The 216,223-nt window shown below is 51.7% G+C and overlaps 1 protein-coding gene and 2 pseudogenes across 7 annotated transcripts; 1 reads left to right on the forward strand and 2 right to left on the reverse strand.

Moving 5' to 3' along the window:
- Positions 1-2,303: 2,303 nt before the first annotated feature.
- LOC309664253 (phosphoethanolamine/phosphocholine phosphatase pseudogene) lies at positions 2,304-5,608 on the reverse strand (annotated as a pseudogene). Its single transcript has one exon. The product of its transcript is annotated as a phosphoethanolamine/phosphocholine phosphatase pseudogene (transcript).
- A 916-nt stretch (positions 5,609-6,524) lies between these two features.
- Positions 6,525-193,697, reverse strand: CACNA1B (calcium voltage-gated channel subunit alpha1 B). 5 transcript variants are annotated; one of them, XM_082469396.1, is made up of 46 exons: positions 193,292-193,697; positions 192,199-192,304; positions 188,637-188,776; positions 155,967-156,058; positions 154,075-154,227; positions 152,034-152,224; positions 138,884-138,987; positions 135,873-135,988; positions 135,478-135,534; positions 134,319-134,408; positions 125,178-125,387; positions 121,006-121,118; positions 116,081-116,193; positions 113,840-113,971; positions 113,582-113,654; positions 103,325-103,442; positions 101,242-101,309; positions 96,987-97,093; positions 89,353-90,172; positions 88,181-88,394; positions 64,499-64,625; positions 61,635-61,764; positions 61,340-61,399; positions 59,365-59,471; positions 54,845-54,941; positions 53,472-53,632; positions 51,985-52,122; positions 51,033-51,234; positions 50,662-50,826; positions 50,236-50,346; positions 49,792-49,875; positions 39,372-39,488; positions 38,912-38,977; positions 37,482-37,573; positions 35,280-35,424; positions 30,039-30,166; positions 23,815-23,911; positions 20,868-20,976; positions 16,315-16,422; positions 15,705-15,817; positions 14,804-14,931; positions 12,242-12,377; positions 11,975-12,091; positions 10,501-10,708; positions 10,014-10,264; positions 6,525-9,626 (listed from the first exon to the last, which is right to left on the reverse strand). In XM_082469396.1, exons 1-46 carry the CDS (start codon positions 193,573-193,575, stop codon positions 9,090-9,092), a joined length of 7,035 nt encoding a protein of 2,344 aa, XP_082325522.1. In that variant the 5' UTR covers positions 193,576-193,697; the 3' UTR covers positions 6,525-9,089. The 5 variants fall into 5 exon arrangements, with proteins under 5 accessions (XP_082325522.1, XP_082325520.1, XP_082325521.1 ...); XM_082469394.1 differs by having other exon boundaries at positions 89,353-90,175; XM_082469395.1 differs by having other exon boundaries at positions 134,319-134,411.
- Positions 165,215-169,343, forward strand: LOC309664251 (ADP-ribosylation factor-binding protein GGA2 pseudogene; annotated as a pseudogene). The gene has a single exon. The product of its transcript is annotated as an ADP-ribosylation factor-binding protein GGA2 pseudogene (transcript).
- Positions 193,698-216,223: the final 22,526 nt, after the last annotated feature.

Here is a 216,223-nt window from a genome sequence, read left to right on the forward strand (position 1 = left end):
GCCCCTGCTTTATACCAGACCTCAGAGTCAAAGCTTCTCATCCATTTTCTCACTTTTACTTAACCTCCTAGGATCTTCACACTGCCATTTAGCAGATGAAGCTGAGCCTGAGAGCTTAAACTAAGTGACTTGCCCAAGGCTCACTCGGCCAAGTCTACACTGTTCAGTGTTACTGTATTTACTGAGCACCTACTAGAGCACCTACTGAGCAATACCTCCAGCACCTGCTAGAGACATTGTGGGAGGACCAGGATGAACGGGGCCTGAAAGCAGATTACAAAAAATGGGTAGATCCTGAGGCCCTGCTCTCAAACACTGAAGTTTCTTGGAGTGGAGGGGGTAGCCTGTGTCACACTTGTGGAGCCTTTTATTCCACCCCACCCCACCCCACCCCCACAGAGGAGGGAAGCAGCTGGCCTGATACTGAATATTAGTTCAGCTGGGGAGGAGTCCTGGGGCTTTGAAGAAGGCATCTCCTGCCCCACTCCCCACATTGCCCCCTAGAGTCCAGTATGTGGGCACAAGCATCCCTGTGGCGGGGCAGGAGGCACATCTCATGGCACACCTCTCCTCCCGCCCTGCAGTAGTGACACTGTACCCATACATCCGCCAGAAGGACAACGAACTCTCCTTCTCTGAGGGCACCATTATCTGCATCCCGCCACTACTCCGATGGCTGGTGTGAGGGCATTGGCTTAGAGGGGTCTGGATTCTTCCCCGGGAACTATGTGCAGCCCAGCTGCTGACAGCCTGGGCTCTCTGGGATGCTGACCCAAGCACCGCCTTGAGTGAGCCTCTTGAGTCCCACACCAACGCCAGCTCCAGTCAAGACTGGACCAGTCCTGCATGCCTCCTGGGCTGTGAGCCGTGTCTGTTCCTTCCCCCCACTGCAGCGGGAAGGGGTCCTGGTAAAGACAGAGGAGGTACCAAGAGGCCTGCTGGAGACAGGAAAGAACTGGAAGCCAAGGAGTTTGGTGACCTTATCCACAGGGGACCCTGACGCCATGCAAGACAGGGTCTCCAGCTGCAAGTGCCAACTTTGAATAAAACTCTGATGACCTCCTGATGTTTGCCCTGCAGGGCTACCGGGCCGAGGGACTGAAAGGCAACCCACTTGTAAGGCTCCCGCTAACTGAGCCTCCTCTGCCTGCCCTAAGCAGCAGGATCTCCCATCTCCTCGGTGCTCATTGAGCCCTCCACACTAGACCCCTGTGCCCCTCTGCGAGGATGGGCTGCACTCTGCTCTTTTGCCTCTTGCCTGCTTTGTTATGTATTCACTCTTGGTTCCCCAAGCTGCGCGCTCCTCCCAGAGTGGGGACCAGCTCCCTCACTTAAGTGGGGCTCTCTGAGAGCAGAGATCACCTCACCCTCATCCCTCAGACTGCAGAGTGAGAGATCTCACTCACCTCTGCCCCTTCACCTCCTTCACAGCTCTGAAACACCAAAAGAGGGAGGTGGGCCTTGGGTTTCCACTGGCTCTGCTTTAAAACATCATGGCTTTCTGTTCCATACGGGAGAAGGGGGACTCAGAGGGCCCAGCCAGTGGGGCGACTTTGGTTAAGTCCCTGGTTTCTTGCTGCGTAGACGAGGCTGGGGTGCGAGGAGACATCTTCGGGCTCTGTGAGGTCCCTGGCTGGCCAGACCCGAGCCCCGGGACAGTGTGCTACCTCATTCCACCACCAGGAGGTGTCTGTTCCCTCTAGCTTTTTTTCCTGTGGGGATGCTGACAGGCTGGGTGGGGGGGAGGGAGGCAAGGAGTGTGGTGTAGGGTCACAGCAGGTAAAGCAAGATCTAGGCCTGGGACGTCGGCAGAGAGCGCCACCTCTCTCCGCGGGGAGTCCGGTGCGGGGGAGGTGGGGAGGGGGTACATTTCGGGGCCTGGGTCCCCTGGACAGAAGACTAGGGGAAAGACGTCATGAAGCCCAAGGCAACAGTTAACCGCAACGCGGCGCGAGATGTTCCTTCTCTACCCTGACAGGGAACCCCGTCCTCCCAGCTGGGAGGTCAAGGTTTTTGGAATCACGGCTGCCTGCTCAGATATGCGCGCCACCTGGGTGGGGCCAGACTCCGGAATTCGCTTGCCGTGGAACTGGGGGAGGCAGCCGAGCTGGGTTAACTGCACAGACGGGGACAGCTCCCAGCTCCCTCCTCCACTCCCCAAATGGACCAACCTGGGATTCCGGGAAATCCCGGAGGGATATAACAAAACGAAAGGGAAAGGGAGTAATAAAACTAGCTTTCTCTTTCCCGACCCCCACCGCCCCACCCCCTCCCCGCCCGGGTGCCCCCTGTAGGCCACGTCCTCAGCACGTCCTCAGCACCTGTTGCAGGTGGAGGCGCACTTCGGTGGAGGTTTCCCAGGGCACCACCCTGGCATGGAAGGAGCTGGGCTCGGCCTTCTGCGCCTCCTGCATAAGGCGGTGCATGGGGTAGCGGCGGCGCGGGAAGGCCACGTCGCCGCCTGCCAGCAGCCCCATGGGAAAGAAGTCGTTGGCGCCGTCGCTCACGTAGAAAAGGCGCTCCAAGTGCACGCCGTCGTGGGCCCGCTCGCGCAGGTAGTCGCTGAGCACCTGGTGCTTGTACATGCTGGCGGGGCAGCGAGCGCAGCTGTGCGCGTGGAAGGGCCGCAGCGCCAGCAGCCCCCAGGGGTCGGACCCCGACGGGTTGCTGAAGATTCGGCGGAACAGGCCGTGGTGGCCGGCGGCGCGCAGCGCACTCTCCACGCCAAAGGTGTTGGCGTCTGAGATGAGAATAACCTCAAAGCAGGCGCCCTGCTTGGCCACAAACTGCAGCAGCTCGCCCATGCCGGGCGACAGGGGGATGGCCTCGTGGATGGCGCGCAGGTCCCGCGGCCGCACGCCCTACTCGCCCAGGTACTGCAAGACGCGCTGCATGTACTCGTTCTAGAAGCCCTCGCGCTAGGTGGCACGCAGGTTCTCAGGCAGCCGCTGGGCCGCCGCGGCGCGCGCACGACGGAGTCGTCGCCGTTTTCGTCCACGATAGTCTCGTCAAAGTCGAAGGTCAGGAGCAAGCGCGGCGCGCCAGGCGCAGCCATCCCGCTGTCCTCTACCAGCTTTGTCCTGAGCGATCAAATCCTTTTGTGGTCACCAAAAAGAGTCCCTCAGAGGAAAGGGGGACAGGACCTCTGAGCTTCTCCTGCAGGGTGGGGAGCGGCTGCTGCAGAGGTCTGTCCCGGCTGAGTTTGCAGTGTAAAGACTGTGGAGAGGGCCTAGCTGAGGTATTTGGGCGCAGGATGGAGCAAGGGGTGCTTACAGGAATTGGAGGGGACGCTGTGCCTTATCCATCCCCGGATTTCCGGGCTCCGGCTCTCACGAGTCCCTCCAGTCCAGAGGGTCCGTGGATGATGTGCATCTGGGCCATTCCCTCCACTTGCCCCCCATCCCCATGTTATGTATTTTTAACCACAATAAAAAATAAATGAATGAAGCACTGATGATACGTGTTACAACATGGATAAACATGGAAAACATTCTAAGTCAAACAAGTCATACTGAAAAGGCCACTCATATCACAATCATCTTGTGTGCTTTAAATCCATAGCAGTTTTGAAAAAGAGGGGATGGGACTTCCCTGGTGGTCCAGTGGTTAAGACTCCGTGCTCCCAATGTAGGGGGCACAGGTTCGATCCTTGGTCGGGGAACTAAAACCCCGCGTGCACAGCGTGCCCAAAAAATAAAATAAAATAAACGCCCCTGGCCTGGTTTGGGTCATGGCATCGTCCTTGAACCCATCAGAGCACCTATAGGGTGGAACACGGGATTGGCTAGATGTGGGTCATACGCCCGTCTTCAAGGTGGGTGGAACGTAGCGTCAGCCCTCTGGAACTGTTTGGACTGCAAACAGGTAAGACGTTCCCAAAGGAAAGCTGGGGCGCTGGACTTTGGCGTGAGAACAGAGGCTGGCTCGGGGAACGCAGCATATTCCACGTCTCTGACAGCCCACTGCCCAGCTCTGGGGTCTGACGGCCAAGGAAGGAGGGGGTTGATTTAGGGTCAGGGCTGCAGCCACCCATCCAGCGCTCTTGCTGTCCTCCCACGACGGCAAGAAGCTCTTCCTCTTGCAAAAGGCACAGCCCTCATTGATGTCCCTGGTGGTGGGAGCCCAGGAGTCACACCTGCCCCCCGGCCACATTACTCACCCATCCCCCAAGAACAGTATTGCTCATGTATCCAGTCTCCTCCCTCCTTTACAAAGAGCAGAGACTAAATGCTATGGTGGTTAGGAAATTCTTGCTCAGTGAAGCAGTGGGAGGCTCAAGGATTATTCCTTATCATGGAACCCATAATTGGCAGCTTTCAGAGCCCACATGGGTGCATGTGGCTCTCCAACACCATGCAGCCTCAGTGTGAAACTGTCCATTGGGTGGCCCAGTTGCTCCCGTATCTTTGACTCTTAATGAGTATGAATATCAAAAGTTTGTTACAGCTGGAAGCCCAAAGGATTGCAGGGCCATGGTCTGCTGTATGGTTGTTGTGTCAGGGACACACTCAAATGTTTAGACAGTTATTACCTCTCTTGGCAGGCTATGAGCCTGTGAGGGGGAGGCCCTTTTCTCAACCACATGGATGTTAGTAACTGAAACATCCCGAAGGGCTGCTGTGCTGCCCAGGTAGCTGTTCAATTGCCCAGCAGCAAGGTCAGCTCAGTAATTGGCCACAGAGGCTTGACAGGGACCAGACTGGCCTGAGCTGGAGGACCACAGATGACTGCCTGGATGGTCAGAGGTCAAGGGCTGTCCTGAGACTTGATCTCTATTGATGCCCACTCAGATGGGACAAAGGATGCCTGCAGTCCCAGGAGGGCCCCACCAGCCCTCAGGAGGCAGCACCTGGGGGCTTGTAGGTCGCTGCACCAAGTTCTGTATAAATTCATAACATGACCATGGAGTGACCTCGGCCAGGCCTGTGCTGGACCGGGGCTGCCCAGGCCAAGTGGGGCCAGCACTACTCTTTCCAGTTCAGATGGTAGGAGGAAACCCTGTGGACTTCTGAGGCCCTAACAACCGTTGACTGAGGTTGAGTTGGATTTGAAACAGTCAGTGACCAGAGCACACATTTCATTCTTCTACTATCAGGTTCCAGGACGGGGGGGAGATAACCAGTGGTCCAGGTGAACCCCACACTCATGAGTGACCCAGGGCAAGTCCTGTCCATCCTAGAGGACTCAGAGGTGTGGGGTTAGGGGGGTCATGGGCCACTTATGCTTAACACTAACCCACTAACCCTAACGCCCAAATCTCTACCGTTAACTCCCTAACCCTAACCTCCTAATCTCTAAACCTAAACCCTAATACTCCTAACCCTTAGCCCCTAGATACTCGACCTTGACCTGTAAACTCCTAACCCTTACCCTGACCGTGACTCAGACCATCTAACCTAACCCTCTAACCCTGACCCTCTAGCCTGCATCCTTTAACTCTAATCCCGCAAAACCTCATCCTCTTTTTTTTTTTTTTAATTTGGTTGCACCTGGTCTTAGTTGCAGCAGGCAGGCTCCTAAGTTGTGGCTCCAGGGCTCCTTAGTCGTGGCTCGTGGGTTCCTTAGTTGCAGCTTGCCAATTCCTTAGTTGTGGCATGCGGGCTCCCTAGTTGTGGCATGTGAACTCTTAGTTGCGGCATGAATGTGGGATCTAGGGCCCTGACCAGGGATCGGACCCAGGCCCCCTGCACTGGAAGCACGGAGTCCTATCCGCTGCGCCACCAGGGAAGCCCCTCATCCTCTTAATGTACCCTCTAATTCTGTCCCTGAGCCTCTAACCCTGAGCCCTGAGCCTGAATTTCTATCCTTACTCCTGACCCTCTAACTCTGAACCTTACTCTACTCCCTAACCCTAACCTCTGAGCCTGACCATGATCCTACACCACCCTTAACCCTAATCCAAATATAGGCCCATATCAGAACAGACTAAACATTTGAACCCTACTCCAATCCCTTTTCCCAGTGTAATCAGAACCATAATTTTCATTTTTGTCTGAAACCTAAGCCTGTTCAATTATGCCTTTTGTAAATGAACTCTAATGTACAGTAAACTGAACAAAACCTTAATTCTTACACCCACACAACCCTACACTGTTAGTGGTTATATAGACAAACCCTTTGCCTATACCTAACCCTAACCTCTAATTCCTAACCCTGTCTCTAACTTACACCCCAACCTCAACCCCAAACCTAACTCTAACCTCTAACCACTAACCCACCCAACACAGCCACCCCAAACCTCAGCCAATGCCTGCTCAACCCCAAACTATATTCCTAACCCTAAAACACAACCACATCCCCCGTGAGTCCTCATCCAGGCTCCTCCAGCCACAAGCCTACCCTGATCCTCACCATAAAGCTGGGCCCAATCCACCCTTGCATCCTATCAGGCCCAGAGCAAGTTGAAGAGGGTCTCATCTTCTTCTGAGCCCTGTGCACTCCGCCCCCGAGGCCCGCACCCACGGAGGTGGCTCAGCCGCCTGGCTCCGCACCCCTTGCATATATCACCCAGCAGCATGGTGGGGTTTTGTTTTTGATTTTTTGCTAAGTTTTATTTTAATACAAGGACTTTGCTTCATACAAAATGTCATTGTAGAAACAACAGCAGAATCCAAAGTTTGGCTGATAAATATTACTCAGGCAGCAAACTAGTCAATCACAGAATTTTTTTTTAAAGCAAGTCCCAGTTGTGTTGCATGGTTGGGACTTCTCTTTTGGTTTTTGTTTTTTTTAAACACTGTTCTTAAATATAAAGTTTTGCAACAAACCCTTGATTTATATCAAATATAATTAAAAATTAACAAATGAATACATTTTATCAAAAAGTACGAAGATATACATTTCATGCACATACTTGAATATATGTATATATGTATATATTTTACATGCACACATAACTTATTCAAACTACAGCCACTGCTTGACTGGTTCCAGATGCAGACAACTGGTTGATGCACTTCAAATTTGGCAACTCACTATGAGATTTTGGGGGAAACGTGACAGCTGAGAAGAGACAGTACAGAAACAAAACGCAGAGTCGGGAAAACAAGACAGTATATCCCCCGCTCTCTGTAATTTTCACCAATTCCAGTGTCTAAAAGAATCCAGACAAGCCAGCATGGCTCTGTGGGTCTGGAAAAGTGGATTCTCTGCCCAACATGGCCTGGGGAAGCAGCTGTGGTTCTGCACAGAATGAATACTTCAAAATAATATGGGCTGGGGGACCAGAGACAAAACATCAGTACCAAAATACCATCCTTCTGCTTTGCAACAGGAGCCAGTGATGACATGCACAGTCCGAGGTTCCGATTTTAATTATATCCTATTTGAGTAAAATACTCTGTTATTTTAAAGTTTCAGAGTGTTGTGCCTTCCAGTAAGGAAATTCTATAAAATGGTTTGGTCACAATCATGCTCAAACCCTAGAAACAGGTGGCGGTCTTGTGTGTTTTATTTCTAATATTAAACGTGTGTCTTTTGTTGCATAGCCCTATGGGTTAATGGCATCCGCTCATGGGGACACACAGACACGCACACACACATCACACTCCAAGTTCCTTTAGGAGAATCATGGGGTAAAAGCCAATGGGAACACTCAAATGACCCAGCAAAGAGATCATCTCACATTTCAAGATATGGAGGACACACCAGAATCTACTCATCTAAATGCTCCTTTTGTTCACGAAACAAAGGGTCTCCCAGTGTTTTATGCACCACATCCTAACAGTGGTCTTTCTCTTTTGAACGTGGCCCTGAAGCTGGACTTCGTTCTGCTGCCTGCTTTCCCACCTCTTGTGCCAGAAAGAGTGGGGGCTCAGGTACCCAGCTGAGCAGCTGCAGCTGAGCTGCTCCTTCCTCCAAGTTCCGGCCTCATTTCAGTTTGGTTCCCAGCTGCCCTCATCTGCTCAGATGCGGGCGCTCCTCCTGCCCCCACCCCATCCAATCTCCCCCACTTCCCACCAGCCTCTCCCCGATGAGTCTTCTGTGAAAAGAAATTTGCACAACTACAGAGATTGCGCCCTGCCTGTCAGGCACCCTGTCCCTGAGAATCGGGTGTAGAAAGACTGACCGGCCCACGCGGGCCATGCTACACATGCCCTGCAGCCTCTAGTGGTTCGAGGAAAAGGGGCAAACGGCCGCTTCATTCCAACTACGACGGACCTACTGGATGTTTTCTGCATGTTCTCCATTACATCCGCTTTCTACTCAGTTGCTGTTTGGAATAGTCTCCACAAAGCCCACTCGCAGTTCACACAGGCCTCCCGTCCCGCCCCCGGGAGCCTGCACGAGGCGCTAAGAGGTCAGGCACTTGGTCGAGAACAGCGGGAGCCGGGGGGGTCTGGTTGGCTGCCTGGACTGGACACAGAGCATCTCCTCGAGCAAGCCAACAACGCACATCCTGAAACGCTGAGATCCTCCTATAGGTTTGAGGTGTTACAGTCATGTTAACATTCCCTTCCCCGTTATTCTGGTTTTTTATTTTTATTTTTTGATCAAGTATATAGAGTCAACAAACGAGTGAAGGGTGTCGTGACTAAAAATCAAAACCAACAGCAAGAACGTGGTCCAGATTTGGTCCCTGTCAGGGCTGACTATGTCTGGGAGAGGACAGAGCATCTGCGTGCGTTTCTAGTGCCTATTTCCCATTTTAGGTACGAAGGGCGCCACCGGACCGTTGGTGTGAGGAGGCTGATGAGACCTGCTCGGTTCACCATCGACTCTGTCCTGAGGTCTCGCCTGCTCCTCTGCACCACACGTTTGGATAAAGGACGATCCGCACAAGATGCAGACCTCCTGCAAAACGTTCCCAGCACCAGCCCGGACGCTGGGGCCTTCACCCAGTCCCGCTCAGCACACACAGCCGCGTCCTGTGGAGGCTCTGAGCTGTGACACCCAGGGAGGCAGCGCGGGAGGGGTACAGAGGGAGCCACATCCCTCTACAAACCGCTCCACCCAGCGTGAAGCAGGAGACACAGGGCCGAGGCTCTCCTCCCAGGGCCGCTGCCCCCGCCTCAGCGCCCGAGCGCCCCGGAGCCCAGCGCGGATGATAGAACTCATCACCTGGGACGCGCCCGCCGGTCGCGGTGCGGCTAGCACCAGTGGTCTTGGTCGGGGTGGTGGTAGCTGTGCCGCCCCCGGCCGCCCCCGCCGGAGCTGAGCCCCAGAGTGCAGTGGTAGCCGTTGGGCACCCGGCGGAGGGGGTGGGACTGGGAGGTCAGGGAGGACACGTAGGAAGTCCGGGAGGAGCGGCCCGAGTTGGTGGCCACGGCCTCCTCGAAGGTGAGCGTGTCCTCAGGCTGCGTGCGGGCAGCAGGCGCGCTGTCCAGACGCTGCCCCAGGTACGGGTCGGAGCCGATCCGAGAGCTGGGGGCCAGGGGCTGGCTGAGGGGGTCTCTCTGGAGCAGGGCGTTGTGTTCTGACAGGCCACGGCTAAGCCGGCCGGGGGAGAAGGCAGGGACGCTGGTCTGAGCCCCAGCAAAGTGGACGGGCGAGGAGTTGGCCGTCTTATAGGTGATGCTGGGACGGGGAGTCAGCGGGGTCTGGGGCAGCTGCCTCCGCCCGCCGCGGCCAGGGGTGCTAGCACCAGATGTTGGCAGCAGGGGGCTCCCGTTCACTGAACCACTACCCTGCAGGAAACGGGAACACGGCAAACCCCAATCAAAGGACAGAGCGAACAGAGCACAGCACAGGGGAGAGCCACGGCGGGGGGCGGGGGGGGGCAGCTGGGATGGACCCGGGGCGGCCCCAGGAGGGTGGGATGGCGGTCTGGGGATGGTGGTGACAGAAAGGGATAGGCACAGGGCCAGGGAACAGGAGACCACAGCCCAGCCCACCTCAGTCAGAAGGAAAGCAAAGAAGGGACTGGACAGCGGGAGGGCCAGGGCTCCGCCCGGCGGGACGGACGGGGCCAGGAAGCGAGGAGCGCAGGCTTGGGCCTAGGAACCAGGCCGGGAAGGGGCTCCCTCCCGGACCCCAGGGAGCGGGGACGAGGCAGGGTCCTGAGGCCCACGTACCTGTCTCGGGGGTCCTGGCTCCTGCCCAGCGGTTGGCGACGCGGGGTGACTGCTGAGGGGGGGCTGGGGCTGGGGAGGCTCACGGCCCCCGAAGCGGTCGCAGGAGTAGAAGCGCTGCTTCTCAGAGGAGGAGGAGGAGGGCTGCCTCCGCTCCTGCGACCGGCCCCGCTCCTGCCTGCGCTCCCGCCGGCAGCCTGCTGGCCCCTCCCCCGGGGGCGGCCCCGGCCCAGGCCCCGCGGCGCTGTTGGGTGCTGGCGGGGGGAGAAGAAAAGTAAGCACAGCCAAGCCGGCGGCGAGACAGACCCCACCCCGGCCTGGCCCCCCAGGGCCAGCAGAGGGGCCCAGGGAAGAGCTGGGGGGCGCTCCTGCCTGGTCTCAGGCTCAGGGCTGGCTGTGGGGTTGTGGGGTGCAGAAAGGAAGAGGGTTCCCGTGTGCTCTTGAACCCCCAACTCGAGCCACCGCCCCTCAAGAGACCCCTCGCACGCACCGCCATCTGTGTCTGCGGACAGGCTGGGCCCCTTCTCCAGGGACCTCGGCTTCCTGTCCCTGCGGCGATGGCAGCGGTGGTGATGGTGGGGGGCGGCCTGGCTGGCCGGAGCGCGGTCCAGGGCGGCGTTGCAGAGACGAGCCACAGGGGGGCGCTGGGGCGCCAGAGTGGAGATGGAGCGCTTCATGGGACTGGCGTCTGGGGCCGGCTGCGGGCGGGGACACGGGTGGGCGCACGGCCTGAGAGTGGGGTCCAGGGAGGCCCAGGGCGGCGGGGAAGCCGCCATGACACGGGGGCTGGGCAGACCACAGGACACGTCCCATCGGGAGGAATGGGCCTGGGACTCTATCCCTGAAGTTGGGGCATCTCCCCAGACAAGGCAGGCTGTGCCCCAGGGGGCTGGGGGTAGGGGGGGAGCATGGCGCCACGGAGGGCCTGGCCTGCCGTCTGGCAGGGTCCCTGGGGAGGCCCACTGAGGGGCTGGGGTTCCGGGACCACCAATCCCTTCCCTCTCCCTGGACTGCTCTTGCCCACGCGAGACCCACCGCTTCTTCAGAAGCACTCTTTGCACAAAATGCTGTTTGTGTGCCTGTCTCTCCCAGGCCGGGTGGGGCCCAGGAGACCTCTTGGCCTCAGCGTCCCTACAGGACAGGGAGGGTGCCAGGAAGAGGGAGGCTATGGGCCTGGCTGGAAGGATCCCGGGTGGGGCCCACAGCTGCCTCGGTGGCCACGGTGAGACCACTGTGCCAGCCCTTCCGTCCATCCAGCACCGTGAGGCTGCTCCCCCAGGGCTGAAAGCACAACCCATGGAAATGGGCTCACCCAGAGCCACTGCTCGGGCTCAAGCATCAAGGAGGGAGAAGAGGCGCCAGCATGGCGCCGAAGGGAGGTGGCCAGGCCCGGAGGGCACCAGGCGCAGTGGGCAGAGACGAGGGAGTGAGGGGTTGGAAGAGGAATGCTGAACCCAAGGGCTCAGCCCGGGAAACAGTGCCATAGCCCCTTGGCCAGGGGCTTCCTGCCAGGTGGTCAAGCGAGTCCCAGAGAAAGAACCTCCAGTGTCCAGAGAGAGAACAGGGTCACCCCCAGGGCCTCCGAGAGGACATGAGGGAAAAGGGTGGCTTGAGGAGGCCCTGTGTGTGATTTCTGGGGGAGTGAAGAGCTGGAGTGGGAGAGGCATGTCCCAGAGACAGGGAAGGGCTGGGTCGGTGACACGGGGCCGTGGGGTGGAGGCCCTGGTGCCCCGACAGGCGGCTGAGCACAGTGGGCAGCGGGGACGCTTGCTGGCCTGGCCACACCTCTCGAGGTCGGCATCATGTTCTGAGGGTTCCAAACAGGGCTGGTGGTGCCCAGGCTACAGTGCCTTCAGGGAGGTTCCACCCCAGCAAAGCCCGCATGTGGGACACAAGCTCCTCCATGCCAAGTCTCCTCACCCCCAACCCCCCTCCCATGACCCCAACCCTCCCAGATCACCCACCTGAGTCTCCGCTGCCAGGCGGGGCATGGAGGCAGCTCGGCCCTGGCTCTCCAGCCCGGGTTGGGGCTCCGCGTCAGGGCCTCTCAGGGCCATGCTCTGCATCTGGACATCCACAGCCTGGGGGAACAGCAGCCCCCCAGTCACACCCACCCCCATCCCACTCTCACCTTCTCCCCCATCCCAGCCTCCCCCCCATCCTGCTCTCACCCTCACCCTCCCACTCTCACCCGACCCCTAACTCGGCCCCCCAGCCCTGGGAGCCCTCACCGCTTTTCCTGTCTGCACCACCGGGATCTCCGTGGAGTGGCCACGCTCCAGGGCTGTCCTCACCTCGCAGGGCACCTCCTGGGTCCTCTGAGTGCCCCAGGAGACCGACTCCTTGATGCCACCCTCTTGGGTATGTCTGTGGAGGAGAGAGGATTGTCCTGTGGGCCTGGAGGTCCATGGGCCACAGAACCTGGCTCCCACCTGCCAGAAACCTCCACCTGACCCTGTTCTGGGCTAGAAGGAGCCCAGAGGAAGGAGGCCCCTTGAGTGTGGCCACCCTCCAGTGCAGGGACAGCAATGGTCGTGCGCGCTCAGAGTTGATGGGCAGAGAGGGGACCCTAGTCTGGGGACATCTGGCCTAGACAGGGGCTCACACGTGTGGTGGGACGAGGCCACACACACGCACACGGCTGAGGCATCCAGCCTGCGCTGCCGCTCAGTCAGCCCTGATGGCCCACGGCTCCTCGCGACTCCCCTGACCCCAGCCACCGAGGCCTTCCTGCCCTGAGGTCTTGGCACAAGTGTCCCCTTTGGTGAGACCACTTTTGGAGGCCTTCCCCACCACACGCAACCTAACCGCCTGCCCTCTCCCTATCAGTGTCTGTCTTTCTTATCGTGTCTCCCAAGTGGCACCAAAACAGCCCAGCATCGGCCTGGGTTTCTGCTCGTTCTCCTGTACAATGAGGTATCACATACATTCCCCGTCACCCAGGTTGAGTGGCAACAATCACACTCTGAGCTCAGAGGTGAAGCCTGATGGCCTAGGCTGGCCACGCTGATGACCAGACCCACCAGCACTGGGCTTTCTGAGAACATCCTTCATCTTCTCAAGTTGCAAGCGTCTCCCCTGCACTGTGCTGTCTGGAGCTGCTCTAGCCTCAGGAAAGGCTGACCCTGAGAGGAAGCATGGCCAGGAGGATGGACGCTGGCCCCAAGGCCTGGTCACCTCTGAGGTCACACCATGCCGAGGCCGGGTGGGCACTTACACCAGCCATCAGAAGGCTCAGTAAATGCCCCCACTGCCTGGCCCCGGTAGATTGGGCCCTATCTCATATGCAACAAAAAGGGGTGGTAACTGATTTGTGTAGAGATTATAACCACGGAAATAAGTGGTGTTCATTTTCCGGAACCGAAAGCCCGGCTCAGATCAGTCCACAAAGACACCCCCCCACCCCATCCCCTCCGACACACACATGGACACTCAGAATCCACTGTTTAACTTTAAATGCACAAATGGGATCGTAGCCAGCATGGAGAAGGGAGAGTGTGGGAACACGGGGGCTCCCAGGGGCCGGGCGGCCTGCACGCACTCAAGAGTGCGGTTTTCGCACGGGAGCGTTACCAGCTGTGGCTTAGATTCTCCCAGGGTCCTGTGGCCTCTCCACCTCTGGACTTGTGCCGCCGCAGTGTCAACCCCTGTCCCATGAGCTCAGGCTAGGGAGGTGACTTGCTTTGGCCAATGGGGCACAAGGAGAGGCCTGAACGCCTGCACCCTGGCCTTCCCCTCGGGCTGTTCTCCGGCCTCTCCACACTGATGAGCCCAGACACAGGAGGTGACAATATGCTGTCCTGGGCCCACCGGCCCCACCAGAGCTGGCCGGGGCCCAGGCCCAAAGCACTGCCAAAGCACTTAGGGCTGGCTCCCTAAGTATGGCAGTTTGTTACTCAGCAAAAGCTACCTGATTCACAGCCCATGACCTGAAATCAGGCTTCAAAAAGAGTGTCCAAAACATGCACAGAAGAGGAACAAACCAGGAGCCCTAGCCATGCTTGCTGCCTGGCCTTGTGGTTCTCCAGGATGGCAAGTGGGCGTGAGGCCCACCCTCAGCCCCTGCCGGTGAGACAGAGCGCACATTCCTGCTTTGGGCTCAACCAATGAGTTGCTTTGGCCAACGGGATGTTAGCAGATGTGGGGCACTGGGGGCGGTGGCTGAGAGGGTCCTGCCCTCCAGTGCAGCTCAGCCTGGCACCAGCTACCACCCCTCAGAGTGCCACAGTGATTGCTATTCTGGATCACTTGGTTTTGGGGTCGTTACCAAGAGTTATGTGATATGGAAAGACCTTGCCAATTTGTCTACAAAACAGACATCAATATCAAAATGGAGATCTGAGAGGGAAAGTGTCTTAAAGGAAGATGAGAACACTAACAGGCCATTAACAAAAAGCGGTGAGAAGCTGAGGTGGAAACAGATACCTTCTTAATGGTCTGCAGGCACCGAAGGCCAGCGAGGAAGCAGAGGGGAGCCCTCACCGGAGAGAGAAACAGGCTCCCACAGTGGGAGGCGTGGGCTGGAATAACAGACTGTCTAAATCAGGTGACCCCAGTGCCGTCAGAGCACCTGTCTACTGTTACAGGAATCAGCCTCAGATGCACCACAGAACCAGCTCCGGCGGCAGACTGGACCAGCTGGACCCACCGCGAAGCATCTGGGTGGAGGTGGGTGTGGCTGGGTGGCGGTGAGACACGAGGGCTTCCTGTCCTGGAGCACTGCCCACGAGAGCTCCAGGGGGACCCCTGCCCTCCTCCCGCCAAGGTCCCACGCCCTGCCCGGTGGTACTCACACTGCCCCGCCATTGCTGAGGGAGGCCGAGCTCTTCTGCCGAAGGAAAACCCGGGCTCCGCGGAGCACGGCCGGCTGCGTCTGCTCCAGCGTGGCCTTCAGAGGGTGGAACAGCGACACGGGGCCCATCTGCAGAAGGGGCGCCAGGAGGAGGGTCTCTGAGGCCGGGGATGCCCCATGGACCCCAGGCACCGAGGTGTGCGGCCACCTATCCGGAACCCCCAGGGCAGGATGGGGATCCCTGGGCCTGTCCTTCGCCCATCAGAAGCCCATTCCCAATCTGGCCTGTAAGTGACTTCAGGACAGTCATTTCATTTCCTGGAGCCTCAGTTTCCCTTCCTACACAATTTGGGGACTGGATCTGATTACAAATGGCAAAAAGATTTCATCTCGTCATCAACTTGGATTGACCAGTAGACGCTGCCAGAGTCCCAGGTAGAGCAGAATTCGAGGAGATTTCAGGGCTGGGGTGTGGGCACCAGACACTTCGCACCCTGGGGGTGAATGTCCTGAGTGCTGGACACAGGACAACTTTATAGATGAGAGTCTACACACGGTCACCAAAGGTTTTGGCTGTGTGGTGAAGTCGTCATCTTTGAAGGATGACCTATGGAAGAAAGTCCTCCAAACTATCCCAGCCAGAGGCATGAGTGGGACACATCATGACCCTGCACAGTTGGTCTGAACCTCTTTGGGCCCCGCCTGTGTGCACCTCCCGCTAACGGAAGCACAGGCTATATGGGGTTTCTGACTCTGTGGGCCAGAGAGGCGGCCGCAAGAAACTCTCATCTTCCTTTTCCCGCTGCACTTTCTTCAAGAAGGGGCTGGGTCCCCTCTGCTACCAAACAATAGAAGGTGGCAGAGTCTCGGGGTTACTTCCTGGAACTCCTGGAACCTGGTACCTGGGACAGGCCTCCAGGAGCTTGGTGAATCTGGTCTCTGGTGGTTTTGTTCTGTTTGTAGAAGTCGAATATCATCAGAGCTGCGTACACTTTCCCCACTGTCATCTCATCGGCTGGAGAGCACGGCAGGCAAGGGAGGGAACACAAGAGAAAGGGGACATGTGGGGTGGGCTGGGGTGAGGAGCCAGCACCCACCACGCGGACTCCTGGACCCACGGGCGGGACCGTGGGGCTTGGCCCGTCTGGAGCTGCACTGACTCTCCCCCAGGCCCCGCTGTGCTCCACCCAACACAGCACAGCTCAGTCTACCCCCAGACACCTCATCCTTCTGCCAGCTCCAACTGTAGGCGTCTCCCTACCTTTTCTCTGGATTTTCTGAAGGGAATTCCCCACACTAGGAGTGTGGGTGACTCTGCCCAACGGAATACGGCCCAGACATCTCCTCCCACAGTCCCTGGCTCCCACCTTGGAGACTAGTGCTCTGGGCTATCAAGGACGTGAGCCCTCCTCTCCAAGGTGACTCAACAACTGCCCTCACCCAGGACTCCCTGCTCTGCCTCTGCGTGCGACAGAAGAGGGGTGGGCAGGGGGAGTTTCTCACCCTACTTACGTTTATGGGGTGGCACCAGTAAATCCAGGGTCTTCTGGGGCAGATTGGCCCACACAGAGGAAATCTCCTTCCTCAACTCTGCGTCACACTGATGCTGCTTTGTGCCAGCTGGGGCAGGATAAGGGTGGGAAGGGAGGAGAGATGTTAGGAGCCATCCCACAGCCCCCTTGGGGGAACAGGCAGAGCTGGGGTGGGCGGGGAGAGACCCCATGCTGGAGGAAAGGTGCAGGGGGGAGAAACACTGCCTTGGAGGCTGGTCAGAGAGCTCCCGCCAGAACCTGTCTAAAGAGGTGTGGGAGCTGAGCCGCCCAGTGGCGAGGGTGCGAGGGCGTGTAGGCATGGGTGGCAATGGGATTCGGAAGGGACACCGCGGTATTCCAGCCATTCATCAATCATTCCATAAAAGTTACTGAGCGCCCACCGAACACCAGGTGTTGTTCTAGGTGATGGAACAAGAGCAAAAGAAACTGCCCTTGTGGAGTTACAGGATTTTAATCTACAATGAAGTAGCAGTAAGTTAGAAGTCCAGTACGTTGGATACAGGAAAACCCAAGAGGGGAGGGACAGGAACTATGAGGAGGGCTGCAGTTTGGACAGAACGGTCGGGAAAGGGCTCACGGGACCCTGAAGGGGGCCAGGGAGCCAGGAGGGCGAGGCTGGAGCAGAGGGAGAGGACATGCAGGTGGGGGCCGCTGAGACAGGAAGCAGCAGAGGGGCCAAGCAGAGGAATAAAGTACTCTGATCCATCTCTTTTTAAACATCATGTTTATTAAAGTGTGATTTACGTACATAAACATTCACCTTGTTACCTCTCCCACTCTGTGAACTTTGGTAAATGCATATGACCATGGATCCACCATCACAATCCAGGCAGGAGCACGGCACCCCTGCCAAGCTCCCTCCGTACCCTTTGTGGTCCACCCCTTCGCCCTCTCCCAGGGCCCTGGCATCAACGATGTGTTTTCTGTCTCAACTGTTTCAGCTTCTCAGAATGTCATACAAATGGCTTCACACAACATGCTGCCGAGTCTGACTTTTCACCCAGCGCGATGCATCTGAGCCCTACCCACGTCAAGCATACGGGCGGCCTGTTTCTCTGCTGCTGAGTGAGAACCGTCTCACTGCACAGACACACCACAGTTTGATTATCCGTCACCATTTGGCTGATGGTTGAGTTGTTTACCGTTTGGCGCGATTATGAATAAAGCCACAGACTTTAGCATATAGGTTTTTGTGTGCGAGTATACTTTCATGTCATCTCCCTTAGGAGTGGGATGCCTGGGCCACACGATAAAGAACGGTGAAACTGTTTTCCAAAGCGGCTGTACCACTGTATCCACACTAGGAACACGAGAATTCAAGTTTTCTGCATTCTCATCAGTACTTAAATATTGTCATTTTTCAAATGGCTAAAATACTTTATTCTTTTTGCAAAATTGTTTTTGTTACTCAAGTTTGTGTGCTTTTCTACGTATATTTTAGAATCAGTTTATAAATTTCAACCCAGAAAGCCTGTTGGGATTTTGATTGGCGTAACACTGATTCTATTGGTCAATATGAGGAGAACTAACAATATTGAGTCTTCCAATGCATGAACATGATATAGTGCTTGGTTTAGTTATTAAAAATTCCTTTGGTCAATATTCTGAAATTTGCAGCATACACTCTAGCATATATATTTTTAGAGTTAGCCAGTTATTTGATGTTTTTGGTGCAATTTTAATGGAACTTTTTCAATTGTTAATTGCTAATCTATAGAAATACATTTGCTTTTCATATACTGACCTTGCTATACTCAGGTATTAGTTTTAGTAACTTCTTCTTGCAGCTTTAAACAACAGAAATATATTGTCTCAGTTCTGGAGGCCAAAAGCTCAAAATCAAGGTATCGACAAGGCTGTGATCCCTTGAAAGGCTCTAATGAAGAACGCTTCTTGTCTCTTCCTAGCTTCTGGTGGTTCCCAGCAATCCTTGGTATTCCTAGGCTTGTAGATGCTTTGGTTTTATTAACTTTTTATTTGATTCTTTAAGATTTTCTGTATAGATAATCATGTCACTCATGAATAGAGACAATTTTATTTATTTCTTTCTAATTGGCACACCTCATTTCCTTTTCTTGACTTGTTACAATGGCTAGAACCTCAAGTATGATATTGAACAAAAATTGTGACAGGAGACATCCTTGCCTTGTTACTGATCTTAGGGGGAAAGGAGCCAGGCTTTCTTTGTTAAGCATGTCATTAGCTGTAGGTTTATCACAGATATCCTTGATCAGATTGAGGAAGTTTGCTTTAATTTCTAGTTTATATAGAATTTATGTATCATAAATGGATGTTGAATTTTGTCAAAGCTTTTTCTGCAACCATTGAGATAATCATATAGTTTTTCCTCCTTGATATATTACATTATATTGATTGATTTTTAAACTTGAACCCACCTGGCATTTTTCATTCCTGGGATAAACCCTACTTTAATCACCATGTTCAGTTTGCTAAAGTTGTGTTGAAAATTTTATTGTTTGTATTCATGAGGAATGTTGGTCTGTAATTTTTTTGCTTGTAATGTCTCTGTCTAGTTTTGGTATCAGAGTAATGCTGGCCTCGTAAAATAAATTGGGAAATACTTTCTCTTTTTCTACTGTCTAGAGGACTTTGTATAGAATTATTTCCTCCTTAAACGTTTGGTTGACTTCATCAGTGAAACAAATTTGGCCCACGATTTTCTTTGTTGGAAGATTTTTAACTATGAATTTAATTTATTTAATATATACAGTATTACTAAGGTTATCTATTTCCTTTTTTTTTCAGGTTACCTATTTTTGAATGAGCCTCATAGTTTGTGTCAAGGAATTTTTCCATTTCATTTAAGTTACTGAAGTTATTGACATAAAGTTGTTTATAAAATTTCCTTGTTATCCATTTAACGTCAGTAGGATCTACAGTGACATTCCCTCTTTTGTTCCTTATATTGGTTATTTTTATCTATTTTTCGTGATCAGGCTAGCTAGAGGTTTAATAATTTTACTGGCTTGATTTTTAACATGATCATTCTGGCTGTTGTGTTGAAGGTAGACTGAAAGAGGCAAGGGCAGAAGCAGACCAGTTAGAAGGTTACCGCAACAATCCAGTCAAGAAGAACAGGAGTGACTTGGACCAGGAGGTGGCAGTAGGAAAGGTTAGACAAGTGATCATATTCTGAGTGTATTTTGAAGGTGGAGTCAGAAGATATTATAAGGGTTCAGATATGGATCAGAAGTAGGGTAAGAAAAAAAAGTAGGAGATAAAAATGACTGCAAAAGTTTTGGTTTGAGCAACTCTAACAGCAGTTTCCATTGATGGAGACAGGGAGGAATCTGGGGAGTATCTGGAACTCAAGAGTCAGCACGTGAACTCTGGATGCTCAATGGGCCTCCAAGTACAGATGGTGAATAATTTGTGGGGTATATAAGCCTGGGGTGTAGGAGCAGGCCTGGAGTAAAAATACAAAATTGGAATTCACAACATTGAAAGCCATGGGAAAAGGTGAGAATGTATGCCTGAGGCACACAGTGACCTTCAGAGGTTGGGAGAAGCCAGAAAAAGAGACACAAGGGGTTTCACACAGAAGGGAGTGAAAACTGCGGAAAGGCTGTGGACAGGTCCATAAGGCAAGGGCTGAGAATGGGAGGTCCCTGCGGAGCTTGACAAGAGCAGTTCCAGCAAAGCTTTGCACTGTGAAAGATGGACTGCAGACTAGGAAAGGAGAAATCAGAGGCAATGCAGACCTGTGTCTCCTGTTGCTAAGAAGGAAAAAAGAAAAAGAGAGAAGTCGATGGAGGGGGAAGAGAAAAACTTTCTAAAAATAGGAAAAATAACAGCACATTTACATATTGATAGAAATAATCCAGCAGAGAGAGAAAGTTCACAGGGCAAGAAACAGAATACAGAATTTCTGTCATGACATCCTTGGGTAGATGATGAAAACAGGGCAGAGTGTGCAAGCGGGAAGACTGGCCTCTGCTCATCCGTTACACAAGAAAGGGCGAAGCTCAAGGGCACGGATGCAGGGAGGAAGGCAATGTGGAGGGAGGGCCGCTCTGGTGACTCATTTTCTCTGTGAAGGAGAAGCTGTCATCACATGCAGTGTGGAGGGGAGGACAAGCGGGAGGTTCACTTCCTCCTTGATTTGGCTCAGGCTGTGTAGTTCTATCAGTAACTCCGGAGAGGGCCTGATGGGGGAAGTGGGCTCACTATGGGGAAGGGGCAGACTATTCACCCCATAAGGGGTACTGGCTCATGTGACGCTGGCTCCAACACTGCAGAACTCTGGGAAATCTGGAGTCATTCAATTTCACTCCACCCCAGCTCCTCACGTGAAAATGGGATCATTGCAGCACTAACGTGCAGGATGGCTTCAGGGGACGAGGTCAGTCTGACAGAGGTGCCAGAGGCAGTCGTTCTCCATCCAGTCCAGACAGGCCCCTCCTCCCGCCCCTGCACAGCTGCCTGGGGTGGCTCTCGGGGGCGGTCACACAGCCCTGGCTTCGTGCCCTCCCTCAAGGCTGGCTTGCTCACCTGGAGCCAGCTTGATCTCCAGTGCAGTCCGGATGAGGGCCATCAGCGTGGACGTGAAGTGGACGGTCATGTCCTCATTGGAGATGGGCATGTTCATACGAACCAGGCGCTGGGGACAAGGGGGACAGGTCAGCGCCAGGCCTCCCAGTGTCCCCCCGCCACAGGGCTACACAGTGCTCGAGGGCCCTGGAGGCTGGGCTTGGCCTCCCAGAGGTGTTCCCTGCAGGTGCCCAGGACCAAGAGCGGCTGGATGGATGGGAGTTTTGCCAGCATTCACACTACCCCTGGACCCCCACCCTCATCTGAGCTGAGGGTTCCCTGGGCTACAGAAAAGTGGAGGTCCACGTACATCTTGTACAACGGGGCCAGGCCATAAGCCTGGATCCCTCTGAAAAAACAGGCATGTCTCAGCCAGAGGGGCACTGGTCCACTGCCCATGATAGAACAAGTGTGTGGCGCAGGCTAAAGAGGGGTCTGGGCTGCAGGACCCCTGAGGCAGCCCACAGACAGGCGCATTGGACGAGGGGTGGGGCAGCCAAGACCACAGGCTCGGAGGTCAGTTCCCAGCGAGGAGACCCGCAGCCCCGGGAAGGCCTCTGCCTCTCACCACCGAGCTAGGGGGCAGGAACAGATGCTTGATCCCCCAGCCCAAGGCAGCAAGGGAAGCCTTAGAGACCAGCTCCTTCCAGGGCCAAGGACCCAAACAGATGTGACTGCACAGGGCCTCGGGCTCAGCCAGCTGCATGGGGACCCAGGGCCATCCCACAGGAAGACAAGTGCTCAGACCAGACTGGGGGCCCTGCAAGCTTGCTCCCTGTTTCCCCATCAGTTGAACAGCCCCCTTTCCTCTCTTCCATTTTCCAGGACAGAAGAGCTAGAGACAGGTGTGTCCCTGAGGCTCTGAGAACTTATGCGACCTCCAGGAGGAAAAGGGTCTCAGGTGTGTCTGGAACGTCCTGAGCATCGGGGGGCCACCTCGCCTGCCAAGTAGAGCCCTCCGGGCACCGTGAGCCCCCTGTCCTCTCCCATCCAGTATGGGAGCTAGAGGTGGGGGCACAGGGCCCCTCCCTGGGGTCTGCCTGCCCTCTGCCAAGCCTGCACCCTGTGACAGGGCAGCCTCTCTGTCCCTTCTCTGCCCCCAGGCCCGCCCCCAGCATCCTGGCACCAAATCCAGTCTTCAGCCTGATGGAGGGTAGGTGGCTAGAGACACGAGCCCAGACTCCATCCCCTAATGCTGGCAAAGCCCCACTTGGCACCTCCAATCATGGTCCTAGGACCTTGCTGGTCACCTGTGTGACACACACGGCTTCCCAGAGCACGGTGTCCCTGCAGACCAGCACCGATGGCAGTGGGAGAGGCAGAGGGGTTCCACGCCAGGGGAGTCAGGGAGTCAGGGGCCAGCGGGAAAGAGGGGCAAGCAGGTGTTTTCCAAGAGAGGAGAGCTCCGTCCGGGGCACCTTTACCAGAGCCCCTTCTGCCTGCCCAGGCCCCGGAGAGCCAGGAACCTCAGGGAGCAGCAGAGGGGCAAGACCAGGGCAAACAGACAGGAGTCTCTGCCTGGGCCTAGACCCTCTTGGACATGGCACTCTCTGCATCTCCTGGACCCTCCCCAGCTCACCAAGCCCATCCACTCCCACCCACCACGAGGCCTCACCTGGTCTCTTCACTGCCAGAACCTTGGAGTTGGCCAGCACACCTGGGGAAGAACTCCAAAGGCTACCCCGTCACGGCCCTGGCTGCCCACCCTGGCCCCAGGTGTCAGTGTGGACACAGCTCTCCTTCTTGGGGACAAAGCTACAGCCTTTCATGCAGGACCTCCAGGCAGGCTTGACTCGCATGCCGGGCAGGGGACGACCGAGGAAGACACTAGAGGCGTCTGCATATGGCCTGGAGGAGCCACTTAGCTCCCAGAGGCTGTGCTGAGCCAGGGGATAGATGCAAGCCCAGAATCGGAGCACAGAGACAGACAGCGTGGACAGAATCAGAAAGATGGAAGCTCTGGTGGGAAGCCTGCTCAGAGAGGGAGACAGCAGTCAGGCCCCAGGCACACGCTGGCTGAGTCTCGGGAGAACTGAGGGCTGCAGGAGGGCTCCTGAGAGGGTGGAGCGCTGGAGGGATGGAAGGTGCCTACTCACCAAGGGGGTGATGGAGGATGCAGGGGCAGGTGGGAGCAGGTTTGGGGGTGGGGCCATGTGGCCTGCTTGCCCACCCGGGAGGGAGGCCTGGCGGTGTCCTCAGTATACCCCACTCCTTGCAGCTCAGCCCGCTGGGCCCTCAGCAGCAGGGTGGGAGGGACATGGGACCACCCAGGCCCCAGAGGCTGTTCTCACCCCGCAGGGCCCTCTAGAGCCCCAGGAATGAAGGCAGGATGCCTCTCTCCAGCACCCTTCCTTCTTAAGGCTCCATGAACCCACGAAGCCCTAGAGACAACACTCCCTCCCCAGCCCGGGAAGTTCTGCACATGCGGAGCTGGGGGTGGGCTCCTCAGGTACACCCTGCAGAGGCCTTGCAGGCCGCTGCTCCCCCAGGGTCAGACTCTCAGGGCTAGACAACTCCACCCACATCAGGGGCTTAGGGAAAAGAGGAGCAGAGGGTGGTCCTGAGCTCAGAACAAAAACAGGCTCCGTCAAAAAAGCTGGTCTGTCCCCTCCTTTCTAGGGAAGAGAAGGGAAGGAGAAAGGGCAGATGGTGGGCTCCAGCTCCATCTTCCTGAGCCCCCCCGGGGGCTCTCAGAGGGGCAGCCCTGGGGGACAAGGGGCCAGTGCAGAGACACCTCGTGGTGTCTGCTTCCCTCTGTTTGGGAAGGAAGCAGAGATGGTCGGGGCAGAGAAAAGAAAGAAACAGTGAGACAGCACAGCAGCAGACAAACAGATGGACAAGCCCCAGAAGAGACACGGGAGCCCGGCCCCAGCACAGACAGCCTGCGGGGTGTGGGCGTGGGGTCTACCTTGTATGCAACTCGAGCAGGGCATTTCTTCCCCAGCCCCAGGGGCGGGGACATGTGTTTCAGCATCTCAAACATATCATTGTAACTGATGCGCCCACTGGAGGCCCGGCCCACAGGACAGAGGCAGAGTGGGGTCCACGGGAGGGGTGCAGCAGGAGGGAAGGGGGAGGAAGCAGACAAGAAAACAGACCCAGTTAACCAGCGTCGGATTAAATGCCAAAAGTCAAAACAGGTAAAATGAGGGATTTCTCTGCTGGGCTCGATCCCCTCCTTGCCCCCAGCCTCACCTCCGCACTCTGGTCCCACGCAGGGAGCAGGCAGGGGGGCATCTGAGCTAATGAACATGGAGGGAATGACAGGCTGCATCGGGGCGGCTTTGGGTTGTCAACTCTGATTTTATACTTTCAGAAGCCACGGATAATGCCAAATTGGAAAAGAGCTGTTTCACCATGCCAGGGCAGCTGGTCAAGTTAAGTGACCAACAAGGCCGGCTGGAGATCCACAGCAGAAACATCAGCTTGCCTTCATGCTCAATTTGCTTCCAAGTTAGCCAAGAGGCTTAGAAAGTGGAGAGAAGTCTACAGCAGGCCAGAAAACTAGAGCGAGAGCCACGCTGCTCGGCAGAGGCCCCGAGGCTCCAGAGACGAAGTCCACGGGGGCAAGGCCAGCTCCAGGCCCAGAGACACCCGAGGCCGGCCCGGGGCAGGGCTGCTGCTGGGTCAGGGCTGGGTGGGAAACGGGAGACTGCTGGCGGGGGTTGGGGGGGCAGCGGGGGTGAGATGTGGCTTGGTGCCACTCTTGTACCCTCCTGACAGCACGCCAGGAAGGGCTGGGACCAACATAAGGGATAAGGCGCCAGACTCAGCGAGGTGTCCAGGGGTTGTTGACTGTGTCTCCTCCGAGGCAGACGGGCCACCAGTCCTGAAGCCTCACCTCCACCCCTGGGATGGCTGCCTACGGGACCTGCTTGGGCTCCCAGAGACACAGGTGGGTTCAGGCCACCGAAGAGAGAAGGGGGACATCCTTCTCGTGGCAGGTGGATCCACCCCAGGGTCTGGCCCTCCTCCCAGGGCTCCTGGGCTCAGCTGAGTGGATCCATCCAGAGGTGAAGCAGGACCTGTCTTTGGGCCCCCACTGCCTCTGCCCTCTCCTCCCCCCAGGAACCAGAAACCCCTGGGTTGTTGGACTCTCCTGACCAGAGGGGCAGCTGCTCCTGGTCTACCTGCGCCCACACCCGCCTCCTCTGGGGCCCTTGGCCTCTGGACTGTCTGACCTTCAGTCCACCTTCAAGAGCCCGGAGGCAAACCCGGGTGAGATGCCTGCTTCCTTGGCACAGGTGGGGCCTGGCCCCCATCCTCACGGCCAGGCCAGAAAGCTTTGTGTGCACTGTCTCATGAGGCTGCCTGTCCCCAGCCAGCTGGAGGGGTCGGGAGTTAGATGGGGAACCAAAGCGTCCAGGAGGCTGGAGTGCGCGGGCAGGGCAGGAGCAACGAGAGGTGAGGTGTCATCCTTCCCAGCCAGGCAGGGAGTGTGTGCTGTGTTTGCACGTCGGGCAGGGAAGAGTATGTCAGACGGAGGCTCGGAAGTAGCAAACCCTGTAGGCCAACCTACGAGGGCAGTTCTTTCCTAAGCCAACGGGGGGCGCAATACAACGCAACAAACTGTACATATCCTTATAATGAATCCGGCAACTGGAAAGGAAATGTTACAGGTTATGGCAACCGAGGCACCAGGAGCCCGTCCCGCCCGCCCAGGCTTGCGCAGTCCGGAGGCGGAGCCGGGGGAGGCTGGACATGCAGCTCCCGGCTGGGGCCTGGGCCGGAGAGCCCCAGGAGGCGCGGCAACCCGCAGACAGTTTCCAGAGCCCGCTGCAGGCAGGAGACATTCCCTACAGAACAGCGTCGGGCCCTGTGTGTCCACCCTGCACACAGCATGACCGTTGGTCCGTCGACCCCTGGGCCTCGATCACGGCTGTCTGGCCGCCCCTCCCCTCACTCCCTGAGTGCCTGAGCCCCCAGGGCCCCCGTGGCCGAGCCTTCTCTGCACACCTGGCTCTCCTGACTATCCCTGCCTCTCTGAGCGCACCGTGTCCTTCCCTGGGGTCTGCGGGTCTGGCTAAGGGTCCCCCTTGTCCCCGGGTGGGCACCCCGGCCAACGCTGACGCTTGCCTTTCCTGCAAGATGGCCCCCTCAGTCTAACCAACTCCAAACTGTGTTGCATTTACTTCTGGGAAAGAGGGAATGAAGAGGAAGCCCCATTCTGGCCTTACGCAAGGTGCTTGCTAACCTTGTGGGCCCGAGGGACCACCACAAGGAGGCTGGAAGCCTGGCGGAGGCACAGCCCCTACAGTCACCCCTGTTCCCACTCGGCTCATCTTCTCTCCTCTGCCATCAAACCCCTCAGCCGCCACCAGAGGAAAAGTGTGGGCCTGATCCTGTCACTCTGATTCCAAAACTGTTCTCTCCGTCTATAAAACAAAGTCAAAGCCAGCTGCTCAGCCAGCCTTCCAGCCCCTCTGCAACGCGTCCTCCCCTCTCGCCAGGCAGCCAGCCCCTCCCGCTTCCCTCTGCCCCCACCGCGCCTCTGGAGCGCGCTCCGTCCACCCTGCTCCTTCGGTTCAGCTCAGCTGCCGCCTCCTCTGACTCACCAGCCAGATGTAATCTCTGCCTCCTCAGATACACCCGGCCTGCAGCTCCTCTGCCCCACGCCCGGCTGGGCTGAGCAGAGCTGAGAGCACACGCCTGCTTCACTGTGGACCCCAGGCCCGGCACATGGCACAGGCTCAGGGATGTGTACTGGACAGACGGATGACATGAGGATGAGCAGACAGGTCACTCACGGTAGGGGGGGTCGTGATCCTCCTTTTGAGTCTCTACACTTCGCCGCAAAGTGCTGAGGCAACAACAAAAGGGAGGGTGGGGGAAGGCGGCACCAGAAAGCAACAACTCCATGCCTTCCTCTTCCGCCCACAGCATGCATGTGTACACACACATGTGCACGTACACGCCCATGCATACCTGCATTCACACACGTGTACACACACACACATGCAAAGATGCACTGCAGTCACATACACACATGCACACAATCACACGTGCTGCACAGGCAAAAACACGTGCATACACACATATGTGCCTGCCTGCACGTAAACACACTCACATGCACTTGGGTGTACACAGACCTGTGCACAGACAGCACACACATGTACATGCTTGTGCACACTCACATAATACACACACATACACACAAAAGCTCAAGAAATTTCATAAAGTTTGTTTTTGTTTCAGCCTCCCCAAGAATGAGGAGACAGCAGATGGTCCCTGGGAAATAAAGATGGTCACGGCCCTGCATCTGTCACAGAGGCTAGTTGAAGGCTCAAAGCACGCTCTGTCCTGCCCAGTCGTGGGGCACAGACCCAGCCTGCTCAGCGGCCTCAGCCGAGCCTTCCGCTGCCCCAGCCGCTCGTGGGAGAAGCAAGTCTGAGTGTCAGTTGCAGGTCATGTCTGTGCGACTTCCGGACTGGGGGTCTTGTGTTATCTTGCATGGTATCTTGCTCTGGGGCGAGGCTTACATTTTGCTATCTACTCTTCCATAAGCACTTCACCATATTCCTGAATGCCTATGCCTTCCAGAGGCCCCAGTTCTAGAACCCTGGATTTGGGAAACAGCCGTCTCTATGCACAATCACACAGCTGCAGTCTGACCCAAGTCCACTTCTTGTATGTTTTAATTCTGCTCCACCTGGAGCTGACCGGGGAGGAGCTGGGTCTACCGTCCATAAATATCCGCCTCTCGCGGGCCTGCACTGACTTGCCTTTGCCTGTTAGGCCACGCCACGCTCTGCACACCACCTCTGTTTTCTCCTCTACCCCCTCTCGCGGGCCTGCACTGACCTGCCTTTCCCTGTTAGGCCAAGCCACGCTCTGTACAACACCTCTGTTTTCTCCTCTACCCCCTCTCGCAGGCCTGCGCTGACTTGCCTTTGCCTGTTAGGCCAAGCCACGCTCTGCACACCACCTCTGTTTTCTCCTCTACCCCCTCTCGCGGGCCTGCGCTGACTTGCCTTTGCCTGTTAGGCCAAGCCACGCTCTGCACACCACCTCTGTTTTCTCCTCTACCCCCTCTCGCGGGCCTGCGCTGACTTGCCTTTGCCTGTTAGGCCAAGCCACGCTCTGCACAACCACCTCTGTTTTCTCCTCTAGAAAAAACTATGCCCAGACGCAGCAGCATCTCCTTAGACCACGGTCAGGACGGCCCCCCTGGAATGAGCCTCAGTCCTGCCTCAGCTGGACTCTCTCCCGCCCTCTGCCTGAAAGGGCCAGGCCTTGGGTGTGGCCAGTCTCCCCTCCGATCTGGCTGGGCCTTCCTGACCAGAGAACCCAGGAATACCCCGAGCCAGTGGACTCCAGCATGTGCTGTGGGCAAATGTGCTGACGCATCAGAAAAATGACAGGACTCTCCAAGACCGTGAAAAATCACATACAGCACGAACCACAAATAACAGCCAGGCTCGTTCTACACTGTGTGAAAACTGGAAATTTTTCACTACACTGGAACACACTCAGAGATGCTCTGGGCCTGGAAGAGCCCCAAGGCCCTGGTGCTACCCGGACTGGAAAGGGCCTCACATAGCACCTTCCGCACCCTCACTGTGATGGGATGGGGGATCCATGGGGACTGCATAAGAAGTGGGTACGGGAGCCCAGCCAAGCTCCCAGGCTTCCGGGGCCTGGAGGGTCGGAAAGCTCCAGAGCGTTCCCCCCGCTGAACTCGGACTCAGAGTCCCAGCTGCTCTGTGGGCAGCAGGATCCTCCCACGAGGACACTGCCCGTCTCCTGCAGGCCTCTACCACACAAAGGGTGACCAAACACAGAGCTGCGCCGCAGGGACGCGGGCAGGCCGGGGAGCCGGAGGGAGAGGAGGCGGCAAGCGGCTGCACCCCAGCCCCATGGTCTTCTCGTCCCCCTGGAGCCCCCGCCCTGGCGCACACTTCACTCCCGGGCTCACTGTGAGTGGCGCGCAGAGCAGGCCTGGGTCTGACCAACGGCCAGATCTCTCGGGCCCTCTGCATCCTGTGTTTTGCTGCAGAGTACACCCTTAGTAACTCCTCAAGTCACGGATCGAGAGGGTGAATGAATAAATGAGCAAGGGAATGAGTGAGCGATGAAGGAACAGACAAATGGGCAGATGGTGGGCCCGCGCTGCCGTGCTGACCCCGAGGACGAAACGTCACAGGTGCGCAAGACTCTCCGACGAAACACAGTCTCCACCGCCTCCTGACCCCAAGCCACTCCCTACAGGACACCCTTGCTCCGTCTGGAAGCGAATCGCCCCTCACTCACGCAACAGCAGCGCAGTAACCCTTTTTTACCAAGACCAAAGGGCCTCAATCACACTAGACCCTTCCTGGCAGCTCATCTGATTTCAATAAAACTTTACCAAGAACCCTCTATTCACGGCCTGGGCTGGTGACACAGAGGTGCACTTGGCTCTTGACGTCAAGGAGGTGGCAGGGAGGGAGAGCCCTGAGTCCACAGAGGAGAATGTCCTAAGCCCCACATTACTTCTGCCCACAGAGGCCTCAGAGCTTCACAAGCATGGCGAGGCCCTGAGAGAAGGTCCTTCTCTGTTTCCACACGCTCTCTACGACCCCGGATGTGAGAAGACAGTGAGCTCCGTTCAGTAGGAACCCTGAGTCTCACAACCCCCTGAAAACCTTCCATGACCCCAGGTAACCTCCAAAGGGCTGGACTGAGGGTCTGAGAAGAGGATTTCTCGGCGCAGGGAGCTGTATACAAGAACACCGAGAGTGAGAAGGAGCGCACCCCCTGGGAGGGGGCTCAGCAGCACCCCACGGGGAGCAGGATGGAACCCTAACTCCCACGCAAAACCCAAAGGGGGAACGCTCACTTGAAACATGTCTGCAGCCACCAGCCCTGTGCTGAGATCCGTGGGTGGCAGGGACCACCCCCGAGGACCACGTAGCATGGGGCTCACTCGACACACAGCCCTGTGCTGAGATCCGTGGGTGGCAGGGACCACCCCTGAGGACCACGTAGCATGGGGCTCACTCGACACACAGCCCGGTGCTGAGATCCATGGGTGGCAGGGACCACCCCTGAGGACCACATACCATGGGGCTCACTCAACACACAGCCCGGTGCTGAGATCCGTGGGTGGCAGGGACCACCCCTGAGGACCACGCAGCATGGAGGCTCACTCACCACGCAGCCGGGTCGTACTCAGCCCACACCCGGATGAACTCGTCCAGGTGGTGAGGCCCTAGGATGGAAGAGTCCCGCGTAAGGTACTCAAAATTGTCCATGATCACCGCCACAAAGAGGTTCAACATCTGCAGGACAGGAAGGAAAAGAGGTGACATCCAGAGACCTCAGCCTGCCCCCTCCCCCACCTCTCCACCTGCAGCCAAAGTCTCCATGTGAGGCGGATAGGGCAGCACACGTCACTGACTCAGGCAGCGCCTGCCCAACCTGCTCCCTCCATAGCCTTGCAGAGGGCTTCCCAGGCCCCCTGTACACTGCCACCACCACCAGCAGCATCCTTCCCCAGTTCTAGGTCCCACAGGCTAACCCCAACCCAGTATTTGTCCTCTGAAGGCTTCTGTTCTCTCCTTCTCCCACCCCATTCTCATTCAGGCCCAGCATCTCCTGTCCATGATCTGTCCTGCCGTCTAGGTTAATCTTCTCCACTGTGTGGTCCCCACCCTCTCCCCTTCTCAGGTAAACCTTCAAGGAAAGTAGCAACTTTGGACTTAATAGTTTGGGCTCTAGAGAACTACAGCTCAGGTATTTTGTTTTCTTTTTTTTTAATTGAGTTGAAATTCACTGAACATACAATTAAGTCTACAATTCAGTGGCATTTAGTGTACGCACAATACTGTGCAACCACCACTTCCCTAGTTTCAAATTTTTTTCATCACTCCTAAAGAATATCTTGCACTCCTAAGTAATCACTCCTTATTCCTCCGTCCTCCCATTCCCTAGAAACCACCAATCTCCTTTCTGTACCTGTAGGTTTGTCTATTTTGGATACTTCGAATAAAAAGATCCATACAATGTATGACCTTTTGTGTCTGGCTTCTTTCACTTAGTGTGATGTTTTCAGAGTTCATCCATGTTGCAGCGTTTGTCAGAACTTCCTTCCTGTTTATGGCTGAATAATATTCCTTTGTAGGTATGTACTACAATTTGTTTATCCATTCATCCACTGATGGACATTTGGGTTGTTTCCACCTTTGGCTGTTATGGTTAATGCTGCTATAAATATTCATGGACAAATTTCTGTGTAGACATATAATTTCATTTCTCTTGTGTACATACCTAGGAATGGGATTTCTGGGTCATATGGTAATTTTATGATTAATTTTTTGAGGAACTTCCAAACTGTTTTCCACAGAAGCTATTGTTTTTTACATTTCCATCAGCAATGTACAAAAGTTCCTATTTCTCCATGTCCTCACCAACACCTGGTATCTTCTGTTTAAAAAAAAGAAAAAAATTATTCTAGCCATCCTCGTGAGTGCAAAATGGTATCTCATTGTGGTTTTTATTTGCATTTCCTTAATGACCAAGGATGTTGAATGTCTTTATGTGCTTGTTGGCTGGCCAGTTGAATATCTCCTTTGGAAAAATGACTATTCTGATTCTTTGTCCATTTTTATATGGTTGTTTCTCTTTTTGTTGTTGAGTTGTAGGAGTTTTTTATATATTTTGCATATTAACCCCTTATAAAATATTTTCTCCCATTCCTTCTATTGTATTTTCATATTTTTATAATATCCTTTAATGCACAAAAGTATTAAATTTTGAGTAGTTCAATTTATCTATTTTTTTTCTTTTCTTGCTTGTGATTATGATGTCAAATCTAAGAATCCTTTGCCAAATCTGAGGTCATGAAGATTGGTTCCCTATGTTTTCTTCTAAAAGTTTTACAGTTTTACTTCTCACACTTAGGTCTTTGATCAATTTTGAGTTAATTTTTTTACATGGAGTGAGGTAAGGGTCCAACTTCATTTTTTTGCATGTGGATAACCAGTTAGCTCCTCCCCATTTGTTAGAGAAACTGTTCTTTCCATATTGAAAGGTCTTGGCATCCTTGTCAAAAATCAATTGGCCATAGATGTTTGGGTTTACTTCTAGACTCTCAATCCTATTCCATTGCTCTATATATTTATCCTTATGCCAGCACCACATTGTCCCCCACCCCCAGGCTTTATTAAGGTGGAACTGACAAAATTGTAAGATTCTTAAAGTGTACATTGTGGTGATTTGATATACATATACATTGTGAAAGGATTCCCTCCATCTATTAACTAACACATCTATCACCTCACGTTTATCTTTTTGTGATAGAACATTTAAGTTCTACTCTCTTAGCAAATTTCAATTATATAATACAGTCTTAAAAACTATACTCACCATGTTTTACATCAGATACTCAGACTTTGTTTATATAGCTGAAAGTTTGTACCCTTTTATCAACCTCTCCTTATTTCCCCAATCCCCAGGCCCTGGCAACAACTTTTCTACTCTGTTTCTATGATTTTGACTTCTTAAAAAAAAGATTCCACATATAAGTGATACTATGCACTATTTGTCTTTCTCTGTCTGGCTTATTTCATTTAGCATAATGCCCTCAAGGTCCATCCATGTTGTCACAAATTGCAGGATTTCCTTCTCATGGCTGAATACTATTCAATTGTGTGTGTGTGTGTGTGTACCACATCCTCTATATTCATTCGTCTGTTGATGGACACTTAGGTTGTTTCCTATCTTTGCTATTGTGAATAATGCTGCAATGAATATGGGAGTGTAGATATTGCTTCAATACCCTGTTTTCATTTCTTTTGGATATATACTCAGAAGTGGAATTGCTGGATGAATGGAGTCAATAGAACAATGTCATGCCTCGACTCACCCTTGACATGTCCAGGGAGTGTTGGTCCTGTGGATGGTGTGGCATCATGAATGTGGCTTTCTATGGAACCTTATTTCTGCAGCCAGAGCACAGTGAAGCCAACCTGGTGGGCTCAACCTTGCGCCCATGGATTGGCTGGCTCTTGCAGCACCAGATGTCTTTGAACTTCATAGAGACCAATGTCCCCACTACCTACAAGATGGGTGACTCTCCAGAAAGCCTTCCTTCCCCACTGCCCACAGTGGGTCTTCTGAGGTATCAGGGAATGACCCCAACATGCAAATCCTCTCCTTGGTTTCTGGCAACTAGTGAAACACTAGTTTCATAGATTTTTCTGTATTTTTCTATCAATTTGCAAGCTCATCTGTCTCAAATGCACACCTTTCCCAACTACCCCAACCTTCTACTGTACCTTCCAAAACTCACAGTTCACCATCAACAGAAATTCTTTTATCCTCATCTTACCTGAACATTCTTCATTTCCCATTGCTCTAGGTGAAACACTGATATCCCCCTCCATCCTCTTAAGAAAAAAGCGTGCCGTTTAAGGCTCGTGGTCTACCAACCTCCCCCTGCTTCCTGGGAAATGTGCACCTGACTTGCTGTATTTGTCCCCACATCTACTCTTAACTCTTGTTGCTGCTAATATCCACAGAGATGGGTCGACTATTGCCTGGCCTCTCTGATCCTTGACCTCCCCCCAGCCTCCCGCCATCATCTCAGCCCCTTACTCGTATGGCTGTGCAAAACAACTCATTACCAGTGACTACCAATGACCATTACCGTTACCACCTCCAAAGTCTTAACCACAGATGTCTCGCTCTCTGCCCACATTTCCTATGCTTCTGGCTCACTACATCTAATACTTGTGTCCCATGGGGGCCTCTGATCCAGTGGCCCCACCCCTCCCCTCCCTCCTGTCCCCAGGCCTGATCCCACATCCAGCACTAAAATGATACTTTTACACACATCGTTTTCTCCCTCCTTACCCTTGTCTGGTAAATCCCAAATCTGAATAATGCACTTTGCTACCCATGGTGCCAAGTAGAGAATATGGCCCGAGAAAAGCACAAACTGTGCTGGCTGGTCCTGCGTGAAAGTTATGACTGTAAATCTGAAGTGTCTGCTCAGCACTGCCCACTGTGGAAAGGAGCTGTCCACTCTTGCTATGCTCTTTGCTTCTTATTATCTCTTGAACCTGCTGCAGTAAGGCTTTGATCCTAACACTCCAAAGAAATTGTTCCTGTGAAGGGCGCCCATGGCTTCTACCTTTCCACACCCCATGAACAATTCTCAGTCATCATTTTACTTTACCTCCCAACAATATTTCACATGGTTGATGATTCCCTCCCACTAGGGACACTGTCTTCCCTTGGTTTTTAGGGGACTGCCCTCTCCTGGCTCTCACCTGCCTCACTGCTCCTTATCAACTTCTGGATCCCATGCTCCTTTCTGTCTCCTAAATGCCCCCAGGGCTGAGTCTTCAGCCCTCTTCTCAAACCACACTCTCCATAGGTCAGTGCTCCTCGAATTTAGCACACACAGAATCACCCGGGGAGCTTGTTAAAACTGATTCCTGGGTCCCTCTCCCAGAGATCCTGATACAGCAAGTCTTGGAAGGGACCCAGGAATCTGCATTTCTAACCAGTGCCCAGGCGATGTTTAAGCCGTGGGTCTCTGAACCACACAGGGACCTAGAGGGTATCATCAAGCCTGATGGATACACCAAATACTAATGACAACGAATTCACATCTCCAGCCCAGAGGCCCCCACGTGTCTCTACCCCCTCCCTCCTTATCCCCATGCCCACGGCTCTCCAACCTTTCCACCTTGGGGGAAGAACCACTCACTCCATCACCCCAGCAAACCCCAGAAGGCAGCGTTTTTCCCTCTTTTTCTCTCATGCTCATGTTCAATCATCAATTGTGTCAGCTCTACCTTTACAATGCAGCCCAAGTCCACACAACTTCTTTCACACCCACCTTCTCCAACTGTCACTTCCGATTATCTCCTGCTCACTTACAGCCCCTCCTGACCAGAAGCCAGAAGCCAGAGTGAGGTTTTAATGTCAAGCAGATGACGTCACTGCTCACAGTGTCCCAGAGCCTTCTGCTGACTTGTAATAAAATCCGCACCCTGGGACCTGGCCCGCTGACACCTCCAACCTGACCCCACGAGCTTCCGTAGCTCATGGGCCACAGGCAGGCTGGCTGGAATTCTGCTGCTTCGTATCTTATCACCACGGTGCAAGTCCTTCTAGAAGCTGAGAACTGAGGGACAAATGCCCTACAGAAACTGAAAACCCCTTCCACAGAAGTAAAGGCAGGCCCACAGGAGCTCATTACCCAGGGGGTCCTTTCAGGATTAATGAGGTCCTCATCTCTGGGGAAACGAGGACCATCAACATGGAATCAGCTTTCATGTGACACGGATCAAAATCAGGGACCAGCAAGAGACTAGGGGGACCCAAGGTGGTCTGAGACAGGCAGATGCAGGCGACGGGATGGGCACAATGCCCAGGGCTCACCAGAAAGGAGCAGAGGAAGATGAAGGAGACGAAGTAGAAGTAGGCGAAGTCGCTCCCACACTCAGTGGCATTGGCGAGCTCGTCGCAGGCCCGGCTGCTGAGGCAGGACAGCATGATCTCGTGCCAGGCCTCCCCAGTGGCGCTCCTGAGAAGAGGGCAGAGCGTGAGGCCCAGGAAGGACGGCCCAGGACCGGCCCTGGGAGGGAGCCTGGGAGTTCAGGAGAGCTGGGTTCCTTCCCACAGGGATCCTGCACATGTGTGAGGTCTGGGTATCAGATGTTGCTTCTTAAAAAGAAACCTCTGGCATTAGCTTTTCAAGCTGATCATAATTGGGAAAGCCCTAGTTATGGGAAAGAATCCACCGCACCAGAAGTCAGCACCATGGCGAGCTCCCCTCTGTGGGCTCTGATCTCCCCAGAACGCCACCCAGTCTTCCTGGATTCAGGACACAGCGACTCCATCCTTCCCACTGCTCAGGCCAAATACGCGGGAGTCACCCTCGCCACCTCGCCCACCACGTCTTGATCATCAGCTCATCGGCCTTCAAACCAGCCAGACACGTACTACCCCCACCTCCCTGGGCTGCTGCAACAGCTTCTTAATTGGTGCTCGCTCCCCACCAGCAGCCCAGGGATAAGATCAATGACCCCTCAATGACCCCCTCACTCCCTGCAAAAGTTAAAATCCACAAGACTGCCCACAGCCTGCCCTTTCCCTGGCCTCACCCCCTACCATGGTCCCCACTCACTCCATACCAGCCACCCCAGCTTCTACTGCTTCTCGAACACATCAAGAACACCCCCGCCCTGAGCAGCTACTACAGAGGCCCCTTCTGCGTGGACTTTTGCTTCTGCGCGTGAGGCCAGCACCAGGGGCCAGATGTGCACCAGACCTGCAGGTGGGCCAGAGGCCTGGGTCCCCCCTGTGCCCCTATGTGGTCAGCCCTGGGCAGAAGCTGGGCCCACTCCCTACTGACAACGGCTGGTTCAGCCCGTGCCAGGCCTGAATGATGAGGGTGCCCACATGTGACACCAAGATGAGGAAGAGAGATCTCTGAGATCAAAGGCTTAAAACCAAGGCTCACTTCATATCTTTTGTGGCACAAGGCAGGCTATTAATCAACAAAGAAATAAAGTTAATGCAATAGCTAAAGTCCAGAGAAACGACACTATTTGGGGAAAGTGTAAGCCTAAGGATGCTTGTTCATCTGCTGCAAAGAACAAGTCAAAAACTCTCTCCAGGCAGCTCAGTGAAGCAGGCCTGATCTGAGCTCACCCTCCATATAAAGAAGAACTCCCACGGTGCCCAAAACGCATCTGCATTGGGCCAGATGTGCTGCGGGTCCCCAAGGGTGGGCCTGGCAGCAGCCTGCCCGATGCATTTACGTAAGTGAACACAGATGGTGAAACCTCAGGAAAGGGCCCAAGGCAGGGTGTGCTGTCAGGACCCCTCCACCATAAATCACTACAAAGAGCTCTTTTCTCCTCTCCTAGGGTCATGGTGAAGGAGGGAGACACATTCAACTCTCTGGCCTCCGCCCACAAGTGCATTCTCAAGCCACGGGGGTGGACAGCCCCAGTCCACGGGTGTCCACGCCTGACAGCAATGGCTGGGGAGCCGTCCCACACACATCTTCGCAGGAAGGCCTCTGAGCTAACACAAGCCTGTGCTCCTCCAGGCCCCGCCCTGGTGCTCCCCTTGGCTGCACCCCCGAGCCTCAGGAACTGCAGCTCCCATCAGAACGGCACTTCTGGCCAGTTGGGTTCCCTGGGCCACTGAGTGGGTACACGCTGCTGACAGCAGCTCTCCACTGCCCTGCTTCTCCTGACAGCACAGATCCCCGGAATCACTAAGGTGAGCAGACGGGAAGCTTGGGGCTGGCACACCGAGAAAAGCCCTCTGGACACCTTCTGTCCTCCCAGACCTCTCGGGCTGCAGCCCCACTGGAGGCCCTGCGGCTGCCGCCAGGGAGCAGAGACAAGGTGGAGGAGGCGGGCCCGGCCTGGCGCTCTCAGGCTGACCTCCTCATGGCCTTCCCTTCAGGCTGTCTTGAGGCCCAGGAGCCCTTAGAGAAGAACAAGCAGAAAAAGCGGAGAAACTGGAAAGGTCCACTGCGGAGAAGCCAGTGTGACCGGGGTTGCGGGGTGGTCCCACCCTGAGTGAAGAAGCCACTGAGCCTGGACCCACCTCCCCACAGCGCACCTGAACAGCAGCATCAAGGCTTGTAGAAACGTCCGGAAGTTGTTGTGCCGGTTGATGCTGGTGTCATCGTCCAGGGCGATGTTTCCAAACACCTGAAGTGGAGAAGAAGGCTGCAGACCACTGCTGCTGGGTCTTCAGGAGCTGCAGCCGGGCAGGAGATGGTGTGTGTGCACGTGTGTGTGCACGTGTGCGCCCACACGGGACAGGACGCTGCCCTTAGCCAGAGAACCCTGACAGAAGCCGCCGCCACCACTGCTGCCGGGGCTGGTGGCTTCCAGCTCCAGCAGCGTCTGTGCATTTCCAGGGTAGAGAAAACCTCTGGAGAGGCAAATGTATCCCTGTCCCACGGCCCAGCATGCGCTGGCTCCGGCTCTGAGCCTGTCCAGGGATCTGCCAGCGTGACTAGTAAAAGGGGGACCCAGAGCTAAGTTTTGGTGGGCTCTGCCAGACAGAAGAAGGGAAGCGTTTTAAAATTCACTCTGTCGTCAATGACTCCAAACCAGTAATTATACTGATATTCCGATACATCACTTGAACGTTTCTCTTTACACTTCTGTGCAAACATCACAATGGGCTTTCTATCCATTTTAATTTCTTTCTTTCAAGGTTAGAAATGCAAATGAGTCCCTAACTCTAAGTAGCTTAAAATCTGGAATCCAGATGAAAATTTATGAATCATCATATATACATCAAAAATAAAGATCAGTGACATATGTCTTTGTATGCCCACAGACCAAAGCAAGAAAAAAAAATATATTTGTTTTAAACAGCATCAGATCTCAGCAAATTTTAAGCAAGACAACTTTTCAACCCCTGAAAATAGAGTTTAAAAATCAGTTTTCAGCTAACCTTTAGACACTGTCTCCTTCCACTACAAATTAACATTTGAGTCCATCTCCCATCCCTACTACTGGAAAGTGGCCAGATGCCAAAGGTATCAACTGGGACGCTGCTTTGTGTATTTTAAACATTTTCCCAAATAGCTGACAGAGCGTTCTTTGACAAAATAAAGATAAATTATGCAAGCTGACTTTGACCAGGGCAGTTGACTTTTTCCTTCAACAGTATATAACCTCCTGTACAGGATCAGGACGCTTGTCCTTCAGAAGTGCTTCTGGGCCAAAAGAATGACCAGCTGCTGCGCCGCAGGCCGCTCGGCGTCTTGCAGATGTGCTCAAACACTCCACCACCGTGGGGGCCCAGCACCCAAGCAATCGTGCCCACCGGCGCCCTAGCACAGCCCAGCAGGATTCCACTAGAGAGCAGGGCCGGGCATCTGCCCACAACGGGTGGCACTGCCTGGCTTCAGCCACAGAAGAGTCTTTCTGAGGATTAAGTTCATAAAGCGCTTAGAACGGCACCTGGCTCATAGAAACGTTGCCAGGTGCGAACCTGCATCGTTACCGTGCGACGGCCCCGTGCACACCCACCTGCATGCCGATGATGGCGTAGATGAAGAACAGCATGGCGATGAGCAGGCACACGTAGGGCAGGGCCTGCAGAGACACAGGGGGGACGGGTCAGCTCCGGCAGAGCCGCCTGCCCCCTTGCCTGAGCCTCGTCTGGAGAGCGGATGGTGGCCGGGTCTCTGGGGCCACACTGGCCTCAGCTGACTGCAGACCCACCCCACTGACCACCAAGCTACTGTCAACTTCTTCATCTACAAATCAAGTCATAAAAGCCACGTCAGCCCTTTGTGAGCATAAACAAGATACTCTCCGTAAAACTGAAAGTGTCCTTACAAACCATCACGGGACAACGGGGACCACGGGAGGTGTGGGCACCCGCCCCGGCCTTCCCGAGGAGGGCACTCGGGCGGTGGCGGCAGAAGCCCCCCAGCCTGCACGACAAGGGAGGGGTCAGGCCGTGCCTGGCCATGCCCAGCCTCACCTTGAAGGACTGGACGAAGGTCCAGAGCAGGATGCGGATGGTGTAGCCTTGGCGGAGCAGCTTGATGAGTCGGGCAGCACGGAAGAGGCGGAGGAAGCTGAGGTTGATGAAGTTGTTCTGCAGGGAAGAGAGGTTGTGCTCTGACTTTCAGAGACCAGCCTCCCACGGGCGCAGGGCGGCCACTCCCCACCCCACCTCCCCAGGTCACTGTGCCCCAAAGAAAAGCGGGTGAAGAGAGAGAACGGAACAAAAGTCACCGCTTCACAGTCTAAGCAGCAATCAGCCACCAGGAAACCTTCCAAAAGTGAAGCTTGTCTTTGCAAACCGCTTCTCATGCAGCAAATCAGAGAAACGTCCTCCACAGGGAGGGACAGAGAAAAGTCCCATGAAGCAGCCCCCGCTGCCAGGTGGAAGGGCAGGTTGCCTGAGGCCAGGCCTCCAACACTGACGGCCTCTCACAGGGCAAGGCCGAGCCGCCCAGGGGCAGGGCTACCACACAGCCAGCAAGGCCCCGGCCTGCCTGGGGCCCAGCCGAGAGGCAGACCCTTCCTCCGGGCCTGGGCAGGTGCCCGCACACAGGTCACCGCAGGAGGCGCAGGTGGCGTCGGCCCTGCTGCTCACGCCAGGGAAGCCACCTCTGCAACCCACTACCCGGTGTCTACCCCAGAGAACCCAAGCCATCTCGCACGGCTCCCTCATCCAAAGGGTCGAAATCAGGCACAAACTAACCCAACCGTCTCTGGACTGCGCGGATGACCTGGGAGCGAGGCTTCCGCCCTGGCCCAGGGGCGCCTGAACTCCTGGCATCCCTTGCGCGGGCACGGCCCTGCTCGGCGTCCGTGAGTAGGTAGGGGTGCTCGCGGGCCCGGGCGGCTTCCTGCCCGTCTGCTTGGAGACCAGGTGCCCACACGCAGCCTGAGGGCAGCTTCCCCACACTTGGCTGCTTTAAAATATGCAAGCAGCTCAGGCTAGACACATTGTGTTGCCAGATGCAGTGGTCAAATACAGAGAAAAGAGAGCACAGGTGCAGCGGCAGAGCTCACGCAGGAGGCGGCAGGGCCTGGGCAGAGCCGCGTCCTCCCTCCAGGGCTGCCCATCTGGCCTTGGCTGGGACGAGGCGTCGGTGGAGAGACGGGCCTCACTCCGCCCCTCCACTGCCTGTCTCAGGGGCTGGCTTCTTTGCTTCCCACCAAGGACTCTGGACTCTCTCTGCTGGCGAGGGACTTACAGCTACCCTGGGGGATGGCTCCCAGGTTTTGGACAGTGCCACAGGGAGAGGGGGCAGTTGGCAGGCACGAGGAGGGGCGACTGTGGTCCAGATCAGCAAGAAGGCAGAAGTGGACCTCGGGGTGTGACCCTGGAGGGTGTACTCGTTTCCCTGCAGCTCCCTCACCGGCTCGTGCTGGGGCAAGAGAACCTCAGGGGTAGACAGGGCGGATGAGACATACCCACACTCTCTACCCGAGCCCCGCGGGCCCTGAGGACTCTCAGGTGAGCCGGTCGCCTCAGGAGGACGGGCACAGGGATGGAAGCGGGACTGCCTACGGTGCCAGGGGGCCCTTTGTACAAGACAGTAAAGCACAGCAAGGGGGGAGCTGCCACCTCAGGGGTGTCTGCTTTCAAACCACCTGCGCAGGTGGGTCTGGAGGGGCCAAGACCAAAGCAATTTGCTCAGACCGTTGGGACAGACAAGATTTCCTGAAAATACTGGGGGGAAATATAAGCTTCTGGGTAAGAAGGAAGAGACGGATGCCACAGCGGGCAGCGGAAGGCGCTGTTCGTTCCAGTTACTGGATGCGTGAACGCAGCCCCTTCTTACTTTGTTGAGACCCAGGTCCCACCCCACCTCCCCAGCTTCTCTCTCGGGGCTCCACGGGCACGTAGGAGAGGGTGCAGGTGCCAACAGACGGACAGCCCTAGAGAGCCGTGAGGGCAGAGGTGACGGCGGCCACAGATGCCGCAAGCACAGGGTGACAGGCTGAGTGCACCACGGCTGCAGCCGGGCGCGAGCCGCCACACACCACCACGCAGACTGCATGCGGGACGGCAGGGGCAGCATGCACACAGCGGCCCCCCCGGCTGAGCACCGTCACCCCTGGCCTCAGCCAACCCCCTGGAGGCGGACGCAACCTGCCCCGACCCCCCAGAGTCCATGGTTTCTGCTGCATCCACGAGCAACCGCACCTACTTCCAAGCCAGGCCCCTCCTTACGGCCCCTGCCTCTGAGCCAGGAAAGGTCAGCTTCACAGCCCTCAACACGGAGCTGATTTACGCTGAGGGGACACTGGTCCCCAGCGCCACTGAGCGCCAGCTTCCACCGCCACACGATGGAGGCGTTAGGACATCATGCCCGGGGGCGAGGAACCCCTGAGAAAAGGAACTTACGGTGCACTGAGCACTGAAACGCCACCACAGAGGCAAACGGAGCCCAGGCCGAGGCCCACGTCTCCTGCATCCAAGCACATCACTGCCTCTGGTCAGAGTCACAGCACAATGAGGCGCCCCCCCTCACACTGTGCACGTGTCGGGGGACCACACACGTGCCAGGGATGAGGTGCAGCAGAGCGTGGAACAAGCTGCTCTCCTACTCAGCTTCGTTCTCAAGGGGACCGATGACGGGGGAGAGACAGAGAGAAAGGAGAGAAAGCCTGTGGAGAAAGCCCACAAACGCACAGTATCCTGGCCGCTGACACGAAGGCAGAGGAGGGCACAGAGCGGGTGGACGGGAAGGGCTGAGCAGGGGCCTGGTGCCATGAGCAGAGCCTGTGCGAAAGATGTGGCCCGGTATTTCTGCAGCATCGAACAGCCTTTTCTCAAAACTCAAGCTTTTCTGCTCCGATTGTGAAACGCTTTATCACAAGCATTCACTTTCTGTAGCAGGAATCTCGGAATCTGCTACTTTGCATGAACTTGCAGTCACGGCCTCAGCTCACCCCGCTCCCCGCATCTTCTCTGCCCCCTCACCCGGAAGGAGGCTCCGTCCACACCACCTGCACGGGCTCCACACAAGCTCGCTGACCAGGGCACACGAGAATCAGCGACGCTGGATGAAGGCCAGCCCTCTGTTCCCTCCTGGGGCAGAGCCCCTCTTTCTACTCTGGCCAACCCCCCAGCCTGGTGCCCCCCAGCCAGGCCCCCACGGAAGATACGTCCAGGAAGGACCCTACAGGAGACCTTGTCCGAGGCCACTGGGCAGAGCCGAGGCCACTGGGTCTGCCAGTGGAGACAGAGCAGAAGGGAGACAACTGTGCAGCAGAAACCATGGACTTTTCAGGGATCAGGTCCAAACTCACATCCTGCAAAACCTCCCCAATTCTGAGCCCGTCTCATCACTTACCTGCCTCTCACTCAGAAGCCCCTACCTCCTCTCTCAGCCCAAGGCCAGTTCCTGTGGTCAGATGGTCCCTGGGGGGCCCTCATAAGCCCCTGCTGGACCCCAGGAGCCGGGAGAGTGCGTGAGAGGCCAGAGGGGCGGGTGCAGCTGGGCTCTGAGCACAGGAGGGCAGTGGCGAGGGGTGACAGGAAGCAGGAGAGAGGGGGACCAGAGCAAGCAAAGCGAGGAGCTTTAAGAACCATTTAAAGTCATGAAACCAACCGTTTCCTACATGTGATGTTTTCATGGATGGATATTTGCGTATTATTGACAAATTGGGATGTTTGAACAGCAGGCGCACAACATGCAGACGGAGACATGGTTTTCGCGTTGTATGTTGGTTGCGTGACGTGAGTCAGCAGGTAGGTGAGGGTAGACATGGTTTTCGCGTTGTATGTTGGTTGCGTGATGTGAGTCAGCAGGTAGGTGAGGGTAAATCAAGAACAGAAACAGAAAACAAAAGAGAAAATGAGTCACCAACACAAGCAAAACTCAAACTCTGAATACTTCACTGGAAATTTTTAGAATTTTGGTAAACTTTGCATATTTTGCTTAAAATGTACCAAATCAAAACACACTTTTGAAATCTGTAGGTTATGCAGACAGGGGCATCATTTGCATTTCTGTTTGTAATGCAAATCCAAAGATGACTCACAGACACTTATTTTTTTATTTCCAGGCAAAGAAATCAATGTCAGTTTTATGCTTGCTTAGAATGTGTTCTCTACGTGACCCTGGTTAAGACTGTTGCTCTATGGTGATTTTTAAGTCGGAGGTGGGAACTGACACTCATATTTTTGCCTACGGAAAAAAAAAGTGCATCCACAAAGTAACATATGAAGTGACTACAATGGAGAAAGAAAAAAAGACACCGAAATCCACAAGACGGCTTCCTTTCACCTTTCCTCCTCCACGCAGGACAGGGTGAAGACTGCCCTCTGAAATCACTAGTGGCCGGGGCAGCTGAGCTTTCAGACCAAGCAGCTTCTCAGCCCTCCCGCCAGCCCTGCTGGGCGCCCAGGATTGGTGGTGGCTACCCTGGAGGTCTTGCTGGGATTAAGTTCTCGAACATCTGCAAGCCGCCCTCCCTCGAGTTTCCAGCATCTGAGGGGCCTCTCTGTGGGGAGGTGCCCCTGGGAGACAGCGCGTCTGCGACATCAGTCGGGCACCCCTGCCTGCCCCTCCTGTGGGTGCCCTCCCAGCCGTCACCCCTCTGCCGACTCCCAGGGCTGTGTCCTTGCAGTTGGGAGCCCAGTGTCTGGATGCCTTTATCTGGGGCATAAAGACTCCTGTGCCCAAGGAGGTGGAGCGCCTGGCAGAAACCACACTGGGGAACTATTTCTTGGTGAGAAGAGGTGCACAGCAAAGGGACAGCGCCCGGGCAGTGCTGCAAGGCCAGCAGCCGGTGGAACAAATAACCTTGCTTTTTTGTTAAAATAGCAGCTTTCAGCTTTTTGCCTGGATTATTCAGATCACTGACTTTTCAAAACCATGAAACATCTCACATAAACAAAAGAATACGTGCAAGTATATGTACACACACGTATTTTAAATGAAGGTAATAAAATATCCATATATTCATCACCCAGCTTAAAAAACAGAATGTCACCATCACTTTGGAAGCCCTTCCCATCTCTCTCTTCCCCAGATGTAGTGACTAACCTTAATTCTTGTCAGTAATTGCTTTTCTTCACTGTTTTACCTCAAACTCTTAAAATGCGTTTACACTTGCCTGTCCTTAACTCTGTGACGGGATTAGACTGTATGCAGCCCTCTCGGGCTCAGGCAAACTTGTGCTCTGACTCTGAGCAAACCCCGATTTTCAGAAGCATCCTCTTGATAAGGGTGCCATTCACTGTGTCAATAGACCACTTCTGCTGCTGCAAACAACGCTGCCATGAACATCAGTGTGAAAACGTCTCCAGGTTCCTTTGCCAGGCACCCTGGGCATCTGCACCTGGGAGGGTGCCGGAGCACACACGCCCGCCCCTCCAGAGAGGCCGCGCCGACCGACACCCTCGCCTACAGCCGGCAACCTCAGGGTTTCTGTTTGACGAACGCTGGGTGTGGAACGGCATCTCAGTGCCGTTTCACTGTGTATTTCGTTGATTACAGGTAAGGTTGAGTATCTTTCTGTGGCCATCTGTGTCTTCCGTTTCGCAAGATGCCCCACCGTACCTCCTGCTCCCGGAGGAGCCTGGCACGTTCTGGACACTGACCTCCACGGCGAGCCGGGAAGGCCTCCGCCCTCCAGCCTTGCTCACTACATGCTGGCCTCACGCTCTTCTCCCCCATGCATCTCATCCCATCTCATCTTACAGGCTCACGATTCCTAGCCTTACGTCACTGGCCCGAGTCTCCTCCAGCTGCCCGCTGGACGACTCCTGGGAGGAGAGCAGGACTGAACTCTAACATGGACAAAGTGCAGCTGGACCGTCCTCAGCAGTCCTGTCCCTCACAATTCCCTCCCTTTTCAGTGAATGACAATCCACTTCTCCAAGTGCTCAGATGACAATGTTTGATGCCATCCTTGCCTCATCTTTCACACCCACGTCCGACCCATCTGCAGCTCTGCCTTGTAATTACACCCAGAACTTGACCATGTCTGACCGCATCCCAGCTCCCAGCTCCTCTCCCGGCTCACAGCAGTAACGCTCGGCCGCACACACATCCTCCAAGGCCCACTACCCAGTTGTCAGCACTCACATCTTTGTTTCTGAGAGCTTTCCCAGGCCAGGACACAATACCCAGGCCCTAACATTAATGAAGGGTGAACTGCTGAAAAAATAATTCTCTGGCCCCCTCTCCCCAGCAGCCTTCAACCCACGGCAGACAGCGGCTGCTGGGAGAGCCCTGGGGTAGTAACGGTAGCTGACTTGATAGCGCCTTTCCCGGGCTGCCTGCCTCTCCGCTCGCTTCCAGATGAACGACTTGCACCACATTCTTGTCTCAGGGTCTGTTTCTGGGGGAACCCGGCTAAGACAGCCCTGACTGGCCTCGCTGCCTCTGCCTGTGCCCTGCACAATGTTCTCAACAAAGCTGCCAGGGCTGTGGTCTTAAACGCCAGATCGTGTCACTCCTCCTCACAGAACCCTCCAAACCCTCCCATCTCACTCAAAAGAAAAGCCAAGGTTTACCGACTGCAAGGTGTTCACTGTGCAGCCACAGCGCCACCCTTCCTTCACCCCTGGGGGGTCTCTGCACTCGCTGCCCCCCAGCTGTCACCTGCTTGGATTCCTTGCAAGCCCAGACTTCCTGACCTGGGGTCGCCGTCTCAGTGACACACAATCACGGCTCCCCAGTGTCTCACACCCCCTCTGCTTTGCCTTCTCCCTGGTCACTGTCTGACACCATGTGTCTTTCCCATTAGAATGAGCGGGGATTTTCATCTTTTGTCCCAGCACTTAGAATAGTGCTTAGCACATGATAGGCACTGCATAAATATTTTAACGTGTATAAATGAAGGAATGTGATACAAATATCCTTCCCCTGTTCATGGATTGGCCTTCCTCCTTTTGATACACAGAAACTTTATGTTATACAATTTTTTTCCAGTTATGGCTGGTGCTTTATATATATTTTGCTTAACAAATCACTACTTATCTCAAGGTCTTAAAAATAATCTCTTGTATTTTCTTCTAAGAGTTTTAAAGTTTTTGTCTCTTATATTTAAGTCTTTTCATCCATTTGCAGTATTTTTGTGAATGGTGCGAACCAAGATCCAATTCCTCTTTTTCCCTGTACTAATCATCAGTTACGCCCACAGACGGTCACACACCGAGTTTCCACACGCGAGTGGGTTTGATTCCAGGCTCTTGGGCTACTCCACATGGTCTAAACTGCTAGAGCTTTGCAGGAAGTCGCCTCCCTGGCACAGCACCCCAGAAGCACCTTCTTACTATTAAGTATCTTGGCTATTTGGGAGCCTTTGCTCTTCCTTATAAATTTTAGAAGCAGCTTGTCAAATTCCAAAACAAAGAGACAAACAAACAAAAAGAAAAACAAAATCATTGGTGTTTTTATTGAAATTGCATTGAATCTACAGATCAATTGGGAGAAACTGTCATCTCTATGACACTGACACTACTATTAATTAACATAATGTATAACTCCATCTATTCAAGTCTTGTTTAGCATCTTCCAATAAAGTTTAGTAATTTTCCACAAAGAGGTCCTGCACGCGTACCTTGTTAGGTTTGTCAGGACTGCTGGCGCCGTAATGAAACGCAGCAAACTTACTTGAGCAATCTCACATTTAATTTGTTTTAGATTATTCTGGATTTCATCCATAGACGGCTCGTCTTCATGGGCCGTGTGCCACCAGCCCAGCAACAACCCAGTGCACCGTGGAAGTGCTACATCCGGGGCCACACCTGGGCAAGCCTAGAGGGCACCGTCACACGACGGCTGGCCTGGCCCCCACACCGCTCGCCTCTGTGGCACCACTGTCTCTTCCTCAGCTCACCCCTCCCCAGCACATCACGGGATGGTCACTAAAAGTCGAGGAAAAACTCCAACCTGGTTATGGAGGGACTGGCTTAATATACTGGTGCAGGCCTCACCAGAGCCCCAGGCAGCGTCGGCCTGAAAGACAGTGGTGAGGCAGAGCTCTGGTGATGTGCCCAAGCCGCCACAGTGCGTGTGTGTGCGTGTGTGTGTGTGCGTGAAGTTGCTGGTGGTAAGGACCACAGGGTCCTAGGCAAAGACTACAGCTTGGTCAGGCCTCTGGAGGGAACAAGGTTTGTGGCAGAGGCCACCTCTGGATGTGGGAATGGGCACCATGCGCAGGTCTAGGCATCACATGTTAACGTCCACCCCGGACACCTACAGCCGTAGGGACACGAAAACCCCATGCGCCTTCGGCTGTGTGGACAATAGGTGCCAGCAAGCCGCCGTCCTCCCAGCCCCCGCTCACACGGCAGACCCACAAAGGCAGTGACCGTGACGGCTGGGACGAAGGCTGTGCCCGGCAAGGCTGATCCAGCCACGGCCGCTACTGAGCACCAGCTCGTTGTGAGCAGAGACCACCTTTAGGCCTCTACAGGGAACCACGCCTGGAGCTGTCACTCAGCCACTTGGTGGTAAGTTGCCTACCTGAGAACCTTTCACCCGGAAACAACAGTGATTTGTCTCAACGGGGATCACTCATGTCTTGGGTGCGGGCCTGCCTCTGCTGATGCACTGGCGTCAGAGATTTACCAACAGGGGATGCCACATGCCATCAACTCAGAGCAAGCGGAGGGGGGGCAAAGGAGCAGGAGAGCCAGGACCCATCGGCACGTCACACTCCACATCACTCCGGAGGTGTAGCTCTGATAAAATGCTGAGATGGCCTCTCACAGGCACAGAAGAGAGCTGGCCTGGTGGGGCACCTCAGGGGGTTTGGGGTGCTGCACTTCGAAATGAACTGACGGCCAACAGACATACTGGGTGCCCGACCTGTAAACCGCATGGATCCAGGAAGCAAGGGGCCAAAGCGGAGGTGGCCCCTGTCACCATGACTCCAGCAGCCCGCTGGGACTTTGTGTCACCATCCCCACAAATTCAGGCTAGGCGCATTTCGGGGTCCTGACTCAAACAGGCCAGAGACTACTTCCACTGTGCGACACAGGAAGGCCGTGGTGGCTCCTGTCACTCTGGGTTCCCCAGAGTTTCCACGCTGGCCAGGGTGTGAAGGGCAGAGCTGCCCCTGCACAGGGGCAGAGAGGTCTGTCTGGAAATCAGCGGCCCCCGGGGCCTTTCTAGAGGTTCCTGGGACCAGTCTGAACTGTGCCTGGACCATCACAGCAGCCAGAGCCACACGGGGTATGGAAAGCAGGGCCCGGTCCGCACAGCACAGAGGGCTGGGTCACCTGGCAAGACCAGCGACCAGAGCAGCAGAGGGCTGGCCACAGGTGAGGGGACGCCGGCGATGACGCAAATCCCCAGCACAGCAGCAGGTGCCCCGCTCCTCCTATCAACCCTCTCCTCCCAGAAGTCGTGACTAGCACCACCCTGAAAAAAGCAACGGGACCCGACGTGAGGTGTGGGCAGAGCCAGGTTGAGCCAGGGCTGCGAGCAGATGCCCTCACCCTGCACGTGGCCCTTCACCCGCAGCAGCGCAGGCGGCCAGAGCTTGCTTCGCCTGCCCTCGGGGCACTCGGGTGTCTGGCAATCGACGCCCCGGGCACAGCCTTTAGCCGAGGACTGGTGTGCACAGAGGTAAGAACTCTGCAGCTCTGAGGTGTGACCCGCCCTGTCTCCAGAGCCCCTGGGGGATGACCCGATTCACCGGCACCTCTGGTCCTTCTCTCCCCATCCACCTCCCCAAAGCTCTCTCCACGGGTTCTGCCTCAGAACACGTCCTAAGACATAACTTTTACAAGAACCCTCACCTTGGTGTCTGTTCCTAGAGAATTCAACCTAAGAAAAATAAACGTGGTTTTTGCCATTTAATTCTAACCTAACGTGTTGTGCTTAAAGAATACCGCTTTATGACTCAGATTCTTTCAAATTTGTTGAGACAAGTTCATGTTCCAGCCCTCAGTCCGTTTTTAGATATAATCCATGTATTTTAGTAAGAATAAGAATCTCCAGTATGTGTACACACAACACACACACACACACACACACACACACACACACACACCACGTATATGTAAAACAAACCTAATACTTTAAAATATTCTAAACTCTTACTGGTTTTAGTTTGTATCTTGTTGGCACCAGTTGTTAGATGCGTACGCATTAGATACCCACAAATTTAGAAGGTCCTTATCTTCCTGGTCACTTGTTACCATGGAGCTCCCAGGTGATTCTCAGGCCACCAGCCTGGAAGACCTCCTGGGAACCAATTTCTTATCCAAGAAAAAGCATTTGCCGAGAGGACACCCACCCCCCAAACTCATCCCCACACTCGCCTCTGGAGAGGAGCTTCCATCTCCAGAGCTCGTGGGGAACTCTGCTCCGGAGGAGGAGCTAACACCGTCAGGGCCTGGAGGCTCAGTGAGGGAACACCTCTGGAAGGAAACCACTTGGGGCCCTGCGGGGGCAGGAGATGCTACTTACCGCAATCTCTGTTACTAAAATATCAGTAATACTTCCCAACACAGTGACAAAGTCAAAGACGTTCCAGGCGTCTCTGAAGTAGTTCTGGAGAGAAAGAAGGGCAGTTAGTGCTGGGGCCAGTGAAGGCTCTGCCGGACAAGGAGCTGCAGGAGATGGCCTCTAGTCAAGAAGGCGGCGAGTGGACAGACGCGCCGCCTCAGGTGGGAGAGCACAAGGTCTCGCATCCAGAGGGAAGGAGCCCGGCCCCACCCGCTTCCAGGAGCAGGGCGGGCGCAGAGGTGCGGGCAGACCCCGGCAGCCCCCTCCCTGGGGCCCCTCCGGGGTCACATGTGTTCTGGGGGTTCAGGGAATCCCCAGCTCCAAACGGTGGGCCCCCGAAGGTCCCCTGAAGAGGTGGAGCCAGAATGCAGACACCTGAAGGCCAGGAGGGGCCAAGGCACGTACCAGCACCCCGAAGGCGATGATCTTGAGCACGCACTCCATGGAGAACATGGACGTGAACACGATGTTCAGACACTTCAACATCAGCTCGTACTCGTAGGGCGCGTCATAGAACTGCCCGGGGAAGAGGTACCGTTGGCCCCAGGCCTGGCTGCCCTGAGACACCCCACGGGGCCCACGACGACCTCCTGTCACACATGCCTGCTGCACGGGGACCCCCTCCCGGTTCCCCTCGTCTCCCAGAACCTTCTCACGATCTCAGCCCGCGGACGACTGGGGGCCCAGGGTTGCGCAGGCACACTGAGCTGACCAGCACTCGGGGCGACGCCCACTCCCGCGCGTACCCCAGGAGGAGGCCCACCCTCCGCCAGGCTGGAGTCGGGCTCCCGCCCCACGGGCGCCGGGATCCACCACGCGGGCCCCGCGCACCTTCATCATCAGCACCACAGTGTTCAGGGCTATCATAGCCATGATGAAGTACTCGAAGGGCGGCGAGACCACGAACGTCCACGTCTTGTACTGGAACGACTGCTTGTTCTGGGGCATGTACCGCGTCAGGGGTTTGGCGCTGATGGCGAAGTCGATGCAAGCTCTCTGCATAGGAAGGAAGCAGCAGGGGGAGCTTGGACCCTGCGGAGCCCCTGCACACCCCCCGCCCTCGTCCAGAAGGCCTCCTCCGGGCAGCCCTCCCTGCTCTGTGCTGGCCAGTGGTTCCCACACAGAAGGGGCGCCCAGGGCCCCTGCCTACACTGCCCAATGGAGAGCCCGCGAGGAGATGGAGTGGGAGGGGAGGCGCCTACCTCGTTCTTCTCCAGGCTGCATTCAGACATGACCTTGTCCCCCTGCTCCTGGAAGGTGATGATGATCAAGGCCACAAAGATGTTGACGAAAAAGAAGGGGAAGACCACGAAGTAGACCACGTAGAAGATGGACAGCTCCATGCGGTACCCAGGGCTCGGGCCCTGCTCCTCATACGTGGCGTCCACCGAGTGTTTCAGCACCCTGGGCCAAGAACCAACGCCAGGCATCAGGGGAGCCCAGGAGGACACGGCCCCGGGAAAGACGAGGCCCATGTCACAGCTGAGGCTTCTGCGGCTGAGCCCGGAGACGGTGCCATGTGCGGCCAGGCCTGCTCCTCAGGATGGCGTGGCTGCCGGCGGGGCCTGTCCCACCAGTAGGGCTTATACTCAGGGCTACTGGGGGGACCTCCTAGAGGATGCCTCAGTGTGCCTGAGGTCCTATCCCCCGGAGGAGAGGTGGGAGAGGTCCAGCAGTCCTGCGCTGCCCGGCTCTCTCCCACCTCACGCCAGGTAACCTGCCCACACCCAGCTTCACCTGTTGCCAGAAAGCCTTGGGCTGAGCAGGTTATCCTGGCAGAGCATCGATCCTACCTTCTGAAGGGTGGTCTTCTCAGCCCCAAAGGAAGCCCCTGCCATCCAGTGTGGCACTGAACACACGCACCCCTTGGGCTCCCCTTAACTGCGGCCAGAGGCCAGCACAGGGAGACGCCAAAGGGCCCATCTTCCCCCCGGCCTCCAGCCACTAAACAAGGATTTTCAGGAGGTCACAATGCTGTGCTCTTGGCTTAATCCCCTCCTGCTCCCCAGGCTGCCCGCTCTTGAAGGGCAGGGCCATGGCTCACCCGGTAAGTACAAGAGCCTGGCAGGTATTTGCTTAGTGACGGACGCAGAGCCTGAGCTCCCCACTCTGGCTGCCCCTCTGCTCTAGCCTGACCAGCCAGGGGGCACTCACATGGGCCACCCTTCCCCCGTGGACACCGTGAACAGCGTCAGCAGGGCCCAGAGCACGTTGTCGTAGTGGAAGTCGTATTTCTTCCACTGCCGCGGCTGAGCTTCCACCTCCTCCTTCTCATAATCCAGATACTGGCCCCTGGGGGTGGGAGCACAGAGGAAGTCAGAGGTTAAAGACAAAGGATCCAGATAAACCCCTGTGTCTGCGGTCAACTGAATTTTGAAAAGGGTCATCCATTCAGTGGAGAAGGAACAGTCTTTACAACAGATGGTGCTGAAACCACTGGGTATCTATAGGTAAGAAAATGAATGGGGGCCCCACCTCACTCCATGTATACAAATTAGCTCAAAATGGATCAAAGACCTAAATGTAAGAGCTAACACTATAAGACTCTTAGAAGAAAACACAGGGGGCCTCAGAAAAGAACAGATAAATTGGACTTCATCAAAATTGAAAGCTTTTTTTGTGCTTCAAAGGACATCATCAACCCACAGAATGGGACAAAATATTGAAAATCATCTATCTGATAAGGGACTTGTATCAGGGCTATATTAAGAACAATTACAATCGGTTATAAAAAGGATGAACAACCTAATTTTAAAAAATGGGTAAAAGATCTGAATAGACATTTTTGCAAAGAAGACATACAAATGGTCAATATGCACATGAAAAGAGGCTCCACATCGTGAATCATCAGGGAAATGCAAACCAAACCACAATGAGATACCACTTTATACCCACTAGCACGGCTATAATTACATTTTTAAAAAGGAAAATAACAAGTATTGGCAAGGATGTGGAGAAATCGGAACTCCCAGACACTGCTGGTGGGAATACAAAATGGTTCAGCCACTTTGGAAAACAGTCTGGCAGCTCCTGAAACTGATAAAGAGAATCACCATGTGACCCAGCAATCTCACTTCTACGTTTATACTCGAGAGAAATGAAAACACCTATCCACAGAAAAAGTTGTACACATGTTCAAAGCAGCAGTAACCACAACAGCCAAAATGTGGAAACAACCAAAATGTCCACCAACAGATGAATGAAATGGATCAGTACAGTGAGGTGTAACTTCAGAAGGAATAACGTCTGACCATTAAAGGGGACGAAGCACTGCACGGGCCACAGCAGGAGGCACCGCCACAGCACCAGTGGTAGAAGCGGGGCACACAAGACCCCAGATCACATGATTCCGTTTACGTGCAGCGTCCAGGACGGCATCCGTACGGCACCACCCTCCCCCTCGCTCCTCCCTGAGGGCGCCTCTCTTGTCTGCTCTGCTGGGGCCACAGGCCTCAGGGGCACGGGGAAGTGGCTCCAACCCCGGGGCGGCCCTCTGACATTCGGGCCCAGCCTGGATCTCGCGGGCTGACAGCGCGCCCGGCAGTGGCCACACTGAGCTCCCGGGGTGTGTGGGCAGGAAGGGCCTGTCCTGCCCAGGAGGTGTGGCGCTGGGGACAGCGGGGCCGCCCCGCCCAGTCTACCTGCAGTCCCGCTCCAGCTCCTTGGACTCGTCAGTGCAGTAGAAAAACTTCCCCTTGAAGAGCTGCACCGCGATGACCGCAAATATGAACATGAAGAGCATGTAGACAATCAGGATGTTGAGGACGTTCTTCAGGGAGTTCACCACACAGTCAAACACCGCCTGGGGGAGGGTGGAGCCATGAGGGGCGGGGCCCAGGCCCGTGGCCCCCGCAAGGGTCTGGACCGGGCCCGCTGCCGTGTGTGGGAGCTGCCTGCGCCGTCCTCCTCTAGAAGGGTGACCCTGGACTGGATGCGGCGGGCAGGAGGGGCTGGAGAAGGCAGCGCAGGCGGGGGGGCCAGATGCCGAGGGGGACCTGCCGCTGGGGCCGGGGTTAGGCCACTCTGCCGGGCCATGAGCTGACATGGAGGGGAGGGGCGGGGCCGGGCCGAGGACCATGCCTGGCCCTTGCCCATCGGTGGGAAGTGGGATGCGGGAGCGGTGACGCGGAGGCCAGCTCAGGACAGGGATGTGGGGCATGTCCACGAACCAGAGGTGACTCCCGTCTGTTACCACTGCCCGGGCCTCCTCTCAGGGGCTCTCACTGTTCTCCAGTGAACCTTTCCCTGCCGCCCTGGCCCTGGTTCCTGCTGGCTCTGCACAATGGCAGATCCACAACCATCTCCCGAGACCCCACCTGGCACACTCCAGACACAAGCAGCTGCCTTGGCAGCGCAGACCCTGCCCATCCACCCCTGGAGCCGCCATCACCCCCGGAGCCGCCCCTTCACACACGGCTCTAAGCAAACTGCCTGCCGTAATCCCACATCGCTTAGTGTCTCCACACCCCGCGTGTCCAAGCTGCCCCTAACACTACTGCACACGGTCTTGGAGGGTTGAGTGAGTTTAGTACAAGCTCAGCAACAATTAGATTGTAGCACAATTCTAAAGCCACACCCACGCTTCAGGGAACCCCTGCCCTCCCCGCATCTCCCTGTGAGCCCACCTCTCTCCGCAGCCCTTCCCCCTGCACTACAGCTGCTGATGAAACCCGCTGTCCCATCGGGCACCCCTGGGTTGAGGAAGAGGAGCCTTACAGGACACTGCGGAGAATGAGCCCCCTCGGGGAGGGTCGCAGAGCTGAGAGCCCGCCCCACGCACGCGACACAGGGCCTCCCGAGTGTGGGGCCTCCTCTCAGCTCTGCTCATCCCCACCCCACGCAGCAAGCTGCAGGGGACCAGGCCAGTTACACATGTGCACCCCACAACACACACCTACATGTACACGTGTGTACATGCAGGCACACACATGCACAATCTACATGTGCACGTGTGCCCACACGCACACATGAGCACACACACCGCCCCCCCCAAGGCCCCACTCCAGACTTGCACCTTGAGCTTGGGCAGCCGCTTGATGGTCTTGAGCGGCCGCAGCACACGCAGGACCCTCAGGGACTTGATGGTGTTGATGTCTTTCCCTTTGGAGCCTCTAGAAGGGAGAAGCCACCCATGTAGACAGGCAGGGTGCACACCTGTGCCCAGAGGACCCGGGGACAGGGCAGCCTCGGCCCTGCAGGCACCACAAGCCAGTGCATCTACCCCTACGGGCTGCCTGCCAAGGCCTCCTCAGAGTGGACAAGGGCCGGGGCCAGGTCAGCAGCACCTGGTGTCCAAGGAGAGCTGAGCTTCTGGATGGGAAGAGCCCCTCCCCACCGGGCCATGTCGTTCAGCACTCCCACCCACCCCGACACCAGCTTCCTCCAGACACCATGCTGAGACCCCCAGCGGGAATAAAGCGGGGAGGCCGCGCCAGGACTGCAGCCCCAGCCGGGGCTGGGCTTTGACTGAAAAGGTATTGCAGGTCAAATCTGATGGCCATGTCCTTGGTTTGGTTTCCTGGCTTTGAAGGCTTTTGAGAGTTCAGTCTGAGACTCCTTAGGAAAATTTGTAACAAAGCAGCCTTAAAAAGAACTTAAATGATCAGTCACTCTTCTCACTGCACTTATACAAATAATCAGGCCAAGTTTAATACAAACAAATTAGTTTTACTGTGATTATCTTTGGTAAAAAAGTGGGGGTATTGTAGAGAGAAAAAAATATGTTTGTCCCTTTAGAGATATTAGATTCTAATCCTAATAATTATCTTTAAGGTTTTGTTATATACCTGTAAACTAGGCTGGACCCTGAATTCTTCCAGTTTCCTCAAATATCTGGCTATGACTTACCAAACTAATGTTTCCAATTTTCTCCCACCTCTCTGATTTGAAATCAATCAGAACAACGATTGCCCTGAAATCTCCCTGGAAGGGACTGCACCAGGTCCTTCTCACTACCCAAATGGCAGTAAACTTCAGGGACTTGAACCTTGGATAAACATTTTGCAGCTGAAGAAGCCCCAGCATTCCCTTCTCTGGTCTGATCCCCTACGCTGGTCTCTCAAGCCCTGGAGCAGAGAGGGGCAGCGGGCCACAGAGGGCCCCTGGCAGAGCCTCCTGCAGGCCAAGCCCCTGCTGGTTTCAGCAGGCTCCATGCTGGACAGCTCCCAGGTCCCCAGCGCGGTGAAGCTGGGGCCGCCTCAGCCCTGCTGCCCTGCCCGGGGACTCTGCACGGCCAGGCTGGCTGAGGCGAGGACCAGCTCCCTCCGTGCTGCCCCCACTCACCTCACCTCACCTGCCACCCACATGTCACAGAGAAAATCCATTTCCGAGCCTCCCTCAGGGATGAGGCCACCTCCCCGCCTGCCTTTCCCCTCCCCCTCCCTCTGTGGGAACCCAGAGCCTCAGTCATCCTTCAAAACAAAACCAAAAACCCCCATCTCTTCGTGTACAAATGCTGGAGACCTCCGAATCGAATTGAGAGGAAGAAAAGTAGCTGACGTGGACGTAGACTGCTTCGGCCCAAGATGACAGATCATGACTTTACACTTCAATTGTGAAACTCTCCTTTTCCTGTCCATTACTCCCGCGCTGGCACGGAAAGATCACACCCTCATCTTTATCTCCCAGACCATTACTAATGGGGTTAGCTTTTCAGACCGCTGGATTCGTTACCAAAGATTCCGACCTATCCCGACTATCTAGATCAGACTTGTCTCCACTCACTAGGAGACCCCACCAGCAGCACCCATCTTTGCAAGGCATTTAGGAAGGCTCTTTATTTCAGGGGAGGAGATTCTACTCCCACATACACTAAAAACCTGACTGACTCCTGGCTTAAATGGGTAAACATAGCAAACGCTGTGAATAAATCCATCACTTGGTTTCAAGTAAATACGCACAAGGAGTTAGGTTAGGAGTAAATATGCACAAGATATGATCAGAAACCTCTCCTTAACTCTTGAAGACATTGCAGATTCCCCTGCAAATATCCTTAGACCCTCTGGCCAAAGTTGGTCCTAATAATAGGACAGCCCTTGGTTATCTTCAACTGAGCAAGGAGTTGTCTATGCTGTGGCCAACACTACCTACAGTACCTGGATTGACACTTCCAGGGAAGGTGAAAATCAGTTTCATAAGATCACTGAGCCAGCTACTTGGCTCAAATGTGTGACTTCTTCATGGGGTTTTTCTTTGATTGGTTTGGGTCTTGGGGGCCATGGCTCCAAAGTACACTTCAAACATTAGGAATTATCCTGCTTATAATGCCCCTGATGTGTTTGTGTTTGTCGTATTCTCTCAAAAACTTTAAATACACGTTTGTAGCTGATAACCACTAAGTAAACGGTCTCCATTCTGACTGGAATGTCAGAAAAGAAGCAAAGAAAATGACCAACATAAGGATTATGAACCTGGAACTGTGATCCGTGAATGTCATAGGCATTAAGCAAACACATCATGATCTATGGATACCACATCAAAGATCAAAGCTGCAAAAACTACACAGCAGGAGCTAAGAGTGGTGCTAATGCCTGTGAATAAAAAATATTGCCTGCCGTATCAGTAAACAAAGGACGTTGCAGCCATCAAGCCATCACATTCCAGCCACCGGATGGTGAGCCCTGAGGGAGCTCAGGATGCAGGCAGGATGCCCCCCCCATCCAGCTGTCAGCTACCCCCCTTCCCACGGGGCACCTCAGGAGACTCAGGGTGAGAAGCACAGGATACTGGCCCAGACAGCTGAGGTACATATCAAAGGAATGATTCAATGAGCCCAGACTCTTGCATGTCCCATATAAAGAAAAGCACTAAATCCCTTACCTTGAGGTGCCTGGTTTTCTTTAGTTAACAGTAATCTCTTGACATTACGACTACCTGGGCTCTGTTGCGAAAACTCCTGTACATCCCGCCACCCCCCCCCACCGCCTCTTTGGGGCCGCCCTCAGAGTTGTCTGAGACGCTGCGTCCCGGGCTTAAGTCCTCAGTTTTGTCCGCCAAATAAAACGTAACTCTCAACTTCTAGGTTGTGAATGTTTTTTTAGTCGACACACCTAAAATTTTGATCACATCTCTCAGTTGGGCTGACTGTTTGATCAGAAGGGGAGAACTGTTAAAAAAAAAAAAAAAAAAAAGAGGAGGGGGAGAGGGAGGGAGAGGAGAAAGAGGAAAAGGAAGAAAAAGGAGAAGAAGGAAAAATAAAAAGAAACAACAGGTCCAGAGTGGAGCCACTCGCCCCCAGGACAGCGAACCAGTAATGAATTGCAGTTTCAGCCTTTCCCAGGAATGGAATTTCTGGACCTCCCTGGTCAGCACCAGTGAGGTAACCTTGCCTGAAACAATCCTTTCTTTTCTTTTGTTAATAACCTTGCCTGGCTCCCTTTCTATAAAGGCCTTCAATTTTGTACAGCTTCCATCGCGTACAGCCTTTCTACTTACTAGACGGGATACTGCCTGTTTCATGAATCACTGAATAAACCCAATTAGACCTTCAGATTTACTCAGTTGAATTTTGTTTTATGACAATAGAGGGTCGGAGATGCTGGGCATTTCAGGGAGGCGTTGTGGAAAGGAAGAGCAAAAAAGCCCTGTTTCCAGAGGAGACACGTGGGAAAGTGCCTCAGAAATCCAACATCCTGGCAGCCACGGTCACGCAGCTCCCACCCAGAGGGGGCACTGCCCTCCGGGACCAGGCGCCCAGCCTCCAGCACTCAGTCAGCATTCCCTGCTCACCAAAGGGGGGGCCACACCCAGCTCCAGCCCCCAACCCGGCCCCCAGAGGTGAGGGGGGGACATGTGGCCCTGGGGACGTGGCTCCGGGCAGCATGCAGCCCAGAGGGTGGAGGGGAATGAGCGGAGGTGAGGCGTGGTGATGAAACGGCCCACGAGGGGTCGCGGCGCGCTGTGATGTGGGGACAGAGGGAAGGCATTACCCCATGAAGCTCCTACCGAGAGGCCAGCAACAGGAGACAAAGAGAAGAGAGTCAGTGAGGAGGCCTCCCCGTGGGCTCAGAGGTGACCCCGTCCCTCCGTATCCGCGTCCATCGAGGGTCTTACTTATCTCTGGATCTCCCCCCACCACCTGCCCCAGATCTCCCCCCTGCTGCACCCGAGCACCCAACGCCTGCCTCACGCCCGCCACCGCGTAGGGTCTGAGGGAGCCACTCCAGGCCCAGCCACAACAGGGCTGAGCGCCGCTCACCAGGGAGCCACAGAAAATGGCAGTGACCCCCAGCTGCGCCCGCCCACGCTGGCTGACCAAGCAGGGCAGCCGCGTCAGGGCACGAAAAGTTTCCTGAAGGACCCGAGAGGCAGACACCACAAGCAGAGGCCTGCCTATCCAATTTCAGAACCATGGGGTGTGTCAGGGACAAACGAGCCTTGAGGTCCTCCCAGCCCCACAGCCCAGCCCCAGGCACAGAGGGACCGACGACAGACCGCCATGGAGGCCACTGGGCCCCTTCCTCCTTCACCCCCCACACTCATCACGGCTCTGGGGACTGCAGTCCAGCAAGAGTCAGAGCAGACCTGGGTACTTACGAGAAGGCAAACGCCACCAGGGCCCCACTGACCACAATGAAGTCCAGAATATTCCAGAGGTCCCGGAAGTACGCACCAGGGTGCAGCAGCAGTCCCAAATCGATCATCTTTAGGGGAACAACACACTTTAATGAGCAGAATATTTCAGAAAAGAAAGGCAGAGCCAGAGCCCAGAGACGTGGTTATGGGAAGGGTGCCTCTTCATGTCACGTCCCATCAGGGGAGGGGACACAGCCCTGATCATGCATATCGTGAAAGGGGACACGGTTCAGGTCACATCCTGTCAGGGAAGGGGACACGGCTCAGGTCACATCCTGTCAGGGGAGGGGTCACGGCTCAGGTCACATCCTGTCAGGGGAGGGGTCACGGCTCAGGTCACGTCCTGTCAGGGAAGGGGACACGGCTCAGGTCAAGTCCTGTCAGGGAAGGGGTCACGGCTCAGGTCACGTCCTGTCAGGGGAGGGGTCACGGCTCAGGTCACATCCTGTCAGGGGAGGGGTCACGGCTCAGGTCAAGTCCTGTCAGGGGAGGGGTCACGGCTCAGGTCAAGTCCTGTCAGGGAAGGGGTCACGGCTCAGGTCACATCCTGTCAGGGAAGGGGTCACGGCTCAGGTCACATCCTGCCAGGGGAGGGGTCACGGCTCAGGTCACATCCTGTCAGGGGAGGGGTCACGGCTCAGGTCAAGTCCTGTCAGGGAAGGGGTCACGGCTCAAGTCACATCCTGTCAGGGAAGGGGTCATGGCTCAGGTCACATCCTGCCAGGGGAGGGGTCACAGCTCAGGTCACATCCTGTCAGGGGAGGGGTCACGGCTCAGGTCAAGTCCTGTCAGGGGAGGGGTCACGGCTCAGGTCAAGTCCTGTCAGGGGAGGGGTCACGGCTCAGGTCACATCCTGTCAGGGGAGGGGTCACGGCTCAGGTCAAGTCCTGTCAGGGGAGAGGTCACGGCTCAGGTCAAGTCCTGTCAGGGAAGGGGTCACGGCTCAGGTCACATCCTGTCAGGGGAGGGGTCACGGCTCAGGTCATGCCCTGTCAGGGGAGCGGACACAGCTCAGGTAATGGCCTCTTAGAGCCTCAACGGGCGTTTGGATCTCCATGCCTTTGACCCCACGACCCTGCGTGGTCATGACTGGCCGAGATCCTGCCCGGCCCCCAGCTCCTGTGGAGCCTGAGTGAGTCTCTCCTCCATCGCTGGGCTGCAGGCACACGCTGCCCGGAGCACGCCGCCTGCCAGACCCTCGGAGTGCCAGCCCCGTGCGGCGAGAGGAAGAGCTGCTGGATTCTGCACCTCCTGCAGTGGCACCTTAATGTCTCTGGGCCTCCGTATCCTCGTTCATAAAATGAAATGGTAACACCTCCCCCAGGAGTTTGGGAGAGAATTGAAGCGAGTGCTTGTGTACACAGAAGCCACCCTGAGTCAGCACGTGGGCACCGCCCCCCCACCAGCTGCGCTGCCCGCGCACCTGTGTGGAAAGCACAGGCCACTTGGCAACACCTAGAGAAGGAACAAAGGTCACAACAACACGGTCATTCTCCATCTAGGATCAAACACTAGTGAGTCCTCTACACCCACCTGCCGTGATCTTTGGCCCTTGAGGCCACCGCCCTGTCCCTGCTCTCCTTCCTCCAGCCGAGGTCCCGGCCTCCCCCTCTGCTGAGACCACCCTGCATGGGCTGGGCTCACACCGCACAGTAAGGGAAGCCTGTCCCCTCAGCGAGAAGGGTCTCCATGAGCAGGTAGTGGGGACCAGGGCCAGCGCTTGCGAGCTCTCCGAAGGCTGACGTGATGCTGTGGCGAATCCTTAACAAACGTGGCCTTGTGTCTCCACAAGACACAACCTCTACCTGCGGGCTCATGTGCCCTCATGTCACCACACGTGTGTGCACGCCCCGGGCACACTTGCCACGTGCCTTCATCTCAGTCACGAGGGGGATGAGCAAAGCCCTGTGGTCACCAGGGCAACCACACATCTCACCTTTATCACCATCTCAAAGGTGAAGACGCCTGTGAAGATGTAGTCCATGTACTTCAGCACCTGGAACCAAAAGGAAAGGCTTTTCTCAAAGGCGAGGCCAGAAGCTCGAGCGGGGGCAGGAGCCTGAACAGACCACCCGTCGGCCTCGGGCCTGTGGGCAGGGTCTGGGGAGGGGAGGGGAGGCCAGCGTCCCTGTGGGAGCGCACCCCTGCAGCGGCAGCCCTCCCTCCCGTCCCGGGCACGTCCCCACTCTTCTGTGTCCCCAGAGCCTCCACAGCCCAGTGGCAGCACTCACGTTGTTCCTGGGCGAGTCTGTCTGCACGGGATCCTCAGCGGCCAGGGCAATGCTGCTCAGGGCGATGACCACGAGAATGACCATCTCGAAGTACCGCATGGTCACGATGTAGTGGCAGAAGCGGCGGAGCCTGGAAGGCAGAGCACGGGTCACCGAAGGCCCACGGAGGGCTGGGCTGGCCCCTCCCCGTAGAAAGGGCTGAGTTCTGGGAAGTGTCCCCGTGGTCGGGAGAGAGCGGCCAGGTGACTGGTGGGGACCAGATTCCTGGGAGGGTAGGTGGCGGACAGGCTGCAGAAACCCTGGGCAGGGCCAGCCCGCCATGGCTTGCAGGCCAAGTTGGTCTGGCCCGTTCGCTACATAAAGTTCCACTGGGGCCCAGCCAGGCCTGCTCGTCTACCTGCTGTGGGGCTGCCGTGCCCTGGACGGGCTTCCGGCTCTGCTGTGGCGGGGGAAGAGGCCGAGCACCAACAGTCCCGTGGAGAGCAGGCGCCTCTCGAGCCCCAGTGCTGGGCGCGGTGCCCCCGTCGGAGCCGCCAGAGTTGCGTGTGTGCCCCTGCCCGCCTCCACTCACCACTATTCTGCTCTGTTCAGGCACATGCTGGACTGGGACACAGTGGCGAACAAGACACCAGTAAACGTAAAGCAACAGGAGATGCTCAGGTGTTGACACACACTACGACTCAGCAGGAGACAGTGACCAGGAGGCCAGCAGAGTCCCCGCAGGGGGAGAGTGAAGCCAATCCTGGGGGACGAGCGCACGAGGCAGACGTCGCTCCTGCCACCTCGAGGGACGTGCTCACGGGGGCCCCCCTCCTGCCTCTGCTGGCCCAACCGCTGCCCCCCAGCCCGTCCAACCTGCTCCTCTCGCCAACGCAGAGTGTTCCCAAGGACACCCACGTCTCTCTGTCCCTGGAAGGGACTGGACTTTATGCCTGTTTCCTCCTCATCCCGACCACCGGTGTCCAGCTCCAGCCCGCACACTCCCCGGAGCTGCCCTTCCCAGGCCCCCGAGAGACCTGCTGGCACTTCTCCCTCCTAATTGAGATGCTTTTCGTTCCACTTCCACGACGCTCCATCTCGGGCCCTCTTCCATCCCAGCCCCCTTCCTTCTGATCAACAGCTGCCGGTCCATCTTGTGGCTGAGTTTCCACCCTCGCTCAGACCCCCAAGTCCCCCGGCCATGTGCCACCTGCCAGCTGCCCCGGGCTCCACAGGGTCTGTGCTCACCACCCCCCAGCCTGGCCGGGCCCACAGCCGTCAAGCAGAAACCCTGGCTGTCATCCTTCACATCTCCATCCCCTTCCACATCTAATTTGCCAGCAAATCCTGCAGATTCTGCCTCCAAAATTTCTCCCCAAGCATTTCACTCCCAAACCTCTCCACTCTGACTATCCTCATCAAATCACCACCTGAAAACCACGGTCACCTACTAAATGGTCTCCCTGTCTCGTCTCCAGTCTTCCCACCAAAGGGCTCTGCTGAAGTGCAGTCTAACCAAGTCACCACTCACCCCCAACTGTTTACAACCTCTCAAGCTTCTTAGGGCTCTCGGTGTCACTTCTACTGCTCCACAGAACACACAACAGCGCTGTCTACCTCTGCGCTTTTCCATCCAACTGTTGTTGGCTATTCTGAGCCTGATGTCTTTCACTTCTGGACCACTCTAAGTTCTCTCCGCCCTCCAAGAATACTGGTTCCTCCCTCTTCATCTTAACTCTTTACCCTTCAGGTTTCACCTGAGATCTCTCACCTCCTCCAGGAAGGCTCCCCTGACTCTCCCCACCTGCTGCAAGACACCAGACCTCCCTGCTTTACCGTCCACGTTGTACTCATTTGACGGACACCACCCGGTCGGTGCTGGAGGCCGAGGCCTTATCCGTCTCTACCGCCATCTTACTCCAAGCCCCTAGCAGAGCAAGCTCCCCACAGACGTATGCTGAAAGGAGGAACGTGGGGAGGATGGACGACGGGGACTGGTGGAAAGACTGCTGGATGCCCGGGGCAGAAGGGCTGGCTGGACACGTGGGTAAAGGACGGAGCACGAGCTCCTCAGACCCTGCTGCGCTGCCCCCCTGGGTGGTGTGGTTCCGCCTTTGCTCTACCTGCGTCTCTGCCTGGTGGGCTCCCACGACCCCTGCCACGTCTCGGTTCCAATCCCACTTCATGTCAGCAGCCCCCACCGTCCACATCTCCAGTCCCCGCTTTGTGCTTCCTCTTAGCCCTTCCCTCCATGAACCATCTCATGTCCCCTCCCTAACGTCCTGTCTGCTGTCTGCCTCTCCACTCGCTTGTAAGCTTAAGAACGGACGGGGCCCTTGTCCGTTCTGCTCATGACCACGTAGTCCCAGCACCTAGAACGCTGCCTGGTACATGAATATTGGTTGAGCTAATGAAGGCAGGTGGACTGATGAGTGGACGAGACTCATGGTGGCGTAAACAGAGGGGAGAAAACGTGGACAGACACGTGGGTGACTGTGACGCACCACCTGATGGGAGGTGGGCGGAGGGCAGCACATACGCACGATGGATGTAAACTGGGTGTGTGTGTGCAGAGGTGAACTAAGGCTGCAGTGCGGGCTAAGAACAAGGCCCTGGGACCAACCGTCTGGGTTCAAATCCCAGCTCCGCCACCGAGATGGACGGGCTGTGTGTCTGGACACCGGCCTTCCCTGTGGCTTCGTGTCTTCATCTGCCAAGTGAGGTGACAGTAGCGTGTGCTTTGTGGGATGCTGTGGTGATCAATCAGGGTATTAACACACGTAAAGGGGCAGGTCGCGTCTAGCGCACGCTGGTGGCGTGTACACGTGGATCACGGGCCACGGACACGAGGACGGCACAGGGCACGGGCTGGTGACAAGACTCACAGGTTGGTGGGGCTTAAGCAGAACATGGAGCTGTAAGGCACGATGGGCCGGGGGCCGCTCCTCATCACATCATCAGCTTCCACCTCCTTCTTCCCTTCTGCTTGGCCTTCCAGGTCCACGTTACCACCTGCAAGGACACGAGGCCACCAAGTCAGGGGTGTGGCTCATAAACCCACATCACGCAGGTCTCGCCCCGGGGCGACAGACACTCTCCCAGCTCCAACCCCACAGGTCTTCGTGGACCCACCCGGGGAAGGGCGTGCGGCTAAGAACACAGCTTCGCATGAGACCCCTCCGATCACCGCCAGGCCGCCACTGAGGCGAACAGTGCAGGGCCGTGCCGGCGCTGAGGATCTGGGCCGTCTGCCGCAGAGATCCCAAGACCCTTCCTCACCTCTCCCTTCACCAGGGTCGCTGGGGGAGCAGCGCCAAGCCTGGCGGGCGTCCCTGGCTGTGGACTTCTCTGCTTCCCTAGGGGCCATAAATCTAGATGTTCTAAGAACACCAAAGCCGCCTTCAGCCCCAGAGACCAAGGCCAGTAGGTTCCCCCACCCCAGTTCAGGGCTCACTCCTCGAGAGAACGCATCCTGGGCTGCCTGGTGAGAGTTCCCGCTGTCGCTGCAGGGGTTTGGGGCAGGGCCAACAGGGCAGCGAGGAGAGGGGCCGGCCTGGCCTGAAGCCGCTCTCCTGAACCTGCTGGTCAGGCCTGACCCGCGCACAGGGCCCGCAGAGGACACTGGCCCAGGGAGGACGCGGGCACTGCCGTCGCCCACACACCCGCTTGGCCCTTGTCCCTCGCTCTTCATCACCCCCCTTCCCTAAGGCCCATCCTCTGCGCTATCAGCACCCCCTCCTCCACTCGGCACCCACAAATCAAAGTCCCCAGGTTAACATGGCTGTGACCACTGTTTTTAAGTAGATTTTGCTGTTCTGCATAGTATGTTTCTCACAACAGTGTTTCATTTTTAACTATCCTAATGTACGTTTCCATTCTTGCGGGTAACAGTTCCTGAGACCCCAGGGACGCCAGGGAGGACAGTGCAGTGACTTGGAGCCAATGCCCACTGTCCACCTCACTTTTACTTCTTGGAAGAAGCATAAAGGCAGAAATGAGGGAGGTTCCCTCCAGCATGTGTGAAGACGAAGGCTCTAAGCTTCTCCCCTGGCTGCTGGCCACTCTGAAGTCCTGCAGGGAACAGCCGGGCCAGAGAAAACAGCCTTGACCTGACCGTGAAACCAGCCTGAGCCACAGCAGCTACGATGCTTCCTAGACTGTCAGCTGCCACCACCCGGCACCATTCAATTCCCGGCTGAAGGCATAAACTATAGCATCTTCTAAGAAAGCAACTGGGCAAACTTATTTAAAGTAAAAAATCCTGTCTATTGATTTAATTTGTACAAAATTATCTCCTAAGGAAATCAAGCATGCACACAAACATCTGTATTCACAAAGGTGTTTTTTATATAAGTTCTTTTACAATAACAAAATCTATGGAAAGTATAACCATAGGAGATCGACTAAGTGTGCAATACTTACAGGAAGCATCATACTATGAACACTAAAAATGCATACAGGGCTTCCCTGGTGGTGCAGTGGTTGAGAATTTGCCTGCTAATGCAGGGGACACGGGTTCGAGCCCTGGTCTGGGAAGATCCCACATGCCGCGGAGCAACTAGGCCCGTGTGCCACAACTACTGAGCCTGAGCGTCTGGAGCCTGTGCTCCGCAACAAGCGAGGCCACGATAGTGAGAGGCCCGCGCACCGCAATGAAGAGTGGCCCCTGCTTGCCGCAACTAGAGGAAGCCCTTGCACAGAAACGAAGACCCAACACAGCCAAATAAATAAATAAAAATAAATAAATAAATAATAATTTTTAAAAAATGCATACAAATAGTTTAAATGACTTATCATAAGCTTTAAAGAAGAAGCTTATGATAAGGTAAGTTAAAAAAAAAAAAAAAAAAGACAGGCTACACACTTGTATATCCCAGATGGGCTCAACTATGAAAAATAACATATACAGGGAGAGAAATAACACCAAAATAACAGTAACTGTGGTGATCTCCGAAAGGCTTTCTGATAATAATCTTAATTCTCTTCACTATACTTTTAACACTAAAATTTTTTTTTCTGTGATGAGCATGTGTAACTTTTAAATTAAGAAACATTTATTATTTTAAAACCACAGCTTTTCAGACTCTTCCACAATAACAATTAAGCAAACCCAAGGACAAGTAAACTGGGAAAAAGGAACCAATACACACTGAATGAAGAATTTTTCTGCTCAAAAGAAGCGGAACAAAGATGCCAGAGCCTGGATGGAAATACTTCTCCTGAAATAGATTTACTACTACAACAACAGCAGAAATCATCAATTAAGTCAAAACAGACCAGGAATAGAGGGAGAGGATCAAAACGAGAACTACAACAGACTAAGAAAATATCCTGTTGGAAGCTGTTTAAAAATAAAAATAAAAAAAGACTAGACAGTAACAAAAATTAATTCATTGAAACAGAAGACAATCAAGCCAGATGGCCAGATATGGGGGAGGGGGGTGGATAAAGAAAGGAACAGAACTTCCCTGAAAACAACATGTGCCGGCCTGGTCCAGGTGCTTTATTCTCACAGCGGCACTTACTGGCACGTATTATTACCTCCAGTTTGCAGATTAAGAAACTGAGGCTGAACGGAGGAATTACACTGTGGGGACATTACCGACCAAAGCTGGGGTGAGGCACCACATTGAACTGCTCCCTCCAGGGGACTGAAGGGAGAGCAGGCGGGCAGTGCGTGGGGCTTCCAGGGAAGCACAGCTGAGTCCTCGGACAAGAACGGCCCTCATCTGGCCCACAGAATCCCCACCGGCCAAGGCAGTCATTTCCAACTTGAAGAGAACTTAAGCCTAATATCCCAAGGCATCCACCATGTACAAAGAATTTCTCTCCTATAGCTAGGTACCATCCTTGGGAGAACTGAAAAAGCAACCAAACAATTCTTTTTCTGTAGGGCTTGATGATCAAACAAAGCCCACTTCAGAAAGGGTGGATTACGGTCAGTCATATATGAACCCAAAACAAAAAACATCAGCAAACATACAAGGACCAGAAAACAAACATCACCCCCATACAAGGTGGGTGAAAGACAGCAGAAACAAGTAATATATATATATATAACCCCCAATGGACTTCAGATATAAGTACCTTTAGATGAGGACTATAAAAGAACTAAACAAAAAAAAAAAGAACTAAACATAAATATGTAAAGAAATAAAAAAAAAATGAGTCTTTAAAAAATGAACAAGCAATAGAAGTCTATAAAATTGACCCAGCATTTCCATGGCCTATGACAGAGAGGCTTAAAAAGGACTCACCCTCCTACTAAAAACAACTATAAAAGCTGAAAAAAAATACATAACTGTTTAAAGGCACAGGGAACCAGCTGACACGGACAGAACCTGAGAAGCTACAATCCTTGGGAGAAAGGAGGCACGAGGCGACCCCTGTGCACATGGGGCCATTTTCCCATTTTTAGAAGCAGAAAGCAACACGCCTACTGGGAGGAGGAGTAAAAGACTGGAGCTTGAGGATGACACAGTGTCTGGGAATGAGGGGCAAAATCCCAGAGAGGAGAGAAGGGCATAGAAGTGAGTCCCTCTGTCGGTCCCGATTAATTCCCCTCCAGTCACTGCTGCACAAGAGCAAGGCAAGGCTGGTCTCTGCCAGAAGCAAAGGGCCTCGAGGAGAATGCGGGGCTGAAGACTTGATACTGGGTGCAAATGCAAACAGAGATTTAACTTCGCTATCATTTTGCACTCGGATTGTTCTTGTTTTTGTTAGTGTTCTGGTTAAAGAGCTGCATATCTTGAATAATTTGCTCTTAACCATACTTTGTCTACAAGGCCTATTATTTTCAATGCATCGCATTTTCAGAAATGCATACATAATGTTATAGCAGGAAGGTCTGTACTTCAGGAAGATAGAAAATGATATTAAAGGAAGGTCTGCAATGTAAGAAATTGGTAAATCTATCAGTAAATAAACACAGTATCTATAAAGTTGTTAGGAAGGAAGAAGCTTTTCCTCTACATTCCTACGTTCTTCTGACTGGTCTAAGAATTAAACTGACGTGAGATTAACAGGAGAAAATCAAATTTAACTTCGTACATACCGGAACCACACATACGTGAGCGGTTCAGACAGAAGGGTGAAATGAGGTATATGCACCACCTTAAGCTAAGGGATGGGATCGGGGCCTGGGGCTTCCAGGGACAGGAGCGTCATTCACAGGACAATATAAACAAGGGCAGGTTTTCGGTAATTAGACGCTTGCCCTGCCAAACAGATGGGGGCCACTTAGATAACACGTATCTCTGGTAATAACTCTTTCCTGGGAAAAATCCCCAATTTAAATTTTTCTAGGTAGTTAAGGGAGGGGCAGTTGCTTCTCTTGAACCCACAGGGACTCAACTGCCCTTAGCTCAAAATAATCCTCACGCAAAAGTGACACATTCTGGGGAGGGTTCATCCTGAACGCCTACAAAGTCAGAACAATAGTAATATCTATTTTGTGGGGGAGAAAAGGACTAAAATGCTGGATGCTAACAAGGAAGTTGGGGGAAATGTGATCGCAGCTGCTGTTCTAAGGTCTTAGAACTTAATAAAATAACTATAGATTTTGTTATGCATGCATGATAGAATTATAAGGATAACCACTTTAAAAAAAAACAAAAATAATTCATAGTTTATAAACTAATATAGAGGGAAAAATGTGACACGAAAGCAAATAAACAACCAATTATTCAATACTAAAAAGGAAGGAAAGGAGGAAAAAAATAGGAAAAATGGAACAAATGTCACAAGTCCAAGTAAACTAATAATCACAATACATACAAGCAGACGGAACCTGGTTACTGACTGACACAGATCACCCAGATGGAATTTTTAAAAATACCGTTATACATATAACTGTTAGTTTCCAAGAGACAAGCCTAAAATCGAGGCCACATCAAGGCTGGAAGTCAAAAGATGGGAAAAGATACACTTGGCAAATGTTCATTAAAAAAACAAAATAAAACAAAACTCAGGTATATATTCACATCAGAAAATTACAATATAAGAAAAAATCATTATTAGAGTTAAAGCGGGTCAGCAGAAGATGACAAAAAGTTCAGCTCCACTAAGACACAGCAATTTTAAATATACATAAAGTGGCTTAAAACATAGAAAGCAAACACATATATTTTAACATAAGCTTTTTTTTGAAAAAAAGAATAAATTAAAGGAAAAGCCTAACAAAAGAGAATCAGAAACACATAGTTACTATTTTAGAAACATACACAATAGTACTTGGTCATCTGTTAGAATGTTTCCTATACTGAACTGCATGTTTCAAACTATTCAAAATAACTGCATTAAATATAGAAACTTAAAAAAAAATATACACACACACACACACACAAAGCAAGAGCTGACAGATCTACAGAAAGAGATTTCAATGCACCTCCCTTAATTATCGATGGGTCAGTGTGGCAAAATATTAGTGAATATATAGAATATTCAGCAACACAACTAACAAACTTGATTTAGCAGACAAATGTAAGAAGCCAAGTGTTCCCCAAATTAGAGAAAACATAGTCCTCTTAAGTAAGCATACATAAAACATTTACAAAAGTTGACCATATGCTAAGCCATAAAGCAGTCGTAAATCTCTCGTCTCAAAGAAGACCCTCATGCCGGTCATGTCCTCTAATCACAGTACAATTAAGTTGCAATTTAAGGCAATAATCAGAAACCAAAAGATTAATTAAGATTTAAATTTTACAATTGGAAATTGAAAAACAGACATTAAATAGTTCATGGGTCAAAAATTATATATCATAGGCAGTATAAATGTGTCTACATAGAAAACAGCAGAAAAATTATTTAGAGTAAGAGAGTCTGTTTGGCAACTCTGGCTGGACACAAAACTGAAGGACAAAAATTGCTTGCATTTCTACATGGTAGGGGCAAAAAATTTTTAAATACAATTTTTTTAAACAATACTATTTAAAAAACAGCATAAGTAAAAAGACAAAAGAAGGAATTTGGGGCAGTGAAACTACTCTGTATGATACTATAATGACACAGGTCATTATACATTTGTCCAAACCCTTAAAAGGTACAGCAGCAAGAGTGAGCCCTACTGTAAACCTTGGACTTTGGGCGACAACGCCGGTTCATGGAGGCTCACTGACCGTAACAAATGTACCACTGGGTGGGGGAGGCTGACGGTGCAGGGGCAGGGAGTGTACAGCAAGTCTCTGTGCTTTCCATTTAATTTTACTTTGAAACTAAAACTGCTCTAAAAATAAAAAGACAAAAATACAAATTTTTCAGGGTAACAGAAAAGAGATACAAATATAAAATCTAAGTAGTTAGGTAAAAATCCTATAATCTTACATTTGAATTACAAATGCCAAAAGAATACATGGTATATTCTTCTTTTTTAAAAAGAAAAAAAAAAGTCCTAAAAAGCCTGAAAGCAGTAAAAATCTAGTAGCAATGACCATATTGGTAAATAATACCATTTCTCACCAAAGGAACCACAGCCTCTCAGATCAGGTTCTACAGAAACAGACCATGAGATGAGGGTCCATGTGCAAGTGGCTGACTAAGGACGGACTCCCAGAAGGAACTGGAAGGGAGCAAGAAGGCAGACCAGGGCAGAGAAGGGGGCCAAAAGAGGGGGCGGCTTCAGATAAAGTCCTGCGACAGCGTCAGCTGCTCCTTCGGGGGACCCTGGGGTCTGACCCAAGCCTCAGAGTTGTCAGACCTGAAGCCAGAGGGCTGGGCTTTCACCTCCCGCACTCCTGTGCCTGGTGAGGGCCACCTGGGGGCGTCAACCCTCAGGGACTTCCACCTTCCATCCCCCACGTGTTGGGAAGCACCTCTAGTGGTCAAGGGCAGCCCTCCAAAGAGGAGCTGAAGGTGAGGCCACTGGAGGCAAAAGGACCCTGAAGGAAGGGAAGGGAGATCTGGAAAAACAGCAGGTGTCCAGGACACAGGTCTCCTTGGAGAAATGGCCGATTCCAGGTCTGGGCAGGAAAGGTACACAATGATCCTGGAATGTTTTGTCACAGATGAAAGCAGAAAGCTGTCAAAGACAACAAGCTGTGAGAAGGTAAAAAAGCCAACTTTAAGGGGCTCCCACTATCCAGAGACCCGACAATTTGAGCATCAGAACTAACAGTGAGTCCAAAGGACTGAAACACACCAAACACGTTAAAATCCAAAGATTCATAACAATAATTTCGTTAAAGCTCTCGATGACTGTATTTGGAGTTCCTAGTGTACCAACTCGCTATTCTGAAAACTCATATGTAAAGGGACGGAATTAAGCGTGTATCTTGCTAATACAAATACAAACTGTATTTCAGGGTAACCAAAGAGTTGATGAGGGAAGTTCTTCCTTATAGAAAATGTCAGAATAATTAATGCAGAGAGCATGATAGAATTATAAATTCACAACTGTGCAATGCCAAATAAAATCACAGATCTGGGTGACCATCATCAGTGCCTACTAGATCACTAGGGGAAAGGTTGGTGGAGAACGTGACAGTGGACGGATAGGGCTCTACCCACCGAGCAATCTTAACGCTGCCCACAGGAAAACACTAGATGGTACGTGGCTCCGGATGGAACGTGAGATGAAGCACACAGCCAGCCGCCTAGGAAGCTTCCCCAACGAGTTTTAACCTGATCACAGTCAAGATCTGCGGTTCACAGACAAGGGTGATTTTGCCTCCTAGGGATACCTGGCAACGTCTGGAGACTTTTATTTTTGGTTGTCACAACTACAGGGTACTACTGGCATCTAGAGGGGAAAGGTCAGGGATGCCGCTAAACATCTTAAAACGCACAAGACAGCCACCACCAACAAAACTTCAATAGCGCCAAGGTTCAGACGGCCTGTTTTAGGATCTAAATATCAGTTAACAGGAGATACTGAGGACAGAGAAATGTGTTAAATGACACCATGATGCAATCAACCCAATCCAGAACGGTTTACAGTTTCTTCAACAAATAAATGGCATGCAGAAAATAGTCACAGAGTAAAACAGATGTAAACAGATTAAGCTAAGTCAAATGAGCAAACCTTGTTTGGATCCTGATTCAAACAGATCAATAGTAAAAAGTTATTTTTGAGATAATTGGTAAAATTTGAACTTGGGATAGGTATTAGATAATACTAAGAAATTATTATCAACTTTGCTAGGTGTAATAATGCTATTGTGGTTGTTAAATCCTTAATTGTTAGAGATGCTTACAGACACAGTTATACCTAAAGTGATTAAAAGGAAAAAAAAAGTGAAACATGATTGGCAAAATGTGGATAATTGCTTTGAGGGTGAATGGCAGCAAATAGGGGTTCATTATACTTGTGTCTCTACTTACACTGTTTCGATTTTCCATAATAAAAAGGTTTTTATGTAAGCAGCCAGAGAGAGAAGAGAGAGCCACACAATGGAAGCATTTGGACTAATGATTAGCTTCTCTACAGAAACAGCAGGAGGCAGAAGACAGTGGAATAGTCTCAAAACACAGAGAGGAAATAACGAACCAACTAGAATTCCATACAAATTGAAACTACTGTCACAAACAATGGCAAAAAGATTTTTCAGGCAAATTGAGAGAATTTACCACCATCAAACCTCACTAAAATAAATTAGAAAAGATGTTCTTCATGCAGAAGGAAAAAAAAGCCAAATGGATGATCTGAAATACAAGGGGTGATAAAATACAAGAAAAAAAAAATGAAATCAACAGGAAAAAAATTTTTAAACCAATAAAGAAACCTCTGCCATTTGGAAATTCAAAATTGTACTTATGAATAACTAATGGATCAAATAATAAATCATAATGAAACCTGGAAAAAGATTTAGAACTAAAAAATATGACATTTCATAACTTGTAACATAAAACTAAAATAATTCTTAGAGTCAACGTTAAATAAAGCCTTAAACACCCTAGCAAAGTAGAAAGGCTTGTGTCAGAGCTGAGTATTCAACTAATAAATGGGGAAAGAGATTACAATAAGAAAGCAGAAGAAAAGAAACAATAAATAAGAACATAAGGACTTCCCTGGTGGCACAGTGGTTAAGAATCTGCCTGCCAACGCAGGGGACACGGGTTTGATCCCTGGTCTGGGAAGATCCCATATGCCACAGAGCAACTAAGCCCGTGCACCACAACTACTGAGCCTGCACTCTAGAGCCCCTGAGCCACAACTACTGTGCCTGCGTGCCACAACTACTGAAGCCCACTCGCCCTAGAGCCCACGTGCCAAAACTACTGAACCCACGTGCTGCAACTACTGAGCCAGTGTGCTGCAACTACTGAAGCCCGCGCACCCAGAGCCCATGCTCCGCAACAAGAGAAGCCACCGCAATGGGAAGCCCACACACCACAACAAAGAGTAGCCCCCACTTGCTGCAACTAGAGAAAGCCCGTCTGCAGCATTGAAGACCCAACGCAGCCAAAAAATAAAAGAACTAATGAAACAGAAAAAGATATGATAGAGAAGCTCAAGAAGGCCAAAGTTGAGACTTCAGTAGCCTATTAAAATGGACAGAACTTTAGGGGGAAAAAAAGGGTTTATCAAGGGAAGGAAGAAGGGAGGGAGGGAGGGAGGGAAGGACGGAAAGAAGAAGAGAAGGAAGGAAGGAAATTAAAAATGTAATGTGGCCATAACTACAAATCCAGCGGAAACTAAAAAGATAAGAGGCTGGCTCCCACAGACAACAGCAGTCACCCACACTCAGATTTCTCCCTACGTGCTCCATAACCCATGTGGTTGATAAGGAGAGGTGATAAAATCATCCACAGTCCATGCCTACAGCATATGGGAAATAAGAAAACTACAAACTTGAATTTACATGTAAGTGGGAAAACAAACCCCAGACCTGCAGAATCAGACAGGGATTGTGTGGAGAAGGGAGAGTGAGGAGGGTCCTAGTAATGCTGGAACACAGACAACATCAACTCATTCACCCACAGGAGAGAAGCCCCCCACCCCTCGCCACCCCCCATCAAGCAGGGAAATACTGAGACCAGGTTTGAGACCTGCCAGGTCAGGGTGTTGCTTCTGGGGACTTGGAAGGAGGGGCTTGGAAAGTACAAGGCACTGGAGATGGCAACCTGGAGAAGACGGTGAGAGACGCGACTTCAGTGGCTCAGTGATGTAGGGAAAGAAGAAACAAGTGTCTGAGGTCCAGGGTCCTCCAGAGATAGGATTTTATTACAGAATTAGAACTAGACAAACACTCCCCACTAGGCACCACTGAAAAAGAAACTGGGTTTCACTGTACTAAATAAGAAGGTGTTCTTGAACTAGAAATCAAGTAAGCTGCCCAAACCCCTCCCCTACTCTTCACAAAATCACATGTAATTTTTGGTCCAGGAAACTGTAACATACTTCCTCATTATCAGAAAAATGAACCCAACAACCATACAAAGCTTCTACATAAGAACATAGAAAGTAAGGATGAAAACCTTTCAGGTAGTAAAAATACTCAGCAAAAAAAACAACTGCAAAGCAGAGGAAAACTGTTACACAACTTTCCAACATGAATTAAATACAATTAAACAAACAGTTGTTGATAAGGAAAAAACACCACAAATCAGATTCAAAAGCTCAAAATAAAAATGTATGGACAACTAGGTGATATGAGATGAGAGCTGACCAAACAGGAGAGAAATTGAAAAAAAAGACAAAAATATCTGAGAAATAAAGTTAAAGAGAAAAAATTGTCTTGGAAATCACAAGGAGACAACAGATAAGTCCAAGGGAAAATAGATATGACTGAAATTATAGCAAGGGAAAAAGAATTTAGGGGTGAAATGAAGAATGAGTTTTCAGAAGGGTAAGAGAGAAATCCATACAGAAGATAGGCAAAGGAGATTTAACATCTGTATAACTGGAATGTCTGAAAAACAAAAATAAAACAATGTAATAGAACTAAAATTTAAAACTGTAATCCCACAAATTTTTCCTGAAATGAAATAACACCTATCAATTGATTTTTGACAAAAGTACCAAAGTATTCCATGGAAAAAGACAGCGTTTTCAACAAACAGTAATGGAACAAATGGACATCAATGGTGGTGGGGGAGTGGATAATGAGAACCTCAACCCTTACCTCATGCCATATATAAAAATTAACTCAAGACTTCAGCTTCTGAAAAGATGGAATAGAGGTACTTTCTTCCATTCATCCTTCTAAGCACAACTAAAAACCCTCGACATCATATGTAAGGCCAACCTAAGAAGATTCTGAAAGGTGGAGAAAAGAAGGCAGATTTGCTGGTATCTTGGAAACTGAGGAACAACACAACAACAGGTTTTTTTTCTGGGTTTTTTTTTTTATGCCTCATATACCCTTGGTGCTGGAGAAGCCAGCAACCCAGAATGCCAACAGGAAAGATTTTTAATGTCCAGCTCTCCCTAGTGACAGGACCAGGAAAGGTAGAGCCTAACCAGGTGGGAAATGTATAGTCAATAACCACTCTACTAACACCACAGAAAAAAACCACAGCCCTGCTTCCACTCATATGAGCAGAGGCCAAGTGGGGAGCCTAGACCTCCACCCTCACCAGTCTGTAATGAGGTATCCAAAGCCCCTACTGAGGTGGTATCAGAGAGAGCCAAGTGAGTGCAGGAACTTTCATACCCACCCTGTGGTAATAATAAGACTCCCAACGCATGCAGTATCAGAAAAGATTACATGGGTAGCCTGGACTTCGATTCTTATCCAGAGGTAAGGAGGCATCCCCTTCCCTTTATCTGCTAGAGTGAATCTTACTGGAAAGTCGGGACTTTTACCACCACCCAGAGGTAATGAGGTCAACCCTTACTGTGTCAATGCAGGCCATGTAGGGAACAGTAACAAGGCTTCCCCTCTCTCCCAGACAAGACGGTATCAGTGGAGGCCCAGCGGGGAGCTAGAATTCCTAGCTCAGCCCAGCTGGCACAAGGAACCCACTCCCACTGGGTGTCAATGAAGGGCAAGTGAGGAACCTGTATTTCACCCCAATTTGTCAATAATGAGGCAGCTCCCCAACCCTCCCCCTGTTGGTGTGTTGTCGCAGCAGACCAGCGAAAACAGAAGACTTAAATAAGACTCAGAGGCTCATAACATAATATCAAAATGTTTAGGTTTCAATCAAAAATCACTTGTCATACCAAGAACCAGGAAAAACTCAATTTGAATGAGAAAAGACACCAAGATAATACAGATGTTAGAATTATCTGACAATGATTTTAAAGCACCCATCATAAAAATGCTTCAACAGATGATTAAAAACACATTTGAAACAAATGAGAAAAAAATCTCAGCAAAGAAAAAGAAGATATAAAGAACCAAACATAAATTTTAGAACTGAAAAATACACTAACTGAAATTAAAAACTTAATAGATGGGCTCAACAGCAGAATGGAGGGCACAGAGGAAAGAATTAGTGAACTGGAAGACAGAACAATAGAAATTACTTGATCTGAACAACAGAGAGAAAATAGACTGAAAAAAGTAAACAGAGCCTCAGGGACCTTCTGGACTATAACAAAAGATCTACCATTCACGTCAACAGAGTCCTGGAAAGAAAAGAGAAAGAGGGCAGAGCTGAAGACGCAGTCAAAGACATAATGGATGAAAATTTTCCAAAAGTGGCAGAAAGACATAAACCTACAAATTCAAGAAGCTGAGTGAACCCCAAACAGGATAAACCTAAAGAAACTCATGCCAAAATACATCATAATCAAACTTCTGAAATACAAAGGCAAAGAAAAAATCTTGAAAGCAGCGAGAGAGAAACAACATCTTACCTATAGGAAGAAAACAATTCGAATGACAGTGGATTTCTCATCAGAAACCATGGAGGTCAGAAGGATGAGGCACACGTTTTTTCAAGTGCTGAAAAAAAAAGAACTGTCAACCCAGAATTCTATACCCAGTGAAAATATCCTTCAGGAATGAAAGGAAAATCAAGACATTCTCAGATGAAGGAAAACTAAGAGAATTTGTCACCTTCAGACCTACCCTAAAAGAATGGCTAAGGAAGGTCCTCCAAACAGAAAGTTATAAAAGAAGAAATATTAGAATATCAGGAAGGAAGAAACAAAGAACAATAGAAAGAGTAAAAATACAACACACTTTCCTTCTCCTCTTGAGTTTTCTGAATTACGTTTTACAGTTGAAGCAAAAATTATAACACACAATGATGTGCTTCTAAATATATGTAGAGGAAACATTTAATTATTTTATACATGCAGAGGAAAAAGAGAGGTAAAGTTTCTATACTTTACTCCAACTGGTAAATGACAACCCTAGTAGACTGAGACAAGTTATATATATGTAATACTTAGAGGAGGCATTAAAAAAACAATACAAAGAGATACACTCAAAAATACTATAGATAAATCAAAGTGGAATTCTAAAATATAAACAAGTAACCCACAGGAATGCAGGAAAAAGAAACCAGAAAAATAAAAAACAGAAAGAATAGGGGGACTTCCCTGGCAGTCCAGTGGTTAAGACTCCACGCTTCCAATGCAGGGGGCGTGGGTCTGATCCCTGGCTGGGGAACTAAGATCCCATATGCTGTGTGGTGCAGCCAAAAAATAAAAAATAGAAAAAATAAACAATAGGAAAAATAAAACAGTAGATGTAAGCCATAATATATAATTACATTAAACATAAATTGTCTAAATATGCAAAAAAAAAAAAAGAACTGACAGAGTGGATGAAAAACATGACCCAACGATATGCTGTCTACATATAAAATATACCTTAAAATATACCTATATAGGTAGTTTAAAAGTAAAAAGATGAAAAAGATATACATCTTATAGGCAAATATTAATTTAAAAAAACAAGGGTGGGTATATTTATATCAGATAAAGTAGACATCAAAGCAAAGAAACTTATCAGGTATAAGGGACACACTACACAATGATAAAAGGGTCAATCTTTCAAGAAGACAGAATTCTAAATGTGTATGTACTCAGCAACACAGCTGAAAAATATGTAAAGCAAAAACAGACAAAACTGAAAGAAACAGACACTTGATCTGGATAGGGGTTTAAGAAGCACATTTATAGTTGGATACTGGAACATCTCTTTCTCGACAATTGATAGATCTAGAGAGAAAATCAGCATGCACACAGAACTCCACAGGATCCAACAGGATCTAACCTATACTTACAGAATACTCCACCCAGCAACAGCAGTATACATATTCCTTTCAAGCACACCCAGAACACATACCAAGAAATGCCATCTCCTGGGCTAATAAACAAACCTTAACAAATTTAAAAGAACTGAAATCATACAGAGTGTGTTCACTGACCACAAAATATTCAAACTAGACACCAAACAGAAAGATAACAGGAAAATCTCCAAACACTTGGAAACTAAATAACACATTTCTAAATAAACCATGAGTCAAAGAGCAAGTCTCAAGGGAAATTCTTAAAACAGAACTGAAAGAAAATGAAAAGATAACATATCAAAATCTGTGGAACACAGCTAAAGCAGTACTAAGAAGAAAATTTATAGCACTAAATGTTTACATTAGAAAAGAGGAGAAGACTTAATCTAAGCTCCCATCTCAGGAAACTAAAAAAGAGCAAAATAAACCTGAAGCAAACAGAAAGAAGAAAATAATAAAGAGCAGAAATCAAATGCAAATGGAAACAGAAAAATAGAGAAAATCAATGAAACAAGAATGCGTTTCTTTGAAAAGATCAATGAGAGTAACAAATTTCTAGTAAGACGGACAAAAAAGAGACAAGACACAAAGCACCAATATCAAGAATGAGACAGGGGCAGTCACTACAGATCATGAAGACAGCGAAAGATAATAAGGGAATACTACAAACAACTATACACACATAAATTTGACAACTTAAGGGAAATGGGCCAATTCCTTCAAAAGCACAAACTAATGCAACTCACCCAGTATGATCACATAATATAGCCCTATTAAGGATAATTTTTAAATTCCAAAAAAGAAATGTTTCACTGGCAAATTCTATCCAAGATTTAAAGAATTAACACCAATTCTACACAGTCTCCTCCAAAAAACATAATAAGAAACACTATCCAATTCATTTTATGAATTTAGTATTATTCTGATACCAAAACCAGACAAAGAGTACGAAAAAGAAAACTGTAGCGCAAAATCCCTCATGAATCCAGAGGCAAAACTCTCTAACAAAATATTATCAAACAGAATTCAGCAATATATAAAGATAATTATACACAATGACCAGCAGAGTTTATCCCAGGGATGCAAGGCAGGTCAATATTTGAAAATCAATCAATGTGTAAACTACCATGTTACAGAAGAAAAACCACATGATCATATCAATTGACGCAGAAAATTTGATAAAATTCAACACTCATTTAATATAAAAATTTAGAAAAAAAAGCGACAGAGGGGAATTTCCTCAACTTGATAAAGAACATCTTAAAAAAAAAAAAAAAAAAAAAACCCCAAAACCACAGCTAACATCATACTTCATGGTGAAAGACTGAGTGCTTCCTCCTCCCACAAGATGGGAACAAGGGAAGAATGTCAGTTCTCACCACTGCTATCCGACACTGTACTGGAAGTCACAGCGCCACAAGGGAAGAAGGGAAATAAAAGGCATACATATCAGAAAGTAAAAAATAAAACTGTTCATTTGCAGAGTACTTGATTCTCTATATACTAAATCCCAAGGAATCTACAAACACTGAGGGGAAATACAAACCAAAATTGCGTAATTCCTTTAAAATCTGGTGAAAATGAAAACACCAAATATCAGAATCTATAGGCTACAATTAAATTAGTAACCAGAGGAAAATTCAGAGCCTTAAATAATCGTATAATAAAAACTAAAGACTAAAATAAACTTAAGTCTCCAACTAAAGAAGCTAGAAAAGGAATGACAAAGTAAAACAAGGCAGAAGGAGGGAAATAATGAAAATAAAATTGGAAAAAAAATGATTTTTAAAGAAAACCATAGTAGAACTAACAAAGATGCTGGTTCTTTTTATAAAAATCCACAAAATGTATAAACTTCTAACTAATTTAATCAAGAACATAAGGGGGAACACACAAAATATACAGGATAAAAAATAAGAAGGGGGAAAAAAAACAGTGAGCCAGAGCAAATTGTTTTAAAAACTTAAGCCACTTCTTTGCATAGGTCTAGGTACATAAGTTGGAAAACCTAGATCAAATGGATCATTACAGTTTACCAAACTGATCTTAGGAGATAAGAAAGTTTAAACAGACCAATATCCATACAGAAACAGATAAATTATCAAAGAATTATCCTAACAACAACAACAAAAACCAAACCCAGATGATTTCACAAAGGAATTGTACCAAATCTTTAAAGACCAAGTAATCCTAACGCTACTTACACTACCCCAGAAAAGGAAAAGAAGCAAACGTTCTAATTCTTTTTATGGATCAATAATAGGTACATCCTACAGAACATCTCCTCAGGTAAAATTTCTCAACAGAGCACCTCTTAGTTTTACAATACTCACACCTCAGGAGAATATATGTATCTCTCATTACAACGTTGTTGAGGCTTTCTTGACTGTTGTTTATGCAGGAAAAATGTATACATCCCCAAAACTCAAAACACTGAAAACTGTCAGGCAAGATTCCAAAGTCAGTTGGTTAGCTATCAGAATCATGTGTGGATGTTTTTGAAAAGTGCAAGTTTCACTGAAGGAGGTGCCCAAAGCAATTGCTTGTTAACAGCTATTTTAACTGTGGTGATCAGGAAACAATGTATTAAGTGTTTTCTGTGATTAACTGTGCTTTAGTTCTGTTTTAAGAAATTGGTTGGGGATTTTGAGTACAACTAATTATAATACATTATAATTTTTATAGTGCATTACAATTTTTTCCATCTAAAATAATGGGAAATGGGACTCCCATTACAACATGTGATTTTCAGAAATGGATTAATGAAGTTAAGGAAGAGATAACTATATAGCATTAATACCTAAACCTTATGACATTTGAACATGATATAGGAAAGCTACAGAACACATCTCAATATCCTAAAATACATCTCAATCCAAAAATCCTCCATAAAGTATCAATATTATCAAACAGAATCCAGCATCACATTAAAAAATAAATATGATAACCTAGTGGGGTTTATTCTAAGATTGCAAAGATAGTTCAAGATCTGAAAACTTATTAGTATAAATCCCCATATTTAAGGGGAAAATATATGATCTCTATGGATGCCGAAAAGACCTTCAACAAAATTCAACATCTATTCCAGATAAAAAAATACTTACTGAAAAAGAAATTAATGAACACTATAACATGATCTTATACACACACAGACACACACCTCTCAAGCCCAAAACCAGAATCTTACTTAGTGTAGGCAGAAGCAAGGTAAGGGTACCTAGTAACTCCAATGTTAGTATATTAGCTGGTGAAATCAGGCAAAAGAAAGAAAGAAAGGAAGAAAGGAGGAAAGAAGGAAGGAAGGAGGGAAGGAAGGAAGGAAGGAGAGAGAGAGGAAGGAAGGAAGGAAGGAGGGAGGGAGGGAGGGAAGGAAGGAAGGAAGGAAGGAAGGAAGGAAGGAAGGAAGGAAGGAAGGAAGACCTAATATTTGGAAAGGAATAGTTACAACTGTATTTGCAAAATTTTGCATAATATACTTGAGAAAAACCAAAGAGAATCAATGCTAAAACTAATGAACAATTTGAAGATACAGAAAAGTAGTAGGATACAAAATTAACATATAAAAGTCAATAGCCTAGATTTCTGCTCCTAGCAGAAGTAATACCAGGGACCAAATTAACCCTCCCACCAGTAACAATCAAAAACACCAGACATTAAGAAAATGAAAAGACAAGCCACCAACTGGGAGAAAATATATGCAAATCACATATCTGATAAAAGTCTTTATCAAAATTATACAAAGAACTCTAAAAATTCAACAATTAGAAAACAACAACCCAATTTAAAAGTGGGCAAAATGTCTGTTTTCAGACCACAATGAAACAAACTAGAAATCAATAACAGAAAGATAAATCTCAAAATATGTAAAGCTCAAACAACACACTTCTAGATAACATACGGGTCAAAGAAGAAATTTCAAGAGAAATTCTAAAATATTTTTAACTAAATGAAAATGAAAACACAACTTATCAAAGTTTGTTGGATGCAGCAAAAGCAACGCTTAGAAGGAAATTTATAGCGTTGAATGCATAAATTAGAAAAGAAGAAAGACCCAAAATCAATAATCTAAGCTTCCACCTTAGAAAGAGAAAAAAGAGCAACTTAAATCCAAAGTAAGCAGAAGAAAAGAAATCATGAGAATTAAAGCAGAAATCAATGAAACTGAAAACAGCAAATCAACAGAGAAGATCAATGAAACCAAAAGTTGGTTCCTTGAAAAGATTAGTAAAATTGATAAGCCTCTAGCCAGGCTAGCTAAGATAAATGAGGGGAAACACAGATTCCTAATATCAGAAATAAAAAAGGAGACATCACTACTGATCCCATGGACATTAAAAGGATAATAAATTAATACTATGAACAACTCTATGCCCACAAATTTGATAAACTACTTGAAATGGACCAATTCCTTGGAAGGACACAATCTGCCAATATTCAAGAAGAAACAGATAATCTAAATAGGTTTATATCTATTTCTTCTAAATAGGTTTATGTCTATTAAAGAGATTGAATCAATAATCAACTACCTTCTAAGTCAGAAAACACCAGGCCCAGATGGGTTCACTGGTGAATGCTACCATATATTTAAGAAAGAAATCATACCCATTCTCTACAATCTCTTTCAGAAGATAGAAGCAAAGGGAATACTTCAAACTAATTCTAGGAGGCCAGCATTACCCTGACACTAAAACCAAACAAGCCGTCACAAGAAAACTATAGACCAATATCTCCCATGAATACAGATATAAAAATTCTCAACAAAACATTAGCAAATCAAACCAAAAAAAGTATAAAAAGAACTATATACCACAACCAAGTGGGATTAATCCCAGGCATGTGAGGCTGGTCCAACATTCAAAAATCAATTAATGCAGGACTTCCCTGGTGGTGCAGTGGTTAAGAATCCATCTGCCAATGCAGGGGACACGGGTTCAATCCCTGGTCCAGGAAGATCCCACATGCCGCAGAGCAACTAAGTCCGTGCACCACAACTACTGAGCCTGTGCTCTAGAGCCTGTGCGCCACAACTACGGAGCCCACATGCCACAACTACTGAAGCCCGTGCGCCTAGAGCCCGTGCTCTGCAACAAGAGAAGCCACCACAATAAGAAGTCTGCGCACCGCAACAAAGAGTAGCCCCCCGCTCACTGCAACTAGAGAAAGCCCGCGCGCAGCAATGAAGACCCAACACAGACAAATAAATCAATTAAATTAAAAATAAATAAATAAATAAAATTATTTTTAAAAATCAATTAATGTAATCCATAATAACATCAACAAACTAAAAAAGAAAAATCATATGATCATATCAACAGGTGCAGAAAAAGCATTTGACAAATCCAACACCCATTCACCATAAAAACTCTCAGTAAATTGGAATAGAGGGAATTTCCTCAACTTTATAAAGAATATGTACCAAAAAAACCTACAGCTAACATCATACTTAATGGTGAGAAACTCAAAGCTTTCCTACTAAGATCACGTACAAGGAAAATATGCCCCTCTCACCACTCCTTTTCAACACCATACTGGAAGTCCTTGCTAATGCAATAAGGCAAAAAACAACAACAACAACAACAAAAAACTATACAGATTGGGGAGTAAGACTAAAAACTTGTATTTGTTTGCAGATGACTTGATCACCTATATAGAAAATCTGAAAGAATCAACAAAAAAACTCCTGGAACTAATAACTGATTTTAGCAAGGTTGCAGGATACAGGGTTAACACACAAAAGTCAACTGTTTTCCTATATAGCAACAATGAACAAGCGAAATTTAAAATTAAAACACAACACTATTTATATTAGCACCCCACCAAAATGAAATACTTAAGCATAAATCTAACAAAATATGTACAAGATCCCTATGAGGAAAACTACAAACTCTGATGACTGAAATAAAGGAACTAAATAAATGGAGAGATGTTCCATGTTCATGGATGGGAGGACTCAACATTGTCAAGTTGTCAGTTCTTCCCAACTTGATCTATAGATTCAATGCAGTCTCAATCAAAATCCCAGCAATTTATTTTACAGATATCAGCAAAATGATTCTAAGTTTATATGGAGATGTAAAAGACTAAGAATAGCCAAAACTTCAATATTAAAGAAGACCGAAGTTACAGGATTGGCACTACCCAACTTCAAGACTGACTATATAGCTACGGTAATCAAGACAGTGTGGTATTGGGGAAAGAATGAACAAATAGATCAACAGAACAGAATAGAGAGTCCAGAAACAGACCCCCACAAATAACAGTCAACTGATCTTTGACACGAGAGCAAAGGCAATATAGTGGAACAAAGATGGTCTCTTCAACAAATGGTGTTGGAACAACTGGACATCCACATGCCAAAAAAATTAATCTGGAGAGACTTTACACCCTTCACAAAAATTAACCTAAAACGGCTCATAGGCCTAAATGTGAAATGCGAAACTATAACACTCCTAGGAGATAATGAACAACTTTTGCTCTGTGAAAGACATCAAGAGAATGATAACACAAGCAACAAACTGGGAGAAAATGTTTGCAAAAGACACATCTGATAAAAGACTGTTATCCAAAATATACAAAGAACTCTTAAAACTCAAAAATAAAAACAACAACCTGATTAAAACATGGGCAAAAGACCTTAACAGACATCTCACCAAAGAAGATAAACAGAGGGTAAATAAGCATATGAAGATGTTTCACAGCGAATGTCATCAGGGAAATGCAAACTGAAACAATTTGATACCATGACACACCTATTAGAATGGCCAAAATCTGGAACAGTGACAACACCAAATGCTGGCAAAGATGTGCAGCAACAGTAATTCTCATTTATTGCTGGTGGGAACATAAAATGGTACAGCCAATTTGGCGGTTTCTTACAAAACTAAACATATTCTTGCCATATGATCCAACCATCACTCTCTTTAGGATTTAGCCAAAGGAGTTGAAAACTTATGTCCACACAAAAACATGCACACAAATGTTTATAGCAGCTTTATTCATAATTGCCAAAATTTGGAGGCAACCAAGATGTTTTCCAGTAGTTGAATGTGTAAATAAACTAAGGTACATCCAGACAGTGGAATATTATTCAGCACTAAAAACAAATGAGCTATTAAGCCATGAAAAAACATGGAGGAACCTTAAATGCATATTGGTGAGTGAAAGAAGCCAATTTGAAGAGGCTACACACTGTATGATTCCAACTATATGACATTCTGGAAAAGGCAAAAGAACAAAGACAATGAAAAGATCAGTGGTTGCCAGACGTTGATGGGAGGTGAGGAGGGATGAATAGGCAGAGTACAGAGAATTTTTAGGGCAATGAAAATATTGTGTGTCATGTTACAATGATGGATATATGCCATTATACATTTGTCCAAACCCACAGAATGTACAACATCAAGAGTGAACTCTAATGTACCCTGTGAACTTTGGGTGATTATGATGTGTCAATGTAGTTTTTTCCTTGGTTTAAAAAAAAAAAAAAAAGCACCATTCTAATGAGTGATGCTGATAATAGGGAAGGCTATGCATGTGTGCGGGCAGAGTATATGGAAATCTCTCTACCTTCCTCTCAATTTTGTTTTGAACCTTAAACTGCTCTTTAAAAATTTGTCTCTAAAATTTTTTTCAAATAAAAAAATTTAAAAGTGGGCAAAAGATATGAACAGGCACCTCACCAAAGAAGATATACAGAGGTCAAATCAGCATATTAAAAGAAGCTCAAGATCATATATCATTAAGGAACTGCAAATTAAAACAATGAGAAATCAATACACACTTATTAGAAAGGCGAAAATCCAAAACACTGACAATACCAAATGCTGGAGAGGATGTGAAGCAACAGGAATTCTCATTTATTGCAGGTGGGAATGTAAAAATGATATAGCCAGTTTGTTAGACCAGTTTCTTACAAAGCTAAATGTAGTTTTACCACACAATCCAAAAACCATGCTCTTAGGTATTTACCCAAATGAGTTGGAAATGTATGTCTACACAAAAACCTGAACACGAATGCTTATAATAGCTTTATTCATAATTGACAAAATTTGTAAGCAACAAAGGTGTCCTTCAATAGGTGGATGGATAAATAAAGCATGGTCCATCCAGACAATGGAATATTATTCAGCACTAAAAAGAAATGAGCTACCAAACCATGAAAAGACACGAAGGAACCTTAAATGCACATGGGTAAGTGAAAGAAGACAATCTAAAGAGGCTACGTACTAGGTGATTCCAACTATAAGACATTCTGGAAAAGGCAAACTACAGAGAGAGTAAAAAGATCAGTGGTTGCCAGGGTTGGGGAGGAGGGGCCACACCTCGACTCCCGGGGACAAAAACCATGTGGGGACCCTCAAGCTAATCCAGAAAGAATCAGACCCGGGGGCTGGTTTCGGGAGTCTGGGAAGACAGACACACTACTGCCATGGGAGGTGAAACGACAGAATGGACCAGGAAAGCCTTCTTCCAAGGAAGCAACGAGGAAGGGGAGGCTCAGCGGGCAGGGCCAGCCACCCCCACTGCTACACCTGGCGCTGTGCACTGTACATCGGCCCCCGGCGAGAGCACCTGAGTGAGAGGGAACAGGCGCGTGCACGTGTCTGTGTGTGGACACGTCTGCAGACAGGCAAGCGTGTGGCAGCACCTGGGTCTGCCTAAGGCTGACTCTTCGTCTGGAATTCCAAGTCACCTCTGCCCCTGGGAATGTTTTCTTCTATCCTTGGTGTTCACAAAACGCCCGCGCACCTGCGCACAATGTGAGGGGCCTGTCTTTGTCACCTGCAGGTTGGCATGTTATTTACACTGTGCCCTCAGTGCCCGCACACAGTCAGTTGTGGAGTGGTTGCTCCATCATGACCTCACACACGGTATGAGGCGGGGGGAGGGGAAGAAAAAGGGAAGCTCAGGCAAAGGCCTGGGAGGAACTGCAGAGCCAGGACCATAAGTAAGTGGGTGGAAGACCACCACCCTGAGACCCTCCTCCTCTCACCCACTAGCTCCCGACCTCAGTCAGGTCTGTGGCCACAGTCCTTAGCAGCGTTTGTGCAACCATGAAGAGCCGTGACCATGCTGTGGTCTGTCTTCCCGACGAGGCTCTGAGCCCCACAAGGGCAGCCCAGTCCCACCCCCTCCTGCCGTGCCCCCTGCACTCTAACACCATGCCTGGCACTTACCTGGTAACTTGCAAATATCGTTGCAAGGAAGCAGACTAGAACTTAAGTGACATGTAATAGCAATAGTGCTCCTCCGGGGCACTGGAAAGCAAAGGGATATCGAGGCACAGATGCTGACAGCAAAGACTTTCCAGTTGGGGAACAATTCACAGAGGCAAGCTCCGTCCCCAGGTGGCTGCCGTGGAGCAGGAGGGAAGGGGGGAGAGCAAACCGAGCCTGCACAAGGTGGGCCCTGCCCTGATGTTATGGGGAGATACTCACTGGGAACAACCGTGGTCTCCCCAGGAAGGCCAGTCAGCATCACTGGGATATGCACAGTGGTGCTCAGATCCGAGGGTTGACTGCCCATTCGAGTAACGTTCCGCTGATTATCTGCATCCTCTGGCTGTTCTTCCACCTTCTCTAGACAGGTGCTGGGCAGGGCATGCACAGGGCCCACACCCATGACCCCACTGGCCTCCAGGTCACAGTGCGACTCCCTGCAACCAAGAATGCACATCAGATTCTGATGAAGAGCCAAACTCCTATTCAGTCTGCAAAACCCAGCTTCTTAAATCCCTATCCAGATCAAATAAATCCCTGATCACCTCCTCTGTCATGGTTTTTATCACCCTATACATTCCTGTTTTTAGGTCTGAAAAGCAGGGACAGGGCTGACTCACCTGTTTGTCCCTGGCACAAGGCCAGGCATGGCAGATATCACGTTATGCGTATATAACAGAACTGTTTGCAGAATGAAGAAGCCTGGAAGAGGATGTTACCCTAAGCCACCCCACCTGGGGCCCCACCAGGGCAAAGGCTCAGCACAGAGCTCTGCACACAAAGACAGTGCCCAGGTCGGGCTGATCCTGAGCTGTGGCCTCTGGCTGCATGAGTTCTGGGTGGTCGCTGGCAAGCATGGAGACTGCTGGCCTCAGCGTAACAGCTCCTGTTACCCCTGGGTTCTCACAGAGTCACTGTCAGATCCTGTCCCAGCCAGGGACCAGGCTGGGCTGGCCTGGGATGGGGGTCCTTTCCGTCATGGCCGCATAACCCAGCCCCCTCCCATTCCACCATTTAGTCCTGTGGCCTCCTCAGGCTTCCCTCAGGCTCTCCTGACTCGCCTTCCTTCACGGGGTTACACGTTTTTCTCTTCTCCCTGGGGCACCTTTTCCAAGTCTCTGTGTCCCAAACCAGTCCCAACACTTTCACCCTAAGCCTCCCTTCCTCCCGGGCGCCTTAGAGCAACGCTCCCCACCACGCAGGTGTAAACATCTCACACGCCGCCCCAACAAGGCAGGACTGTCACCACTCCAGAAAGGGGCTGAGACAGCGGGCTGGGCCGCCCGGCCAGGTCCGCACCCCTGACCTGCGTAACCCGCCCAGCCTGCCGCTCACGGGCTGGTTCGCACGTCCGGCCCAGTCGCCACTCCCCACACGCCCCCCGCGCTGACTCGCCTGGGCTGGTGGTTGCGGAGCTCCTTGTCCTTGCCCCGATCCTCCGCCTCGCCCTCCTTCTCCGCGGCGGCCTCCTTCTCCGCCTCCTCGTGCGTGGCCGGCGCCTTGTGCCGCGCGCGGTGCCTCCGCGCCGGCTCCTCTCCGCTCTCCGCCTCCCGGGGGCCGGCCCGGGGGCCGCCGCGGTGCCGCGCTCGCCGCTCGCCCTTAGCCCCGGGCGCCGCGCCCTCCCTGCCCGGCTCGGGCACGTGCCGGTGCGCGCGGTGGCGCCGGGGCTCCCGCTCTGCCGCCTCCTCCGGGGAGCCGCGCCGGTGGTGGCGCCGGCCGCCGTCGGGTCCCGGGCCGCGGCCACGCTCGCTCCGGGCCTCCCGGGGGCCCGCGGCCTCCTTGCTGCGGCTGCGGCGCGGCCGCGCCCGCTCCTCCCGGGCCCCCGGCTCCACGCCCTCCGCCTTCGGGGCGTCCGCCTGGTCCTGCTCCCCCGCCGGCGCCGGGGCCGGGGCCGCGGTCTTGTCCCTGTCTCTGTCGCGGTGCCGGTGATGCCTGCGCGGCGGGTCCGCGCCCTCGGCAGCCTCCGCGCCCTCGGGCCGGGCCTTGCCCCCCGCGGGCCCCCGCGCGCCGTCCCGGCCCGGCTCCACCACGAGCGGCCGGTCCAGGTGCGTCTTCATGTCGGGCCGCAGGTGGCGGGAGGTGGCGAAGCGCAGCCGCTCCTCGGCGTCCATCTCGCTGTACAGCGCCTCGCAGCTGGCCCGCAGGTTCTGCAGCCGCAGTTGGCTGGCCCGCTGCTCCCACACCGAGCGCGCCTTGGCCGAGTTCTGATGCCTGCTGTGGGGAGACCCGCGTGAGCCGCGCCCCCAAGCCGCCCCCCACCTCTCTGCCTCGCAGGGGAAGCCACGGATGGACACACAGCGATGGAGAGATGGCAGAGGGCGCAGTGGGGGGGCGGGGGGGCGGCAGGAGCCCTGGCAACCCCAGCAGAGTCGAGGGGCAGAGTTGGCGGCCGATACCCAGGGAAACAGACCTCATCCCTGCCCCCCGGGGGGGCGCCCGCAGATGGTGAGAGCCTGACCTGGGGGTGGGGGCTCAAGGCCGGGGGGCCAGGGGTGCAGAGCAGTGGGAATGACAGGCACCAGCATGAGGTGGCAGACAGGCTTCCCGGGCAGGTGGGCTGCCCGCCAGGAAGGCCAGAATGGGGCGAGGAGGGGGGCAACGTCCCAATGGAGCAGGACTGAGGAGGTAGGAAGCAGGCTGCCCAAGGAGGGGCTGCTCCACCTCCACCTCCAGGAGGGGAGCCACTGGCCAGAGGAAGACAGGGTGTCTTGAGAGGGAACCTGAGAAGAGGCGGGTCGTCAGGAGCGGAGGGGACAGTTACCCAGGAAGCGAGGGGCCCCGGGGGCGGCTGGCCCTCGCAGGAGTCAGGCAGGGACTCTCCCTGCGGTGGTCAGCCCCATCTGGGCAGCTGCCACTCAGCTCAGTGACCATTTGCTGAATGCCCAGGAGCGCAGCAGGCAGGTCTGCGGCTGGACACTACGTCCTGTGGTCAGCAGTGCCCTCCTCTCTCCTGGCTCCACGGGGGCTGAGAGCTCTCCAGCGCCAGGAGTGGCCTGTGGTCCAGGCTCAGCCCTCATTAGACAGGCTTCTAAAGGCCTTGACTGCCCCCCAAGCTCACCCACACGGTCACAGGTGGGGTCCACAGCCCAGGGTGCGTGGAAGCCCTTTGCATTCTGGGATATTTGCTGAACAAGACCCCAAAGTTGGCGAGCTGGCACCACCTCGGCCAAGTGGAAACCTCCTCAGAGGCCAGTCTCGTCCTGCAGCCTCTGCAGGTTTTGGGACCACTGTGGGGGCAGCAGTGGCAGCACGAGAATGAGGATGGCTGTGACACCTGGATCAGCGGCCACCTCCTCCAGCCCTCACAACCCCCTCAGGAATTCGGTGCTGCTCTTGTCCCCATGTCACACTGAGCACAGAGGACGTGACTCACAGAGGGTCCACAGCGAGTCACTGACGGAGCCAGGATCGGACGCATGCAAGGGCAAGAGGAAAAAAGTGTCTAAAGGAGACGCGAGGCCTCCGCCAGACTCCAGCTGCACGGACCGCACAGCCTAGAGCCACAACCTGAGGGCCTTGGGGGCCCAGGCTGGGCAGGTCTCCACCCCCCGCTGAGCCCCAGCCACTGAGCACCACGCTGAGTCCTGCCCCCAGGGTGGGGAGCCATTTCCAGGGAAGCACCTTTAAAGTATGAGAGCAGAAGAGCCTGATGCCTGTCCCTGGGGGCCCAGACGGGGGGCCGGGAGGGCAACGTGTGGGGGACAGCTGTCAGCCTCTCTGACCATCTGCTGACCCACACCTTCGGCTGCCACCCCAGGCCCCGACCTGCTGCCCCGTTCCCAAGGTCACCTGGCAACAGACCCACCTTCTCTTTCCTTGGCTTCAACCCAGAGCCACTGGGGACCTACCCATCGCCAGCTGACACCAAAACAAAGGGCCCAACGCTGAACTATGCCGAGCCCTGTGAAGTGGACAACAGCCACCAGGGGCGTTCCCCAGCGGTGCAGGAACCCGTGAGGGCTGACAGCCGGCCACTGGTCAGGCTTCCCCGTCAGCCCAGCAGGCCGAGATGGGGCTGGACGCGGAGCCATCGGGCGGCAGGTGGTGGCCTCCTCAGACACAGCCGTGAGCCCTGGGGACCCGCCCGTCAGAACAGAAACAGGCAGGCAGTAAAGACGAGGGGGACACGTGGTAGCCGGTAGCTCTGCCCTCAGCCTTACCCTCAGACGCGGCTCTGTCTCGCCCAGGAACCAGCTCAAGTCCGTGGAGAGGCGGGGTGCCTGCTGGGCTACAGGCTGCGTGGGGCCGGCAGGCTCCCCTCACAGCTTCCCAGGGCGGCTCCACCAGCCCCGCTCCTGCTGGGCTGCCTCTCTGGGCCTCACGCCACCCGAGACTGTCTGCGCCTGCCCAGCACGCAGCGGCGCTGCTGGCTGCCTCTCTGGACGTGTCTCTGCCTCTGTGCCTTGCTGGGGGGCGGCAGCCTGCCCCCACCTGCTTGCTGCTCTGTCCCCGCTCTGCCTGGCATGTGGCGCAGCGTGGCCAGCGCTGGCCTCTCACTCTGTGTGTCTCCACCGAGCTCGCAAGCGGCTCAAGAATGTGGGGGGCGGGCCGCGCTCTGACCTACAGTGCAGAGTGGCAGACGACTCCGACCCAGGCGAAGGCCTCGTCTAAAAGCACTCCCGAAGGGGGCACAGGGAAGGGCACCCCCCCACCGCGTCCAGCCCGGCTCGCAGGCAGAGCTCGGCTCAGCCGCCCTGACCCAGACGTGCCGACAGGACTCAGAAGGAGCCTCTGTGGCGTGGCCCTGCTGTGAGGTCTCCGTGCTGAGAAAGCCGGCCATCCCTCAGTCACCCCCAGCTGTGACAATGTGAAGCAGCCCGGGTGCAATACCGTTGGTACCTACGCCCGCATCTTATGCCACCCTGGGAATCAGTCGTTCAGGATCCAGCCTTCTTACCCCATGGACGTCGGGGGCCCAACAGCCAGCAGGTCCGCGTGCTCGTGAGAGCACCGAGCCCAGCTCTGTGCTGGCCAAGTAACGGGGGGCAGGGGTTCAGGGACGGCAGGAGCGCCCGTCACCACCAGGACACGGAGAGGGCACCTGGCCATCTCCAGGGACTTCTCACCTGCACGAAGAAGCTCCTGGGACAGTCAGACTGGTGTCACCCCCAGCAGGGCCACCCTGGGGTTTCTATGGCTCTACCTTAGTCTTTGGCTGGCCTCCGGAAGCCTCACGAGCAGGCAGAAGCTCTGCTCTCGCGAGAACAAGACCTCCTAAGGGTCACAGAGGCACCCCCTCCCCAGCCAGGCAGGGTGAAACAGGAGGACCCCACGGATGTCCTGAGCCCCTAAGCAAGCCTCTACCTCCTGGGAGCCACAAGCAGACAGCCCCAGTGGCACCCAGTGGGGGTCACCTCAGGAGAAGCAGATCTGCTCAAGACACCAGAGTGACAGCACAGGGACAGACAGGCAGGAGGACAGAGACCAGGAGGGAGAGGAGGAGGGGCTGAGCCCAGAGAGCCTGACCCCGCGAGCAGGACGTGGGGGCGTCAGGAAGTGTGCCCGCCGTCCCCGGCCAGGCTGCGGGATGTGGGCCTGGAGCTGCCCCTGAAGCGAATGACTTGAAGTGGGAAGCAGAGTTAGGGGCGGAGAGAAGGCGTTGGCGTGTAGTTATCACGAAGCCATAGATGGAAATTGTAGCAGAGAGACTCACGGTGAGGTTACGCTGGAGACAGATGAGCTGCGAGATACAGTACCTCGAGTTTGCTTTACAAAACTGCACATGCAAAAAACAAAACAAAACAGAAGTGAGAACACCAGAGAGAGTTCTAAGAGACGCCGGAACGGTGTGAGCCGCGTCGGGTCAGGGCACGGGCTGCGGTGTGCGTCCAGGCACGAGGCCAGGGATGCCTCCATCAGAATGAGGCCAGCCGAGACCTCGGGGTAAAAGAGAAGCTGAGAGAGAAAGAGCCCCACAGAGCAGCGACCCCCACGGCTGGAGGGCAAGAGGGTCAGCTCGGGCCGTCCAGCGCGGCTCTGCGCACACTGCCCCCGGACGGGCAGTGGGGTTGGAAAGAGCGGGCACCACTCATCCGCCATTCTGATCAGCCCCCCTGCCCCCGCCGGACCTGGCACCCCACTCCCCTGGCGCCAGGGAGGGCTCACCCCTGGGGTCCCCTGGCCTTCGAGGCGGAGCAGAGCCGGCTGACACAGGGGCCTTGCCTGCCTCCGGCCTCACCTGGGCCCTGCTTCCTGACCACCGTGCTCAGCCCCCAAGCCACCCTGGCCCCTCAGCTCCCCAGGCTCTAAGGCAGTGCCACCAGCTCACCACCGCCCTCCCCAGGGGCAAACAGGTCCTACCACCAGCCCATCTTCCCTTGAGTGTCCTTCTGGAAGTGTCTTTCTGGAAGCTTTTCCAAAATCAATAGAGAGAAACCATAGATCTCTTTACAGTCATTTCCCTCCCAGGGGAGGACCAGGCGGGTCCCCAGCCCTGCCTTCTCAAGGCTGAGTCCACAAGCATTTGTGAGGAGCTCAAAGCAGCTCACCTGCCTGCCCGCCCTGCGTGCAAACGGGCATGTGTATACAAGAGAGTGAGCAAAGCGGTGTGCATGACTGAGTGTGCGAGCTTGTGAATGAGCATGTGAGCTGGTGTGAGTGTGACTGAGACTGTGACCATTCAGAGAACAAGGGTCAGAGCAAGCGTGTGTGAGTGTGAACCCGCATGCGGGAGGGGCCGTGGGCACCGGCACTCATGAGTCCAGTGGTGTCGAGGCCGACACAGCCGAGAGCCAGCAGGGCCGCATCAGCCTGAGTGTCCCTCCCTCCCAGGAGGCTGAGGGGACTGTCCCCTGAGGCCAAGGACACTGGAGCCCCGGCGGCTCTAGGGGACTCGGGCACCCCTCTGAGGAGGGTCCGTCACGAAGCCTCCATCCGCTCGGGCACGGCCAGTGGAGCCGCTCAAACACCACGGACACTAACGGCGCCCTGGGCATCAGAGGCTCACAGGGCCCATCTCGGCCAGGCCCCCGTCTCACAGAGCACACAGCACCGCTGCGGGAGCAGGTCAGGGCGGGGTCACACACAGCCTCTCCCACCGCCTCAGAGGCTCGGGCGGAGGCGTGAACACGGAGAGACTGGTGCTGCCAGCAGAGCAGGGAACCATCGGGGCAGACAGGACAGACAGGCGCAGACAGCTCTGCCCTCAGATGTCTCAGCTCAGTGGAGGAAAGCAAACAACCACGCACGGTGGTCCTCACACCCACCACCCTCCACACCTGGGAGTGGGATCTCCAGGAGTCACATCAGACCCACTGTGCGTGCAGCAGAGATGGGGTGAGGACAAGGCCCAAAGCCGCGTCCCGGGGGAGGCTGCAGGACCCACAGCTGGCCCAAGAGGGGGACGCAAGGGCCAATGCCTGGACATACCCCAGTTGGCCGTGACAGGGAAGGGCCGGCACCGAGCTCAGGGCCTGCTGTGAGGGAGAGCACCAAGTGTCCCCCAGGACCCGGGGATGCAGGTCTACAGCCTGGTTCCTGCGCAGCAGTGTCCCAAACGGGGACGGGGGCGGAGGGAGAGGAAGAACGTCCAGACTTCCCTTTCTGGTGTCCTGACAAGCTCCCCGCGGCTGTGCTGAGGGCCCCTCCCCCTGAGGTCTCAGCCCAGGTGGGAGTGGACACCCTGCCGCACATCCCCAAGGAATGGGCAGCCCTGGGCGGCAGCAGGGGACACAGGACACCACACTCCCCTCCAGAACAGCAGGAAGGCAAAAGTTACACAGAAACGCCACAGGGCCCATGTGAATAAATGGGTGAGTCACCAGCCACGCCCTCTACGCAGACCGCCAGCAGCTTACGCAGCTCAGGAAGTAACCGGGTCACAGCAAGCCCAGGACCAAGCAGACCGAGCAGGTGCATTGGCCAGACAACAAAACTCCAGAACAACTGGGCACTGAGCCCCCAGCAGCTGTTGGAATGATGGCGGCTGTGTCCTGCCTGGCTCCTTGCAGGCCCCCTGCACCCCTGCCTGGACTCCCAGGGCCTGGGACCTCCCTTTGCTTCTTCTCCCCCAAAGGCCAGCACTCTCTGCTCACCTTAGAGACAGGTCCTCTGCACACATCCTCCTAGAAAACAGGCCATGGCCCTGTGACTCCCAGGCGAGAGCAGGGCTGCTAAGGTGCACCCTCGCCGGTGCGTGTACACCCTCCCGCTCCCACAAACGCACCCGCGTGCCAGCGTGCTCTCAGCGCCAACGCCTGTGTCACCACAGACGGGCCTGAGGTGCTCCGACCGCGCAGCACAGTGTGCACAGGAGAGGGAAGCAGCTGCAGAGCTGGGCCCGTGGAGCAGCGTGGCGAGTGGGAGCCGTGGCGGGGGCTGCTGAGCGGGGCGGAAGGCAGGGGCAGCAGCTCCGGGGCGGGCTCAGTCTGGCCCTGAGCCCCTCTGTGCTCTCTCACGGCCACCCAGGGACCGGGATTGAGCCAGACTTTCCTGCCTCCTTCCCTTCCTCCTTGGCTTTTGGCCCTGCGCTGGGGCGTTCTGTCCCAACTCGGAAATCCATAACGGCCCCAGCAGCGCTCTCACTGGCCCGGGGTGACCAGAGTCCCCGACGGAAGTCCCGGCCCCGCCTGCACCTCTGCTCATCAGCGACGCCTCCTCTCGACCCCTGTCCCAACACCAGAACTCGATACTACTGGAAACCGCGTTAAGTCTCTTGGGCTGCTGAAGTAACCCCTTGAATCTTCCGGCTCACAAAACACACTTCCGAAAGGCGGTGTGTAAGTCAGACATACCGAATCGCTGGCGCTGCCCAAGACCATCCAGGGGGCCACCTTCCGCAGTCACTCCCACCCACGGCGTTGCCACACCGCGCTCTCACCCCGGCGGGGAGAAGCGGGGAGGCTTTACCTGGTGGTCTCTTTGCTCAAAGGCCCCCGCAGTGGGGGAGAGCCATTCCCCCGCATCTCAGCTCCTGGGGAGGGGCTGTGTCCTAACAGCTCCAGCCAAGGCGAGGGCCCCTGCGGAGGCCCCGGGGAAGCTGGACTCTGCTCCCGCCACCGCCCACAACCCCCTCCGAGAGCCTTACGCGGCGATGGAGATGTTGGCGGCAGACATGGGGCTGACTTCAGCCACTTCTTTGGCCTTTTGCAGAGCAAGCTTCTGGTTGGCTGCTTCCTCCATCTCCTCTTCGTCCTGTTTGGACAGACAGAAACGTGTAGCTGGCCTGAGAGCGCTGTGCCACCCTGATGCCACCAGCCCTTCAGCCGGGAGCCTCTGAGTCCTTCCTGCCCCGAGCCAGCGGGGCCAGCAAGCCAGCTCCTGCCTTAGCACGACCCACCCATGCTCCAGACCCCCCTGCTACGCCCACCTCTGCAGGCAACAGTCCCCAGGGTTTCTGTGTCAGCACCCCCTCCCAGGGCGCTCACAGCTGACAACCCCACTCCAGAGCTCCAGCCCCAGGGACCCATTCCTGCGTGTCAGTCTCATTCCGTCAAAATGCAAACCCACCCCTCCTTTATTCCCACCCGCTCCCCCACCCCGTCCCCCACCCCCCGCCCCCCAGAGCACTTGTCACACTGGAACGAAGTCAGCCTCCGCCCCAGAGAGCCAAGCCAGGGCGAGGCACAGGCTCCCCACCCTGAGCCTGGGTCCCCACCCCGCACCACCCACAGGAGCCGTCACCAGGAACGTGTCTAGCAGGGCCACCTTGCAGCCTTTGCGCTTTTCCACCTGGACCCACCGGGTCACATCTGTCTACCTGTGACCATGCCTGGCCCTGTGTTCCCTTCCCCGCTGAGTTCCTGGAGAGGAGCCCCACGGCTCTCTGCCACCCGGGATAGCGTGTGCTCATGTGTGCGCACCTGCGCAGACACCCCGCCCTGCCCCTGCCCTCTCCACGGGAAGGGAGTGGACACCCAGACAGACCCTCCAGCCCTGACCCCGTGTCACTAGGCAAAACCAACATGATCTGCTCCTCAGATCTAGATAAACAGCTCTAGGCTGAGTCTACAGGCCCTGGGAGGGAAACTAGTCTCTGTGTCGTCCAGCTAGATCGCTGGGACCACCCTTATATCCCCCATTACCCCAATCCCGGGCCCACCTGGCTCCCCTGGGAGCTGGCATTCCCAACATGTCCCCAATGTCCTTGAATCTGCTTTTAGAGGCATGGAAATGGCAACTAAGCCCCCTATTAGCTGTCTGAAGATTTCCCGCCATAGAGAAGAGACATTCGAACTTCAGGCCCCAGAGGGGAGGCAGAGCTGGACCCACCACGGAACACCCTAGAGACGCCGTTCCTGCAGCTGTGGGCTCCGTCCTGGCTTACAGCCCTCAGATCACGCCAACTGGTGTTCTACAAACAAACTCGATGTGAGTTTATCTCCACTTCAAAATAAATGATGCTACCATATATTTGTGGGACGGTAAAGGAGGGAGTGTCCGCCCTTTGGTCTCTTGGCCAGCCCAGGAATGCCCCATAGCCTGACACAGACAGGCGTCCACCTGCCCCAACTCCCAAAGCAAGGAAATTCCTGAATTAGGGCAGTTTGCCCAAAGGGGCCACCACCCATGGTCTGTGCATGGATACAGGGCCCCAAGGACATGGTCTGTCAGTGTGTCCTCACCCATTGACAACCCTGAAGGGGCAGTGAGAGCTCTGAACTCAAGCTCACCCAGCCCAGGACAGCTGGTGCCAGACCAACGATGCTGCTGGGCACCCCTAGCTCACGTGGTCCTGTAAATCCTGACCCCAAGAAGTGCTCTGTGGTTGCACGGTCTCCCCAGCCAGGGGCTTGGGCCATTCTCCAGCCCCTCCTGAATGGCGAGGTTCAGTCTAGGAACTGGCTGACAACAGAAATGGGCACGCCAGTGGGATTCCCAATCCTCAGAAGCCAGCGCCCAGAAGAAGGGAGGAGTCCACACCCACAGGCACTGCCCCAGCCCAGCTAGGGGGTGGGGGAGGAGGGCTGAGGAGAAGCAGGGGAGGCGCTGCACGGGCCGCCCCCGGGGAGCACTCTTCCCAGGGAGCCGGGGCGGCAGCAGGGCACCTGTACAGCGCGCGCTGTCAGGAGTAGCGTGGCACACCTGCATCTCTGTCGCCTGCCTTCCTCAGGGAAGGCCCGAGTCAAGCCCCAGAACGGGGACAGTGTTAAGAGTCTTAGCGTGTGCTAGACTGGAGTGGGTGCAACACAAGTGGGAGGCTGTCAGGGACGGCGGGCGCGAGCGCACAGACACCCACACACACAGGTCCGCGCACAGGCATAGGCCCGGCGTACAGAGCAAGTACGCGCGTGCCTGCAGGGAGCAGCGCCTTCTCAGACGCCCTGACCAGCAGGAGCGCCCTCTGCACCGGGAGCCGGGCTTGTCGAAGCGCCAGCCTGAGGCTGAAACAGCGGGCCGCCTGCACGGTCCAGGGCAGAGAGGGTGACGGTAACCAGGCAGGGGGCTGTGTCATCTGGAGGAAAACCACAGGGGAGACATGTGTAATCACATCTCCCACCAGGCTCAAGGATGAGAGATGACTATTAGATGACTCCCACTGGGTACAGCCTGGAAAGAAAGCTGTCCTGCTGGGGCACGGACTTGCTGAGAACGGGCACAGACTGCTCCTTCAGCACCAGCCTGGCCCAGACTCTGAGGACAGCACTGCCCAGTGACAGCCTGAGCTCAACCATCCACACCAGAGACCGACCACAGGGGTCCCCTCACCTCCGGGCAATGGCCACAGGGGTCCCCTCACCTCCGGGCAATGGCCACAGGGTCCCCTCACCGCCCGGGGATGACCGCAGGGGTCCCCTCACCTCCGGGCGATGACCACAGGGGTCCCCTCACCTCCCGGGGATGACCACAGGGGACCCCTCACCTCCGGGCGATGACCGCAGGGGTCCCCTCACCTCCGGGCGATGACCGCAGGGGTCCCCTCACCTCCGGGCGATGACCGCAGGGGACCCCTCACCTCCCGGCGATGACCGCAGGGGTCCCCTCACCTCCCGGGGATGACCGCAGGGGTCCCCTCACCTCCCGGGGATGACCGCAGGGGTCCCCTCACCTCCCGGGGATGACCGCAGGGGTCCCCTCACCACCCGGCGATGACCGCAGGGGTCCCCTCACCTCCGGGCGATGACCGCAGGGGTCCCCTCACCTCCGGGCGATGACCGCAGGGGTCCCCTCACCTCCCGGGGATGACCGCAGGGGTCCCCTCACCTCCCGGCGATGACCGCAGGGGTCCCCTCACCTCCCGGGGATGACCGCAGGGGTCCCCTCACCTCCGGGCGATGACCGCAGGGGACCCCTCACCTCCCGGCGATGACCGCAGGGGTCCCCTCACCTCCCGGGGATGACCGCAGGGGTCCCCTCACCTCCCGGCGATGACCGCAGGGGTCCCCTCACCTCCGGGCGATGACCGCAGGGGACCCCTCACCTCCCGGCGATGACCACAGGGGTCCCCTCACCTCCCGGGGATGACCGCAGGGGTCCCCTCACCTCCCGGCGATGACCGCAGGGGTCCCCTCACCTCCCGGGGATGACCGCAGGGGTCCCCTCACCTCCCGGGGATGACCGCAGGGGTCCCCTCACCTCCCGGCGATGACCGCAGGGGTCCCCTCACCTCCGGGCGATGACCGCAGGGGTCCCCTCACCTCCCGGCGATGACCGCAGGGGTCCCCTCACCTCCCGGGGATGACCGCAGGGGTCCCCTCACCTCCCGGGGATGACCGCAGGGGTCCCCTCACCTCCCGGCGATGACCGCAGGGGTCCCCTCACCTCCGGGCGATGACCGCAGGGGTCCCCTCACCTCCCGGCGATGACCGCAGGGGTCCCCTCACCTCCCGGGGATGACCGCACGGGTCCCCTCACCTCCGGGCGATGACCACAGGGGTCCCTACTGCCCTTTCGGGTCTTCAGACTGGATGTCCCCTCGGGCCCCCCTCCTGGTCCGTCTCACTCCTGAGAGGACACGTCCCCCACTCCGCACAGTCACGTGCCCCTCACTCCTGAGACCAGGGCAGCCTGGGCCCCATCTTCCAGGCCCCTCTCTGCCATCCACCACCTGCTCCCACACCTCCTCCTGCCTTTCTGGTCATTCTTCCCAGGCCTTGCTTCCTGGGAGCTGCCCTCATGGTCATCTGCCTTCCCGGCATGCTCTTTCTCCCTACCTCCTCAGTGCCATTCCCCCACAGCCCTGCCTGTCCAGGGCCTGGAGGAGACACCCCTGGACAGCAGTCACATGGTCCTTAACCCAGGTCCTGGCCCTCCTCATGGCTCTGCAGCCTCATCCAGAGTGACACAGATTGACCCCCCACCCCACCCATACCTAGGCTGCAGGTGGGTCCCTACCTACACACCTTGGTCAGTTCCTGCGCGTTGGCAAGGTTGTCCACAGCGATGGCCAGGAAGACGTTCAGCAGGGTGTCTGGTTGGCTCCAGCTAAGGAAGGGAAGCCTTCTGACCCACAGACTCTCCCAGGGTCAGACCACGGCTTCCTCTGACAACACAGGGGCTCATCTCCCAGGCCCTGAGCAGCCTTGGCCTCCTTCCTTGGTGTCCACACGCCCCCACCCCCGGCCCTCCAGCCCTGTCAGCCCATCATCCCCAGACACAGCCCAGCCCAGCCGCTGGGCCCTGCGGCCCCCTGGCCTCCACCCAGCCTCCTTCATGCAATCTCACAAGGCCCGGCCTCCTCGAAAGCCCACACCACCCCTTCCCCCCGCCACCTCTTCAGGGCCGACGCTCCAGGCCGGAAGCTCGTGCTGTGTTGGATTAACCTGCCTTTGCCTCCTAGGAGGGCACAAGGGCTGCCCACTCTGCCCCCACTTCTCCCAACAAGCACCCAGGCTGCATGTGGGCCCCAGCACCGTTGGGTCCTGTGAGCAGAGACCACCGATGGACCAGCTTCCGGCAAGGCTCACGGACACGTGCCTGGCTTCGTTCCCAGCTTCCTCTACCAAAGCCGAGTCCTGGGACCCCTCCCTCGAGGTGCCCCTCGTCCAGAGAAGCAGCAGCAGCACGCTGATGGCAGATGCCACGGGAGTGCCCGGCAGGCGGCCGCCGCCTCCAAAGCCCCCTCCCGCTGTGCCCCCTGGGAGCCGTGACAAGGCGCTCCTGTGACCCCCAGTCAGCAATGAGGAAACAAAGGCCACAGAGGGTAGGTAACTCCCCCGGGTCCCAGGGTCAGGGGCCCCAACGGCCCTGCCCCAGCCCTGCCCCGGCCCTGCCCTGCCCATCTGAACTCTGCAGGCTCAGGCCCTCGTGCTGCCGCTGACCTGAATCCCTTCAGTTTGCCTGTCGCGGGAGCCACCTCTCCCCACCTCAGCGCCAGGCAGCACCGTCCTCCCTGCGCTGCCCCCCGCCCCCCGCCCCGTCCCCAGCCCTCGGTGCCTCACCCCTGTACTGCCCCCGCACACCCAGGCCCACCCCTGGCCCCCGCGGGCGGGCGCCCTCCCGGTCACCTAGTGCCCTGCACACTGCCGACGGGCAGGCAGTCCTTTGCCACGGGGTGTCCTCCGGCCGCTCAATGCCAGCAGCCCCCTCCCCTCAGCTGTGACAGCCGAGCCGTCTCAGACTCCGCTGGTCCTGGGGCAGACGCCCAGGGACAGCCCTGTGCCCCATGTTATCCCAGGGGCTCTGGGCCAGTGCCAGGCTCAAGCAGCCGTTGGCTCTGGGTGACCCCTGTGGGTCAGGCCCCCTGTCTGGCAAGGAGGTGCCCTGGGACTCAGGGGGCACCCACATCCCAGGGCAGTGCCTCAGACAGGCCTGCTCAGGGCCCCAGTGGGGCCCACGGGACAGGACGCCAAGGTCGGCTGCTGCCCCCGGGCACTGAGCACAGCTGCGGGCGCCCTCAGAGGCCTCGCCACGCCGAGAGCAGGACGAAGGCCATGCCCCTCGGGGCCCGGCCACAGGGACAGACTCCAGCTGGGCAGCACGGTCGGGGGGCCTGAGGCAGAGCCCCCCCCGGGCCGGGCTTGCCCTGATGCCGCAGAGTCCCGCACGCCAGACCCCGCAACACAAGGCCGAGGAGCGCCCTCCGCACAAGGTCTTCCTTTGCGCTTCTCTGCAGGCGGGACATTTCCATGGGCGAAGGTTTTTTTAAAAGCCCAGTGCCACAACTTAATTATTGAATTCAATTAAAGTGAAAACAAAATAGATGGCTGCCCTCAGGCTCAAAGCCCACGTCTTCCCGCCTCCGACCTCGCTGCCTGCCTCGGGACACCCCACGCGCTGCTCACGCTTCCTCGGCCTCCGGCCCGACCTCAGGCTGCATCTGTAACTCAAGCTGCTCCTGGGCAGGGGCGCGTCACGGTCCACCCTCCATGGGAAAGCCACCCTCACGTTCCTGCCGACCACGCCACCGGCTCCGTCCTCCTGGGGAGGGAGGGGAGAGCAGGCCCAGGAAGCACCGACCCCCTCGCTCAGACGGCAGAAGGATACAGTTTCCAAACAGCGTCAGGACAATGAAGTAAACCGACGAGAACATGCCTTTGCTGACTCCACCTTGCGACTCGATCCCATGATACATCACCGCGTTCCAGTCCTCCCCGGTCAGGATCTGCAGAGGGAGGGAGGGAGGGAGAGCAGCCGGGGCATGTCCCCACAGCCACCCGCGTCCACACGCACGCCCGCACCCACGAGCCCATGGGCACACGAGTGTGCACACACAGGTCCTTGGATGATGGTCAAGGCAGCCCAGGAGCCTCCAGAGAAACTTCCAGAAGGACATGGCTGCTGGGCTGGGTCAGGCCTTATAAGATGAATAGGCTCTGGGTTTCTGCCAAGAATGGAAAGGGAGCTCCCAGCAGGAGAGAAAGGTGAGCAAAGGCAAGGAGACTGTGGCAGAGCTTCCCACGTCCCAGAGCCGCCTGGTCACTGCCGCACCGGTGAGGAAACTGAGGCTCAGAGAGGGGCGCAAGCTGCTCACGGCCAGACAACAGCCGCAGGGCCTCTGACCCTCCGGGTCCCTGTCTCCCCTCGCCCAGGGGGTCCAGGCCACGAGGGCGGCTAAATGCCATCCTTGCCCCATCGGGAAACACGTGCCTCTTTTTCATTTGTATTTTGGGGAAAGTACAAGGGGATAAGGTAACAGACATTCGTGTGTCTGCCACTCAGAATGGAAATTGCTAACATTTTGTCATATTCGCATCAGGTCCCACTGCCCACGATCACCCTCGACGGGCAACCCCAACCATGAACCTGGGGGGCCTCCCGTCTTTGTGGTCCTACACCACACAACACACACACACCTATAAACGAAATACATCACGCGTGTTTTAAACATGCATGGGCAGGTGTCAGACTACCTCATCATTCCGCTCATTCACTCTTTTATCTTTGAAGTTTGCCCGTGTGGACACATAAAAACCCACTGTCCTGGAAGGTGCTCCATAGATTCCTTCCATGTACTCACCCATCTTCCTCAACAGGCGCTTCCAAGGTTTTTGCCGGTGTGTCCCATTGTGAACATGAAGTTTGTCTAGAACTGGTTCTGCTGGATCGTAGGTTCTGCACACCTTTGACTTCACTAGACATTTTCAAAGTGCTTATCCCAAATTACAGTCCCACCAGCAACGCAGGCTGTGTCTTCCTCACACCCTCGTCCCAAACTGAGCACAGTCACAGCCTTTGATAGCTCCCGGCCGGCGGGGTGAACGGAAGAGCCATTCAGGTGGGACATCTTCTCTTGTATCCAGTGGCTGCTCAGATCTCCTTTCTGTGGCCTTTTCAACTCTTTGGCTTGTATTGCTGATAACTCACCTTTTCTTACAGACTTCCTTATGTATTTTTGTATATACTAGTCCTCTATCTGCAATGTCTACTGGAAAAATCTTCTGCTGGTTCCTTTTTGCTTTTAACTAATTTTTTTGTATTATAAAGAAGTTTAATGAAGTCAAATGTATCAGTCTTTTCCTTTATGGTTTCTGCTTTTTGCCCCTTTTAGAAATCTCTCTCCATCCCAAGGTCATAAAGAATTTTCCTATATTTTCTTCAATCATTTTAAAGTTTGGCTTTTAGGTCTCTAATCCAACTAGAGCTTGTGGTTACTGTTCTGTGCACACCTGAGGATGAAGACCTACTTTTCTCCCACACAGAAGGCTCATTTTTTGACCATCCCATCCCCCTCCCATTGATTTAAAATGCCATCTTTTTCATATGACCAACCTCTTACATAGGCTTGGGCATGTTTCTGGGCTTTCTGGTCTGTTCTTTGATACTTTGTCTTTATACCTCACAATCTTCATTACTGTAGCTTTATAATAAGTCTTGATATATGGAAGGGCACATCACTCCTTCTTGAACTGTCCTGGCCATTCTTGGCCATTTACTCTTCCACAGAATCAATATGCTGAATTCCAAGAGCAGTTCTGTTGGGATTTGGATCACAAATTAAATTAGGGAGAACTGATCCCTTTACCACAGTAAGGCGTCCCATTTATAAACATAGGTATTCCGTTCTTTCGGTCTTTTAATAACAATTTATAATTTCACCTGTAAAAGTCTTGTATACTTTTTGTGGATTTATTTCTGGATAACATAGCTTTTGTTACTACTGTAAATGAAATCTTTCATTTTAATTGACTATTCTAATTGAATGATACTGTTATATAGAAAAGCTTTATTTTTCCTATGTTGATCTTGTGTTCAGCAACAATGAATTCTCTTATTATTTCTAATTGATTCTCTTGACTTTTCTATGTAAATAATCACACCATTTGTAAATAATAACTATTTTGTCTATTCCTTTCCAGTCCTTCTACCTCTTTCTTTTTCTTATTACATTGACTTCAACTGCCTGAATACTAGATATCCTTGGTTATGCTTTCAATCTGTATTAGTCTGGGTTCTCCAGAGAAACAGAACCAAGAGGAGATGTCTGGGTATATCTTGTGGTCATGGAGAATAAGTCCCAAGACCCACAGCTGACAAGGAGAGACAATGGTGTAAGTTTCAGCCCAACTCTGAGTCCAAAGACAAGAGAAGACGGATGTCCCAGCTCAAAGATGGTCGGGCAGCGAGAGTGGACTGTCCCTTAACTCAGCCCTTTTATTCTACTCAGGCCTTCGGTGGACTAGGGGAGGCTTCCACATCTGCTTTCTCAGTCCACCAATTCAAATGCTCATCTCATCCAGAAACACCTTCATAGACACACCCAGAAATAATGCTTAATCTAGGCACCCCATGGTCCAGTCAAGCTGACGTAAAATTAACCATCAACAATCTTTTATCTGTGATGTTTGCCACAGTCTTTGTAAAACAATAGCTTTATTGAGATATAATTAACATACCATATAATTCAGTCATTTAAAGTGTATAATTCAATGGTTTTTAGTATATTCACAAATATGTGCAACCATTACCACAATTTTAGAATTGAATTCTAAATTCAGAATTTAGAATTCTGAATTTAGAATTTTATTTCCATCTCTTCAAAAAAGAAACCCATCCATATTAGCTATCACCCAACTAGCTGTGGGTTTGTTTTGGGTTTTTGGTTTTTTTTTGAGTCCTTAGTATTTTAAGTTCTTTGTATAACATGTTTTTCATCATAATGTCAATATTCTATCTTTCTAAATCTATTGATATGCTTATTTTTCTCTTTTAAACTGTAGAGATCAGGAAATTACATTGACAAATTATTGTATTACTGAGATAAGCACAGTTTAGCCATGAGGTTCTATTTTACACACAGTTGGATTTGATTTTTGAATATTCTATTTCAGGCTATTTGCATCTACCTTCACTGAGTGAACACTTAGAGTGCCTGCCTGCTGTGTGTCAGGCAATCTTCAGGCACTTGAGATCCTCAGTAGACAAAACAAAGCCCCTGCCTCACAGATCTGTGGAAGGAGAGAGCTCTCTGAAATGGAGCCAGGAGGCCTGGATGGAATCTGACCTTTTGACCACTTACTGTCCTAATGCAGGCCTCCAGAACATCTGTCAGAAACTCAAGACACTTATCAGACACCTACCCTAAAACGCCTGGTGACAGCCATCCCTGAAGGACACACATTTCCCTTCTTGTGTCAGAGCACAGCCTCGTGGCTTTTGTCTTACAAGCCCCCGACTCTTTCCCTTCCCCAGGACACTCTTTTTATTTTAGCCAAATCTGTGTCTCTTGAATTGCAGTTCTTAAGATCCCAAAACACTTCTTATTTGCAGCCTCCTGCAGCTTTTTTGGTTGACAGAGCTCACACTCTGTCTGCATTTTGCTTTCTTTACATTGTCTTGGCCGGGCTGTGGGGTCAAGGTTATCCTAGCCCCATGAAATGGTTTCTCCCCTTCTCTGGAAGCGTCTGAGTCCATTATCATCTGTTCCTTAAAGGCGTGGCAAAGCTCACCTTATAACTCCCCGAGCCCTGGGCAGGAGGCAGGAAGGCAGGAAGAGAGCTTTGACTAGGGATTCCATTTCTTTAATGGTTATAAAATTATCCAGTTCTTTTTTCTTCTTGAGCTAATTTAAGTAACTGATGTTTTCCTATAGAAGTGCACATTTCATCTAAGTTTTCAAACCTATTGGCATAAAGTTGCCATAATATTCTTTTGGGATTTTAAAAATTTCTCCCTTTTCTGTAGTTATACCTCCCTTTTGGGCTATACTTTTTAAAAAATTATTTTTTTATTGAAGTATAGTTGATGTACAATATTATGTAAGTTACAGGTGTACAATACAGTGATTCACAATTTTTAAAGGTTATATGTCATTTATAGTTATTATAAAATATGGCTATATTCCCTATATTGTACAATATATCCTTGTAGCTTATTTTATACATAATAGTTTGTACCTCTTACCCCTATATTGCCCCTCCCCTCTCCCCTTTCCCCACTGGTAACCACTCTTTTATTCTCTTTATCTGTGAGTCTGCTTCTTTTTCATTATATTCACTAGTTTGTTGCATTGGGCTATACTTTTTATTTGTGCTTTTTTTCTTGATCAGTCTTGCTATAAAGTTATCTACTTTATTAGCCTTATTGAGAATGAGCTTTTTAGGATTTTGTTATCTTGGTATTTTAGTTTTATATTTCATTAATGTCTGCTCTTAGCATCATTTTTTCCTGCTTTCAATTTCTCTTTGGTTTACTCTTTCTTTTTTCTAGATTTTTAAGATAAGTACTTAACTTATTTATTTTTAGTCATTCTCTTATTTTGATAATTGCTTTTAAGACTCTAAATTTTCCTCTAAGTATTGCTTCAGACTCATCCTATGAGTTTTGCTAATTATTGTTCAGTTCTAAATATTCTGTAGTGTCCACTGTGCTGTCTTCTTCAACTCAAACCCTCAGCTTTCAAATATGGGGAAGATCTTAAGTGACTGTTTACTAGTGCTTTCTATTTATTTAAGTAATATCAAGAATGTGCTGGACTTCCCTGGTGTGCAGTGGTTAAGAATCTGCCTGCCAATGCAGGGGACACGGGTTCGATCCCTGGTCCCAGAAGATCCCACATGCCACGGAGCAACTAAGCCCGTGTGCCACAATTACTGAGCCTGCGCTCTAGAGCCTGCGAGCCACAACTACTGAAGCCCACGTGCCTAGAGCCTGTGCTCCGCAATGAGAAACCCCCGCAATGAGAAGCCTGCGCACCTCAACGAAGAGTAGCCCCTGCTCGCTGCAACTAGAGAAAAGCCCGCACATAGCAACGAAGACCCAACGCAGCCAAAGAAAAATAAACAAAATAAATAAAATTTTTAAAAAAAGAATGTGCGCTGTAGGAGCGCGATTCTTTAATGCTGGTAGAAATTTCCTGAGTGACTTAACACGTGATCAATTTCTGTAAATGCTCCTGTGCCCCAGATAATGACTATTTTCTTCGCTATCAATTGGCGAGTTCTGTATGCATCAGCCGAGTAGTGACGGTCGTGCTCATGAGTTCTTTTACATCCTGTCTGACCCTTATCAGCTTCATCCTTCAGTCTGGTAGAAATAGAAATCTCTTAAAAGAGGGTGGACTGTTGATCTCTCCTTGTGATTCTGTCGGTTTTTGCTTGGTATGTTTTTTGAGCCGTGCTGTTAGGCTGCATCTTCCTTTTATTGTTACGTAATATACTTCCTTATTTTTACTAAAGCTTTTTTTCACCTTCTTTTTCACTTCTATTTTGGCTGATGTTAACATTACACCAGCTTCCTTTTGGTTAAGGTCTACTTAGTTTATCTTTTTGTACCCATTTAATTTTAAATTATGTAATATTTCAAACATTCAGAAAGGTACAATGAATAATATTTAAAGCTCTGTGTACCCATTACCCAGCTTAAGAAATAAAACTTTAAAATGTAGCTGAAGTTCCCTGAATAGAAATCTCCAGTCTCATTCCTCCTCTCCCCAAGCCCACCTCACCCTGAATTTAGTGTTAAACATTCCCATGCAAGCTTTTACACCTTTACTTCCATATATACCATAAACAATATTGTTATGGAATATGTTTTGAAACAAGATGTTTTCATCCTTATTAAATATTTAGTATCATATGCTAAACCATAATGGAAAAGAATGGAAAAAAGAATGTATATGTATGTATAACTGAATCACTTTGTTGTACAGCAGAAATTAACACAACATTGTAAATCAACTATACTTCAATTTAAAAAATTAGTTAAATAAGTAGTATCATATGCTTTGTATTATTCCAAGTCTTGCTTTGTTTTTTTTTAGCTTAACATTGCTTGCGATTCATGTTAATAGAGTTAATTCTAGGTCATTCACGGCCCTGCTGCACTGATAGAACACCCTCTCCTTATCCATTCCCCTGACGATGAACAATCAAGAGGTTTCCAGTGTCTTGCTGTCACACACGATGCTGCTGCGATGGTCTCGCAGGTCTCTGTGCATCCGGCCAGGGACCTTCCGGAGCATGTACCCCCAACAGGAACTGCTGTTGTGTGAGTTCCGGTGGGTTAGATACAGTGACATTACTTTCCAAAGTGGTTCTACCAACCCACCAACAGCATAAAGGAATCCCCACTTCTCCACATCTTCTCTAAAACTTGAGACTGTTAGATTTCTTAATTTCAACTAAACTGACAGGTGGGTTTACTTTGCATTTCCTGACTACGAGTAAACAGATGATGGTTTTTACAGGTCTACTCATCAGCCCAATTTCCTGTCCCGAGTTCCTTGCTTATACACTTTGCCCTTTCCTGCTGCATTATTTGTCTTTCCTTTTTGATTTGTGGAAGTTTTCGATTTATTCTGGTTATTGGTTATTTATTCTGGCTGTTGGTTATTAGCCAATGCTGTGGAAACATCTACTCCCAGCCTATGACGTGTTTGTTTGACCTTTTTATGGTGTCTTTTGATGCACAGAAATTTGTATTTCAATAGCCAAATTTGTCAAAGCTTTCCTTTATGATCTGTGCTTTTTTACATCTTCCTTAAGAAGGCTTTCCCTGCCTTCAGTCAGTAACATTACTCTCCTGTATGTTCTAAAATTTCAGAGTTGCTCTTCACATTTACGTCTTAATTCATCTGAACTGATATTCAAATCTGCTACAAGGTAGAAATCCAACTCCACGTTTTTGTCTATGGATAACCAAACTGTCCCACTCCATCTGCAGTGACAACATGAGTGTTCTGTGTATACAACTATTTCTTCTGTAAATAATGACATTTTTCTTTCTTCCTTGGCAATCCTGAGAAATTTTATTTCATTTTTTTCTTATTCTACTGCACTAAGACCACTGATACTAGCATAATCTGCTAAGGGTTTTTATTTGCAAGGAGTGTTGGGTTTTATCATGGGATTTTCTTTTAGAAAAAAAAATTCATGATGGACAGTTTCAAACATACAAAGTGGAGAGTGTAATGTACCCCTACGTACTCATCACCCAGCTTCAACAATCAACACAATTTGCCAGTCTTGTTTCATCTGCCTCTCTCTCTGGTGCTTGGCTGTGCTTTTGCTAGAGTTCAAATGTTTTTTCTGATCATACATGGTTTTTTTCCTTCTTTAATCTGTTAAGATGATGAATTACATTAATTGACCTTCTAATGTTAAATCATCTTGCATTTCTAGAATAAATTCAAGTTGATCATAAAGATGATCTTTAAGTACATCCAGATTGGATTAGTTCTTATTTCCCTCAGGATGTTTTGTCTCTCTGTGTGTGATAGTAATCTATATTTTCCTTCTCTTATATTGCCCTTGTCTAGTGTTTTCATATCAAGGTTATTCCAGTCTCATAAAAGGGTGGGTGTTTCCTTTTTAACTTCTCTGGAGTCGTCTGTATAAAATTGGAGTAACCTTTCTTAAATATTCAACAGAATTCACTTGTAAAACTGTCAGCGTGGTCTCCAGGGCAGGTAGATTTTTCAAGTATTCAATTATTATTCAGAAATTATTCAATTTCTGAAATAGCCCAGGTTTTCTGCTTCTCCTTGGGTTAATGCACTTCTCCCCCCATTTATCCGCTTTCCTAAACGTATCCGTATCCGTGTCTGCAGTGCTTTCAGCAGTTGGGTGTGACTCTCAGAATCTGTGTCTGGATGTGTCTTTCTTCCACCTCGGATTGCGGCTCTCTGAGTGGGAATTCCAGGCCAACAGGGACCGTCCTCCAATATTTTAAAGTTGCTTTTCCCAGACCTTCTGGCATCATTGCCACGAGAGGCCTGCCATCAGACTGGCATTCTTTTGCAGGAGATCTGTCTTTCTAGAACAGATTTTAAGATTTTCTCTGTATCAGGCTGTGTCCAGGTCTCAGCTCTTTCTGGAACATCGCTGGCACCCTCTCTCTCCGCCTCTGAGCCGCAGCTGGCTCAGGTCCTCCGCGTTCTTGAGAGGATCACGTCAGCGTACGTTCAGCCTCCACTTTTTATTTAAACAGCTGTGTCTTCTACTTCTAGGATTGTTACGTAGTTATCTTTCGCATTAACCAGAGATCCTCAGTTCCAGGTGCCCTTCTTCTGTACTTTTGCGCTGAGCTCTTCCTTCTGCCCTCTGAGGGTTAAAGGCGCTTGCATTAGCACGCTTTCCGTGCTTTTGCGCTGAGCTCTCCCTCGTGCCCTCTGAGGGTTAAAGGCGCCTGCATTAGCACGCTTTCCGTGCTTTTGCGCTGAGCTCTCCCTCGTGCCCTCTGAGGGTTAAAGGCGCCTGCATTAGCACGCTTTCCGTGCTTTTGCGCTGAGCTCTCCCTCGTGCCCTCTGAGGGTTAAAGGCGCCTGCATTAGCACGCTTTCCGTGCTTTTGCGCTGAGCTCTCCCTCGTGCCCTCTGAGGGTTAAAGGCGCCTGCATTAGCACGCTTTCCGTGCTTTTGCGCTGAGCTCTCCCTCGTGCCCTCTGAGGGTTAAAGGCACCTGCATTAGCACGCTTTCCGTACTTTTGCGCTGAGCTCTCCCTCGTGCCCTCTGAGGGTTAAAGGCACCTGCATTAGCACGCTGCTGCCGCTTCTTAGGAGCGGCTCACCCCCCACCTGTGGGCGTGGTCGGGCAGCTTCACCAGGAGCAGAGTTCAAGCTGTTCTCCCCCTGGTCACATGCCTCCCTGTGCCCTCTCCAACCCCATTCAGAAGCAGGGGCTCCAGCCTGGGTCTCAGGCCCTCGGCCCAGTGTCATCCTGCGGGCGTTACAGGCCCGGCTGGGCCAACGGTCGGTCCTGGCGACCTTCTCAGCCTCCTCCAGCCTCAACCACTCTCTCAGCCTCCTTAAAGGGCTGGACGCTTCCCCAGCTCTGAGTCAGTCAAGCCATTGGCGATGCTTCTGATGGAGAAGGTGCGAAGGGTAGTACGCTGATGGGCAACCCAATCCTTAAAGCTCAGAGGACGGTGAAGCCACAGGACTCGAAAGTGGGGTCAGACAGGAAGCAGAACGATGACAGCCCGAGGTCTGGAGTCCTGCCAGGCCGGGAGCAGACGAGCCTCTGGGAAAAGAGCTGCTCTGCTCCACCCAGGTCGGGAGGGGGGCTTGCGGGCGAGATCACTAGACTGAGTCACCCTGTCAGCAAGCGTCTAGTGTGGTTCCAACAGTCGGCTGGAAAGACGCCCTCCTTTGAGAGAGGAGCCCCAAAGGTCCCCTCTCCTACACTCACTGTGGCTCCAGCGTTGGCTGGGGGGCAGCGCCAGCGGCCCCGGAGGCCAGGAGCAGGCAGGGCCCTGGCCAGAGCGCCTGCAGCCTGCGGGCTTCCCTAGGTGCCATCGCAGGCCGCCCCCCCCGCCGCCGCCAGTCCTGCTCGGCCTCAGACGTGGCGGAGGATGCTCGTGGGGCAGCGGGCTTCATCACGTTGGTGAGGCCAGTTGTGGGGCCCCAGGGGCCGCGGCTCTGTGAGGGGGACAGCACTGAACCGGGGAGTCCTCAAGCGGGAACCAAGGCTCAGCGTCCCCAGGGGCTGCGGGCGGCGTGTTTCCAGACACAAAGGGAAACTGAGGGGCCGCTGGGGCCAAGCCATTGGAGGGAGAAGCCTGGGGAGTGCTTTCCACTCGACTCTCAACGGACAACGACGGCTGTGATCGGTTCCAGGTCTCGGGGGCAGAGCGGTAAGGGGCGACCTGAAGCCGGGGCCTCCCAAGGTGTCCACCTGTTCCTCGGGCAGCTCCCTCCCAACCCGGCCCCAGCGGGGGCGCTGCACGTCAGAGACCTGCTGTGCCTGTCCCCTCACGGGCGCTGGGGAGGGGCTGACGGGGGAGGAAGGCTGCGCACCCTCACACCCGGCAGGGAGGGCCCCACACGCCAGAAGTGAGCCGGGAGCCGGGAGCCGGGAGCCTTACCTGGAAGACAGTGAGGATGGCAGCAGGGAAGGTGTCAAAGTTGGTCGTCGGAGTCTCGTCCTGAAAGTTGAACCTGAGAGGAACAAGGGTCTTGGACAGAGGCAGGCCCCCTCGGGACCAGGAGGACCGGCACCTGGCCGGGCTGCGTCTGGTGTCAGCGGCCCCGCCTCGGGACCCTCAGGGAGGGGCACGGAGGGGGAGCCCGGGGCGGCACCGCCCCCTCTGAGCCCTGCGTCCCGGGGGCCCGGCCTCGCTTACTGCCCCCCGAAGAGCTGCATGCCCAGCAGAGCGAAGACCACGATGAAGAGGAAGAGCAGGAAGAGCAGGCTGATGATGGACTTCATGGAGTTGAGCAGGGACACCACCAGGTTCCGCAGGGAGCTCCAGTACCTGCGGGGAGCGGCCTGGTCCGAGCGCGCCGGCACGCCCGGACACGGACGGCACGCGCCTGCGGCTGCCGGCGCCTTCTGGCCTGAGGGCCCCACACACGGTGCGCGGAGAGTGCTTTCTCCAGGGGTCCAGACCACCTGCTGGACCGCGCCCGCCCCCCGCCCACGGGGACAGCAGACGCCGAGGGTCCAGCGCTGAGCTCACGATCGCCTCCTACACCTGCTTCCCAGTCTCCCTCCCCCACGACCACGCCTGCCTTCGCCCCTCACCCCCCTCGGGCCACGGCCACGCAGGAGAAGGGGCCGCACTGGAGCATCCATCAGCATCGCCGCCCTCAGCACGCGGGTCCCGCGCAAAGAGCCTCCGCTGAGCAGGCCGGGCACGGGGTGCAGACACTGACCCCAGCGGCCCCTCCCGGAGGGCCAGGGCCACACAGCGCGGAGCAGCCCTCCAGCCTCGACTCCCTCCCACCCCACCCCTCCAACGCTCCTGGGGGTCCGAGACTCTGTCCCTCTCATTCACCTGGACCCCCCCGGGCTCACAGGCCCCCTGAGGTCTGCCCACGGCCTAGCTGCTGCCGGCCCGCTGGGTGATGAGTCCCCTCCAGCTGCGACCCCCAGGAGAGCCCAGGCGGACATACCACGTGCCTCTGTGCCTTTGCACTTGCTGTCCCCTGCCCTGGCCTAGGGCATCTGCCTGGGGCATCCCTGGGCCCTTGTCCCTAATGCTGCTTCACAGAGGCCCACCATCCTCCTTGGGCTCTCTGACTAGGTCGGTGAGAGTTAACGGGAGATGGGCTGGAAGACTCCAAACAGCCTTCTCCTAGGATGGGCGGGGTGTAGGTCAGCCCACGTCAGGACAGGGGCCACCCGCTTTCCAGGAGGAAATGGAGCTGCTAAGATGCCAGGCCCACGACCAAGGTGAGGGCAGCGCCGGCCGTCACCTCCTGAAGCCCCTTCTCCCGCAGAACCAGCAGAGGATGGAGGGCAGGAGGCACAGGGCACCCGGCAGCCTCTGTGGGCCAAGCCAACCGAACTCCTGTCCAAAGCTCCTCCACGGTTAAACTGTCGTGACCTCGAATGGCCTCAGGGTTGGATTTAAAACAGAACAGAAAAGACCAGGAGGCTGGGGAGGTCACTGCAGCGGGGGCCTGGAGCCCAAGCCACCTGCGCAGGCTCGGTCTGGACCGTCCCACGGCCGTCGTGACGCGGGCCACCAGGGACGCTGCGCGGGGGCTGGTGCCAGGCACGTGTGGCCACGCGCTCCAGCCGCTCGTGGGGTGGGCGCCTCAGAGCCTCGAGGAGGCTCGGGTACCGCTGTGGAGTCCTACGGCCATGGCCGTTGGGGTGCGGGCAGCTCTGCCGCTGCCGAGACAACTGCGGACGAGGGCGGCCCCCCCTTCCCGGCGCTGCCGCTCTGGCAGAGAGCGGGGAGGTCTGGCCTGCGTCGCATTCTGGCCTGGGCCTCAGCCTCCTTGTGGGCAAAAGGGAGAGACCTGCTTCCAGGGCTGTGAAGAGCCAAGTGGGATGAAACTGAACACACGGTCAGGGCCCCGTCCTGTCACCGAGGACAGGCCAGGCAGCATCGGCCCCGAGTGGAAAAGGCAGGCCTGGGAGATCAGGTCAGAAGGTCAGGGTCCCGTCGGGACCAGGACGGGAGCAGGGCTGCAGGGTAGGTGAGCAGACTTAGGGGCGGGACGATGGGAAAACATCCATCTGATAACCTGTGTTTTCTCCATTAACTCTGGAGCAGAGTCATCCTTTGAGGTTGAAAGGTGGGCTTGCTGATTTCAAGAGAGGACACAGGGTGAAACTGTGGGGAACGAGCTAACGAGAGAACCAGAAGTGCTGGGGCAGCGCTGAGGCTGCAAATGGCGCTGCAGGTAGACGGGCTCCCGGGGCCGACGCGAAGTCCTGCTGGGCTGCGGCCCTCGCTTGCATGGGCTGCTTTGTGACTGTCTTCTGTTTTTAACCAGTTATAACCCACAGAAAGAGATTCCAGGCAGCTGAGGGCAAGACCCATGCCACACATCCCCAGGAGCGGCACCTGTGTTGGCTTGGCTCCCACACTGCCTGCGCCCCCACCCCCCAAAGCACGCGGATGACATACTTCGTGACTTTGAAGATTCTCAGCAGCCGGAGTGCCCGCAGCACACTGATCCCAAAGGAGGTTCCTGGCTTGATGGCCGCCCAGACCACTTCGAAGATGCTCCCCACGATGACCTGCAACGGAGATGGGGTCAGCCTGGGCGCGTGCGCGGCTGCTTCTCTCCGTCAGCATCTGCCCCGCCCACCCCGTCCGCAGCTCAAGCCACAGAAGGCAACATGAGGCCCAGGCCTCACACTGAGCCCCTGCAGCCCCCGGGAGCTGCAGACGGTGTCCGTCCTTCCCCCGCCCAGACGCACCAGGAGGACACAGACCACGAGCGAGCTGGGCCTGCAGCTCTCCTGGCAGATCTTAAAGCCGCCTCGTCTGACGCCTCCTCTGTGCTTCCTCACAGCCCGGTGACCCCTCTGGGGCCGGCAAACCGCCTCGACAGCTTTGACTGTTAGGCTGCTCTCACACAGACCTTGTAACATCCCCTTTCTGGTCCTGCCACCTCTGAGATGTTCCAGTTCATGACTGCATCTTGTCTTCTTCCGAATAGCAGGAGCCAGCAAGTACCACCAAGGACAGATGGGGGCAAGCCCGCCCCTCGTTTCACCAACAGTCATCCCGGGCGCCGTCCACGTTGGTGGACCGGGACTCGCGGGCAAGAGGCCTGCCCCTCCTTCCAGCCACTCCTCAGCGTCAGTGTCTCACGTGAGGGACTCAGAAAGGCCAGGGCAGCAGGGCTGAGGCACAGCGGACGCCTCACCCCACAGCACCCCGACAGGACTCCCTCCCTGGCCACTGCGCCTCACAGGGCACACGCGGGCTTGCGGTCGGCGCTCGTGTGCTCTTCGTGCGTGTGGCTGATGCCCACTCCTTCTAAGCGGGCTTCTGCAGCTGGCGCGGAGAACTCCACTGCCGAACATCAATCTCTTAAATTCCCTTTGGCTTCGCTTGGCTTACACATCACCCAAGGTTTCGGTCACTTCCCCCCTTTTCGTACCAACTGTAAACATGATCAGCTCGACACCAACATCCTCACCAAGCCTGACAAACGGTGACTGTGCCAGGGCAGTGGCCCCTGCGGGTTAGCACTGGTCCACGACCCTGCGTGTCTGGTCTGCTGGCTGCACCAGCTCCGCATTGCCCCAAACGCACAACCTTCCACTGCACGTTTCCCCGCCCTGGACGCAAGCACATCGTTCAGAGGAGTTCAGACCTGCCCACAGCTGCTGCACCCACCACGACCCTAGCAGGGCAGCAAATGGGACGAGCTTGTCGCGTCTGTCCTTGGTCCCCCGACAATCACCACCAATTTGTCTCAGCATCACACAGCACCCAGATCGTGCCCAGGACTGAAGACTATTGTTTTCTAAATCTACTTTCTTCTCACTATCACTCTTCCAACATGTCTCCTATTCTCCATTAATCCTCAAAATTTGCTCGCATTGGGTCACAATGTAGGTGGCCTCTCAAGACGGCCCCCACGATCCCCACTGCTTCGGGTTCACCCCCTTGTACACCCCTGTCCCCTGGAGGGTGGGCTGGACCTAGTGACCCACTTGTAGCAAACAGAACACAACAAACGTGATGGGCTGGCACCTCTGAGAACAGTCACAAGAAGACTGAGGCTTTGGCCTTTGTGCTCTCGGCCCTCTCCTGGGCCACGGCTGCCGGGTTGTGAGGACGCTGGGGCAGCCTGTGCAGAGGCCCACGTGTCCAGGCCCGAGGCTGCCAGCAGCCCCCGGAGTGAGGCTGGAGGATGACTTCCCGAGGTCTGTCAATAGCCACGAGCACAAGCTTGGAAGGGAGCTCTCCAGCCCAGCGGAGCCTGCGAGGACTGAACCTCGTGAGGGACCCGCTGAGTCACAGCCTGACGGCGCCCCCACCGGAATGAGAGGACGAACATTTGCTGCTTTAAGCCACTAAGTCCTGGAGTAACTTGTTACCCAGAAAGAAAACACCAATACCGACTCCCGAAGCAGGAGTGCCGTGCTGCTGAACTAAGAGCCCCAGGTGCGGGGGCGGCTTTGGAGTCGGGGAGCGGCACCAAGCAGCACATCCGTGAAGGCCTGATGCACCCTGAACCCACTCTTCTGGGGACCCTGGACTCTGAAGATGCCGCCCGAAAGGTCTGCAGGAGAGTGAGGAGTCATAGGAGACTAAGGAAGGGAGCGGGCAGAGAGCCACCGGGCAGCCGCAGGGACAGCGGGAGACGTGCCTCCCGAGCGGGAGCTCTGGCGGAGGGGACGCTGTCCAAGCAGAGAGCAGTGGCGCTGCCTGCGGCCTCCTGCCACTCGCGGTCAGAGGCGAGAGGAGGGCGGGAACTGAGCAAAGCGCTGCTAAGTAAAGAGAAGCCCCAACTCGCTAGTTTGGGAAATGCTCAGCCTCTCCAGAGACCAAATGAGGCCAACGTTAAGAAATGGCATGGCCTAAAAATGAAGCCAAGGGCACGACTGGGGCTGGTATGGAAGATCCCAAAAGATCAAAGGCGGGGCCTCAGAGCATACTCAGCCGCTTTCCGGCCCTTCTAGGGATGTAGGGTGAGCCTCGCAAATGGGCCTCACGAAGCAGTAAGTCCTCCAGGACGTGGAAGGGTGTTGACCTTGGTCATCTCAGCAGCAGCTCAGTCCGAGAAGGGCTCATCTCTAAGAGAACTGTGGGCACAGCTTCCGTCCGATGGAGTGAACTCTGGGAAGACTCACAACACACCCACAATGCTCTTAAAAGGCTTACATGCACAAAAATACCACCAGCTTGGGTTGAAATGAAAAAACCAAAATGAGGCCTTTGGATTCCCAAAATTCTACTAAGTAGGAAGCAGGCCAAGAAAACCTCAGCTGAAAACGTTTACTACTTTTCACGAAAAGGAAAGGGGACTCGGGGTAAAACCAAGAGCCCGAGGGCTCCCAGGCCCCAGAACGAATCAGGGCTTTCCCAACACTTGCCTGTTGGCCGGCTGGACTCCAGCCGGCCCTCCTGTGCATCCCACTGGCCCTGTTTTGAACGGGAAGGTCTGAAGCAGCTACCCCTGCCCGTCCCACTGCTGTATGCTGGGTGTGGGGGTGGATAGCTTGTCTCTCTCAGTTCACGGCTCTAAGATTGAAAGAAACTGTAGGAGCCTCAGCCAGACCTGGGTCCGATTTGGATGACGAGATTCGGGGCGCTGAGCTGATGCTGTGATGGGGTGCGTCTGGGAACTGGGAGTGGAGGTGAGTGTATCTTACACTGGGAAGAATCTGGATCACAGGGGACTGTGCTAGTCAGCCTCCGGACGGCCCCGAAGGACCCCTGCCTCCTGGTGTTCGCATCCCTGGGTAACATTCTCCCCATGAAAAGCGGGCGGGCCCGGCGACTCCCTCCTGACAAATGTTAATACAATAGCAAGGCTGACCGCTGTCTCTCCTGAGACTGGTTTCTGCAGCCTCTCAGGTACTCGCATCACGAGCTGCCACACAGTGAGGACACGCAAGCAGCCTGTGGAGAGGCCACGGGACCGGGAAGCGAGGCCGGTCACCAACCACGAGCGAGTCCTGTCAACAGCCTGTGACGAGCCTGAACCACCCCGAGCAACCGTCCTGTCCTAATCAAGCCTTGGCATGACTGCGTCCCCGGCCTCGGCTGGGCTGTAAGCGCGTGAGAGATCCCGGGCCACTGGTACCCTGTAAAGCCACGCCTGGATTCCTGACCCTTAGAAACTGTGAGATAACAGATGCTTGTTTTAAGCTGCTAAGTTTTGGAAAAATTTGTTGGCCTGTGTGCAAATTATTCCCCTGCCCTGGGGCCTAGCTGGTTCCCAGACACCGCCACTCTGAAGTCTCCTCCCCTGTGGGTCCCCTCTGCCTATGTGCACCACAGCTTTCTTTGTAACCAGGAAGGCAAAGGGGCAGAAGAGTTGGCTTCCCCCCAACCATCTGTGAAAATCGCAGGTGCCCACACGCCCCAGAGAGCACCTGGGCAGCCACTGCCTTCCCCCGCCCAGAGCTCAGGCAGCATGGCGGGTGTGCGACGCCCGCCCCGGGCTCCAGCGCTGACTCCCCCGCATGCTAGCTGGGCAGTCCTGGGCCCATCACACAACGTCTCCAGTTATTCATGTATGAAGTGAGTCGTCGTGAAGATCTGACAAAGTCGTAGACACTGTCTGTCAGCTGCACCGCAGCGCAGAGAGGAAAAGGTAAAGTTAAACTGCATCCCAAGTCGAAACTTTCCTTGGACCTAGGTCCGGCCTCCTCCCTGGCTACTGAGAAGTCTGCAGAGGTGCAAGGCCTCCTCGGGCTGTGGCCCGGCCGCTTCTCACTCAGAGCCTCCACCAGGTCAGAACTCAGCCTCTGGGCAGGTGCCAACAGCGCCCCATCCCCAGGCTCCGGGCTCAACACAGGGAGGCGTCCTGCATGGCCTGCGGGGCCCAGGGAAGGGGACTCTTCGCTGCCCCGGCCCCGTGCTCGTCCACGGTGAGCCTCAGAAACACCTGCCTTCCAGGCCTCCCTCACCTGCAGGGGCTGGTGAAGGGACCCAGGCCCACTGCTGCCCTCCGGCCTCCCCAGGAAGCGCTGCTGCATGTGCCCAGGACCAGACCCGCAGGAATGATGGGGGTCAGGACCACAGCCCCCTTGAGCCTCCACGGGACAGCAGACATTGAGAAGGTCGCATACCAGGCGCGGAGGAGGCCACAGAGACTTGAGCTGGTCTTGAGACTCTACAGACAGGGCCGGGGAGGGAAGGAGGCTGCCCACGGCCAGCACCCGCACCAGTCAGGGCCTGACCGGGACAGGCCTCCCCGGCCTGCCAGCAGCCTTTCTGACCCACAGGGGATACAGTGCCCCAGCCGCCCGGCTCTGCTCCACAGGCCCAGCTCACACCGGGTACGGCATCACTCTCCGGCCAGGACACCGCGGACCCGTCTGGACCCCCAGCAGGCGTCCCTGACGAGGCGGCTCACTCACCCCAAAATCGAAGCAGTTGAAGGAGGACCGGAAGTAGCTCCTGGGCCCCAGGCCGTACATCTTCAGGGACATCTCTGTGAGGAAGAGACCCAGGAAAACAAACTCTGCAAAGTCTAGGAGAAGCCGGAGAAGAGGGGGATTAGCTCGCGTCCTCCTCCCACCCGGCTCCAGCCCAGACAGGAGGACACCAGGCCTCCGGGCCAACCCAGGGTGGGGCTTCCAGGCCCGGTCGGTGGCCCCTGAGCTCCAACCTCAGTCCAGGACAGAACAGCCCGTGACCAGACAGGGGGTGTCGCAGAGCAGTGCTCCTCCCAGCTTGAAAGCTGAGCGCCCGGGTGCCGTGGGACGCAGAGGCAGCCTCCCGGGAATGGGCTCAAGAGGGAGTTCTGGGTCAGGGGCCCAAATCCCCCGAGGAGGACCTAGGCGTCAGGCAGAGGGCGCCCACGCCTCGTGGAAAAGCTGGACGGCCTTGAGCCTGTCCTGCCTTCAGTCTCATTCCGCGCTCCGCACTGACGGTGGCTGGAATCCCTCAGCCGCCCGGCCAGGACCCCCGGCCCTCTGCGAGGACCTCCTGAGCCCCTTGGGCTCACAGCAGCACCGTGCTTGCAGGCTCGCCCCACTAAAGGCGAGTGTCCCTACCACCTGACACCCCCAGGCCCCCGCAGTACGAGTCTCCCAGGAGGCACCCATGCTTGCTGGGGGCCTTGGGGAGTCATACAGAGACCACTGTGGGCGGGGTGCCTTCAGCTTCCCGCAGGCTGGGCCGGGCAGGCAGCAATGGTGAGCAGGGCCTGCCTCAGCCCAGGGACCCCGCCACGGCAGTGCTGACCTGGCTGGCAGGACTAAGAGAGGCTGCACTGGGCCTGCTGCGAATTCAGCACACACAGACGCTACCCCTAACCCAGCCTGAGCAGAAGACAGGGTCAGAGCAAGAAGAAAGAGCGCAAAAGCTGTGAGAGGCCACAGACCGCAGGAGACGCAGCCGAGCCCAGCCGCTGACGGCTGCCAGACCAGGCATCCCGGACGTCAGAGCAAGGCCACCGTCTCTGATCCCTCTCCCAAAGCTGGAATCCACCCATCATTTCAGACAGTGAGCCCAGGGCACAGGAGCCAGGGAAGCAGCTCAGCACCAAGGGCAGAGCCCGCCACGCAGGGCCAGGGACCGAGGGGTCCAGTCACCAGGCAGTTGCCCACGCAGCCTCCCCAGGGCCTCTGGCATCCAGGCTGGTTGGGAGACTGGACCTCAAGCAGCTCATGCTAAAACAGATGGTAGAAGAGGGGGCCACACACCTCCTGCCCTCCCTGTGCACCCCGAAAGCTACTCCCCCCACAGCTCTCCACCAAGTGCCGCACAGACGCAGCGGCCTCACTGGGCAGGTCTGCGGCAGCCGAGACCCTGAACGAGCAGAGACATCAGTTCCACTGCCCGCTGGGCTCCGTGCCTCACAGACACACACGTGACGGTCCATACAGCCCTGGAAGGTCTCGGGTAGGGGACCGGAGTACGTAGACAGCCAGCTCCTGCCTGGCCGCTGAAACCAGTCAAAACACAGCAGGGCACCCGAGCCGAGCACGGGACGAGTGATGAGACGGCAAAGCAGCCCTCCCGGAGACGCAGGAAGGCTGTGCCTGAGCCCAGTCGGAACACAAGCCCCGTGGCCCCTGCCCCTCAGGACCCCACGAGAGGAGCTCAGGTCCTGGGAGGAGAGACCACGGAGATGGGCACCCCAGCCACCCACAGGGCAGACCTTGCAGCTGACACTGCCTGGGTGTCCATGTTGCTCCCCAGGAGACCAAAGCAGGAGCCCTTTGCATGAACGAGCACAGGAGTTGCCGAAGGGGAAGCTTTCGGAGAAAGGGGACACCTGGAGCAGAGCCCCCAGCGCCCTGCCGGCTCCTTCTCTCTCCCAAGGAGGAGACCCTCAGCTTCACGTGCTCAGCCTCCCCTCAGAGGCCAAGAAAGGGTGTTCACGCATTCATTCAACTAGCAGGCACCGGCGCTCCTCTGAGCTGGCCCGGGAGACAGCTGACCCCTCTCCCCAGGAGCTCACAGGCGAGGGGAGCAGAGCAGGTAAGTTAAACGGTGTTTGCGTTATAACAGGAGGACAGCATGCCGTGGGAACAGAGGGACAGAGGGGAGGGTGGCCAGGTCTGTCCCGTGAGGTCTGGGGGTTCACGGGGTGACAGCATCCACTCCCATCCCTGCTTCACCATCCAAGCCTCAGTCTCGGGGTCCTGAGTGCATTGGGAGCGGTGTGCTTGGCGGGCAGACAGTGAGGTGCACAGTACCCGCTCTCTGCAGGGCGGCCAGCCTCAGGCCAGAGTCCCATGGCGAGCTCTGAGGAAGCCGGTCCGGAAGGGGAGTCCCCACCTCTGCGTCTGCCTCCTGCAAGGCCTGCCCTCCCTTGCTGGGTCAGCCTGTCTCAGCTCCAGCCCAGCTGTCCCGGGCACTGAGCAGAGGTATCCAGAGCCAGCACAGACCCACCCCTCCCGCCAGCCATGTTCCCCGGGGAATGCTGATGAACTCAGGCGTTTCTGGGAAACCACAGAGGAGGCAAGGCAGTGAGGGGGCAGATTCCCCGCAGGGATACCTGCGGCCTGGCCCAGCACCCGGACACTTCCAGCCTCGCGCTCCTGCACGTCAGACAAGCGACCAGGCCATGCGGCTCACCCCCAGCCCACTCAGCTGGCAAACCCCCGGGAAACAGGGAGTAACCACAGGACTGACTGGGCACCACCGGCTTCTTCCAAGGGAAGAAAAGGCCTGGTTAGGACGCCCCAGGGAGCAGCCGCGCCATTGGCCGAGCTAGGAGGAAGCCCTGTCTCCCCGCGCCCTACCCAGCCCCCCAGGGCGCGGAGACTGCAGCCTGAGGACTCAAGGCAGACACTGAATTCGGTCCCAAACCACGGGCCCAGGACACATGATTCAGGGGCCAGGGCACCAGTTCAACGTGCACACTCTGTTCCGTAACCCGCCCTCTCCCGGGGAGCCAGCCTGTCTGCTAGAAGCTCCCTGGGCCCCTCTTGCTTCTCCTTTCTCTTTGCCCTTTCCCATTATACCAGCAAAGATTTCAATCGAAGTTTGGGAAACAGTAGCCTGGAGTCCCACCCCCAACACAGGCCTCCCCACCCACACTTCCAAGTGGCCTATGGAGCCGTCTGTCCACGGCCCACAAGAACCCTTCAGCAGCTTCCCAGGCTCCCAGTTGGAGCTGCCCAGGCTCGGTGTGGCTGGCCCGTCAGGGGCCAGAACTGGGAGCCAGGAGGGTTCTTCTCTGGAGAATGGCTCTCTTGGCCACCTAGGTGACTGCAGGCGCGCAGGGTTCCAAGCAGAGAGGGAGGCGCTTGTGGGAACCCAGAACAGGCTGTTTCCAGATCAGCCACAGACACGAGCAGGGTGAAGGCGGCTGACCCTGGGGAAGGGGAAGGAGGGAGCACTGACCGCAGGACAGAAGTCATTCATGCAGTGTCTTTGGAGCTCTTGTGAGGCAAGACAACAAAGCAAGACCTTCAGTTGCATGTGCCCTGCAGGGCCCTTGGGTGCGAAGGGTCAGCCTGGTCCCTGGGGAGGGACCTCAGCTCTTTGCCTCCTTGGAACTGTAGCCAGGGCCAGACAGGTCATGACTCAGAGCCCCTGGCCTGGCCTGAGGCTCATGGACACAGGCTTGCAAGGCATCCCTGGTCACGGACACACCCAGATTCAACCAACCAAGAAGAAAAACACAAACAACCAGAAGAGCCCTGGGAGATCCCTGGGAGCCAGGACTCTTTCTCCTCAGGAATCCAGGGCAGATGGGTCCCTCATTCCCTGGGTCTAAAGCCCTTATGGGAGAGGACACATGACCCCGGTGCCCCAGACCCCTCACTCATTTCCCACTACCCTGATGGATGGGGGTCTAACCAGATCAGCCAGGCTCCCTGGAAGCCGGGCCCAGATTGATGGGGAGCTCTGGGATGGGGAGCCCAGGCCTGGGGCACAGCCAGGCCCCTAGCAGAGGCCCCTGGAGCACTTCAGTCAGCGCAGGGGTCCTGCCCAGGGCATCCCAAAGCAACAGGTTGTGGACCGGAAGCGGTTCAGAAGAGGTTGGCGGAGGGGGGGCGGGGGCGGAGGCGGGGCGGAGGGGGGCGGGGGCGGGGCGGGGGCAGGGGCGGGGCCGGGCCCGGCTACGTACACAGCGCCGTGGTGAGCCGCTGGGGCTGGTTGTAATGCACCATGGCCACGCACAGCGTGTTCAGGGCCACCACGCACAGCACCACCCAGTAGAAGCTCTGCGCCTTCACCAGACGCCGGATGAAGAACCGGAACATCTTCTCCTTCCTGCGGAAGTACGACGAGCTCTCCGTCTTCCCGCTCTTGAGGCTGGCTCGGGTAAAGGGGGACCCTGCGGGAACAGGGGCTCACTGAGGACGTGGGGGACAGGTGGGCCCCAGGACACGCTCGCCCTCCGCCGCTGTGAGCCCCGCGGATGCGTCCTCAAGGACATGCTTCCCCCACCCCACAAGGACGCTTGCCCCCAGCCCTGGCCCAGCTCGAGGCCCCAGTTTCCATCACAGGCACCAAGTGTGTCAGACCCGCTACCGACATTGTGCTAATGACCTGTGTCCCCTGCAGTGGGTCCTGAGGCCACCCCCGCTTCACAAATGAGGGAACCCAGAGCCTCGGCGGTCTCCATGGCTGCTGGGCTCTGGCTGCGAGACCGGGATTGGAACCGGCCTCTGGTCCCCAGCGCCCCCGGCCACCTTCCAGGAGGGCAGCCCCGATGCTCCCAGGCCATTCCAACTCCTCCGTGCGGCCTGGGGAGTCCTGCTGCTTCTGGCCCTCGCTCCCTCTGTAGCTCAGGGGTCAGCAGCCACTGACCACCTGCTTTTCAAGGAGTTTTACTGGAACACAGCCAAGCTCCTTTGCAGCTGGCCCATCTGCAGAGCTAAGTGTGGTCCCCAGAGCCCCCAAAACTCAGTCTCCAGAAAGTTTGCCAAGGAAGCTGCTCCTCTGCCCCGACTCACCCGCCAAACCCACTGCCTTCCCTCATTTCCATGCCTGCGGCACCTCTGCTCTGCCCCCACCGAGAAGCGCTTCCCTCACTGGCTCCTTCTCAGCTCCACGTCCCGGCGTCAATACCGCCCTTCTTTAGGCTCCAGCTAACAGGTCTCCAGCCCCCCAACAATCGCACTTATACAGCTGCACTGTGTCGGCCTGTCGGCCTGTTCCGTGCCCAACCCCCAGGCCACACTGAGCTCTGGGGGGACAGGGCCACCCTCTGCACCACCCAACCCCTCGCGCCACTTGACAAACGAGCGAGCAGACTTTGTGGGTGCTTGGAAGGTCTGAGTGCCTCCGAGTGTTCAAACCCAGCGGGCTCTGAACACCTGGCCTGGCCGTCAGTCCCTGGGGAAGAAGCGTGTGAGTGTGTGTTCCGTGATGGTGGGCGCATTTGCACAGGTTTGTGTGCGTGTCCACACCCAGACTCTCAACAGCACAACGAGCATTATCAGGCTGGTGTTTTCTTGGAGTCACTATATGAAGACGGGCCGAGGCCTCTGGAGAGACCTGTCCACAAGCTGAGCAGCTGCATCGGGCAGGGAGACACTGTGCCCCAGACACAGGAGGAGCCGCCCCGAGGGGCACCCGTCAGTCAGCCCTTGTGGTGGGCGGGGCGTGCAGGGCCCTAACGGGGAGTTCCTGGCGCTCTAGATGCCACACCCCACCCACACCCACGGAAGACACCGCTCCATCACAGCCTCTGGCTACGCCGGGACACAGCCTCCCAATCCACGGCCAGACAGCAGCCAATGCCGATTATTCAGGGCTGGCTCATTCAACGAAACCTCTTAGCCAGCCTTGCCAAGGGTTGCAAAATGCCAAGGCCACAGCCAGACACACCTGCTCCCTCCTCAAAGGCAGCCGTGGGGCACAGAAGGAAGACAGGCACCCAGTACAGACAAGACGAGGAGAAACCCCCACACAGGCAGAGCCATCACGGACCCACCCCGTGAACCCCCATGCTCAGAAACCCCAGACACAGCCATTTAGAAACAGAGTCACACACATGTGCTACACAGCATACCCGGACGCTGACCAAACCCCCCAAAGACACACTCGGATTCACACAGGCACACACCTGTGAACACACACAGGCCCGCTCTGGGAAGGGAGGTCAAGAGAACACTTGACTCAAGCAAACCACTTTGTGCATACCCATGGCCGGGGAGACAAGAAGCACATTCTCCACAGAGATCCCTGCTGGACAAGCCCCATGAGGCCAGCCAAGCCCGGCCACGAGAAGGGCCTCAGGGCTGCTGCCCTCGCATAGCTGCCTGGCCACGTCCGCCAGGGCCTTGGGGCCCCAGGGCGTTCCGGGCCTGGGTCCCAGCAAGCAGCTCCTGTGTGCTCACGTCAGCTCTCTTTTACTGTGCTCAAGCCAGTTCACAGTAAAAGTGAAAATATGTCACATCCAGAATCATAGCTTTGGGTGGGGAAAACATGAGACATCGGGACTTCTTTTTGGCTTTGTACAGTTTTCAGGTTTAACTTAATCGGCATATATTCTTTATGATGAAAAGGCTTATTTCAAGAAAACTACATATCTTCAAGCTAGGGGGCAACGGAGAACGGAATGGACGCTGAATGACAACAGAACTGGGCACTGGTTAGGACGAGGCGGGCGCCCACAAACACCTGGGTGTCTTCGCGCCGTGCCCAGACAGGGGCTCGTTAGTCAGTGTAACGCCCACGCCAGTCCTGCTTAGCGCCCACCCTTCAAGAACCGCCCTGAGCGGGGCACAGAAACACAGGGTGGCCACGACCTGCCAGGTCACAGGTCACAGGTCACAGATCACAGGTGACAAGCAGGAAGTGCAAGTCCCCTTCCGGCTTAGTGGCTGCCTCTGTGGGCCTGGGGGGCGGAAGTGACGTGGGCTGAACGCCAGGCACGTGGACGTGAACCCCGTCTGCCCACCAGGCACGTGGCTGGTACACGCTCGCGGCTAGAGAGTCCCTACTGGAAACAGGTCCAGGGTCACACGTGCCTCACAGGGTCTCGGGGTTAAAGGAAACCATGCAGGCCAGCCCACCGGGCCCGAACCAGCAGCCAGCAGGGGGCGGGGAGGGGGAGCACCCCGGAGGTGCCAGGCCCCACGTCCAGACCCGTGGGAACCAACAGCTGCCAAGCCTGAGGGCCCCCGAGTGCAAGGAGACGCCTGGGCTCTGCCGGGGCCACGGGGGAAAGTCTACAGGGTCCCAGGATCTGGCACAGCACCAAACCAATCAAAATAAAACTGAGAGAGAAAATAAAATTCCCTCCCAAAATCATTCAGCAGCTGAAAGGAAAGAAGTTCACTCTTAAAAACCCCAGGGCTTCCCTGGTGGCGCAGTGGTTAAGAATCCGCCTGCCAATGCAGGGGACACGGGTTCGAGCCCTGGTCCCGGAAGATCCCACATGCCGCGGAGCAGCTGGGCCCGTGAGCCACAATTACTGAGCCTGTGTGTCTGGAGCCTGTGCTCCGCAACAAGAGAGGCCGCGATAGTGAGAGGCCCGCACACTGCGATGAAGAGTGGCCCCCACTTGCCACAACTGGAGAAAGCCCTCGCACAGAAACGAAGACCCAACACAGCCATAAATAAAAACAAAATAAAATAAATTAAAAAAAAAAAAAAAAAATTAAAAAAAAAAAAAAAAAAAACCCCAAACTAGTAGCCTCAAAAATGCAGCAAAGCAATCTTAAATAAACACAGGAAACGTAAGGAGGAAGAAATCATGAGGAAAAGGATGAGAGACACAAAGGAGCAAAGTAAGATACACATGAAGTAACAGGGACTCCAGGACTAAAAGGAACAAGGAAAGGAGATTGAGCAACTGAACAAATGGGAGAAAACATCCCTCATGTAGGAAGACCTGAGCCTGCAGGCTGAGGCCCACTGGGTTCCTGACCCCAGGCAAAGGGAGTTACAGGGGAGACCTTGTCTGCAGCCAGGAAACGAGAGGACAGGGCAGTGACACCCACAGAACAAGAGACAATGACCACAGCAGCAAAAGTTTTCTCATCCTGAGAACCACGGAGGACACCTGAGTATGACCGGAAGCCAGTCCCCCACCTACACACCCATCTAAGGGGGACAATAAGGAATGACAGAGCAGAGCTGAGACAAAGCAAACCGCTGTGTGGTGCGCAGCGACTGCAAGGTGAGAACCTCTACGTGACCGTGCATATGATGGAAAGGCTAAGTCAGGATTTCTGCGCCCGGGGCAAACACAGGGACTAACAACAGCCAAGAACTAAATCCCACAAACAACTCAAACCAGGAGTGGGGAGCGAGGAGGGAAATACTGCAAAGGCCTCATCTTATTGGGTCGGGGCTAAGGGCGGAGAGATGGGAAATAGGGCGATTTGGTTATGGAAATAATGCATCTTGGTGGTAAAGAGGGTAGAGGAATACGCTAAAATAGTAAAGAAAATGTTTCTAATTCTGGGAGCAGGGAAGGGAAGGTAACCATTTGTGGACCGGAAATCAGCAAAGGAGGAGAGGGTGATAAACAGTAACCTGATCAAAGCAGCAAAGCTGGGGAAAACAGACCACAGTATGAAATATCGATACCAAATGTGAAGGAATGAGGAAGGAAGACGTCACGGATGTCAGCCCTTACACTGAACAGAGACAGACTGGATCCCTCCATTAGGGACAGAGACCGTAAGACTGGGTTAAAAAAAAAAAAAAAAGCAAAACCCAGCTAAATACTGCATGTAAGAAGAACACTTAAAATGCTTAAAATGATAAAGAAGAGTTGAAAATGAAAGGGAAAGCAAAGATACCAAGCAATGCAAGCTAAAAACCAAAACCAATGGTAGTAACAGAAGTATGACATTTGCTGTCAGACAAGGAACTGTCCAGTGGAGGAACTAAACAGATAAAGAAGGTATTGTGTGATGATGAAAAGCATAATTTACAAAGAAGATGTAACAGTCATAAACTCCACATCTACCAAAGCATATAGTGGCTAAATACATAAACAAAAGCCATGAGAAATACAGGAGGAAGCATCAAGGAAATGCAAATCAAAACCATAATGATTTATCACCTCACACTTGTCAGGATGGCTATTTCCAAAAAAGACAAAAGACAAGTGTTGGCGAGGATGTGGAGAAATTGGAACCCTCGTGCACTGTTTGTGGGAATGCAAACTCGTGTAGCCGCTGTGGAGAACAGCATGGAGGGTCCTCAAAAAAGTTAAAAATAAAACTACCTGATGATCCAGCAATCCTACTACTGGAAAGAGAGAGAGAGAGAGATCTCCAAAATAATTGAAATCAGAATCTTGACGAGATCTGAGTTCTCCATGTTCTCTGCAGCACTATTCACAATAGATAAGATGTGGAAACAACCTAAGCGTCCACTGACAGATGAATGGATAGAGAAAATGTGGTCTATACATACCACAGAATACTACTCAGCCTTAAAAAAGAAGGAAATGCTGCAACATGCACCAGCACAGATGGACCTTGAGGATATCATGCTAAGTGAAACAAGCTACCTTCAGAAAGACAAATACTTCATGACTGATTACACACGCATGAGGTATCTAAAATAATGAAATTCAAAAAACCAAAGACCGGGACAGTGGTGACCAGGGGCTGCTGGGCAGGGATGGCGAGCTGTGATGAACAGGCCCAGAGTTTCAGTTAAGCAGGATGAACAAGCCCTGAAGACCTGCTGCCCAGCAGCACAGCACCTGCCGTCAACGGTGATCCATCGTACACTTGGAATTGGAGAGGATGGATCTCATGATGTGTTCCTACCACACACACACACAATTTTAAGAAAAAAAAATACAACAGAAACTTATTAATAAAAAAAAAATGAAGTGGCAATGTTCAAAACACGTCTTTCAGAACTGAACAGATCTAGTGATAAAACACAAAGACCTAAAGAACTGGAGAACACAATCAATGAACTTGATTTTAAGAGATACCCATACAACCTGACAACTCTCCAAAACAGAGCATACACTTTCCGTCAGTGAAACTTTTTAAAATCAGTCATGAACTTAGAGTTTGAAAATTTCTAAACTTAGAGATTTACTGGCCACATTTCCCAACCATTATCTGATAAAATTAGATATAATAAAAACATGATCAAAGTATCTTGCTACTTATAAATTAAGAAGCACACTCGCAGATAACCTTTGCCTCAAGAGGAAAGTAAAGAAATTGTTATCTGGAAACCAGTACAGAGGGGGACTTCACAGCAAAACTTTGTGCAGAGGAAAATATGCAGCCTTAACTGCTTTTGCTGTTAAAGAAGAAAAAAGAACAAGTTACACATTTTCAGAAGTTAGAAAAATAATAATAAAATAAATAAAAATAATGTAAAAAGATAAACCTAATAAAGATTAAAAATAACAATAATAAAATTGAAAACAAAAAGTAGAAGAAAGGAAATCTACAATCTGGTTATTTTAAATGATCATTAATACAGACTAACCTCATATGATCCTAATTCAGAAAATAGAAAGCAAAGGTAAACATACTAACAACTGGAAAAAAGCAAAACCAAACTCAACACACTCTAGTCAGTCTCAGAGCTTTAAATAGCCTCTGCAGCCTGAATGCCAGAGCCCAACACATAAAACGCCCACCTGACACCCCACTGCATCTCCAACATGCGTCTCAAACTCAGCACCTCTGAACCGAATTCCGAACGTCATCCCCCAGAACGCACATGTCCCAGATCCCCTCCTCCCAGGGAGGGCTACTCTGGACACTTCCTGCAGAGCTGTGCTTGATGTCTCTCTCTTTCTCTCACACCCACGTCCGACTGGTCAGCAAATCCTGTGGGCTTGTCCTCAAAATAGATCTAGAATCCAACCACTTACCACCCCCATGGCTGCCACCAGCCGCGGGGTCTTCATAGCGGCCTCCGACCTGGTCCTGCTCCTGCCCTCTCTGCACGTCAGTCTGTCCTCAGCGCCCCGCAGGAGCCAGATGCTGCCTCCCCTCTGAAGACCACCCTGGCAGCCAGAGTCCCCTGACCCGGTCATTTCCTCTCCTGCTGCCCCCGCGCCCCCCCCACGCCCAGCCCCCTCCACTTGGCTCCAGCCACACCGGCCTCCCGGACTCTCCTGCCTCAGGGTCCTCTCACCTGTCGTGGGGATGCTCTGTCTCCAGGTGAGCTGGCTTGCTCACTTCCTTCAGCTTTTTACTCAAAGGCGACCTTTCCCGAGGCCATCTGCGGCCACTCTGTTTAAAATTCCAACACCCCCCAGACCCTTCAAGCCCCCTCCCCTACTTTTTTTCTTTTTCACACCTAGCACTGGAATGGAAACTCCAAAAAATGAAAGGCTTCTGCACCTTGCTTAGTGCCATAGCCCAGTGCCTCAGGCACTTCCCAGCACATCTGGGCACTTAGTAAATATCTGTTGAGTGAATGGACCAGCAAATGACTGAATACAGAAGAGATGAAAAGAATATAAGAGAACTCTACATGCAGCTCTATAGAAACAAGTTAGAAAAGGCCACAAAATGGAAGATTTCCTAACAAAATATAATTTATAAAACTGGTCCAAGTTATTTTCATTTTTTAACTAGATGGGTTCACATTTTTATCTCACCTTTAAAGAATAGAAAATTTAGGTGTTATTTAAATTATTCCAAGCTATAGAAAAAGATTTTTTTAACTCTCCAATTCATTTTACAAAATCAGAATTAAAACTCTAGGTAAAATAGGAACAGAGGGAACTATTTAAATATAACACTCACAAGATAAACTTGAAAAAAAATTTAACAAAATTCAGATCCACAACATACATTGATCTCTTAGGAACAAACACAAACAACCCGACAGAAGAATGTACAGAGTATACGAAGAGTCACCAACACCTAAATTTTAATGGGAAACAAACATTTAAAAAGAGCTTCAAAATCACTAGTAGTGAGTGAAATGAGAAGTAAAGTCCCCTTGAAATATCACTTTATAATCATTCAATTGCCCTCAAACTGGTAACAGTCAAAAGTAGCTGCAACATCCAAGCAGGACGAGGGCAGATGTCTTCCTGCCCTGTTGATGGATGTGAATTCACAGCCCTTCTGGAGAGCAGTGTGGCGGCAGCCCTGAAGGTGCCAACACACCCCTCACCTCAGCAGCCCTGCTCCTGGGAACCCATCCCACGAGGGACATAAAGCACTGGTGAGGAAGGACAGATGTTTATAGGATTTGGGGGGCAGCCGATTACCTGACAGTGAATCCACACCACGGAACACCACACAGCTACTTACAAGAGCGAACTCAAATCAGACCAACTGATGGGGAGGGGTTTCCAAGAGGCACTGATGAAAAAAATTTGTATGAAACTATTTCTGTAACATGAAAAGACCCCAAAACTCTACAACATGTATATGTTCGTGTGTGTGCGCGTGAGTGTATGAGTGTTATCGAGAAACAAGGAAGGATAAACCCCAAGCTATTAACATGCGTTTACTGGGGACAAAGAAGGGGAAAGTGGAAACAAACAGATAAACAAATACACAAATGACTTATTAGAGAGGTCTGTATATAAACATAACAATACAATGGGAAGCAGCTCTTCCAACTCGAGTCCACTCAGGATCGCTGGAGAGCAAGGAGGTCTGCCATGGATGTGACTTGGAACCTTGTCATGAAAAGCTGTCATTGCCAAGCGCTGGCCCCCCTCCCACACTGCCGAAGGTGGAGACCCAGGGCTGAGCCCTCCTTTGCCGCAGAATGCACAATGACAGGGCATTTAGTGCAAAAAGGCCTGGGCACTTCTGGTGCCAGACTTCCGGTACCAGGCTGAGAGGAGGTGCTAAAACGATAAAAGATAAAAGAACCAGGTTCCCCTTTTACTGTTTGAGAAGCAGGGGATGAAGCCAAGCCCTCAGAGGCAGCAGACCCAAGGAACGTGGGAGATACACAGGGCTTAGAAGAGAGATGGCAAGAAACTTTCGGTCCCTACAGAGTCAGTGACACACGCAGCCTCCGGCCTGGGGATATGCCCAAGGGCTCCACGTCCACACAGGACGGCAGAGCCAAGAACAGCCAGCAGCCAGCAGTGTACTGAAATGAATGCGTGAGAGGCCTGAGCAAAAAGGAACTCCCAGGAGCTGTGCGTGCAGCCCACCCCACGGGCTGGCCCCAGGCAGAAACCCCAGTACCAGGGTGCTGCACTTCTCACTGTCGGGGGGACACACACGGGACGGGCTTACTTGGGGGGTGTGGGCGGTAGGGAAGGAGGGAAGCCGAGGTGACAGGGAGGGAGCAGGGTGCACACTCCGCCTGCAGCCACAGGCCCACAGAGACTCACCCACAGCACAGAGGTCTGCAAAACGGTCCTCCCCCTCCTCCGCGTGGATCAGGTCATTTCGGCTCTTCTTGGTGGCTGCTCTCTTCAACACTGCTTTAAACAAAGGGTGGGAGGAGGCAGCATGAGTCCGGGCCTCCAGATGACCTGCCTCAGGGCTGGGCGGTGCCATTGTGGGCCGTGCCAGGAACCGGCAGCCTTTCCAGATCTCTCCTGAAGCTGAAGTTGAGGGAAGGCAGGACGATGCCTGGCCCCCATGGGCCCCTCTCGGTCTTCAGAGCAAAAGGGACAAGGGATTTTGAGGTTGGGCCCTGCTTGTCCTTCTCTCCACGATGATGTCCATGGGGAAGGCCTGGCTACCGTGGAGACCAGGAAACCTCCATGTGGGATAGGGCCAGGGCTGCAGCCGGCTGCCCCAACAGCCCACACCCCAAGGCCAGGTGAGACCAGAGAAATCAGGTCAAGGCTGCAGAGCGGCCAGCACAGACTGCTCAAGGCCCCAGGTGTGGGCCCAGGTGAGACCGCAACATGCGTGGCCATGCCGTCTGGCCCTGTCCTGAGCAGCAGGTGTGAAGAGAGAGCAGCCTTCCTGCCACCGGGGCTGTGCTGGCCCCCGTCCCTGCCCCCGTGGCCCCAGGCTGTGCTAGGGGTCTTTCTACAGCAATCTGGGGGCATCTCCCTGAGCCCTGGGGACAGATACAGCTTGGATTAAACCAGCAGTTTTCAAGCTTCTAGAAGCGGCGCTGTCCAACAGAACTTTCTATGATGACTTGAAACGTGCCGAGTCTGAGGATCTGGATTTTCACTTTCGTTTCATTGTAACATACGCACCTGCAAGCTCACACAGTCACGTGTCAGCTGTCAGCTGCCATGCCGGAAAACACAGCCCTCAGCACAGGCTCCTGTGACCCCCAGGCTGAGCCCACCGCTGGCTATGCCCACTCTGGTGCATGGCACGCAGCTCCGCAGGAGCATGCAGCTGACCCTCCCAGGGCCTGCCTCCAGGAAGGCCCCGCCCAGGACCGTGTTAAGTGACCAACGCGCAGGCACCTGGCTGAGCAGAGGGCATCATGCGTCGCATGCAAGCGTGCACGCGTGTCACCGCCCACCCAGCCACCAAAGCCCTGTGGCCAGGCAAGGAGTGCTGACAGCGGTCACCTACCATCCAGAGGGGACTTCTCCTCTGCGTTCTTGTCCTCCTCGGCCAGCATGACTTCCTCTGTGAGTGAGACACAGCCTCAGGCCAGAGCCCTCCTGTGCCCACCCCTGAGCAGGGCTCGTCCCCCAGGAACACAGCAGGAAGGAGGTGAGACCCTGCCCTCTCGGCCCTCACGCTTCCAGAAGCCGGCAGGGCCCATGGCTGAGCTTTTCCTACCGAGACACACCCCTTGATGGGTCCCACAGACGGCGCCCTGTGACGAGGGCCTGGCTTGCTCTCCTCACAAATCGCCCTCCCAAGAGCAGCCCCCGCCCCAGGTGAGCTCAAGCCTGGGAGGGTGCCGGGGAGAAGGAGCCGGCAGAGGCCAGGCCAGGAGCGCCACACAGCCCTGTCCTCACCGGCCTTGAAGATCCACTCCAGGTACCCGTTGAGCTCCCGCTCGATCTGCTGCTGCCGGCGGAGCTTCAGGAAGGCCCGGCGGTTCTCCACCCGCTCGCGCTCCTTGGCGAACTCTCTGTGATGGGCAAGGCCGGAGCGGGAAGCAGATCAGGCGGGTGTGAGCACACCCACAGGCCCACCGTGTGCGGCCAGAGGCACAGGGACTCAGGAAGAGGCCAGGACAGGGGAAGCAGGCCACGGGCCACCCCTCCCGGTGCCTCCCATCATCTGGCCTCTTCCCCCCGCCGAGCACTTAACAGGCCCAGGTGAGCCCTCCCTCCTCAGGCTCCTGCAGCTCGTAGGGACAGCACCTCAGTGCCCAGAGAGGGGGCTCCAGATGGCAGGGACAATTCCACCTCCCCCTGGCCTAGAGCAGGCCTGGGCATGCACCCTCCGAGGGCCGGGCCCTGTCATCTGGACAGAGACGCTACAGAGAGCTTCTGGACAACAATCACCCAGAGGAGAACTTCCACTTTGTTTCTTCTGCTGGTTCAGACCCAGAGCCATTGCTAGAAGGAGGAGAGACGGGCAGGCACTGGATCGGCTGAGGGCGGCCAGAGATGACAGGGAGACGCTCTAGAGTCACCCAGCTCCTCAGCCAAACCACTGAGGCTCTTCTGCCCTCCTGGGCCCTCAGCACCACCGCCCCAGTCTCCCAGCCAAGCTTAGAAGCCAAGAGGCTCAAAAGGCCAGAAGGAAGCCATTCACACACACAGGCACAAGAGCGCGTGTGCGCGCACAGACACACGCACACGTGCACACACCTTAGCTCAGGTCCCCAGAGGGCAGGCAGGCACACCCTCAGGGCAAAACAGCAATGCCTGTTCTCTGCCGAGCGAGCGGCTGTCTCTCCCCCAGGAGAAGCAGCTTCTGGGCTTGGCAGAGGGGGCGGGCCCGGCAGGCCTGGCTCCTGTCACGCAGCCACTGTGAGAGGGAGAGCTTGGCTCCGACCAGAATGGACCCCAAGCCTGAGACTGGCGTCCACCAGGGCCTGAGCTGCTGCAACCCTGGCAATGAGAGGAGACGGCTCCCACCTGGACCTCTCACCAAGTCCTGAATCTGCAGGAACGCAGGGCCCCTCGTGGTCTCCCCACCAGGCCAGCGCCATCAACCACACCGGAGGGCAAGAGGGCCTGGGGGTGGCAGTGGGGCGTGACCATACTGCCCGGTTGGCCTGAGAGCCGCCAGCAGAAACTCGCTGCGGTGACCAAGGCCTGGCCGCCGGGCAGCCACTGCTTAGGAGGCGGCTGGCTGTGGCCTGCCCTCCCCAGGCTTTGGCCCCACTGGCAGGAAGGGCTGCGAGAGGAACCACCGATTCTGCTTCTCTGGGCACTGGGAGGGTGAGAGCCTGGAGCGTGGCGGGGAGCAAAGCTGAACCAGCTCCAGGCTGGCCCGTCCGGCAGCCCTCCTCCAGATGTGGCAGAGCCACACGTTGTGTGCTGACCACTGGCCTGAGGGGCCGTGCAGTCTCCAGCCTCCCCGGGGCTGGCAGAGAACCCTGGGGCCCCGCTGCTGGAGCTGGAGGCCAGAGGGAGGGCTCAGCTGAGACTCATTAGGAAAATCAGCCTGTATCGCCTGGTCCCCAGAGGCAAGGATGCCCGCAGGTGGGGGCAGGGCTGGGAAACACAAAGTTCGGGGCCCCTCACCCAGTCTCCGCTGCTACCCCTGCTTCTTTCTCACGTTCTCCAGAGTAAGCTTGAGCAGGACCCACTCACGTCCCGCCAGTCTCCCCGCCACGCCGCCCAGCACGAGCCTGGCCCCTGGCCAAGCCCCCACAGCTGGCAGCCCCAGCTCTGCTCATCGCAGACACCACACCCGCTGTAACTCCGCCCCAACAATTCTCTGCCTGGGAGACGCTCCCCTCTCCTTTGCCAAGCTCATTCCCGGTCCCCTCTGGGCCTCAGCTGAGCTGCCCCTTCCCCAGGAGCCTTCTCTGAGCCCCAGGCCTCCCTTGGCTTCCCCATCCCAGTTCAGACCACAGCTCCCCCCCGGACTAGGAGTTCTCATCGGTCCCCTGTGCTGTGGGCCTGCCTGCTCCCGGCGGAGATGCTTAGAAAGACACACTACTAACAGAGTCTTACAGGAGGGGGCCAAGGCAGGAACACGCGCCAGAGCCACAGCACAGAGCCCGTGGGCCCAGCCGCCGTCCTCGCTGTGGCTGTTCCTTTCCAGACCAATATGAGAGCTGCCCCCGGGTCACGACCTCAGGAGCCTTGGGCCTGAGCAGGAATCTTCAGGGCGGGTGGAATGGAAACATTACCCTCCAGCCTCACAGGGAATCTGATGCTCAGGTGGGGGCAGGGAGGCAGGCCAGCCCAACGCCCTCTCCCTCTGTCTACACAGCTTCCTCGGCCCCGGACAAGGGCAGGAGCCCCAGATACCAGCCCCGGTTGTTCCCTGAAGCCAACAGCACTTCCTTGGTCCTCGGACCCATGCAGGACAGGAGGACTCTATGGGCCGCAGGTGTGCTACACCTCTCTACCAATGAGAGTAAGAAGCACCTTTCCCCGGGAGGGACCCCAGCCCTGCATCCTCCCTTGTCTTCTCCTGGAGGTCAGCAGGGACAGGTGACCAGAGAGGCGAGGCGAGCCAGGGGTCAGGGCTGGGGTGGAGACCCAGGGCCTCTCCATTCCTTCTCCCGTGTCACACAGAAGGGCTCTCTTGTCCCCAGGGCTGCTCAGAAACCCCACCACGAACCCAGATAAGAGGCAGCAGCAGCCCCTCCCCTGACTCAGAGGCCGGGGTGAAGGCCAAGAGCTAGGGGTAAGGAGGCCAGGGCCAGGGACCACCAAGGGAGAGGTCAGAATGGTAGCACCAAGGACAGGCTGGCTGGAGCTCAGGACGCTGGGAGTGACCGTCCCGGGGCCAGGCCGAGCCGAGCCTCCCCCACCACACGGGCCGTGTCCAGCCCCATCAGCCCCCTCCGCGGGCTGCGAACACAAAGGTGGCACGCAAGCGCATGGCCTCTTACCCCGAGAGCACGCCCAGCACCAGGTTGAGCATGAAGAAGGAGCCGATGATGATGAGGGGCAGGAAGTAGAGCCAGTTCCAGGTGTTGCCGGCCGCATCGTTGGTCTGGAAGCAAGAGGAGATGTGCAGGACGGTGGGCAGGACAGAGCCCTGGCCACGGAAGCTCCCCAGCCCTTCTCACACACCGGCAGAGTCCAAGTGCAGGCGGGTCCAGACAGGTAATCCAGGCAGGACCCACCATCACACCTGCCTGCCCTTGCCCCACAGAGCCCCCTCTGGGGCTGGGGCCCCCGAAGGACCAAGGAGCTTCCTGCTCCTGGCCACTGCCAGCAACACTGAAAAGCCCAGGAGTAGTCCCAGGGGGCCAAGGGCTGCCCCAGGTACCCCGCCTGGACACGTTCCCTCTGCTTCCCAGGCTGCTGGACACACCAGGCAGCTCCAAAGACATTCCTCCTTTGTGAAGCCCACGGACCCCAAGGCCCAAGTCTGATCTTCTTTTTGTCTCCTGCAGTTTCCACAGCTCAGAGCAGTAAGCCCTGTGCCGCATTCCCCCGTCAACGGCAAGCCCACAAGTCCCCAGGGAACAGCTGGGCCTAAGACAGACCCCGGCACCAGGGCCTGGTCTAAATAACCAAACGCAAAAGTTCTTCCCAGACCTTTTGATTTTTAGAGCACAGCCCACAAAAGGGTGAGGCCCTCTGAATCCAATTCATTTCCACTGTTGTTCTGTTTTCAGGGGCCCCCCGTAGACCCAGCTGAGAGGGGTGGAGAGCCTCTTTCTCCCCACGAGTCTGGTGCTAGAAGTGAACCAAGAGGGGTGGGTGTTGTGGGCAGGTGACCACCTGGCCCCTCTGCTCCTCTCTTCAGAGGCGGCTCACAAGCCAAGGGCCAGGGCCCTGAGCAGGACAGAGGCAGGAAGACGGCCTGGCACTGCCCTGAGGCTGGGGCTGACCTACAGGTGCTGCTGTCGGAATTCCTGCCCTCCAGCGTCTGCTGGCCTCGGCAGATTTGCGGACTCTACCCCTGCAAGTCCTGAGTCCCCTGGACTGCCTGCCGCTTGTGGCTTCTGATTCCGGGACACTGATTCCAGGCTGGCCGCTGAGACCCCCGGGCCTTGACCAGAATAGACACTCAGACCCCCAGCTCTACATGCTGCCAGTGTTCCCAGACCACACCTCTGCCAGCCCCACATGCAACTCCGACCTACGGGCTATGATGACCACCAAAGCCGCCAATCTCCCCAAAGGGCACCCTCAAAACCCGCCTCCTTCTGGGAAAAAGGAGAGATGTGCTGCCGTGGCCTCAGCTCCTCTCACCTACTCGAGGACTTGGTTCCTGCAGTTTCCCTCTGATGGACCGTTCCCATCAGTAGCCAAAGCACCCTATTCTCTTCTTAAAAAACAAGACAAAACAAACAAGGACTTGCACTTCTGGGAAGATGGAGTGGACATACTCTTCCCTATTTCTCCCACTGGGTACAATTAACACCCTGGACATTACATCTAGAGCAAATACATATTTCACAGAAGACTCTGAAAAGTGGAGAAAAGAAAGCAGATCAGCTGGGACCTCTGGACCCATGGTGAGTTCCCTGTGTTTTTGTTTTGTTTTTGCCTCATATATCCCAGACCTGGGGCTTTTAAAGCCTACAACCTGGAAATGCCAAGAGACACAGACAAAAAACACACCAACAAAAGCCAGCACTCTCTCTCTAACCAAAGGGCCAGGAAGTGGGCCACCCTGCAAGGCAGACAATAACTGCACTACTCCAGCCAAACAGGGCAGAAAAAACTGTGGTGAAACTTCCAACCCTGCCAGCAAAGACCCAGGAGGGAGCCTAGGCGACCACCCTCCCCAGACTGTAATGAGGTAACCAACCTCCCCACACCCCCAAACCACAGAGATGTCAGAGAACGACAAGCAGGGAGGTGGGACGTCCTCCTCGACAGATGGTTGACGAGGCCCCCATGCCACCCCACCTCTGTGGTATCAGTGGAGACACACGGGGAGCCTGGACTTCCACCCCCACGTGACAGTAATGAGACACGCCACCCCCTCCCCACTGAGGTGCTGCCAGAAAGTCAGGCTTTCACCACCACCCAGTAACGAGGCCACACACCCCCCACCCCCATAGTGGGCAGAGACCACGTGGAGAGCAGAAACGAGGCACACAAAACCTTCCCAACCAGGTAAGTATCCTAGAGGCAAGTATCCTAGAGGCAAGAGGGAGCCAGAACTACCATCCCACTCAGCAGTATGGAAAAGACTCCCACAATGTCAACAGAGGCCAGGTGGGGAAACTTTCCAGCCTCCTACTCCCACCTTGCAGTAGCAAGGAAGCAACCCCTGCTTCCAGTGACAGAATGGTCAGAGGAAGCCAGCTAGAACAGAGGGCTTAAATAAGATCCAGGGTCCCAGGACATAATGCCAAAAATGTCCAGTTTTCAACTGACATTCATTTGCCATACCAAGAACCAGGAGGAGCACAAACTGAACAAAAAAAGACAATTGATAGATGCTGTGATGGTTAATTTTATGTGTCAACTTGACTGGGCCATGGGGCGCCCAGATATTTAGCCAAACATTATTCTGGGTGGTTCTGCAAGTGTGTTTTTGGATGAAATTAACATTTTAATTGATAAAGTAAAGCAGATTGCCCTCCATAATGTGGTAGACCTCGTACAATCAGTTGAAGGCCTGAATAGAACAACAAACTGACCCTCTTCCAAGTAAGAGAAAATTCTCTGTAAGAGAATTCAGACTTCATCTGTACCGTTGGCACTACTGGGTCTCCAACTACTGGCTTTCAGACTGAAACTGCACCATAGCATCTCCTGGGTCTTGAGCCTGCCAGCCTAAATTTACTGCAGATTTGCACTTGCCAGCCTCCATAATCACAGGAGTCAATTCCTAATAATAAATCTCTTTTTTCTTAATCTCTCTCTGTCTCACACACACACACATCACACACACATCCTATTGGTTTTATTTCTCTGGAGAACCCTGCCTGATATAGATTGCCAACACTAAGATGACAGAGATGATAGAAGTATCTGACAAAGATTTTAAAGCAGCCACCATAAAAATTTTCAGAGGGTAATTGTATACACACTTGAAACACATGAAAAAATAGAAAGTCTCAACAAAGAAACAGTATCATCAAATAAATAAAAGATACAAAGAAGAACAAAATGGAAAATTTAGAACTGAAAAATACAATAATCAAAATTAAAATCTCAATGGAAGGGCTCAACAATAGAATAAAGACAACAAAGGAAAGAATCAGTAAGTGGTGAAAAAGAATAATAGAAATTATCCAATCTAAAAAAGAGAGAGAAAATAGACTTAAAAAACAAAAATCAAACAAGTAAGAAAAAACAGAGCAGAGTCTCAAGAACCTAGGGAACTATGACAAAATATTTGACATTCATTTTTCAGAGGAGCAGAGTACAGGAGAAAGAAGAGAAGGCTGAACAGTATTCAAAGAAATGATAGCTGAAAAATTCCCAAATTTGGCAAGAGACATAAACCTACAGATTCAAGAAGCTGAGTGAATACCATACAGAATAAACTCAATGAAATCCACAAGACATTTCATTGTCAAACCAAGGGAAACTAAAGATAAATTAAAAATCTTGAAAGTGGCAAGAGAAAAAGGGCACCTTACTTACAAAGGGAAACAATTCAAAAGATTTCTCATCATAAAGTATGGAGGCCAGAATGAAGTGGCACAATACTTTTCAGGTGCTGAGAGAAAAAAAAAACTGTCAACAGACACCTACACCCATCAAAAATATCCTTCAGGGATGAAGGGAACATCAAGACATTCTCATAATAAAAACCAGGGAAACTGGGAGAATTTGTCACCAGCAGATCTACCCTAAGAGAATGACTAACAAAAGTCTCTAAACAGAAAGGAAATGATTAAAAAAGGAATTGTTAACCATTAGGAAGGAAGAAAGAACAATGAAAAGAGTAAAAATAGGGGTAAATAGATTTTATTTGTCCTTTTGAGTTTCCTAAATTATGTTTGACAGTGGAAGCAAAAATTATAACACGCTATGATGTGGTTATAAACATATGTAGAGGAAATGTTTAAGATAATCGTATTATAAATGGGGGAGGGTAAAGAGATATAAAGAAGGTAAGGTGTATATACTTCACTTGAGCTGGTACAATTATGACACCAGTAGACTGGAATAAGATATAGAGCAACCACTAAAAGACCAAACAGAGATATACTCAAAAACAACTAGATAAATCAAAATGGAATTTTTTTAAAAGTTCAAGTAACACACAAGAAGGTAGGAAAAAAAAAACAAAGAAACAAAAAACCAGATCAAATAGTAAACAAAAAATAAATAAATAAAATGGCAGATGTGAGCTCTAACATATCAATAATGACATTAGATGTAAATGGTCTGAATACACCAATTAAAAGACAAAGATTGGCTAGTGACTTTAAAAACATGACCCACCTATGTTTTGTCTATAAGAAATTCACTTCAAATATAATAGTTTAGGTAGGTTGAAAGTGAAATATGGAAAAAGAAGTATCATATAAACATTAATCAAATGAAAACTGTAGTGGCTATATTAATATCAGAAAATAAATATCAGACAAAGTAGACATCAGAACAAAAAAAATTTCACTAGAGACACAGAGGAACATATACAGGTTTCCCCCACTATTTGAAAGCAGTGAATTCCTATGAAACCTTTCCTAAGCCACAAAGGCATAAAGCAAAGAAACAGTCACCATAGGACACATCAGCTAACACATACAGAAAATAAGATAAAACACAGATGCTCACAGATACAATAGAGCTATGGCGATATGATGCTGAGATGCTGAGTGTAGTTCCCAGGGAAGGAGCTTGGCAGTGCCACTCTTGCTGCTTGGGGTGCACACTGCCTTTATAATGGCTCACTGTAAAGCAAATGTTGAACACTATTTTCTCTTTTCACCTTTTTTCATAAAAGCATAAATCTTCCATGGATTTCTTTTGGTTACTGGAAATAGGTATTAATGTAGGTCTTTCATAAAAGTGAAGTGGCATTAAGAGAACTTTTGAAAAGTGGGGGATACATTACAATGATAAAAGGGTAAATTCATCAAGAAGACATAGCAATTCTAAATGTGTACATGCCTAACAAATGAGCTATAACATATGTGAAGCAAAAACTGACAGAACTGAAAGGAGAAACAGACAAATGCATAATTATAGTTGGAAACTTCAACACCTCTCTCTCAAAAATTGATACGACAACTAGACAGAAAATCAGCAAGGATATAAAAGAGCTCACCATCAACCAACAGGATGTATAATTGACATTTATACACATACTACACAACAACACATTATATACACATTCTTTTCAAGTGTCCACAAGACATATATGAAAATAGACCATATCCTGAGCCATAAAATAAGTCTCAATAAATTTAAAAGAACTGAATTTTTTTCAAATTTAGTGTATTCTCTAACCATAATAGAATCAAAGCAGAGACAAATAACAGAAATATAATAGAAAACTCTCCAAACAAAGTAAACAAACAATTCTAAATAATCCATGGATCAAAGAGGAAGTCTCAAGGGAAATTAAAAAATACATTGAACTGAATGAAAATGAAAATACAAGATATCAAATTTGAAAGACACAGCTAAAGTAGTTTTAAGAAGGAAATTTATAGCACTAAATACATACATTACAAAAGAGGGAAAGTCTCAAATCAATAATCTAAACTTCCACCACAAGCAAAGGAAGGGCAAAACAAACCCAAATCAAGTAGAAGAAAGTAAACAGTAAAGATAAAAGCAGAAATCAACAAAGTTGAAAATGCAAACAATAGAAAAAATCAATTTTTGAAAAAGTTTGTTCTTTGAAAAAAGTTAAATTGACATACCTCTGGCAATACTGACTAAGAAAAAAAGAGAGAAGACACAACTTATCAATATCAATAATGAAACAGGGGATTTCACTACAGAACCAACAAACATCAAAAGGATAATGAAGGAATACTACAAACAACTCTCTATACATTTGACAACATGGATGAAATGGATCAATTTCTCCAAAAACACAAACTACTACAACTCACCCAATACAAAATAGATAAATAGTCCAATAACTATTAAGGAAAGTGATATTGTGATTTTAAAACTTCCCCTACAAAAGGATAGACACATTGATCAATGAAATAGAATTGATGATCTAGAAATACACCCTTACATTTATGATGAGTTGATTTTTTTTAACAAGGGTGCCAAGACAATTCAATGGGGAAAGGATAGTCTTTTCAACAAATGGTGCTGGGACAAGTGGATATCCACAGGCCAAAGAATGAAATTGGATCCCTACCTCACACCATATACAAAAATTAAATCAAAATGGATCATAGACCTAAATATAACAGCCAAAACTAGAAAACATGGGAGTAAATTTTCATGACTTTGATTAGGTAATGGACTCTTAGATACTACACCAAAAGTACAAAGTGAAAAGAAAAACAGAAAAAAATGGACTTCATCAAAATTAAAATCTTTTTTACTTCAAATGATACCATCAGGAAAGTGAAATGATAACACACAGAATGTGAGAAAATATTTGCAAATCATCTGAAATATCTGGTAAGGGTCTAGTGTCCATAATATATAAAGAAATCTTATAGGTCAATAATAAAATGACAAATAACCCAATTTTTAAATGGGCAAAGGATATGAGTACATATTTCTCCAAAGAAGATATATAAATGGTGTAATAAGCATATAAAAGATGCTCTACATCATAAGTCACTAGGGAAATGCAAATCAAAGATAAAATTAAATACCACTTCAGTCCATGGTTGGTTGGTTAAAATTAAAATTAAATTGTAATTTTACTAGGATGATTAAAATTAAAAAGATAGACAACAAGTGTTGGTGAGGATGTGGACAATTTGGAACACTTGTGCATTCCTGGTGGGGATGTAAAATGTTGCAACCACTTTGGACACCAGTTTGGCAGTTCTTCAAAAGGTTAAATATGGAGTTACCATATGACTCAGAAATTCCACTCCTAGGTGTACACCTAGGAGAAATGAAAACATATTCCACACAAAAATTTGTACACAAATGTTTATAGCAGGATTATTCATAATGTAAAAAAATGGAAACAACCCAAACGTCCATCAACCGATGAAATACAAACAGAAGATGGTATATCCACACAATGGAATCATATTTGATAATAACAGCAATGAAATACTGATACTTGCTACAACATAGATGGACCTTAAAAACACAAAATCCCACATATTCTATGAGTCCATTTGTATGAAATGTCTAGAATAGACGAATATAAAGAGATAGAAATATATTAGTGGTTGCCAGAGGCTGGGGATGGAGGAATGGGAGGTGACTACTAATGGGTACAGGGTTTCTTTTTTGATTGATGAAAATCTTCAAAAATGAGTAATGGTAATGGTTGCACAGTCCTGTGCACATACAAAAAGCACTGAGCCATTCACCACTTTGTGAATTTCATGGTAGGTGAATAAAAGTAAAAATGTTATATGAAAACATAAAAATAAAAGAAATCTCTAGGCCCAGATTATAGAATTCTACCAAACATTTAAAAAATAATTAACGCCACTTATGCACAATCTCTTCTAGAAAAATAGAAGAGGAGTAATTACTTCTCAATTCATTTTATAAAGCTTGTGTTACCCTGATAACAAAACCAGGCAAAGATAGTAAAAAGAAAGAAAAAAAGAAAGAAAGACAGAAAGAAAGAAGGAAAGAAAGAAAGAAAGAAAAAGAAAGAAAGAAAGAAAGAAAGAAAGAAAGAAAGAAAGAAAGAAAGAAAGAAAGAAAGAAAGAAAGAAAGAAAGAAAGAAAAAGGAGAGGGAGGGAGGGAGGGAGGAAGGGAGGAAGGGGGGAGGGGAAGGGGGGGAGGGGAAGGGGAGGGAGGGATGGGGGAGAGAGAACACACGCACCTCAACCTAAACTTCACACTTTATACAAAAATTAACTCAAGATGGATCACAGACTTACATATAAAATAATAAAACTTTTAGAAAAAAATACAGGAGAAAATATTTAAGATTTAGGACTAGGCAAAGAGTTCTTAGATTTGATGCCAAAAGCCCAATCCACAAAAGGAACAATTGATAAACTGGATGTTATCAACATTAAAATCGCTGGTTCTTTCACAGACCAGGTGAGGAGTATGAAAAGACAAGCTACTGACTAGGAGAAAACATTTGCAAACCACACATCTGACAAAGAACTAGAATATATCTAGAATATATAAAAACTCTATAGTGAAAGAACAATCCAGACCATGAGCAAAAGATATGAAGAGATATTTCACTGAAGAAGATACACAAACGGCAAATACGTATGCAAAGGTGCTTAACATCATCAGCCATTAGGAAGTGCGCTGAGATACATCTCCACACACTGTCTGAATGGCTGAAGGTAAAAACACCAAATACCAGTGAGGATGCAGAAAAACTAGATTATTCATACACTGCTGGTGGGGATGCAAAAGAATACAGGCCTCTGGAAAAGCGTTAATTTCTTAAAGAACTAAACACGCAACGGCTATAGAACCCAGAAATTGCACTCTTGAGCATTTGACCCAGAGAAATGAAAACTTACATTTGCACAAAAACCTGCCCACAAGTGTGCAGAGCAACTTTATTCCTGATAACCCTGAACAGAGGCGAGACAGATGTCCATTAACAGGTGAGTATTAAACACTGTGGTCCACCCACACCTGGAGCACCACTCAGCCACAAAAAGGAAGAAACTGCTGACACACAGAGCAATCTGGATGCATCTCCAGAGTATTATGCTGAGTGAAAAACAGCCAATACAGAAGTCACATAGGGTACGGTTTCATCTGTATAACACTCTTGAAATGGCAAAATCATCAATGCGGCAAAAAGATCGGTGGCTACCAGGGGTGAAGGCAGGAAAGAAGTGGGCGTGGCTGTAAAAGAGCAGCACAACGTCCCATGTGATGGAACGTCCTGTGCCTTGACTGTAGCAGTGTCACTGCCCTGGTTCCGGTAGCTACTAGTTCTGCAGGTTGTTACCGTTACAGGAAAAGGGCAACGCATACAAGGGCTCTCTCTGCATTATTTCTTACAACTGCATGTGAACCTACAGTTACCTCAAAAGAAAGTTTCATTTAATAAAAAAGCCAATTCCCACATCTCCCTGCACTTACCTCCTCTTGCCCTGCTCCACTTCACAGGGAAAACCCTTGAACGAGTTGACTATACTTGCCGTCCTCACTTCCATACCTCCTCCCTTTAACCTGTACATTCCAAGGTTCTATCCCCACTGCCGAAAACGCTCTTGTCAAGTTTACCAACAGCTCCTGTGACCTCTCAGCAACAGCTGATCTGGTCGATCGCTTTCTGGAAACTCTTTGCTCTGCTGTTCCTACTCCCCGCAAGTCCCCGCCTTGCTCTCTTTTGCTGCCTCCTTCTTTCCTACTTGGTTTCTGAATGTTGGAATTCTCCTGACAGCCAAAGGTTCAGACAAGGCTCCGTCTGTAGCCTTCTTTGCTTCTCCATCCACACATCCACACCCAAGCGATCTCATCCTCTCCCATAATTTTAAGCATCATCCATGACTTCAAACTTGCACCCTCGGCCCTGCTGTCCCCCCGAACCCCCTCTCATACATTCACCTGTATTCTCAGCATCTCCACTTGGATGAAACAGTTGTCTAAAGCTTTCCAGGGCCAAGGCAGAGTTCTCAGTTTCCACCATGACACTCCGCTAAAACAAAAATCCAGTTACCCTGCTCCCCATTCTCCCCTTCTCAATAAAAGGCACCACCTTTTCCAACGGCTCCAGTCACACGATCTTTGATTCTTCTTTCTTTCACATTAAATATCACATCCAACCAACGAGCAGGTTGTGTCTGCACTAACTTCAAAATGGAGCCTTTCCACCTACGTATCTGAACGCGCCTTCCTTAGATCTTTACGAAACTAGTGCAATGAACAGATGCAGAACCACATGTATGTAACCATAAACCCACATTATTTACCTCCTACCGTTCCTCTTGTCAACTACAAATTGGCACTCACCATTGGCACTTGCCATCTACCTCTACAAGGATTCAGTCATGTGCTGCTGCAGCTGCTGACTTTCAACACCCCCTGAAAGGAGTTCAGGTGGAGAGCTGAACTGAGGCCCTCTGGGCTCTGGGTAAAACTGGCAGAACAGGTCTTCCGATAGATGGATATTTTCAGGAGACAATTTTATGAGCCCAATTCTTGTATCTCCTCATATCTAGACAAGCACTAAAATCCTTCATGGCGACGCCTGCTCCGCATGACTGGCAGTGACCTGCACGAGACTAGCAGAAACCTTCTGTAAAAAATGTGTGCGTGATTGCATGCACTCCCCCTTCACCCAAATCACATCTATACTGACCTCCCCCCTGCCTCTGTGGAGCGGCTTCTCAGAGCGATCTGGGACGCTGTCTCCCGGGCTGCAGTCCTCATTTTGCCCCAAATAAACTTCACTCGCAACTCTCACGTTGTGCGTTTTTTTAAGTCGACACTCTGAACGTAGACATAGCCCGGGATGAAAATGTGGATAAGTCCTGTGACTGTTCTGATAACTCTGGGCAATAGAAAATTCTACAACCACCTCAAGTATAAAACACAATTAAGTGTCCCGTCCCCGCTGACGTGCTTCACACTGAGAAGATCTTCTCTCCTCAGCTGGCCCGCACAGCTGGCTGTTCTCAAAGGGAGAAGACGGTGTGGCCCCTCTCTGCTCCCGACGCTGCACACCCTTCCTCCTTCCTGGGTCACTGACCCCAGCGCTATCGAAGCCAGGGGCGGGGGGGGGCAAGCCCTTCCTCACACGGGGCTCACTGTCCCGAGATAACCCACCTCCCATACCTGGTGGCACTGCTGTGTGCTCTGGCAGGACCCCATCTGACCACGCTTTTCAAAACCCAGGCAGACCATCTCTCCTCCAGGCTGAGGACCCACCCGCCCACCACCGCCAGTGTTTTAGCAGTTGGTCTCTGGGTCTCTCTCCAGACCCCCCTCATTCCCTCCAGCCAGGATTTAAAAGGGCCCTGGCTTCTCCCCAGACTGCAGAGGGGCTCACCCCCCCCGCATCAGCCCTGCTGCGGCAGGCCTATGGCTCCAGCCCTTGAAGGCACGTCGCTCGGGCTCCATCAAGGAGCATATGTCTGGGGACCACGAACGCCCCTCTCACTGGGCTGGGGGAGTGGCAGGCTCGCCCTCCAAAGAATCCTCTTCCAAAGTCCTGTCTGATCTCCCACAACCGACCCTGTTATCCCTCAGTGTGGAGGACGGATCCAACAGTTCTTGGCCAGCGGCTCTGGGCACCAGCCTCACGACCCACGCCCGTCACTGCGTCCCGGTGCCCCGCCGCCAGACTCCGCGGCACCGTCCCATTGCGTCTGCCCGTCTGGCTTCCAGACCCCACCAGGTCTTGCTTTCCCAGCGCCCCCTGACTTGTCGCCCCTGCCCCTCATCCTCCTTTGTTTTCTTCACAGCAGCTTGCCATTACCAGGCCCTTATTTACCGAAGGCCTCCTGCCACCACTGTGTCTGCAGCCTCTGCACCCAGCGGGTCCCCTGGAAATATGTGTCGGGTGAGCCTCTGTGGCCCTTCCTGACCGGCACCTCCTGCCCCGAGGTCTGGCTCCTGCCCACCCCTCCCCTGGGGGCACAGGCCCACCAGGCTGAGTCACCTGGCCTAGCCCCATGGCACGAAGGGCTGTGGAGAGCTGCTCACGCGGTGCCCTGCTCGGGTGGCACTGGCAGGGACGTGGCCAGCTCCAGCTATTTTTAGGGTTCGCCTTTGTGGAAATTGTTCCTGGATCGGCTGTAGGGAGAGAACAGCCAAGCTCCTCATCACCGCCCTTGTCTCCATTCCTCTTTTCCTCGATCAAACCGAGACTGTCACCAGACACAACTCCCACTCCAAGGAGGGCTCTGGCTCAGTGGACCTCAGGCTGGCTTTTCCTTAACTCGCCCTCTGCCATCTGCCTGCTCAGCCAGCACTTACCGAGTGCCTGCTGGATTCCCAGCCCTGAGACCCACAGGGGCGCAGAGCAGAGGGCCCCAGGCTGTCCCCTTCCTCCTGCCCATCTTCATGCCAGAAGCATGTGGCTGCTCCAGGGGCTGGTGGCCCAAGCCCCACCCTCAGTGCACAAGTGACAGGTTCAAAGTGAAGTACCTCACACTCTAGGACACCCCCTCCACAGCTCCCGAGCACAACACACCCTCTAGCTACCAAAACACAGCAGTCCAACAGCCAGACCTCCCAAAATTCCTGTTTCAAGTGCACCTTCTTTCTCCACTTCCACTAACTTAATTGTTTTCATGCCCACAGCTCACAGGACTCTAGGGGGTAGAAGGAAGCTCTGTAGGGGTGAGGGGGTCATCACATAAAAAAAGAGAGAGAGGTCCGCCCAGGAGTCGATCGCAGGTCCCCCAAGAAGAGCCGCAGGTGGAGGGGAGGCGGGAGTGAGACGCGTCACCAGGAAGCCCCCGAGGGCCTTATACCCAACTTCTGTCACAGGCACCAACCCCCAGACTGTCCTGCACTGCTGGGATGGGCTGGCATCCTAACGACAGCGAACACTGGAGGCAAGAGAACCAGGTAGACTTAGTGGGAAGGACACAAAGGTACACAACGCCCGTTCCCGCCCCCAGGACCCTGGCGCAATCAGGGACGCTTCCCTGCGCTCAGCCCTGCGCCTCCCCTGTTCACCAGGCAGCCACCTGCTGCCTCGGGCCAAGGGCCAGCTGACTAGCTTCTCCAGGCCTCTCTCCCATCGTCTGCACGCGGGGCTCTCAAGACACGTCCACGAGTTCACAGGGGCAGAGCTCTTCACGCAGTGGGCCGTCGTCAGCAGCGGCAGCAGGAGCACCTTCTCTGGAACTTTCTTTTCTAACCTCCACCACCTGGCCCTCAGCTTTACGTTCACAAGAAAAGCTGTCCCGGAGACCCCAGGACCCAGGTCAGTGGCCCCGAGGCGGAGCCGCCTGAAGGAGCCTGTGTTCCATCCTGTGGGGCGAGGAGGGAGCCTGGGGCCCAACAGAAGCTCCGCGTCAGCGGGGCCCCAGCAGCTTTAGGGCCAAGACAGAACTCACGTTGTAGAGGATGTCGGTCCAGCCCTCCATAGTGATGCACTGGAACACCGTCAGGACGGCGAACAGGATGTTGTCGAAGTTGGTGATGCCGAAGTTGGGTCCCGGCCAGTACTCCCGGCACTCGGTGTCACCCTCGCACAGCCGGGCTGGGGCCTCCTTGCCACAGGGGAAGTCGCCCACCGGCTCTGCATCTGCGAGGACAAGAAGGGAGCGAGGCTGAGCGCAGAGACACCAAGTTCTCCGCCCACTGCTGGGACTGTGGGCCCCAGGGACCTCACCACAGTGGGACAGGAGTCAGGCACCGAGGGAAACTCCGCTTCCTGCCGCTCCTGTGCCTGCGTTGGCTCTGTCCCCGTGCCTACGGTCTGCCCCCACCCACCCTCAGACCCACCCTCTCAGGAACTGCTGGTCGACCTCTCCTTCCCCACTAGAACCTGCCCATCACTATGTAAACATGCTGAGGCCTCATTCATCTTAAAATATCTTAATAAATGCTCATAAAGAAGACTAGGAAGTCATTGTTTTTCTATTTGTAGATAATCATATTCTCTGTAAATAATGACAGTTTTATTTCCTCCTTTCACATTCTTGATAGAGTTCTTTTTCTTGCCTCACGTTACTGGCCACTACCACCAAGGCCACGTGGACCAGAAGTGACCATGTGTGCCTTTATCTTGTTCTTGACCTTAAAGGGAAAGCTCACAAAACCTATGACAAAGTATGATGTTTGCAGGGAATTTTAGGGAGTTTAAGAAAATTCCCCTTATTTCCAGTTTGATAAGAGGTTTTTTAAATTATGCATGATTTAAACTTTAATAAAAACTTTTTCTGCATTTATTGAGATGATCATACAGATTTTCTCCTTTAACGTGTTTGTAGCTCAAGACACAAACCCTGGACTTCCCTGGTGGCGCAGTGGTGAAGAATCCACCTGCCAATTCAGGGGACACGGGTTTGAGCCCTGGTCCAGGAAGATCCCACATGCCACAGAGCAACTAAGCCCGTGCACCACAACTACTGAGCCTGTGCTCTACAGCCTGTGAGCCACAACTACAGAGCCTGCATGCTGCAACTAATGAAGCCTGCACGCCTAGAGCCCATGCTCCACAACAAGAGAAGCTACCGCAATGAGAAGCCCCTGCACCGCAACGAAGAGTAGCCCCTGCTCGCTGCATCTAGAGAAAGCCCACGCACAGCAACGAAGACCCAACGCGGCCAAAAAAAAAAAAAAAAAAAGACACAATCCTTAGTGTCACCCTTAACTCTTCCCTTTCTCTTACTCCACATACAATTGCCCAGAAAACCCAGTTGGCTCAGCAGGCCTCAATGCAAAACAGACCCAGAACCTGACCCGTTCTAACTGCCAAACAGCCTGGCCCCAGCCACCATCCCTCCTGGACTCAGAGTCCTAGCACGGCCTGCACCCACAGGACCCCCTCTGCATCCACTGCTTCCCACTCCAGCCTTTCACTCTTACTGTTCCTCGTAACTGGAGCTTCTGGCAGGCGACCACACAGGCCCCCTCTCACGGCACTCAGATCGCTGTCCAGTTGTCGCCTTGGCAGAGAGGCCTCCCCGGGCCACCCTCTGTGAAGCAGGCCCCCAAACTACTCCACCGCAAACACCTTTCTTGCTTCCCGCCTAGAAGTTACTACAACCTGCAATTACTTTATGTGTTTAGAAGTTGCTACGATCTGCAATTATTTTATGTGTTTAGAAGTTGCTACGATCTGCAATTATTTTATGTGTTTAGAAGTTGCTACAACCTGCAATTATTTTATGTGTTTAGAAGTTGCTACAACCTGCAATTATTTTATGTGTTTAGAAGTTGCTACGACCTGTAATTATTTTATGTCTTTAGAAGTTGCTACGACCTGCAGTTACTTTATGTGTTTGTGTTTATCTTGTCTGGGTCCACCGCCTCTGTCTGGCATCTAGAGGGCACCCCCCCACCCCCGCCAGGGCCCAGAACACTGCATCGCTCCAGGATGAACGAGTCTGTGGTCCTCATCTGGGTCTGAGGAGCGCTGCCAGGCCTCACCTGTACTGTTGGGGAAACAGGCCTTGTGGAATTTGCCCATGTAGAACTCGAGGCCAATGATGGCAAACATGAGGATGGCGAAGAAGAGAAGCAGCCCAATCTGTAGGAGCGGAACCATGGCCTTCATGATGGACTTGAGCACCACCTGCAGACCTGGGGCCAGAGCAGGCAAAGCAGGCAGGTCAGAGAGCACAGTGGGCAGAGCGGGCAGTGGGCTGGGGGCGTGGACAGAACAGCAAGAGCCTGGGCGGGCAGGGCTGAGTCCTGGGCAAGGTGTCGAGCAATGAGTACTCATGAGGCCAAAGGACAGAGCTGGGCCCTCAAAGTGGGGGACAGAGCAGGGAGTGGTGGGGAAGCAAGAAGTCTTGAGGGACGGAGGACAGAGCAGGGAGTGCCTGCCTGGGGCAGAGCGGAGAGTCCTTGGGGAGGCGGACAAAGCACAGGGTCTCGGGGCAGGGGGGAGTGGACTGAGCACCGTCCCCGTTCAAGGGAGGAGGAGCGTGTGGGGGTGTCAGTATGAAGTTCTGGTGAGATCTCTGAGTCCATGGAGGGCTCAGGGTGGAGCAACAGCAGAGAGTCCTGAGAGGAAAGATGAGGGAATCCTGGGAGCTGAGAGCAGGGGATCATGGGAGGGGAAAGCAGGGGATCCTGGGAACTAAGAGCAGGGGATGCTGGGAGGGAAGAGCAGGGGATCCTGACAGAGAAAAGCAAGGGATTCTGGGAGAGAAAAGCAAGGGATCCTGGGAACTAAGAGCGGGGGATCAAGGGAGGGAAGAACAGGGAATGCTGGGAACTAAGCCGGGGGTGCTGGGAGAGAAGAACAGGAAATCCTGGGAACTAAGACCAGGAGATCCTGGGAGGGAAGAACAGGGGATCCTGGGAGGGAAAAGCAGGAGTTCCTGGGAACAAAGTGCAGGGGATCCTGGGAGGGAAAGCAAGGGATCCTGGGAGGGAAAAGTAGAGGATCCTGGGAACTAAGAGCAGGGGTTCCTGACAGACCCACCCCTCAGGGAAAGTAAAGTAGGGGGCCTACTCCTAGGGAGTGTTTTACCACTGACCGCAGGGCATGAGTATGTCCAGACCAGAGGAACTGGGCAGAAGAGGCTGAACCCCACTATCCCCACTTCCAGCTTCACCCCAGCTCCTGGGTACAGGTCTGAGCCTTTGCCTGGCAGGGTCTTAGGGCAGAACACGGAGCCAACCAGCGGTCTTCCCTGCAGTGGGCTCGGGTGACACAGCCTCAGGGCCCTGCCACCCAGGCCCTGAGGGAAACCCAAACTTCCACTGGCTTGGAGGAACACGGGCACAGGCGGTCACCGGCTCTCAAGGCAGCCTGGCCACCCCCTGCACGGGCACAGGAGGTCACCGGCTCTCAAGGAAGCCTGGCCACCCCCTGCACGGGCACAGGCGGTCACCGGCTCTCAAGGCAGCCTGGCCACCCCCTGCCCTCGCGTGGCCTCTTGAGCAGCCCAGTCCCGGAGCGCGCCTTAACCAGGCCACAGGCCCCAACAGCCCTGCCCAGCCTGAGCCAAGCCAGGTGGCCCTTTGCAGCCTCTGAATATGTTCTCAGGCATCCTGCCCCACCACCTTGGTCGATCTCTCATCTGCCCTTTAACCCCAGAAAAAGAAGCAAAGAGCTGGAAATACAGCAGAGGAGGAGGATCAAAGCTTCCACGTAGGGAAGCCAAGTTACCCTCTGGGTTTTCACGGAGTTGGGAGAGACTAGAGAAGGGCCGCTCCTCCCTTCTTCGTGCCTGGTTCCCCGGGGTCAAGGGCAGCAAGCTCAGAGTCACCAAAGGGCCCACTGTTAGGGCCTTAACTGGCCATGACAGGGGTTGGGAGAGAGGTCAGTGTCCAGGTAGGCTGGGCCTGATTGCTTTTGCCAGACTCACTTGGAATCCCAGACACCAGCTTCAGGGGCCTCAGCACACGCACAGCCCGCAGGGTTCGCAGGTCAAAGTCAGTGCCAGCTGTGGCGAGGATCCTGGCAGGAACAAAGACAAGGGGGAAGTAAGGGCTTCCGCGTGGAGTTGAGAAGAGGGCACGCCCCTCCCACCACCCATGTCCTGTCTTCCAAGAGCAGTGACACCTTCGTGCCCGTGTCCCCCGCTGTCCAAGCACAGGGCTGGTACAGGATGGGGGGCGTACTAGGCAGGGGAGGCCAGGAACTGAATTCAGACGTCCTCGCCAGCAATGTAAGGAATGGCTTTTACCGGCATAACCATCCCTCCAGGCGTCACCCCGAGAGGACACTTGGTCTCTGGTCCCTGGCCTGGCCTTGAATCTGTCCTTGAATTGAGTCCAAGCCTGAACCATGTCCCCAGGCAACCCCAACTGCACTCCAAGCTGCCTCATGAGAGGTGGTGATAGCAGGAGCAGGAGTAGAATGGAACTTGAGGGACTTCTGAACAGATGCCACATGGCCTATTCCTCACTTTACCACGGGAGAACATGGGAACGAACAGTGGGGAAAGTGAATAGAGGGTTCAGAGGACTCCGTTAGCATAAGAACATAGCCCGATGTCTCCCACCTTAAAACAAAACAGAAAATTCCATATCTGCCTCCAACCCCAGCACATTTCTCTGCTCCCTTCGCTCCAAAGCTCATTGAAAGTGTCAATCCTTGGTCTCCCCACTGCCTTACCTTTCCGCCTCTCTTTAACTTTGTCCAACTATGTTCTCACCCGCACCATTCCACTGAAATGTTTTGTCAAGGCTTCTTGCCAATTGCAATGGTTAAGTCTCCTTCTATAAATGGTTTCTTCTCTTGCCCATTGGTCAATTCTCTCATTTTCCTCTTAACATCCTGGGAGTCCCTTCTAGGTCTTCTTTGCAAGCTTTGCCTCCTCCTACTCTACTCCTTTGTCCCCCTACTCTAAACACAGAGCAGCAAGGAATAAAACTTGAGATGCAGCTGGGGTAAAAGATAAGATAAAATGGTCAGGGGAGAAGAAAAGAAGGGCAACAAGAAAATCTATACAAACCAAAATTCCATAGCACGTGAGAAAATCCAATACTAAGAGTGATAGTCAACTACTAAAATCAACTATTGGAAGATTAATTTTGTTCAGATGAAATCAACAAATTATGAAACAAAAATAGGCAGAAACAGGTAGATATTCTAAAAACTAGCTAGAAGTTTTGGAAATAAACAAATAGTTATTAAAATAATATCAATAATAATAATCATACTCTAGGCTGGAGACAGAGTTGGAGTGTATTAATGGTTTAGGAAATAGTACTAAGGAATCACTCACAGACATTGGAAAGACAAAGAAAAAAATGAAAGACAAATTAAGCGATATGGAGGTTAGATCATATATCTAACACACATCAAATGTAGGTTCCAGCAAAAGAGAATAGAGGGAACATGGTGAAGAAGCAACATTTGAAGAGATAACAGATGAGAAATTTCCAGAATTAAAGACTTGCTTTCTCAAATTTAAAGTGCATTACAAAGTACCAATCACATAAATAAAATACATCCAACTAGAAATGGTGTGAGGAACTGCAGAATATCAAGGATAAAAAGAAAGTATTAAAGGCTACCAAAAAGAAAAGATGAAATATCTAGGGAAAAAAAAGGATAATTAAAAGGAGAGAAAACTTCACCTCAGCAAAAAAAAAAAAATATGCTAGAAGACAATTAAGTAATATCTCCAAAAAAGCAGCAGGAAAATAACTGACATCTTAGAACTTTATATCCAGCTAAACTGTTAATGAAGAGTGAGGGCAAAATAAACATATTTTCAGAGATAAAATAAGTCATCACCCCAGATCTTCAGTAAAACATGGGAACTGAGCCTAAAGGGAAAGCACAGTATACAAGAGCAATGGTAGGCACAGAAATTTTTTAAATAGTTAAATTTAATTAATCATTGATTTTTAAAATTATGATGTCCAATTTTTCACTATTTTCTACATGCAAAACTAACAACCTAGGCAATAATAAAAATATTTACAGAAGGGGTTGTTCCATGTGTAGTTGCATCCAATTATGTTACAGAGGCTAAATTACTCTTCATTGTATTAGGCCAGAGGATGGCAAACATTTTCTGAAAAGGGCCATTAGTAAATACTTAGGCTTTGTGAGTCATAGAACCTCTGTCACAACCACTCAACTCTATCATTGTAGCATAAAAGCAGATAATATGTAAATGAATGGACAAGGCTGTGTTCCAATAAAACTTTATTTATAAGCACAGGTTGCCAGACAGATGGGCTATAATTTTCTGTCCTCTGTGTTAGACAAATGTATAGTTACGAATATATGTTTAAAATGTTAAGGATATCCAGTAAATGGATAGAAATACAGTCTATTTCAAAACCATCAGAGGTGAAAAAGGTATGTAGGGAACAGGTAATATAGAATATTTTGTCACACTACAAAAGTCAGAAAAAGACTCCCCCAAAACAAAGAAAGACTATAAAGAGAAAAAACAAAATACGATATTAGGCTTAAGTCCAAACACACAAGTAATAATAAGAAAGATAAACGAATTTTAATTTCCTATTAAATCATACATGATTAGATTGGAGCTTCTGAAAGTCCAGCTTTCAAAAAGTTGCTACCTACAAAAGACATACCTGAAAAAAATACAGAAATGTTGAAAATAAACAGATTTTTAAAAAGAAAAGGAAGTTGGTATATAATACTAAAGACAAAATATAATTTAAAGCAAAACACAATCCTAAGGCTAAAGAGAGATATAATGCATAATACTGAAAGCAAACTTACACCAAGGAATATGATCATCATTAATTTTTATGCACCCAACCTCATAAACTCAAAACAGATAAAGAATGAGAACTCCTCCAACATAGTGGAAGATCCTGACAAAGCTCCCATCAGAAGCTGAAAGACTAAACACCAAAATGTAGTAAGGCTGAAAAAGATTGAAACAGAATTAGCACCCTGATCCACTGTATTGTTCTAATCTTCTGTATCTTTCATATATTACCTTTATCTACCTACCTATCTGTCATCTATCTATCTATCATCTATCAATCATCTATAATCTGTCTATTTTTCTAACAAAATGTGTTCCTAACAAATAGAAAATATATATTTTTAGGAGTACATGGGAATAGCTTTGAAAATATCCTACATCACAAAAGAAGCCTCAGCAAATTTCAAAAACTTAGTAACATATATTATTGTACTTCTCCAATTAAATAAGAATACTACTATAAAAACACATTTTAAAAAACTTGCATTACAGAAACCTTCAAAATGCACAACTAAATAACTCATTAATTAAAGACATTACCAAATATTTAGAACTCATCAGCAACAAAAATACTACATATTATATGTGTGAGGTTCAGTCAAAGTGATGCCTTAGGGGAAATTTATAAACTTAACTGATTTTATTCTTTTAAAGATTAAAAATAAATAAACCAAGTATTGCTATGTCTCAAGGATCTTATAAAAGAATAGCAGGGTAAATTTAGAGAAAGTAGAAAAATGGAAATAATAAAGAGTAGACATGGTGAAAATAGAAAATAGAGAAATAATAGAAAGCTGAATCTTTGAAAGTTTAATCAAATGAACTAGCTTCTGGCAAGAATAATCAAGAAAAAGAGAATGTACACATGCATACAAAAGATACATATACAAATACACATGGTATATGCATGCATGCACACATGTACACTCATACATTTGTGTGTGCATACATGTGTACACGCATGCACAGGAATGTATAAAAGTACAGGGGACACGACTACAGACAGGAGAGGTGCTTAGCATCACAAGAGAATATTATTAACAATTTTATGCCAATAGATGCTAAAACTTTGAGGAAATGGATATATCCTCTTGAAAAGCAAATTACCAAAAGTGACAGAAGAAGTAGAAAACCTGAATAAACCATGAACAATTGTATTAGTTTTCTATTCTGTAGAAACTTACCACAAATTTAGTGACTTGAAATAGCACCCATTTATTCGCTCACAGTTCTGTGGGCCAGAAGTCAGGGCACATCGTGGCTAAATTCTCTGCTGCAGGTCTCACAGGGCTGAAATCAAGCGAACAGCCAGCTGCATCCTCGTCTGGAAGCTAAGCTAGGGAAAGCAATGCTTTCCAGCCCCTTCAGGTTGTCTGCAGAGCTCACTTCCTTGCAGTAGGAATGGAGTCCCCTTGCCTTGCTGTCAGCCGGGGACTTCTCTTAGCCCCTGGAGGCCACTCTCAGATCCTTGCCACCTGGGCCCTCAGCAGTCCCTCTCACACTTCTAAACTCTCTGACTATAGGAAGAGCCCAGTCCCTTTAAAGGGGTCACCTGATAAGGTCAGTTCCACCCAAATAATCTCCCTTTTGGTTAACTCAGAGTCAACTGATTCATAGACTAACCACAGGAGTGATATCTCGTCATACCCACAAGATCTGCCTGCACGCAAGGGGAGATGACTGTGCAGGTGGGCAGGCAGGGGACCAGAATCTTGGACCATTTACAAGAATTAATTTGGATTCAGTTTTCCTCTGCCAGAATATCAGATCCAGACAATTTTACAAGTGTGTTCTTACAAACATTCAGAGAACAGAAAATTCTATGTTATACAAACTGTTTCAGAGAATAAAAATACAAGAAAAGCTCCCAACTCATTTTATGATGCTGGTATAATCTTGATATCAAGACTGGAACCATCCAATAAAGATGTTAAAAAAAAAAAATAAAAAGACTGGAACCATAATTCAAAGATACATACACCCCAGTGTTCATAGCAGCATTATTTACAATAGCCAAGACATGAAGGCAACCTAAGAGTCCATGGACAGATGAGTGGATAAAGAAGATGTGGTATATTTATACAACGGAATATTACTCAGCTATAAAAAAAAGAATGAAATAATTCCATTTGCAGCAACATGGATGGACCTAGAGATTATCATACTAAGTGAAGTAAACCAGAGAAATACAAATATCATATGATATTGCTTATATGTGGAATCTAAAAAAATGATACAAATGAACTTATATACAAAACAGAAATAGACCCACAGACATAGAAAACAAACCTATGGTTACCAAAGGGGAAAGGTAGGGGAAGGATAAATTAGAAGTTTGGGATTAACATATACGCACTACTATATATAAAACAGATAGCCAACAAAGACCTATGGTTTAGCACAGGGAACTATACTCAATATTTTGCAATAACCTATAAGGGAAAAGATTCTGATAAAAATAGATATATATGTATGTATAACTGAATCACTTTGCTGTACACCTGAAACTAACACAACATTGTAAATCAACTATACCTCAATTTAAAAAATAATAAAAAATTTTTAAAAGACTGGAAAAGGGCAAGAAAAATTTATACACATCTCAATTATGAACACAAATTTTAAATAAAATATTAGAGTAAGTCAAATTCAAAGGTACATATTTTAAGAGTTTATAATGGCCAACTGAGTTGTCATAGGAATGTAAGAATAATTCAATAGTAGAATAATTATTAATGTAATCCACCACATGAAAAATCAATATAAAGGAAATTCAGTTTCATTTGTTCTGAGATGACAGTTTCCTTAGTGGATCAGCAACATTAAACTCCTAGGAAGAATCATAATTAAATACAGAAATGTTTATGAAAATCAAACCTTCTGTGTTAATATTACGGTGTTAGAATTAAAAGAATTTATCAGAACACATTAACACGCTAACCAGGCTGCGTTTAGCATCACGTTAGCCCTGTGATTCTAATTTTTAAATGTAATGGAAAAATTGATTTAGACGTGTGATTTTAAGTTGAAAACTTCATAAGTTTGTAAAAAGTATTGGAACATTTAAGCAAACGTATGAATCACCATATTTACACTCTAATTAGCTGGATATACAGAACTTAAGTACTTAGGAAAGTCCAGTTACAATAAATGTATAAATGAAATATTAAATGTTTTACATTAAGCTTATGAAATGGAATAAAAACCCTGCTTAGAGTCTCCTTGAAAGTGATTGTTAAAAATTGCAAAATGTATAAATATAATTTTTCATAAGCTGAATCTAAAAAAAGTTAATATTTTTTCCAGTTTTATTGAGAAATAACTGACATACGTCACTATAAAAGTTTAAGGCGGGCTTCCCTGGTGGCGCAGTGGTTGAGAATCTGCCTGCCGATGCAGAGGACGCGGGTTCGAGCCCTGGTCTGGGAGGATCCCACATGCCGCGAAGCAACTAGGCCCGTGAGCCACAACTACTGAGCCTGCGCGTCTGGAGCCTGTGCTCCGCAACAAGAGAGGCCGCGACAGTGAGAGGCCCGCGCACCGCGATGAAGAGTGGCCCCCCGCTTGCCACAACTGGAGAAAGCCCTCGCACAGAAACAAAGACCCAACACAGCCAAAAATAAATAAATAATAATTTAAAAAAACAAAAACAAAAATAAAACTCACATTATTAAAAAAAAAAAAGTTTAAGGCATACAGCATGGTGGTTTGATTTACATATATTGTGAAATTATTACCGCAATAGGCTTAGCTAACATCCATTATCTCATGTAGATACAATGAAAAAAAAGAGAAAAAATTCCTCCTTGTGATGAGAACTCCTAGGATCTACTGTCTGCGCAGCTTTCTTGTAGATCATATCCAGTGTGAGCTACGGTCACCATGCCACACATCACATCCCCAGGGCTTATGTATCTCGTAATTGTACGTTTGTACCTTCTGACCATTTTCCTCCAGTTCCTCCTCCCCCACCCTCTATCCCCACTCTGGGAACCACAAATCTGACCTCCTTTCCTATGAGTTTGGTGGGATGTGTTTCCTTTAGATTCCACATGTAAGTACAGTATTTGTCTATCTCTGTCTGACTCATTTCACTTAGCATAATGCCTTCAAGATCCATCTATGTTGTCACAAATTGAATCTAAAATTTCTTTAAAAGAATTATATTTTTGGATTTGTCACGTTAATAAACTGAATGATGATTTTTAGAAATTAAAAATGTTCTATGCACAAAATCCACTCTCAAGAGTACCAACAAACCCACATGTATCATGAAGGATTTCCTTTTAAATCAGATAATAAAATAAGAATTACTACCATAAATCTCATTTAATCTTCCTTCAAGAGTTCTGGCTAACATAACAGAATGTGAATAAGACATAAGGGAAGGAATAGATAAAATAACTATTTCTGGAAGACAATGATAAAACTCCCAGGAACTTGGTCGAGAGTAGAGTTTCTCAAAGCACCATCCCAGGACCGGCAGCAGGTGTGAACTCTGGGCCCCACCCACCGGCCCTCGGAGGGTGGGCCCAGCACCAGGATTGAGGGAACCCCTGCAGGTGATTCTGACACCCACTCAAGTTGTGCGGGCCGCTGGTCAGGAACATCACCTTGAACCCCTTCCTGCAGGTTTGCAAGTCTCACCCTCCACTCCCGACTTCCACAGAGGACAGAAAGTAGAACAAAGCCTTAAGAGAAAAGTGCAGCACAAGAGCGATTATAGAAAAACAACAACAGGCACGGAAAAGCAACCTTTAGACATTGTCATCACAGTGCTGAGAAATCTGGGCTGGAAAAAAAAACAAAACTTGGCTGCAAGCTCACCATCAATCAGCAAACAGAGACCAGAGCAAGTCCCCTCAGAGTGGCCTGCAGGGGCCAAGCCCGGGAGCACGACGAGAGCACTAATTCCCCAAAGCCGGAGTGGGACCAAACGTGGCCAGTCGGAAATGTAATGAAACAAAACTCCTCAATCGCAATGGCCTCACACACAAACCACTGAGGAATAACTAGAATGTGAGTGACCGGGACTTCCCTGGTGACGCAGTGGTTAAGAATCCACCTGCCAATGCAGGGGACACGAGTTCGAGCCCTGGTCCAGGAGGATCCCACATGCCGCGGAGCAACTAAGCCCGCGAGCCACAAATACTGAGCCTGCATGCCGCAACTACTGAAGCCCGCACGCCTAGAGCCCGTGTTCTGCAACAAGAGAAGCCACTGCAACGAGAAGCCAAGTAGCCCCCGCCCAAAGCCTGCGCACCACAACGAAGAGTAGGCTCCCGCTCGCCACAACTAGAGAAACCCCACTCACAGCAACAAAGACCCAACGCAGCCAATAAATAAATAAATAAGTAAATAATTTTTTTAAAAAAATGTGAGTGACCTACACCAAGAAAACTACAAGACTTTATTTACTGGGAGGGGAGCATCAAACACATGTTAAGATACATACTACTCCTGGATGGGCAGAAAAACATGGATTTTTTTTTTTTAAGTATTTATTTATTTATTTATGGCTGTGTTGGGTTCGTTTCTGTGCGAGGGCTTTCTGTGGTTGTGGGAAGCGGGGGCCACTCTTCATCGCGGTGCGTGGGCTTCTCACTGTCGCGGCCTCTCCTGTTGCGGAGCACAGGCTCCAGACACGCAGGCTCAGTAATTGTGGCTCACGGGCCCGGCTGCTCCGCGGCACGTGGGATCTTCCCAGACCAGGGCTCGAACCCGTGTCCCCTGCATTGGCAGGCAGATTCTCAACCACTGCACCACCAGGGAAGCCCAAAACATGGATTTTTAAAACCTGATTCTCCAAAAATTGACTTAGAGATTCTCAATAATTGACACAATCTCCCAAAAGGAATTCTTTGGACTACAGCAACATGATTTCAGAGTTATCTGGAAAACTAAATAGGCAAAAAAATTAAAGAAATATTCAGAAAAGAAGAGCAAAGAGAGAAGGTTTTGTTTCATGAGATACTGAAATACTACTTTGAGCTCAACAGCTAGACCACAGGCCAGACGGGTTCAAATCAAAGCAGAAGCAGCGCCTGTCACACACAAAAGCACTTCAATATGTGATAAAGGGAGCACAACCAAATGACGGGAGAGCGAAGAGTTTTTTAATATGATTTGCTGTCATCCAACTTCTAGGCATTTGTCCCAAGGAAATAATCAGAGGTGTGGCACAGATGGATGTATGTTTTTTGGTCTTTTCTATAAAAGCAAAATTGGAAATAACTTAAATGCTCAACAATAAGGGGGTGACTGGGGTCAGTCCACACGGCAGAAGAACCGTGTCTTGAGCGCGTGCTCAGCTGTGCAGGATGCTCAGACACCAGGCCCCTATGTGCAGAGGGCCCCCTGGGGACCCCTCGCATGGCATCTTGGGCAACCCTGCCCAGCTGACGAGGCAGCCTGCCCCTACGCCCCTGGAGTATGATGCCAACTGTGTATTTTAAAAACTTACACATAGAAAAGGCTCGGAAGGAAATAGCTCAAAATATTAATAGTGGTTATCTCAGGATGGTGGGATTGTGGGTCATTGTTTTTACTCTTTCCAATATGAGCATTTTAAAGTGAGAAAATCAATATTTTTTATTTATACAGAAAAGGAAAATGTGTACCTTCCGCTGAAATTTTTAAAAATAATAAAATAACTTGGAGGTACTTTAATTAAAGATGTTATAGGCGGGGCTGGGCCAATGGCGGCGATGGCGGTGGCGGCAGGGGCGGGGGCCGGGGCCGCGGCGGGGGCCGAGTCGGCCGAGGGGCCCCCGGGGCCGGCGGCGGCGCTGGAGCTGTGGCTCAATAAAGCCACAGACCCAAGCATGTCAGAACAGGATTGGTCAGCTATCCAGAATTTCTGTGACCAAGTGAACACTGATCCCAATGGCTCAACCCATGCACCTTGGCTACTGGCCCACAAGATCCAGTCTCCACAAGAGAAAGAAGCTCTTTATGCCTTCGCGGCGCTGGAGGTGTGTGTGAACCGCTGTGGGGAGAAGTTCCACAATGAGGTGGCCAAGTTCCGCTTCCTGAACGAGCTCATCAAAGTGTTGTCCCCAAAGCACCTAGGCTCCTGGACCACAGAGAAAGTTAAAGGAAGAGTCATTGAAATACTCTTCAGTTGGACGGTCTGGTTTCCAGAAGACATCAAGATCCGAGATGCTTACCAGATGCTGAAGAAGCAAGGAATCATAAAGCAAGACCCTAAACTACCAGTGGATAAAATCTTGCCCCCACCTTCTCCCTGGCCCAAGAGCTCCATCTCTGAGGCCGATGAAGAAAAGTCAAAGCTTCTGACAAGGCTTCTGAAGAGCAGCCATCCTGAGGCTCTTCAGGCTGCAAACCGGCTGATCAAGAATTCGGTCAAGGAGGAACAAGAAAAATCAGAAAAGGTGTCCAAGAGGGTCAGTGCTGTGGAGGAGGTACGGAGCCACGTGAAGGTGCCGCAGGAAATGCTGAGCACGTACCGCAGGCCAGGGCAGGCCCCGCCAGACCAGGCAGCCTTGCAGGTCGTGTACGAGAGGTGTGAGAAGCTGCGGCCCACCCCGTTCCGGCTGGCAAGCGATACCACCGATGACGACGACGCACTCGCGGAGGTTCTCCAGGCGAATGACCTCCTCACCCAGGGAGTTCTGCTGTACAAACAGGTGATGGAGGGCCGTGTCACCTTTGGGAACACAGTGGTCAGCTCTTTGGGAGATATACCTGTCTCCAGAGTGTTTCAGAATCCAGCAGGCTGCATGAAGAACTGCCCCCTGATTGACTTGGAGGTGGACAGTGGACCCAAGCAGACTGGGACTGTGGCGCCATCTATACTGCATCAGGACCTGGCAGCCTTAGGGATCAGTGATGGCCCAGTTACCAAAAAGGTTGCGAGTCAGAATTGCGGTCAGGAAAAGAGGAACCCTACACCAGCACGCTGCCGGGTGGTGGTGTTCAGAGCCCTTCTGCGGAAAGGAACTTGCTGGATCTCCTCTCCCCACAGCCGTCTCCGGGACCTCTGAATTATATTCCGCAGAAAAGTATCCCCAAGGAAGTGCCGCCAGGTACTAAGTCCTCTCCAGGTTGGTCCTAGGAGGCTGGCCCATTGGCTTCTTCTCCGTCTTCCCAGAATACACCTCTGGCTCAAGTGTTTGTCCCTTTGGAGTCTGTTAAGCCCAGCAACCTGCCTCCTCTTATCGTGTATGACCAGAATGGATTCAGAATTCTACTCCACTTTTCCCAGACTGGGGCCCCTGGCCACCCAGAGGTTCAGGTGCTACTGTTGACCATGATGAGCACGGCCACCCAGCCTGTCTGGGACATCATGTTTCAAGTAGCTGTGCCAAAGTCAGTGAGAGTGAAACTACAGCCAGCGTCCAGCTCCAAGCTTCCTGCTTTCAGTCCTTCGATGCCTCCAGCAGTGACCTCTCAGATGCTGCTGCTTGACAGTCCACACAAAGAGCCCATCGGTTACGGTATAAGCTGACATTCAACCAGGGTGGACAGCCTTTCAGCGAAGTAGGAGAAGTGAAAGACTTTCCAGACCTGGCAGTCTTGGGTGCAGCCTAACTCCTCACTGGACAGACCCTGCCATTCAAGCTTAGGCCAGTGTTACTTTTGCTGTCTAGATAGGACTAATCACGGTGATTTAGTGCAGAGTGCCAAGAGTTGTATCCTGACATCAGGCTCTGGATGCCAACCTCTGACTATTCTGCAGATATTGTGTGTGTGTGTGTGTGTGTGTGTGTGTGTGTGTGGCCCGGGGGCTGAGGGGCAGGGATGTGGGCGGTGTGGGAAATGCTAAAGCATTTCTGATAACCATCTGCTACGATCATACCTGGTTTTGCATGTTGGTGGACACTGATGTCCCTGCCTCGAGTTGGAGGTTTTATAAGCCAAAGTTGTTGTTGTTGTTTTCCATGTATTATTATCTTTTCATTCATCCACTCTGTGCCTTGTCAGCCTTTGAAAGACTTGGTTGCTCCCAGGCTGCTGTTCTCAGGGACCTTAAAAGGGACCTGGTTGGTCTTGGGGCAGAGTGTCTTCTGGGACACTCTCTTCCAAGAAAGACCTTGTCTCCATTTCCATTAGCGAATGCTGCTTGCATGTGTTCAGGAAGATCTTCTAAATGGAACGCTTGTTGCACTGTGTTCTAGGCAAGGGGCTGCCACTAGACCAGAGGATCGCGCTTGGTGGGCCAATCATGTCCTTCACCACTGTGCCTTAGAATTGCCCATAGATGGACCCTTCAGGGCAGAGGGGAAAGCAGACCCCAGGCCTTATTCAGGCCTCAGGTTCCATGGGTTGGGCAGCCTGTCTGGACCCTTCCTCAGGACCCTCATCTCCATCCTCATCCTCTTTCACCACAAGCATTTACCCAGAGCTCTTTGATTGTGATGCCATGCCAGTCATTGTAAATCATAACTAACAGGTTCGCCCTGGCCTGTTGACTTCACAATCCAGGATGAAGAACTGTGATGCAAATGAGATATGAAGTGAGTTTAGCAATGAAAAGTGATGACTAAATATAGAAAGTCATTGAATAAAAAAAAAAAAAGATGTTATATTAACAACAATAACAAAAGGGTAATTATAGCATACATCCTACTAGCATACATCCTACTACATCCTACTATTTCCTAGAGCCTAAGACTTTGGTGACTACTATTCCCAAAGTCTTAGGCTCTAGGAAATCCTGGAAAGCAAAGCAGGAGGTCACCTTGCAGGGGGGGCAGGGCTGGCTTGGGGCTGGGGGCCTTCCTTCTCAGCCCACACCCAGCAAGGCTCCTGGTAGGAAGTACGTGCTCAATAAATGTTAGTGAAGAAGCCCTGATGTTTCCAAAACTAAACAGCAAAGAATCCACACACATAACTCATAAAAGTAAACACAATTCAGTAATGTGGAAACATGTCCAAAGCATCAGTCACGGAAACGAAAGATAAAACAGCAACAAGGAGTGGCCTTACACCCGATACATTATCAAGAGCTTTAGAAATGTAACCCCCAGTGGTGGTGAAGTTGATATTGAACTAATGATTTAAATAGAACTAGTGGGAATGTAAACTAATGCATCCCACTTGTAAAATAACTTGGCAAAATAAAATGCCATAAAACGCTTAAACACTTTCAATTAGTCTGCTCTAGGAATCTGTCCCATCAAAATAATGAAAAATTCAGAAACCAAAGTTACAAAGATAGACATCACACTATTGAGGTTAAAACCCCACGTAGAGGGACTTCCCTGGTGGCGCAGTGGTTAAGAATCCGCCTGCCAATGCAGGGGACATTGGTTCGAGCCTTGGTCCTGGAGGATCCCACATGCTGCGGAGCAACTAAGCCCGCGAGCCACAACTACTGAGCCCGCATGCCACAGCTACTGAAGCCCGCACGCCTAGAGCCCGTGCTCCGCAACAAGAGAAGCCACTGCAATGAGAAGCCTGCGCACTGCAACGGAGTAGCCCCCGCTCGCCACAACTAGAGAAAGCCTGCGTGCAGCAACGAAGACCCAACACAGCCAAAAATAAGTAAATGAATGAATGAATAAATAAATAAATACATTAAAAAAAAGAAAAAAAACTCATGTAGAACCATCTTCGCGTGCAACGACAGTGGAACCCTGGGGGCTCATTACAAATAATAACACATCGCATCAGACCTAACGTGTTTGTGAAATAACATTAAAAGAAACAGATGAACTGATTCATGGATGAACCTGAGAAACACTGTCCTAAGTGAAAGGAGCCAGACACAAAGGGCCACTCATCGCACGATGGCATCACATTCAGTGTCCAGACAGACGCGTTTACAGGGACAAACAGGAGATGAGTGACTACTGGGGCCGGCGGGGAGGGGCATCGGGGCGTGACTACGAATGGGAAGGCGTTTCTTTCTCGGGGAGATGGAAATGCTCTAAAATTAGGTTGTAGTGATGGTTGCACAACTCTGAGAACATACTAAAAATCACTGAATTGTACGCTATAAAAGGATGAATATTATGGTATGTGAATTTTACCTCAATACGCTGTTATATAAAAAAGGGTAAAATGCAAGTTTTATGCAAATTGTGATAACAACTACATAAAATATGCAGGGACTCAGGCCCCAGAGCACACACTCTGGGGCCAGCTAGTGACTACTGTAGCCCAACCCCCAGGCCCAGGTCACCCCAGCACATGGAGCAACAGGGCGTAAAGACGTGGCCGGGACTTGGGGGCACACAGGCGCGTGGCACGTGCTCAGACACACAGCCCCATGGGTACCCAAGCGCCCAGGGTGGACAGCAGGAGCCACGGACACACTGCCTGGACCACAGACGCCAGGCCCACAGACGCCAGGCCCACAGACGCCAGGCCCACAGATGCCAGGCCCACAGACGCCAGGCCCACAGATGACAGGCCCACAGACGCCAGGCCCACAGACGCCAGGCCCACAGACGCCAGGCCCACAGACGCCAGGCCCACAGACGACAGGCCCACAGACGCCAGGCCCACAGACGCCAGGCCCACAGACGCCAGGCCCACACGGCGCACACACATCAGCCAGTCCTGTGTGGAGCCCCACCCGCACGGGCACCTGAGCTTGGGGGTGCTCCCGGCCACGTGGGGTGGGGGGAGGTGGCAACACCCGCTGCAGTGCTGGCCTGGGGCCCTGACCCTGACCCGGGCACCCCCCACCCGCCCAGAGTCTGGGGTCTCGGCTGGGTCTTTGCAGCTGCATATGGAACATACTGGCTAGAAGGTCACGCTGCCTTTCAACCTCTGTTTCACGATGGGGGGTCGTCCTCTGCCCTTCCCCAGGCTGGGGGCTCCCCCTGAGGCTCCCAACCCACCAAGTCAGCAAAGGGAGCAGAGGCGCCCAGGACAGCCTTAGTCTGGACTGCTGAGCCCGCACAATTGCTACTGGTGTCCCTCTGACTCTCAAAAACACCTCAGTTTGGGCAACGAATCAGCAAGAAGGACCTGGGGTGCAGGGGCCACCCGACCCCTTGAGATGCTGTGACCCCAGCAGTGGTGGCTTTGGCTCCAAGTCGGCCGAGCTGAGCAGGGCCCCGACCCTGCTGGGGCCCCAGGCGGGACGCATTTCAGCGGTGCCGCTCAGCCCCTTTCAGGGAGCTCAGGCCCTGCCGAGCAGGGGGCTGGGGTGCCATGTCCTCTCCACCCAGACGTGAGCACCCCGGGCTCCGCAGGGCTTGCCTGGGAGGACCTCAACCCTGGGACACCAGACCCAGGACCCTGGAGCAGGTGGCCGGGGTTTAAGTCCAAGCCTGGGTCTTCCTGGTCACAGGGAAGGCACGGCCTGTCCGGTCCCTCACCTGAGACATGGAGGTAACAGCGTGAGGGTCCCGTGGCTACGGTGACGCTGCTACGAGATGACACTCAGAAGATGTGCCCGGCAGCATCGGGACCCACCAGCACTCAGGGGCAGCGGCACCAGCGTCCTTGGGGCCCTTACTACCGTCATCAGGGAGGGGGTGGGGCGGGCTCCAGGGGAAGCCAGGAGCACCTGCTCGCCCCAGTCCCGGTTCCCGCTGGGCAGGTGCCGAGTCCCCAGGTCAGGCCCGGGGGGCGGGTGCCCACAGCACCCGCTCACGGCCCAGGGAGACACGGGAGCTGAGGGCAGACGCGTGGCAGGGGAAGCACCATCTCCAGGAAATGCTTTGTCACTGACTTTCCAGGTGCTGGCTCTTGCCCAGGAGGCTGCTGGCTGTTGCCATGGAGACAGCCTGTGGGTCTCAGCCTCCTCCACCCTCCTCACCCCAACCCCCACCCTGGGCTGAGCATGAAGTGCAGGCCCCCTGCACTAGAGGCCCTGAGCCTGCTCCAAACCCCAGAGACACCAGGCAGGGCTGAAGAAGGGCCAGGCCTGGCATGTGCGGGCCGCCATGCCAGAGAACATGACATTCACATCTCGTTCAAATAAAAACATCATGGGCTGTCTACCACGTGCCAGGGACTCTCGGAGGTCAGCACCATTAGCCCCATCATACAGAGGAAGAAACTGAGGTTCAGAGAGCACATCCAAGTGTCCAGGCTCACAACCCAAGAAGAGGTGGAGCTGGGACATGGCCCAGTGCCTCGTGCCCCACATGGTTACACACAGTGACACACACTGATTCACGCTGAGGTCAGCCTCACACGCAACAGACGTTGTCACTGCCCAAAGCACAGGAAAGTCCAGCCACACGTGATCACCCTCCCCAGCCTAAATAGGGCTACAAGATAGGTGGGGACCACACAGAGTGGACAGAAAGGGTTCCAGGCCACCAGCTTCTTTGGGGCACAGCGGGTGACCATCGTAGGGATGCTCTACAGCCCCTCCCTGACCATCACCACCCCCAATCTGTGCTGGGAAAAGATGGCCCCCAGGTGGACATTGTGCCCTTAGACTGCCTGAAGTGCTCTGTCCAGCTTGAAAGAGGCCTACTACTTTGGTCAAGTGCAGCAAAGCTCCAACCAGTGAGGTCACTGTGACCCAGGACACTCACTCGCCGCAGCCATGGAACCCCAGGAGGAGATGCCTCCAGGTCACTGCCATCAGACCCCTCTTTTTAGGGTAAATTGTACTCCTCCTGAATATCCTGAGGGTCAGGGTAGCTAGTGGTTAGGAGCTTGGACTTTGGCTCAGTCTAGCTGGAATCCTTACTGGTTCCTGCAGAACAAATTTCTGAGCTTCCTCAGTCTCCAGTCTGTAAAGTGGGAGCGTTACCCACTCCCTGCAGTAACGAGGGGTCCTGCCAATGAAGGTCGAGTAGGGAACTGGGACTTCTACCCCATGTAGAAGTCACAAGGCAGAAGACCCCTGCCTCTCATGGGTCAGGATCAGAGACTCAGCTAACACAGGGTTAAATAAGATCCAGAGTCTCAGAAAAACATGTGGAAATGTCCAGGTTTCAATCAAAACTCATTCATCAAAAAGCCAGGAAGATCTCAAACTGAACGAAAAAAGACAATCAGTAGATTCCAACACTAAGATAACAGAGATATTAAAATTATCTGACAAAGATTTTGCAGCAGTGATGATAAAAGTGCTTCCACAAATAATTGCAAACATGTTTGAAACAAACCAAAAAAATAGAAAGTATCATGAACGATGTAAAGAAGAATCAAATGAAAATTTTATAACTGAAAACTGCAATAACCAATATAAAAAGCTAAGAGGATGGGCTCGACAGCAGAAGAGAGGGAACAAAGGAAAGAGTCAATGAACTGAATAACAACAGTACAGTATGAATGTGAATGACAGAGAGAAATTAGGCTGAAAGATGGAGGAGGAGCAGTGGGGGGAGGGGAAGTAGAAGAAGAGAAGTGGGGGAGGAGGGAGCCTCAAGGACCTATTGAGTGACTCCCAAACAAAATAAACTCAAAGATATCCACAAAATATATCACAGTCAAACTTCTGAAAACTAAAAACAAAGAAAAAATCTTGATTGTGACAATTAGAAATTTTAAAATGGAATAAATTAGGTGATAATGGAATTATTTTCTTAGGAATGATAATGTTATTATAGCTACATAGGCCAGTGCCCTTATTCTTAGAACACTAGGGATGATACTTCATAATACCTACAACTTTTAAATGGCACAGCAAAATATATAATACAGGAAGGAAAAAGATTGCAAAATTAAAATTTATTGAATTTAGGTGGAGCATATACGTTGTTCATTGTACTACCCAACTATCCTCTGAAAACTTTCATAATAGAAGTGGATATATATATATATGAATATATATATATATTCAGAAGAGCCAGAGAAACACATCCCTATAAGGGAAAATAATTCAAAGGACAGTGAATTTCTCATCATAAATCATGGAGATCAGAAGGAAGTAGCACAATATTTTCAAATGCTGAAAGAAAAGAAGTGTGAACCTAGACACCAGTACCCAGCAAAAATATCTTGCGGGAATGAAGGAGAAATCAGGATATTCTCAGATGAAGAAATACTAAGAGAATTTGTCACCAGCAAACCTATTTTCAAAGAGTGACTTTAAAAAGTTCTCTAAATAAAAAGAATATGATCAAAAAAAGGAATCATTGACCATAAGGAAGGAAGAAGAATGGAAAGAATAAAAATAAGGGTAAATATCAATACAATACAGTTTCCTAAATTATGTTTTCTAAACTATGCTTGTGGTTGAAACAAAAATTATAGCACTCTCTGATGCAGTTCTAAATACATGTAGAGGGGCTTCCCCGGTGGCACAGTGGTTAAGAATCTGCCTGCCAATGCAGGGGACACGGGTTCGAGCCCTGGTCCGGGAAGATCCCACATGCCACGGAGCAACTAAGCCCATGTGCCACAACTTCTCAGCTTGCACTCTAGAGCCTGCGAGCCACAACTACTGAGCCTGCGTGCCACAACTACTGAAGCCCGTGCGCCTAGAGCCCGTGCTCCACAACAAGAGAAGCCACCACGATGAGAAGCCCACACACCGCAACGAAGAGTAGTCCCTGCTCGCTGCAACTAGAGAAAGCCCGCACACAACAATGAAAACCCAGTGCAGCCAAAAATATAAAATAAATGAAATAAATAAATTTTAAAAATAAATAAATACATGTAGAGGAAATATTTAAGATAATCACACTATACATTGGAGAGGATAATGGGACATAAGTTGCATAAAATTTCTATACTTCACTCAAACTGGTAAAACTACACCAATAGACTGGGATAAATTATGTATATATAATGCAATACCCAGAGCAACCACTAAAAATCCTCTACAAGGATACACTTAAAAATACTATAGATAAATCAAAACGGAGTTCTAAAGTACATTCAAATAACCCACAGGAAGGCAGGAAAAAGAAATCAAAGAAATAAAAAACAGAGAGCTCAAACAGAAACAAAAAATAAAATAGTGGACTTAAGCCCTAACAGAGCAATAATTATATTACACGGAAATGGTCTAAATAAACCAAATAAAAGACAGAATTGGTATAACGGATTAACAAATATGATCCAACTATATGCTGTCTATAAGAAACTCACGTCTAATATGATGATGCAGGCAAGTTGAAAGTAAAAAGATAAAAAAAGATACTTCATGCACATATTAATCAAACAAAAGCTGGAGTGACTACAGTAACATCGATAAAGTAGACTTCATAGCAAATAAAACTACTAGAGACACAGAGGAACATATAATAATAAAGTCTACCCAGAAGACACAGCAACACTAAACATGCACAGGCACACCTGGGATATATTTTGGGTTTCGTTCCAGACCCCCACAATAAAATGAGTATCACAATAAAGGAAGTCACATGAATATTCTGGTTTCCCAGTGCATACAAAAGCTATGTTTATACTATACTGTAGTCAACTAATTGTGCTATAATAGCATTATGTCTAAAAAAATGTACATACCTTAATTTTAAAATATTTTATTGCTAAAATATGCTAACCATCATCTGAGCCTTCAACAAGTCATAATCTTTTAGGAGTGTTTGAAATATTCCAAGAATTAACGAAATGTGACACAGAGACAAAAAGTGACCCAATGCTTTTGGAAAAAATGGCGCCAATAGATCTGCTCTATGCAGGGTTGCCACAAGCCTTCGATTTGTGAAAAAACGCATTATCTACAATAAAGTGGAGCTCAATAAATGAGGTGTGCCTGTATGTACTCAACAACAGAGCCACGAAATATGTGAAGCAAAAACCAATAGAGCTGTAAGGAAAAATAGACAAATGCACAACTATAAATGGAGACCTCAGCACCCACCTTGACAACTGACAGAACAACCAGACCGAAAATCAGCAAGGATTCAGAAGACTTATTAACACCTTCAACAAACAGGATCTAATCCACATTTATAGAACTTGCCACACAAAAACAGCAGTGTACATATTCTTGCCAAGTGCCCATGAAACATAAACAAAGATAGACCATATCTTGAGCTTAAAATAAACCTTACCAAATTTAAAATAACCAAAATCATACAGTGTGTTCTCTGACCACATGGAATCAAGCTAGAAATTAATAACAGAAAGATACTGGAACATCTCCAAACATTTGGAAACTAAACAGCACATTTCTAAACAATCTACAGATCAAAGAAAAGTCTAGAGGAAAATTTAAGAACACATGGAACTTAATGAAACTGCAAATACAGCATACTAAAATGTGTGAGACACAGCTAAAGTGTACTGAGAGGCAAATTTAATATGCCATGTGCATACACTAGAAAAGAAGAAACGTCTCAAATCATGCATCTAAGCTCTCACCACAAGAACTGAGAAAAAAAAAGAGTAAAATACACCCAAAGCAAACAGAATGCAGAAAATAATAAAAATAAGGGCAGAAATAAGTAAAACTGGAAAAAAAAGAAAGAAAAAAATCATTGAAACTAAGAGCTGGTTCTTTGAAAAGATCAATAAAATTGACAAACTTCTAGCAAGACTAACCTACACCTCCCAAAAGAGAGAGATCAAGAGAGAAGACACAAATTACCAATATAAGAAATGAGACAAGGGCTATCACTACAGACCCTGCAGACATCAAAAGGATAATAAGCGACTCCTGTGAACAACTCTACACACATAAATTTGACAATTTAGACTAAATGGACTACGTCCTCAAGAAACACATACTACCACAACTCACTCAACAGGAAATAGATAATTTGAAGATCCCTGTAACTATTAAGGAAATTGAATCCATAAGTTTAAAACTCCCTAAAAAGAAATCTCCTGGCCCAGTTGGATTCACTGCAGAATTCTACCAAATATTTAAAGAAGAATTCACAGCATTTTTACACAATGGCTTCCAGAAAATAGAACAGAGAAGGGAACACTTCCAAATCCATTTTTGGAAGCTTGTATTATCCTGATATCAAAACCATACAAAGACAGTACCAAAAAAAAACAAAAACAAAACAAAACAAAGCAAACAAATGACAGACCAATAGCCCTCATGAATACAGATGCAAAAATCCTTAACAAAATATTAGCAAATACAATTCAGCAATATATAAAAAGGAATTATATACCATGACCATGTTTGTTCCAGGAAGTAAGTCTGGTTCAATACTCAAAAATCAATCATTGTAATCCACCATATTAACATGCAAAGGAAGAGTCACATGATCATACCAATGCAGAAAGAGCATTGGATGAAATCTGACACTGACAAGAAGAAATCTGATTCATGACAAAAAGTCTCAGAAAAAAAGGAATAGAGGGGAACTGCCTCAATTTAATAAAAAGCACCTACAAAAACCTACAGCAAACATTATACTTAATGGGGAGAGTCTGAATGTTTTCCTCCTAAAACTGGGAACAAGGCAAAGGTGTCCACTCTCATTCAACTTAGTACTAGAAGTCCTGGTCAGTGTAATAAGACAAGAAAAGGAATGAGAAGGGAGACAGACTGGAAAGAAAGAGATAAAACTGTCCCTATTTGCAAATGACATACTTGTCAACATAGACAATTCCAAAGAATCTTAAAAAAAAAGAAAAATCTCCTGGAACTAATAAGTGCATTCAGCAAGGTTGCAGGATTAGAGATAAATATACAAAAATGTACTGTTTTTCTATATACTAGCAGTGGACATGTGGACACTGAAATATTAAATATAATACCATTTGTACTCATGCAAAAATAAAAGAAAAACTTAGATGTAAATCTAACAAAACATGCATAGCTCTTGAATCCTGAAAACTATAAAATACTGATGAAATAAGTCAAACAAGATACTGTAAAACTCTTAGAGGAAAACATAGGAAGAACACTCTTTGACATAAATCACAGCAAGATCTTTTTTGACCCACCTCCTAGAGTAATGGAAATAAAAACAAAAATAAACAAATGGGACCTAATGAAACTTAAAAGCTTTTGCACAGCGAAGGAAACTGTAAACAAGATGAAAAGACAACCCTCAGAATGGGAGAAAATATTTGCAAACGAATCAATGGACAAAGGATTAATCTCTAAATATATAAACGGCTCATGCAGCTCAATATTAAAAAAACAAACAACCCAATCAAAAAATGGGCAGAAGATCTAAATAGACATTTCTCCAAAGAAGACATACAGATGGCCAAGAGGCACATGAAAAGCTGCTCAACATCACTAATTATTAAAGAAATGCAAATCAAAACGACAATGAGGTATCACCTCACACCGATTAGAATGGGCATCATCAGAAAATCTACAGACAACAAATGCTGGAGAGGGTGTGGAGAAAAGGGAACCCTCTTGCACTGTTGGTAGGAATGTAAATTGATACAGCCACTATGGAGAACAGTATGGAGGTTCCTTAAAAAACTAAAAATAGAATTACCATATGACCCAGCAATCCCACTACTGGGCATATACCCAGAGAAAACCATAACTCAAAAAGACACATGCACCCCAATGTTCACTGCAGCACTATTTACAATAGCCAGGACATGGAAGCAACCTAAATGTCCATCGACAGATGAACGGATAAAGAAGATGTGGCACATATATACAATGGAATATTACTCAGCCATAAAAAGGAATGAAACTGGGCCATTTGTAGAGACGTAGATGGACCTAGAGACTGTCATACAGAGTGAAGTAAGTCAGAAAGAGAAAAACAAATATCGTATATTAACACATAGATGTGGAACCTAGAAAAATGGTACAGATGAACCGGTTTTCAGGGCAGAAATAGAGACACAGATGTAGAGAACAAACGTGTGGACACCAAGGGGGGAAGCGGCGGGGGGTGGGGGTGGTGGTGGGATGAATTGGGAGATTGGGATTGACATGTATACACTGATGTGTATAAAATTGATGACTAATAAGAACCTGCTGTATAAAAAATAAATAAATAAAATTCAAAAAAAAAAAGAAATCAAATAAGGTCTACATAAATGGAGAGACGTACCATGTCCACAGATTGGAAGACTCAACATAGTAAAGATAACAATTCTCTGCAAATTAACACACAGGTTTTATACAATTCCTGTGAAGATTCTGCATATACATTGACAAGATTATTCCAAAATTTATATGGAAGCAAAGAAATTAGAATAGCTAAAACAGTTTTTTTTTTTTAATTTACTCTTAAACACTTTTTTTAAAAAAAGAATAAAGTGGGAGGAATGAGTCTGCCCAATTTTGAGACTTAAATAGTTACAGTAATCAATACAGCGTGAAACTGGTAGAGGGATGGACACACGGATCTACGGAACAGCAGTAGACCCACACAAACATGCCCAGCTGACTTCTGACAGAGACACAAAACACTTCAGTGGAGGAAATACACTGTATAGCCTTTCCAGCAAGTGCTGGAGCAACTGGATAGCCACGCACAGGAAGAAAACAAACAAAAAAGAATCTCAACTTAAGCCTCACTCCTGATACAAAACTAACTCAAAATGGATCCCAGACTTACATATAAAATATAGAATGATAAAACTTTCAGAAAAAAAGAAAAATAGGAGAAAATCATCATGACCTAGGGCTGAAAAGAGTTCTTAGACTCAAAACCACAAGCCCTATCCATAAAAGGAAAAACTGATAAATTGGACTTCATTAAGATTCAAAACTTTTGCTCTGCAAAAGTCCCTGTTATGAGGATGAAAAAATAAGCTACAGATTGGGAGAAAACTGACTAGTAACTAACAATCCAATTAGAACCTGAGCAGAATATATGAACTGACACTTCCCCAAAATGGAGATACAGATGGCAAATAAGTCCATGAAAAGATGTCCAACATCATTGGCCATTAAGGGAATTCAAATCAAAACCACCATGATGTATCACTGCATACCTATCAAAATAGCTAAAATAAAAAATAGTGACAACACCAAACTCTTGTGAGGATATGGAGAAACTAGATCACTCATACATTCCTGGTGGGAATTTAAAAAACTGTAAAATGGTACTGCCACTCTGGATAACAGTTTGGTAATTTGTTAAAAAACTAAATATGCAACTGCAATACAGCCCCGTAATTGCACTCCTGGGCGTTCATCCCAGAGGAATGGAAACTTATGTTCACACAAAACCTGTGCATGGATGTGCAGAGCAGCCTTGTGGGTGGTATTTCAAAAACTGGAAACAACCCACATGTCCTTCAACAGGTGAATAGTTAAAGAGACAATGGGCAGTAAAGAGAAACAAAGTATAGACACATGCAACAGCGTGATTCAATCATCCTCAGAGAGTCATCCTGAGTGAACAAAGCCAATCCCAAAAGGCACCATTCCATTTGCATAATGTTCTTAAAGTGACAAAATGATGGACATGGAGACTGGATTGTGGCTGTCAGGGACTGAGAAGCAGTGAGGTCAGAGGAAAGTGGGAGCAGATACAAAAGGGCAACAGGAGGGGTCCCGGTGGGGATGGAGTTTCTGTGTCTTGACTGTGCCATTGTCGACATCTTGGTTGTGAAATTGTGCTACAGCTTCACAGGACATTACCCTCAGAACCCTCTCTGCATATTGTGCATCTACAATTAGCTCAAAATAAGATATTTAGTTTTTTAAAAGGGGATGTTAATAACAGCATCAAGCCCAGCATGGTTGTAGGATGATTACATTAGCAGACCAGCCAGCACGCAGGAAACTTCATGGAAGAGTCAGCTTGTACCTTTTGTTCTCCCTTCCATGTCTCAGGAGCTCACGCTGCCCACCTCCCTCTGCCCACCTGCTCTGGTGCTTTCACCAGAGGGCTCTGCACCCCCACTGCCCACCTCCCAGGCTGGGGGCCCAGAGAAGCACAAGTAAGTGCACCACCCCAGGGGTCTCACCCCCTGGAAAGAGCCCCTCATGGAGACCGAGTCCAGGCCATGCGGGCAGGGACAGGGCTGGAGGAGTCTTGCACGTGCCTCTGCTGTGTCCTTGCATCAGTGTGTGTTGCAGGGCTGGTCGGCCTTGGACTGTACCCCAGTGGAAACACTGTGCCCCAGAATTGATTCGGTGACGGGAAGAAGGGAGCTCTTGCTTCACGCCCGTCCCCTCCCCATCACTGCATTCTCAGAACCCAGACCCGAGATCGCAGGTGCAGGGCCCGCAGGCCCCGGGGGTGGCAGGGCTGGCGGCTCCCTCAGGGATTCCCACCCTCAGACTGGAGGCTTCACCATGCCCAGGACACCCCCGGACCTCCCCCGGGCTCAGCAGCGCCCCCCGACCCCTGCCCCGGTCCAGGCTGGAGAGGGTCCTAGGGTGGGCGGGCAGCCCTGCCTTCAGCCCGTCCTCAGTGCCTGGTGCTGCGGTGTGTGCCAGGCCCGGGAGGCTGACAACAGACCTGGAGGAGTGAGAAAGGGCCCACGGCCAGCGGAAGGTGAGGCGGGGAGGAAGACGCTGGCCCTACAGACGTCTCACCCGGGCCCACAACACGGCAGCCGCAGCACAGCCGGGCCTGGAGCCACACGATCGCCCGGGGTCAGTCACATGGCACCCTGTGCCCATCGGGGCCGGGGCAGGCTCCCTGCTCTCCCAGCTGGATTCCAATCCCACAGTATTTGCTGCACACTGGGAACCGGGGCACCGAGGCAGTGGGGCCAACGGACGCTCATCAGAGGAGCCTGGGGTCTGAGCACAGCCTCTTATGGACTAAACTGTGTCCCCCCCCCCAAATTCCTGTGTGAAGCTCTAACCCCCAGAGGGACTGTATTTGGAGACGAGGCTCTTAGGAGGTAAATGCTTAACAAAGGTCAAAAGGATGGGCTTTAATTTAGTAGGATGAATCTAACCGAACACGAAGAGAACCCAGAGACCTCTGCACACACGGAGCAGCAGTCCCGTGAAGACACTGTGGGAAGGCCACCGCCTGCAGGCAGGAAGAGGGCCTCGCCTAAAGCAACCCTGCGCGCACCTTGATCTCGGGCGTCCAGCGTCCAGACGGTGAGACGGTGAACGTCTGCTGTCTCAGCCCCTGACCCCCGTCTGTGGCCTCTGTTACAGCGCCTGAACTAACACAGCTCTCAGGGGGAACGTCCGTCAGCAGGGAGGGGCTGTCACGGAGCCAGCCGGTAGGGAAGCCCCTTGGGGCGAGGAAAGGGCAGAGAGGCCCGCCAGGTGGGGACGGGGGGTGGGTGAGCTGAGAGAAGACAGACGCACAGCCCATCCCACAGGAAGCAGGGGGCCCAGCCGTGCGCACGGGCTCTTTCTCTCCAGGAGGGGCTGTAGTGTCGGGGACTCTGAGAGTGGCCCCCCCGGGGGGAGGCTGAGACCCAGAGAAAGAGGGGCACAGTGGGGCAGCAGCGAGGCGGCTGGCTGCGTGAGCGACAGGACACCCAGGCGCCTGTGACAGGTGACCTGCGGGATCTGCGAGTTCCAGGTCCGTGTGAGTGCAGATGGGCTGCAGGCGGTGGGGAGGCCCTGGGTGGAGATGAGGCCTGGCCTGCCCATCCCTAGAAGGACTTGCTCTCCCGTCCCCTTCCCCAGGCCAGGGACCGGCTTTGGCTCCAGGCCTAGTAACCCAAGAAGACATTAGCCACCATTCTCACCTCCAGGTGAATCTGCAGCTCTGGGCTCAGCGGTGTGAAGTGGGGGTGAGGGGAGCCGCCTGGAGCTGAGCGGGAAGACAGAGCCCAAGGCCCAACTGCCCCGCCCACCCAAACAGCTGCAGGTGTATCCACCACCCATGGGCAAATGCTCCCGCCCTCCCCAGCCATGAACTTGACCTCCTGTGACCTCTGCAGGTGCACCAGGCACAGGATACATGGATAGGTGAGCAGTTGCCCCGGGCCACCTCTCAGAGGCACTCGGGGCTCGGCATCCTGTGGGCACCAGGCGGCGGCAGCCCCAGGGGGCCCAGCACCCGGGACGAGAGCCGGCAGCGCGGCCCAGCTCGGCTGAGCTCCAGGTCTGAGGCCGGGCAGCCTGCACTCCCTGTCCTGCCAGGACCCCCAGGCCCTTGGAGCTGGGCGGTGGGGCCTCTCCCTCAACACATGGGGCGGGGTCTGCAGGCAGCGGCCAGAAGGGGCCTGGCTCCGGCTCCCCACACCCCCCCAGAAGAGTGACAAGAACCCTAAATCAGAGGAAGACGGGGGAGGAGGAACGGGGGGGGGGCGGGGCAGAGACACAAGCAGGGGAGTAAGCTGCTCCTCCGTAAACACCCAGCGGCAAGCGCGAGGAGGGAGGCTGGGATCCCCCCCCGACCCGCCCGCCTCGGGGGTCACACAGCCCAGCACGGGGCTCCGGGCCTGTCCCCAGGGACTGACAGGCCCCGTGGGAGGCCACTGGCAGGAGGCAGGCACCTGGGGGCCGGGCACAGGGTGCCTCCCCCCAACTCCGACCCGGCCACACAGCACAGGAGGCCTGCAGAGCCCGGGGCCGGGCCTGCTCTGAATCGTCAGTGAAACCTCGGGGACGCTGCCTGGAGCGTAATAATGGGGGCCGGACAGCCCCCTTCTGCTGCTCCAGGGGCCACTTGTCAGAGCTCAGGCCCCTCCTCTGTCCCGACCGCTTCCAGCCTCAGGTGGGGATGGGAGAGAAAGTCCGGCAAACCCCCAACCTGACCAGGCATCACAGACCCCGCCGGACCACAGTCACAGGACGCAGGAGGAGCCCGCGGGCGGCCGCTCCAGCCCTGAACGCGAGCTCTAGTGCCCGCGCTCGGACACGCCCTGGGGCCAGCCCACGTCCAAACCCACTGCCGCTGGTCACTCAGACACGGTGTCCCTAGTCACCTCAAACCTGGGCACAGCATCACCCACGGCGAGGCACAGCGTCCCTGGCTGCCACACGTGGACACAGGGTCACCGCGCACCTCGGCCATACCTGCTGGCCCCTCCTCGCCCAGGGCAGTGTCCTCCGCGGCCCGGCCTCCCCACAGCGCTCTCTCGCGCCCTCTGACCAACTTCGCGCCCACGCCCAGTGCAAACGCCTCTCCCTAGCGGCGCCACAGGACGCCCAGGCCAGGGAGGGAGGACCCTGAGCTCTAATTACAGGTCCTGGAGAGAAATCTCGGCTTAATTTGGAGTGAAATGACAGGCTGTGGTTGGAAATGTCCCCTTGGGGAGTCACCTGTCTGAGCTGGGACACGTTTCTCTGCTGTCCCCGAGGAAGGCTCCAGGCTGGGGCCGGGGCTGTGACGGGGGCAGGGACACCCATGGCCTCGGGGTCCTGGGGTCCTCTGCCAGCACAAAGAGGTCCCCGGGCTCTGAGGGGACCCTGTTGCTGCCCCTACTCCCAGCTGCCATCAACCTGTCAGGACCGCAGGGTGGGCTGGGGGCTGCCGACGGGATGGGGAGGGCAGAGGTGGTGACGTGGGGACACACCAGGCTGGGGACGCGGGTGCCACACTCGGGGGTGCCAGCGGGTTTCCTGAGGACAATCAACCAGACCAGTGCTTCCTGCAGCTCCACCCCAGTCCAAGCCCCCTCGCCTCCCTGGGGCACTGCTCCCCGCCCAGGACCGGCCCCTGCACCCGGAGCCCCCCAGCAGGCCCCGCGGCCTCCCTGCATCCTCACCCTCTGCCCCCTCCCAGGCTCCGGACACCTCTGCTCAAGGCCCTTCTTAGGGACCTTCCCTGACCCCCGTGAAGGGGAACTTCACCCCACCCTGCCCCGGCCTCCTGCTCCACCGCCCCGCGTGGCAAGAGCCTGGCTCCCCTCGTCCACCCAGGACACGACTCCAGCGCTCTGGCTGCGTCGCCGCTACTCCCTGCCTCCCGGACCTGGCCCGTCTGCACACAGGCTCCGGCCCCCACCTAATTAAACCCTCCGCCCCTCCCCTCCCCACTGCCACTGCCCAGTCCTCTGCCGGCTTTGCTGTAAAACTCCCTCAAAGGTGGAAGAGCTGCCCCAGGTGCTCACCACGCACCCTTCCCATTCCCGCGGGACCTTCCCCTGCAAGCTCTCGGGAGACCCCATCAGCCGCACGGTGCCCAACGCCGCGCTCAGCCGCCCATCCTCCTCTCGCTCCTGCCTCCTCGGCACCGTCCCCACCCACCTCACCAACGTATCAGCTCTGGGGTCCCGGGGCTCAGTCGTGGGCAGCTTCTCCTCCAAACTCCCCACTCCCTGGGGATCCCGTCCGGTCTCAGGCTCTCAAGGCCACGGATACACCTGTGTCCTGGTACTGACAGCGCCGGCCAAGCCCTCTCCCCAAGTATCTAGATGACTCATCCCCTCACATCCCTCAAAAGTCACCTCACTAGTGAGTCTCCTCTGACCGCCGCCACCAAGCAACAGCCCCCCAGTCCACACGCGTTCTCCCTGAGCCCCTTCCTACATGGGAAGGCGAAGCACGCTGCCGTCACAGGAGGAGCGGCCTCCGCGGCGCACCTGCCCCCAGGCGCCGGGATGCGGCCGGGACCTGCCCTTGCCGAGCCTCCGCGCGCCGAGAGGACACAGCGCGGGGCAGGGAGACGGGCCCCCCAAGAACGCAGCCCACAGGGCAGGCGCCTGGGGATCTTGTTCACTGCTGTGTCCTCAGCGCCGGGCAGAGGCTCGCTGAATCTGAATAAATGAGTGATCGAGGGACGGTGAGCGGGCGGGGCAGTGCCGGGCGGGGCAGCTCGAGGAGCTGGAAACGCGTGGACAGGACGGAGGACAGAGGGCGGCAGGCAGGGCAGCCCCTCACCTGGCTCCGTGGCCAGGACTAGATGCCGTGCCCCCTGCAACGCCAAGCGTGCACCCAGGCGCAGTTTACAGGTGAGTGCATGAGGTTAAGAGGCTTCCCTGATGCAGGGAGCGGCCCTCGTTCCATCAGGGCCCTCCCACAACCTGCGTGCCAGCCTCAGAAGTAGAAGGGAGCCCAGCTGGCCTCTGGGGACAAGTCAGCACCAGGGCCTCCCCGGCCAGAGCCCTTCCCCTCCCCACCATGGGCCTCCGGCCCTCTGAGCACCAATTAAGTCAACCCTAATTAAAAACAACAAAGTAGGGAACTTCCCTGGTGGCGCAGTGGCTAAGAATCCGCCTGCCAATGCAGGGGACCCGGGTTCGAGCCCTGGTCCAGGAAGATCCCACATGCCGCGGAGCAACTAAGCCCGTGAGCCACAACTACTGAGCCTGCGCTCTAGAGCCCGCGAGCCACAACTACTGAAGCCCGGGCGCCTAGAGCCCGTGCTCCGCAACGAGAAGCCACCGCAATGAGAAGCCCGCGCACTGCAAGGAAGAGTAGCCCCTGCTCGCCGCAACTAGAGGAAGCCCGCGTGCAGCAACAAAGACCCAACGCAGCCAAAAATAAATTAATTTTTTAAAAAGGGAAGGAGAAATAACATCCCCCCACCCCGCCATGGCTACCCACAGGGACCTCAGCTCAGGAGGGCTTAGAGTTAGGCGTTCTTCCCTGGGTTCCCTGGGGCAAGCACTCACCCCAAAATGGACCAGGGCCTCCCTCCATCACGCACCACACACACACACACGTGCACACATGCACATACATACAGGCACACACACATACAGGTGCACACACGTACACAGACGCACATGCGCACGCATACATGAGTACACACACAGGTCACGAGTCCCTGGGTGCTGCAAGCAGGAGCAACAGAGCAGCTCCCGCACGTGACTCTGGGACACAGATCACCCTCCCCATCTGGGGGCTCCCCTCCCAACCCAGCGCCACCCCTGGGGACAAGGTGCAGAGAGAGGGGGCCTGGAAACCATTGGTGCCAACTCACAGCAAGAGCAGAGACTCCAGGACCCAGATGAGAGACACAGAACAGGCAGAAAGAGAAAGAGACAGAGAAAGAATGAGAGAGAAAAAGCAAAAAGACACAGAGAAACAGAGACGTCGAGAGGCAAAGAAATACCGAGAAGGCAAAGAAGAGATAAAGGGTCAGTGAGGCAGAGAAGATTAGAAATGGAGAGACAAAGACCAAGAGAGTAAGACAAGGAGACAGGGAGGGAGGGAAAGAGAGACAGAAACAGGGTTGGCGGGGTAGGAGAGAGGCCCACGAGAAGAAGAGACAGAAGCGAGGAGAGGTAAGAAAGAGGAGGTGGAGAAACAGATGGACTGAGGTCAGGATCTCCAAGTCTGGGCTGGGGGCAGAGTTAAGGTCTCGGGACCCTTGGGATCCCCCTGCTGGGGCTCCCAGTAAAGTGAGCCCATCCTCTTCTCTCTTGTGCCCCGGAGAGTGTCGTCAATGGCAAGAGAGAACAGCCACCCTTGGAGGTCTCTCCTAGCCCTCACAGGGGGACGGGGCTCCCTGGACCTGGAATCAGGACATGTTTGTTGGAAGACCCAGGGGTCCTGCCAAGGGGTCGGTGAGGGCTCCTGCCTCCCCGCCTTGCTCCCAGCAGTCCAAACACTCAGCACCATGGACAGCATCCCCAGAGGCGGGGTCCCACCATCCCACCCAGCTCCCAGCTGGCCCAAGCACAAAGCACCCTAGCTTCAATAGCCCATTACTTCAGCAGATGCTCCCTGACCCTCCTGGGGGCCCTCCCAGAACTAGGCTCTGGGGACACCCAGAAAAATAACACGCCGTTCTTATCCTCAGGGACTCACATCTAGAGGGAGAGAGATGTAAACAGCCAGTGACGCTCCTCGACAGCCCGCGCAGCGCCCACTGGACTGTGGCAGCACCCTGCCCTCCGAGGGGCCACGCCCACCTCCAGACCCCCACCAGCAACATCGGTGGGACCTCAGAGGGCTTTCTGTAAAAGCAGCCCCCAGGGCAGCAGGCGGGTGTGGGCGGCGCACACCGCACCGCAGGACCGCGCGGCTCCCCACTCCCTTCCCTTCTCGCTCATTAGGAAAAATGAAAGGAAAACAGCAAGATGCCCGGAAAGCCTATTATATCCGATTTCAGCGGCACCCGTCCGATCACAGCCGGTGACAGGCTGGTGCCACAGGTGCAAAGACAGAAAGGGAAGCTGAGGCACAAGGCCCACCAGCCCCTCCGTCACCTCCAGGGAGAGACCCTCTGAAGGCGAGGCCACCTCAACTCTGGCCCATGCCAGGCATGCTGCAGGCACCTCTGGGGCCAAGCCACCGGCAGTTCGAGCAGACAGCGGGGCAGGCCCCCCAGGATGGGGCGGGTGAGGGGGGCCTCATTCGGGAGCCCAGAGGCCATTTAGCCAAGTCTGTTTGTCCTCACATGCGGCACAGGACAGAGACCTGGCCGCAGCCTCCTGTCCCTTGGAAGGAGTGTTCTGGGCCACAGTGGGGCTCCGAGCCTCCCTGGGACCACAAGGTCCCAGAAGCAGCGGCTGCAGTCCGCCAGGGCGGGGCCTCTGGGACCTGGGCTGTACAAACAGGCTCTGTGGAGCAAACACCTAGGCGCTCACCCCCAACCCCAGCCCAGCCCCAGCCTCAGCCTACTGGCCAGAGGAACAGGGCAGAGGCCCTGAACACGCATCAGGCAGATGGAAGCACTATGGCCCCGAAGGCTGGGGCCTCCATGATGAGGAGCAGGGCATTCTACCCGCCCTCCAATGCGGCCCAGCCCAAGCTGACTTTCTGCATCTCCTGGGTTGTTCGGAAACCACGAGCTGGCAATGGTTAGGGCCACCTGAGGAGGACAGCGGGTGGCAGGACACACTGATTAAGCGCCTTCCTGGAACCAGAAACTGTGACGACACACCAGCACGGGCTCATCCGAGCACAGCTCCAGGAAGACGTGCCCGAGAACCCTTCAGGCAGGAGACCCAAACACACAAACGTGCCCCCCAGGTCACGGGGCGACAGAGGCAAGGTTGGAGCCCAGGATTTACAGAATAAGGCCCAGAGCCCTCCCCTGCCCTGGTGACCTGCCCATGGCACCAGCAGCTCTGTAAGCAAGCCTCGCCCGAGGACACAGCACCGTCGACGGCCCCTCAGCCAAGATCACAGCCCAGGCACCTCCTGGGGAGAAACAATGCCCGTCCCACCAGCACCCACCCCGTGAGGACCATCACGAAGCCGGGGCCTCCAGCGTGCCCGACCCCGCCCCTCGCAGAGGGCACCCCGGGCCCAGCACCCACCCCGTGAGGACCACCACGAAGTCCATGACGTTCCAGCCATTCCGCAGGTAGGAGCCCTTGTGCAGGACGAAGCCCAGCGCGATGATCTTGATCCCGGCCTCGAAGCAGAAGATGCCGATGAAGTACGGCTCCGTGTCGTCCTGAGGAGAAGCGCAGAGCAAGGTCACCACCGCCCGGGGTGTGGCAGGCGAGGAAACCCCCCACCACCCACAGACTCGTCTCTTCCATCACGGGCCTGTTTGATCTCTGCCGAGTTCCCCTAACAGGGCAGGTGGCCCTGTCCCCGCGGCCAGCGACACCCGATCACAGTAGGAAGGGGCTCCCACCCCCAGAAGCCCTGCAGCAGGGGAAGCAATAACAACAATGACAAAACTGGGGGGCGTGTCCCACAATCACTAGGACAATCCTCATGATAACACCTCACTGGCATTCAGCACTATTCTCATCCCCACCCTAGAGGAAACTGAGGCACAGAGAGCTCAGGAACTGGGCCGGAGACTCACAGCTTGCTAGAGGCAGAGACAAATCCTAACCCAGAGGGGACCTGGGTCTGATCCTGGGCTCGAACCGCTACGGGGACAACGGCCCAACTCCCGAGCGGACAGCCCAGGACCCACGCATCCCTTCAGCACACACCTTCTGGAGAAGCAAAACATGCGTATCTTGGGGGGAGCAAGCATGGCCGGGCCTCAGGGAGCCTCTGGAGGGCGAGGCATCCAGCTGGGCGAAAAGGAAAGGAATTCCGGGCGGAGGGAACAGTGTGAGCAAAAGAATGGGGACAGGAGAGGGCAGGGCCGACACGGGCCGGGACCCTGGTGGCGAGCGCAGTGGGGACGAGCTGCGCGCACTCAGGGAGAAGACGCACAGACGGGGTGGAGAGTGACCAGGGGCGTCACGCGCTTGGGAAGGGAGGCAGACAGAGCCTCCGTGCAGGTGACCCGCAAGCTGGACCAAGGGGACACAGGGGGCGGGTCAGCATGGGGAACAGCCTGAGTGCAGACCACGGACACAGAAGTGGGCAAAGGGGCAGCGGGAAGGCCCTGCCCTCAGGACTATGGGAGCCACGGGAGGACTTGTCCTCCGAAGGCTGCTCTGCCAGGGAGGGCTCGGGCCTCAGGGCCCAGCCTCCCGGGGCTGCAGGGGAGGGGAGGGCCGGACTGGTTCCCTGTGGGTGTTGCCAGTTCCCACTCAGGACCAGCAGCCTGAGCCTTCCTCCCCAGAGAAGCCTGGCCCTCCAGGGCTCTCCCACCTGACCTGGTGAACCCCCAGCCTGGCGTCCACCGTGGCCCGGTTCTCCTGTCCTACCACCCTGATGCTGACTCACGAAGGATCATTCCCCGGAGGCTTCTGGTCTGGTTTAGTTGGAGGGTCCCCTCTCCCCGAGAGAAGAGGCCGCTGACCACCTGCCCTGGGTTAACAGCTGGGCCCCAGCAAACAGATGTTCACAGAAGAAGAGCAAGCCAGCGCCAGGAGACGGGGCGGGGCCCCTCCCCAGACCCCTCCCCAGACCCCTCCCCAGACCTTCCCTCACAGCTCTTCCCCCAGCCCCACCCTTGATCACACTTGGCTGAGGGCTGGCTCAGGGCAGGGGTGAGACTGCAAGCCCAGGGCTCCAGCTGAAGGCCACTCAGGAAGTTGATGGGTGTGTGGGAAGCGGAGCCCCCAGAGACAGGGAGCTGTGGAGCCCCGCCCCCCAGGCCAGGCTGCCCCTGCACCACACGGCCCCCGCCCAGGCCGCTGCGTCCGGCCTCCCATCCATCTCAGGGGCCTCCAGGCCTCCAGGGGGGCACGTTCTGCTTATTCTCCCCACAGCTCAGCCCCCACCTCCTACCAGCATACCGACCCCCATCACCACAAAGCAAACCCGCCCTCACCTGTGAGGCAGGAGCTCAGACGTGGCTGGACACACGGCTGGCCTACTCAAGCCTGCTGCCGGAGCCTGGCTGCTTGCACACTGGCCTCCCTGGCCCCCGCCCCACCCCGGCCTGTATCCCTCTGGCCCCACCCCTGTTGGACTTCCTTAGAGATGTGACCACGCCCTGTGGCCTGGCGTTCAAGGCTCCCTACCGGAAACCCCAGTTCCCTCTCACTTTCACCCTCTTCTCCGGCCTCCAGAGTGGACCCCCACCACCAAACATGTGGCAGGCATGGGGCCCACAACACCAGCAGGAACCTGGGGCCCAAAGAAGGCGAGCGACCCTGTTCGGCTCCACACCTGGGCAAGAGTCACGCAGGGACCACACCCCACTCTGCCCGACTGTGCTGTCTTTCACACTCCTCCTCCCCCCGAGCCCCACAGCAGAAGCCCCTCCTGGCCGTCCTTGCTCCTGGAGAAACGACTGCCCCGTGATCCCCCATCTCCCGGCTGACCACCCAGGCTGTCACTTCCTTGCCTTCTCGTGGTGCCCACCCAACTGAGAGCACCCCCAGGGCAGCCTTACTCTGTCTCCCCTTCCCCACCCCTTGGCCTGGAGTTCAAGGCCTGTGCAGAGCACTGAACAGACCCTGTTTCATCAACGCTTTTCTCCACTGAAGTTAGGGAAGGAGCTTGGACAGAACCGGTCACTTGCCAGGGTGTGGAAAAGAGGGATCAGCCTCTGGCTGCCCGGTGCCCCCAGAAGTGTCTCCTCCTCGGGGACCTCAGGACCTCCAGCAGCTCTCCAGCCGGGCCCCAGGCTCCCTCTCCAATCCCCGCACCTGCTCTTCCTTCTCTCTGCTCTGAAGCTCGGTCTCTCAGGCCCCTGGGAGCCCACACCAAGCCCAGGCAAAGGGGCCAGGGCAGCAGGGGTGGCTGGGGCTGGGGGACATAACCTCACCCTTGAAATGGGGCTCACCTCCTCAAGCAGCACCCTTCCCCCTGCCCCAGCACCTCCAGACACCCTGACCTGGCATCCTGACTCCTGTGGGTTCTGTACTCCAACACGGGAAAACACAGGGGTCTGGGGAGCTCTGGGCAAGAGTGAGTGGAAGCGATATTCGGGACGTTTGGGAAGAAAGCCTGGGAAGGAGTGCTTCCCACGGGAAGCGGCGGGCCCACAGGGAAGGGACTCCAAGCAGAGCCAGGGAAGACAGCTCTGAAGGAGAGGCTGACAGTCCCGAGACCAAGGGCTGCACCCCGGGGGCCGAAGACTATCACAGCCCTGCAGGGAAGGGTGGGCAGCTAGCCCCACCCCCACTCACGGAGCCCGACCCTCCTCAACCTGGGCCATTATGAACGCCCTTCCCACACCCCAGCTTTAGCTCTTAGTTTCTTAGTCCGTGTGGACTGGACAGGTGTAGGGGTGGCTAGTGGCACTGGGCAGAGCAGCTGCCGGCTAAAATGGCCCCTCTCAAGCCACCCTTCCCCAGCAGGGGCTGAGCTGGCTATCCCACTCTCCTGGCCCTTCAGGGAAGTGCTAGCTTCCCGGGTTCTATCCTTTTCCTCCACTGAAGGAGGGGGAGCTGCCCAGACTACCCTGCCCGAGGAAGCTGTGCCCGATCACGGATCCTTAAAGGGTCGTGGAATCAGACAAGCTGCCGCCACCCCACGCCCCGCCCTCAGGCCGGCCGCCACCGCACTCACCAGCCGCTCAGACATGGGCGTCTTGTCTCCGTCGGGGAGGTGCTGCTCCAGTGCCAGCACGATACAGTTGGCGATGATGGTGGCCAGAATCATGTACTCAAACGGAGTGCGTGGGTTAAGGACTGGCCAGGAGGCGCCAAAGAGGAGAGGCGAGGAGACCAAGGCCGACAGCGCGCAGTGCAGCAGCCGGGGCCAGGCCGCCTCCGGAGGGGCTGAGAATGACCGGGTCCCGAGTCCACCCCGCCCTTCCCGCCCTCATCCTCGGGGCCGCCGCGAGGGACGCCTCCGCAGTCGCGGCCACCAGCCCCTCAGCACGTCCCCGCGGCCGTCAGCACCGCGGACAGCGCCTCCGCCGCGGCTCCGCCCGGCTCCCGCGCCCCGAGGGAGGGGGCTGTGGGCCCCCAGCGCGCGGCTGGAGGAAGGACCCCGCGCAGGCGCACACCCCCACCTAAAGACACACGCAGCCACATGTACCTACACAGGCACGTGAGCATACATGTACCGAGAGTCCCGAACGCACGCACGCGCAGCACCGGGTTCATGCTATGCCCGCACACACGCAGGCACCTGCAGCCAGGCGCGCGCACGGGCTCGCGTCCCCCGGGTGCTCACACCTACACAGACACCGATTCGCCCTCGGGTGCCCTCCAGGCTGGCCGCGCGCTCTGCGCCCAGACCGTGGAAGCGAAGGGACGAGCCCAGGGGCAGGGGGCTCCGCCCAGCGTCCACCCCGCTCCCGCGGCCGCTGCCACAACGACCACACACACACACACACACACACACACACACACACACACAGAAACACACAAACACGCACGCACACGCTGCGCGCGGAGGGGGCCCGGAATCCGCCCCGCCCCCTCCTCGCCGAGCCGACCCGATGCACCTCTCCCCAGGGCGCACCCTCCTCCAGCCCCGGGAAAGATGGCCACTGGGCGCCGCACGCGACCGGCCCCCGCCCCGGCCCCCCGCCCAGGCCGCCCCTCCCAGACCCGGCGAGGCGCGGACGCCCGACGCCGCACCCGTGGCCGTCCCCGCGACCTCGGGCGGCCCCCGGTCCCCGCCCGGCCCGGCCCGGCCCCCGGCAGGATATGGCCACTCGGTGATGCGCTTGGCGTATTTGCGGACGACGTTGTCCTCGCTGAAAACGAAGAGCGAGCGGTTGACGGTGAAGCAGTTCTGCTTGACCGGGATGGGGTTGTACAGCGCCATGGTCCGCGCGCGCTGGGCGATCGACTGCTTGTAGAGGACCCGCTGGCCCGGCTGCAGACCCCCAGGGCCCGGGCCGCCCGCCCCGCCGGCCCCGCCGCCCCGGGCCCGCTCCCCGCCGCCGGCGCCCCCATAGCGGCCGCCCAGCTCGTCCCCGAAACGGACCATGGCTCCCGGGCGCTGCGCGCATCCCCCGGCCCGGCGGCCCCGCGGAGATGGGAGGGCGCGGGGCGCGCCTGGCGCTCGTAGTGGAGCAGCCGCGGAGCCGCCGGACCCACACGAGACCTCGCCCGGCAGACCGCCGCCGCACCCGACTCTGCCGCCCGCACCACGCCCTATAAGGGGCCGGTCACATGGCAGCGCCCGACCAATCCGCGCCCGCCCCGCCTGCCTGGATCCCGCCCGCCCCGCCCCCAGCCGGCCGCCCCCGCCCTGTCCCCCTGCCGGGTCCGGCCGCCGGCCCTGGGGGCTGCGCCTCGGCCCTCAGCTCCTCCTGGGCTGCGCCCGGGCTGGGCGGCAGCGGTGAGCGTGCGCCCTCCGCGCGTCCCGCCTCGCGCCCGGCCGGCCGCTGGCCAGATGCTGAACTGGGAGGCTCAGGCCAGGAGCTGGGCGGGGCTGGGAGTCCTCGACGGCTCGCTGAGCGGCACAAACGAACCCCTCCTTCCCCCCAGGAGGCATCACCAGCGGCGAGACGCTGTAGCCCAAAGGGGGGTGAGGCCCCTAGCTCCCCACGTTTCTTTCCACACCTCACTCCTCCCAGCGGCCACATCGCCCACTCCCCTCCCCCTCCCCCTCCCCCTCGCTGCGGACACCGGCCTCTTCCCAGAAGATGTTGGCTCCCGGCCCTCTCCTGCCATCCTTTCGGGGTTTTCGACATCAGTATAGAGGATGCTTTCAACTCCCTGGTCTTGGGTTTTCAGGATGCACAGCTCTGTCCTGGGGCCCCTCCGCCCTCAGTCGTATCCTGGACTTTCCCATCACCACACACTGAATCAGCTCCAAAACCTCAATTCAGAGATTCCTGCGTCCCACCATTCCTTCAATAAAAATTTAAAGAGAGCCTGTTGTATGCTATTCATCCAGCCAGCCAACCAGCCTCTCCACCAAGCACCTATTAGATGCCAGGCGCTAGGCTCCCAGCTCAGCCTTCACGGAGCAGACATTCTCCTACAAGGAATGGCAATGTTCACAGTGGGTTTACTTTGTGCCAGGCACTGTTCTACTCGATTCACACATGATTTGCTCATCTGGTCCTCACAACGTTCAAATAAGAAGCCTTTCCCGAGTCAGTGGCAGAGGAGGTAAGCCGAGTGTCCCTTCCACCAGCACGCGGACAGCAAATCAATACTGCCGGCAGCACCAGGTAGCAGCGCTGTGAAAACAGAACAAGGAGATAAGGATGCCGGGGTTGGGGGGAGAGGGGGCAGCTTTTCTACTACCCAGTCAGGGAAGACAACTTTCAGGAAATGATCCTTGAGTGGACCTGAATGTTGTAGAATGAGACAGGACAATGAGTGCAGAGACCCTGGGGTGGCCATGCAGGCCAAGATCTGGGCTCCAGCTTCTGTTTTCAGTGTGATGGGAAGTCAGAGCAGAGTTCTGAGCAGACAGGTGGTCACCTGACTCCTGTTCTAAAAGGATCCCTCTGGCTGCTGGGGAACAGACTGCAGGGGTACAGTGTGCGCATCACCTAGGATGTATTCAGAGGTAAGCAACCCAATTCCCAGGTGTCAGTGACGATACAATAGTTTTAACCTCACTAAGTCATAAAGTATGCCATTTCAGGAACACAGACTCTTCCTATCCCTCTTCCCTCCTATGGTCACCACCTACACTTTTTGTCCTCATGCTTGTCACCTCATGGCCCAAGGTGGCTGCCATAGCATGAGACATCATGTCTTTACACCACCGTCTCAGATAGGAAGGAACAGGCAGGTGTAAAAAAGACATCTATTTTTTAAATTTTATTTTATTGAAGTATAGTTGATTTACAATGTTGTATTAGTTTCTGCTATAGAGCAAAGTGGTTCATTTACACATATATATGTAATAGTTTGCATCTGCTAATCCCTAACTCCTAGTCCATCCCTCCCCCAACCCCCGCCCCCTTGGCAACCACAAGTCTATTCTCTTTGTCTGTGAGTTTGTTTCTGTTTCATAGATAAGTTCATCTGTGTCATATTTTAGATTCCACATATAAGTGATATTATATGATATTTGTGTTTCTCTGTCTGACTTACTTCACTTAGTATGATAATCTCTAGGACCATCCAGGTTGCTGCAAGCAGCACTATTTCATTCTTTTTTTATGACAGAGTAGTATTCCATTGTATATATGTACCACATCTTCTTTATCCATTCATCTGTCGATGGACATTTAGGTTGTTTCCATGTCTTGGCTATTGTAAATAATGCTGCTATGAACATAGGGGTGCGTGTATCTTTTCTAACTATGGTTTTCTCTGGATATATGCCCAGGAGTGGGACTGCTGGCAGTCCCGCTGCTGAATGGCGACTCTATTCTCAGCTTTTTGAGGAACCTCCATACTGTTCTCCACAGTGGCTGCACCAATTTGCATTCCCACCAACAGTGTAGAAGGGTTCCCTTTTCTCCACACCCTCTCCAGCATTTGTTATTTGTGGACTTTTTAATGATGGCCATTCTGGCCAGTGTGAGGTGGTATCTCATTGTAGTTTTGATTTGTATTTCTCTAATAATTAGCAATGCTGAGCATCTCTTCATGTGCCTATTGGCCATCTGTAAGGACATCCATTTAAAAAAATAAACATACAACATCGTTTTATAACAAAGGAAAGGTTTCTCAGGGACTCCCCGGCAAATTTCTCTTTAAACTCCATTGGGCAGACCTGGGCCATGTACCACTCCTGGCTTCAGGAGGATGGGGAAGTGAACGTATGGCAAAGAGGACTAGCAGTGCCATCACCTGCGGAGGTGGGCAAACAGTAGCTCCAAACCAAATCAGGGCTCACTTAGCTGGGAGTGGAAGGGAAGACTGCAGGGGAGGCTGCCAATAGGGCTGTCACACAGAGAAATGGGGAGGCCAGTTAGGAGATTTTAACAGAAGCCCAAGAGAGAGGTGGTGTGGTTTGGACCAGGGGCATGATGCACAGTGGCCCTATCGTAGAGCTGACTGAAGTGCTGATGTGTCCGTTGTGAGACGTGAAAGAGAAAGTGGAGGCTCTTAGTTTTTTACCTAAGCAACTGTGGACTGATGCTCTTTACTGAGACAGGAGATGAGGGAAGAGCTTGTTGGTCACAGGATTCTGCATTTAACATAGAAGTGGAGATGCTGAGTAGGCAGTTGGATATCGCAAGGGAAGCTCAGAGGAGAGGTCACAGCTGAAGACGTGAATCTGGAAGCTGTGTGAATACTTCCTGTCTGACCCTCCCACCCTCTCCACCCTTCCCACTTTGTGCCGTGTGCTGACCTGTTACCGAACCAAACTTGGGTCTGCCTGGCTGCACGCAGTAAAGTCAATCTGTTGCCACCGGGTTGTGGTGAAGGAAAGTGCAGCGTTTGTTCCAAGGCATCCAACATGGGGCCAAGCAAGGAGAATGGGCAGCTCATGCTCAAAAGACCCAAACTCCCCAAAGGCTTTCCGGGAAGGGGTTTTAAAGGCAAGGCAAAGGGAGAGGGTGGGTGCGTGATCAGCTCGTCCTTCTGATTGGTTGGTGGTGAGGTAACCAGATGGCATTTTGAGAATTAGCATCATAAACCTTCTGGTTCCAGCGGATCTGGGGTCTTTGTGCTGGTGGGCAGCATGCAGTTAACCTCTCCCACCTGCTGGGGATTTTAGTAGCTGCAAAACAGCCCAAGGGTACGTCTCAGGATGTTATCTATAGCCCTTGAGGAGAAACTAAGGTCCTTGACTTTGTTCTATGATTATTATTGTCTGTTCTCCTTTGTTTCTGCATTTTCTCACTTCTCTGATTAAATTTGCTCTTTGGATATGGGAGAAGGCCTAGGAGGCTAAAGCTTTTCTACAAACAAGAGGCGGGGGACACAGGGTGGTCTGTCCCTGGGAAAGCCCGCAGGGTCCTGCCCGGTTACATGTAGACCACATAGCTCATTCCCTTGACCTCTGGCTCCCGCTTCTGCTGGGCCAACGGCGAGCACCTGCAGGGAGGAAAGACCGAAGTCAGGGTCTTTATCTCCCAGCCCCTCCCACTGACCACCTGGGGTGGGCTGTAAGCCCTAAATGAAGGTCCCAGCTCCTGTCAGGCGCCCTCTCCACCCTCCTTTTTCTCCTTCCAGGTCCAGGGTTCTGTCCCCTCCCCTTGTTTCTGCAATGTCCTCTCCCTCGAGGTTTCACTGTGCCCTGCACAATTCAAGGTAGATAGTCCCTTCGAACGTGCCAGACCCCTGCCTGAATCAGCAGTCATCATCACTGAGGGAGTAAGTGTAGACAGAGAGAAGAGGCCCCTGGGGTGCTCTGCAAGACCGAGTAGATGACAGGGAGACAGAGGAGCAGCCTGAGCCCTCAGAGGGGAGGACAGAAGAGTCCAGTGTTCCAGGGCCACGGGAGGGGCGTGTGTCCAGAGAGAAGTCAGTCATCTGCCAAACGCTGCGGAGAGATCCAGTGAGATGAGGACCGACATTCAATCACTGGCATGAAAGACAGACGTGCCTGTTCCCTTGAGAAAAGCAGTTTCCATAGAGGAGTGGGAAACAGCCTGAGGGGAGTGGATTAAAGAGAATGGCTCATGAGGAAGTACATACAGCAGGTGGACAGAGCCTGTTGGGTGAGTTTTCCTGCAAAGAAGCAGACACGTGGAACAATAGCTGGAGACACAGGGCATGAAGGGAGTTTTGTGGGTTATTTAAGGAAGCGGATGTTACTGGACTCTGTGTGCCAGTTGGAACGACTCAATAGAAAGACAGGTTCCAGATGCGAGAGAAAGGATGTGCTGCCCGGTCTGGGTCAGAGGCCGTCGGACATGAGACAGCCTGTTCGCTGAGCGGAAGGGCAGTCGGAGGACGTGACCGCAGACACATGGGTTAATGGGGGGAGGAGGACCACCTCTGGATTGTGACTTTCTCACTGAAATCAGAGGCAAGATCAGAGCTGAGAGGGAGTGGGGGCGTCGAGGTTGGCGGAAGGAGGAGCAGGTGTGAAGGCTCATCCAGGGGAGTGAGGAGCTGCGGGGGATGTAGGGCACGGACCCGGGCTGAGCTGGCAGCCCCAGTGACACTACTCTTCCTCCCTGGCCTCCAGCGGGCTTGCTCCCCACCCATGACCTCAGCATCTCCTGCCCCCCCCACCCCTCCTGGCAGGGGTCCGTGGTCCCTCTCCCTGTCCTACTCACCTCGAACCCCCGGGGACGCCCCCACGAGGCTCCAGCCACTGCAGAAGTTCACGCGCCAGGCAGACGGGTATCACCCACTGTGCCCCCAGAAGTCCTCAGGGGGCCTGAGTTGGTCCTGCTGCGTACTGGCAATGGCACTGCAACCAGGCTCCAGTGTCCTAGAAGCTTGGCCCCTGGCCCGTTACCAGAGGGCGGGAGGCCCCTTGCCCACCTTCCCCTCCAGCACCTCTTCAGCTCCTCCCCCTTTTTCCCCAGCTTTATTGAGATGCAGTTGACATACAACATTGTATGAGCTGAAGGTGCACAATGTGATGATCTGATACGTGTACATATTGTGAAATGACGACTCAATAAGGTCATTTAACACATCCATCATCCATCATCTCGCATAGTTTACCTTTTGGTTTTTTTTTTTTTTTTGGAGAAGGCTTAAGATCTACTCTCTTAACTCTCAAGTACATGATACAGTATTATTAACTATAGTCACCCCGCACAGTACATAAGATCCTCAGAACCTATAACTGCAAGTTATTACCCTTTGACCAGCATCTCCCCATTTCCCCCACTCCCAGCCCCTGACAACCGCCATTCTGCTTTGTTTCTGAGTTCAGCTTTCTTTTAGATTTGACATATAGGTGAGATCATAGAGCGTTTGTCTTTCTCTGTCTTACTTCACTTAGCACGATGCCCTCAAGGTTCATCCATGTTGTCACGAATGGCAGGATTGCCTTCTTTTTTTATGGCTGAACGTACTTCACATATTTCAGTGTATACATATCTCACTTCTTCTTTGTCCATTTATCCGTCAATGGACACTTAGGTTCTCTGATGACAGCTATTCTAGCAGATATTGCACGGTGGTTTTGATGTGCATTTCTCTGATGATTAGTGATGCTGAGCATCTTTTGATGTACTTGTTGGCTATTTGTATATCATCTCTGGAAAAATGTCTGCCAGGTCCTTTGCCCATTTTTTAATTAGATTACTTGGGGGGTTTTTTTGTTTTTGTTTTTGTTTTTTGCTACCAAGTTGTGAGTTCCTTATATATTTTAGATATTAACCCCTAATTAGATATGTGGTTTGCAAATATTTTCTGCCACTCTATAGACTGCCTTTTCATTTTGTTGATGGTTTCCCTTGCTGTACAGAAGCTTTTTAGTTTGATGTAGTCCCACTTGTTCATTTTTGCCTTTGTTGCTTGTGCTTTTGGTGTCATGTCCAAAAAATCTTTGCCAAGACCAGTGTCAATGAACTTTTCCCCTATGCTTTCTTCCAGGAGTTTTAAGGTTTCACGTCTAACATTTAAATCTTTAATTCATTTCAAGTTAATTTTTGTGAGTGGTATAAAATAGGGACCCATTTTCACTCTTTTGCATGTCAATATCCAGTTTTTCCAACACCATTTACTGAAGAGACTAACCTTTCCCCATTGAGTACTCAAGTATCCTTTCCCCTTGTCAAATATTAGCTGACCATATACACATGGGTTTATTTCTGGGTTCTTGATTTGGTTCCATTGGTCTTTGTGTCTGCTTGTATGCCAGTGCCATACTGCTTTGATTATTGTAGCTTTGTAGTATAGCTTGAAATCAGGAAGTGTGATGCCTCCAGCTTTATTCTTCCTCAAGGTTGCTTTAGCTATTTAAGGTCTTTTGTGGTTCCATATGAATTTTAGGACTGTTTTTTCCATTTCTACCAAAAATGCCATTGGAATTTTTTATAGGGATTACGTTGAATTTATAGCTGGCTTTGGGTAGTTGACATTTTGACAATATTAACTCTTCCAGTCCATGAACAGGAGGTCAGTGGGGGGGGGGGAGGGTGCAGTGTCTTTCCATTTATTTACATCTTCTTCAATTTCTTTCATTAATGTCATAGTTTTCAGGGTACAGTTCTTTCACCTGGGTTGAATTTATTCCTAAATTTTTTATTGTTTTTGATGTTATTGTAAATGGGATATACCTCCCTTTCTAAGTCCCACCTCTGCCACTAGGTGTTGGGTTCCCACATGGAGAGTTGGGGAGGGAAAACTGGGAGTAATTTTTCATTTTCATATAGAATTGATATTTAATTTTTAAAACAATAAGGGTAAGTAGTACATGAGGCCAGGAATGGCTCCATGAAGGAGAGGGACCCCTGTACTTCCAACTTATCTGCATCCCCACAGCGTTCAAACACCGGGCAGCCCCTCCCTTCTGAATTAGGGCCCCATACACCTCTCCAGCCTGCCACCTGTTTCTGACACCCTACCTAATGGCCCCCACCTCCGTATTTACTTTTTAAAATCAAACAATAAGTACATGCATATTATAAAATATGTATAAGGCTTAAGGAATAACAATACCACAAACTCCTGTGCACCCACCAACCAGCCCAGGAAACAGACCCAGGAGATCCTGCAAAACCCCCGTGTGCCCCCCCCAGACCCCCACTTCCCACAGAGGCCTCCGCAGTCCTGAATCCTGTACTCACGATCCTCTCTCTATTGTACCCCTGCACAATATCTGTACAGTTTTACACACTTTTACCTTCACATACATAGAAAGAACCGAGTTGTAGATATTCTTCTGCAACTTGCTTTTCCTCAACAGTGTGCCCGTCATTGCACATATGTGAATCATTTGTTGTCACCACACGTATTAGTCTTTGGTGTGACAATTTATTTGTCCATTCTACTTTGATGGAGGTTTGTGCTGCTTTACATTTTCTGCTATTTCAAACAGTCCTGCGGTGAACATCTAATTTAGTTCTCCTGGTATCTGGGCCACAGGTGAGACTGGTGCTGCCCCATCAGTGCCAGTGGGCCGATCACACTCCCCAACAGCTCACAGGTCCCAGTGGCTTCACTCTCCCAACACTCTGGTGTGATCGATATTTTTGTCAACCTGGTGGCTACTTAAAGCATCTCACTATGGCTTTTAATCTGCATTCCCCTGATCACTAAGGAAGCTGAGCAACTTCTCATATATTTATTACTTATCTAATCTTCCTCTTGGTCAAAGTGCCTGTTCAAATCTTATGTCCACTTTCCAACTGGATCATTTTTTTCTTATTCACTTGTACCAGTTCTTATATGTTCTGGTGTGAACCTTTGTCAGATATGTGTGTTGCAAAATCTTCTTTGATATGCAGAACTTCTTAATTATAATGTATCTAAATATATTCAAATTTTCCTTTATGTTTTGTGCTTTTTGAATCATAGAAAATTCTTCCTTCATTTATCATTGTGAAGATATCCTTTTGTATATTCTGTTGGAATGTTGAGAATATAGTCTCCTACCTTCTCTTCTAAAATTTGCATTTTTGGCTTTTTGCACTTTAAACCAGATGCAACTAATTTTTCTGTATGAAGTGAGGCAGGCAGGAGTCCACTTTGTTTTTTTATATAATTAAACTGTCAGAACATCATTTTTGAAAGGTATCCTTTCCCCACTGCAAAGTCAGCTCTGTCACATATCAAAACTTTGTAAACATATGGGTCGGTTTCTGGGCTCTCAATTCTGCTCAGGTGATCTATTTGTCTATCTCTGTGCCAATACTACACTGTGTTAATTACTAAAGCTTTACAATAAGGTAATATTCCTACCTGGTTTTCTTCTTGAGAATTTTTGCTATTCTTTACCTTTTATTTGTCTGTATAATTTTTATTTATTTATTTATTTGTTTGGCCCTGCTGTGTGGCTTGCCTGATCTTAGTTCCCTGACCAAGGGATCAAACCTGGGCCAAGGCAGTGAAAGTACCAGGTCCTACCCACTGGACTGCCAGGGAATCCCGTCTGTATAATTTTTAGAATCAACTTGTCGCATTATACAAACACATACAGTGGGCTTTTGACAAGAGTTGCATGGAATCAATAGGTCAATTTGGGGCAAATTACATCTTTGTGATACTGAGACTTCCAGCCCATGAGCAAAATACGTATCTTCATTTAGTTTATTTCAGTAAAGTTTTATAATTTTCTCCATAAAGGTCCTGCACATTTATATGAGATTTATTCCTAGTGTTTCATGTTTTCACACTATAACGAAGGGCTCCACCTAGTTACACTGTCTGTTGTTCACATTCTGTGCAGTTCTCTGCACACATCAATACTGCTAAATTTTCTGATTAATAATTCACCATTAGATTTCTTTGTTTTCTATGTAGATAACATTGAAAAATGTTTCATTTCTTCTTTTCCAATTCTTAGATGTTTTGTTTCTTTTTCTTATATTCCTGTGCTAGCTGGTACAATGAAGTCCAGAAATGGGACAGTGGGCACCCTGTCCTGTTCCTCATGTTAAATAAAATACTTTCAACCTTTCACCATTATGAGGCTTGCTATGTTCTTTAAAAAAAATAGATACCCCCTAACCAGGTTAAGAAATTCTCCTCTAGTCTTAATGTCTAGGAGCTTTTATCATGAATAGATGAAGAATTCTATCAAATCATTTTTCTGCACTGGAGATGATCATATTTTTCTCCTTTATGTTAAGGCAGTGGCTTATGCTAATTGATTTCCTAAAGTTAAACCAACCTCTCATTCCTGTGGTAAATCAAATGTGGTCATGACTGATTACTGTTGTTATACACTATTGAAATTTGGTTTACTAATAATCTGTCGAGTTGTTGCAGGTAGGTCTCTGAATGACATTATCCTGTGGTTTTCCTCTGTTGCACTATTTTTATCAGATTTTGGCATCAAGGTTATGGTTGCCTTGGGGAGCATTTCTATAGAGAATATGTATTTTGAAAGTTCAGCTGAACTCACTAACTGGGCCTGATGTTTTCTTTGTGATTTTAATTGCTGACTATTTAAGAATTATAAGACTATTCAGGTTTTCTATTTCCTCTTGGGTCAGTGTTCGTTCCGTTATACTTTTCTAGAAATGTATTGGCCTAAAGTTGTTCATGCTATCTTTTTAATCTATGTTGTACTGTGGCTGTATACCCTTTGTATTCTCCCTCTCTCTCTTCCCCTCCCTCTCTCTCGCTCTCTCTCCCTCTCTCCCCCCGCCTCCCTCCCTCTCTGCCCCCTCCCCCTCTCTCAATCTTGCCGAGGTTTGCCATTTTGTTAATCTTGTCAAAGAACCAATTTTTTGCTTCACTGATTGTCTGTATCATATGTTTGTTTTCTTTTTTCTTTTAATAAATTTATTTATTTATTTTTGGTTGCATTGGGTCTTCATTGCTGCATGGGCTTTCTCTAGTTGCGGCGAGTGGGGGCTACTCTTTGCTGCGGTGCATGGGCTTCTCATTGCGGTGGCTTCTCTTGTTGCGGAGCACGGGCTCTAGGCGCATGGGCTTCAGTCATTGTGGTGCCCGGGCTCAGTAGTTGTGGCGCACGGGCTCAGTAGTTGTGACATGCAGGCTCTAGAGCGCAGACTCAGCAGTGTGGCACGCGGGCTTAGTTGCTCTGCAGCACGTGGGATCTTCCTGGACAAGGGCTCGAACCCATGTCCCCTGCATTGGCAGGTGGATTCTTATCCACTGTGCCACCAGGGAAGTCCCATATGTTTGTTTTCTATTCATTAATATCTGCTCTTTATATTCCCTCTCTTCTCCTTTGTTTTAGGTTTATTTGCTTTCTCTGTTGGATGATTAATTAGAGCCTTTCTTTAAAAACACACACACGCGCGCGCACGCTACACTATTATTTTAGACAGTTGTGGTTGCCGTGAAAATGTGCCCTGCAGCACGATTGGCAAAGGGCCTGTTGCTGTGCTGAGCCCACTGCTGCTCCTGTGCTGAGGGTCCTGGACTCTGCAGCGGCTTTACCGAGTCGGAGTAGATGCTTGGTGATCAGGACGTCCCCACCGGCCTTCTGTCCCGTTCTCGTCACTAGAAGTTAGAGCTGCATCATAGTCTGACAGCTCTGCCAGCCTTTCCTCACTCCCTCCCAATTTTTTTCTAATAATAATAATGTATATTCATCATCATATAATAAAATCTAATAAAATCCTGGTACATTTAATCCCATCTGTATCTTGGATGAACCGTGAAAACATCATGCTAAGTAAAAGAAGCCAGACATAGAAGGCCACCTAATACATGATTCTGCTTCATGAAATGTTTCCAGAATAGGGAAATCCAAAGACAAAAGGAGATTAGTGGTGCCAGTGGAGGAGGTGAGAGTGGGGAGTGACTGGTAATAGGTACGGGGTTTCTTTTCAGGGTGAAGATTTTCTGAAGTTAGATAGTGGTGATGGGTGAACAACACTGTGAGTGTATTAAAAGCCACTGAATTGTACATTTTTAAATGACTATAATGGTGGATTTTATGTTATGTGAATTTTACCTCAATAGAAAAATTTAAATAAAAAGTGTAAATAATTTTAAAAAATAAAGATATTTGGGCCCCTCTAACTCTCCATCACTGCGGTCACCTTCCAAGTTGTTCAGCCAGTGGTGGTGGCCACCTCGTGAACACAGGGCCTTGTCCCACTCGCACACCTGTCCTCCTCTGCAGCCTTGACCACGTCACAGCCCGCCTGGGGCCCTTCGCAGTTTTCTCACGGGCTGCCGGCCCTGCCTGCCGCTCTGGCCTCATTGCTCATTCAGCGCCAGCCCCGCTGGCCCGCAGGTCCCTCAAAGGTGCCACCTGCTGTCCCTGTGCTGTCCCTGTGCCCGGACAACTGGGTCCACCCCTCAGATGTCAGCCAGATGCCACCTCACTGGTGACTCCCTGCCGGCCAGGATGCTCCCACTGCCCTGACCCCTCAGAGCAACCTTGCCCCTCCCCATTTCAGGTGTTTCTCCATCCCAGGGTTGGAGACAGGGTGTTCCTCTTGGGGTGCTGCCCTGTGCACTGTGGGCTGTGCAGCAGCCCTGCTGGACACCTCTGACTTCAGTATCATCCTCAGCTGTGACACCAAATCTGTCCCCAGATCTTGCAAGTGTCCCCTGGGGGCAGAGTCATCCCCAGGTGAGGGTCCTGCGCTATCCTGGTAGTCCCCAAATCTTTATCTCCAGTACAGATTTCTCTCCTGAGGATCCATCTGTTTCTAGACATTTTCCCCAGGAGAAATGGGATTTTTAAAAAGATGAGTGGAAGGAAATTGACAAATTTGTAACAAAAGCTAATCTGGAAGTACGAGCAAATAAAACGATGAGGACAAATAGAGACGAATAAAAGAACAGTCCCAACAACATAAAAATGGACAAAAATCAAATTGTGTAGTCTATACAACCCGGGAAAGAAATTCTAGATATACTGATGGGAATACAAAGTCAAATTACAGGAGAGCAAAAAGGGTTTTTAATCTTAAAAGTGTAGGGACACCAAGGCCGGAGGCTCCGTGTGGCTGACAGTGAAGTCACCTGGGACGTCTTGCCGACAACACCACACGGACACGGGCTGAAAACCACCAGCTTAACGGAAAAGGTTGCCAAATTGGATTACAGAAGAATTTGAAATTCTAGAAAGGCAGAAGTAAAAAAGAACCTAGAAGCTGATATATATTTTTAAATAACCCATCATAAACAAAGTAAATAAACACATTTAGAAAATATTGTCAATGCATAAGGCAAGGGATGAATTTTCTTTATTTCCAAAGAGCCCTTTCTGATCAATAATAAAAAGATTAACAATTCCACTGAAACTAAGCAAAGGACATGTAAAGTTGCCTCACAGAGAAAGACACCGATAATCATGAACGAACTTGCAATAAGACAGGATTTTAGGTGAGCAAACAAAGGCTTAGAAGCTTTATGGACCCAATGGGATTATTTATGAGAATGAGGAAACAGCACTGGGGGGTATGGACTCTGAATCGCGCTGCCTGGGGTCCCAACCATGGCTCTGCCACTCGGAGCTGTGTGACCTTGGGCAAGGTCCTTAGTGTCCTTTTTATCATCCATTAAGGTGGGGACAGCCCCCACCATACAGAATTTTCATGAGAATTAAATGATCATGTACGTAAAGCACTTTAGAACAGTACCTGGACATGGTAAACACTATGTTTGTTAAAAAACAGTAAGAGCTTTAAAAATATTATGTATTATTCTTTTATCGATATATTTTTTTACATAAAATGTGAGAATATTCATGAAACAGTGATTAATCTAAGGAAGACACTGGAAGTGAGTGGAGGTTTAACTTTTTTCCTTTCTGTATTGTATTTACAATTGACTTTTTAAATTTAAAAACATAAAATCATAAGGAAATAGAATACATAGAGGAACAGAATAAAGCAATAGAATAGTACAACAGAATAAAAAAGAGTGTGTGTGTGTATACCTAAATGTAGTGGATGAGATTTAAGATTTGTGGGAAAGGAAAGATTTGTCAATAAATGGTATTAGAATAACTGGCTTTCAAGTTGGAAGAAAATAAAGTTCTATTATTCTTTTGCTTCTGGCCACAATGAAGCAGCAGGTACTAGATAACCATCCTGTCATAAAAACTGTAAAAATGGGCAAATATATATATGAAACCATTTTCAGACATTAGACAACAGGAAGTGCAGGAAAAAGATTCCTGGAAAAAGAAAAACACAAAGCACACTAGTTCACACTCACCCTGGCCTGTCCGAAGGGGACAACGTTCCAATCGTAGCGCAAAGGTGAGGACACCGAGCAGAGCAAAGTCCTCCTGTCGAGATTACAAGACAGAGGTCAGAGTTCGGGGAAGCAAAGGTGGTGGAGTTTGAGGGGCAGACACCAGAGATGAAGGACTGAACAGAGAAAGAGCTCCAGAAATCCATACGGGAGTGCCCTGGAGTCTCTGGCTGAAAAGAAGCCGTGTGTGTGCACAGTAAGAGCCCACAAAATGGGGGCGGGAGGGATGCTGGGCAGCTGTGACCTGAACAAATGCCACACTCACACAGGACAAGGCGTAACATCCGAGTCCTAACGAGTAGAAAACCTCGCTGAACACTCTGGCAATTCAGCAGACGCCCAGAAAGGCCACATCATAAGACGTGTAGAGTCAAACTTGTCCTAGAATAAAGGCTACTTTAGACCTTCCCTCAAAAAAGCTTTAAAAGAAAAGACTTGAGATGCTCAACTTGATCTAAAAGTAAAGTAATTATTTGCCAGAACAAAACCCAATACTCTCCAGAGAAAGAAAACAAAATCCAGACACTTAACACAAGATTCATACTGTCCAGCATCCAATTAAAACTGATCAGACATGAAAAGAAGTGTAGAAAGGTGACAGAACTAGGAGAAAGATCAGTCAACAGAAATAAAACCAGCTATGACAGAATTAACATACAGAGATTAAAAATAGCCATTATTAGTATGTTCAAAGAGTTAAGGGAAAACATGAATATAATGAGATAACAGATAGTGAATCTCAAAAGAGATATTGAAGCTATAAAAGAACCAAATGGCATGTCTACAACGGAAAATCATGGCATCTAAAATGAAAAATTCACTGGATGGGCTTAATAGAAGATGTGACACTGCAGAACAACCACTGATTTTTCATCAGAAAGAAAGCAGTCCAGAAGGCAATGGGATTGCATCTTGAAAGTGCTGAAAAGCGATAATAAACTTGTAACTTAGAATTTTAGACCCACTGCAATAGCCTTTAAAATTAAGGTGAAACGAAGATACTTTTGAACAAACAAAAGATGAGACAATTCTTTGCTAGAAAGATCTGTGCTAAAAATTTTTATTTAAGTTCTTTCAATGCCAGTAGTTGGAAATTTCTATCTACAAAAAGGAATGAAGAGCACCAGAAATTGTAAATGTATATAAATGTAAAATACCTTTTCTCTCATTCTTTAACTTCTTTAAAAGACAACTGAACTTCCTGATTTTACAGCATAAAAATGAATCTTAATGCATGCTGATAAAAAAAAAAAAAGTCACTTATGAGGCCGTAAGACCCCAGGAAGGAATGCAGACAGTGACAAGATAATCTATTACAATGTATGAAACAACCTCACTGAAGGGGTAGGGGAAGGGGCTAACCTAAGTAACCTTGGAAATGAGTGGGTCCATAAGAGTAAAGCAAATGGAGCTGCACATGAACACTGTCTCTGGTCAATAAGGTTGTTTCCCATAGGGAACTGGTTAACGACTCTGATACAGCTATGCATGTATCCTGGAACTGAACAACTAAGTAAATAGACGGTGGAGAGAGCTGGGTTTCTCACGGCTGGAGCAGGAGCTTACAGATAAGCAAGGACAGGAGGCTATGATGGTCCATGTTGTAAGGAATTACATTTGGAGACATCAGTGTGAATTTACATTTATCCTAATGTAGACACAGATAGGCACATACAGAAACATTTGCAGATTTGTGTGTATGTACACACATATATTTCTTTCCCCTGTCAACTGAGAGGGCCTTTCAGAAAAGACACCCCAGTAGCAACAAGCATCCCAGCACCCAGATCTCGGTTTCTAACACCATCCCCCAATGAAAGGAATCAGGGCTCCATGGAGAAGTGGCTAAGTCTAGGACTCAGGCAGAAAATAAACAAAATGAGCCTGAAGCATCTCACAGTGCCAGAAAGTAAGGAAGTGCTTGGAGGCACACACAAACACAACCCACGTTGATGAGGGTGTCAGTGGTAAACAGGAGCCACATGAAGAGCTCCTAATGGCCAAAGCTGCAACAATTTGAGCAGATAATACATAAATAAACACCCAAAATATAAAATGAATACCCATGAGCCCGTACTGATAAAAATGACTGAAAAAAATTAATAAATGAGCCAGAAGAGACAAATCTCAAGTGCAGAGGAATTCCAAATAATTTATGTAGATACTCTATCCCAAAGGAGAGGGGACCTAACCCCAGACCTCAGGTATGGCAGGGCCTAGAGCCCTCCTTCTAGGAAGCAGGATGGAAAGGGAGGAAAGAGTGGCAGAAATCTGACAAGCACACCTCAGTGAGGTGATCAAGGCCCACATCAAGTCATATATCATGTTGATAGGATTATTTTTATGTGACAGGACAAAAATGGCCCCTTATCTCTGTGGTCTTCCTCCCAATAGCCCATAACGTCAGTCCTATCATAAGAAAAACATTAGACAGATTCCAATAGTGGGACATCCTAAGAAACACTTGACCGGTACTCCTCTAAACTGTCAAGATCATCAGGAACAAGTAAAACTGCCACAACCAAGAGGAGCCTAAGGAGACCTGACAACTAAACACAGTGTGATATCATGGAAGGAATCCTGGAAGTAAAAAAGAACTTAGGTAAAATTTAAGGAAATCTGAATAAACTATGGACGTTAGTCAATAACAATGTATCAATATTAAATAATTAATTAATTATAACAAATATACCATATGCTAATAAGATGTTAAGAGTAGGGGATACTGGTTCAGGGTATTTGGAAACCTTCTGCACTACTTCTCGATTTTTCTGTAAATCTAAAAATATTCTTTAAAAAGTCTATTTTTTAAAAGATAATTGGCCAGATTAAACACAATCCCTGTCAGAATCACAGCTGGCTTCTTTGTAGAAACTGATAAACTGGTCCTGAAGTTCATAAGGAAACTCAAAGGACCTAGAATAGCCAAAAAAATCTTTCAAAAGAAGAAAAAAACTGGAATACTCACACTTCTCCATTTCAAAGCTCACTACAAAACTACACTCATTAAACAAGTATGATATTGGCACAAGAACAGACATATAGATCAATGGGATAGAATTTAGAGTCCAGGAATTAACCCAATATCTACGGCCAATTGATCTTTGACAAGGGTGCCAAGACCATTCCACGGGGAAAGAATAGCCTCTTTAACAAACGGTGCTGGGGGCTTCCCTGGTGGCGCAGTGGTTGAGAATCTGCCTGCCAATGCAGGGAACAGGGGTTCGAGCCCTGATCTGGGAAGATCCCACATGCCGCGGAGCAACTAAGCCCATGCGCCACAACTACTGAGCCTGTGCTCTAGAGCCCGTGGGCCACAACTACTAAAGCCAGCGCGCCACAACTACTGAAGCCCACGCACCTAGAGCCCGTGCTCCGCAAAAAGAGAAGCCACCACAATGAGATGCCCATGCACCACAACAAAGAGTAGCCCCCGCTCGCCCGACCGAGAAAAGAAAAAGAAAAAGCGAGAAAAGAAAGCCCGAGCCAAGCAACGAAGACCCAACACAGCCAAAAATAAATACATAAATAAATTTATTTTAAAAAAATAAAAAAAACAATGCTGGAAAAACTGGATGTCCACCTGCAAAACAATGAGGTGAGATCCCTACCTCACACCTATACAAAAATTAACTCAAAATGTGTCAAAGACTAAATAGTAGCTAAGACATAAATAGTAAGAGCTAAAACTATAAAACTCTTAGAAGGAAACCAAGGTATAAATCTTTGTGATCTTGGATTAGGCAACAGTTTCTTAAATATGGCACCAAAAGAACAAGTAACAAAAGAAAAAAATGGGTGAATTGAACTTCATCAAAATTGAAATCTTTTGTGCTTCAAAAGACACCACCAAAAAAGTGAAAAGACAACCTACTGAATGGGAGAAAATATTTGCAAATCACATATCTGATAAGTGACCGCTATCTGGGATATATATATATATTTTTAAAGTCTTACCACTCAATAATAAAAAGAGAACTCTACTTAAAACTGGGCAAAGGATATGAATACATGTTTCTCCAAAGAAGACATACAAATGATCAATAATAAGAACACTGAAAAATGCTTGACATCACTAGTCATCAGGGAAATGCAAACCAAAACCACAGTGAGGTACCACTTCACACCCACTGGGACGGTTCAAATAAAAACTACAGATAACAAGTGTTGATGAGGATGTGGAAAAATCAAAACCTTCATACACTACTGGTGAGGACTGTAAAACGGTTTCGGATAACAGCTTGGCAGTTCTTTTAAAGGTTAAACGAGAGTTTCCACACGACCCAGCATTTTCAATCCTAGGTATATGTCCAACAGACATCTACACAAAAACAAATACATGAATGCGTATAGCAGCTCTACTCATAAGAGCCAAAGAGCGGAAACATCCACATCAACTGACAACCCGTCCACAGAACAGAATATTTATCATTTGGCCAGAAAAAGGAAGGACCGGCACATGGCACAGCACAGATGAATCTCAAAGACATGACGCTCAGTGGAAAAAGCCAAAGAAGACCACAGTATTATATGAAATGTCCAGAACAGGCAAATCTACATAGACAGAAAGTAGATTAGTGGTTGTCTGGGGCTGGAGGGAGGGGGGACTAGGGGAGAAATGGCTGCTAATGGGCCCAGGGTTCTTCCTGGGGTCACAACAACGTTAAATTTGATTGTGATGATGGTTGCGTTTAATTGTGAACATGCTAAAAAACCACCGAATGGTAAGCTGTAAAAGGATATGGGATTGTATGGTATGGGCTTATATTTCAATAAAGCTGTTACTGAATACAAAAAAGGAAACCAGTGAGAAAATGAGTACACAAGGTACAAATTAAGAATAATAACAATAATCGGCTAAATAAAGCAAAAACAATAACAACGACTTGGGGTATAAACTATAGGGACTAAAATGTATGACAACTGGGGAAATGGGATTGTTCTGTTGTGAAGTTCTTACATCCGCTGTAACATGGTCAGCACCTCGGGAGAGCAGACCGGTCAGCTGAAGATGCAGAATGTAAATCCTATAGCAGTTACTAAAAAACGAAAACAAAAAGGGTAGCGCTAATAAGCCAACGCAGTAGGAACGATGGATTACACAAATACACTCAATACAAAAGACGGCAGAAGAAGCGGGAAAAGGAACAAAGAACAAACGAGATAGGCAGAAAATAGCAAAATGGTGGATTTAAATTTTAGAAAACCCGGCTGTTCCAGGACAAGGGCAGGGAAAGAGCCCAGGACGTCTTGTGCCATCAAGTAAGATGTGCTCGGTGAGCAAAAGAAGCCATCTCAAGGAGGTGCCACCAGCCCAACCTTTGACATTTTCAGCACCTGAATAATGAGAGTAACAGACTATAACCCGCTGAAGTAGAAAGTCATGAGTCCGTAACTCCCACAAGCAACCGGAAAGTATGAAAAGGATGGGATCCGTTTCCTGCAATGAGAAAACCAAAGCTGGTGGGAAAGGTGGCTGAATCTCAATCAAATGATTCAAGTTTGCATTATCAATAAATGGACCAAACCCAACTTGTGAGCCACCTGATAGGACGCAGGAGGACACAGCACCACTTCCGCGATGTTCCTGCCGAAGATGCAGCCCTGGACCTGATCCTGAGGAAACACAAATTGAGGACGTTCTACAAGAAAACCGACGGTCATCTTCACGCGCCGAGGCCACGAAAACCAGGCAGACAGGCCTGTTCCGGACAGAAACAACGAAAGACACGATAACCACACAGAACAGCAGGCTGAACCGGGCCCGCCTGCTCCGAGGGCAGGAGCCGCCTGGGACCTGCGGGTCAGTGCCAGGTCGGAGCAACGTCGTCCTGGAGCTGGTGGTGCATCAGTCATGCGGCAGAACAGCCTTGCTTGCAGGGATGATGGAGCATCAAGGCGGCAATTTGTTCCCCAATGATTTAGAGAGAAAAGTTGCCTGTACTGTGCTTGCAGTTTTCTGTAAATCTGAGATTGTTTCAAAATTTAAAAAGTTTATGTTAAGCCAAAGAGGCCAGATACAATGGAGTATGCTGTGTGATTCCAATTATAGAAAATTCTAGAACAGGAGATGTTCATCTATAGTGTCAAGGGTAGATCAGTATCTCCCGGGGCAGGCAGGGTGGACCACAAAGGGGCACCAGGGGATTCTGGGGTAATGAAGACGGTCATTATGTCTTGATTGTGGCAGTGGCTACATGAGTATAGACATTTGCCAAAACTCATGAAACAACATGGGTGCATTTTATGATACGTAAATTTTATCTCGATAAAGATGATTTTTGAAGCTTAAAAACCCCCATCAGCCTTTTTTGTAGGAATTGATACGTCGATTCTAAAATTTATATAAAAATAGAAAGAGCCAAAAGAGTGAAATACAGTCAGCCCTCGTGCACGCGGGTTCCACATCCATAGATATGGAGGGCCGACCATAAGGGATCTGAGTGTCTGTGGATTTTTGGTATCCACAGGGGGTCCTGCAACCAAGGCCCCGAGGACACTGAGGGACAACTGTAATCATCTTCAGGAACAAGAACAAAGTGGGAGGCCTTACACTACACGTGATTCTAATACCTAAAATGAAGCTACAGTAATAAAGACAGTATGATGCTGGCATAAAGACAGGCAAACAGATCTATGGAAAAGAATAGCCCGGAAATAAAGATGCACACAGGAGGTAATGGTCTACAAAGGAGCCGACACAACTCAACGGGAGAAGGAAATCTTCTCAAAAGATCAACAGCTGAAGCTGAAACAACTAGACACCCACATCGGAAAAAACGAATATTTATCTCTATCTACCTCACTCTACTGATGAAAATTAGTTTAAGATGGGTCATATGCCAAAATATTAAACCTAAAACTATCATGCTTTAGAAGAAAGCAAGAGAGTATCTTCTCAGCGTTGGGGTAGGCAAAGACACTTGATGATAGAGAAAATACTAGTCAAGGAGGAAAAAATGTAAATTGGACGTGCACAAAATTTTAAACTGTTCCTAAGAAAATGAACGAAAGGTTACAGATGAGAGAAAACATTTAAATACTTCTTTGTGACAAAGGACGTGCACTAGAACATATAAAGAACTCCTACACTCAGTAATGGAAAGATAGGCCAATTAAAAAACGCACAAAAGACTTTTAACAGGCACTTGGCAAAGGAAGACACACAGGTGGACAAAAAGCTTCTAAAAGGTGCCCAGCACGAGTCACCAAGGGACACAAATCAGAACCACAGTGAGATGCCACCAGGACAGGCAGATTAAAAAGACCAACACTCAACCTGACCCAGCAAGTCCATTTCTAGGAATTTACCTGAGACAAACAGACTGGTACAAGGATGCTGGCAGCAGCTTTATTGACAATAGCCCCAAACTGGAGACAACACAGATGTGCATGCACAGGAGAATGGATAAACAAATTTGGTATATTCCTACTGTGGAATGCTCCTCAGCAATAAAAAGGATGGATGAACCGGTGCTTTATGAAATGTGAACAAAAAAACAGCTAAGCAAGAGATGCTGGACAGAAAGAGTAACCTACATGTCCCGCATACATGAGGTTTAGAACAGGGAATGAGTCTCGGAGGCAGGGACAAGCTGGGAAGGACGGGAAGAGATTTCCCGGGGGATGGGAAGAGTCTGGGTCTCGATTAAGGAATGGGTTACACAGGCAAAGGCATTGGTCAAAACTTATTGAGTTGTACGCAAAAGAGCCATGCATCTCACGGTATATAAATTATTCCTCAATAAAAAAATCTTATATTTATCATTTCAAACTATATACCAAATAAATTCCACCTGGACTCAAGAGCTAAACTTGCAAATAAAATACTAGGAAATTGTACTGGAGAATATTTTTATAATTTGGAGGTGGAGGTCTTTCTAAATACAGTACAAAATCAGAAATCACAAGACAGATTTTACCACATAAAAATTTAGGTTCAGCATGGGTAAAAGGCTACAATATATAAAGAGCCCATACAAATCAATAAGAGAAATATAAACACCACAATAAAATTTTACAAGGCAATTCACACAGGAGGAAAGGCCCACCTGTAATAAATAAGACAGACATTCGCGTTTATCAGTAACCAAACAAGTGTGAAGTAGCACACTGATCATTCTTCCTCTAGACATTAGAAAAGGAAGTCCGACAGTGCTCAGTGCTGGACGTGGGGAAATTGACCCTCTTCGAGGAGGCAGAAATCAGCGCAGGTCTTAGGAATGGGGTTTTGGCGACAGGTTCCAAAATGTGGCTCTGCAGTGCCCTTTGGTCTCTTCTCTAAGAGGGTAATCGCACAAGTAGAAAAAGACGCTCAGAATTCTTCCTTCCGGCCCCGTGGAAACGGACGCAGCTGTCAGGGAAGAGTGGGTGGGAGGGGCCCACTGTCCAAAGTTGGCGGGGCGGGGGCAGGGACACCCCCAGGCAGGCGGGAGGCGGTGACAGGTTTGCCTTTGGGGAGTAAGTGCAGCCGGGTGAGACCCTCACACTCCAGCCACGTGTGCCCCAGCCACCGTGGGAGTCCTCTGGCCTGCCTCCCACCCACCAGCCAGCCCTTCAGAGCCTCGTATCTGCAGTCAGCGTCCCACGGAGCAGAGACCCAGGCCTATCCCCCAGGCCTGCCAGCAGGATTGGTGGGGGAGCATCTTGCCAGCGCTGAGGGGCACCACACAGCCCCCAGGACAGGCTGACAAAGGAAGCAGCCCAGCACCCACTGCCGAGACAGCACCTCGTGGGGGCCCCTCACCCCACAGTCCTCCCCAGCACCCTAAAGGTTTGCAACTAGACTGTCTTGATTCAACAGACAGTTGTTTGGACACCAACATTGGCCCAGCACATAACAGGCGGACCGCCAACACACAAGGACCTTCGTCCCCTGCAGTCCCCTGGGCTTGGAGCCCGAGGGCTGGGCTGGGGGAAGGCACACAGGGCTGGCGGGTCTCAGGGCC

Source organism: Balaenoptera physalus (assembly GCF_965194825.1).
Source record: "Balaenoptera physalus genome assembly, chromosome: 7".
In the NCBI taxonomy this organism is placed as follows: Eukaryota; Metazoa; Chordata; class Mammalia; order Artiodactyla; family Balaenopteridae; genus Balaenoptera; species Balaenoptera physalus.

Excerpts from the sequence above, each read along its gene's own strand:
- CACNA1B (XM_082469393.1), bottom strand. The coding sequence starts at position 193,575 with ATGGTCCGTTTCGGGGACGAGCTGGGCGGCCGCTATGGGGGCGCCGGC. Across the intron at positions 135,989-138,883 it reads GTGCTGGGCGTGCTCTCGGG|AGAGTTCGCCAAGGAGCGCG; the intron begins GTAAGAGGCCAT and ends TGCCCATCACAG. Across the intron at positions 59,472-61,339 it reads CCTTTGAGATGGTGATAAAG|ATGATCGATTTGGGACTGCT; the intron begins GTGAGATGTGTG and ends GTTCCCCTAAAG.